Source organism: Hypanus sabinus, chromosome X2 (assembly GCF_030144855.1).
Source record: "Hypanus sabinus isolate sHypSab1 chromosome X2, sHypSab1.hap1, whole genome shotgun sequence".
Lineage (NCBI taxonomy): Eukaryota > Metazoa > Chordata > Chondrichthyes > Myliobatiformes > Dasyatidae > Hypanus > Hypanus sabinus.
This window is the reverse complement of record NC_082739.1, coordinates 34,244,290-34,488,082: the sequence shown is the minus strand read 5'-3', so window position 1 is coordinate 34,488,082 and position 243,793 is coordinate 34,244,290. Positions and strand designations below refer to the sequence as shown.

General features: G+C 42.1%; 2 protein-coding genes and 1 long non-coding RNA gene across 9 annotated transcripts in view; all 3 read left to right on the top strand.

Moving 5' to 3' along the window:
* The first annotated feature begins 13,301 nt into the window (after positions 1-13,301).
* LOC132385229 (CMP-N-acetylneuraminate-beta-galactosamide-alpha-2,3-sialyltransferase 4-like) lies at positions 13,302-146,454 on the top strand. 7 transcript variants are annotated; one of them, XM_059957204.1, is made up of 11 exons: positions 13,314-13,456; positions 85,050-85,132; positions 107,222-107,312; positions 115,904-115,972; positions 116,078-116,178; positions 120,047-120,107; positions 120,538-120,633; positions 121,715-121,904; positions 127,238-127,381; positions 137,237-137,386; positions 145,825-146,454. In XM_059957204.1, exons 2-11 carry the CDS (start codon positions 85,117-85,119, stop codon positions 145,912-145,914), a joined length of 1,008 nt encoding a protein of 335 aa, XP_059813187.1. In that variant the 5' UTR covers positions 13,314-13,456; positions 85,050-85,116; the 3' UTR covers positions 145,915-146,454. The 7 variants fall into 7 exon arrangements, with proteins under 7 accessions (XP_059813194.1, XP_059813187.1, XP_059813192.1 ...); XM_059957205.1 differs by lacking the exon at positions 13,314-13,456 and adding an exon at positions 13,668-13,870; XM_059957206.1 differs by lacking the exon at positions 13,314-13,456 and adding an exon at positions 46,028-46,047.
* Positions 146,455-173,364: 26,910 nt separating this feature from the next.
* LOC132385274 (uncharacterized) lies at positions 173,365-183,697 on the top strand. The gene is made up of 3 exons (XR_009509133.1): positions 173,365-173,423; positions 176,790-176,939; positions 183,559-183,697. It is a non-coding gene; the product is annotated as an uncharacterized LOC132385274 (long non-coding RNA).
* A 57,702-nt stretch (positions 183,698-241,399) lies between these two features.
* LOC132385057 (CMP-N-acetylneuraminate-beta-galactosamide-alpha-2,3-sialyltransferase 4-like) overlaps positions 241,400-243,793 on the top strand; it is a 23,490-nt gene continuing 21,096 nt past the window's right edge. Inside the window, exon 1 of the mRNA XM_059956758.1 lies at positions 241,400-241,446. Within this exon, the coding sequence (XP_059812741.1) occupies positions 241,400-241,446 (47 nt within the window). The remainder of the gene's footprint in view (positions 241,447-243,793) is intronic.

Here is a 243,793-nt window from a genome sequence, read left to right as displayed (position 1 = left end):
GCCCTGAATTTTGCTGGGCAGGTAGGAAAGAGGGTAAGGTCAGTACCACACACACAAAATGCAGGGGAATCTCAGCAGCCCAAGTAGCATCTATGGAAAAGAGTAAACAGTCGATGTTTTGGGCCGAGACCCTTCGGCAGAACTGGAGAAAAAAAATGAGTTGATTTAAAAACTGGTGGAGGTGATGGAGAAACCCAGGGTGGTAGGTGAAACTGGGGGGGGGGGGGCGGCGGTGTGGGAGGGATGAAGCAAAAAGTCGGGAAGTTGATTGGGGAAAGAGATACAGGGCTGGAGAAGGGGGAATATAATAGGAGAGGACAGAAGGCCATGGATGAAAGAAAAGGGAGAAGCAGCACTGGAGGGAGGGAGGCGGTGGGCAGGCAGAGAGACAAGTTGAGAGAGGGAATGATGATAGGTGAAGGGGGAGCCATTACTGGAAGCTCGAGAAATCAATGTTCGTGCCATCAGGTTGGAGGCTACCCAGACAGAATATAAGGTGTATATGATATCCACGGCCTCCTCTACTGTCACAATGAAGCCACACTCAGGTTGAACGAACAACACCTTATATTTCATCTGGGTAGCCTCCAACCTGATGGCATCAACATCAATTTCTCGAATTTCTGGTAATGCTCCCCACCCGCTTCTCTATTTCCCATCCCCTATTCCCCTTCTCACCTTATCTGCCCATCGCCTCCCTCTGGTGCTCCTACCCCTTTTTCTTTCTTCCATGGCCTTCTGTCTCTCCGATTAGATTTCCCCCTTCTCCAGCCCTGTATCTCTTCACCAATCAACTTACCAGCTCTTTACTTCACCCCTCCCAGTTTCACCTCTTTGTGTTTTTCCCTCCCCCACCTTTTAAGTCTACTCATCTTTTTTTCTCCATCCCTGTTTGAAGGGTCTTGGCCTGAAATGTAGACTGTTTACTCTTTTCTGTGGATGCTGCCTGGTCCACTGAGTTCCTCCAGCATTTTGTGTGTGTTGCTTGGATTTTCAGCATCTGCAGATTCTCCCTTGTTTCTAATGTCCCTTGTTTCTACGGGATGATTTGGTTGACGTGGTGACAAGCCCTGTGCAAACCGAAGTCTGTTGGTCAGATGGAGGAGAAGTTCAAGTCAATGGAGTCTGGCTTGGCTGAGATGGCCTACACAGTGGAACAACTGCTTTCAGAGCAGTAAGACCAGTCCAGACAAGAAGAACCAGTGTCAGTGTTTGCATTGATGGTTCAGTAGCTCTCCACAGAGCCAAAAATCAGGTGGCAACCATTACAGCTCTTGCTGCCATAATTCAGAAGCAGCTGCCTTCAGCCAGGACAGTACCACTCACAGCATCTCCTACATCTTTCTCTGTCAGTCTCAGCCACTAATGCCCCAATTCCCTTAGCAGTTTCCACATCAGAGTAGAGTATTCCTCCACCAGGCAGATAATCCGATGATCCTGATGGCTGCAGAAACGTTATTACCTAGTGTGAGCTGACTTCCAAAACCCAGGCAGGTCAGTTTGATGATGATGCATGCAAAATGGCTTACGTGGTGATTCTCTTAGGTAGACCTCCACTCAGACTGTTCGATGCTCTATGAGAACAAGGTTCCCATGCAGCCCAGTCCTGCCAACAATTCATAGTTGTCAGGATGCTGAAGTAGGGACTCAATGACAGACCAAGTACTGTGTGCACTGTGGTATTTCTTTAGTAGCAAATTGAGAGAGGCAACAAAGTCAGCATCAAAGTTCAGGCAGAGATCAAAAGTTCCAGAGAAGTCCAAAAACCAGAATTGGAAGGAAGACAGACAGAGTTCAGATAAGAAAGGCTCAGGAAAATTCACTGGCACAATCTGGCAACAAACAGGTGAAAACACTGGACTAAAATACACTGGGCAATAAACAGAAAGGCAGATGATAGGTGGAGCACAATGAGACACAGGTGGCAGCAATACAGGTAATAATGAGAAACAGGTGAGATGCAGAGTACTCAGTAATACAGGGGCCAGAGTAGAGCAGGAGCAGAGAGAGAGGCACATGGGGCATGAAAACAAACAGGAGCACATGGCAATGCAAAATCACAGACTGACAGCTAGGGGAAAACACACAAAAAGGCAGAGTTCAACTGGAGGTACTGACAGTTCAAGAGAGTATGGGGTCAGGATGCAGTCCACCAACTCCCAGACATGCACCAAAGGAAAGGGACAGTGAGGGATCACGCAGTAAAGTTCCACAAGCTTGCGGTTGAGGCGGGGTAAAATCCTCATCACTGCTTTCCAGCAAGGGGTGAGCACAACGGTTTGGCTTGAAATTAAAGTCTGGCATATGTTTTGTTGTTGTCAAGGTGCTCCGAAGCAGACTGGAGAGCCAGTAAGATTGGATCTGTTATAGACTGTTCTGGGGATAAGCAAATTCCAATGAAATTCTTTGCTCATGTGAAGCTCATAAACAGTATGCTTGGTAATACAGTTACAGATTCAGAAACAATAAATATATGAGTGAGGCAGGGGTTTTTATAACAAATAAAACATTTATTGAACACTGAAAAACAAACCCCCAAAAGGTAAACAAATCACTAACGTAACCAGAAATCAGCTGCTGTGTGGCAGCTTAAACAGTTCTTAAAGCGATGTTGCAAAAACAGTTCTTCAAAGCAGTATTGCAAAAGTTCAAAATGCTTACAGTCCATTTAAGGGAGAGACTTTTTAAAACGATTCAAGTTCTCTTTCACGTTGTGTCGTTGTGGTTCCCAGTCGAACTATACTTTTCCCACGGAGAATTTACAAAGATGAAATGTAATGGCTTAAAGGCACTGACCTTTCCTTGACAAAACTGTTCCCAATCCTTTCTGCTATTCACAGGGATTAACACGGGGACAGCCAATGAATTCCATCCGAATGAGGATCAAACAAGATCGAACCTGTTTCACCGTCGAAATGGACTTTCCTCGATCTTTTAACTCCCGAACTCCGATCTTCACTCTCCACTGATTTTTAACTAGCAGTATTATAAAGAAACTGCTGGCAATGACCTTTTAAACTTTAGGCATTAAATAAAACTCCATCTTTCAACCACACTGCGTCATAATATTAGATCACGCAGTGGCATGAAGTCAAAATGGCAAATCCAGCCATGAACTGCCCCTCCTCACAGGGAGGGGTCCTCCTTTTATACCCTGTAAAAAAAACCTGTCACATGACCTCTACCAGCAGGAAAATGATGTCACTCCACCATCACAAGACCATTACCTCAAGTCCAGTATAGCTTCGACACCTGTCACATGACAAGTACACCACTGTCACGTGCCACGGTACGTAACAATAGAAACATAATTAATAGAGTTGAGCACAGAACAACAGAATGGTGCAATGATAGTAGTGCAAGCTGAAGAAGTGCAGAAAGAAATGTTAAAGTGAGAAAATAGAAGAGGCAGAATTAAGGGTTCAAGAACATGGTTTCACCACCAGGACGTGGATGTAAAAGGGGTGATTGGTGCAGAAGCCTAATAGCAGTGAGAAAGTTTTCTTGAGAATGGCTATCTGGGCTTTTAAGATAAGGATTTAAACTGAAACAGGAATTGCTGGATACATTCAGTGGATTGTTGAATGCTGAGCGCTTTCAGCATTTTCAGATTTTATTCGTGAAGCAGGATCAGTTTGTTGGAGCTATGGAGGAGCAAGGGGCAGTAGATATTGCAAGAACTTGGCTACTAGCCCCCAAACTATGTAGGACACATAAAACAGGAAGTTGGAGACACAATAAAGACAATATTGGACCTTGGCTTTGTTGATCTTTATATTGGGCAAATAAAATTCTCAGTAATAGTGTATAATCAGGAAAAAATATAACGATGAATTCATGCAGTACATAAATATTATTTTCTAGATCCGCGCATCAAGAATTCAACAAGGGAGAGGCTACTTTGGGTCAAGTATTGTGTGGAATAGGTTAATTGATGACCAGGCAAGTAGGAGCTATTAGAAATGCACAATCCCAATATAACTGAATTTTAACATAAGGATTGCAATTCAACATCAAAGTAAATTTATTATCAAAGTACGTATATATATATATATATATATATATATATATATATACTACCCTGAGATTCATTTTCTTGTAGGCATTTACAGGAAAATAAAGAAATACAATAGAATTTACAAAAGACTATAAATAACAAAGATCAATGTTCAAAATAAAAAAATTGTAAATAATAATAACAAGTAAATAAATAATACTGAGATCATGAGTTGCAGAGTCCTTCAAAGTGAGTCCATAGGTTGTGGAGTTAGTTCAGCATTGAGGTGAGTGATGATATCCATGCTGGTTCAGGCCTGATGGTTGTAAGGTGGCTTTATTCAGATTTAAGACGTTGTCACTTTGACAAGCAAGGGTCATCCTAAGCCTGATGACTTACATCTGAGAGCTTTGAAGGAGGTGGTGATAGAGATGAAGGATACACTGGTGTTCTCTTCTGAAATTCCATTGGTTCGAGAATGGTTCTTGGAGATTGAAAGGTAGAGGCCTGCCTTCCAATGTCACCATAGCAATGGTAGAATTTCATTTCGGTTAAGTGCCGGGAACTTAAAAACAACTGATCAAAAACAAAGATTTTCGTAAGAATCCATCTGGGTCGTCAATGTCCTAAAAGACCAGAGAAATACTGCCTTTCCCATTCTGGTCAATGTCTGATTCCAGATCCATCAATGGGCTGAGTATTGACAGGTCTGTGTGGAAATGTCAGAATCAGAATCAGGTTTAATATCACTGGCATATAATGTGAAATGTGAGGTGGTGCTGATGGATTCAATGCCCATTCAGAAATCTGATGGCAGAGAGCAAGAAGCTGTTCCTGAATCACTGAGTGTGTCCCTTCAGGCTCCTGTACCTCCTCCCTGATGGTAGCAATGAGAAGAGGGCATATCCTGGGTGATGGGGACCTTACTGATGGATGCTGCCTTTTTGAGGCACTGCTCCTTGAAGATGTACTGGATACTATGGAGGCTAGTACCCATGATGGAACTGACAAAGCTTACAACTCTCTGCAGCTTATTTCAATCCTGTGCTGTAGCACCCCAGCACCCCCCCCAACCCAATACCAGACAGTAATGGAGTCAGTTGGAATGCTCTCCACAGTACATCTGTAGAAATTGTGGATGTCTTTGGTGACACACCAAATCTCCTCAAACTCCTAATGAAATATAGCCATTGTCGTTCCTTCTTTGTAGCTGCATTGTTATGTTGGGTCCAGGTTAAATCCTTAGAGACATTGACACCCAAGAATTTGAAATTGTTCACTCTTTCCACTTCTGATCCCTCGTCTTGCCGTTCCTGAAGTCCACAATTAGTTCTTCAGTCTTACTGACGTTGAGTGCCAGGTTGTTGCTGTGACACCACTCAACCAGCTGATATAAGTATCTCGCTCATGTGTGTCCTCTCGTCACCATCTGAGATTCTGCCAACAATAGTTGTGTTGTCAGCAGATTTATTGTGGCATTTGAACTGTGCTGGGCCACACAGTCAGGGGTGTAGAGAGAGAGTAGAGCAATGGGCTAAGCACATATCCTTGAGGTGCACCAGCATTGATTGTCAGCGAGGTGGAGATGCTATTTCCAATCTGCACAGGTTGTGGTCTTCCTGTTAGGGAGTTGATCCAGTTGCAGAGGGAGGTACAGAAGTCCAGGTTCTGGAGCTTTTCGATCAGAACCGTAGGAATGATTGTGTTAAACGCTGAGTTGTAGTCAATGGATAGCAGCCTGATGTAAGTATTGGTATTGTCCGGGTATTCCAAAGCCACATGAAGAGCCAATGAGGTCACATCCGTTGTAGACCTATTGTGGTGATAAGCAAATTGCAGTGGGTCCAGGTCCTTGCTGAGACAGGAGTTGATTCTAGCTGTAACCAACCTCTCAAAGCACTTCATAGCCATAAATGTGAGTGCTACTGGACAACAGTCATTAAGGCAGCTCACTCTGCTTTTCTTGGGCACTGGTATGATTGTTGCCCTTTTGAGGCAGGTGGGAACTTCTGACTGTAGCAATCAGAGATCAGAAGTATCTTTGAACAGCTCAGCCAGTTGGTTGGCACAGGTTTTCAGAGCACTACCAGGTACTCCATAGCCTTGCAAGGATTCACCCTCTTGAAAGACAGCCTGATGTCGGCCTCCATGACAGAGATCACAGAGTTACCGGGTGCTGCAGGGAGCCTTATATCTGTAGTTTTATTCTCCCTTTCAAAGTGAGCATAAAAGGCAATGAGCTCAGCTGGGAGTGAAGCATCACTGCCATTCATGATGTTGGGTTTCACTTTGTAGGAAGTACTGGCCTGCAAACCCTGCCAGAGTTGACATGCATCCGATTCCATCTCTAACCTCACTCAGAATTTTTCCTTTGCTCTTGAGTTAGCCCTCTGCAAGTTGTACCTGGTTTTCTGGTACAGACCTGAGTTGCCAGACTTGAATGCCACAGCTCTAGCCCTCAGCCGATGATGAACCTCTTGATTCATCCACGGCTCTTGATTTGGGTGTGTACAGTAAGTTCTCGCAGGCACACACTCATCCACACAGGTTTAATGAAGTCAGTGAGAGTTGTAGTGTACTCATTCACACTCGACAATTAATTGCTGAATACAGTCCAGTCCACTGATTCAAAGCGGTCCTCTAAGTGCTCCTGCGCCTCTCTTGTCCATACCCTCCCTGGTCCTCACCACTGGTGCTGCAGTCTTCAGTCTCTGCCTATACTCAAGGAGTAGAAGTACAGCCAGGTGATCAGACTACCCGAAGTGTGGGCATGGGATAGCACTCTTGATAGTGGTGTAACAGTGGTTCAGTGCATTGGTTCCTCTGGTACTATGAGTGATTTATTGGGAAAAAATATTTAGAGACTTTTTTTCAAGCTGGCCTGGTTAAAATCCCCTAAGATGATGGTGAAGGCCCCAGGATGCACTGTTTCATGCCTGTTGATCCCATTGCTCAAATTATCTACAGCCGGTTTGACACTGGCCTGAGGTGGAATGTACACCTTTCCCGCAGCAGGTAAGATGGTCAGCACTTGATCATAAGATGTTCCCGGTCAGGTGAGCAGGACCTGGGACAGCACTGCCACATTTGTACATTATGCAGAGTTAATCATAAAGCATACTCCACCTCCTCTGCCTTTGAAAGACTCAGCAGTCCTATCTTGGTAGTGAATTATGAAGCCATCAAGCTGCATTGCTGTGTCTGGAATGGCCAGGGGACACCTAAGACTTGTGAAACAAAAAACACAACTGGCTCTGATGTCTCTCTGGTACAGCAATCTAGCTCTGAGATCCTCAATTTTATTTACCAGAGACTGTACGTTTGCCAGCAAGATGGTCAGTGTTGGGAGTCGAAAGCTACACTTCTTTTGACACCCTTATAAACCAGAGCAGCATCCTCTCTTCCACCGTCGTAAAGGGGAACTGTGCCTGCAACCAGAGTCTGTTTGACTTTGTTGACTTTGAGTAATGATATTTTTAATCACTTTAAAACGATGTGCAATCCACAAATGTAGCTGTGGTTTTCAGCTGTAGCAGTCTGAAACGGGAATATTTCATTCTTTCCATTGGAATTGCTTGCATGTCTCATCATGTTTAGTTTTGCCTGATCCTCTTGAATTTTTCTCAGTATCCTCCTTAGAAATCCTTGTTCACAGGTTCTAATACTTTCATATATGTTCAGCTAACTGACTTTGGTTTCTTGTTTTCTCATTCCTTCCCTTATTGAACAAAGGAATGGTATTTGATATCTTTCAATCCAACCTAAGGAGTTTCAGAAAATTAAGACCAATGCATCAACTCTCTGATTAGCCGCTTATTTTCAAAGCCTAGGATGAAATGTATCAGGACCAAACAACTTGTTAGCCTGCACTTCCAACAATCTGCATGGTATCGTGGCCCCGGAATTGTAATTTTCCCTAAATTCCTTGCCCCATTCCAATTCATGAACTACGGAATGTTATATGTACCCCTTCATTTTCTATAGGACTAACATTTTGATAACTTTTTAAAACAACTGTATGAAGTCTTAGTGTCAATGTTTACATTTTTGACTAGCTTTATCTTGTAGTCATTTTCCCTTCTAATGAATCTTTCGGTCATTCTTTGCGGTTTTTCATATCTTCTGATGTGCTACCTTATTTTTATAAGACTTTATTTATTTAACCGCAGATTCCATTGGAACACCTCTTTCTCAATGTATGTCTGTTTGTGTATTTTGAAACATTCTCTTAAATGTCTGCCACTACATCATGATGGATTAATCCCTTTATCTAATTTGTTAGTTCACTTTGGTTTTCATACCCTCAGTACTGCCTTTATTTTAGTTTACAGTGTTTTGGACTTATTTTTCTTTTGCTCAAACTGACTTCAAGTGCAATCATATTGAAAGGCTGGCTCTTTTATAGGAGTCAAACTGGACACACTGGAGGCTCTGGTAGAACAAAGGACCCTATGGAAAATCCTGGCAATTCTGGATAATGATTCTCACCCTCTGCATGCCAGAGCAGAGAAGCACTTTTAGTCATAGATTAGGACTAAATCTAATCCTAATTAGATTGCTGCTTCAAAGAGTTCTATATGAGGTCATTCTTACCCTCAGCCATTAGGCTCTATAAGGAGTATCTATTAGGCTCTATAGCCAGGGAAGTGATGACCTCCTCCTGTTAGACTGTTTGAGGTAACTTAATTTTTATTCTTTTAAATTTCTTGTGTTATTCTTGTAAATTTTCTCTGTACTTTTTCAATGTTACTTGCATCCTTCCTGTAGGTAGGTGACCAAAACTGCACACAATACTCCAAATTAGACCTCACCAATGTCTTGTACAACTTCAACATAACATCCCATCTCCTGTACTCAATACGTTGTCCAATATGCCAAAAGCTTTCCTTACTACCCTATCTATATGTGAAGCTACTTTCAATGAATTATGTATTTCCAAAGTCCTTTGGAATTTTTGGGCATCACTCCCCAGTACCTTGCTGTTCAGTGTGCAAGACCTATCCTCATTGGTCCTACCAAAGTGCAAAACCTTGCACTTGTCAGCATTAAATTCAAACTGGTATTTTTCAGCCCATTTTTCCAGCTGGTCCAGAACCTGCTGCAAGGTTTGATAGTCTTCCTTGCTCTCCACTACAATCCCAATCTTGATACCATCTGCAAACCCACTGATCCATTTGATTACATTATCATCCAGATCGATGATATAGATGGAAACAACAATGGACCCAGCACTGATCCCTACGGCACTCCGCTAGTTATAGGCAGTCAAAGAGGCAATCATCTACTCCCATTATCTAGCTCCTCCCACAAAGCCAATGTCCAATCCAATTTACTATCTCATCTTGAATGCTGGCCAACTGAACACTCTTGACCAACCTCCCATGCAGGACCTTATCAAAGGCTTTGCTAAAGTCCATGTAGACAACACCTACTGCCTTGCCTTTATCAACTTTCTTGGATACTTCCACGATGAAATCTATAAGATTTATTAGACATTCACTACCACACACAAAGCCATGCTGACTATCCCTAATCAGTCCATGTCAATTCAAATACTCATACAGAATATCTTCCAATAACTTTCCCACTACTGATATCTTAGAAAGGCTGAGTATGTTCTAAACGATGAGAAAATTGGAAATGTTGATGTTCAGAGTGACTTCGGGTGCCCTGAATGTTGACGTATCGGTGCAACAGGCATCAGGAAGGCAGTGTGATTATCTCTATTGCAAGATGGTTTGAGTAGATGAGGAACACTGGAGCCCTGAGTGTAATCTTGGTCTTCGTTCCTATCTGCCAGTGAAAAATCAACCTGTACATTCTTGAGGGAGCGGTCATGATACATGCTATTTGGAGATCAAGCCTCTGGTCTTGCTAATAATTTTCATTAGAAAAATAAGAGGCGTGGTGAAGTCCACGGTTGGAGTGGATAGATAACGGGCAGCATGAGGAAATTAAATCTTGGAAGCAGAGACTTATAACCATATAACATACAACAATCACAGCATGGAAACAGGCCATCTCGGCCCTCCTAGTCCATGCTGAACTCTTAATCTCACCTAGTCCCACCTACCCGCACTCAGCCCATAACCCTCCACTCCTTTCCTATCCATATACCTATCCAATTTTACCTTAAATGACACAACTGAACTGGCCTCTACTACTTCTACAGGAAGCTCATTCCACACAGCTATCACTCTCTGAGTAAAGAAATACCCCCTCGTGTTTCCCTTAAACTTCTGCCCCCTAACTCTCAAATCATGTCCTCTCGTTTGAATCTCCCCTACTCTCAATGGAAACAGCCTATTCACATCAACTCTATCTATCCCTCTCAAAATTTTAAATACCTCGATCAAATCCCCCCTCAACCTTCTACGCTCCAATGAATAGAGACCTAACTTGTTCAACCTTTCTCTGTAACTGAAGTGCTGAAACCCAGGTAACATCCTAGTAAATCGTCTCTGCACTCTCTCTAATTTATTGATATCTTTCCTATAATTTGGTGACCAGAACTGCACACAATATTCCAAATTTGGCCTTACCAATGCCTTGTACAACTTTAGCATTACATCCCAACTTCTGTACTCAATGCTTTGATTTATAAAGGCCAGCGTTCCAAAAGCCCTCTTCACCACCCTATCTACATGAGACTCCACTTTCAGGGAACTATGCACAGTTATTCCTAGATCTCTCTGTTCCTTTGCATTCCTCAATGCCCTACCATTTACTCTGTATGTTCTATTTGGATTATTCCTGCCAAAATGTAGAACCTCACACTTCTCAGCATTAAACTCCATCTGCCAACGTTCAGCCCATTCCTCTAACCGGCATAAATCTCCCTGCAAGCTTTGAAAACCCACCTCATTATCCACAACACCTCCTACCTTAGTATCATCGGCATACTTACTAATCCAATTTACCACCCCATCATCCAGATCATTTATGTATATTTCAAACAACATTGGGCCCAAAACAGATCCCTAAGGCACCCCGCTAGTCACCGGCCTCCATCCCGATAAACAATTATCCACCACTACTCTCTGGCATCTCCCATCTAGCCACCGTTGAATCCATTTTATTACTCCAGCATTAATACCTAACGACTGAACCTTCTTAACTAACCTTCCATGTGGAACTTTGTCAAAGGCTTTGCTGAAGTCCATATAGACTACATACACTGCCTTACCCTCGTCAACATTCCTTGTAACTTCTTCAAAAAATTCAATAAGGTTTGTCAAACATGACCTTCCTCGCACAAATCCATGCTGGCTACTCCTAATCAGATCCTGTCTATCCAGATAATTATTAATACTATCTCTAAGAATACTTTCCATTAATTTACCCACCACTGATGTCAAACTGACAGGTCTATAATTGCTAGGCTTACTTCTAGAACCGTTTTTAAACAATGGAACCACATGAGCAATACGCCAATCCTCCGGCACAATCCCCATTTCTAATGACATCTTAAAGATCTCCGTCAGAGCTCCTGCTATTTCTACACAAACTTCCCTCAAGGTCCTGGGGAATATCCTGTCAGGACCCGGAGATTTATCCACTTTTAAATTTCTTAAAAGCGCCAGTACTTCCACCTCTTTAATTGTCATAGGTTCCATAACTTCCTTACTTGTTTCCCACACCTTACACAATTCACTATTCTTCTCCTTAGTGAATACCAAAGAGAAGAAATCGTTCAAAATCTCTCCCGTCTCCCTCGGCTCCACACATAGCTGACCACTCTGATTCTCTAAGGGGCCAATTTTATCCCTCACTATCCTCTTGCTTTTAATATAACTGTAGAAACCTTTCGGATTTACTTTCACCTTATTTGCCAAACCAACCTCGTATCTTCTTTTAGCTTTTCTAATCTCTTTCTTAAGATTCTATTTACATTCTTTATATTCCTCGAGCAATTCCTTTACTCCATGCTGCCTATATCTATTGTAGACATCCCTCTTTTTCCGAACCAAATTTCTAATATCCCTTGAAAACCATGGTGCTTTCAAACCTTTAACCTTTCCTTTCAACTTAACAGGAACATAAAGATTCTGTACCCTCATAATTTCACCCTTAAATGACCTCCATTTCTCTATTACATCCTTCCCATAAAACAACTTGACCCAATCCACTCTCTCTAAATCCCTTCGCATCTCCTCAAAGTTAGCCTGTCTCCAATCAAAAATCTCAACTCTATGTCCTGTCCTGTCCTTCTCCATAATTATATTGAAGCTAATGCTATTGTGATCACTGGACCCGAAGTGCTCCCCAACACATACATCTGTCAGCTGACCTATTGCATTCCCTAACAGGAGATCCAACACTGCCCCATCTCTAGTCGGTACTTCTATGTATTGTTGCAAAAACTATCCTGCACACATTTCACAAACTCTAAGCCATCCAGCCCTTTTACAGAATGAGCTTCCCAGTCTACGTGTGGAAAATTAAAATCTCCCACAATCACCACCTTGTGTTTACTACAAATATCTGCTATCTCCTTACACATTTGCTCTTTCAACTCACGCTCCCCATTAGGTGGCCTATAATACACTCCTATCAGTGTTACTACACCCTTCCCATTTCTCAATTCCACCCAGATAGCCTCCCTAGAGGAGCTCTCTAATCTATCCTTCCAAAGCACCGCCATAAGATTTTCTCGGACAAGCAATGCAACACCTCCTCCTCTGGCCCCTCCTACTCTATCACACCTGAAGCAACTAAAGCCAGGAATATTTAGTTGCCATTCACACCCTTCCTGCAACTTAAGTTCTGACTTTTTTTAATTGTGTACAGTACCTATTAGATTAATGCATCTCCATGCCCGAACACATCCCTGTTGATGGTAATCTATTTTGGCATTGCAAGTGATGACGTTACCTTGCATTTGTACAAGTTGTAGATAGCTAATATACAAAAACAGTTTGAAGTACGATAGATATTTCCTGAAGCACACACAAAATGCTGGAGGAACTCAGCAGGCCAGGCAACATCCATGGAAAAGAATACAGTCGACATTTCGGGCCGAGACCCTTCGACAGGAATCTGCTGAGTTCCTCCTGCATTTGGATATTGCATAAATTTGTATTTGCATATTGCTCAGATTTGCAGCATCTGCAGATTTTCTCTTGTTTTAGATATTTTGCAGCTGTTATTCGCTACATTTAGGAGTTGGTGTACATACATAATTTATGTATGTAATATAATTTGTATGTATATAATTTATTTCCCTGATATTTATACGCGACAGTTGATCTTCTGCCGGCGATGTGTTTACGTTTATGGAGGAGGTGACGGAGTGAGCGGCTACTACGCCGTGTTAATGAGATGATGAATGAAACGGCGTTGCCGTAGGGACTGGTTTCTTTATTCGGGGTTGGGCGACTGCTTTCGAGGAGAACCCACGGTGCACGGGCAGCGGCTGGAGCTGCACCCAGGAAGTGAAGGGAACAGGCGGTGCGGGAGGTGAGTGCAGAGGCTGGGGGAGGGGTTGATGGGGTCTCCTTTGTTATTGCTATTGTGGAATCGGTCCGGAACCTTCTGTGTTCGGCGGTGGGGAGGGAAGTTTGATTAAGGAATCGCACTTGTAGCCTGCACCGAGGTCCTTTTTATCCACCCCTATCCTCTTATCAAACTTACAGCCCACCCTTCCCCAACTATCCAACCCTCATACCCCGCCCCCCTCCGCCAAGAATCCGGGCAACTTTCTATGGAAATGAAAACAAGCGCAGATCCAGAATCCGCTGCGCTCCTCTAACGGTTTGGGACCAGAGGGTGAGCGGAACGAATGTGACCGAGACTTAATTGCTTGGCCGTTTTCACGTTATTGAACGCCGTGAGCTTCCAGCGAGGCTGAACTTGACCATATCTACAGCTCTGGTAAGTCCGGTGGGGCTGTTGTTGGGCGGGAACATTGAGTCCCGTTATAGGTGGCCTTGAGACGGTTCTCTGGATGCCAGGCTGGCGGTGGGGTGGTCACCACGGCGAGGAGCCGTCATCGATTCGGTCCGGTTGGCCAGGGGTAGCGAGCCCCGACTTCGGTAAACCAGGGCTTCCAACGAAAGCTGCTTGTATGTGAGAGAGAATCTGTGTTAGACCCTGTATTGGAAATGGGTGTGCGCGCGTGAAAGAGAGAGAGGAGATATAATGTGCGTGTGTGAGAGAGAGACATATATACCGGTGTGCGACGGAGAAAGCGGGATTCTGTATAGCCATGTGTGTAAGGGAGAGGGGCTGCGTACCTGTGAGGGAGAGAGAGCGCGGTGGAGTGTAGCCTGCAAAATCGCGCGCGTGTGTGACTGAGAGTGAGTTCTGGATACCCGTGTGTATGAGAAAGTGTGGGGTGTCTATATGCCCATGTGCGTGAAAGAGAGAATGAGGTCCTACATAACTGTGTGTGTGACCGAGAAGAGTGGGGTTCTCTTTGCCAGATGGCCAAGGGCAACAAGCTCCAGCTTTAGAAAACCGGGGCTTCCAATGAGCTTACTTCTATGTGAGAGGGGGTCTGTATACCAGAACTGTCTGTTCTGCCATTCAATCATGGCTGATCCTTTTTTCCCCTCTTCAGCTCCACTCTCTGACCTTCTTCCCGTAACCTTTGATGCTGTGTCCAAATAAGTACCTATCAATCTCTGCCTTAAGCACACCCAACGACCTGGCCTCCACAGCTGCATGTGGCAACAAATTCCACAACTTCACCACCCTCTGGCCGAAGAAATTTCTCTGCATTTCTGTTTTAAATGGACACCCCTCTATCCTGAGGCTGTGCCCTCTTGTCCTAGACTCCCCCACCATGGGAAACATCCTTTCCACATCTACTCTGTCCAGGCCATTCAACATTCAAAGGTTTCAATGAGAAAGTACCCCCCCCCAATCCTTCTAAATTCCAGTGAGTACAGACCCAGAGCCATCAAATATTCCTCCAATGATAACCCTTTCATTCCTGGAATCATCCTTGTGAACCTCCTCTGAACCCTCTCCAAGGCTAGTGCATCTCTTAAAATAAGGAGCCCAAAACTGTTCACAATACTCAAGGTGAGGCATCACCAGTGCCTTATAAAGCCTCAGCATCACATCCCTGCTCTTGTATTCCAGACCTCTTGAAATGAATGCTAACATGGCATTTGCCTTAATCACCACTGACTCAACCTGCAAGTTAACCTTCAGGATGCTCTGCACAAGGACTCCCAAATCCCTTTGCACCTTAGACTTCTGGATTTTCACCCCATTTAGAAAATAGTCTGCTCATTTATTTCTTCCACCAAAGTGCATGACAATACATTTTCCAATATTGTATTTCAGTTGCAGCTCTTTAGCCTAATCTTCTAATCTGAGTCGTTCTGCAGTCTACCTGTTTCCTCAACACTACATGCCCCTCCACCAATCTTTTCGTCATCTGCAAACTTGGCAACCGAGCCATCTAGTCCATAATCAAATCATTGATAAACAGCATAAAAAGATGTGGTCCTAACACTGACCCCTGTGGAATACCACTGGTAATGAAGAAAGGATCCTTGTATTCCCACTGGCTGCCTCCTACCAATCAGCCAATGCTCTAAACCATGTCAGTATTTTCTGAAAATACCATGGGCTCTTAACTTGGTAAGCAGTCTTATGTGTGGAACCTTGTCAAAGGCCTTCTGAAAGTCCAAATATACAATCTCCACTGCATCCCCTTTATCTATCCTACATGTAATCTCAAAGAATTCCAACAGGTTTGTCAGGCAAGATTTTCCCTGAAGGAAACCACACTGACTTTGTCCTTTCGTAAAGAGTGGAGTGATACTTGCAATTTTATAGTCCTCTGGCACCATGCCAGAGTCTAATGACCCGTATGTGTGAGAGAAGGGTGGGGGAGGAATGTTCCTGTAAACCCATGTGTTTGTGAGTGAGAAAGTGGGGTTTCTATGTACCCATGTGTGTGGGGGGGAGGGGTTCTTGTATATATTGGAGGGGATTTCTGTAAACGTGAGTGTGTGAGAGCGAGATTGGGGTTCTCTGTGCGCGTGCGTGAGCGAACGAGGGAGGGAGGAGGTCTGTATTAGTGTGTGCATGAGGGATGGAGGGAGGGGGTCTGTACCAGCATGTGCGTGAATGAGGGAGGGGGTCTGTACTAGTGTGTGCGTGGCAGAGGAGGTCTCTTTGCGTTTGAGCGTGAGGGAGGGAGGTGGTCTGTACTAAAGTGTGTGTGAGGGACGGAGGAGGTATGTATTAGCGAGTGCGTGGGTGAGGGAGAGGGAGGAGGTTTGTATTAGTCTGTGCATGAGTGAGGGAGAGGTGGTCTGTATTAGCATGTGTGTGTGTTGTGTGAGAGCGAGGGAGGAGGTCTGTATTTGCATGTGTGTGAGCAAGAAAGAGGGCGGAGATCTGTATTAGCCTGTGCGTGAGTGAGAAAGGGAGGAGGTCTGTATTAGCCTGTGCGTGAGTGAGAAAGGGAGGAGGTCTGTATTAGCCTGTGCGTGAGTGAGAAAGGGAGGAGGTCTGTATTAGCCTGTGCGTGAGTGAGATAGAGTGAGGAGGTCTGTATTAGCGCATGCGTGAGCGACGGAGAGAGGGAGGGAGGAGGTCTGTATTAGCATGTGCGTGAGTGAGAGAGAGAAGGGGTGCAATGTTCCCTCTGAGCAGCGCGAGTGCACACCTGCCCAGTAACTGAATTGCTCCTGCATATGTAGCCGTTCTTGTCGCACAGCTGCCATTTTCTTTATATATACCAATTTATTGAAGTGCTGTGCAGTTTGCAGGCTGTTTGAGCATTTCATGCTCAGAGTAATGGTTGGTCTGCGCAGCTGTTTTAAAAAAAAATAACATTGGAGGGAACAGGGAATTTTGAAGGGAACTGCCTGTATGGTCGTATGTGAGTGAGAGTGGGGCTCTGCACATGTGTGTGTACATATGAGTTGGGGAGATGGCATGGGGTGGTTTTTATGTTCAGAAATGAGTGTAAGTGAAAGGGACAGAAAGACAGAGTCTTAACTGAGTCAAAGTAGGAATGTGTGTTTGTGTGTGTACACACATAAAAGAGCTGTGTGCATGAGAAAGAACTTGTATTCCTGTTAACAAAATACTGGAGTAACTCAGGGGTTAGATAGCATCTATTGAGAGAAATAAACGGTCGATGTTCAGGCCGAGACCGTTCATCACAACTGGAAAGGAAGAAGAAAGAAGCGTGAATAGTACACACCTAGTCACTGGCAGTCAACCAGAAAAGGCCCCCTTTATTTCCACTCTTTGCCTCCTGCTGGTCAGCCAATCTTCTATAGGCTAGCTTACCTTCATATTTCATATTTTCTCTTATTGCTCTTTTAGTTGCCTTCTGTTGGTTTTTAAAAGCTTCCCAGTTCTCTAACTTCCTACTAATTTTAGCTATATTGCATGCACTTCCTTTTACATTTATGCTATCTTTGACTTCCCTGGTCAGCCACAGTTGCCTCATCCTCTCTTTAGAATACTTCTTCATCTTTGGAATGTATCTATTCTGTGCCTTCTGAATTTCTCCCAGAAACTCCAGCCATTGCTGTTCTGCCATCATCCCTGATATGTCCCCTTTTAATCAACTTTGGCCAGCTCCTCTCTCATGCCTCCTGTAATACTGACAGAACTGACTTTATCTTCTCATTTCAAACTGCAGGGTGAGTTTTATCAGATTATGATCACTGCCTCATAAAGGTTTCTTTACCTTAAGTTCCTTTATCAAATCTGGTTCATTACACAACCCCCAATCCAGAATTGCCTTTCCTCTAGCGAACTGACTCATAAGCTGCTCTAAAAAAGCCTTCTCGTAGACATTGTACAAATTCTCTTTCTTGGGATCCAGCACTAACCTGATTTTCTCAATCTACCTGCATGTCATAATATTTTTTTTTACATGCCTTTTCTATCTTCCGCTGTCATTTATAGCCAATACCCTGGCTACTGTTCAGATATATAACTCCCATCAAGGTCTTTTTACTCTTGCAGTTACCCACGATGTTTCTACATTGTCCGATCCTATATCACCTCTTTCAAAGGATTTGATTTCAATTTTTACCAACAGTTACCCACCCCTCTGCCTACATGCCCATTCTTTTGATTCAATGTGTATCCTTTGTGCTTAAACTCTCAACTGTCTCAGTGATGTCCACAGTATCATACCTGCCAATCTCTTAACTGTGCTACAAGGTCATCTACTTTATTCTGTATACAGTGTGCATTCAAATATAACACCTTCAGTCCTGTATTCATCTCTCTTTTCGATTTTGCACCATGTTACAATTCAACTAATCCCACTGACTGCAATTTTGCCCTATCAACTGCCTGTCCTTACTACCAGCCTCACTACACACTACCTCAGTTTGTATAACAATTGCCTCATCCTCAGCCCTATCACTCTGGTTTCTATCCCCCTGCCAAATTAGTTTAAACCCTTCTCAACAGCTCTAGCAAACTTGCCTGCAGGGAGATTGGTCCCCCTTATGTTCTGGTGTAACCTGTCTTTTTTCTACAGATCATACCTTCTACAGAATAGTTCTTAATGCTCTAGAAATCCAAAAACCTGTCTCCTGCACTAATTCCTCAGTTATACAGCTTTTTGCCAAATTATCCTATTCTTGCCCTCACAGGTGTGTGGCACAGGCCGCAGTCTACAGATTACTACCCTGCTGGTCCTGCTTTTCAGCTTTCTGCCTAAATCTCTATATTCTCTCTTTGGGACCTCATCCCTTTTCCTACCTATATCATTGGTAGCAATATGTACCATCACTTCTGGCTGTTCACTCTTTAGAATATTGTAGACATGTTTTGAGACATCCCTGACCCTGGAAGCAACATACTGTCAGGTGCCTCTTTCATGTCCACAGAATCTGCTGTCTGCTCTTCCAATTATGGAATCCTTTATCACTACCACACTCATCTTCTTCTCCTCCCCTTCTGAGCCACAGAGCCAAACTCAGTACCAGAGACCCAGTTGCTGCCGCTTCTCCCTAGCAGGTCTTTCCCCATTCGCTGCCCCCCCCCCCCACCACAATAGTATCCAAAGTGGTATACTTATTATTGAGTGGAATGGCACTGGTTGGCTCAGTCCAAAAGGTAAAGGAATGAAGAAGAGGCAATCTGATAGGAGAGGGGAAAGGGAAGGAAGAGAGGTACCAGAGGGAGGCGATAAGCAGGTGAGGAGAATAGAAGGGGTAAAAGGGAAGTCAGAGTGGAGAATGGAAAAGGGGGGTGAGGGGATAGAAATTACCATCAGGTTGCAGGCTACCCAGACAGAATATAAGATGTTGCTCTTCCAACCTGAGCGTGGCAGTAGATTGACATGTCAGAATGGGAATGGGGATTAGAATTAAAGTGGCTGACCACCAGGAAATCCTGTCTGTGTTGTCTCTAGAGTAGGCTACATGGTTGGCACAACATTGTGGGCCAAAGGGTCTGTAATGTGCTGTAAATTTCTATGTTCGATGTTCTATGTTGTTGTGGATGGAGTTCATACAAAATGCTGGAGGAGCTTGGTAGGCCTGGCAGCATCTATGGAGTGGAATAAATGGCCGACATTTCATGCCGAGACCCATCATCAGGACAGGGAAGAATTAATATCTGCTAAATTCGCTTCATTCCATAACTCCTGAATCCCCAACAGGATTCTCCCTAATCCCACTTAATGATATTTCATGAACCCTTTTAGCCTTCCCAGTTCCTTGTTGAAATTCTTTCCTGCTTTATTTATGTTTCTTAAAGTCCTCCTTGTCTGGTTTCAGCTTCATAAATCCTGCACAGGCTTTTTTCTTTTGCTTTTTTTAAAACTAAAATTACAATATTTCTTTGTATAGTCTAGATGTGGCTTCAGATTCCAGTGTTCCCATTCTTTCATCTTCAGGAACATTCTAATCCTGAGCTCTAATCAACTGGCCTTTAAAAGACTTCACACATCAAATACCAATAGACAAATGCCATCAATCTCTTCCTCTCATTCCCTCTGATATGTTTCTATTTTGCCTTCCCCTATTTAAATCGCAGCAAGAGGTGGAGAGGGAAGAGGTAAAAGAAGCTCAGAGAGAAGCTGTTTTTTTTTTTAACTGATCGGGGCAAAGAGCCTAGACTGCGCAGGCACGTGATGTAGCACGCCAAAGGTTGAAAAGAAAGATCGCCATATATAGCGGCCATCGTTGTAGTGGCCATTGTCGAAGTGGACTGAGGCAGAGTGGGACGGCTTTGGCTCAATCAGGCTTCAGCGAGAACAGGCAGAGGTGAGGTTGAACGGGGCATGACTGCGCAAGCGCGTGAAAGTCGGTCTCTGAGATCAGCAGGGGAATTTAAAAAGCGAGCAGAGGCTGAGTACGAGCTTCACTCCAGGTGAGGTAAGGCCGGGTAAGCTTTAATTAATCTAATTAGCTTAGGAGTAGGTAATGGAGGCAGCAGTTAGGGCAGTTGAGTGCTCCGAATGCAGTATGTGGGAAGTCAGGGCGAGCACAGCTGTCCCCGATGACTACACCTGCAAAAGGTGCATCCAGTTGCAGCTCCTGACAAACTGTGTTAGGGAACTGGAGCTGGAGCTGGATGAACTTCGGATCATTCAGGAGGCAGAGGCAGAAATAGGCAGGAGCTTCAGGGAGATAGTCACCCCTAGGAGTCAGGAGACAGGTAGTTGGGTGACTGTCAGGAGAGGGAAGGGGAATAGACAGGAAGAGCAGAGCACCCCTGTGGCCGTTCCCATCAATAATAAGTATACCGTTTTGGATACTGTTGATGAGGACGACCTACCAGGGACAAGTTGCAGTGGTTGCATCTCTGGCACCGAGACTGGACCCTCAGCACAGAAGGAAAGGAGGGAAAAGAGGAGATCAGTAGTGATAGGGGATTCAATAGTTAGGGGGACAGATAGGAGGTTCTGTGGAAGAGATTGAGAATCCCGGATGGTCTGTTGCCTCCCTGGTGCCAGGGTCCGTGATATCTCAGATCGAGTTCTCAGTATTCTTAAGAGGGAGGGTGAGCAGCTCAATATTGTGGTCCATGTGGGGACCAATGACGTGGGTAGGAAGAGTGTGGAGGTCCTGAAAGGTGAGTTTAGGGAGCTAGGTGCCAAGTTAAAGGACAGGACCCCCAGGATAGCAATCTCAGGGTTGCTAGCAGTGCCACATGCAGGTGGGTTTAGAAATAGTAAGATAGTGCAGATCAACATGTGGCTGAAGACATGGTGCAGGAGGGAGGGCTTCAGATTTATAGATAATTGGGCAGTTTTCCAGGGAAGGTGGGACCTGTTCAGGCAGGATGGTTTACATCTGAACTGGAGGGAGACATATTCTTGCAGGTAGGTTTGCTAGAGAGGCTCCAGTGAATTTAAACTGGATACGAGGGGGGAGGGGAACCAGAGTGTAGGATCAGATGTATGGGAGAAGGAAGAAAAAAAAAGACAGTAAAGTTTTTTGTACAGTTAGAGATAAACAGAGGAAGAGGTGGAGAATTTCTTTGTAAGAAAGGTGGATGAGCTTACAGCATGAATTGATACCTGGAAATATGATGTTGTAGATATTAGTGAAACTGGTTGCAGGAGGGGTGTGATTGGCGACTAAATATTTCTGGATTTCGTTGCTTCAGGTGTGATAGAATCGGAGGGACAAGAGGGAGAGGTGTTGCATTGCTCGTCAGAGAAAATATTACAGCAGCGCTCTGGCAGAATAGATTAGAGGGCTCATCTAGGGAGGCTATTTGGATGGAATTGAGGAATGGGAAAGGTGTAGTAATACTTATATGGGTGTATTATAGACCACCTAATGGAGAGTGAGAATTGGAGGAACGAATTTGCAAGGAGATAGCAGATATTTGTAGTAAGCACAGGGTTGAGATTGTAATTTTCCACACATAGACTGGGAAGCCCATACTGTAAAAGGGCTGGATGGTTTGGAGTTTGTAAAATGTGTGCAGGATAGTTTTTTGTAGCAATACATAGAGGTACCAAGTAGAGAAGGGGCAGTGTTGGATCTCCTATTAGGGAATGCGATAGATCAGGTGACGGACGTATGTGTTGGGGAGCATTTCAGGTCCAGTGATCACAATGCCATTAGTTTCAATATAATTATGGAGAAGGATAGGACTGGACCCAGTGTTGAGATTTTTGATTGGAGAAAGGCTAACTTTGAGGAGATGCAAAAGGATTTAGAAGGAGTGGATTGGGACAATTTATTTTATGGGAAGGATGTAATAGAGAAATGGAGGTCATTTAAAGGTGAAATTTTGAGGGTACAGAATCTTTATGTTCCTGTGAGGTTGAAAGGAAAGGTTAAAAGTTTGAGAGAGCCATGGTTTTCAAGGGATATTGGAAACTTGGCTAGGAAAAAGAGAGATATCTACAATAAATATAGGCAGCATGGAGTAAATGAGGTGCTCAAAGAATATAAAGAATGTAAGAAGAATCTTAAGAAAGGAATTAGAAAAGCTAAAAGAAGATACGAGGTTGCTTTGGCAAGTAAGGTGAAAATAAATCCGAAGGGTGTCTACAGTTATATTAATAGCAAAAGGACAGTGAGGGATAAAATTGGTCCCTTAGAGAGTCAGAGTGGACAGATATGTGTGGAGCCAAAAGAGATGGGGCAGATTTTGAACAATTTCTTTTCTTTGGTATTCACTAAGGAGAAAGATATTGAATTGTGTAAGGTAAGGGAAACAAGTGGGGAAGTTATGAGTCCTGGCAAAGGGTCTCAGCCCGAAACGTCGACAGCCCTTCTCCCTATAGATGCTGCCTGGCCTGATGCGTTCCACCAGCATTTTGTGTGTGTTGCGGGAAGTTATGGAAACTATGACGATTAAAGATGAGGAAGTACTGGCGCTTTTAAGGAATATAAAAGTGGATAAATCTCTGGGTCCTGACAGGATATTCCCTGGGATCTAGAGGGAAGTTGGTGTAGAAATAGCAGGGGCTCTGACAGAAATATTTCATATGTCATTAGGAATGGGGATGGTGCTGGAGGATTGGTGTATTGCTCATGTGGTTCCATTGTTTAAAAAGGGTTCTAGAAGTAAGCCTAGCAATTATAGACCTGTAAGTTAGACATCAGTGGTAGGTAAATTAATGGAAAGTATTCTTAGAGATGGTATATATAATTATCTGGATAGACAGGGTCTGATTAGGAACAGTCAGCATGGATTTGTGCGTGGAAGGTCATATTTGACAAATCTTATTGAATTTTTTGAAGAGGTTACGAGGAAAGTTGACGAGGGTAAAGTAGTGGATGTTGTCTATATGGACTTCAGTAAGGCCTTTGACAAGGTTCTGAACTGAAAGTTAGTTAGGAAGGTTCAATCATTAGGTATTCATATTGAAGTAGTAAAATGGATTCAACAGTGGCTGGATGGGAGATGCCAGAGAGTAGTGGTGGATAACTGTTTGTCAGGTTGGAGGCTGGTGACCAGTGGTGTGCCTCAGGGATCTGTACTGGGTCCAATATTGTTTGTCATATACATTAATGATCTGGATGATGGAGTGGTAAATTGTATTAGTAAGTATGCAGATGATACTAAGGTAGGAAGCGTTGTGGATAATGAAGTAGGTTTTCAAAGCTTGCAGAGAGATCTAGGCCAGTTAGAAGAGTGGGTTGAACAATGGCAGATGGAGTTTAATGCTGATAAGTCTGAGGTGCTACATTTTGGTAGGAATAATCCAAATAGGACATACATGGTAAATGGTAGGGCATTGAAGAATGCAGTAGAACAGAGTGATCTAGGAATAATGGTGCATAGTTCCCTGAAGGTGGAATCTCATGTGGATAGGGTGGTGAAGAAAGCTTTTGGTATGCTGACCTTTATAAATCAGAGCATTGAGCATCGGAGTTGGGATGTAATGTTTAAATTGTACAAGGCATTGGTAAGGCTGAATTTGGAGTATTGTGTATAGTTCTGGTCACCGAATAATAGGAAAGATGTCAACAAAATAGAGAGAGTACAGAGAAGATTTACTAGAATGTTACCTGGGTTTCAGCACCCAAGTTACAGAGAAAGGTTGAACAAGTTAGGTCTTTATTCTTTGGAGTGTAGAGGTTGAGGGGGGACTTGATAGAGATATTTAAAATTATGAGGGGGATAGATAGAGTTGACGTGGATAGGCTTTTTCCATTGAGAGTAGAGGAGATTCAAACAAGAGGACATGAGTTGAGAGTTAGGGGGCAAAAGTTTAAGGGTAACATGAGGGGGATCTTTACTCAGAGAGTGGTAGCTGTGTGGAATGAGCTTCCAGTGGAAGTGATAGAGGCAGGTTTGGTATTGTCATTTAAAGTAAAATTGGATAGGTATATGGACAGGAAAGGAATGGAGGGTTATGGACTGAGTGCAGGTCGGTGGGACTAGGTGAGAGTAAGCGTTCAGCACGGACTAGAAGGGCTGAGGTGGCCTGTTTCTGTTCTGTAATTGTTATATGTTTATATGGTTATATTTAGCATTTTTACCTGAGGACCAAAGATCAAAGCAAACTTATCAAAGTACAAATATGTCACCATACACAGCCCCAAGATTCATTTTCTTGCAGGCATTCACTGTTAATACAAAGGAACACAATAGAATCAATGAAAGACTGCACACAATGCAAACAATAGCAAACTGTGCAAATACAAAAGGAACATGAGATGAAGAGCCCTTGAAACTGAGTCCATAGTTTGTGGGAACAGTTCAGTAATGGGGCGAGTGAAGTTATCCCCTCTGGTTCAAGAACCTGATGATTGAGGGGTGATAACTCTTCCTGAACCTAGTTGTGTAGGTCCTGAGGCTCCTGTACCTCCTTCCTGATGGCAACAGTGAGGAGGGAACTGTCATGGTGAGTGCTGGCAACGACTGAACCCAGGTGCGGAGGAACGACAGACTCCCATGTCGAGATGGAAGCAAGAGTTTATACATAGAAATTCCAACAGTACATCGGTGCCTCGACCAAGTGACACCATGAGAATCTGTGCAACCCCAGTTGGGAGCTGTCCTTGTAGCAGTGTCAGTTGTGCTCATAGAGTGATAGAAAACTACAGCACAGAACCAGGCCCTTCAACCCATCTAGTCCATGTTGAGCCATTTAAACTGCTCTGTCCCATTGACCTGCACCTGGACCATAGCCCTCCATACCCCTCCCATCCGTGTACCTAACCAAACTTATCTTGAACATTGAAATTGCATCCACCACTCACACTGGAAGCTTATTCCACACTTCCTCCAACCTCTGAGTGAAGAAATTTCCTCACATGTTCCCCTTAAACATTTCACCTTTCATCTTTAACCCATGACCTCTAGTTGTGGTCTCACCCACCCCAGTGGGAAAAGCTTGCTTGCTTGCATTTACCCCTCATAATTTTGTATACTTCAATCAAATCTCCCTTTAGTTTTCTATGTTCTAGGGAATAATGTTCTAACCTATCAAATCTTTCCTTAAAACTCGGGTCCTCCAGACCCAGCAACATTGTAATAAATTTTCTATGCACTCTTTCAATCTTATAAGACCATGAGATATAGGAGCAGAATTAGGCCATTTGGTCCATTGAGTCTTCTCCGCCATTTCATCATGGCTGATCCAGTCTTCCTCTCAGCCCCCATCTCCTGCTTTTTTCCCCATATCTCTTCATGCCCTGACAATCAAGAATCTATCAATGTCTGCTTTAAATATACATAAAGACCTGGCCTCCACAGCTGCCTGTGGTAATAAATTCCACAGACTTAACACTCTGACTAAAGAAATTCCTCCTCATCTCCATTCTAACAGGAAACCCCTCTATTCTGAGGTTGTGTCTTCTGGTCTCAGATTCCCCTACCATAGGAAACATTCTCTCTACATCCACTCTATCAAGGCCTTTCGGCATTCGATAAGTTTCAATGAGGTCACTCCTCATTCTTTTGAATTCTAGTGAATATAGGTCTAGAGCCATCAAATTCTCTTCATATGACAAGCCATTCAATCTTGGAATCATTTTTGTGACCCTCCTTTGAACCCTCTCCAGTTTCAGTACATTCTTTCTAAGATAAGGGGCCCAAAACTGCTCACAGTACTCCCAAGTGAGGTCTCAACAGTGCTTTATAAAGTCTCAACATTACATCCTTGCTTTTATATTCTAGTCCTCTTGAATGAATGCTAACGCAACACTTGCCTTCCTCAGTACAGACTTACCCAGCAAATTAATCTTTAGGGACTACTGCATAAAGATCCCCAAATCCCTTTGCATCTCAATTTTTTGTATTCTCTCTCCATTTAAACAATAGTCAAACCTTTCTTTACCAAAGTGCATGACCATACACTTCCCAACACTGTATTCCATCTGCTATTTCTTTGCCCATTCTCCTAATCAATAGTCTCTCTACATCCTCAAAACTACCTGCCCCTACACCTTTCTTCATATCGTCTGCTAACTTTGCAACAAAACCATCAATTCCATCATCCAAAATCATTGATTATATAATGTAAAAAGAATTGGTCACAACACCGACCCCTGTAGGGCACCACTAGTCACTGGCAGCCAAACAGAACAGGCTCCCTTTATTCCTATGCTTTGCCTCCTGCCAATCAGCCACTGCTTTACCCATACTAGAATCTTTCCTGAAATACCATGGGCTCATACTGGCTATGTCTGCATCATGTGTGGCAGCTTGTCAAAGGCCTTCTGAAAATCCAAGTACACTACATCAACCAATTCCCCTTTGTCTATCCTGTGTGTTATTTCTTCAAAGAATTCCAACAGATTTGTCAGGCAAGATTTTCCCTTGAGGAAACCATGCTGACCACGGCCTATTTTTTCATGTGCCTCCAGGTATCCTGAGACTTCATCCTAACCAACCACTGAGATCAGACTAACTGGCTTCTAGTTTCCTTTCTTCTGTCTCTTTCCCTTCTTGAAGAGTGGAGTGACATTTGCAATTTTCCGGTCTTTCAGAACCATTCCAGAATCTAGTGATTCTTGAAAGATTACTAATGCCTCCACAATCTCTTCAGACACCACATTCGGCACCATGGGGTATACATCAACTGGTCCCAGTGACCAGACTTTCCAAGAACCTTCCTTCTATTTATGGTAACTTCACACACTTCATGACCCCTGACACCTGGAACTTCCACCATACTGCTAGTGTCTTCCACAGTAAAGACTGATGAAAAATTCTTATTCAGTTTGTCGCCCATAACTACCTCTCCAGCATCATTTTCCAGCTGTCCAATATCCCCCCTCGCATCTCTTTTACACTTCATGTATCTGAAGAAGCTTTTGGTATCCTCTTTAATATTATTGGCTAGTTTACTTTTGTATTCCGTCTTTACCTTAATGACTTTTTAGTTGCCTTCTGTTGCTTTTTAAAGGCTTCCAAATCCTCACCTTCCCACTATTTTTGCTCTATTATATGCCCTCTCTTTGGCTTTTATGTTGGCTTTGACTTCTCTTTTGTTAGCCACAGTTGTGTCATCTTGCTTTTAGAATGTTTCTTCCTCTATGGGATGTATATATCCTGTGCCTTCCCGAAATTTTGGCCATTGCTGTTCTGCCATCATCTCTGCCAGTGTTCTTTTCCAATTAGTTCTGGCCAACTCTTCTCTTATGCCTCTGAAATTCCCTTTACTTCACTGTAATACTGATACATTTGACTTTAGCTTCTCCTTCTCAAATTTTAGGGTGAATTCAACCATATTATGATCACTTGCCCCCAAGGGTTATGTTACCCTAAGTAAGCTCTCTAATCAATTCTGGTTCATTGCACAACCCCCAGTCCAGAGTAGCTGACCCCCTAGTGAGCTCAACCATGAGCTGTTCTAAAAAGCCATCTCGTAGGCACTCTAGAAATACCTCCTGCTGGAATCTAGCACCAACCTGATTTTCCGAATCTACCTGCATATTGAAGTCCCCCATGACCATTGTAACATTACCCTTTTGGCATGCACTTTCTATCTCCTGTTGTAATTTGTAGGCCACATCCTTGGAGGTCTTTTTACAACACCCATCAAGAGTCTTTTTACCCTCGCAGTTCCTTAGCTCTATCCACAACGATTGAACACCTTCTGACCCTATGTCACCTCTATCTAATGATTTGATTTAATTTTTTACCAACAGAGCAACTCCGCCCCTCTGCTTTCCTGCTTGTCCTTTTGATACAATGTGTATCCTTGGACATTAAGATCCCAGCTATAATCTTCTTTCAGCCATGATTCAGTGATACCCACAACATCATACTTGCCAATGTGTAACTGTGCTGCAAGTTCATCTACCTTATTCTGTATACTGCGTGCATTCAAATATATCACCTTCTGGCCTGTATTCACCCTTTGAGTTTATCTGGCTTTTACGTTGCAACTCATCCTGTTGACCGCGACTTTGCCCTATCCTCAACAGCCTCTCCTTTCTACACATTGCTCCTGTTTGTAAACCATCTTCAGCACTATAACCTGCATTTCCTATAATACTCCTTGCATTGAAATATACACTATGCAGCTCAGGACAGTAGTCTCATGATGCTGAATCTTTTGATTTCCAGCTTTGTCTGAGGTTTTACCAACATCTGCCTCCACAACTGTGTTGGCACTCTCGTTCCTATTTCCTGCAACTCTAGTTTAAACCCCACTATGCAGCATTAACAAATCTTCCTGCTAGCATAATTGTCCTGCTCCAGTTCAGGTGCAAACCGTCCCTTATGTAACAGTCGCCAGTCTGTCCTGACTGAGCACTGCTGTGACATTTTCCCTGACTAGTAATGCCACCCCTCCTCCTTGAATCTGTCCTGCTCTGTTACATATAAAACAGTGTAACCCTGGAACACCTGCTGCCAGTCCTGTCCCTCCTGCAAACAAGTCTCGCTAATGGCTACAACATCATAATTCCATATGTTGATCCATGCCCTGAGCTCATCTGCCTTTCCTACAATACTTCTTGCATTGATATACAGTGCCTATAAAAAGTATTCACCCCCCCCCCCCCGGAAGTTTTCATGTTTTATTGTTTTACAACATTGAATCACAGTGGATTTAATTTGGCTTTTTTGACACTGATCAACAGGAAAAGACTTGTGTCAAAAGTGAAAACCGATCTCTACAAATTGATTTAAATTAATTACAAATATAAAACACAAAATAATTGCATAAGTATTCACCCCCTTTAAGATGACACACCAAATCATCACTGGTACAGCTAATTGGTTTTAGAAGTCACATAAGTAGTTAAATGGAGATCACCATGTGCAGTCAAGTCTTTCAGTTGATTGCAGTAAAAATACACCTGTATCTGGAAGGTGCAACTGCTGGCCAGGTTGGCTTGTGGAGCAGTTGGACTTGGGGCTAGCTTGAGGAGTGGCGGTTGGTGACGCTGACTGTGAATGGTATGGGGATGTTGGGAAATAGTGTAGGTTCAGGTAGGGGAGTATCTGGAAAAGGAACCACAAATGGAGAGTTCAGGTGAGGGTGGGTTGGCTGGAGAGAATTGGAAGGAAGTTGAATCCAGTTCTGGAAAGCAGAAAAAGAAACAAAATATTGGAATGATTTCAAGTAATAAAGAGGAAGGGTTGGATGTTTTGTGAAAAAAAGACTTCAAGGTATTGTTTAAATTTGAACAGGAGCAGCTGCCCTCCATCAATCCCATTAAGTTAACTACAGAGCTAAAAAGGTTTTTCTAGCAGTAGGTCTGATTTACTGCTGGAAGTTCTTCAAACTTTATTTCTACATGGTCTACATGTCCTCTTATGGGTTCTTGTACTTAGCAAATCAGAAGCTAAGGGGTTGGTGGGGCTAAGAATTGGGGGATTATGGCAAGACCTGTGGGATAAAGGGCATGAGGGGAGTTACCTTTACAGAAGACATAAAACTGTTGGATTGCTGGGAGAAGGGGATAAGACAAGAAAGGAAGGAATTGATTCGACTTAGAATTGGGCATACTGTGCTTAATTATTCCTTGTATCTTGTTGGAAAATATCACTCTGGGATGTGTAGGTGTTGTCATCATTATGAAAGAGTTGAACATATTCTTTTACAATGTGAAGCATACAAGGTTCAAAGAAAGCAAATGCAAGCTGCACTACTAGCTTTGGGGTTATCAGTTTTCTAAGTTATGGAAGAGACTAATTCACAATATTGTCTTTCGTTATTTAAAACCTATAGGGTTTTTGGGGTAATTTACTTTTCAGTTGATAAAGATCTAGTAGGGGTTTTATTTCCCAACTCACTACACCATGCTCTAGTCCAGTTAGTGGTAGTAATGCATCTTTCTTTCTTTCTTTTTAAATCTTTTTATTAATTTTTAAGCAAACATAAATGAAACATGAATACAAAGTGTTTGAGAGTACATAGTTGATAGTTTAAGTAGACATTCAAATATATAATAATCAATATATATAGCCTCCCAAACTCAAAAAGAAACAAAAAGAAAAAAAAACCCAAAAAAAGAGAAAAAAAACACTAATCAACATGGGCCATTGCATAATGTTAGATACATACAGTAGTGCCAATAACTCCAAACCTCCATCCAAATAATTAAGGATAATAAAAGTGAGGTTTAGGAAAAGACAATTTAACTCATATGACAATGTTGAATAAATGGTCTCCAAGTTTCTTCAAATTTAACTGAAGGATCAAAAACAACACTTCTAATTTTTTCTAAGCTCAAACAAGAGATAGTTTGAGAAAACCACTGAAATATAGTTGGAGGATTAATTTTTTTCCAATTCAATAAAATAGATCTTCTAGCCATTAATGTAACAAATGCAATCATTTGTCGAGATAAAGAGGATAAACAACTATTAACCACCATTGGTAAACCAAAAATTGCAGTAAAAGGATGCAGTTGGAAGTTGATATTCAGAACTGTTGGAAATAATACTGAAAATATCTTTCCAGTAATTTTGTAATTTTGTAAACAAGGGCACGACCAAAACATATGGGTCAATGAAGCAACATCAGAATGACATCTGTCACAGGTTGGATTAACATGAGAATAAAATCGAGCAAGTTTATCTTTAGACATATGAGCTCTATGTACAACCTTAAATTGTATTAGGGCATGTTTAGCACAAATAGAGGACGAATTGACTAATAGTAAAATTTTCTCCCACTGCTCAGTGGATGTAAGACAGTGAAGTTCTTCTTCCCACTCCTTCTTAATTTTTTCTGATACTTCTGGCTGTATTTTCATGATCATATTATAAATGACAGCTACTAAACCCTTTTGACAAGGATTCAGAGCTAAAATTCTTTCCATAATGTCCAATGGACATAGTTTTGGAAAAGACTGTAACTCATTATCCAAAAAATTCCTAACTTGCAAATATCTAAAAAAATGGGTTTTAGGTAAATTATATTTATTAGATAGCTGTTCAAAGGACATAACACTATCATCCAAAAACAAATCATGAAAACATGTTAAACCTTTTGTTTTCCATAAAAGAAAAGCTTGATCCATAAAAGAGGGCCAAAAAAAATAGTTAGATATTATAGGGCATGATAAAATAAACTTATTCAAACCAAAAAAATTTATGAAATTGAAACCAAATTCGCGATGTATATTTGACTATAGGATTAGTTATTTGCTTATTTGGATAAAAACAGAGGAAGTGAAAATCCTAAAATTGAAAACAATGAAAAGTCTTGTACAGATTTACATTCCAAATTTACCCATTGTGGGCAAGCTGCTGTAGTCGATTCTTGTGTCCAGAATATTAAATATTGTATATTAACTGCCCAATAGTAAAATCTCAAGTCTGGCAAGCCAAACCGCCCTCCTTCTTAGGCTTCTGTAAATATTTTTTGCCTAGTCTAGGATTTTTATTCTGCCACAGGTAAGAAGATATTTTGGAGTCAATAATATCAAAAAAAGATTTAGGAATAAACCAAACCCCTTAATTGCTCTGTTCGGTTTTTGGGGCGAGACAGATTTATGTCTGGGTCCGACCAAATGCCGAATATTATCCTTTGCCTCTCTTCTGGCTAGACGCTTGATCCTCCTCAGATGGAGAGATGCTGCCCCGCCCACTCATGCTCAATGGCTTAACGACATCATGGCCTGTTTGGACCTCGAAAAAATTCATTATTCAGTTCTCAATTCGGATCTAAAGTTCCATAAGGTCTGGGGACCTTTTATCGAGTACTTTCATAACCTTCCACTTGACTAGGGTTTTTTTTTCTCTTCAGTGCCTTGCTTTCAGCTCCTTTTTTTTCTGGTAGAAGGCATTATTATCCTCTGTTGCTGAGTGTATTCACAATCTGGGAGCTTGGCTGTCCTGACTTATACTCTCTATATTGTGTTGTGGTTGGTCTGGAGTTGCTGTTGTTTTTTCTTGTGTTGTGGGGCTTGGGGAGGACACTAAGCTTACTTGTCTTTAATTTAGGTGCTTTTTTTTTGCTAAATTCTCTTCCTTTGTAACATATTGTTATTGTATGCTTAATTTTGCACTGTTTTAATGTTCCTTATTGGGATTTGGGGTTTTTAATTTGTAAAATGTTTTGAAAAACCAATAAAAAAAATTAAAAAAAAGATTGAGGGATAAAAATTGGTAATGCTTGAAATAAATATAAGAATTTGGGTAATACCATCATCTTAATAGCATTAATTCAACCAACCAATGACAAAGATAATGGAGACCACCTGGTAGCAAGTTGCTTAATTTGGTCAATTAAGGGTAAAAAAAATTAGCTTTAAATAAATCTTTGTTTTTTAGTAATTTTAATACCTAAATAAGTAAAATAATCTGTAACAACTTTAAATGGTAAATGTTTATAAATTGGAACTTGCATATTTAACGGAAATAATTCGCTCTTATTAAAATTCAATTTATAACCAGAAAAGTTACTAAACTGAGCAAGCAAGGATGAAATAGCAGGAATAGATCTCTCAGGGTCAGATATGCACAGTAACAAATCATCAGCATATAATGATAACTTATACGTCCCCTCCCCTCGAGTAATACCCAAAATATTAGGTGATTCATGAATGGCTATAGCCAAAGGTTCCAAAGCAATGTCAAATAGTAAAGGACTTAAAGGACAACCTTGCCTTGTACCACGGAATAACTGAAAAAAAATGAAATCTTTGATTATTGGTAAAAACCGAAGCCAAAGGTTTATAGTATATTAATTTACTCCATGATATAAATTTTGAATTAAAATTAAAATGCAGCAATGTATTAAATGAATATGGCCATTCAACTCTATCAAATGCTTTTTCAGCATCTAAAGAAATGACACATTCTGGTATTTTGGGTGAAGGAGTATAAATAATATTAATTTTCTAATGTTAAAAGATGAATAGCAATTTTTAATAAATCCAGTCTGATCTTCAGAAATGATTCGAGGTAATATATTTTCTAATCTAGTAGCCAAAATTTTACTAAAAATCTTAAAATCCGTACTCAGCAAGGATATAGGCCGATAGGATGCACATTCAATAGAGTCTTTATCTTTTTTAAGAATTAAAGAAATAGAAGCTTCATAAAAAGATTGTGGCAATTTGCCTATAATTAACGCATCTTTAAAAATTTTACAAAGCCAAGGAGAAAGTATAGAGGAAAAAGATTTTAAAAATTCTGCAGAATAACCATCTGGACCAGAAGCTTTACCGGAATTCATTGAAAAAATAGCCTTTTTTATTTCAGTTTCGGTGATAGGTGTATCTAAGAATACACTATCCTCTACTGTTAATTTTGGAATATTCAATTTCCTTAAAAATTAATCTATTATAGAAGAATCCTCAGCAAATTCTGACTGATATAAGGAATTATAAAAATTTTGAAAGGCTTTATTTATCTATTTATGGTCGATTGTCAGAGTGCCATCTTGTTTACGAATCCTAGTAATCTGTCGTTTAACCAAAGCAGTTTTCAATTGATTAGCCAATAATTTACCAGACTTATCTCCATATACATAAAACTGGGTTCTAGATTTAATTAACTGATTTTCAATTGAAGAGGATAATAACAAACTATGCTCCATTTGGAGTTCCACTCTTTCTTTATAAAGTTCTTTGCTGGGGGTCACTGAATAAATCTTATCAAATGCTTTGATTTTATCAACCAATGTTAATATTTTAGAATTAGTTCGTTTCCTAACTCCAGCAGAGTATGAAATAATCTGTCCACGAATAAATGCTTTAAAAGTGTCCCATAAAATTCCACCAGAGATCTCTGCTGTAGAATTTGTTGAGAAAAACAAATCAATTTGTTGTTTGATAAAATTAACAAAGTAAGTCCTGCAATAAAATAGAGTTGAACCTCCAAGATTTAGCATTAATAGATGAATCCATTATCTTAATAGATAACTTCAAAGGTGCATGATCAGAAATGGTAATAGTCATATTTACAATCGATAACATCTGTAAGTAAATGGTGATCAATGAAAAAGTAATCAATTCTTGAATAATTATGATAAACATGAGAAAAGTATGAAAACTCTTTGTCATTGGGGTATTAAAAAATGATAAATTTTGAAAATTGCTGAATCGGTCATAAAGGAATTAATAAGAGAGGCCAATTTATTCGGAAGAGCTTGGGTGTGCTTGGATCTATCCATCAAAGGGTTTAAACAACAGTTAAAATCCCCACCCATTATCAGCCTGTACTGATTCAAATTGGGAAAGGATGTAAATAGACACTTAAAAATTCAGGACAATCAGTGTTTGGAGCATAAACATTAACTAAAACAACTTTTTGATTAAAAAGTAGACCAGTAATAAGCAAAAATCTACCTTGTGGGTCTGAAATTGTTTCGTGGTGTATAAAAGAGGTTGAAGAATCTATAAAAATGGAAATGCCTCTTACTTTGGCTTGAGAATTCGAGTGATATTGTTTGTTTTTCCAAAACCTAAAAAAGCGTTGACTATCCACCTTCCTTACATGAGTCTCTTGTACAAAGATAACATTAGCATTCATTCTATGGAATACTTTGAATATTTTTTTCCGTTTGATCGGATGATTTAAACCATTAGTATTCCAAGAAACAAAATTAATAACCCTATCCATATTGACAATATTTATTACAATTAACACATAAGGTTAAAAAAAAAGATGAACTCATGAATCTGGAAGAGGGAAGTAAGTTCAAGGAGGAACCGGAAGTCACGGCACTGCAACCATTTTTGTAGTTTCATATGAGCCCATGAAATGAAACTAAGCAAAAAGCAAGCAAAAAGAAAAGAAAGAAGAAAAATCCCCCTCCCTCCACCCTCAAAACCCCAGGAAAAAAGCCAAAAAGAGGCAAGCAAGCAATCTAACACTAAAATTACCCCCATGTCTCAAGACGGCAACTCAAACAAAAAAAAGTTGAATAAAAGATACAAACCACCCATATTATAAGAAAGGGTTGGTATAACAAAAATTAAAATATAAAATTAGTGTTTTATATATATAAAAAGGATTTAGAAAAAAATTAAAATGATAAACCCATTAATGAATAATATTGAATTAGTGTTTTAAAAGAAAGTTTGAAACTTATTCAAACACATCAAAATGGATGTGACGTTCCAAGCATTAAGGTCTTTCGGGAAGAAGAAACAACATTTTATTTTTCAAAAAATCTTAATATTTAAACGTTAAAAATATTAAAAAGTGTATACGAACTTAAAAGAAAACCCTAATCAATTGCTTTCAAAACTAACAGATTAATAATATGAAAAAATAACGAACTCAGAATAAAAATGCACCTTTAAATTGGACTGCCAACAGCCATTAAAAGTCAGAGGAAGATGATGATGCAACTGGTGGTGAGTCAGTATCATGGCAAAAACTACACCATAAAGACAAAAGAACACTCCAAGTAAATCCATGAAAAGGTTATTGAAAAGCACAAGTCAGGCGATGAATACAAGAACATTTCCAAGTCACTGAATATCCCTTGGAGTACAATTAAGTCAATTGTCAAGAAATGGAAGAAATATAATGATAGCTGTAAATCTGACTAGAGCAGTCTGTCCTCAAAAACTGAGGACAGTTTTTGAGGACAGCTGCAAGAAGGGGACCATTGAGGGAGGCTACCAAGAGACCTATGACAACTCTGGAGGTGTTACAAGCTTCAGTGGCTGAGATGGGTGAGACTGCGCATACAACAACTGTTGCCTGGGTGATTCACCAGTCTCAGCTTTATGGGAGAGTGGCAAAGAGAAAGCCACTGTTGGGAGGGGGGGGGAACTCACATGAAATCTTGGCTAGAATTTGCCACAGGAGGCATGTGGGAGATTCTGAAGTCAGTTGGAAGAAGGTTCTGTGGTCTGATGAAACAAAAATTGGGCTCTTTGGCTGTCAGACTAAATGTGATGTTTGGCGTAAGCCAAACACCACACATCATCAAAAACACACCATCCCTGCCATGAATCATGGTGATGGCTGCATCATACTGTGGGGATGCTTCCCTGCAGCAGGCCCTGGAAGGCTTGTGAAGGTAGAGGGTAAAATGAATGCAGCAAAATACATGGAAATCCTGGAGGAAAACCTGATGCAGTTTACAGGAGAACTGTGACTTGGGAGATTTGTTTTCCAGCAAGACAATGACCCCAAGCATAAAGACAAAGCTACATAGGAATGGCTTAAAAACAACAAAGTTAAAAATGTCCTGGAGTGGCCAAGTCAGAGTCCAGACCTCAATCCAGTTGAGAATTTATGGTTGGACTTGAAAAGGTCTGTTCACTCACAATCCCCATGCAATCTGACAGAGTTTTGTAAAGAAAAATGGGGGAAAAATTGCAGTGTCCAGATGTGCAAAGCTGATAGAGACCTATCCACACACTCAATACTGTAATTGCTGCCAAAGGAGCATCTACAAAACACAGACTTGAAGGGGGTGAATGATTATGCAATCAATTATTTTGTGTTTAATAATTGTAATACATTTAGACCAATTTGTAGAAATTTGTTTTTGCTTTGACACGATGGTCTTTTCTGTTGACCAGTGTCAATAAAGCCAAATTAAATCCACTGTGATTCAATGTTGTAAAACAATAAAATATTAAATCTTCCAAGGAGGGTGAATACTTTTTATAGGCACTGTATATGCATCTCAGAACATTAATCCCACCACACTCAACCTTTTCCTTGCTGACTTTGAGGTCTTAACAACATGTCTCAACAACTAATCTACTATCTGGCAGTTTGGTTCCCATCCCCCTACAACTCTGATTTAAACCACCCCATGCAGCATTAACAAACCTTCCCACTAGGATATTAATCTCCCTCTAGTTTATGTGGAAGCCATCACTTCTACAGATGCCCCACCTTCCCTGGGAGAGAACCCAGTGATCCAAAAATCTGATGTCCTCCCTCCTGCACCAACTCCTTAGCCATGATCTTCCAATTTCTGGCCGCAATAGCATGTGACACAGGTAGTAAACCTGAGATCACAACCCTGGCTATCCTGTCCTTTAACTTAGCACCTAACTCCTTGAACTCAGTTTGCAGAGCCTCATTTCTCTTCCTACTCATGTCATGACATCTGGCTGCTCACACTTCCACTTAAAAATTCCTGATGACTAAATCCGAGATGTCCCAGACCCTGGGATCTGGCAGGCAAGTACCATCTGGGAATTTCATTCTTGTCCACAGAATCTCATTTCTGTTCCCCTAACTAGCACATCTACTATCACCACAGCTTGCCTCTTTTCTACCACCATCAACCCCCTCCCCCCCACCACTTCTGAGCCACAGAGGCTGCTGTCTCAGTGTCAGAGACTTGACTGCTGTGACTGTCCTCTGTTATGTCAACACCCCCAACAGTATCCAAAGTGGTATACTTGTTGTTGAGGGGGATGGCCACAGGAGTACTCTGCACTGGATTTAAACCCCTTCCCCCTTCACTCTCTTGACTGTCATCCAGTTTCCTGTATCCTGCACCATGGACATAATTACCTCTCTATATGCCCTATATACAACTCCTTAACATGGTCTGTTAGAAGCTGCAGCTGGATGCACTTCTTACAGATGATACTGTCAGGGACGCTGAAGGTCTCCCTGCCTTCCCACATTCCACAAGAGGAACATTCCACTATCCTGCCTGGTGCCCCTACTGTTCTAACTGTGCAATTATAAAGAAGGAAACAATAAATAAGTTGAAGATAAATCCACCCACAGCATTTCACCTTCTCTCAAGCTAGCATCTCCTTGCTCAAGCATCAAAGAACTAAAGCTTCAAGATCCCCACTCTCACACTGTCCATTCCAACAAAGGCCACTCTGCTTGTCCCTGCCTTATTTTTATTTGTCCTTACTAATGAATCGTGATCTCTGATTGGCTGCTGTTCAAATGCTGAAATTCCCGCCAAGTACTTCTTGTTAACTGGCACTCACCAACCCGTGTGAATCACTTCTTCTCTTGCCTCTGAGCTCTGATTGGCCGTTGTTCATAGTATCATACCTAGAGGCAACCTGTTGGACTCCACCATCACAACTCCTGTCCTGCTGCTAAACACAGTCATTGGAAGTGGCTGCACAGGTTTTGGTAGGTAGGGGGAAGTAGTGCAGGGAGTCCAGAAGATTGACTACAGACCTCAGAACATCATTACTGACACCAGCAGTTCATTCCCAGCCCTAATGACTACATCAGAAAAAAGACAAAAACAAATTCCTTCAAATCTCTTTCAGTAGTTATGCCATTCATATCTCCATGTTCCTGATTTCTTGACCCATCTGCTTCTTGAGACAGTTCCTCTCCATTTGTGGTCTTGGTGCAGAATCATAACATTGTTCAAATATGCTGCCTTCATCTCCAATCTAACCAATTAGTGTGTTCTTAATCATAAGCAAAGTACAGTCAGTTCTCCTTATCCGCGGGGGATTGGTTTTGAGACCCCCCCCCCCCCGTGGATACCAAAAAACACGGATGCTCAAGTCCCTTATTTAACCTGTTAGGACCTGGCGCAGATCTGAATCCGCAGTGTTTCTGTTCATGAAAATAATCGCGATTGAAAATAAGGTGGAAGTAATAAAGCGATTGGAAAGAGGTGAAACGCCATTGGTCATTGGAAAAGCGTTAGGCTACAGTCGGTCAATGATTGGAACAATATTAGTGGAGCATTTGAAAGGCCCTGCCCCGATGAAAGCTACAATTATTACTAAGCAACGCAGTGGTTTAATTATTGAAATACGTATGTTTCTTAAATGTTTTATATGCATAGAAAGGTAAAATATGTACTATATACTAAGAAAAATGTTTGACTAACTGACGCTAAATAATACCGGATCTACCTGTTCCGACTCAGGAATGGAACTCCTTCATAACCCGGGGACTGCCTGTACTTTTGTCATTTCTAGATTACTTATAATACCTAATACAATGTAAATGCTATGTAAGTAGTTGTTATATTGTATTGTTTAGGGAATAATGACAAGAAAAAATAGTCTCTACATGCTCAAATGATGAGTGCTGGAGAGAAAACTTCTGGGTTTTCTTGATCTGCGGTTGGTTGAATCCGCGCATGCAGAATCCGCGGATAAGGAGGGCTGACTGTAATGTAAAGTGTTGTTGACAGTTTTAATAAACAGCACCCACCAGTAACCTCTCATTAATGCTTAACTTAAGTTTTACCAACACCACTTGGTTTTAGAAGCAACATATTCTTGGTCTAAACATGGACCAAAGTGTTGAGTGACTTTCCATGACAAGGTAACGGCACTTGACTGAGTGTGGCAGCAAAGCACGTGGGTAAAGCTGCCCACTAACTTCAGTAAAAATAAAGCACTCCAATGGCAATAGCACCCTCCAGTGCAAGTAGGTTGCTCTGTGATGCTTGAGGTCACAGAGTCATACAGCATGGAGAAGAGGCTCTTCAGCCCAGTTGGTCCAAGCTGACCAAGATGCCCATATAAGCTACTTCCATTTGTCTGAGTTTGGCACATAGCCATTTAAACCTCATGTAAATTCTAATCTGTTTCTTCAAGCTATGAACTAACTTACAAAGACTCTGCAACTTAAGTTCTTGGTATTATTTATTTGTTTGCACATTGGTTGTTTGTTAGTCTGTGTAATTTTTCGTTGATGTTATTGTGTTTCTCCGTTCCACTGTGAATGCCTGCAAGAAAATGAAACTCAGGCTAGTATATGGTGACATATATGTATTTTGCTGATACATTTACTTTGAACTTTGAGCTGTCCAAGTAACTTGTAATGATCTTTCCTCATCCACATCCCCTATTAGCTCATTGCATATTGTTAGATATATGGGTTATAACTAAAGAAAAGAAAATGGCTGGAATCACTTAGCACTTAGTGCGTATATTAGGTCAAAAATCAGCAAAATAGCTGAAAGAAACGCCAATATTTACAAAAAGTTATCTATCAGCAAACACAGTAATAGCTGTGTACTTATTCTTGTCTAGTGTCAACTCCTGATGGCCCTTATCGCTCTCTCACTGAAGGTGAAGAGGTCTTTTTTTATTCAGTATGGACATACCATCTTTAATTACCAACAAAGTTAACTTAAGACTACACATGAATTAGTAGCTGATGCACCCCGCAGTGTGGTTATAATCACGTTACAAAGTAAACATAAGTATCTATGTACATTAAATACAGTATACAAACAACATATACATATTTGCACATCTCTGTTTCTAAAGAAATGGAATATTCTGCCGTGTATGGCAGGAAAGGTGCCATAAAGCCAACTTGAGTGCATCAGCTTAGTTTAAGACCGTTATAAAATATACCAGGGAAGACATTGAAGTTTGTACACTCAATGCAATGACAGCAGAATGACAGGCAATGTTTGTGTGTGTGAAAATACACTTGTGTTAGGAGTGCTTTTATCAAGTGCTCGTTATCACATTACCACCCTCCTCTTCTGCTGCGATGCTGTTCAGCAGCCGAGGCAGGTAGTCTGCAGTAACATTTCCTTCCCCTGCCTTATGGTGGCCACAGAATCTGAAGGGCTGGAGCTCCAGGTATCACCAAGTCACTCTTGAATTACGGTCCTTCATTATCTGAATCCATGTCAATGCTTTGTGGTGTGTGCAAAGGTCAAATTCCCTGCCAAGGAGGTAGTACTGGAGGGTGTAAAGCGCCCATTTAATTGCTAGACACTCCTTTTCAATGGTGGAATAACTCCTTGGGAGGAGTTTTTGGCTCAGGTAAAGGACAGGTCACTCTTCTCCAGATTCTCTTTGTGCCAGCACTGCTCCAATGCCTGAACCCGAGTATCGATTGTGGTTATTCCCAGCTTTTAATGAAGGATCCATTCTTTGATGTTTGATTATGTCCTGTGGTACATCCAATTTAACACCCCCCCCCCCTTAATATTATCCTCAATGAGCACATCACCTGTATAAATATCAACAGAGACAGGAGAACCAGCATATTTCTTAAGGCACCATTGTCAGTATGACTTTCTAGGTCTTTTGGCTCCTTCCTTGCCAGAGACTGTAACCTGGCGATTGCTTTGGTTTTGGCATGAGTCATGTTAATATAAGAAACAGCACCGTCTACTACTGGATTAACAGATGGGTGTGCCTGGCTATTTTCAGAAAATTTTGCAGAGTTACCCTGAGGTACAGAGGAGGTATCAGGGGTAAGTTTTTTACGCAGAGACTGGTGAGTGCATGGTATGGGCTGCCAGTGACGGTGGTGGAGGTGGAAGCAATAGGGTCTTTTAAGAGGCTTTTAGATAGGTACATGGAGCTTAGAAAAATAAAGGGCTATAGGTAAGCCAGTAATTTCTAAGGTAGGGACATGTTCGGCCAAAGGGCCTGTAGGTTTTCTATGTTTCTAACCTTTTAACTGACTCCATGATTAATCTAATGCTTTCCTCCTACATGGCTTGTAATCCTACATTTTCTTACATCCATGTGTCTTTCTCAGAGGTTTTTAGATGTCCCTATTGTATCAGCCTCTACCACCAACCCTGGCAGTGTGTTCCAGGTACCTGTCACTTTCTGTGTAAAAACAAAATAAGGAAAAAACTAACTTGGACATTGCCCCTAAATTTTCCTCCACTCACCTTAGACAGATGACCTCTGGTATTGGCCATTGCAGTCCTGGGAAAAAGGTGCTGGCTGTCCACTATATCCATACCTCTTGTAATCTTATATTCTTGTATCAATCAGAGTCAGGTTTAATATCACACGCATCTGTTGTCTTTGCAGCAGCCATATAATGCAATACATAACAATTGAAAAAATATTACAGTAAATATATATAAATAAAATAGTTGAATTAAATAAGTAGTGCAAACAATATAGAAATTAAAAAAGTAATGATGTGGTGTTCAGGGGTTCAATGACCATTCAGAAATTGGATGGCAGAGGGGAAGAAGCTGTTCCTGAATCACTGAGTGTATGTTGTCAGGCTTCTGAACCTCCTTTCTGATCTTAACAATAAGAGCAAGGCATTGGCTGGGTGGAGGGGGGTCCTTGATGATGGATTCCGCCTTTTTGAGGCATCACTCCTTGAAGATGTATTGGATACTATGGAGGCTATTGCTCATGATGGAGCTGACAGAGTTTACAACTCTCTGCAGCTAATTTTGATCCTTTGCTGTAGCCCCCCCCCCCCACCCTCCATACCAGGTGGGTGATGCAGCCAGTCAGAATGTTCTTCATAGTACATCTGTAGAAACTTGTGTTTTTGGTATCATATCAAACCTCCTCAAACTCCCACTGAAATATAACTATTATTGTGCCTTCTTTGTCATTTCATCGATATGTTGGGACCAGGTTAGGTCCTCAGAGATCTTGACACCCAGGAACTTGAAATTGCTCACTCTTTCCACTTCTGATCCCTCTGAGGACTGGCGTGTGTTCCCTTAATTTTGCCCTTTCTGAAGTCCACAATCAGTTATGTGGTCTTACTGGTGTTGAGTGCCAGGTTGTTGCTGTGATGTAACCCCCTTGTCACATCTGAAATTCTGCCAACGATAGTAAATTTACAGATGGCATTTGAGCTGTGCCTAACCACACAGTTATGGGTGTAGAGAGAGTAGAGCAATGGGCTGAGCACACATCCCTGAGGTGCACCAGTGTTGATTGTAAGTGAAGTGGAGATGTTATTTCCAATCTGTGCAGATTGTGGTCTTCTGTTTAGGAAGTTGAGGATCCAGTTACAGAGGGAGGTAAAGGTCCAGGTTCTGGAGGTTTTCAATCTGAACTGTAGGAATGATGTTAAATACTGAGCTGTATTCAATAAACAACAGCCTGACATAGGTATTAGTACTGTCTGGGTGATCCAAGGCCACACAAAGAGCCAATGAGATCACATCCACTGTAGATCTGTTGTGGCGATGGGCAAATTGCAGTGGGTCCAGGTCCAGTAATGACCTGCAAACCCTGCAGTTAACATTTGATCCAGAAAGTGCCAGTCAATGACCATATAAACATGGCATTCTGTGGAGTTACCATTGCCTGGTCTCACCATCATATCTTGGGGGTCATAGTTGGCTTGAAACAGAACTAGGCTAGTCACACACATGCTGGCTGGAAGAACAGGGCAGAGACTGGGTGTTCTGCAGTGGTTGACTCGCTCTGAAGCTCAAAAGCTTTTGCATTATTTGCAATAGGATTTTCCCCACTTGCTTGGATGCATGCATCTCCAACAATACTTGAAGTCAGCTCCATCCAGGATAAAGCAGCTGCCCATGCCACCACATCAAACATTTGTCCCCCTGCAGTGACTATACTAAGAGAAGTTTACCAATGGTGGGATTCCTTCCAAAATTCACACTGTCATGGTTTAGAAATGTATCAATGCTTCTTCATTGCCTGGGTCTAAATCCTGGAACAGCACTGTAGAAGCAGTGGATGCAATGCATTCCATCACAGTTAAAGCTCTCCATCCCATCGAGCACATCTACAAGGACTGGTGTCCCTGGAAACCAGCATCCATCATCAAGGCCCCCACCACCCAGGCCATGCTCTCTTCTCAGTGCTGCCACCAGTTCCCACACCAGCAGGTTCAGGAACAGTTATTACTCTTCAACCATCAGGCTCTTAAACCAGAGGGCATAACTTCACTTAACTTCACTCACCTTAACACTGAACTGATTCCACAACTGATGCACTCACTTTCTACACCTCATGTTCTCAATATTAATTGGTTATTTATTAGTATTTTGTTTTTTTTTCTCTTTTTGTGTTTGCAGTTTGTTGTCTTTTGCATATTGGTTGCTTGTCTTTGTATGCGGTTTTTCATTGGTTGTATCGTGCTTCTTTGCATTTACTGTGAATGCCTACAAGAGAATGAATCTCAGGGTTGTATATGATATATATCCACTCTGATAATAAATTTACTTTGAACTTTGAAGATTCACTAGAAGGTCAGCATTAGTCACTGAAGTGCTCAATACTCCCTTAACAATAAAGGGTGACCTGTGCCTGTGCCAGGGTGTGAGGCATTGTTAAGGGTCCCTACCACTCATGCCACAAACTCTTTGACCCACTACTGTCAGGAAGGAGGTACAGGAGCATCAGGACTAGAACTGCCAGTGGGTAACATCCTCTTCCCTTGGGCTCTGAACTAATGAATACCCTGTCATCACTGAGGTCTCATCACTTGGACAGCAAGCTGATAGCTTTGTACTGTTTACCTGTGCTGTGCAGTTCACATGCATTTTGAATTTTATTTTATTAACTTATTTGTGATAATGATTTGTTTTGAGTGCTGTGTGTGGCTTTGTAGGGACACCATGGTCTGTAGGAAAGTTGTTAATTTGGTTGTACACATGTAGTCAGATGACAATAAACTTGAACTTGAAACAGTAGGACCTTGAAAAATAAGTAACAAAAAGTTGATACATGTTAGAAGAAATAAAATGATGTCATCTAGATCATTGTTTTTGTTAAATGAATAAAACCTATTGAGAAAAAAACCCTTTGGTTTAGATCGGGGGTCGGCAACCCGCGGCTCCGGAGCCACATGTGGCTCTTTTAGGTCTGTGCTGCGGCTCCCTGTTGCTTTGGGAAATAATTGGTTGTGGCGACCCTTTTCCTGGCACATCCGAACTGACTCACAATAAGATAGCCTACGGGGGTTTGCGAGCACAGAGCTTTGGAGCCTCTGCGCCATGGGGGGGGGGGGGGGCAGGTTGAGGGAGGCTTAAAAGTGAGGCTGAAGATTTCGAATAAAGTTTTTTTCCTTCGACTGCAGTTACCGACTCCGTGTCGTAATTTTAGCGCTGCATGTAGCACACCGCTACATGGTCAGTATTTAATTAATATGTTTTTTATGTTAGTTTGTTAGTTTTTGAAATGTAAATCTAAATTTGAAGATTATGGTGATCTTGTACAATCTAAATAAGACGTTGTGGCGGGCGACCCATTTCCTGACACATCCGAACCGGCTCACAATTAGCCAGCGTTCAGGCTAAGGGAGATAGCCTACGGGGGTTTGTGAGTACGTGTCTTTTGCAGCATCCGCGCCCATGGGGGGCGGGTTGAGGGAGGCTTAAAAGCAAGGCTGTTTAGTTCGAATAAAGCTATCTTTGACTGCAGTTTACTGACTGCGTGTAGCAACCGCTACAACGTGTTTTTATCGCTGGCTGTCCAGAGGGGAGGTGCTGAAACGCTTTGTCGCGCGTCTGGAAGAAGTGAAAACTTTCCTGGGCAGCAAAGGGCTCAACTTTCCTGAGCTGGAACAGCCAGAGTGGCTGGAAAAGCTACACTTCATGGTAGACATGACAGCGCACCTGAACACGCTGAACACAGCTCTTCAACGGGGTAAGGACGTACAGCCCTGCACATGTTGGGGGATGTTTTGCATTCGAGCGCAAGTTGACGTTGCTTGCCAGAGATTTACAGAAAGGCACATTGTCTCACTTCCCCAATTTGAGAGAGTTCAAACAATGTCACGACATGATAAATTCGGAGTATTTACATTCTGCAATCATCGCAATGCAAACATCGTTTGGGAAACGCTTCTGTGAGTTCAGAGAGGAAAAAAACACATTATCCTTCCCGGTCACTCCCCTAAGCATCGATCCATCCCTACTGAATACGACTGCATTGTCAGGTGTGAGTCAACCTGAAGAAGTATGATAAATATTTTAATTGCGTATTATTTTACGTATATTCATATGTTTTCATTGTTCAGTGAAATAGTCCTTTTATTTTTCAGGTTGACAGCTGGCTGACGTTATTTTTGGTTTGCTGCTGGCGGCAAATTTAAGTTTGGCGTTTTTCATAAATACAAGAAGGACTCAAATAGACGTTGAGTATTTTACTTAAAAGTAACCTTCAACCCAACGTCTTTTTTTCGGAGTTCAAAATGTTTTTGTTGCATGCAGAAATGTAATTTCGTTTTCTCTGCAGGAGTTCATCAATTTCATAAATGCAACACATTATAGTTTATTTATACATAGCATAAAGGCAAAACAAAACGTTGTATGCAGTGTTATTTCATTTTAAATGTCAAACGGGTTTTGCGGCTCCCAGTGTTTTCTTTTCTGTGGGAAACGGGTCCAAGTGGCTCTTTCAGTGGTAAAGGTTGCTGACCCCTGGTTTAGATGAATTGTCTCTGTACATTTAAGAAAAAACACAAAATTTGGCACAGAAGAGAATGTAACATTTTTGTAAAAAATTATTGGAAAAATTAGCTGGACTCACAGATGAGTGAGTCTTGTTTATAAAATGATAAAGCAATTCTGGGAAACAGCAAGCAGTGCAGTCATAAATGGGAAGATAATGAAGTCCCTTCAAGTTAAAATTTATTGATGTCATAACCATATTTACACAGCATATAAATGGCATGGAAGCTAGCCATTTGTAGCAGCAGCACCAAAATTAATAAGATGAAGACAAATGTAGTAACTAAATTTAAATAGTAGAGAAACATTTGGAATCAGGAAATTACACAGCATTGAGGGTAGCCATTTTGTCCATCATACTAGTTCTGCCCATTGAGACTGTGAAATGGTTTGCATTTCCTAACTCTTGCCTTTTGGCGATGCAAGATATTTTCTTTTGAATGTTTAGAATACTCTTTTGAGATACAGATCGTTCCCTTGTAGATCACGAGTTCGAGACCATAACCAGTGTCTGCACTTGAAAACAAAATTTTCCCGATAATTTTACTTGCCTCTCCCCACTTCCAATTTCCGTATACCTGCTTCTTGAACCATCCAGTAATGGGAATGGGTTCCCACTCTGTCTAGAATTATCTTTATCAAATTTCTTTGCTTGGAGGAGAACATCACCAGTAGCTCGATTAGGATGTCTGTCTTAGTTTCAGTTAGTCAGACTTAGTGGCTAAGTGGCAGTAACGAGGACTGAGAATGATGTTTAATTGGAAGAAATTACTATGCAGGCAGTACTTGAAGTCTGACCAAAGGTAAGACATTTTGTTGAGGTGCAGGATATGGCTATTGATTGAAGAACTCAGAATCCAGTGGATTGTTTGTTGCTCTAGATAGTTATGGGGAGAAGACATAAGAATGGAGTAGAGGTTAATAATAATAATAATAATAATAAATCAGCTATGATTAGATGACAGAGCAGATTTGATGGGCTAGTATGTTGCTTTTATGCTGTATTACTCTCACTGTGACCAGTTCAAGGAATGGTACAGATGTACTTGAAAGTTGGGAGGGAAGAAGTATGAATCAAAAATCTGGAAGAGACTCGTGTGAAACATGGACCTGCTGCACAAAAAGGGCTGCTTCTCTCCTGTAAATACTTCGAAATACTCAAGACTTGTATTTCATAATAAATATAATTTATGGGTTATAGCTTGAGAATGATGGTTAGCTGCAGAATATAGTGAGCATGTGAGACTTATTACGTTCACTGAGTTCAAAACGACCACAAGGGATTTACTATTCACCCTGGCACTGTCTCCAAGCTGATCACTTCCTGTTAAGCCTTTCGGTGCTTGTCTTGTCCTGTCCTGTCCTGTCCATACTGCACCAACCGCCACTTTAAACGTGCAGGAGCAGTGTGTGGTTCAGTGCCTTGATCAAGGACACACACAGCTGAGGCTCAAACTAACAACCTTCAGATCCACTTGGCCATGTGCCAACTTCATAGATAGCACAGACTTAAAGTTTCTAAGGAAGGGACATTTAGACACACTACCAAAATTGCGATATTAGTGTAATATAGATTAACAACAATTAATGTTAGCCACTTTAAGGCTGAGACAGAATAAATTATTTTGAGGAACAAGGAAGTCACAGAGAAAAGTCAGAAGTAGCTCATGGACATAGAGGAGAACCAGAGGAGCTCAAAGAAATTGACATTAGTCAACATATCACACTTAAGGACTCTGCAACTCATGTTCTCAATATTTATTGGGTATTTATATATATATTTTTTTTACCCTCTTTGTATTTGCACAATTTGTTGTCTTTTGCACATTGGCTGTTTGCAATTTTTAATTTTCTATTGTGTATCTTTGAAATTACTGTGAATACTCACAAGAAATTGAATCTCAGGGTTTTATATGGTGGCATGTATGTAATAAATTTACTTTGCAATATGAATAGATTAGTAGGACTGATGGCCTGTATCACAAGGTTTTGAAACAACCGGTTTGAATAATGGTAGAGCAAAATGCTGGAAACATTCAGGAAGTGGTTATAGGGTACTCAAGAAGATAGGGAAGTATTAATGTTCATTTCTAAGATGTAAAGTATACCTGATGAAAATAACACCTTCTGTTAGTGAAACCAGGTAACTAATGTAGGTCTTTCGTAACAGCGAGGTGTCGTAAAGCGAATGATCAAAAAATGGGGGACACCTGTATATGCATTGCTGCATGTCAAAAGAATGTTTTATACATTTGTGAAAGTTATTACTGGGTACCATAGAGTCTTGGGTAAGAAATTTGACAGCTTCTAACGGGAGTGTTTGTTGCTAATGAACTCGAGCAAGAATTCAATCTACACCAAAACCTTGTTTATAATGCTGCTGCAATTTTATTTGACATCAGGATTCTTTGTACTTTGTAAACTGCTAGTGGGTAGCTGCTTTATTATCTTGGCATTGTTGGCAAGGCCAGTATTTATGGCCAATCTCTAATTGTCCTGCTGATGGTGAATTTTTATGAGCTACTGTAGTTCTTCCATTGAAGGTGTTAAAGTTGAATCTGAATAAAACTCAGGAGACCAGCTTCTTATAGTTACAACAGTTTATTGCGCACCGTCCTGCAGGAGTTTGAGACCCCAATTGTCAAAGGGAAGGTACGTAAGTACTGCCACCATCCAACAAATGGGCCTACTCTCTCCGGCTATAGCCATATATTTATACATAGTAAGTCCCATACATTACTGTTGCAAGATGTCATTTGAACTGGTTCACCCACCAAGTCTGGTGGTGCAAAACTTAGTTACAGGAGCATCAAAACTAAAACCACAAGGCTACTAAACAGCTTCCTCCCACAGGCAGTCAGACTGCTAAATAGCTGCTCTACTTGACTCTGCTTTGGACACTTATAACTTGTTTTTGACTGACATGTGGCTGTTGTGTTTTACTATTTATTGCTATGTTTATTATTTAGTGTTGCATTTGTTATGTTATGATTGCACTGCTTCTGGGAAACACTGTCTCATTCTGCCCTGCAGACCTGTTCAGTCCCAATTATTCTTTTAGCCAGAGGTTACATAGGTTCAAAATGCAAACACGAGGAAATCTGCAGATGCTGGAAATTCAAACAACAGATACAAAATGCTGGTGGAACACAGCAGGCCAGGCAGCATCTATAGGGAGAAGCACTGTCGATGTTCTCTCAGCCTGAGACGTCGACAGTGCTTCTCCTTATAGATGCTGCCTGGCCTGCTGTGTTCCACCAGCATTTTGTGTGTGTTGTATAGGTTCAAAATGATTTTTTTATATCTTCAATTCCTCATTCCCTCCTTTATCATTTCATGATAACTTTCCCATTTCCCCATTTCATGGGGAACCAGTGGATGTGGTGTATTTGGACTTCCAAAAGGCATTTCACAAGGTGCCACACCAAAGATTATTACTTAAAGTAAAAAATCATGGGATTGGGAATAATATTCTGGCATGGATGGAGGATTGGCTTTCTAACAGAAAACAGAGAGTTGGGATAAATGGTTTATTCTCAGACTGGCAGTTGGTGACTAGTGGTGTTCCGCAGGGGTCAGTGTTGGGACCCCAAATCTTTACAATCTATATTAATGATTTGGAGAAAGGGACTAAGTGAAACGTATCGAAGTTTGCTGATGACACAAAGATGGGAGGGAGTATAATAAGTGCGGAGGACATTGAAACCCTGCAGGGGGACATAGATAGGCTGAGTGATTGGGCAGACATTTGGCAGATGAAATATAATACTGACAAGTGTGAGGTCTTGCACTTTGGCAGGAAACATAATAGAGCAAGTTATTATCTAAATGGAGAGAAACTGGAAAGTGCTTCTGTGCAAAGGGATCTGGGGGTCCTGGTGCAGGAAACACAAAAAGTTAGTATGCAAGTGCAGCAGGTGGTCAAGAAGGCCAATGGAATGCTGGCTTTTATTGCTAGGGGGATGGAGTATAACAACAGGGAGGTCTTACTGCAGTTGTACCGGGTATTTGTGAGACCACACCTGGAGTACTGTGTGCAGTTCTGGTGTCCATATTTAAGAAAGGACATACTGGCTCTCGAGGCAGTGCAGAGAAGGTTCACTAGGTTAATTCCGGGGATGGGTGGGTTGATGTATGATGAGAGGTTGAGTAGATTGGGACTCTACTCATTGGAGTTCCGAAGAATGAGAGGCGATCTTATTGAAACATATAAGATTGTGAAGGGGCTTGATTGGGTGGATGCGGGGAGAATGTTCCCAATGATGGGTGAAACTAGGACTAGGGGGCATAATCTTAAAATAAGGGGATGCCGTTCCAGGACTGAGATGAGGAGAAATTTCTTCACTCAGAGGGTAGTGGGGCTGTGGAATTTACTGCCCCAGAGAGCTGTGGAAGCTACTACATTCAATAAATTCAAAACGGAGATAGACATTTTCCTGGATAAAAATGGCATTGGGGATACGGTGAGCGAGCAGGTAAGTGGACATGAGGCTAGGTTTAGATCAGCCATGTGATCTCCTGGGCCAGTTTTCGATAGCCTGGATGGGTCGGAGAAGAATTTTCCAGATTTTTTCTCCTCAATTGGCAAATCGGTTTTTTTTTTCTGGGTGATCACATGGGTTTGGGTGGGATGAATAATAAAATAAAATGGGCGGCATGGCGCCCTGTTGGTTGGCACTGTTGCCTTGTGGGATTCGGTGAAAACTAGAGTTAAGATTGGATCAGCCATGATCTTGTTGAATGGCGGAGCAGGCTTGAGGGGCCGATTGGCCTACTGCTCCTATCTCTTATGTTCTTATGTAACTCTCAGGACCCAAAGGTTACAATCGGATCCCACGGCTGAAGCAGCTAGCCACCAGTGGCCCCAAGCATCGCAATACAAGAACAACAGCAGTTACAATAAGTAGAATACTTCAGTAACACGTTTGCAGTCTGTTCGATGATCCACCGAGATTGCCTCTTCAGTTTCACAGCTATGGGGGTGGTCAGTAACACCTGATATGATCCTCTCCGCCGAGGTCCGAGTTTCCCTTGATCCTGGTTCTTGATCAGGACAAAATCCCCAAGTTCCAGGGTGGGATGGTCACTCTTCTCTGTGGGGTAGTTCTCTTCCTTGTAAGCCTGCCGTACCTGTGAACGTAATGCTTGGAGAATTTTGGTTAGTTGGCATATATATTTCCCCATCTCTTCCCCTAGGGTATGCATATTCAATTTTACTGGTAGACTTTCTGGGAGCAATGGTACACAAGATCTTGGTCCCTAGAATGTCCTCATGGGCTGTCCATAAATGATTTCAGCTGATAACAACACTGTTTCCCCTGTGGGGTAACCATCATGTGGAATAGGGCTAGCAGTAGGACCTTCAACCAAGTGAGTCCAGTCTCCAGCATTAGTTTGACCAATATACTCTTCAGAGTGCCATTGGCTTTTTCCACTATGCCAGTGGCCCGTGGGTGGTGTACACAGTGGAATTGTTACTTGATAGCTAGGCTGTTACATATCTCTTCGTTAACTTTCACCACAAAGTGTGGGCCATTGTCAGAGCTCAGCATCTCTGGCAGGCCTTACGTAGGAGTTATTTTCTGTAATAATACTTTCACAACAGTCATAGCAGTTATTATTGGTAGTTAGAATAGCTTCAATCATAGTTAATAGTTAACATAGTTAACTATTAACTATTGACATAGTTAATTCAGAAACAAAGGTTCTGAACTTAAAGAAGGGTAACTTTGAAGGTATGAGACGTGAATTAGCTAAGATAGACTGGCAAATGATACTTAAAGGGTTGACGGATATGCAATAGCAAGCATTTAAAGATTGCATGGATGAACTACAACAATTGTTCATCCCAGTTTGGCAAAAGAATAAACCAGGGAAGGTAGTGCACCCGTGGCTGACAAGGGAAATTAGGGATAGTATCAAGTCCAAAGAAGAAACATATAAATTAGCAAAAAAAAGCGGCACACCTGAGGACTGGGAGAAATTCAGAGACCAGCAGAGGAGGACAAAGGGCTTAATTAGGAAAGGGAAAAAAGATTATGAGAGAAAGCTGGCAGGGAACATAAAAACTGACTGTAAAAACTTTTATAGATGCGTGAAAAGAAAAAGATCGGTCAAGACAAATGTAGGTCCTTTACAGTCAGAAAAAGGTGAATTGATCACAGGGAACAAAGACATGGCAGACCAATTGAATAACTACTTTGGTTCTGTCTTCACTAAGGAGGACATAAATAATCTTTCGGAAATAGTAAGGGACCGAGGGTCTAGTGAGATGGAGGAACTGAGGGAAATACATGTTAGTAGGGAAGTGGTGTTAGGTAAATTGAAGGGATTAAAGGCCGATAAATCCCCAGGGCCAGATGGTCTGCATCCCAGAGTGCTTAAAGAAGTAGTTCAAGAAATAGTGGATGCATTAGTGATAATTTTTCAAAACTCCTTAGATTCTGGATTAGTTCCTGAAGATTGGAGGGTGGCTAATGTAACTCCACTTTTTAAAAAAGGAGGGAGAGAGAAACCAGGGAATTATAGACCGGTTAGTCTGACATCGGTGGTAGGGAAAATGCTAGAGTCGGTTATCAAAGATGTGATAACAGCACATTTGGAAAGAGGTGAAATCATCGGACAAAGTCAGCATGGATTTGTGAAAGGAAAATCATGTCTGATGAATCTTATAGAATTTTTTGAAGATGTAACTAGTAGAGTGGATAGGGGAGAGCCAGTGGATGTGGTATATTTAGATTTTCAAAAGGCTTTTGACAAGCTCCCACACAGGAGATTAGTGTGCAAACTTAAAGCACACAGTATTGGGGGTATGGTATTGATGTGGATAGAGAATTGGTTGGCAGACAGGAAGTAAAGAGAGGGAGTAAACAGGACCTTTTCAGAATGGCAGGCAGTGACTAGTGGGGTACCGCAAGGCTCAGTGCTGGGACCCCAGTTGTTTACAATATATATTAATGATTTAGATGATGGAATTAAATGCAGCATCTCCAAGTTTGCAGATGACACGAAGCTGGGCGGCGGTGTTAGCTGTGAGGAGGATGCAGGATGACTTGGATAGGTTAGGTGAGTGGGCAAATTCATGGCAGATGCAATTTAATGTGGATAAATGTGAGGTTATCCACTTTGGTTGCAAGAATGGGAAAACAGATTATTATCTGAACAGTGGCCAATTAGGAAAAGGGGAGATGCAACAAGACCTGGGTGTCATTGTACACCGGTCATTGAAGGTGGGCATGCAGGTACAGCAGGCGGTGAAAAAGGCAAATGGTACATTGGCATTCATAGCAAAAGGATTCGAGTATAGGAGCAGGGAGATTCTACTAAAGTTGTACAAGGCCTTGCTGAGACTGCACCTAGAATATTGTGTGCAGTTTTGGTCTCCTAATCTGAGGAAAGACATTCTTGCCATAGAGGGAGTACAAAGAAGGTTCACCAGATTGACTGCTGGGATGGCAGGACTTTCATATGAAGAAAGACTGGATCGACTAGGCTTATACTCACTGGAATTTAGAAGATTGAGGGGGGATCTTATTGAAACGTATAAAATTCTAAAGGGATTGGACAGGCTAGATGCAGGAAGATTGTTTCCGATGTTGGGGAAGTCCAGAACGAGGGGTCACAGTTTAAGGATAAAGGGGAAGCCTTTTAGGACCGAGATGAGGAAAAACTTCTTCACACAGAGAGTGGTGAATCTGTGGGATTCTCTGCCACAGGAAACAGTTGAGGCCAGTTCATTGGCTATATTCAAGAGGAAGTTAGATATGGCCCTTGTGGCTAAAGGGATCAGGGGGTACGGAGAGAAAGCAGGCACAGGGTTCGGAGTTGGATGATCAGCCATGATCATACTGAATGGCGGTGCAGGCTCGAAGGGCTGAATGGCCTACTCCTGCACCTATTTTCTATGTTTTTATTAATCCATCTACTAAACACATCTATAATAACTAAGCAGTATCTATAGAGATGTACTTCAGGCAATTCAGTAAAATCAACTTGTAGACACGAGAAGGTCCACCTGGCAAGGGAGTCGTACCTGGTGTGTAGGGTACAGGTTGCCAGCCAGTTCTCCTTTTCCAGGTGTGTACAATTATGTATATAATCGACCAGTATTGGTAAAAACTGTGTAGAGAAAAGAAACCTGTCCTGCTGGGGAGGTTCGAAGGCCTAGGTTGGGGTCTTTCTGGCACCCCATCTGGGACCACAGTTTGCGCTCCTCCTCAGAGGCGTCCCCCTGAAAAGTACATATCTCCTGCATGTCTGGCAAACCCGTTCTGCTTAAGTCATGGAGGGTTACTTGACGAGAACCCGAAGTGACTACAACTACTGAGGATTGTGCCGCACTTTTCGCTGTCTCATCCGCCAAAGCATTGCCTTTCATGACCCAGTCGGACATGGGGGTGTGGGCCACACATTTAATGATAGCCAAAACTCCAGGTAGCTGTAGAGCGGTGAGTAAGTTGTTTACAAAGGTGGCATTACTAATGGGGTGGCCAGAGGAAATCAGGAAACCCTGATGTTCCCAGAGTGCCCTGTAGTCATGTGCAATTCCAAATGCCTAATGGGAGTCTGTGTAAACGTTTGCACTTTTGTCCGCTGCAGGCACGAGTCAGAGCAAACAGCTCAGCTTTCTGGGCAGAGGCAGCTGCTTCAAAAGAGGCCTGCTCATTTACTTCACTGTCCGTCACTATCGCATTGTTTCCCTGCTGGATCCACAAAAGAGCTTCCATCCTCATGAAACGTTGCCTCAGGCTTGAGGGGGAATTGCGGAATGGATGGGAGAGTTGTCCTTCCTTCCCAGTGATCTGGACAGGGGGCAGTTGGTGCGGCTGACTTCATGGCCTGAAATTGCCCAGAGATGTGGTACAATGTCCTGGATTTGGTCAATATTAAAAGAGTCTTACCAGATATCCCATCTTCACCTCAGACTCCTTCCAGTATTGGAGTTGGCCTGCAGCCAAGTCTTGTCAGTCTCCCTCGGTGCTGGAGGCTTGTTTCGTCAGGGTGCAGGCAAGGAACTCTAGGCTCTTTGACTTGAATCCAGGGCAAACCCTAACGATGGTATAGAGAACCACCAGTCCTGTCTGTCGCCAAAGGAAATCCAGAACTTCGGCCAGTAATGCACTATCCTCTTTTCCTTTAACCTGTCCAATCACAGTGACTGGGAACTTCCGTCCCTTGAGGGATGCATAATATTGGCTTTCCTCAGTGGAGCACCCCGTAGGGTCATTGCACAGGGTCACATGGGGGTCGACTGCTGGCAGAGGGGGTTCAAACAAAGTGGAGTCCAGATTAAGTGCCCACCACTGGGGGTTCGGTGATTGAGGAATCTGTCGGTTGTTCACTACTCCCAGGGTGATACCCTTGTCTGTGCGTAGAATCTCGACTTCCAACGGACAGGGCAAGTCTCTCCCTGCTAGATTACACCCCCGACTGGTGGTGACTGTTAATGAAACCTCACACTGGTTCCCCTGGAATTCCACCTGCAGTGGCTGGGTACGTGAATACGTACGTTCCGTGCCTTCGAACCCTGACACAGTGATTGTAGCGTCTGATAGCTGGAATCCCTTTTCCGATATTATTTCCTAATCGAGAGTGGTTGTGGTTGCCCCCCCCCATATCAATCATAAACGGAATTGAAATTCCAGCAACTTGCAATATTACATTGGGCTCTTCCTTAGGGGTGGTACTCACGGTAGGGAGCATCCCTGCTTGTCAATTTCTAAACGGGTTGCAGGCAGAGAATGCGGTCGTTGCCCCCCACCTGTCCCTTGCTAGGTTTTTTGTGCCCAGTTCTGATCCCCGGACATAGCCTGCTCGCGTCTTTCTCCCAGTTGAACATATTCACCTTTAATATTAGATCCCTTCGGGGTTGATGGGGATTCGAAAACTGGGTCCCAATAATATGTCAAAGCTCGTTGCATTCGATTTTGGTCATTGTCAGGCCAATCCATATTTGTTTTAATCATGTTGGCAAATTTGGTTGGTAAGTATTGGAGCAGTAAGGCATTAAACTGGGGGGACAGATTCCCATTATTAAGGCCTGGTCTCCTGCGAAAGGGCTGTAGCAGGCCACAAATCACTCCCACTAGTCTGGTCCTGATTCCCCAGGCTTAGGTTTGCATTCAAGTGCTTTAATGTTGTTTACAGGTTGCTGGAGAGCCCCCACCGAGGCCATAATCTGGTTTGTCTGTTCATTCTCATTATGGATTCCCACCTGTAACTCCTGGTATCTTAATTCTGCCTTCCATTTCCTCCTCTCATCAGCTGAGAGAATCATGCAGCAAAGACTGAATAAGTCTTGCAGGGTCGCATTAATCATTTGTATAGTACTGCGGACATACTGAGCAAACTGTGCTGGTTTTTCCTTTCTACCTGGGGCCTGATTCATGATCATTATCATTTCTTGAGGCTTCCAGGGTGCATACACAGGAATCACTGAGGGCTGTCCCTCCTCCGCTGCTCATGGATTAGGCAGCATTCGGGTGGGCAATTGTCTTAATAGAGCCGTTAACTCTGGGGTTTTATCGGATTCTTCCCTCCCTGTCTCGGAATAATCCTCCGTATTCCCTTTCTGGATCTCAGGGTATAGGGACCTCCCTTTCCCTGCCGCCGCTGTTTTACACGAGCGGTCATCGTATCTGAGTACTGGGAGGATTGGAGTTCAGGGGCACTGGGTGCACTTGGCCCCTGGTAAGGTGGGGGTGGGGTACAATGGGTGCCCACTCCTCATTGTGGTCACTGTCCTCAAACAGGGTCGGTATGCCAGACATGGGTTCGGGATCCCTTGTTTCCCTATTAGTTCCAACTCTAGACTGGCGTCCCTGCCCTTCTCTCCTATCTAGGCCGGCCTTGGTTTGCTTACGTTGTTTTTCCTGCTCTCGTTTTCAGCACCCATTCACCCATTCACACTCCGCCTTCAGTGTCTCCCAACCTTTTGGCGTTCCTTCTGCAGTACATTACTCTATCCTATTGTCACATACATTATTCCTCCAACTTGCTAATAATATACTGTTTCACTTTACATCTGCCTTTTCCTTCCATTCCCTTTTCAACAATTTCCACTTCTTTCCACAGTTCTTTCTCCATATCAAATTTACTGCTTGTTCTCATGAGGTAATATCCCAGATTTCCCCCCCCCCCCCCCCCAGTGGCCACATCTTGTTCCCTGATTTCTTATTCAGCACCACACTCAACATTCGCAAATCTTTTGTCTTGTCTGGAAAACTCTCACACGAATTGTGGAGGATTGTTCCTGGCCCACTCGTATCAATCGACTGCAACTGACCCATGATCTCAAAGTAATTTACCTGGCACAAAGCCTCCTTCTCAATTAACAATCAGATAAATTTACCTGGCTGGGCACTTCCTGCCCACTTAATAAATTTACCCAGCTGGTGCCTCCTGCTCAATTGGTAAATTTACCCAGCACATCTGCCTCCTGCCCAATCAGTAAAATTTACCCAGTACCACCACCTGCTCAATTAATAAATTTACCTGGTACCGCCTCCTGCTCAATTAATAAAATTTGCCTACCTTATATGAGTCTCCCGACAGATTTTTTCCTGATCCCGTCAAAATCAGCAGCCTTGGGCAAGGGACCGTGCCTCCAAAGGAACTAACGGAGAGCGACAAAAGGTAAAATACCTATTGGGCACCCGGTCGGTCTCTGCAGTCCCCAGAGTGCTCCAGCCGCTTACTCAGTCTGTCTGCTTGGCACTCCCTATTTTGGGATCCTGTCTGTGACGCCAAATGTTAAAGTCGAATCTGAATAAAACTTGGGAGACCAGCTTCTTATAGTTACAACAGTTTATTGTGCACCCTCCTGCAGGAGTTTGAGACCCAGTTGTCGAAGGGAAGGCACGTAAGTACTGCCACCATCTGACAAGTGGGCTCCCTTAGTCAGGTTACAGCCGTATATTTATACATAGTAAGTCCCATACATTACTGTCGCAAGATGTCATTAGAACTTCATTACAGATGGATATTCATTCCTGTTCTTATCGATGAGTCCTCCTCCCTCCCTACTCAAACAAGAGTACAAAGTAGAATTTATCAAATTCTCAGTGTCTCGCTGCAAATTAAGAGAGAACTGGTATAAGCCGGGTTTTTTGCTAACTGCTGAAGACAGAGTTTACTTCAGTTCAAAAATTCCTGTTCAGTCCCAATTATTCTTTTAGCCAGAGGTTACAAAGGTTCAAAATGATTTTTTTTATATCCTCAATTCCTCGAAGGTGCCCCTGCAGTGCTATTGGGAGGGATCTGGGATCAGATGTCCATGTAAGGAGAATGTTCCAGGGCCAGCTGGAGTTTGAGCCTGGAGTTCAGGGTGCCATCATCAACTTGTCTGGGAGTTGATACCAAAGCTTGGAGCTCAGAAGTCTAGAAATTGAAGCCCAATGGCCAGAGCTTGGAGACGGGATGCCTTGAGACCTGTCCTGGATTTCGAGAACTGTCCGTGTGTGTAGGTGTGTGGGAAGGAGGAAAGGGGTCCTGTTGTGCTGTTGTTTTGTTGCTTCTCATGTTCTGCCGAGCACTGTGGACACGCTACATTAGCGCCAGAATATGTGGTGACACTTGTGCTCTGCCCACCGCACACCATAAGTGAAGGACTGGCAACATACTTTCATGTCAGGATGGTGTTGACTTGGAGCGGAGCCTGCAAGGCTGAGGTTGTGGTGCTTTCTTGTATCCCATGATCTTGTCCTCCTCAGTGGCAGATATTGCAGGTTTAGAAGGCACCATTGATGTAGCCAGGGCAAATACCGGGATTGTACTGTAAATGGGTTGAGTTCAAAGTTACTGTGCACCGGTGCTGGAGGCAGTTAATATTTATGATGGTAGTTTGGGTGTTTCTCAAGTGAGCTACTTATTTCTTGATGGTGTAGAGCTTCTCATGAGTCGCTGGTGCTACATTCATCCAGGCAAATGGAGAGGTATGCCTTGTGGCTGGTAGAATAGTCATGAAGTGTCAGGAGGTAGGTCACTCACTGCCAACTTCTTACAGTTTGATCCATAGTTTTTATGTTCTGGTCTAGTTGAATTCCTAGTCAGTAGTGACCCCAAGATATTAATAGTGGGATGCTTTCTATTTAGAGATGATCTGTGACTGGCACTTTTGTGGTGCAAATGTTACTTGACACTTGTCCCCAGTGCCCAAGTTGCTTTGTTTACTGACTATTTACAAATGTAATTGAAAATTCGTACAGTCGTCAATCAACATGCCCATTTTCTGACACATCAAAAGGAGGAAGATCTTGAAAGTAGTTGAAGATGGTTGGGCCTAGGAACTTCTGTGGTGGTGTCCTGGGGCTGGGATGATTAACAAATCAACAAGTTTCTGTAAGATGTGATTGCAGTCATCATAGTATTTTCTCTTCATTGATCTCAGTTGGGACTTCATGTCAAATACTGCCTTATTGTCAAGGGCAATAAATTCTCCCGGGTTCTGCATTCAGCTCTTCAGCCGTTTGGTCCATGTTTGGACCAAGGCTGTGGTGAGGCCTGGGTCTGAATGGTTTGGGGAAAACCCAGACTGGTCATTGATGAGTATGTTCTGCTTGATCGTCGATAACTGAGAGTAAACTAATTGGGTTGGACAAAACTTTTGAGAGTGGCATGGTAGCACAGCGGTTAACGTAATGCAGTTACAGTGCCAGTAATTGTTGACAGGGGTTCAATTCCCACCGCTATCTATGAAGAGTTTGTGCACCCCCTGTGACCGTGTGGGGTTCCTCTGGGCTGTTCATTTCCTCCTTTATTCCAAAGATGTAGGTTAGGGCTGGTGAGTTGTGGGCGTGCTATATAGGTGCTGAAAGTGTGGTGACAGTATGAACTGCCCAGCTTAGTCCTTGCTGATTTGATTTGATGAAATGGTGCATTTCACTGTATGTTTCAATGTTTTGAAACATGACAAATAAAGCTGATTTTTATCTTCTCTTTGGTAATTAGCTGGATTTGTCCTGCTTGATATGAATTGGACATACTTGGGCAGTTTTCCACATTGTTGGGTAGATGCCAGTGTTGTAATTGCATTGGAACAGTTTGGCTGCTATAGGCCTAGTTCTGGTTCTGGTTCTTGTCAATATTGTGGATAGAGCTGATTTGGCTAGAGACTGATTTCTGTTGTAGTGGGGATCTTGGGAGAGAGCTGAGGTAGATCATTTATTTGGCTATATATGTTGGAAATGTATCAGATTTTCTGTGGTGCTCGTGTGATGGATGAGGATATTCTTGGAGACTCCATTTCATTGCTCATATTCATTCGCTGCCAGATGTACGACTGGAGAGTTTTAATGTTCTGTTGGTTATAAGAATGGATAGCTCTCTCAGTTGCATGCTTATTCTGGTGTTTACCACAAGCCTAGTCCTGTCCATAGCCCCACTGGGCTGGCACCTCATTGTTTGTCCAGCATGGTTTCCTGTTCTTCTCATTGAACCAGGTTTGATTCTCAAGCTAGAGTGATCATGGGCATACGATTCCAGGACCACCATGTGGTTGACCTCCACCCTTGCCACTCCCAACATACTTTGCTCCTGCTAGATTTACAGACTTGCTCTCTGCTCCACGTTGATAAATACCATACAGTGCAAAAGTCTTGGGCACCCTAGCTATATATATCTGTGCTGAAGCCTTTTGCACAGTACTGTACATGAAGTCAACCACATAGTGGTCCTGGGGTCTCATGCCCAGGTAAGGATGGCATATTAACTTCCTTTAGTCAACAAAGGCTAATTATTGCTATGTGGCAACTTATTATTGCTGAAGCTAGTTACTTGTCCTTTCTTCCATATTCCAGGTCATTAAGTGAATTTAAATTCTATAGCTTCTGTGCTGAAATTTGAACAAGGAAATGTGTAGGATCATCTCAAAGTGGCATGAAAGTTCAGGAGAGTGCATTCCTGACATTGGCATTGGGAGACAAAGACCACACCATGAAGAGTCAGAGGGACACATGGTTATTTCTGTAACTGTCTTTTGTCTCCCTGTTGCTAAGATGAAGGCAGTCAGAGAGTGTAATATATTTTGCATGAAAAGACAAAGTCATGGTATATTTCAATTCCACTGACAGAGAGCAGGACCCTTAGGAGCACACCTTCCCTTTGGCAGTACTTTGGGATCAAGGATGACTTGCTTTCACTCCAATTCTGATATCCTGAAGTGATGATAAAGGCCAGAGATCAGGACGTACAGTCTCCAGCATAGTTGGGGCAGCATGCTGGGATTGCATGCTGCTGACAAAACTTCAAAGGTTCTTTTCCAATCTGATGAGTCACGGCGACTAGATTTGTTCAGTGTTTTTTGTGCTTGGAAGTCTGGTGTTGGGCATTGGAATGTTTTGTTCTGCCCAATAGAACTGGCAGAGTATAATTAGACCCTGATACTGGCCTGGATAAAAAGCCAATGTTATAGCGTCATGGATAAATACAGCCTGGAACAGGCCCTTTGTATCAAATCCATGTCAACCATCAACCACCATTTACAATAATCCAACTTTGAAACCCATTGTTATTCTCCCCTCATTCTCACTGACTTTCCCCAGATTCTACACTTACACATTAGGGCAGTTAACAGTGGTCAGTTAACCTATCTACCTGCATGTGTTTGGGAACTGGAGCACAGAGGAATCCCATGCAGTCATATCGAAAAGTTGCAAACTTCACATAGTACCCAATGTGTTGTTGGCTCACTTACCATAGTTTAGAGCTTGCTGAACAGATTTGATGTTTTCTTTCAAAGCATTGGAGTGCCTGCTATTTGTGATGAATGTCTCAGTAGCACATTGGATGGCAGGGACCTTGACTCTGCCTTGTGTAGCTGGATCCTGGACTTCATTTCAGATTGCTGGCAAGTGGTAAGAGTGGACTCCCTCACTTCCACCCCTCTGACTCTCAATACAGGAGCCCTTCAGGTCTGTGTACTAAGTCCCCTCCTTTACTCCCTGTATACTCATGACTGTGTCACCACCCACAGCTCAAATCTGCTAATTAAATTTGCCGATGACACTACATTGATTAGCCTAATCTCAAATAATAATGAGGTGTCCTACAGAGAAGAAGTCATCACCCTGACACAGTGGTGTCGAGAAAACAACCTCTCCCTCAATGTTGCAAAAAGAAAGTCAAGTCAAGCCAAATCAAGTTGATTTTTATTGTCGTTTTGACCATAACTGCTGGTACAGTACATAGTAAAAATAAGACAACATTTTTCAGGACCATGGTGCTACATGAGCAATACAAAAACTACACTGAACTACGTAAGCCAACACAAAAACTACACTAGACTACAGACTTACCCAGGACTGCATAGAGTACACAGAACAGTGCAAACATTACAGTAAATAATAAACAAGACAATAGGCACAGCAGAGGTCAGTAGGTTGGTAGTCCGATGGCTTGGGGGAAAATCTGTTACATAAATAATCAGCTGAATTGCGGCACCCGGGATTCCGTCCGTTTCTGTACTCCCGCCGAGTATTTCATTGCCACAGATGTAGTCCAATTTAATGTCCATTGGAGAGCAGAATGGACAGGAGAGCCAGCGGGCTAGGGCTTGCTTTTTTCCTGGCACGGACTCCTACCCACTCGCCTCACTTTCACTTCCATTCACACCGCCTATGATGTCCTCAACTCCGGCTACCGGCATCAAGCAACACCAAGGACTGAAGGCCCAATTCCCTCAGCAAGCTGAGGTTGTGCAATCTACCCAACAGATCTTCATGAAGGTTTGTTTTTGTGCGAATTCTGTATTGTAGCAGTAACTGGTGATGGCTCTGTTATTCATTGCCCTAAACCCTAATTGTGTCTTAAAATTAAATTTTAATTTAAGATTAAATTTAAAAAACTAAATGAAAGTAGCACCAGATCCAAAAGGCCGCTGCTGCCGAGTGCCGCGCTGCCTACTGGAGCTGGTTGTGCATTACAGGAGTGGAGACATTAACATTAATTGACATTAATGGATCTGGGGTTGAGAGGGTAAACAGCTTCAAGTTCCTTGGCATCTACATCACTGAGGACCTCATGTGGTCTGTACACACCAGCTGTGTGGTGAAAAAGGCACAACGGCACCTCTTTCACCTCAGACGGTTGAGGAAGTTTGGTATGGGCCCACAAATCCTAAGAACTTTCTACAGGGGCACAATTGAGAGCATCCTGACTGGCTGCATCACTGCCTGGTATGGGAACTGTACTTCCGTTAATCGCAGGACTCTGCAGAGAGTGGTGTGGACAGCCCAGTGCATCTGTAGTTGTGAACTTTCCATGATTCAGGACATTTACAAAGACGGGTGTATAAAAAGGGCCTGTGGGATCATTAGGGACCCGAGTCACCCCAACCACAATCTATTCCAGCTGCTACCATCTGGGAAACGGCACTGCAACATAAAAGCCAGGACCAACAGGCTCCGGGACAGCTTCTTCCACCAGGCCATCAGACTGATGAACTCACGCTGACTTGAGTGTACTCTATATTACATTGACTGTTCTATTTATTATAAGTTATTATAAATTACTATGATTGCACATTGCACATTTTGACGGAGACGTAACGTAAAGATTTTTACTCCTCATGTATGTGAAAGATGTAAGAAATAAAGTCAATTCAATTCAACTCAATTACTATTCAGTGGACTCTCAGCTTTGTGTTGGGTTTGATGTTTGAATGTTCAAGCACTTTTCTTTAGAAGGCTAGAGGCTGAACTGGTAGACACAATGTTTAAAAAGTAGGATGGTAAAGGTAGTAATGTGTTGGCAAAAGCCACAGTTTGGCAATCTCAGAAGGATCTGTTTATTTCCACTTTTAGCTGTCTTGTCTATTAGCAATTCGTAGTATATAACAATTATAAAAGCATCTTGTGTTAGTTCCTTTACTACAGCTGAAATCCACAGTCACAGCCATCAGTACTTCAGTAAGCAATATGCTTTAAGATGTTTAAAAAAATCTATCGATACTCAAAATTATCGAACCTTGGATGGCAGACTCGGGTTGCAAGTGCTGTTCCTCTTTAAGAAAATGGAAGTGGAGATGCCACTCTGGGCTACAGGTATGATTGAAATGCAGAGTCCTTAGACTTCCACTCTCGACTACGCTGCAGATGAATGTACTGTCTCTGGAAAATAAAGTTGAAGCCGTCAGAGCAAGATTGCTGTACCAGAGGGACATCAGGGGCTGCTGTGCACTTTGCTTCATGGAAAACATGGCTATCCCCCACCATTTCAGACACAGCACTGCAGCTCGATAGCTTCATCACTCTCCGCAAAGACAGGACAGCTCAGTCTTTTAAAGGCAGAGGAGGTGAAGTATGCTTTATGATTAAGCTTATCGTGGTGCATAGATGAGGCAGTTCTGTCTCAGTCCTACTCACTCGACGTGGAACATCTAGCAGTCAAATGTCATCCATTTTATCTACCGAGGGAATTTTCTGCCATCATCCTGGTAGCGATGTACATTCCACCTTGGGCCAACGTCAGGCCGGCTCTGGAGGAGTTGAACAATGTAATCAGCAGGCACAAAACAGAGCACCCTAATGCCTTCCCAATCATTGTGGATGATTTCAACCAGACCAGCTTGAAGAAGTCTCTGAGTAACTACCACCAATATATCACCTGTGGAACCAGAGGAGCCAACACACTGGACCACAGTTACATCACCATCAAGAACACTTACTGTGCTATCCCACACCTTGGAAAGTCTGATCACCTGCTGATTGATCCCCGTGAGAAGTGTCCACTAACCTCAAAGAGCTGCAAACAATACACTTCATCAATGGAAACCTGGAAAGATGTGCTATTTACTGAGGACGCGTGGGAAAAGGGCTGGGCTGTTGGTCAGATTGAAGTGGAGGGGCTTTAGGATCCCTCTGCCTACGATCCTACTAGCTAATGTGCAAGCCATAGAGAACAAGGTGGATGATCTTAAAGGGAGACTCACCTACTGCAGGGAGATGCAGAACTACTGCGTATTCCGTTTCACGGAGACCTGGCTCTCCCTGCCACCCCCGACTGCGCCATCTGACCAGAGGGATTTTCGATCCATCGGATGGACCGCACGGCGTCTTTGGGCAAGATGAAGGGAGGTGGAGTCTGCCTACTGATCAACACTGCATGGTGCTCGGACACAGTGGCACTGATAAGCTCCTGCAGTCCGGACCCGGAACACCTGCCGGTGAAGTGTCGTCCCTATTATCTGCCACGGGAATTCACCTCGGTCATACTGACAGCGGTCTACATTCCCCCACAGGCAGACGTGGAGTGTGCTGTAAATACACTGTATGCCAACATCAGTGAACTTGAGACCAGGTATCCGGAGGCTTTGCTCATTACAGCCGGGGACTTTAACCAGGCCAACCTCAGAAAAGCACTGTCAAAGTTATACCAACATGTCTCCTGCTTCACTAGAGGCCTGAGTATACTTGACCACTGCTACACAGCAGTCAAGGATGCCTACCGTTCCGTCCCACGACCTCACTTTGGAAAATCGGACCATCAGACCGTACTCCTCCTCCCGGCTTACAAACAGAAACTGAAGTGGCAGGTCACGGTGTCAAAAGTGGTGTCGTGTTGGACAGAGGAAACGGATGAGGTCCTCTGTGACTGCTTTGAATCGGTGGACTGGTTAGTATTCAAGGACTCGGCAGCTAACCTCTGAGTATGCCTCAGCTGTCATGGACTTTATCTGGAAATGCACAGAGGACGGTGTCTCTCATAAGACGATCTGGGTATTCCCTAACCAGAAACCTTGGATGAATTATGAGGTCCAGTCCCTTTTGAAGACTAGAGCTGCGGCTTTTAGGTCCAGGGATATCAGTCACTGCACGGAATCCAGGCATGAACTCTGGAATGCCATTAAGGGCACCAAGAGGCAATATCGAGCCAAGTTGGAAGCCCAGGCTAACCAGAGGGATGCCAGTAGACTATGGCAGGGTCTAAATGAGATTACTGGGCGCAAAGAAAAGGCTGGGAATATCAATAACTGTAGTGCTTCTCTTCCTGACGAACTTAATGTATTCTACACAAGATTCGAACAGAAGAGGAGCATCCCACCCCCTCTGGATGAACCGGACCTGGTGGCATCAAGATTCATCGTCACCGAGGAAGACGTTAGAAGAGCCTTCCTGATGATAAATCCAAGGAAGGCGACGGGCCCAGATGGCATCCCGGGACGGGTTCTCCGGGCCTGTGCAAGCGAGCTAGCTAGAGTGTTTGCTGACATCTTCAACTGCTCCCTGCTTCAGTCTAAGATCCCCTTGTGTTTTAAGAAGGCAACGATAATCCCAGTGCCGAAGAAAAGCAAGGTGGCATACCTGAATGACTATCGACCTGTGGCTCTGACATCAATTGCTATGAAGTGCTTCGAGCGATTGGTTATGGCACACATCAACCATAACCTACCGGTCAACCTCGACACTTTGCAATTCGCCTACCGGAGCAACAGGTCATCGGCAGATGCCATCTCTCTGGCACTACATTCCTCCTTAGAATACCTGGAGAATAAAGACGCATATGTAAGGCTCCTTTTCATCAACTACAGCTCTGCCTTTAATGCCATCATTCCAAGTAAACTGATTCCTAAGCTCCGGAACCTGGGTCTTAGCACTCAGATCTGCAGCTGGATCTTCAACTTCCTCACAGACAGGACCCAGGCTGTAAAAATACAATCTCTCCTGTACAATCACTCTGAGCACTGGTGCCCCACAAGGCTGTGTACTCAGCCCCCTGATGTACTCATGATTGTGTAACCAAGTTTCCATCGAACTCAATATATAAGTTTGCTTATGACACCACAATTGTAGGCTGTATCTTGGGTAATGATGAGTCGGAGTACAGAGAGGAAATTAAGAACCTGGTGGCATGGTGCGAAGACAATAACCTATCCCTCAACGTCAGCAAGACGAAGGATTTGGTTGTTGACTTCAGAAGGAGTAGCAGACCGCACGACCCCATCTACATTGGTGGTGTGCAGGTGGAACAGGTCAAAAGCTTTAAGTTCCTCGGGGTGAATATCACAAATGACCTGACTTGGTCTAACCAAGCAGAGTCCACTGCCAAGAAGGCTCACCCAGTGCCTTTACTTCCTGAGAAAGCTGAAGAAATTTGGCCTGTCCCCTAAAACCCTCACTAATTTTTATAGGTGCACCATAGAAAGCATTCTTCTCGGGTGCATCCCAACCTGGTCTGGAAGTTGTCCTGTCCAAGACCGGAAGAAGCTGCAGAAGATCGTGAACACAGCCCAGCACATCACACAAACCAATCTTCCATCCTTGGACTCACTTTACACTGCACGCTGTCGGAGCAGTGCTGCCAGGATAATCAAGGACACGACCCACCCAGCCAACACACTTTGTGTCCATCTTCCCTCTGGGAGAAGGTTCAGGAGCTTGAAGATTCTTTCAGATTTGGGACCAGCTTCTTTCCAACTGTGATAAGACTGCTGAACGGATCCTGACCCGGATCTGGGCCGTACCTTCAAAATATCTGGACCTGACTTGTACTACCTTACTTTCCCTTTTCTATTTTCTAATTATGATTTATAATTTAAATTTTTATTATATTTACTTTGATTTGTACTTCAGGGAGCGCGAAGCACAGAATCAAATATCGCTGTGATGATTGTATGCTCTAGTATCAATTGTTTGGTAACAATAAAGTAAAGTAAAGTCTGCTGAGGGCTAGATCTGTAGCATTCATGATTGGTGATCTGGAACTGTACAGTAAGTCCGGGAATGAACTATGGAAGGCAATTTTAAGGGTAGAAAAACAATTTGATTGAGGTTCGAGCTGGAATCATATGGATGTCAGCTCTGGCAAGGTTTGCAGGCTATCACTTCCTATAAAGCAAAAGCCAACATCATTAATGGCTGTGACGAGCCTTTTATGCATTCTTTGAAAGGGAGAATAAAACTACAGCTGTGCGAATCCCTGTGCATCTCTGACTTGGAGGCCGATGTCAGAACGTCTTTCAAGGGGGTGAACCCTCGCAAGGTGTCAGGCCCTGATTGTGTACCTGGTAGGGCTCTGAAAACCTGTGCCAACATAAGTAGAAGTGTTCAAGAACAGCTTCAATCTCTCACTGCTGCAGTTGGAAGTTCCTATTGGCTTCAAAAAGGGCAAACAATCATATCAGTGCACAAGACGGCCAGGGTGAGCTGCTTCGTCAAGTCACTTTTATTGTCATTTCGACCATAACTACTGGTACAGTACACAGTAAAAATGAGACAATGTTTTTCAGGACCATGGTGTTACATGACACAGTACAAAAACTAGACTGAAGTACGTAAAAAAACAACACAGAAAAAAAACTACACTAGATCACAGACCTACCCAGGACTGCATAAAGTGCACAAAACAGTGCAGGCATTACAATAAATAATAAACAAGACAACAGGGCAGTAAGCTGTCAGTCCAGGCTCTGGGTATTGAGGAGTCTGATAGCTTGGGGGAAGAAAATGTTACATAGTCTGGTCGTGAGAGCCCGAATGCTTTGGAGCCTTTTCCCAGACGGCAGGATGGAGAAGAGTTTGTATGAGGGGTGCGTGGGATCCTTCATAATGCTGTCTGCTTTGTGAATGCAGCGTGTAGTGTAAATGTCCGTAATGGCGGGAAGAGAGACCCCGATGATCTTCTCAGCTGACCTCACTATCCGCTGCAGGGTCTTGCCATCTGAGATGGTGCAATTTCCGAACCAGGTAGTGATGCAGCTGCTCAGGATACTCTCGATACAACCCCTGTAGAATGTAGTGAGGATGGAGGGTGGGAGATGGACTTTGCCTTAGCCTTCACAGAAAGTAGAGACACTACTTTAGTAGAGACTAGTAGAGACATAGCTTTCTTTGCTATGGAGCTGGTGTTGAGGGACCAGGTAAGATTCTCCGCCAGATGAACTCCAAGAAATTTGGTGCTCTTAATGATCTCTACTGAGGAGCCGTTGATGTTCAGCGGGGAGTGGTCACTCCATGCTCTCCTGAAGTCAACAACCATCTCTTTTGTTCACGTTAAGAGACAGGTTGTTGGCTCTACACCAGTCCATTAGCCGCTGCACCTCCTCTCTGTAAGCTGACTCGTCGTTCTTGCTGATGAGACCCACCACGGTCATGTCATTGGCGAACATGATGATGTGGTTCGAGTTGTGTGTTGTAGCACAGTCGTGGGTCAGCAGAGTGAACAGCAGTGGACTGAGCACACAGCCCTGGGGGGCCCCTGTGCTCAGTGTGATGGTGTTGGAGATGCTGCTCCCGATCCGGACTGACTGAGGTCTCCCAGTCAGGAAGTCTAGGATCCAGTTGCAGAGGGAGGTGTTCAGGCCCAGTAGGCTCAGCTTTCCAATCAGTTTCTGAGGGATGATTGTGTTGAATGCTGAACTTATGAACAGCATTCGAACGTATGTGTCTTTTTTGTCCAGGTGGGTTAGGGCCAGGTGGAGGGTGATGGCAATGGTGTCATCTGTTGAGCGGTTGGGACGGTACGCAAACTGCAGGGGGTCCAGTGAGGGGGGAAGCAGGGTCTTGATGTCCCTCATGTCGAGCCTCTTGAAACGCTTCATGATGATGGATGTGAGTGCAATAGGACGGTAGTCATTTAGGTGGGACACTGAAGACTTCTTCGGCACGGGGACGATGGTGGCAGCCTTGAAGCACGTTGGAACAGTGGTGCTGCTCAGGGAGATGTTGAAGATGTCAGTGAGAACATCTGCTAGCTGGTCTGTACATCCTCTGAGCACTCTACCAGGAATGTTGTCTGGTCCAGCAGCCTTCCGTGGGTTGACCCTGCACAGGGTTCCTCTCACATCGGCCACAGTGAGACACAGAACCTGGTCATTTGTAGGAGGGGTGGACTTCCTCGCTGCCACGTCATTTTCCACCTCAAAACGGGTGTAGAAGTTATTCAGCGCATCTGGGAGGGAGGCATCACCTGCACAGTCAGGTGATGTCCTGTAATTGGTAATGTCCTGGATGCCCTTCCACATGCGCTGCATGTTGCTGCTGTCCTGGAAGTGGCTGTGAATTCGCTGGGCGTGTGCACGCTTTGCCCCTCTGATGGCCCGGGACAGTTTGGCACTTGCTGTTGTTAGGGCAGCCTTGTCACCTGCCCTGAAGGCGGAGTCGCGGGACCTCAGCAGCGCACGCACCTCTGCAGTCATCCATGGCTTCTGGTTAGAGTGTGCAGTGATGGTCTTGGACAGAGTAACATCATCAATGCACTTGCTGATGTAGCTGGTCACTGATGCTGTGTACTCCTCTAAGTTGGTAGAGTCGCCATCGGTTGCAGCCTCCCTGAACATATGCCAGTCAGTGTGCTCAAAGCAGTCTTGAAGAGCAGAAATAGCTCCTGCTGACCAGGTTTTCACCTGCTTCTGAACTGGTCTGGAGCGCCTGACAAGCGGTCTGTATGTTGGAATTAGCATCACAGAGATGTGGTCTGAGTAACCGAGGTGGGGCAGGGCTCTGCCCGGTACGCGTCGGGGATGTTTGTGTGAACCAGGTCCAACACGTTCTTCCCCCCCCCTTGTTCAACAACTATCACGCAGTTGCACTCACATCTATTGTGATGAAGTGCTTTGAGAGTTTGGTGTGGCTAGAATTAACCCCTGCCTAAGCAAGGACCTGGACCCACTGCAATTTGCCTGTCACCACAATAGGTCTACAGCAGATGCAAGCTCATTGGCTGTCCACTCAGCCCTGGATGACGTGGACAATAGTAATACCTACATCAAGCTTTTATTTATTGATTATGTCTTAGCGTTCAACATAATCATACCCCTGATTTCTAATCAAAAAGCTCCAAAACTTGGGCCTCTAGACCTCCCTCCACAACTGGATCCTTGATGTCCTTATCAGGAGACCATCATCAGGGTGGATCGGAAATAACATCTCCTTGCTGACCATCAACATTGACATACAACGAGGGTGTGCACTTACTCCACTGTTCTACTCTCTTTACACCAATGATTGTGTGGCTGGGCACAGCTCAAATGCTATGTCAATTTGTCGATGACACAACTATTGTTGGCATAAATTTCAGATGATAATGAGGAGGCATACAGGAGTGAAGTAGATCAGCTGGTTAAGTGGTATTGCAGCAACAACCTTGCACTCAGCATCAATCAGACCAAGGAATTGATTGTGGACTTCAGGACATGGAAGTCGAGGGGGCAGACATTAGTCCTCATTGAGGGATTAGAGGTGGAAAGGCTGAGTAGTTTCCAGTTTCTGCGTGTCATTATTTCAGAGGATCTAACCTGGACCCAACATATTGATGCAGTTACAAAGAAGAAATAACAGTAGCTATATTTCATTAGTAGCTTGAGGAGGCTTGATATGTCACTGAAGACACTGGCAGATTTCTATAGATGTACCGTGGAGAGCATTCTAACTGGTTGTATCACTGTCTGGTATAGAGGGGTCATTGCACAGGATTGGAAAAAGCTGCAGGAAATTACAAACTCAGCCAGCTCTCTCATGAGCTCTAGCCTCCCTAGCATCGAGGGCAACTTCAAAAGGTGATGCCTCAAAAATGACGGCATCCATCATTAAGGACCCCCTTCACCTAGGACATGCCGTCTGCTCATTGTTACTTTCAAGGAGGTGGTACAGGAGTCTGAAGATACACACCCTACGTTTCAGGAACAGCTTCTTTCCCTCTGCCATCAGATTTCTGAATGGACATTGAACTCATGAACACTACCTCAGTGTTCTTCCCTCTCTTTTTACACTACTTATTTAATTTCACTTTCTTACCTTAAGAGAAACTTATTGTGATTTATGGCTTTTATTATAATATTTTGCAACATACTGCTGCAAAGAAACAAATTTCACCTGGTACTATATTCTGGGGTACTATATTCTGACGTAACTTTCAAGCTTACCAAGGTGTCTAGTGTGATATTTTGTAATAAATAATAATTTCCTGCATCTCACCTTCACTAGATCTTTAGTTCTGTCATATAAACAGTTAAGTGTTTCATTGTCTGAGAAAACAGATGTCAAATAATTATTTAGTTCCTTACTTCTAAATGTAAGTGACTCTGTGGGTGACCCTCATTTGACCTTGCTAATCTTTTCCTTTATATTTACTTGTTAAAAGCTTTTATAGTCCAGTTTTTATTTTTCTTAACAGTCTTCTATCACATTGTTTCTTGCCTTTATCAGTCTCTTAGCTGGCCTTTGGTTGGGTTCTGAAATGCACATAATCCCCCAGCCTATTGCTCCTACTAACAACTTTGTAAGCTTCCTTTCACTGAGTGCTTGGTGCAGTTACAGACATCCCACCTCTCCCGGAAGTTCCGGGAGTCTCCTGCATATTGATAGTGACTCCCTGACACCCGCAAATTATATACAATATCCCGGAAATCGATTTTTTGAGAGAGGGAGAGGGGGAGGGAGGGAGAGAGAGAGGGGGAGGGAGAGAAAAAAATCCAAATAGGTCTCTCTTTGTGCTAAGTAGACCTGTCAGTTTTCTCTGTGGGCAGGCTTTACATTTGACCTCTCTCTCTCTTTTTCATTGTCCATCGGTTCAGTTTAGTGTCCTGCAGGGCCATGGCAGAGTGTTCCAAAAAAAACGTACTTCACCCCAGACTACACTAAAGTGTACTCCTGCCTAATAGGGGTCAAAAATAATGACAGTGTTGCTCACTGCACTGTTTGCAACAGTGACTTATGTCTCAACTAATCTTGAAGGACTGGTGCCAAATTACAAAAGTTTGCCAGTTGATGAGTTCCATGCAATATCTCAATAAGTTAAATAAGCATGTTTCTTTCTTACTCCCACCAGTCTACACAGGTTCTCTCTCCCTCTGCTCACTTTTTCCATTTCCCTGTCGTTATTTAGATTAATTCCCTCCCTCCCCCACCTGGTTCCATTTGTACATCACCCTTGCATCTATCCACTTGGGTTTCTGCTGCCTTGGTCCACTCATCCACTCCCCCAACTGGTTCCATCTGTCCATCATCCCTCTCTGATGGTCCCATTTAATCCACTTTCTCTATGTTGTCTCTTTCTTCCCCCTACTTGGCTTGAACTCCCCAACTTTTTATCTCCTTGTATGTTTCCATCTAATACCCACTCACTTCAATCTGAACACTCCCATCCCCATTTGTTTCTATCTCTCAATCATCTACGACTTCACCCAGTTCCACCTCTCGTCACTTGAGGTTTAGTGTCACGCAACCCTGCCACTTTGATCTGGCCCACACCTTCATTAACCAGGTCCAACACTTGCCTTTACTGGATCTTGCCCCTCCTGACACAAGTCATCGGGTTTGTGGGGGTGTGGCCAGGGTTAATTGGGGTGTGCCTCAGGTTAGTGGGGGAGTATGTCCCCTTGGACCTTAGGATTAGGTTTGATGGTAGGAATGACTTACCAGCCCCTATCTTTGTATACTGGCTATCTTCTGTCTACACTGTTACTGCTGACATGGAGTCTTGACGTGAAACACTGCCCTTTGCTCTTTCTCCATAGGTAGCGGTTAACTTGCATTTCCTCCAACAGTTTGTGGTTGTTTTTGCACCTTTTTCTATTAACTGGCTGTTACTCCTATCCTACATCTCTTGAACAATATTCTGCACCCTCTCCAGCTTGTCAAAATCTTTGCTGTGCCAGGATGACACAGCTAATTAGTACTGCTGTAGTACTGGCCTTGGCATAAAACAGAAAGCCAAAGGTGCTTGTAACAAGGATAATATAGAAATTATGGAGACTTTAACCTACATTGAGATTGGAAATCAGATTTACTGTAATGATGAAGATGAATTGCTGAAATGCATACTAGATGCGTTGCTAGATCAGTACATTGATGGATTAACTAGGGGGAAGGCAGTTTGGATCTTATGTGCAAATAAAAAGGATTAATTGATACTGTTGTTAAGGGGCCTTTGGGGAAAGAGTGACCATAATATGACAGAATTTTACATTGTGTTTGCAAGTCAGAATTATACTGTATAGAAATGGGGCCTTCAAACCATCATGTCCATGCTGACAGTTTTGCCCATCTGCACTAATCCTATTCTCTGACAGTGGTGTCTGAAAAGAGGATGCTGTCCAAGTTGCATGCCATCTTGGACAATGTCTCCCATCCACTCCATAATGTACTGGTTAGGCACAGGAGTACATTCAGCCAGAGACTCATTCCACAGAGATGCAACACTGAGCGTCATAGGAAGTCATTCCTGCCTGTGGCCATCAAACTTTACAACTCCTCCCTCGGAGTGTCAGACACCCTGAGCCAATAGGCTGGTCCTGGACTTAATTCCACTTGGTATGATTAACTTATTATTATTTAATTATTTATGGTTTTATATTGCTATATTTCTTCACTATTCTTGGTTGGTGCGACTGTAATGAAACCCAATTTCCCTCGGGATCAATAAAGTATGTCTGTCTGTCTATTCACCCAATGTTCACCTCCATTTGTGCCAGTGATTAATTTACTTCATTGGGAATGCTATGAGAATTCATCTGCAGTGCCTTTAATTTTTTTTTTGTAATTTATTTTTTATTGAAGTTCATCATCAAACAAACATTTCCATAAGATGTGTTTCAGATATCGTACATATATATCATATTTGCCACAAATCTCCACATAATATTTATCTGAGGTATACACTTACAGAGAGGAAAGGAAGAACAAGCGAAAGGAAAAAACTATGTACAAGTAGGCAGTGATCTTATTAATTTGTGAGAATAAAATAAGGCCTATGAGGTGTTATGTAGTTAAACCATTTTTCCCAGTATGAATCAAATTGTTCCAACTTATGATTAACAGATGCTGTTATCTTCTCCATTTTGTAAATGTCCATTGTAATTTCCATCCGTGCATTTAGAGTTGGGCTTCCCTGTGTTATGAATGTACCACAGCTCTGAGGGGCCGAAGGGGCGGGGGAGCCCCCTCCTTTGTGAGAATCGCAAGAGCATTATTGGGTTGGCTCAGAGGACCCAGGAAATGAGAGAGACCTGGCCATTGTCTCCTGGAGACAACGTTTATGGATTGGGGACTAGGCTACGTGCAAGCCCTCGGGCAAAGTGGGCTGGTTGAGAGAGAGATTGCATCATCCCAACCTGATTGACATCTGAGACCCCATGAGGAAGTATAAAAGAGGGTCTGGGGGAACAACCCCTTTCAGACGCACCAGAAGAAACGCTAGCGATCCTGCAATAGCAGGAAGCCATTTGAAGGAAGCCACATGCGTTCGGTTCCCTTGCCTGGGGGCTGGTGGCTGGTACCATGGAAAACGACTTGGAACTAACAACGGGGAACCCACTCCCCCAACACAATGGATTGGCCTCATAAAAGTCCCGGACAAGTTTAAAACCATCTCACTTAAACCCAAATAGCTGCAGCTTGAAAGGACAGTGACTTTTATCTTTCCATCGGACAATACAATATCCCCTAGACAAACGATAGAGCTATTGCTTAATGGATTATTATTATACCTGCGTTTTTTTAGATTGAGTATTGACGATGTATTTTATCTGAATGTCTGTATTAATCTTATTTTTGTGCCCCTTTATAAATAAAGACTTTTTAAAAATAGTACCATCAGACTTCAATGGGCCTCTCTATCTTTGCTGGTAAGTGACCCAGTTACGGGGTTCGTAACACCTGTGATAACCATTTCCTAGTAAGAGTCTTTTTACCAGCTACCAACAGTATATTCATTAAATATTTAACTCTTTTCAACCATTCTTGAGGTATATATCCAAAATATATGGTCTTTCTTTCTAAGGGTATTTCACATTTAAAGATGTCCTGTAGGGCATTGTGTATCCCACTCCAATAGTCTTTGATAACGGGGCATTCCCAGAAAATATGATAATGGTTTGCATTTTGATTTCCACAATTTCTCCAGCAAACAGGGAATTTTTAACATTTTTCTGTACTATAACTGCCTTCCCTCTTTGATTTAGTTTTTGCTGCCTATTAACTTCACTCACTGCTTTTCAATCTTCCCTTCCTGTTTTAATTTGATCTTAGCTGAATTTTCTTAGAGGATTCCCTCCCCCCTACCAGCCACTTCTAGACACTGAGGCGTGATCCAGTTGTCAAAGACGGTTTGTTGAAGAGTAGGGAGTATGCTGGCCAAAATGTCTCCCTCAGTGAGCTCTGCCAAAAATCATTCAGATGGTTCTGCTAGTTACCATTTAAGGCACTTGCAGTGCCTGAATTGAAAACCTTCAACACTTAGATAGTAAACCATTAACTCCTGAGCACTGCATTTTGATAAGAAGATGGGAAAAAGGCTAAATACCATAGAACCATAGAACATTACAGCACAGAAACAGGCCTTTTGGCCCTTCTTGGCTGTGCCAAACCATTTTTCTGCCTAAGTGACTTCTATGTACATTTTATACTCTTTACTTGAGCTGGAAAATTAACAGCATGCATTAGGTTTCTGGCATTTCCCTAACATTTTTGATTGCTTTATAATGTCAAGGATTTTCTGTGAGCATATTTTGTTACTTAAGAAGTGAAACCCATCCCTTGTATTTATTGTCGGTTTGTTCAGTTTGTTTATTTTGGAGTAGTGTTCCTACAGTATTCTCCCACCACAATGTATGTCAGGAGATTCTGCAATTGAACCACCCTTTGTTCTGCTCTTTCAAGGTTGCTATAGATCTTCCCTAGAACTATATGTCTTGCCATATTTTCAAATATTTTAATATCAATTCTCTCCATTAGTTTCTGTCTCAACCTTTTCCAGTGGCGAAGTATTCCAAACCGTGTGGCAAGAAACAGCTCCTGAATTATGTTTTTTCATTGCCAGTGTTTGAAATTACTCAACTCTTTTATTAGAGTTAATGAGGTTAGGGTAACAAAAATAATTTTTACCTTTCAAATTTCTTCAGGTGTTTTGCTGTAAGAGAAAAGAGGAAAACATAAGTTAGTGCTATTGGCTATCAAACTTAATTTTAAAACAGAACTTAAATTTTACTTCTGTGTCTTTTGACTGTTATAGAAATTTCCCTTGTATCATGCAAAATATTTTATCTTAACTCGGAAATGGTGCCATTTTCTTCTGTACTTTTAATCTACTTTCTACAAAGGGGTTCCCAACTCGGAATTAACTTTGGTAGAATTAGAATGAATCCCCCTTCCCTCTTCTTTTACTCTTACTTTTCACCTGCTCCTGGTGCCCCTCCTTGCCTTTCTCTTCCTCTATCAAATTCCTCCTTCTTCAGCCCTTTACCTCTTCTACATATCACCTCCCAGTGTCTCACTTTATCCCACCTTCCCCCTCACCTGGTTTCATTTATCACCTTCTAGATTGTACATCTTCTTATTCTGTCTTATTTCCCCCTCTTTTTCAGTCCTGAAGAAGGGTCTCAGTCTGAAATGCTGACTGTTTATTCATTTCTTTAGAAGCTACCTGATCTGCTGTGATGCTCCAGCATTTTATTTGTGTCACTCTGGTAGAGTGGGAATTCTGTATAAGATTATTATATAATTATTTTCCTTTCCATCTGCCATCTTTATAAAGTCATACAGCATGGAAACTGGCCTTTGGCCCATCTTTTCCACAAATCAAGTATTTGTCTATACTCTTCTCACCACAGACCTAAGCCCTTTGGTCTTGGACATGTCTGCCACAGATACAGCATAGAAGCAGACCACTTGGCTCTCTGAGTTTGTGCCAGTCATCAGCTATTTAACTAATACCACATTAATCCCATATTTATTCTCCTCATATTCTTACCTATGAACCACTGATTCCATCACACACCTGAGAGGCAGTTTACCTGCACGTTGTTGGGATGAGGGAGGACACTGGACCACCCAGAGGAAACCTATGTCGAGAATGTACAAACTCCATACAGCTCCAGAGGTCAGGACTGGAAAGGATATAACAGAGGCTGTGATTGTCATAGTGATCCAAGCCTTAAAAAATGGACCAACCATGACCAACACTTTTCCAGTCTGAGGGCCATCCTGCTGCAAGTTTTTTTTCCAACAAACATCTTGAGATACAACATTGGACAACAGTATTACAAACAGGCAATGATTCTGCCCGTCAAGGTTGTTCTGGTGAAGTATAATCTTACTGAATGTTTTCAAAATTATACAACCCTGATTGACCACAAGCCTTTCTTAGCTCTAATGTGTCACAATTTGAAAACTGTTTTGTATTCTCTTCCTTTCTTGTGACCTGTTTTCTGCATCTACTGTTCAGAGTGTATGTTTTGTGTCATAGAAGGTGGCCATTTGCCCATCTGGTTTATGTCAGTTTATTAAGAAATCCCATTAACCTCTTACTTCCCTGTAAACTGGTTGTTTATTAGTTGACCCATCATCTGCCCTGATCCTCCTCCATCTATACATAACAGTATATGACATAGCAATGCCTCAATTTTTGAGAAAATCCCAAGGGGTAGTGTAAGTTACAATGCCCACTTAACGTACCAATCAGCACACACCTGGGACAAAGGTGGGAAATGCATGGTTAAGGGGAGAATGTGCAAGCTCCACGTGGACATGATCCAGCCTGGGTCAATTGAGCTTTGAGGTGGTAACATGACCTGTTACATCAGTGTGCCTTCTCATTTCAGTAACTTTGTATTATAATACAAAACCATGGCTTTAATGCTGTTCTCTTTGTTATCTTCCATATGCCCCTGGGTTCTCTTTTAAAGAGAAGGATTTCTTGCCCAAACTTTAGTCACATTTTAATTTAAGTGCAATAAATATTTGGACACATTACTGTTTTAAAATAGAAAATTTAAGTGTTTTCTTTGTCTTTTGATCGTGATGTGAGAACTTTTGTACTTTTGATAAAGTGTATCTGATTGATAATTAAACCTCTGATAACACAACATTGGTGCTAATTTGGGATATTTTTGCTTAAGAAAGTGCAGCTCAGTGACCAATATGAGGGACACAGAAAATAAGTTCTCTGGCTGCTGCTGTGATGCGAGGAGGTCGCGTGTTTGTCAGATTTCTCATTTTCTTGCATGACTTTCAACTTATGATAGTACTTGGTATAATGATACTTCAACTATTAAGAAAATCCTAAGGGATAGTGTTTATGTACATTTGGAAATGCTGGTCAAGGAAAGTCAGCATAGTTATGTGCAGGGGAAATCTGACATTAATTTTTCTGTTTGAGTACCATCAGACTTCAACGGACCTCTCTATTTTTGCTGGTAAGTGACCCAGTTACGGGGTTCGTAACACTACTTAAAAAGAACACTGAGACAGGCAGTTGATTAGGAAGGATGTGGCCTAGTGTGGACAAATGGGATTGGTGTAAATGAGGAAATGGTTGGCATGGATGTGAGGGGCCAAAAGGCCTGTGGTCAGTGCAGCGCTACTCAGCATTACACAGAGGCTTAACTGAGAAAAGATCAGGGTGTGGGGTGGCTACTGCAGATGTTGGAAATCTAAGGTTATAAAAGAGAAACTAGGAACACTCAGCAGATCGTCTCTAAAGAAAAAACAGTTAATGTTTCAGGTCCAAAATGTTTCATTGTGACGAAGACTTGAAAAATGAACTCTCTTTTTCCTCTACTGAACTGCTGTTTCCAGCATTTTCTGTTCACATGATGAAATTTGTTGTTTTCAATATATGTTGAAGATCTGCTGCAGCATACATGAATATTTTGTAGTTCTCTTTTTAAAAAAAACTCATTTTCATAACTTTAATTTCATGTGTAATTTCATTTTTTAAATTATTGCCTAATAACAATTTTGCTAAGCATTGAATGGAAGTGAATTAAAAGCAGGTACATGACAGGGTCAGTTCATTTGAATATTAGAGCGGTTACTTGCAGATATCAGAAAATGTCATTCCTTCAATTTATTGTAGTGTTTTTGTATGTCAGTGCTGGCTTGGCTTGAGTACTTATGAGAGTGCTAATTCTGTTCCTTTTCATTTTTAGTTAAGTTATTGCTATACTGTAGTAAAGTATTTAAATGGAAAACACCCAGATTTGCAGTTTATATTTCTAGCATGGATCATGCTCTTTTTGTAGTTTTGTATTTCTGCGTAATCTTCAGCTTTCAATTTGCCTAATTTTTCTTTTGAACATTGTATAGAGCTGTTTTTTGGCCCACATGAGGGATGTAATTTACTTGTCTCCTTGCAATAGGCCTCAGTGGGAGCATGCCTGGACTATTGTGTACAGGTTTGGTCTTTCCTGAGAAGAAGTTGAACTTATTGTGGAGCAATGTTCCTCTGGCTAAGGAGCCTAAAGCCAGGGCTCACAGTCTGAGAATGAGGAATCCTTTGTTTAAGATGGAACTGAGGAGAAGTTTCTTCACTCAGAGGATGGTAAACCTTTGGATTTCTTCACTGCAGGTTACAGAGGCTTAATCATGGAGTTGATTTGAAACACAGATTTCTGGATATGAAGGGCATCAAGGAATATGAGGTAGGGCAGGAGCATGCTTCTGGAGAAAATGTAATCTTACTCCAGCAATGTTGGGGCATCTTCACCAATGGTTCAACAAGTAAATGCTGGGTCACCAAAATGATTTAAGGATATAGTTAAAGTTGTACATTACTGGGTACGAGAAACTCAGTGACAGATGTCTGTATTTTGATTGCTTCTACTCATACCATCTGGCATCCAGACATCAACTCCAGCTACATGACTTTTCCTTCTAATATCACAAACTCATCAGTGAGCCCTCCTTTCTGGGTAGTTTTCAATCCTTCTTGTCACACTCCAGCTATGGTAAGATTTGCTGTGGCATCTTATATCAGATCTTGGTAGTTTTGGAACTATCACTGCATTGTAATGCTTAAAGCATCCATCTCAGTTTGCCATTGATTTAATCTGTGCAGTAGTTCTGTAAACAACTGTCTCCCTGGAACTTGTGCATACATCTTCTCCGTGGCAGACACTATTGGTATTAGCTCTCTGCTTAATCTCATGCTGAGCCTTTTGGATCCCCCCCTTATTTATGAACTCTTGCAATGACATGGCTGTTATTCTGTAATGCTATACAGCCCAAGTTTTGCGTCAGAAGGACTGATAACATATTACACCTGCGCTGGTTCCAGCACATAACTGACTGTAGCTTGGTTATTACAGCCTCCCTCGTGAGGACAGTCATTTATGCTCATGGTGCTCTCACCAGGGCTGGACCTTCTCTCACTGTCCTGTGTGGTTGGGCAGGATCCATTGATTTGTGTTGGCGCGCGGCCAAATGGTTAAGGCTTTGGGCTGGTGATCTGAAGGTTGTTAGTTTGAGCCTCAGCCGAGGCAGTGTGTGTGTCCTTGAGCAAGGCACTTATCCTGCACGTTTGTAACCAAGTGGCAGCGGTTGGTGTAGTATGGACAAGACAGATCTATAGTTTCCTATGGCTCACTCACTCACTCAGTCTGAAGAGTTAGTGTAATGGTGTAATTCTATATCCAGTGTCCACCAGCTGCAGAATCTTTGGTGCCTCCAAAGCCCGTCTAACCAGCTATCTCTTCAGACAAGGCCAACAGCTTCTGGTATGGTTCTTGTCTCCTCAGTAACCCATAAAAATGTGTGGTCCTTCATTCTGAGTGACACCATCCCGTCAATGCTCAGGACCAGTCTGCCGTGCCTCCTACTTGATGTGAGCTGAGCTCTGTCACCCAGCCTACTTTCAGCTTCAAAATTCAATCCACACCTTTCCACCAACGTCAAAGCAAACTGAGTAAAAATGTTGCCTGTAATGACAGTGAGGCATTGAAGGGTATACTCAGCCACTTGGTCAAAATCACAACTGGTCCTTGATAGGATAAGCATCAGGAGTTCTTACTACTGTTCTACTAATACCTCGAATGAATGTTTAACAAATCATAAATCTTCCTGAATAAATCCACTGGGGTCCCACACGGAAATAGATTGATAAAGGTCAGGTACAGCCCCCGATATTTGCTTCCTGCATTTTTCTTGTTGTTGCCCCACAGGGAAGATCATGTCCACTGTTCTTCTAGATGAATGACATCCATACAATTTGAACAGCTCTCTGCAAATGTAGAGGAAATAGTTCAGGGTCGTTCCAAACCAGAGGCAGCAGGGTCTCCAATGGTGCACTAGTTGATGTGGTGATGTCTTTGGATGTTAAGAGTGTCTTTCATAAAGTGCTTCATAAGGCACGGTTACAACAAAATCAGAGTGTGTGGTATTGAGATAGTATACTGGAGAGGATTGAGGATTAGTTAAGGAACAGAAAGTAGAATGCAAGAATAAAAATTGGGAGGAAGTGGCTGGATGAATCAGTACTGGTGCCCCAGCTGTTCACATTCTATATTGGGTGATTTGAATGAGGGGATGAAGGGTGAGAAGTACTTTGTTGGTGATGCTACGAATATGGGTAGAAGCATGGGTTGTGAGGAGGATATGGTGAAGCCTCAGGGGGATGTGGATGAATAAAGTGAAGGGGTGCAGATGTAGCAGGTGGGATGCACTGTGAGAAAATGTGAGGTAGAAATAACCGTGGTGGATTTATAAAATAATGTGTAATGCCTTGGTAAAGGTTTTACTACTAACGTTGTAAGGTGTCTCATGTCTTTCTGTAGAAGCAGTGTTTGGGTTATTGTTAGAGATAACAGGTGCTTAGGAATGTGGGCCATCCAATGAGGAGAGAAGGCTGGGGCAGCGGGTTTTGTGCCTGATACCGGTGCAAGCCTTTGTCTTTGCTGGGTGGGAGATGAAGAGAGAAGATGCTGGAGAGAACTGGCTGTAGGATTCGATCTGGTGGGGACCGTGATTCAATGGAGCAAGGTGTGGGAGTCTACTGAGCATCAGTGAATATAACTTTTGGAAGATTTGAGCTCCAACCTGTGAACCTTTGATTGATTAATTACAATGGACTCTTTTTGTTCTTTCTTTCTTTTTCTTACCAACTCATTAGTTAAGTTAATATTTATAAATATACTTCCTTTAATTGTATGCAGTCTGCGATGTTATTTCCTGTCAACAAGCTGTAACAGGGCAGCAAATCACACAACATTCACACAAACTGGGGCTTGGGTGGGAGAGCCATCCTGATCTCTCAGATTTGGTGGGACTGGAGTGTCCAGCCTAGATGTATGAGGCCGGAGAATGGTGGGTTTCTCGTACTGAGTTGGGAGACTGCCAGCGAGGGCTAATGAACTGATTCCTAAGTCACCCGGGAAGAAAGGGGGTTCAAATGAAAGGTTAATAAGTGCTTTTGTTCCAAGAGACCTGGAAAGTTAATGTGCAGGTAAAGTTAAGGAGGCACTTTAAAGTTCAGAGTAAATTTGTTATCAAAGTACGTATGTCACTAAATGCCATATTGAGATTCATTTTCTTGCAGGAATTTACAGGAAAATAAAGAAATAAAATAGAGTTTATGAAATTTTCCTCCGCTGTTCTATGTTCTCCAGCTCCTCTGTCCAGTCTCTCTACCCTTTCATCGGCTGCAATAATAAGAAGGTGCTATTGTGAAGAAATCACAAGATTTCAGGACAATTTTGACTGAAGTTGATGACATTAAAGAGTAATGTCAAAATTATAAAGGGGTTTGGGAAAGCCTAATAAGGGAGACTTAATAGTTCCAGTTAACTAATTAGTGATGGGGAAGTTTCATTTTTCATTATTTTAGAGAAGCATCAGATTTTGGAAAGAAAAGTAGTCTAATTTATCTGACAAAGCAATAGAGGTGAATGATGTAAGAATTCTACTGTGCCTGGGATGGACTTTCAAAAGGCATTTTGTAAGGTTCCATATAATAGACTTGTCATGGTGATTGAAAGGCAGGGTAAGGAAAAAAGAAACTTAGCTGTCATTAGAAGCTGTAGTTCAGTTTTTGAACTGGAGGAAAGTGTACAGTGAAGTTCCCCAGTGGCTGGCAATGGGGCCACTGTATTACACTTTTAATAAATATGTTGAACAGATTCACAAATTTGCAGATGACATAAAACATATGCTGCATTGAACAGTGAGGAGTTTGGTAGCTGCCTTCATAAATGCACAGCCAGGCTGATAGATGACAGATGAAATGCAAGGCTGAGAGACGTGAGGTGTCACATTTTGGGAGGCAGAATTTGAAGAGTCAATATAAAGTACAGGATTCAATTCTAAAATGGGAAAAGATCAGAACCATTTAGGGATCTGTGTGAATAGTTTGTTGAAAGGGTGCAATGTAGATTGAAAAGAGTTAAGCAGAAGTATGTACAAGAACTAGGAGGCTAATGATGGACATTTATTAAACATTGGCTTAGTCACAATTGGCATAATGTGACATTACTCTATTCTGGGCAGTACTCCATAGGAAAAATGCAAAGGCTTTTGAGAGGATGTGGAAGAAATTTATCAATGTGTTTCCAGGGCTCAGGGGCTTTAGTTTCATGAGCAGATTAGAAAAGCAGGGGTTGTGGTTCTCTGTGGAACAGAGAAAGTTGTGAGGAAATCTATTTAAAGTCATGAAGACTATCGACAGAGTAGATAGAGAGGACTTGCTCCCATTGGCTGTGGGGACAAGAATTGGGATCAGAGGAAGGAAGTGATTGGCAGGACCAAAACTGATGTGCAAAAAGAAAACATTTTCCCATATTGACTTGTTCTGATCTGGTTTGGACTGCAAGGAGTGGCATCATACACAAGGGAATACAAGGCTGTGGGGAAAGGGTTGAAGGGGCACTGACATGGTTGGACTGATCTTGCATGGAACTAGTACATATTCAACGTGCTGAATGGCTTCCCTTTGTGCTGAAAAATCTGCAGTTCTGTTTCTAAAATAAGCCTTTAATTTTCCTAGGCTGCCATGACACAGAAGTGAAGACATGACACCGTGATTACTGTAAGCAGTCTGCTGAGTGATAACCATGAATTGGAAATCAGGTAGGTAGAAGTGAACATTTGGCTTGTTGAGGCTACTGAATACCCAGTGCCCTTGGTACCAGGTGGGTTCTGAGTTCCCACCGTGGTGACCATTTCTCTCAACCTCTCTCCCATTTCTGTCTGTTTTCTCCATACCATACACTCTATTGTCCCCTTCTCTCTTTCTCTTTCACATTGCCATCCACTTCACTGTGTATCACCATATCTCATGACCCTTTCCCACTTTGTCTGTGATGTCTCCATCTCTCTGTCTCTGTTTTGTTGATTTCCCTGACCCAGCCCAATCTCTCTAACTTTCTTTTTCTTTCTATTTCTCTCTTCTCTGATATGCTTCTCTCCTTTAATTTAAAGATAGTCTGCGGCATATCAATTTAAAACAAGTTCAAGAAGATGACTTCCAGTAATGTAAGGATAAAGTCATGGAGAGGTACTGCATAGAAAGAAGTCCTTCAGCCCACTGAGTCTGCCTCAGCCATCAAGTATCCAATTTGACATTAATTCTACCCCAGCCTATTTGATTCTCCTCACACTCCCATCACGTCCCTTCCAAATCCTTCCACTCATCGACACACTAGAGGCCCCTTAACCTACCAGCCAGCACATTTTTAGGATGCAGTAGGGAATTGGAGCACCTGGAAGAAAGCCATGTCTTCACAGGAAAAATGAATAAACACACAGATGGTACTGGAGGTCAGGACTGAATGCAGTTAACTGGAATTGTGAGGTGGCTGCTGTAATAGCTGTGCCACTATTTTATCCTCTAACAACTTTGGACCACAGGAGAAATTAAATTAGGGTATTAAATCCAGTATGACGATTTGTAAAGTTACTGGAAAAAGCAGTTGGACCAAGGATTAAGAGCATTTTACAACTCAACAAATGGTAGCCAAGTGATTGATTAAAATACAAGAAAATGGACTTTGAGAATTAAACAAGTGATAATCAGTAGAAAAAAGACTGTAAAGGTTTCTATAGGTTTGTAAAAAGGAGAAAATAACCCAGCAAAGACAAATGAGAGACTCTTTATAAACAAAAGAAATGACAGAGTAAAATAAATCAATACGAGATTTTGCAGAAGTTGCAAATCCCAGAGGGATAAATACAAGATGCTGGAGGAACTCAGCAGGTCAGGCTGCATCTATAGAAATTAATAAACAGTCGATGTTTCATCGATGTAGTCGATGATTAATAAACAGTCTTCTTCAGGACTGGAAAGGAAGTAGGAAGCAAAGGTAAGTGCTTTGTGTCTTTCTTCACAGGAAAAACAAAAAAAAAAAAATCCCCCAACAATATATTAAAACAAGGAAATAAAATAATTATTACAAATGAAACCACTTTCTTCCCGGGCGTCTCATGAACCGACCCGTTAGCCCTTGCTGGCAGTCTCCTAACTCAGCATGAGAAATCCACTCCAATCAAAGGAAGTATATTTATGATAATAAATTAACTAAAGAGTTAGTAAGGAAAAGAAAGAAAAAAACCCAAAAAGGGCCCATTATAATTAAACAGTTAAAGGTGCACAGTCTGGAGCTCAGCTCTTCCAAAAGTCATATTCACTGATCCTCAGTAGACTCCTGCGCCTTGCTCCATTGAATCACGGTCCCCACCGGGTTGAATCCTATGCCCGGTTCTCTCCCGCATCTTCTCTCTTCATCTCCTGCTGAACAAAGACAAAGGCTCACACCAGAGTCAGGCACAAAAATAACCCACTCTCCTAGCCTTCTCTCCTGATTGGATGGCCCACATTCCTTAGCATGTGCTACCCCTAACAATAACCGAAACACTGCTTCTACAGAAATACCTTACAACGTTAGCAGTTTACTAGGATGTTGTACTCTCCCCCCCCCCACCAAAAATAGTCATGTCCTCATGACTTTGAGATAGTTTATCACCCCTTCAGAAATAACACAAAGTTTCAAAGGAATTTAGTGATGTCAGGACCTTCAATCCATGTGTAAATGGCAGTGACATATGTCACTAAGGGAATAGATGCAGCACTCTGTTCCTCCAGTGCAACATAGGCCAGCCTATCTGGGGAGTTTCTGACTCTTTGAGACCTCCTTCCCCATCATCTACTTCTTCAGTTTCAGACACTCCCTGGGATCTTTCCTGTCTAGGTAGAGAGGCCTCTCCCTGTCCATTACTTGTGCCTCCCGACAACTCACTTGGCTGAGCAATACTTTAGAGCCCAGTCTCCAGTCATTGTCTGCCGTAAACCTAGTCTTCCCCCCTCCCCCCCCCCTCCCCCCCCCCCCCCACCTTTCACCCACATCAGTGTGGGGAGGTTTGGGAATCTCTTTGTCAGTTAATGGGGAGTTTGGAAAGGTTAGCATATACCACACCCCCATTTCCTCATCCTCTGAGTCCGTACCACATTCAGTGGTTAGATCCCTTCCAGGATTTTTCATTGCTTGTACTTCTGTTCTCCCATATCACTGCAGAGTCCTCTTACTAGGTGTAGGGTCCATGTCAGGCTCTGGATCAACATCTACTTCTTGTCCCAGAGGGAGGAGGTGGTTCTGATGGAGAATCTTGACAGATCCATTCCCATGCTCTGGTTTCAACCAGAAAGAGGTATGTTTGGCATCTGACTCTCCACTACATAGGGCATAGCTGCCCAATGGTCAGACAACAGATAGTCCCAAGTCTGTTGAGATGTCAGGCTCTGGGTCAACATGTATATTTTCTTCCAGTGGTAGGCTCTCTTTCCCCCCTCCCCCCTCTTCTCCACCTCTACCCCTTCTCCCCCCACTCCCCCTCCTCCTACCCCCACCTCTCCTCCTCCTCATTGTGTGCTTTATGACACTGTTCCATTGTTAATCCCAAATTCAACCAGTCCATTTTTGACCTGCCATCCTGTGCCCATGTGTTCTTTATAAGCTTGAATGTTATGATTGTTCTTAATAAAAGCAAACTTGTGTGGGTACAAAAACTAACACATTGTTCATTTACAGAATGGCTTCAGCTCGACCATATTTTACTCGGGACACTACAGCCCACCAAGAGTGTGTGTGAACCATTCACCAACATCACTTCCAGTTCTGGGTGAACCACCCACGTTGCCCGCCAGGAACTAAAGTTCTTTATTATGTACACACATAATAACACATCTTCACCCTTTAAAGAAAATAAGCACAATAGTATTGCATTCCAGAAAAGATATTTATATTAACTTCTTTTGTAATGAGCAGATACAGTCTCTTATTTATTCATCCACTTTCAATCTGCCTCGATGGTGGTTCAATTATCCCTTTTGGTCTGCTATTTGTTTCCACAGATGTATAGCTTTCATTTGCTGTGTTCAGTCTCTGTTCTTGTTTTTGCTGTGTGGCCATTATTCACTCCATATGCCTCATAATGGAGCCCTGGACTACATCCATTAGTGAGTAGTGAGTAGATTAGTGAGTCTTTGCACAAGTTCCAACTGATTCTGCCTCAATTCACAGAGCTCCTTCTGCCGGTTGTGTATCATAGATAGCAACTCCTCCTCCTGTTGGTTTGTGTGAACTGTTGTTGTTGTTCTGATCTTTGAGTCTGTGTGGTCTGCCCATCTTCCTTGTTATTTTTCCCCTTCAACTTCCGAAAGGATCATGGAGATATTTCTGATTTCCATTCAATTAGAAGTTTTTGAACAGATTTTGAACTAAATCTGCATGATGTAGAAGTTCCTCATCATGATCACTCTGTTTAGCACTGGCATCCTGACTGTCATGCTGGTGTAGTTGGTACAGATGTCTATGGAAGGTGGAGTTCTTGTGCTTCTCTCACATAACCTCTCTGGAGCTCTCATGGATGCCATTATGAATTTCTCAAGTTACCTCAGGTAAGCATCCGAGCCCCTCAAAGACACCTGTATACTCTTCCACGAGTGCTGCATGGTAACCTTTGGTCTGTGAGTCCACTACGAAAACTCTTTCCACTAGGTTGAGCTTTTCACATGCACTCAAGACTACTCACTTTTCAACAATCAGTAGCTGTGCCTTTAGGTGTTGCCCCTTGTGCTTGAAGTAGGGCATGCCTTTGGCATGTGCCTACCTCCACATTTGCTGCATTTGATCTTTGAGCCGACCTCTTTGCTTTGCTGTTGCTTTGGGAAATGCCTTGTGCTCTGGCCCTTTGTTTTCATGGCATGCACTGTTGTTTTTTGCCCTGTGCATCTCCTTAGCTTGCTCTTGTGTGGTCTCCGTTGCTGTACACATATTCACAGCCTTTTCCAGCGTCAAATATTTTTCATCAAGTAAGCTTCCTCTGAGCCCATTATCTTGGATTCCACAAACTATTTTGTCTTTGACTAATGAGTCTCAAATCTCTGCACTCACAGGACTTACTCAGTGTGTGAAGCTCAGCTAAGTATTGGTCAAAGCTAACATCTTATTTCTGGTCACAGGAAAAGAACTTGTATCTCTCAAGCATGATGTTTTTACTTGGGACAACATACTCATCAGAGTGTCCAATGTAAAGGCTGTCTCATCAATTTGAAAGCTGTTGTAGATGTCCAAAGCATCTTTGCCAATTACATGCAGAAAGATAAACACTTAAAATTTTTCATCCAGCCCTACTCGCCACTAAATATATATTGAACTACTGTTCAAAATATTTCCAGTTATCCTTAAGATTGCTGGTAAGCTGCAGAGGTGTGGGAGGGCTTAGGCTATCTATAACAGAATCTTTTGGGCTTCTTTTCACCTGAATCTCTTGGTGAACTTCTGGACAGAACATGTGTTGCCTCCTTGGCCGACCTGACTTTACTCCCTTCGGAACTAGAGTCTTAGTCGTTCGCAGTGTTCATTTACACTCTGTGTTTAGACCTCACACCGACTTCTGTCACCATGTTATGTTTGTTCTGAATAAAGATAAACTTGCATGGGTGGAAAAAAAACAACACATTGTTTATTTACAGAATGGCTTCAGCTCGACCATGTTTTGCTCAGGACACTCCAGCCCACCAAGATCATGTGTGACCCATTCACCAATGTCACTTCCAGTTCCAGGTGAACTGTCCTCATTGCAGACTGGGAACTGAAGTTCTTTATTATGTATACAAATAATAACACACTGAACTCTTCTAAAATTCTCCTTCCTATACCTTCATTCCCACAATATTCGGTTTTCCCCTGACCTACAATGGGTCCCTATTCAGGAAGGCATCCAGTTTAATTCCTGTGTTCACATTTGTCTCTGGCTTCATTCTATATTTATACATCACTTCCAGCCCTGTGGGATCCCCACATTTTTACATTTCTGGTTTCTAGGGCATGCCTAATCTCATTGAGTTAGTTGACTGATAATCATGCAATTGTCTGTGCCTGAATTTGAGACCTTCCTCACTCAGCTCCTCACTCTGTTCCTCTTTAAGGATCTGCCATAAAACCTTACGTACAAACAAGCTGGATGAACTCAGCAGGTCAGGCAGCATCCGTTGAAAGGAGCAGTCAACATTTCGGGCCAAGACCCTTCGTTAGGACTGAAGAAGGAGGGGGCAGGGGTCCTATAAAGAAGGTGGGGGGAGGGTGGAAGGTGCCAGGTGAAAAACCAATGAAAGGAAAGATCAAGGGGTGGGGGAGGGGAAGCAGGGAGGGGATAGGCTGGAAAGGTAAAGAAGGAATAAGGAGGAATAAGAATAATAACTAAGAAGGAATAGCAGAGTAAGTCGCCGGTTTTCAGGAAAAAGTTCAGTTTTTTTTTCCAAACAACTTGGGATAAAAGAGGCACGACTGCACAGGTGCGTGACCTCAGAGTGTGCAAGATTTAAAAAGAACACTGCCGTATCCAGCGGGCAGCGGAGTGAGAGGGTACAGAGTGATTGGGGCTTTGGCTCAACGGGCTTAGGCGGAAACGGGAAGAGGCTGTCTGCGACCATTGAGTCTTACAGTAAAGTGGTAGGTTACAAGTTTATTTATTTAGAGCTAACAGTAGGATTAGAGGTATGCATTTTGGATTAGTGCTGTGCCTGGAGTGCCAGATGTGGGGACTTTGGGAGACTCCCAGCCTCCCCCAGGATTACATCTGTTCTAGATGCAATGAGATGAAGCTCCTTAGGAATCGTGTGAGGGATCTGGAGCAACAACTTGATGACTTTCAGCTAATTAGGGAAAGAGAAGAGGTGATTGCTAATACCTATAGGGAGATAAGTGAACAACATCTCTGTGACAGTCCCCCTCAGAAAACAATATATTGTTTTAGATACTGTTGGAGAGGTTGACCTGACAGAGGAAGACCACAGGGAACGGGACTCTGGCACTCTGCCCAGTGCCGTGATCACAACAGCAAGAAGAAATGCAGTAGTTATAGGGGATTCCATTGTGAGGGGGACAGACGAGGGATTCTGCCAGCCGGACAAGGATACCCGAATGGGGTGTTGCCTCCCCGGTGCCAGGGTATGGGATGTCTCAGATCGGGTCCAGAGTATACTGAGGAGAGAGGGTGAGCAGCCATAAGTCTTGGTACATATTGGTTCCAATGACATAGACAGAAAAAGAGAGGAGGTCCTGAAGGAAGATTACTGGGAGCTAGGAAGAAAATTGAAATGCTGGACCTCCAGAGTAATAACCTCAGGATTACTGCCTGAGTCGCGTGCCAGTGATGGTAAGAATAGCAGAATTAAGCAGATGAGTGTGGCGAAGTAACTGGTGCAGGGGGCAGGGCTTCAAATTCTTAGATCACTGGGATCTATTTTGGGGGAAGTATGACTTATACAGAAACGATGGGTTACACCTGAACTTAAAGGATAATAATGTCCTGGCGGGATTGTTTAATATAGCTGTTAGGGAGGGTTTAAACTAAGTTGGCAAGGGGAAGGAAACCAGGGTGTTAGGGTCGAGGAAGAGGAAAATAATAATAAGTCAAAGATACTGCGCAGCAAAGATGGCAAGAAGGACAGGCAGGTGAATAGACAGGGTAATTTGCTGTGTGATGGAAATAAAGCAAAATCAGTAACAGATACTGATCTAAATTAACTATACTTAAATGCCTGCAGCATTAGAAATAAAGTGGATGACCTTGATGTACAGCTACAGGTTAAAAGATATGACATAGTGGCCATCACTGAGTCATGGCTAATTGATGGATGTGATTGGGAGCTGAATGTCCAAGGATGCACAGTGTATAGGAAAGATAGGAAGGTAGGGTGGCATGGCCCTGATGGTAAGCAACGATATCAAATCACTAGAAAGAAGGGACATAGGATCAGAAGAAGTAGAATCCTTATGGGTCGAGTTAAGAAATGGCAAGGGTAAAAAGACGCTAATAGCAGTTATATACTGGCCTCCAAACGGCAGCCAGGATGTGGACTACAAGTTACAGCTGGAAATAGAAAAAGCATGTCAGAAGGAAAATGTCAAGATAATTCTGGAAGATTTTAATATGAAAGTGGATTGGGAAAGTCAGGAAGATATTGGATCTCAGGAGAGGGAGTTTGTAGAATGCCTACGGGATGGCTTTCTGGAGCAGCTTGTCCATAAGCCCACCAGGGGATTGGCTGTTTTGGATTGGGCGCTGTGTAATGAACCTGGGGCGATTAGGGAGCTAGAGGTAATGGAACCCCTTGGAAGTAGTGATCATAATACGATCGAGTTCAGTTTCAAATTTGAAAAGGAGAAGCTGGTATCATGTGTATCAATATTTCAGTGGAACAAGGGAAATTATAGTGGTATGAGAGAGGAACTGGCCCAAGTTGATTGGAAAAGCAAGCTTAATAGAGGGACAGTAGAGCAGAATTGGATGAAATTCCTACAAGAAATAAGGAGAGTGCAGGAAATATATATTCCAAGAAAAAAGAAAATCATAAAAGGAAAAATGACACAAATGTGGCTAACGAGAAAAGTTAAGGCAAAAATAAAAGCAAAAGAGGCAGTGTACAAGGAAGCAAAAATTAGTGGGAAAACTGAGGACTGGACGAATTTTTAAAATTTACAGAAGGAAACTAAGAAAGTCATTAGGAAAGAAAAGATGAATTATGAAAGGAAATTGGCAATAAACATAAAAAAGGACACAGTTTTTTTTAATATACGAAGAGCAAAAGAGTGAGACGGGTTGATATAGGACCTATTGAAAATGATGTTGGAGAAATTATAATGGGTAACAAAGAGGTAGCAGAGGAACTAAGTGAGTATTTTGCATCAGTCTTCACAGTGGAAGACATTAGCAACATACCTGATAGCCAGAGATCTCAGGGAATCGAATTACGTACAGTCAAGATTACTAGAGAGAAAATGCTTGAGAATCTAAATGGACTAAGGATATGTAAGTCTCCCAGACCAGATGAAGTGCATCCACGGGTTCTGAAGGAGGTGGCTTTGGAGATTGTGGAGGCATTGGAAATAATCTTCCAGGAATCAGTAGACTGGCATGGTTCTGGAGGACTGGAAGGTCGCAAATGTAGTTCCGTTGTTTAAGAAAGGGGGGGGGGAGGCAGCAAAAAGAAAATTACAGACCTATTAGTCTGACATTGGTAGTTGGAAAGTTATTGGAGTCAATCCACAAGGATGAGATTATGAATTACCTTGAGGTGCATGACAAGATAGGCCCAAGCCAACATGGTTTCATGAAGGGAAGATCCTGCCTCATCAACCTATTGGAATTTCTTGAGGTAATCTCAAATAAGATTGACAAGGGAGAGGCTGTGGATGTTGTGTATTTGGATTTCCAAAATGGCCTTTGATAAGGTGCCGCATAAGAGGCTGCTTAATAAGATGAGGGCCCATGGAATTACAGGAAGGATATTGAAATGGGTGGAGCATTGGCTGATAGGCAGAAAACAAAGAGTGGGAATACAGGGATCCTATTCTGGTTGGTTGCCGGTTGCTAGTGGTGTTCCACAGGGGTTGGTGTTGGGGCCTCTTCTTTTTATACTGTATATCGATGATTTAGATTATGGATTAAATGGTTTTGTGGCTAAGTTTGCAGATGACACCAAGATAGGTGGAGGAGCAGGAAGTGTTGAGGAAATGGAAAGGTTGCAGAGAGACTTGGTCAGTTTAGGAGAATGGGCAAAGAAATGGCAGATGAGATACAATGTTGAGAAATGTACAGTTGTACATTTTGGAAGAAGAAACAATCGGGCAGATTATTATTTAGATGGGGAGAAAATTCAAAAATCAGAAGTGCAAAGGGACTTGGGGGTCCTAGTACAGGATACCCTAAAGGTTAACCACCAGGTTGGATTGGCAGTAAGGAAAGTGAATGCTATGTTGGCATTCATTTCAAGAGGAATAGTGTATAAGAGTAAGGAGGTGTTGATGAAGCTCTATGGGGCACTGGTGAGACCTCATTTGGAATACTGTGTGCAGTTTTGGGTCCCCTATCTTAGAAGGGATGTAATGATGTTGGAGAGAGTTCAGAGAAGATTTACGAGGATGATTCCTGGAATGCAGGGGCTAACAAGGAGCGTTTTTCGGCTCTTGAATTGTATTCATTAGAGTATAGAAGAATGAGAGGGGATCTCATAGAAACATTCTGAATGTTGAAAGGGTTGGACAGAGTAGATGTGGAAAGGCTGTTTCCCTTGGTGGGTGAGTCCAGGACAAGAGGTCACAGTCTTAGAATTAGAGGGTACCCATTTAAAACAGAGATGAGGAGAATTTTTTTTTTAGTCAGAGGGTCGTGGATTTATGGAATTTGTTGCCACATACAGCTGTGGAGGCCCGATCATTGAGGATGTTTAAGGGGGAGATTGATAGGTATCTAATTAGTCAGGGTATCAAGGGATATGGGGGAAAAAGCCAGAAATTGGAACTAGATGGGAGAATAGTTTAGCTCATGGTGGAGTGGCAGATCAGACTCGATGGGCTGAATGGCCCACTTTTGCTCCTTTGTCTTGTGATCTTGTGAATGTAAGGGGAAAGCACTATGGGTAGTAGAAGAAGGCAGAATCATGAGAGGGGTGATAGGCAGCTGGAAGAGGAGGCAGAGTGAAAGTAGGATGGGGGAAGAGAGAGGGAGGGAATTACCGGAAGTTGGAGAATTTGATGTTCATACCAAGGGGCTGGAGGCTACCCAGATGGTAGATGAGGTGTTGCTCCTCCAACCTGAGTTTGGCCTCATCATGGCAGTAGAGGAAGCCATGTATGGACATATCCAAATGGGAATGGGAAGCAGAGTTGAAGTGGGTGGCCATAAAAACTTCTTGTCACTTGATTTCTGACTGTTCATCAGTTTGTGTGATTCACTCCCCAAGCAACTTTGTGTGCTTATTTGCATTGGAGATGCTATACAATGCAAGGTTCTGTATGTGTTGCTGCTTTATGAAGCTACTATTTTTTGATACGCCAAGGTTCTCCCAGGTTAAACTCCATCTTTTGAGATCCAAGGCATAGTTTTTTAAAAAAATTTGTATTCCTTTCCATGCCTTGAGGCACATTGGATGGCAACCTTGCCGTTTCTTTAGCATTTGTCTGTTTTTTACGAGGCTGAATTGCTAGCTCGATGCTCAACCCAGCACAGATGGAAAGCGTGCAAGAAGCCGGCTGGATTCGAACCCTAGTCCACTCACCTTGAAGTCCGGTGCGGATGCCACTACACCACCGGCCAGCTAAGGCATAGTTGGTGGATGTTTTTTCTGTAAGTCAAAGGTTGTTTGTAAATTGGCCCCTCTTTTCCCAGAGGATATGTTAGGATAAATATAGAGAAACTGTTTAACTGCCAAGGATATACAGAATAAGCTGAGATAATCTCAGAGCTAAGCATTCAATAAGTCACAAAGCTTCCTTTTTACAACAAGCTGGGTCTCTTTCTCAACAGAGACAGACTTGTTCCTCTCACTGTATGCAAAAGAAACGAGATATGACTTGCTACCCTAAGTCATGCATACATGGGAAACACAGTGCTGCTCTGACATACTTTCTGCCGTGGGCTATAGCTGGGAGTTTAAAAGCAATAAATTTTCTGGAAATTCTATGAAATTTTACCAAAATGTGTCCCTCTGAAGGTTCAAGAACTGAAAATGTAGCCTTTTGTAGTTTGTGTGGTGTGGTGAAATAGGGGTGTTTGAGAATTACATTCACTGCTTCATGAGCCAAAGTAATTAAATGGAAGACTGTCTGGAAAATGAAACTGGGGACTTTTTAGCGTGGGGATTTTACAACTGTTGCGAAATTAGAAGCTTGTGGAATTGTATAGATTAAGCTAAGTTTTGCAGATGCCAGATAGTACTTACTGTATCTAAGCATTTGGAATGTTGCCATTAAAACAATTTCTTTCCAGGTTAAGTCAAGTTTATTGTTGTATGCACATGTACAGTGAGATATGGGTACAATGAAAAATCTGCTAGCAGTGGCATCATAGGCATATAGGGACAGACAACACACACAAGTTATACAGAAACTATACAAGGCAGTGAAGAAAGAGAGGAAAGGCTGACTTCAAAAGTATGACCTTAGTACAAAAAAAAGACACTATCAGAGGCAAGTCCATGGCAGTTCAAAAAGAAGTTTGTAGTGTACTGTTTTGAGGTAGTGTTGTTAGTTATAAACAAGATGATCCAAGATGGTGCCAGACATCTTGTTACTGTTACTTTGCAGTTCCAATGGGAATCATCAAATATTCCCATTTAGGGCTTTTCCAGCTGGAATCTCTAGTCACAGCCATAGGTACTTGAGTAAGCAATGTTGTTTTATGAAGTTTAAAAAATCTTTCAATCCTCAAAACCAGTAGACTCCGGACTGCAGACCATCCAGGTCTTGAATGCAGTTTTGCATCAAGAAAATACAAATAATGCTGAAACGCAGTGCTCTGAGGCTCCCAATCCCCACCATCCTCCTGGCCAATGGACAGATTCTGGAAAATAAAATTGAAGACTTCAGAGCAAGATTACAGTATTAGAGGGACATCAGGGGCTGCTGTGTACTTTGCTTTACAGAGACATGGCTCACCCCCAGCACTCTGGACTCAGCACTCAGCACTACAACCCGAGGGCTTCCACCTTCCATTGCATGGATTGGACAACAGCGTTGGGTAAAAGCAGAGCCGGTGGCATTCTCCTCATGATTAACTAATCATGATGCTCAGACGTGGCAGTTCTTTTGTAGTTCTGCTCCCCCGAACTGGAACATCTGGGGGACTGGTGTTATCCACTTTATCTGCTAAGGAGTTTTCTGGCATCATCCTGATTGCGGTGTACATTCTACCCCGGCCAGTGTCAGGCTAGCAATGGAGGTGTTGAGCATTGTGATCATCAGCACAAAATAGTGCACCCTGATACCTTCATGATCATTGCAGGGGACTTCAACCAGGTTAGCTTGAAGTAGTCTCTAACCAACTTGTCACCTATGGAACCAGAGGAGGCAAAACACTTGACCATTGTTATACCACCATAAACTATGCTTACCATGCCATTCTATACCCACACTTTGGAAAGTCTAATCACTTGGCTGTACTTTTACTCCCAGTGTACAGGCAGAGACTAAAGACTGCAGTATCAGTGGTGAGAATCAAGAAGGTGTAGTCAAGGGAGGTGAAGAAGCACTTACAGGACTGCTTTGAATCAGTGGACTGGGCAATATTTTGGGATTTGTTTTCAAATCTAAATGAATATGTCACAGTTGTCACCAGCTCCATCAAGACCTGTGTGGATGAGTGTGTGCCTTTGAGAATGTAGCAGACATACCCAACCCAGAAGACATTGATGAACTAAGAAATTTGTATTCTGGGGGCTATCTGTGGTGTCCAAAACTGGTAATCTAGAACTCCACAAGAAGTTTAGGTACAACATACGGAGGGTTATTCTATGAGCTAAAAAGTAATTCTGAGTGAAGTTAGAGACAGAATCTGATGTACATCCGCCTGGTACGGTTTGCAAGTCATTGCTTCCTACAGGATGAAATTTAACATCATGAATGGCAGGGTTGTGTATGGTGGCATATATATATTTTGATAATAAAATTTATTTTGAACTTCGAACTTTGGCTGTGATGCTTCACTCCCAGACGAGCTCAGCACCTTTTCTGCATGCTTTGATTGCAACAATAAAATCACACCTGTATGAATCCTTGCATCTTCTGGAGACCTTGCTATATGTGTCTCTGAGGTGGATCGGAAATGACATCTGCCTCTTGCTGACAATCAACACGGGCATCTCAAAGGTCAGCGATAACCAACCTAATTCTGAAGATCTTCACTCGTGACTTGCCCTGCAAATTGTTTTTTTTTCTGTTTACCAGCTGATAACTGTCAGCAGGCACTGTATAGTTCTTCAACCTAGCCAGTAAAAAAAATAGAAGGGTTTCACTTGCTTAAGCAGAGAACAGTACAGAGTCCACTCCTGTGACTACTGCATCTGCTGAATATGGATTTTAATCATCGAGGGATTTTGGTACGAGGAGGGAATGAGGTGATGTCCTGGTCTGTGACTTACGCCATGGATGTCCATATAAGTTTAAGCAGCAGCTGTTGTCAAGTCACTATGGAGAATATTCTGAAGGAGTCATGTGTGAGGAGCAGGATTAGGGGAGAGCCAAAACGCAGCAAAAAGAGCAGATAAGGTTGTTCAGAAGACATTTGATAGCATCATACTTTGGAGCAAGTATCTGGTTTTGAGTACTGTACAGGCTATGGGAAAAGATTACATTGGAGGCATTGAAGGAAGAACAATGTTAGTAGTACCAGTGAAAGAACCGGTTGTGCTCGGATAGAGAAAGGGATGAGTTATGTTGGGTTTAAGGAATGCCACTTGTCGGTGATTACAGAAATAGGAAGATAGAGCTGATGAATGTGAGCTAAGAATGATGATGCAGGAGTGAAGACTTTAGTTGGTTAGACCAATGGGGGGAACTTCTTGGGAAGATGGGACTTGCTGCGCAAGTTTTATAGCTGGTGAGGGTTTTAGTTAGACTTTAGCAAGGTGAGAGGCTGAGCAAAGATTTTATAGATAAGGGAAAAATGGAACTGTAAATGAAGGCTGGAAGCTAATGGGGTGTAAAAGAGAGAAAACAAATATCGGAACAGAGATAAAAAGGAGTATGGATGACCTTAAAAAAACATAGAACAATTATAATAAATGTAATCATTAGATCAGCTGAAAGCAGCTTATAAAGAGTCACTGCACTCCAGTGCCTGTGGAGGTAGATATTGTTAAGTTTTATGAAATATGGTTAACAGAATGTCAACTTGATCTCCATTTAAGAGAGAGAGGATGAAAACAGATGGAGTGGTGAAGAAGGAGGGTTGATTTTATAAGGAAGGTATGCAGCGTTGGATGGAAAAATATATAATAAAAGAGGGTATTAAGGGATTTATTGTGGATACATCAGCTAGACTGTCCAAAGTATATCCCACACTGTTAAAAAAAAAAGCAAGGAAGGATATTATGAGAATGAGAGGCTTTGATCGTGTGGATAGACAGAGGCTTTTTCCCAGGGCTGAAATGGTTAACACAAGGAGGCACAGTTTTAAATTGCTTGGGAGTAGGTTCAGAGGAGACATTAGGGGTAAGTATTTTACACAGAGAGTGGTGAGTGCGTGGAATGGGCTGCCGGCAGCAGTGGTGGAGGTAGATACGATAGGGTCTTTTAAGAGACTCCTGGATAGGTACATGGAGCTTAGAAAAATAGAGAGCTATGGGTAACCCTAGGTAATTTCTAAAGTAAGTACTGTACATGTTCAGCATAGCATCATGAGCCGAAGGGCCTGTATTGTGCTGTAGATTTTCTATGTTTCTATGGCTACGTCCACACTAGACCGGATAATTTTGAAAACGCCAATTTCGCATAAAAACAACAGGCGTCCACACTATGCGTTTTTAAAAATATCTCCGTCCACATTGAAACGGAGATTTCGGCGAATTTTCTCCTCCTGCGCATGCGCAGGACACATCTACTGAAAAAAGATGACATGTTTAATGTCGAATCTCGCCATAAAAGTGCATGTTTGTGTAGTTACAGACTAGAAAAACTTAAAACGACGGACAGCTGTTGGCTTTCGTGCAGGAGAACTTAAAAGTAAAAAAAAACACATACTGGAGCGTACGGAGACAACTGACAGGGACACGGACAGATTGACCTGGCTGATGACGAACATTGAAAAACTGACTAACTGTGTTGAATTAATAAAGCACCTTGTTAAATATATAAAACATGTCTGCATCAGTGTTATTTTGTATTTCCATACAATGTTACATTAGGCTGTTACACATCTATTGTCAGAGAAGTACTTGCATAAACAGGTAAACCACCTTCATACAAGCAAGGACAGATAACAGAGCAAAGTGAGTATATTTATTTATTCAGTAAGTTATGGGTCAAAGTATTTGGTGAGTACATTTCTAACTCTTCTGGCTTCAGTCTCGTTGCCGTCTGTTCTGAAATTGTTAGGTTGCGTTCAAGAAAACAATGAAATAGCGCGCTGCCGTCTGAAAGCGTTTTCAGATCTCTCCGGTTACCCTGTCAACACTGATCCAGCCAATCCGGTGTTTTCAAAAATACCCACTTTGGAGAGCGTTTCTGAAAAGCTCTGGTATTGGGGGACGAAAACGCCGTTTTAGTGTGGACGAAAGGTAAAAACGGAGAGAAAAAATTTTGGTTACGGATTTATCCGGTGTAGTGTGGACGCAGCCTATGTTCTGTGTTCTCTGATAAACTAATTTTTTTTTCCTTTTGGCTGTGATGTGGTGCCAATGGGTTGCTAATGTTCTAAGTACTGTTTATAAAAGGAGAGTATAAAATGAGTTACCATGGGCCAGTTATTTAACATTGGGGATAGGTGGGTTTTGATTGAGTAAGTCCTGCTTTAATCAGGAACTGTCAACATAAATTGGTGAGAATCATGTCTCTTGAACATGATTAATTATTTTTGAGAAAGAAATGTAGAGATTGCTAAGGACACTGAGATTCATGCAGTCTACATGGATTTTAGCAAGACTTTGACATGGTTTCACGTTGCTAGCCAAAAATTTCAAAGGAGAGTTGTAAATTGGATCTAATTTATACCTATTACCTCCCAGCTTCTTACTTCATCGCCCCTCCCCCACCCACCTTCTAGCTTGTACTCCTTTCCCTCCACCCACCTTCCTATTCTGTCATCTTCCCCCTTTCATTTGTCCAGATGAAGGATCTCGGCCTGAAACATCGGCTGCTTATTCTTCTTCGTAGATGCTGCCTGACCTGCTGATTTTCTCTAGTACAGTGTTTCCCAACCTTTTCTCGCCCTAAAGCACTTACATACTTGCCAGTGCCCCCCCCCCCCAAAGCACCTTCATACTTCCCAACACCCCTCTTAGGCACAATATACTTTCCAGTGCCCCCATAGTGTAAAAACATGTTGACCATATACTACCATGAAAAAAATTATTCTGCCTTTAAGTTTTTATATGTCTTTAAACCTAGCTTACAGAGTACCTGTGTGCTGTGGAGCAGCTTCAATATCAATGTGATCCTTGAGCTTGATAGTTTTTTGCAAGAGTTCAAATATCTGGTTCAAGTTATGACAGCAAAAGCCTTAAGTCCCTATGTGTAACAAAGTCCAAACAGTTTCTGATTTGTTTGTGAGTATGTGGTTCACTGCACTGAAGCTTCTTTCAACAAGGTAGGAGGATGGAAATGCAATGAAGAGCAGTTTGGCTCTTCTATAAAGACCAGGAAACTTCATATGACAGTGTAGTCACATACCACAAAAGCCAACGTTTTTGAAAAGCATTTTTGCTTCTTCTTTTCGATAATTTCTTCTAGAAAGCTCTCTTCCTGTCTTTCCACCTTGCAAAGAAATGGGTTAATTACCCAATCCAGAATTTCCAGATCATTTCAATTCTTGAGTCAATTCTGAAAATCCTTCTTCAGTGACTGCAGGTGTAAGCAGTACTCTTGTAAATCATCATCTGTGAAAGAGAGTGTCATACTTTCAACATAGGGAAAATGTAAGAATATTCTTTTCCCAGTGTTTTGCTCATGTATTTCCAATTTTCTGAGAAAAGTGGGCACTACACTTTTTGTCTGGACTAAATTGAAATTCTCACTCTGCTGTCTCATATTTAGAATGTTCATTTTGTCATACAGAAAGGCTATGCTACATGTTCAATTTTGTTTCCCAAGCTCTTGTTGATTTTGAGGAAAAATTCAACCATAGTGTCAAAAAGATCAAAGAAACGTTTTAAGCAGCAGCCTTTTGACAGCAAATGCATTTCAGTGTGAAGAAGTAAGCATTCAAACTCTTTGTCATTATCTTGGCCTAACTGGTGAAATATTCTGCTATTTAATGGGTGAGCTTTAATTTTGTTGATAGCAGGTATTAGAAGAGTCATGCTTGAAAAAAGCCGGCGGCTGAGGTTTTTGGCTGCACGATGTTGACAATTAATTACACAATGGATTGCAAACAGACTTGGAATTTCTTTTTTCATGAATGCAACTAAACCAGCATGGCAACCTGTCATATATGGTGCTCCATCTGTTGCACAAGAAATTGTGATCCTAATTGGAATACTTTCATCCTCAATATACATTTTGAACTTGTTGCAGATTGATTCTCTGTTGATAATTGGTTTTAACTTTTTACAAAAGAGAATCTCGTTGAACACTTAAAGAGGAATACTTGGGGTTGGCAGGTTCACTGATTGACTATTTCATCATTCGGTTCCAGCGAGAGCTGTATCTTCGTTTGACCTGTTTTCCGTAGATCTGTAGAGAACGTTGAGAGGGTGTACTTCACTTATCAACTGTTAAATTACATGAACTTGTTCCATACCGCGAGTCAAGGGGAACTGTTGGGCACCCGAGTTGCTAATTTATGCATCCCCAATTTTGTCTGTTTCGTTGATAAGGTCGGATGCGATTGCCGAGTTTCAGACACATTGTGACAACGAGTGCTCACTGTCTGCAGAGCTGTGGCTCTTCCTGTGCTCCAGTGCCCCATCCTTTTTTCTTGGAAGTGCCTGTTCTACTAACGGTCGGTCAGGTCTCGTGCCTCAAGTTAGGGTGCTGTTTACTGCTCCCCCCCACCCCCAAGAATCTTGAGTGCCCCTGATGACTTCTATTTTCCTCTAATGCCCTCTTAGGACATGTAACTTTGCCCTTGGAGCGGTACTGCCCCTGGTGGGAATCACTGCTCCAGCATCTTGAATGTGTTGCTCTAATTTACACCTTATTGTCTGCCTGCACTTCACTTTCCCTAACTGTAACACTTTTTATTCTGCATTCTGTTATTGTTTTCACTTGTACTACTTTAAGAACCAGGGTGATAAAATGATTTGTAGGATGGCATGCAAAACAAAGTTTTTCACTGTATTTCAGTACACGTGACAGTAAAAGCAATTTACCAAAATGGGTTAGTGGTAGAAAGCAAGACTGATAGATGTTGTGGCCTGAAGTCTGTACCAGAGAGATTTGGTGCCCTCCTTGCAATGGCATAGTAATGATTGGAATTAAATGTGGGTATTTGATACAGAAATCTGTTGATGAGGCAAAAATTGGCAGTGTGGTTCATAGAAGGAAGAGTTTAGATTACAGATAACTAGTTAGTAGAGCTGGGTTGCAAAGTGGCAAGTGTAATTTTATTCAATGAAGTATGAGGATGTGCATTCTGGGAGATAAGGCAATATTAAGTAAATAAGAGGACATTGAATGGTGCAAAGAAACCAAAGGTTTATGGAGGACATATCAGCAGAATCTAAAGGTGGGAGAGCAGATGTTTAAAAAAGTTTTTCTTTGTTGTCCAAAGTATAGAATTTGGAAGTTATTTGGAAGCACAGGGAAGTTATGCTGGAAAACTATACAATGCGAGTTGGGTCACAATATAGGTATTGTCTGCAGTTTTGGGCACTACGTTTTGGGAAAAGTGTGATTACACTGGCTAAGGTGCAGAGGAGATTTAAAAGGATGTTGTCAGAACTGGAAATTGTAGATATGAAGAAAGATTGATTGGCTGGGATTACTTTTGGAACAGAGGCTGTGAGAAGATCTCAGTGTAAAATCATGAAGAGCTTGAGTCCACTGTTTCACTTGCCGGGGGTCTGGATTTAATATGATTTGGTAGTATGGGGGGGGCAAAATAATTGTCAACCAGAATGCATCAGGAATCTGGAACTCCTTATATAAAAGGTGGTTGAAGCAGAAAGAAATTGGATGTGTTCTTGAATTCCTGTGACCTGGAGGCTCGGGGAGTTAACGCTTGGAAGATGGCATCTATCGGACAGCTTTTATTATACAATGGTCTGAACGGCTTGTGTTGTAAATTTTCCATGAATCTTGCGTGAATCGAGAATTTCACAAAAAAAAAGACAACTTTATATCTAACAACAGTCTTTTGAAGTACAAGTATGTTCACTGTCAGGGTATAGAGTTACACTGCAAACTGACCTTCTGGTCCACTAATTCCATACTGACCATAAACTAGTCATTTCATTACACTAATTCCACATTCACCCCATTTTCTTCTCCTGGCATTCCCATCAACTCCCTCCAGTTCCTACCACTCACTTGCACATGCAGGACGGTATACAGTGATCAAATAATAGAAACACAGAAAACCTACAGCACGTTACAGGCCCTTCAGCCCACAATGCTGTACTGAACATGTACTTACTTTAGAAATTACCTAGGGTTATCCATAGCTCTCTATTTTTCTAAGCTCCATGTACCTATCCAGGAGTCTCTTAAAACACCCTATCGTATCTACCTCCACCACTGGCAGCCCATTCCACAAACTCACCACTCTCTGCATAAAAAACTTACCCCTAACGTCTCCTCTGTACCTACTTCCATGCAATTTAAAACTGTGCCTCCTCGTGTTAGCTACTTCAGCCCTGGGAAAAAGACTCCTGACTATCCACACAATCAATGCCTCTCATCATCTTAAACACCTCTATCAGGTCACCTCTCATCCTCCATCACTCCAAGGAGAAAAGGCCAAGTTCACTCAGCCTATTCTCATAGGCATGCTCCCCAAACCAGGCAATGTCCTTGTAAATCTCCTCTGCACCCTTTCTATGGTTTCCACATCCTTCCTGTAGTGAGGCAACCAGAACTGAGCACAGTTGTCCAAGTGGTGTCTGACCAGGGTCCTATATAGCTGCAACATTACATCTTGGCTCTTAAACTCAATCCCATGATTGACGAAGACCAATGCACCGTATGCTTTCTTAACCACAGAGTCAACCTGCGTAGCAGCTTTGAGTGTCCTATGGACTCGAACCCCAATATCCTTCTGATCCTCCACACTGCCGAGAGTCTTACCATTAATACTATATTCTGTCATCATATTTGACCTACCAAAATGAACCGCCTCACACTTATCTGGGTTGAACTCCATCTGCCACTTCTCAGCCCAGTTTTGCATCCTATTAATGCCCCGCTGTAGCCTCTGACAGCCCTCTGCACTATCCACAACACCGCCAACCTTTGTGTCATTAGCAAATTTACTAACCCATCCCTCCACTTCTCCATCCAGGTCATTTATAAAAATTACGAAGAGCAGGGGTCACAAAACAGATTCCTGAGGCACACCACTAGTCACCGACCTCCATGCAGAATATGAACCATCTATAACCACTCTTTGCCTTCTGTGGGCAAGCCAGTTCTGGATCCACAAAGCAATGTCCCCTTGGATCCCATGCCTCCTTACTTTCTCAATAAGCCTTCCATGGGGTACCTTATCAAATGCCTTTCTGAAATCCATATACACTACATCTACTGCTCTTCCTTCATCAATGTGTTTAGTCACATCCTCAAAAAATTCAATCAAGACTAGTAAGGCACGACCTGCCTTTGACAAAGCCATACTGAATATTCATAATCATATTTTGCCTCTCCAAATCTTCACAAATCCTGCCTTTCAGGATCTTCTCCATCAACTTACCAACCACTGAAGTAAGTCTCACTGGTCTATAATTTCCTGGGCTATCTCTACTCCCTTTCTTGAATAAGGGAACAACATCCACAACCCTCCAATCATCTAAAACCTCACCTGTCCCCATTGATAATGCAAAGATCATCACCAGAGACTCAGCAATCTCCTCCCAAAGTATTCATTAAGTACCTCTGCTATCTCATCCAGTTCCATACACACTTTTCCACTGTCACACTTGATTGGTCCTATTCTCTCACGTCTTATCCTCTTGCTCTTCACGTACTTGTAGAATGCCTAGGGGGTTTTCCTTAATCCTGTCCGCCAAGGCCTTCTCATGGCCCCTTCTGGCTCTCCTAATTTCTTTCTTAAGCTCCTTCCTGCTAGCTTTATAATCTTCTAGATCTCTATCATTACCTAGTTTTTTGAACCTTTTGTAAGCTTTTCTTCTTGACTAGATTTTCAACAGCCTTTGTACACCATGGTTCCTGTACCTTGCCATCCTTTCTCTGTCTCATTGGAATGTATCTAAGCAGAACTCCACGCAAATATCCCCTGAACATTTGCCACATTTCTCCGTACAATTCCCTGAGAACATCTGTTTCCAATTTATACTTTCAAGTTCCTGCCTGATAGACTCATAATTCCCCTTACTCCAATTAAACGTTTTCTCAATTTGTCTGTTCCTATCCCTCTCCAATGCTATTGTAAAGGAGATTGTGATCACTATCTCCAAAATGCTCTCCCACTGAGAGATCTGACACCTGCCCAGGTTCATTTCTCAATACCAGATCAAGTACAGTCTCTCCTCTTGTAGGCATATCTACATATTGTGTCAAGAAATCATCTTGAACACACCTAACAAACTCCACCCCATCTAAACCCCTTGCTCTTGGGAGATGCCAATCAATATCTGTGAAATTAAAATCTCCCACCATGACAACCCTGTTATTATTACACCTTTCCAGAATCTGTCTCCCTATCTGCTCCTCGATGTCCCTGTTACTATTGGGTGGTCTATAAAAAAAAATTAACCAAATTACCTATTATTGGGATGTGGGCAAAAGCAGGAAGACATGGGGAAACCTGCCTGGTATGGAGACCATGCAGGCTCCACACAAACAGCAATGAGGTTGGAATCGAACAAGTGGTTGTGAGGCAGTAGCCTCTACAAGCTGCAGTACTGAAATTTGCTGGAATTGAAGCTAAGTTCAACACTCTACACTTTGGATTGCCTGTGTGGTTTCACTGAATATCATGGGAACTTCATTGGAAATGGATGAATGGAACAGCAGAAATTAATTTTCCCTTATCTCTTTTGTCTTTTAGATAGTTCTAAGATCATGCAGTATCTGTTAATTTTTGCAAGTCTGATTACAATGGTGATCCTCTTCAACATGACACTGAAGTCAAATCTTCCGTAAGTCTCTCTCAGAGCTTCTTTGCATTACATTGCCCCCAGACAGGCTGAGAACTGAAGCATGACAGCCCTATTAACCAAAGTTGAGTGAATGGACTGAAGAAACTGTGATTGTTCTCAGAACAGAAGATGCTAAGGAGAGATTGAATCGAGCTTTTCATACTTGGGAAGGGTTTTGGTGGAGAGAGTTTTCAAAACTGAATTCAATGATAATGGAACCAGAGGAAAGATATGTTTGTTATTCAGAGATTTATGATTCATTGGTGGAAATATATTAGTAATAATTTACAGATATTAAGCGGGTAAATGCTTGGAAAGAAATAAACAGTATGTGTGGGTAGAGGCAAAGAATGCTCCAAGTAACTCAGTCTTTCAAAGAACTGCAACATGCAGAATGGTCTGAATGGGATAGATAATTCTATGAAGATATGGCATTGGAGTATGTCCATGACATGCTGTGCTCTGACCAGCATGAATGATGGAAACCTCTGTCAGATTTTAACAAAATACCTACAATTTGTCATTTTAGAGTTTGTAATGAGAAAGAAAGTAATTGCCACCCCATCAATGTTTTATGCTTTGCTTCTGATTTTGGAACAACCTCTTTTTAAAAAAAAAAGAACAGTGAGTGTAAGTTGGCCATCAGATCTCATGAGCTCGCTCTACCATCCAGTTAGATCATGGCTGATCTGATCTTGTCCTCAGTTCCATGTTCTTGCCCAATCTTCGTAATTCTTAACTTCTTGATTGATGAAAGAACTGCTTTTGCCCTTGGATATAAATGATGATACCTCCAAGCCTGCCTGGGATAGAGAATTCTAATGATTCACAGTCCTCACAGAGGAAAGCAATCCTATTTCACCCTCACTCCCACCCAATCAGCATCTACTCTGCCAAACTGGTTTGTATCAATGTGATCATCCAAACTTTAAAGTAGATTAGATCACTGTTCTAATAATGCAAGTCCTTGATTCCAAGAATTACCCTCATAAAACTTACTCCTACGAAAGTACAAATAAGATCAAAACCGCAGCAGGCTCATATTTACTACTCCACCCCATTGCAATAAAGGTTAATGTTACATTTGCCTCCCTAATTACTGGGTGGATCAGTTGACTAACCTCCTGTGTTCCATCTCCATGGATACTAATGCTCTTCCATACAGCAGCATTCTGCAGTCTTTCACCATTTAAATTGATAAAATAATTTTAGCAAATATTCTCCAGCCCACCCCAACTCAATCATCCTCAGTCTGTGCCATTAATATTTGCTCATTAACCTGTTTATATCAAAGTTCAAAGTAAACTTATCGTCAAAGATCATGTCACTAGATATTGACTTGAGATTCATTTCCTTGCAAGCCTTCACAGTAGAACAACAACATACAATAGAATCAATGAAAAACTACACAGAAAGGCTGACAAATAACAAATGTGAAAAAGAAGACAAACTATGCAAGTAGGAAAAAAACAAACAACAATAATAATAATAATAATAATAATAATAATAAATTAGACTGAGACCATGAGTTGTAGAGTCCTTGAAAGTGAGTCCATAGGTTGTGGAATCAGTTCAGTGTTGAGGTGAGTGAAGTTATCCACGCTGGTTCAGAAGCCTGATCTTTGAGGGGAATAACTTCCTGAACCTGGTGGTGTGGGACCTAAGGCTCCTGTACCTCCGCCCTGATGGCAGCAGTAAGACAAGAACATGGCTTGGATGGTGGGGGTCCTTGATGATGGATGCTGCTTCCTTGTAGATGTGCTCAATGGTGGGGAGGGCTTTTCCTCTGATGGGCTGGACTATATCCACTTTTTTGTAGGCTTTTCTGTTCCTGGGCTTGGTTTTTTCCATTCCAGGCTGTGATGCATCCAATTGGGATACAATCCACTGTGCATCTATAGAAGTTTATCAAAGTTTTAGTTGACATTGCCAACCTGCGCTGCTGTGCATTCTTTGTGATGGTACTGATGAGCTGGTCCCGGAACAGATCCTCTGAAATGATAATGCCAACAAATTTAAAGTTACTGACCCTCTCCACCTCCAATGCCCTAATGAGGACTGGCTCATGGACCTTTCACAGGCTCTTTTTTTTCCTTTGTGTTCACATCTTGCTTTCCTACCTATCATTGAATCATAAGACGTAGGAGTAGAATTAAGCCATTTGGCCCATTGAGTCTGTTCCATTGTTCCATCACGGCTGATTTACTTTCCTCCTCAATGCCATTCTCCTGCTTTCTCCCTATAACCTTTGACACCCTTACTAATCAAGAACCTATCAACCTCCATTTTAAAAAAACCCAATGACTCAGCCTGCACAGCCATCGATGGCAAAGAATTCTGCAGATTGAAGAACTTCCTCCTCATCCCTGTTCTGAAGGGACATCCTTCTATTCTGATGTTGACAACTATTGGAGACATACACTCCATATCCACTTGATCTAAGCCTTTCAATATTGTTAGTAAACCTGGTGATAATATAATTGATCCCATCATTCAATAATGTAGAGTGGCAGTGGCCCCAGCCTGATCCCTGTAGCAACACACAGTTACATTTGTCATCTGAAAGTAACCCATTTACCCAGAAACTTTTTCTTAAGTTAGGTCTGAGCCAACCTCAATTCAGCTACTTTTATTATGAACTTTTCATCCAGAACATTTTGTTCAGGGGACTTCTCATTTTGGCATCCCATTGATTTGTTGGCACCATTTGCCTCGCTCCACCCTCTCTTTGCCTCCAGTTTTTGACCAGTAGTTAGGTTCTTTTAGAATCAGACAACATGTTGGCTCAACATCTTTACTAATTTTGTATTTCCAAGTATTAATTCCTGGTCTTTATTTCTAATAACCACCATTTACATTAACTGTTCTCTTTCTTTTTATATACTTATAATATGCCTGCTTTATACATCTTGTAAGTTAACTGTCATTAGATGTTACATATCATGACAACAACCTTTCACTCAATGTTGTCAGCAAAACAAAAGAGCTGAACATTAACTTCAGGAAGGGGTAGTGTACATGCTCCTGTCTAGATCAGTAGTGATAGGGTAGAGAGAGTGAGAGCTTCAAGTTCCCAGGTGAGAACATAGAACAGTACAGTTCGGCCCACTACCTTGTGCTTTTAACCTACTTCAAGATCAATCTAATTCTTCCCTCCCCAAATAGCACTCCAGTTTTCTTTCATCCATGTGCCTATCTAAGAGTCTTTTAAGTGTCTCTAATATGTTGCTTCCACAGAAACTTCTGTGGTTATGATATGTTGCTTGAAACTGAACACAAATATAATTTCAGACTACTTGTGTCACGTAGGACCTTGGAGAAACAAGAAATTTACTTTTGTTGAAAATATTCTGTTTAATTGCATAACACTGCTAACGCTTTGCCATAGTTCAACTAAGCTAAAAGTGTTTTGTTGATGATTTTCTTTTGTACTCGGTGCCTGAGGCTTCTTGCTTAAGTATCCAACAATAATCAGCCAGCATTGATAGATATCAATTGCCCTGATACAGTTTCTCCATGACCACAATGTCCTGGTGAAACCTTTCACTGTGCTCGTCATTGACAGCGCCAAGATTTGCAGGGAAGAAGTCTAAATGGGAATGCAGAAAATTAATCTTCAGTGACATGTTGCACTTCATGGTTTTGTATGCTTGAAGTATGTTGCCAACCAGCTGCAAATAGTTTGGCACCCTGTAGTTGCCAAGAAAAGTTTCAAGAATATCCTTGAATGCCTTCCATGCGATTTTTCTCCAGTCATACTAGAAGTTCTTCGAATTGCTTATCATTGATGATCTGTTTGATTTGTTGATGAACAAAAATGCCTTTCTTAATCTTGGTATCAGTTATTCTAGAAAACATCTGTCTCAAGTATCAAAATCATTTGCGGAAATTTTTGTGCCTGGTGACAGCAGATTCCATCCTTGCAGTCTTGAACCCAATAATTCTGCTTTTGCCTTTGACAAACCCAAGTCTCTGACCAGGTCATTTAACTCAGATTAAGTTATCAGATGAGGCTCACTCAACATAAGGAGTTCAAAATCTGTATCAGTATCGGTGTTGTTTTCCATTCCTGGCTCGCATATCATGGCATCTTCGTCTGCCTCCTCTGGACTCCATGTCTCTGGTGGCTTTGGTACTGGAACACTATCGTCATGTGACACAGGTCTCATGGCTGAAGGGAGATTGTGGTATTCAATGGATTTCTTGTTTTTAGCAGAGAAACCAGCCACACTGACAGATAGAAATAGCAGTCTGTCTCATGATCCTTCTGCTCTCGCCATATCATCGGAACAGCAAATGACATTGACTTCTGAGAACCTCTGAGCCAAGGTCTGAGATCGACTGCGTATGTTGTGCAACAAATGTGCGGAACGCTGGCTTTGCCTTGGTCGCCAATTTTATACCGAAGTTAGAGCTTAAAGGCTTGCTTAATAAGCAGAGTCATGCTCTGTCTTTGAGATTTAAGCGGATACTCGCCACAAATATAACAATGTGTTGCAGCTGTTACAACATTGGCAAGACATCTTGCTATCACAAGTACTCCTGAAAATACAATTTCTTTGTTATAATGAGTACGCACAATAAGCTATTAGAGCATGCGCATCAACGTGATCGCAAACCGATATACATGTAAACGCAATGCATGGAACAGTGCACTTGACGCTTTTATACCTGCTCTTAAATCTGTCCTGCTATGTAGTATCTGCCCTGATTAAGCATGCCCAAGCAAACCTGGAGAAGATAGAAAACTTTTCAGCTTCATTGTGGGCACCAGTATTATTGACTTGACTTGAATTAGGAACTGAAATAACAAATATAGGCAATTTTTTAAAAATGTTGCATGATAGGGAGATTTCATGGAGATTTTCCTGATCAGCAGCTCAAAATCCAGAAGATACACCCAAAGGTATTCAGGAAGCAAAAACTTTTTTGTCCAGTGTAATGGATCAGATCGATCAGATTAGTTTGTTATTGTATACACCAGGATGTTAAGAAATTGGTGAAGCTCACAGAGTAAATGGTATACACGGCAATAACAAATACAACCATAAATTTGGTGCCAAGCACAAAACAACACAGTATTGCAAACTGAAGAAGTCCAAAAAGAAATCTAAAGTGACGATAACAGAAGAGGTAGAATTTAGGGCTTGAATACGTGGTTGCACCACTGCTAAGGTGTGTGAAACAGTTGATTGGCTCAGAAGCCTACAGCAGAGGGGAAGAAGCTGTTCTTGAATTTGGTCATCCAGGTCTTCAAGCTCCTCAAAGTTAGAAGAGAGAACGTTCAGGGTGGCAGGCATCACTGACAACACTCCTCACCTTCCTGATGCAATGCTCTGTGGAGATAGACCTGATGGAAGGAAATGACGTGCCTGTGGTGGACTGGGCAGTGTGTAATACTACCTGCAGGTTCTATCAGTCCAGAGCAAAGCACTTGCCACACCAGGCTGAGATGCAACTTTTCAGGATGACTTTCTATAACACACCTGTAGAAGCTTGAGAGAATCCTTGTGGGCAAGCTGAATCTTCTCAGATGCCTTAGAGAGTACATGCACTGATGTGCTTTCTTGATCACTACATCAGTATGGAGAGAGCAGGTGAGGCTGTTGATGATATGGACACCTAGAATCTTGAAGCTGTCAAACACTTCTGCAGATAATGAGGACAGGGTTGTGTCCACTACCAGTCCCTCACCCACCTGTCCATTTCCTTATGTCCACACCAAGTTCTAGCAGTTCCTAATTTTCTGCTCCACAAACTATTGCTGCAATGTATCTTCAAAATAGTGTACTCTGTCTTTCAATTTGAAACCAAATTTGATTTACTAGTTAGCTAGGAATACACAAGAATATGTCATGAATTTTATTGGAGATATTCTATTTCTCTTGCTGTTATCTGTAGTATTGCTGGTCTATGGCTCTGTGGGGTCTTTTATGTTAACCGACAGGCCAATTATTATGTGTTTTTTTTTCTCAAGAATATTTGTTAGTGAAATGCTACTGTGACAAGCTCATTTTACACTATGTTCTCATTATCCATTGACTTACCTACCCGGATCTCATATTCATAAGTTTGCCCCAAGCAGAACTTTACATTTTATGGGGTGGGGGGGAACACACATACTAAAAGATCAGGAACATCTGCATGTTCTTCTGAAGTCAGTTAACGGTGTGCGGTAGAAATTGGGGTCTGGATTTTATAGCAAGAGCAGGAGCCCAAAATATTGGCTCAGTGTCGGCTTGTTCTGACATTGAAAATTTACTTGCAAATTGATATATCCCTAGAGAGGTTCATTGTCAGCAGCTTTAGTGGTACCTGTGCTTTTTGCTATCTGTTGCTGCAGGCATGCGTCACTAACACTTAAGAAACATAAGAACTTGGAGCAGGAGTCAGCCATCTGTTCCATTGAGCCTGCTCCATAATTCATCAAAATCATTGCTGATCTAGCCATGGACTCAGCTCCACCTACCAACCCTTTTACCAAAACCCTTAAATCTCCTGCTGTGTAAAAATCTATCTAGCTGCATCTTAAATATATTTAATGAGGTAGCTTTCATTGCATCCCTGGGCAGAGAATTCCACAAATTCGCTACTTCCTGGGAAAATCCCCAGCAAGAATTAAAGAGCTCCCTATCCCTTGGGAGAATTAAAGGGACCTTATTGTAATCCCTTTATCATGAGAAACACCATCACTTACAGGTTCAATGTATTTTAGAGAACTCCAATATTTAATATGTAGACTTCAAGAAAAGCATTTTGCACATGTTGTTAAATGTCTCTTGCTTTATTTTGATCATTAGTATGAGTTTGGTAAATCCTTAATGTGCTTCTGTGATGCAGCTTACTGCTACCCAATTTTGAGATGGAAGTGCTTCATACTCAATACTGTTGATTTATCCATACTCAATATCCTGTTCCAAATTTCAGAATATACTTTTACATAAAAATTCTAAAGCATATAAACAGACAACATTTTCACAACAAGTAATGTTATTCATTAATTAACATTAACACATTAGCAGTTATCCATTTACAAATTTAAAGCATGTAGCTCAAGTGGTTTTAACACAAATTAGTTACACTTAGAACTTTATAAAGGTGCTTTATGGCACTGATGTCCTATCACATAACTCCAAGGCATGAACATCATGGGGCTGATATGCAGTTCAACTTTCTCTATACAGTCAGAGCAAACATTCCCAGAATTGGTGAAACAAGAATTAAATAGTCAGGTTCCCTCCACTCTTCTTCATCAAACTTGCATAGGTAAGATATGGCAGGGATTTTGGGTTTACCTCTAATTCATCAATGCAATCCTTTGGCGAAATAGTTTTCCATTTTCCATTTCTGGTGATTGCAAAGGATATATTTGCTATTTCAGATCTAAACTATTGGACCCTTAACGTATCCTGATTATCATTGGCATTTATTCTCCAACTCTGACCTTATAGAAGTTGCATTCTATAGTGACAGCCACCTGTGTGGTAAAGGTAATACAGTGGCCCTCAATTTAGTCTGAATGTCTATGAAGGAATGTCAGTATATTTCCAGCTTGGCATAGTGTGTGGTTTAGAAGAAAACTTTGCCACATACATTCCTGGGTAAGTGTTCCTCTTGCCATTCTGGGTGGTAAAGGTTGGTTTTGGGATGTACAACAGAAGCAGTCTTGGTGAGTCTCTGCATTTCATGCCTGATATCTGCAGCATGTTGGTGAGGAGGTGAAGGTGGAAGGTCAACTGAATTAGATTGAAAGTAGCCAGAAAATGTTGCAGGTACTCAACAGTTCTGGCAACATCTGTGGAATGACAAACAGAATTAACATTATAGATAAGGAAGGGGTGGGCAGGACTGAGGCCAGGTTTGCTGTGCGAGAGGAGGTACAAGAGATTGTGAAAGAGACTGCAAATGCTTAGATGATAAGAGAAAAAAATGGGGAACGTTACAAATAGAAGCAAAATTTATCCTGGTAGATAAAGTAGGGAATTCAATTTTGAATCCTGAGGATTGAAAGGATCTTGCTGGAAAATGAGATTCTGTTTCATAATCATCTGTTGGGCCTTATGTGAGAGGACAAAGCACAAGAAACCATTGGGAGCAGGATAAAGAATTAAAATGGCAGGCAAATGGAAGTGTACTGTAACCCCAGCAGACTGGACATGGGTGCTCCATAAAGGACTAATCCAATCCGTGTGTTTGGTTTCTTCAGTATAGGGTACACCATGTCGTGATCACCAAATATATGGCACTGGAAAAACTGCAAACGAAGCAATGCTTCCCCTGGAAAGGGTTTCTGGGTTCCTGAATGATGGGAGGGAAGTGGTAATAGGTCACGTACTGCATCTCCCGCGGTGGTATAGAGAAGTGCCGTGAGATGGGGAACATTGGGGAGAGATAGAAGATAGACTGAGGCCATTCAAAGCCACCTAATAAGGACCGTTTGGGCAGCAGCATCAGCAAGTACTTTCTACTGCCAGAAAGAGTGGGATTGACGATCAGAACTGAGAAACACAATTCCCTTATTCTCTGCCAAACAGGTTCTCTTGCTTATGAAAGGGCAGCAGGTTGGCCTATTAAAATTTGTCTTTGTTTAGTTACAGCATGGAAGAAAAGGACTGCAAAATTGGGTATTCTGCAATGTACAGTCAACATGTTATATTAAAGTAAGTTATCTCTTTATTTTTCCAAAACACTTCTTTCAGTCATTGCTCTGGAGTTTCTTGATCATATGTTGGAGTTTTAATTTTCTGCCTTAATTTTTGTTTCAGTTTCACAAGAAACACAGAGTTATTCTTAAGTTTAAATGATGTTTGGTGGAAGGAGAAAAGCAATCCCATCCATGAATTACCGTATGGAATTAAAGGCACTGGTGAGAAGTCTTTCAACACTCTGTTCCCTTTAATCATGGTAGAATAAATTGTCCAAGGGTGGGCTGACAGTGAGTGTTGGGGTGAGAGGAGGAGGGAGAAGTGGTGGACAAATGAACACCCTGAGTATTTTAGTCCTCCTGGTCTGTGTTCAGACATTACTCAATTCATTTCTCATGATAGCTTTCAGTTTGGGTTTGAAGCAGCAAGTTTCACTCTTTGATATCCAGAATACTGAGTTCACTATTTCTGCTTGAGATCCCCTTCCCTGCCCCATGTGAAAAAAATGCTTGGCAGAGAAGGGATTGTTATTTCAAAATATGGCTAATAGATATTTGCGGGTATATTTTGCAGGTCTAGTACTAGATGTGCTCAAATAAATCTTGTGTCTTGCAGCCCAGAGACCACATTGATACAGATTATTATGCACCAATTTGTACTAATTCAATTTTCCAACACTTTGTCCATGGCCTTCTCTTCCCTGGCAATTCAGGTGCTTTAATGCTGTGACAATGCTTGCCTTGACCACTCCCTCAGACAGTGTGTTTTAGGTTCCAACCACAATCTGAGGGGGTGGAATCATTCTCAAATTCCCTTTAAACATATATATATATATATATATATATATATCAGATCCTCCCCCACCGCCTCCCTCACTCTGAGGAAAAACGAACCAAGCCTATCCAATCTGTCCTTGTTATTAAAACATACTATTCCAGATAACATCTTGGAGAATGTCCTCTATGTCCTCGCCAATACAACGGCATACTATCTGTAGTGCAGCAGATACAGCTGTACTCAGTGCTGTTGTGTGCATCTGTGGTTGCTACACTACAGGAGGGGCACAGCTGTGGCTTAGCTAAGGTTTTAAATAGTCATATCATAACCTCCCTGCACGTATATTCTGTGCCCTGCTAATGAAAGCAGGTATCCCAGATATCTTGTTCTCCAGCTTAACTACTTGTCCTGCCATCTTCAGGCTTGTATACCAAAGCCCCTTTGTTTCTCAAAACTCCCCAAGGTCCTACTATTCAATGTATATGCCCTGCCCATATTTTCCCCTCCCAGGATTAAATTTCTTCTGCATTGCTCTTCCCATCTAACCATCTCATCAGAATTGAACTACCACCTCTAAGCTATGAGCAACTTTAGCAATCTTCACCTACACATGCCATCCCTGCTAGCACCTGCGTGAATTTGCATCGGACAGAGCCTGCAGACCTCTAGGCAGCACATGGATCTGCAAATGGGCTCACCAGGAGACTCTTTCGTACAGCCGAGGTGGGAGCTAGTCTGTGAAACCAACCTGTATGGAGCACCGACTGAAGCATACCTTCTCAATGAGGCTCGTATACCAACTTGGCTCGTTAGCTAACTCTGTAACAGTCATGTGACTCAGCAGTGAGAAGGCCACCTTTCTTAAACAATACACATCTAGGGTCGGTATGATTTGGGGTTCAACCAAACAGGAATGTTGGGAGTTCCGATTAAGGGAACCTTGATTTGAGCAAATGCTGTGTAAATACTGCCCATACACAGTTATCGGTAGCCCAGAATGACAGATCTTACACTAGCATAAAATTATAAAGAAAGTATATTTACCAATTCTCAAGTTTATCAAAGAGTTAACAGGGAATGAAAAGGAAATATAAAAGGACCCATTGCAATTAAGCTGGTCTAAATGTGCACATAAACATTGGAGCTTGTTTCTCACATAGCTGGGTGTATCGTTTTACTTACGGTGCTGAATTCTTGTCACCAACCAGAGGTAGAACTTCCCTTCTTGGAACCCTCCGCCTCGCAAAGCTCACCTAGCAAAAGGGTCTCCACATTTGAATGGGATCCTCCAGGTATCTTCTCTCTGCACCTCCTACCAAAAGACCCCAAACCAGACTATTGACCGTCAGGAATATCTTCCCGCCCAGCTCTCTAGAGCCTTTTCTCATACCCCACAATACTCATCGATTGACACAACATTCCCAAGTTGGGCAACGTGGCTTTAGCTGAAGCCAAAACACTCTTACCAGCAGGACACACTGCTTTTACAGAAAACTGCTAAAATAAAGTACCTCACAACATAGCAGTAGAAATCTTAACCAGGGCATTACATTTGTTTTGTGCATTAATTTTCCTGTCATTTCATAGCATAGTATTCACATTATCCTGTTTTGGAATACATTATTTATTTATTTTTACAATTATTAATACAGAATTATCTGCATTTTGGAATAGCACCACATCAGATACTAAGATAAGATGATATATCTTTTTGCATGGCTGTAAGGGATGGGGTGGTATTATATATTAATTGGGCTAGGATTGAAGGGCGCTCCATCATAATAGTCCCATCTGTATTGTGCAGGAGCAGAATATGTGTCTAAAATAAATCTGTCAACATTCACTATTTTGTTTTGTCTGACTAAGCCACAATTAGACAGGTATTAAATACAGTTGCAAAGACAGGGTGAAAGTCTTGTGCATTAGCAGTATGGTTTCCAGTAGATGCTCCTGCAGAATAAGGTGTTTCTGAGTTTGCTGCTACAAGTGAAATCCCAGCTGCGTAGTTGGTCTGGGATAAGATGTGACACTGCTGGACTAGATGAGCTGCTTGTTCTGAGTATAGAAAGGAAGCAGTCTGTTACAGTAGTGGAGGGAACTTCACTTTGAATTGACCTGTTGTATTAACTTGCGAGTTCAGAATCAGGTTTGAGATTACTGGCATATGTTGTGAAATTTGTTGTTTTGCTGAAACACATAATAAAAAAAAACACTATAAATTACTATAATGAGGGAAAAATGGTGAGGTACCTGGGTTCATTGTCTGTTCAGGAATCTGATCGCGGAGAGGGCACATCCTGGGTGATGAGGTCCTAAATGTTGGACCTCTGAGGCATCGTCGTTTGAAGAGTCCTCGATGCTGGGGAAGCTAGTGCCCATGATGGAGTTGGGTGTGTTTGCAACTTCCTACAGCTTTTTTCCAATCCTGTGCAGTGGCCGTTCCATACCAGACGGTGATGCAACCAGTTAGAATGCTCTCCATGGTACATCTGTAGAAATTTGCTAGAGGTCCTGAGGCAGACAAATGGTTATCTAAAATGGGAGAATGATTTGAACTCAATGTTTATTATACTTTGAATACAGCTGTGAGAAGCATCTGATAATGTAGAGTGGGCTGCAGACCACAAGCAAAACACTGCTTTATTTCTAATTAATTTAAGTTTCAAAGGTAGAAGTTGTTACTTATCCTTGGCTGCCATTGGGTTGATGGTGTTCAGCTGCTTTTTGTGTAACATCCTAACTCTTCCAGTGATGGAACCTTTGTGGTGCTGCTGGAGCAGAAGTTCCAGAATTTAGACTGAGTGACAGTGAAAGGACAACAATGTACTTGAAGAATGGCTTGGAAGGGAATCTGCAGCTAGTATTTCCTCTGTTTGCACGCTGGGTTTGAAAGGTACTGAGAAAGAGATTTTGGTGAGTAACGGCACTGTTTGCTGTAGGTAATACACACTGTAGCCAAGAGTGGCTGTGGTGGGAGCGAACGTTTACAGTGCTGTTAGGAGTGCTATTCAAGTACACTGCCTTGTCCTAGATGACGCTAAACTTCTTGAATGTCATTATAGAGCTCCACTTGTCTGGGGAAATGGTGAGTATGCTATCCTACTCCTGAGCTGTACTGTGCAGGCAGTGAAAAGACTCTGGGGTGGTCAGAAGGAAACCCAGCCTCTGCTCTGCTCTTTAGCCACTAATTATGTGTTAGGGTCCAGTTGAGTTGTTGGTCAGTGGCAATCCCCAGAATATTGATGGTGGGCTGTGTGGGTCAAGAGGTGAGTCAATCATTGAGTCATTATAAACCTTTCACTTTCCTTCCAGAACAATCAATTAACAGGATATTGGCCAAAATACATTATGACATGCCTGAAAATATAAAGAGGTAAGTTGTTTATCAGTGAGGAGTCACATGTGTAGTCAATAGCTGCTGCCCTTAAGTGCCTTGGTATCCACTTTTATTGGTGCCTTTACCTATGTCTAGCTGGATTGATTGATAAGAAACTGATATCAACATCTCAAGAAGCAGTCAAAAGATAATGGATGCCGGAAATGGCACTTAGATTTCAATGAAGCTATAATTTGATGTTTGTTCAACAAAAGTTTTAACAAGGCAGGTCAATAACATATAGCCATTGCATTAAGGGGAAGAATTTATAAATGGCTGTAGTAGTGGAAAATTCAAGGTGATGGGATACGATTGGCATTGCATTAGCAGAGGCATCACATACGTAGTCTCAGTAGGGGCTTCAGTTGTGTAGTTACTGTACTGAGGGGAACAAATTTTTATTGTAGGTCTTGTGTCTTTTGTTCAGGTTGGCTTGTAAAAGATGCGCTATCATTGGTAATGGATACACTCTGAGGAACAGCTCCCTCGGAGAAACAATCAACAAATACGATGTTGTCATTCGGTGAGGTGCAACTCTTGTGGTTCTTCTCAAGATAATATTTCCTTCTGGTTCTATGCATAAGTGAGCTGGCAGACTACCTGCTCACTTGGTTGCTAACTGGTACAAGTGTCCTTGGTCACAGTTCCAGTTTTTCGCTTGCCTTTGCTCTTACGGAAGCCTTCATATATTACCTTAGTTGCCCAAACTCCAGCAGCAGTTTCTGTTAACACAGCACCTTAATAAAAATGTCCTAAAGCACCTGATAGGACATAATTTGACACCAAGCCATAAGGAGAGATCAGGCGAGGAGATTGAAAGTTCAGCTGGAGCCATAAAGGTTTTAGGAGTATCTTAAAAGGGTTGAAAAATGTCGGTAGAGGGGCTATTCGAAGAGGGATTTTCACAGTTTACAGCTCTGATGACTGAAGGCACTAGTGCTAATAGTGATGAAATAATGAAAACCGGGTTTCAGTATCCAGTTTATTAGCACTGACTTATAAAACGTGAAATTTGTTCTTGTAGTAGCATTATGGTGCAAAGTCTTTAAAATAACTATAAATGGAGTGTGGATCTTCAGGCTCCTGTACATCCTCCCAAGAGATCAGAACTGGATGAATGTAGCACTCCAATAAGGACTGGGAAAATGTACCGAAATATGCTAAGGGTTCTGGACATGAGGCAAAAAAAGTTTGAGGTTATATAGAAAGCCAGTGAAGATAAGATGCAGGGGCGTTGTTAGATAGTACCTTGCCACCAAAGCATTAGTATGCCTGCCCTTTTTAGCTGCTAATCTATCTTAATCCACATTGAACCCAGTCAGTGCTTCATCTTCCAAAATAGGCAGTGGATTGTGAGGGTAGGGGTGTGAGTGGGGTGGGGGATTACAGAGGTGAGTGTGCTGGCTATTCTCACCAACTTCAACTTGGTTGTCACTGATCAGGGAGTGGTTGCTCCCTGGTCATGTGAACTCTGAAACGAGGGGCAGTAGAGAAACATGGTGAAGAAGCTTGTGGAGCACATACATGATAACAGGAGGTACTGTGTGCGCTTTCTGGGGGTGAGGACATGGGTGGATAAACTGCCCTCTTTTTCATTGTTGCAGAATAAATGATGCTCCCGTCCGAGGCTACGAGAAGGACGTTGGCAACAAAACCACGCTGCGTTTCTTTTACCCTGAATCAGCAGGTTTCACGTCCGAGATTGAAAACAATCCCAACACACTTCTTGTGTTTTTACCCTTCAAGCAAGTGGACACTCGTTGGCTCAGTGCAATCCTGTATAACGAGAAAAGAGTTGAGTGAGAACTATTGTGAAGAAGATCTGGTTGTTGACGGGCTTAGTCAATTGAAAGCATCAAGTTTCTTTCTCCTGTCAATTCACGAATATGCCCCATAAGCCAAGGGAAACTGTCAGATAGGAACCATAGGGTAGTGATCTTTATCCTCTGAGTTTTGTGCCTTTGGTACTGTTTGCCCTACAGCCTGTAATGATATCTTGAAGTCAGCACATCATAGAGCATAGAAACAGGCCCTTTGCCCCATAAAGAACCCATCTATTCTTTTCCCATTTACCCACACTTGGTCTGTAGCCATCTGTGCTTAGAAATTTAAATGCTTGTCCAGATACTTCTCAAATGTTGTAAGAGTACTTTCTGATGAAACTGTCCAACCATTATCTGAAATATGCCCATTTAATTTCCCTTGCTGATGGCATTGACAATAGCCTCCTTTCATGAAGTCCCCACGATGTGGCAGTTTTCCATTGCTTGTACTGAATTTGTAATGCAAAGTTTGGGAAAGGCAAAAGGCAAGGAATGAAGTGATCAAGTTAAATCATGTTTATTATCATGACACAACCAAGAGAAAATCTGCAGATGCTGGAAATCCGAGTAACACACACAAAATGCTGGAGGAACTCAGCAGGCCAGGCAGTATCTATGGAAAAGAATTCAGTCGACATTTTGGGCTGAAACCCTTCAGCAGGACTGGATAAAAAAAAAGCTGAGGAGTAGATTTGAAAGGTGGGGGGTAGGGGAGAGAGAAATGGCAGGCAATAGGTGAAACTTGGAGAGGGAAGAGATGAAGTAAAGAGCTGGGAAGTTCATTGGTGAAGAGACAGAAGGCCATTGAAGAAAGGAAAGGTGGGGATGGGGTGCACGAGGAGCACCAGAGGAGGTGATGGATGAGGAAGGAGATAACATGAGAGAGGGAAAAAGGCTGGGAAATGGTGAGGTGGGGGGGGGGGGGGAGGGGAAAAGAAGAGAACATTACCAGAAGTTTGAGAAATCAATGTTTATGCCATCAGGTTGGAGGCATCCTATCCAGGGGGCAGTCTTGTACTCTCAGTCACTTCATGCCATGGAAACCAGCATAAGCACCGGCCTGATGAGCCTATAAGGCTCGGGACAGACTTTAACTTAACTCTCTTGTAACAATAACTGCATCCACTTCTCTTCCTTAACACACTACAACATCAGGCATACTGCTAGTATTTCCCACAGTGAAGGCTGACGCAAAATATTCATTTACTTCATCAGCCATCTCCGTGTGTCCCGTTATTATTTCTACTGCCTCATTTTCTAGCGGTCCTATATCCACTCTCATTTCTCTTTTATTTTGAACATACCTGAAAAAACATTTACTATCAACTTTGATATTATTAGCTAGCTTGCTTTCATATTTCATCTTTTTCCTTCTAATGATTTTTAATTGCTCTCTGTAGGTTTTAAAAAACTTCCCAATCCTCTATCTTCCCACTAATTTTTGCTTTGTTGTATGCCCTTTCTTTTGCTTTTACAATAGCTTTGACTTCCCTTGTCAGCCACACGAGAATATTGGTCCCCCTTGGGTTCAGGTGCAACCCATCACTTTTGAACAGGTCATACCTCCCCCAGAAGAGATCCCAATGATCCAATAACCTAAATCCCTGCCCCCTGCACCAGCTTCTCACACTCACATTTATTTCCCAAGTCACCCTCTTTCTACCCTCACTGGCACGTGACATAGTTGGCAATCTAGATATTACTACCCGGGTGGTCCTGCTTCTCAGCTTTCTACCTAGCTCTCTAAACTCTCTTTTCAGGATCTCATTGCTTTTCCTTCCTATGTCATTGGTACCAATATGTACCAAGACATCTGGCTGCTCCCCCTCTCTCTCCAAAATGTTGTGGATGTGATCTGAGACATCCCTGACCCTGGCATCTGGGAGGCAACATACCATCTGGGTGTCCCGTTCACGTCCCCAGAATCTCCTGTCTGTCATGTATACATGAAATATACATTATTTACATAAGACAGTGAAGAGAAAAAAATACTTTGGTTTAAGGTTGCTAGTTGGAATTCAAAAGCATAGAATGGACGTTTCCAATAGTGGGAAAGTCTACGACCAGAGGCATTGCCTCAGAATACAAGTACATTCCTTTAGAACTGAGAATGAAAGGAATTTCTTTAGTCAGAAGTTGGTGAATCTGTGGAATTTATTGCCACATTCAGTTGGGGAGGCCAAGTCATTAGGTATATTTAAAGCAAAGATCAATTGGTTCTTGATTAGGAAATGTGTCAAAAGTTACGGGGAGAAGGCAGAAGAATGGAGTTGAGGGAAAATAAATTAGCTATGATTGAATGTAGAGAAAACATGATGGTCTAGTTCTGCTCTATGTCTTATGGTCTTATGCATTTAGCCAATGCCTTCACTCTGCTCGCAGTTTGGACAGAATCAGCTGGAGCTGCCAGTTTTTGTCAAGCAGATGTTGAGTGTGGTGTACTGAGCCACCTGTAAATATGGTTTTTGTACTTGGAGTTGTTCAGTTGCCATTGAGCTAATCTGGATTGACCTCGATACCAAACTGTACTCAAGAAGTCAGTGAAATCCACTTCTTACAAAGGGGTTGGCCCACTTTAGTTAAAGCATGAACACAACGCTGGAAGAACTCGGTAGGTCAGGTAGCATCCGTGAGAAAAGAGTAGCCAACGTTTCGGGCCAAGACCCTTCATCAGGAATGGAGGGGAAGAGAGGACCGAAGCCCAGTAATAGAGATAGGGGAGGGGGTAGGGCCTAGAGGCACCAGGTGGAAAACCAATCAGAGGAAAGATAAAGGGGGAGGGGGAGGGGATAAGCATGAAAGAACTTGTAGAGATAAAGAAGCAGAAAGTTGAAAGGGGAGAGAGGGACCTGGGGGAGGGGGAGGGAATTACCGGAAATTGAAGAATTCAATGTTCATACCACCAGCCTGCAGGCTACCCAGACGGTAGCCACCTAGCGCCTCTAGGCCCTACCCCCTCCCCATCTCTATTACTGGGCTTCAGCCCTCTTCCCCCCCCCCATTCCTGATGAAGGGTCTTGGCCCGAAACGATGGCTACTCTTTTCTCACGGATGCTGCCTGACCTGCTGAGTTCTTCCAGCGTTGTGTTCGTATTCTTTGATCCACAGCATCTGCAGTTGTATTTTTGTGTTTTGATTAGTTAAAGCACATTAGGCGGCCACTCAGCCTTTTGAGTTGGCCTTCGCTGTTTTGAAGAAAGATCCAGTTAGTTTGCCTTCAATCCTTCCACATTTAATTGCAATTTTCCTCCTTCAAATTGTTTTCTAATTTCCTCTAAAAATGGTGTTGAACTTCCATTTATTGCCCTGCTATTTGGTTTAAACTCCAATCTATTGGTGCATAAAATATGTTATCTGAACCAGCAGCATCAATTGATCTACCTTAAACCTGTGGCCTTTCTCCTACAATCATTGTGTTGTTTACCGAGTGTTTTGTAAAAACACTTTGATTGGCTAATATTGATGGCAGGGCACCCAGCCCCAGCCTATGGTCTCCTTGCATCTTTGCAGCGGTCCAGTGGGATATGGAGAATTGGCAGCTCCTCCAAGCAACAGGTGTGGAGAACCCAGAAATCTGGTTCCTCCTTCAAGCTCTTGGTTGAGCTCAGACTTGGCTCAGGATAATTTATGGGACCGTGGAAATCTGGGCTGAACTCCACACCATCTGACAGATGCAAATGTTTATTCTGTCCCATCATTAAGTAGATCACTTCCCCAAACTGAAAAAAAAAGGAAGGAATCAGAAGGCAGCCACTCTGTGCAGATGTCAAGAATGGTGGAAAGGCTAAGTAGGGGGCAGTTGCTGACTTAAATCAGACTTGGTCAGTTTTCGCAGACGTCCATCAGATGAGGACCCAACAGTGTGGTTGCTCTTTGAAATGGCCAGAAACCTTTCAGTTCAAGGGCAACCAGGGATTGGTATTAAATACTGATCTTGCCTGTATGTGTCTCACAGAAACCTGATGCTTGTCCTTACCTTCAGTGAATTACTCACCTTCTATTGACTGCTGGTCTCCCAGTTATTACTGATTCCCGAGGATGCAGGGACTTGTGAGCAGTAACTCTGACCCTCTCCATTACAGCTTTCTGACAAGACTTATCATCAGTCATTTATAAACATTTAAATAATTTCAAAACAAATATGAATGAAAAATTAACATTAATTCATTGAAAATCTATTTTCAATGTGGTATCTTAAATATGATTAATTGGAAGAATGAGGGTTGATCTTGCAGAAATGTACAAAATAATAAGCTGGTATGATGGCTAGATGTTTTTCCTAGTGGCTCAGTCTTAAAAGCAGTTTCAAGGCAAGTCATTTGAAATCAAAGTATGTAGAATTTTTTTCTCTCAGAAAGTGGTGGAAATCTCTACCCCAGAGGTTGTGGAGAACAAATCACTGGAGGTATTTAAAGTGGAATTACATAGATTTTTGCAAGATTGGATGATTGAGAGTTACGGGAGTCTGACACAGGAGGAGTTGAGGGCTGGGTTGGATTAGCCATGATTGCATTAAATGGTAGGGCAGGCTTGAGGGGCTGGGCAGTCTACTTCTGTGCCATTCTTCTTCTGAAATTGAAGTAAGTAAAATTAAACAGATCACTTGCCTTACCTTGAATCGTCAGTGAAGGTTGACATGCATGGGGCAGCACTAGATGTGCCAGTAATGGCTAGTGTAGAGCTGAAAGACCAGTGGTGGTGTACCTTTTTCTTGCTTTGGTACGTTATGGAACCACCACTGGTCTGGTGCTGGGTTCAGAAGAGGAATAAGCCGGATGTGATGCCAGGTGTGGCTGGTAGAGCCACAGGTCAGCTAATTTGCTGCTGTGTTGTGTAGTCTACCATCATTCAAACCTTCCCTGTTCCTCCTGTGTACTGTGCTGACTTGCCTGTTGCTGTGGTGCTGGTGGCTCTCACTGGCACCACTGGGTGAGCATAATCTAACCCATTATAAAGGACCTCTTCAATGGAAACCATACAGATGGAAATTTAATTCCCCTCGATCAATAAATATGACTTTCCACAATTTTGTTAACTTAGAATATTATGGGACATGTAAACACATTGGTAACTGGAAGACAGATGCAGGTCCACTATAATCTCATACATTGGGGTAGTCTCAGTGAGCGGAATAGTTTCATCCTATTCCTGTATTCCAGTCCAAGTTGGTATTTCTGTGCTTTCTCCTTGTACCTCCACAATTACAAGGAAGGCCTTCAAATACTGACTTAATCAATTAACTAGCTAATTATTGGCCATCTGTTCTTCAGCTCTTTAAATTTGCATAATTTCTTTCTGTTCCAGACAAGCAAAGGATTCTGGAAGCCTCCACCCTTAGTATGGGAAGCAAATCCTTCTAATATCCGAATCCTCAACCCATATTACATACACCAAGCTGCAACCAAATTATTGAAAATCCCATTGAAGGTACCTCCCAGGTCCAACCAGGTAAGGACATCATTTTACAATTTTTGAATGAAATTTCTCAAGAAGAATAAGCGTAGTTCATTATCCCTTAGTATTTTTTGGTGTGGAATTGCACCAAGATTTTATCATGAAACAGTTTTCATTCAATTTTCATTCAACTTTGGGAAATTTGGCTTTTTACCTCTTGGGTGGCACAGGTAGTGGAGCCACTGCCTCACAGCGCTAGGGACTTGGGTTCAATCCTGAGCTTGGGTGTTCTCTGTGCGGAGTTGAGCACATTCTTCGTGTGACTGCATGGGTGTCCTCCAGGCTTCCTACCATATCCCAAAGATAGACAGCTTGGTAGGTTAATTTCTTACTGTAAATGCCTCTCAGTGTGTAGGTGAATGTATAACTCAGGGGTGGGCAAAGGGGGAGGGGTCGATAAGAAAAAAAATAGGAATAATAAAGATGAGTGTAAATGGGTGGTTAACAATTGACATGGACTGAAGGACATTTTTAAAAAATCTCCCTCTATGTCATCAGTCTTTCAGTCACCTGCCCTTGTATCATCTTACGTTGCTTGGTAACAAATGTCTTAGAATTTGAAGTCCTAGGGGCAATTTATTATGTGAAAGATACAAAACAGTTGAAAGTTTTTGGTGGTGTTGATTGCAGCACTGAGACAACAGCACATACTTCACTAAGAGAAGGACAAGGGTAGTATTTGCATGGAACACCAGCATTAGACTAGAGGAAAAGAATTTTAACAAAGATGAAGGTCTTGCTCCAAGTAAGAACTGGAATTTGATTAACAAGGTGGGAGAGTGGAAACCTGGCTGGATGAGGACTAACGGATCAGGAGGGACAGACAACCGGGGTATAAACACCACCAAACTAGACATGCCCAGGCATCGTCCCTGATGAAGGTGGCAGAGTTGGTCATGAAACGTCAGCTATAATTGATATCTGTATCTGGCTGGAAGCCCAAGAAGAGTTTATTCAGCATGCTGAAACTTCATAAAGTTTTAAGAAAACAGAGGCACTGCAGCACTTTCACTAGAAGGATTGCAATGATCCAAGAAGGCTTAACACTACCACATCCTCAAGGCAACTAGGGATGGGTAATACATATAACACCAACATTCTGTAAACCACTGACATCTTCTATAAACCCACTGACTCCCATAACTACCTTGATTATACCTCTTCCCACCCTGCCAAATGCATAAAATTTTATTCCCTATTCCCAGTTCCTCCATCTCCGCCGCATCTGCTCCAAGGATAAGGCTTTCTGTTCCAGGACATCCCAAATATCCTCTTTCTTTAAGAATCGTGGTTTCCCTTCTGCCGTCATCAATGATGCCCTCACCCACATCTCCTCCGTTTCCCGCACTTCAGCCCTCACCCCATCCTCCCGTCACCACAACAGGGACCGTGTCCCCCTTGTCCTCACCTATCACCCCACCAGCCTCCAGATCCAGCATATTATCCTTTGCAACTTCTGCCACCTTCAACAGGACCCCACCACTAAGGACATCTTTCCCTCTCTACCCCCTCTCTGCTTTTTGCAGGGATCATTCCCTCCGCGACTGCCTGGTTCACACGTCCCTCCCCATAGATCTCCCACCTGGCACTTATCCCTGCAAACGTAAGTGCTACACCAGTCCCTACACCTCATCTCTTACCACCATTCAGGGCCCCAAACAGTCCTTCCAGGTGAGGCAACACTTCACTTGTGAGTCTGTTGGGGTAATCTGTTGCATCCGGTGCTCCTCTACATCGGCGAGACGCGACGCAGATTGGGGGACCGCTTCATCGAGCACCTACGCTCAGTCCGCCACAACAGACAGGATCTCCCGGTTGCCACTCACTTCAACTCTCCCTCTCGTTCCCATTCGGATATGTACGTACATGGCCTCCTCTACTGCCAAGATGAGGCCAAACTCAGGTTGGAGGAGCAACATCTCATATACCGTCTGGGTAGTCTCCAGCCCCTTGGTATGAACATCGAATTCTCCAACTTCCGGTAATTCCCTCCCTCTCCCTTCTCCATCCCACTTTCACTCTGCCGCCTCTTCCAGCTGCCTATCACCTCTCATGACTCTGCCTTCTTCTACTACCCATAGTGCTTTCCCCTTAGATTCTTTCTTCACCTCTCCTGCCTATCCCCTCCCTGTTTCCCCTCCCCCACCCCTTGATCTTTCCTCTGACTGGTTTTCCACCCTCTCCCCACCTACTTTATAAGGCCCCTGCCCCCTCCTTCTTCAGTCCTGATGAAGGGTCTCGACCCGAAACATTGACATAGGGAAGATGCAGTGAACTCTGTCTGTCTTGTGCTTTACTCTTTACTGTGCCTGGCTGAGCAGAAGAGTTTAGCTTTCCTATTTGATAAATTTTGAGAGAGAAAGTGAGTCACACAGCATAATAACAAGCCCTTCAGCCCATTGAGCCCATGCTGGCCATTAATCACCAATTTACACTAATCCCATTTAAAAAATTATCCCTGTATTCTCACAGATTCCCCATGATTCTATGAAGCCAGGAGACTTAGATGTGTTGTCCTGGAGTTGCTATCTGTGCACAGGTGGGATCACTCATCTTCCCAAGGCCCTATGAAGTTTGAGACATAGAATATGTGCTGTTCCTTGACCAACAAATCAGTGGACATTCAGTATTGCCACATCAAGCTCTATGACATAAACACAGTGCTGCACAGTGCAGATGCCAAAGTCCTGCTATTTTCTATTTCAATTAATGCAGGTAATGAAGACTACTCACTGAAGACTCTTGGCCGTTTTTGCTCATGACCACAGAGACAGATTGGGATGTTGAACTTGGTAGTTCATCATCAATTTAATTGTAGTTAGGGGAACTATGAGGCTATAAGGCAGGAGCTTGGAAGCATAAATTGGAAACAGATGTTCTCAGGGAAACATACCAAAGAAATGTGGCAAATATTCTGGGGATATTTGTGTGGGGTTCTGAGTTGGTACATTCCAATGAGACATGGAAAGGATGGTGGGGTAGAAGATCCCGTAGCGTACAAAAGCTGTTGTAAATCTAGTCAAGAAGAAAAGAAGAGCTTACAAAAGGTTCGAAAAGCTAGGTAATGATATGAATCTAGAAGATTATAAGGCGAGCAGGAAGGTACTTAAGAATGAAATTAGGAGATCCAGAAGGGGCCATGAGAAGGCCTTGGCGGACAGGATTAAGGAAAACCCCAAAGCATTCTACAAGTATTTGAAGAGCAAGAGGATAAGATGTGAGAAAATAGGACCAATCGAGTGACAATGGAAAAGTGTGTATGGAACCAGAGGAAATAGCGGAGGTACTTAACGAATGCCTTGCTTCGGTATTCACTATGGAAAAGGATCTTGGTGATTGTAGGGATGACTTGCAGTGGACTGAAAAGCTTGAGAATGTATATATTAAGAAAGAGGATGTGCTGGAGCTTTTGGAAAGCATCAAGTTGGATAAGTCACCAGGACTGGAAGGGATGTACCCAAGGCTACTGTGGGAAGCGAGGGAAGAGATTGCTGAGGCTCTGGTAATGATCTTTGCATCATCAATGAGGACAGGAGAAGTTCCGGAGGATTGGAGAGTTGCAGATGTTGTTCCCTTATTCAAGAAAGGGAGTAGAGATAGTGCAGAAAATTATAGGCCAGTGAGTCTTACTTAAGTGGTTGGTAGATTTATGAACATTTGGAGAGGCATAATGTGATTAGGAATAGTCAGCATGGCTTTGTCAAAGGCAGGTCGTGCCTTATGAGCCTGATTGAATTTTTTGAGGATGTGACTAAGCACATTGATGAAGGTAGAGTCGTAGATGTAGTGTATATGGATTTCAGTAAGGCATTTGATAAGGTACCCCATACAAGGCTTATTGAGAAAGTAAGGGGGCATAGGATCCAAGGGGACATTGCTTTGTGGATCTAGAACTGGCTTGCCCACGGATGGCAAAGAGTGGTTGTAGACGGGTCATATTCTGCATGGAGGCTGGTGACCAGTGGTATGCCTCAGGGATCTGTTCTGGGAGCCCTCCTCTTTGTGATTTTTATAAATGACCTGGATGAGGAAGTGAAGGGTTGGGTTAGTAAATTTGCTGATGACACAAAGGTTGGGGGTGTCGTGGATAGTGTGGAGGGCAGTCAGAGGTTACAGTGGGACATTGATGGGATGCAAACCTGGGCTGAGAAGTGGCAGTTGGAGTTCAACCCAGATAAGTATGAGGCAGTTCATTTTGGTTGGTTAAGTATGATGGCAGAATATAGCATAAATGGCAAGACTCTTGGCAGTGTAGAGGATCAGAAGGATTTTGGGGTCTGAGTCTGTAGGACACTCAAGGCTGCTACGCAGGTTAAGAAGGCGTACGGTGCATTGGCCTTCATCAATTGTGGGATTGAGTTTAAGAGCCGAGAGGTAATGTTGCAGCTGTATAGGACTCTGGTCAGACCCCATGTGCTCAGTTCTGGTCGCCTCATTATAGGAAGGACGTGGAAACCATAGAAAAGGTGCAGAGGAGATTTACAAGGATGTTTCCTGGATTGGGGAGCATGCCTTATCTCCTTGGAGCGACGGAGGATAAGAGGTGACTTGATAGAGGTGTACAAGATAATGAGAGGCATTGATCATGTGGATAGTCAGAGGCTTTTCCCCGGGTTGAAATGGCTAGCATGTGTGGGCATAGTTTTAAATTGCTTGGAAGTAGGTACAGAGGAGATGTCAGGGGTAACTTTTTTACGCAGAGAGTGGTGAGTGCAGGGAATGGGCTGCCAGTGGCGGTGGTGGAGGCAGAAATGATAGGGTCTTTTAAGAGACTTCTGGATGGCTTTATGGAGCTTAGAAAAATAGAGGGCTATGAGTAAAGCCTAAGTAGTTCTAAGGTAGGGACATGTTCGGCACAGCTTCGTGGGCTGAAGGGCCTGTATTGTGCTGTAGGTTTTCTGTGTTTCTATCAATTTCTGTTGGGACTCTGAAGTCAGGACCAACAAAGAAACTTGCAAGTTCCACTGAACATCACCTATTTCAGTATTTGATTTTACTTGCTTGCCTGTCCAATGGGAAAAGAGACTCTGCAAATACCTGGCCTTAAAGTCCTCCATATCTAATTGCTTTGAGTTCCTGTATTAGGCATGACTGATTACTTCACTTTCATTATACCTTCATACCTGGGGCTCTATTCTACTATTGTCTATCTCTTACTAACTGAATAGTGAAGATCCAAGTGGACATCCTGCATAAGGTTCTCCATTGAATGGAATGGCTCCTGTAAAAGCAAAGAGCAGAAATTCTTCTGGCTCATGTAAGTAATGATGACCACTCTTGCTGAAGTTTATCACTTTGCAAACATCTGCTAGAAAGTTCTGGTTTAAGATGGTGCTGGTGAAGCTCAGCAACTACTTGGCAGTTGCAAGCAAAACAAAGAAGACTATTAACTACTTTATTAATCACACATTTTCTGGTAAATTATCACTGGAATCAATAGCCTGTAACTCCCCTTTTGAAGTTGAACTTTTGAACTGCCTGTAAGACACCTTTGATAAAGTGCCACACATAAGACTGCTTAACAAGGTACGAGCCCACGGTATTGCAGGAAAGGTTCTAGCATGGATAAAGCAGTGGCTGATTGGCAGGAGGCAAAGAGTGGGAATAAAAGGAGCCTTTTCCATTTGGCTGCCAATGATTTGTGGTGTTCCACAGGAGTCTGTGTCGGAACCGATTCTTTTTTGCATTATATTGCAATGATTAGGATGACGGAATTGGTGGCTTTGTTGCAAAGTTTGCAGATGTTATGAAGATAGGTGGAAGGGCAGGTTGTTTTAAGGAAGTAGCAAAGCTATAGATAGACTTAGACTAGGAGAATGGGCAAAGAAATAACAGGTGGAATACAGTCAGGAAGTATATGGTTATGCACTTCAGTAGAAGAAATGAAAGGGTGGACTATTTTCTAAGTTGGGAGAAAATACAAAAACTGACGTGTAAAGGGACTTGGGAGTCCTTGTATAGGATTCCCTAAAGGTTAATTTGTGATGAGGTAGGCAAGTGCAATGTTAGCATTAATTTCAAGAGGAAGTGAATGCTAACCCTCTCCAGTCTCAGCACATCCTAGAGTATAATTGATGTGCTGAAACTGGAAAAGGTTTAAAGGTAGGTTACAAAAATGATTTCAGGATTGAAATCTTGTCATATGAAGTGCATTTGATGGCGCTGGGCCTGTATTCACTAGAATTCAGAAGAATGAGGGGTGACCCCCATTGAAACCTATTGAATGGTGAAAGGCCTTGATAAAATGGATGTGGAAAGGATGTTTCCTATGGTGGGAGAGTCTAAGGCCAGAGGACACAGTCTCAGAATAGAAGGGATGAGGAGGAATACCTTTAGCCAGAGGGTGGTGAATCTGTGGAATTCATTGTCATAGGTAACTGGAGGCCAAGTCTTTATGTATATTTAAGGCAGAGGTCGATAGGTTCTTGATTGGTCAGGGTGTGAAGGGATATAGGAAGAAGGCATTAGACTGGGGCTGAGAGGAAAATTGGATCAGATGTAATGAAATGGTGGAGCAGACTCGATGGGCCAAATGGCCTAATTTTGCTCCTATAACTTATGGCCTTATGATCTGGCATTATTGTTGTGTGAACTGAAGTCTCGAAGATGCAGGACAGTTGCGGCGTGGCATGTACAGGTCAACTCAAGGCGGCTTCCCCAGGGCACAAGGGTGGGGAATGAGCCAATGTTTGTCCATAGCTGGAATGGACTTGCAGGCAATTCAATGAGGCAGAGTTGAGGCGGAACCTGGGCCCGAGAGTAAGATAAGACTCAAGGTTTGATCGATTTAAACACTGGGCTGAATCAAAGTGATGGAGCCCAGGGCTGAGTGCTCATCGAACTGACACTGCCCAGGTGTGAGGGAAGGAATGACCCAGGATTGGATGATTTAAGCGGTGAGCCGGATTGAAAAGGTTGGGGCTAGAGGAATGGGTCAGGCTGATTCAGCTTGCTGCTCTGCCAGGTTTACTTGTCTCTGCATTGTCTGAGTCTGTGGCCTGCTTTTAATGGGCTGCTGAATTGGCTGGCTGCTGCCTTCGTATCTGTGACTCACTTTTCTGAATGCTATATGCTTACTTGTATTGTTTGTATGATTAATTTTATTTCTCTCTGCACATTGGGTCTTTGACAGTCTTTTTTCCAATGGGTACTATTGGGTTTCTTTGTTTTGCTGCTCCCTGTAAGGAGATGAATCTCAAGGTTATAGGTATTTGACATACCTTGATTATAAATGTACTTTAAACTTTGAAAGTTCAGCACACCTTACACTGTTGAAGAGAAATGCCAAGACTCTCCCTGAATTTGTATGTGCTGAACCAAATAGTGGTCTCCACAAGATGTCTTCTTTCAAACACAGTAATGAGCAATGGAGAAAAAGCATTTCACCATGGGCTATCTTTGTAAACCTTCCCTCATTGCCCCCTCTACACATGAAGTGGTTAAAATAGAACGACCTGAACAAGAGATTTTAATGAATGAACATCCCAGAGCATCAGTGTTAAAGCTAGGAACTATATAGCCTTGTGCTTCCCCTCAAAGTTCAAAGTAAAATTTATTATCAAAGTTATGTATGTGTCAGAAAATTTCCTTGCAGGCATTCAAAGTGGAACAAGGAAGTCCAATAGAATCAATGAAAAATTGCATGCAAAGACTGACAAATTGTGCAAATGCAAAAAGAAACAAGTGACAATAATAATAAATAAATAAAACTGAGAACATGAGTTGTAGAGTCCTTGAAAGTGAAGCCAATGAAGCCAACTGAAAGTGAATTAAGAAAGGTAAAACCTCTGTTGGAAAACATATTGGCCCAAGGAAGAGCTTTGCTGCTCAAATGGATCATGCAAATGACGAAAGCAGTGATCAATAGCACCATGTCAGTTACTTGTGACATGTGGCTTGCTTTTAATCTGGAAGAGAGTTCAAGGAGCTCCAGGAAAGTTGCAGGCATTTGGTTTTTGTGAGTATAAAGAACCAAAATCTACTCTACGTGCATTAAGGTTATTGAGTGAATTTCAAGTGGGAGACAAAAAGCTGCTTGTAAAAGTAGATGCAAAGACTGAATCCCAGCTGGAGGAATGAAAGGTCAAAAAGAAAGGAGTCAATGGAGATACGATAACAGAGAATTCATCAGATGATGTTGTGGATGAATTGAACGAGTTGACTTGACTTTATTTCTTACATCCTTCACGTACATGAGGAGTAAAAATCTTTACATCTCTGTCTAAATGTGCATATATGCAATCATAGTAAATTATAATAATTTATAATAAATAGAACAGTTAATCTAACATGGAAATACACTCAATCAGCATGAATTGATCAGTCTGATGGCCTGTTTGAAGAAGCTGTCCCGGAGCCTGTTGGTCCTGGCTTTTATGCTGCGGTACCATTTCCCAGATGGTAGCAGCTGGAATAGATTGTGATTGGGGTGACTACAACTTGAAGCTGTTTATCCTCTCAACCCCAGATCCATTGATGTCAATAGGGGTTAGCCCAACTCCATTCCTCCTGTAATCCACAACCAGCTCCTTTGTTTTTGTGACATTGAGGGAGTGGTTGTTTTCTTGACACCACTACATCAGAGAGAAGGCTTCTTCCCTGTAGGCCTCCTCGTTATTGTTTGAGATTAGGCCAACCAATGTAGTGCCATTGGCAAATTTAATTAGCAGATTAACCACGAGATCATTTTGTAAAGGGAGTAAAAAAATTAGTAAGAGAATACTCCAGTGAAATGCACTTTCCCAAGATCAAGATGCACAATCTAGAAGAAGAAAGGTGACTACCGCTGTCAGAACCACTTCCTGCAGTTCCAGAGTCAACTCGTACAGTCACCACAGATCATAGATCCTGAGATTGTTTCCACAGCCACAAGTGTCACCTGCCAAGCAGAAGAATCCCCCTTGTCAGGAAAGATGTTATCCCACAAAAGTAAATAAGTCTCTACAGTGCTGAAATCTTTAGACCTGAATGGGACAATTTAAAATTTACTATGCCGTGGATGTCTGTATATAGTAGTTGTAATATATAATTTTCTGTTTATATAGTTGAGATGCATTATCTATTGAGTTGGATTTTATAACTAAGGTGTTGTGAAATTAATATTTCAGTAATATTTGAGTAATTTTGTGAGTATATATTGGTTACTTACATATTCTTGTCTGTTTAAATAATTCATACTGGTTATATGTAAGAATCCATTAATTGCATATGTCATCATGCCACCACAGGAAACGCGCGTGGCTCACTTAAAGAGAAAGTAACACCCACATTCCTTTGACTCCTGTGTATTTCTTTGAATTAGTTGAATGTTTTGAAGTTAGAAAACTTAACAGTGGGCATGGTCTTGGATGATGGGTGTCCTTGCTGACGGACACTTCTTTCTTGTGGCAGTGCTCCTTGTAGATGTGCTCAGTGGTGGGGAGGGCATTGCCTGTGATGGACTGGTTGCGCGCCCATCACATTTTGCTGGCTTTTCTGTTCTTGGGCATTGGTGTTTCCATACCAGGCCCTAATGCAATCAGTCAGGGTGCTCCTTCCATCCTTCAATAACACTGCATTTTGCTTTGTTCACCCTGCTATTTCACATGTTCTACCCGCCCTCATGATAAGGGAGCTTCTTGTAAGTGTACAGAATTGTTGTTCACTTGACTAAGGAACCCAATGTTTCCAGTTTTGTTAGGAGTCTGTGTTTTTCTTTACTGCCTATGGTGGGTTGCTTACGTTGGGTGTGTATTTTGCAGAGTAGTAATTCAAGCTGACTGGGGTGGTAAAGAACTCATCCAAAGCAGTCCCAGCCTAGCTCTTGCTTGTCAATTGCAAAATCTCAACTTCTTATTTTAATGTCTGCAGAAACCAGTGCACCCCACCAGTGGCTTTCTAGCTATTACAGTGGCCTTGAACTATTGTGATGAAGTACATGTTGCTGGCTTTGGATATCCAATAGCTCAACAAGATACTCCCATACACTACTATGACAAAACTACAATGAAAGCGATGACTGTAAGTATCTGCGGATTTCAATTCTACCGGGATATTTACATTTTATATCTCTGATTTTAAAGTGAATGGTTGCTAAGTCCAAGTATTTTTATATATTTTTCAATCCTTTCAAAGGCATGGAATTAAGGTGGATTGCGGGTTTATTGCTCATCCATAATGCCCTTCCAGCTTGTTATTATTGGAGTCATTGAGACCCCGTCCTAAAATATTTTAGGGAATGAGATGCATTTTAATGACTGTTTGTTTCAAGTCCCCATTACAAGTGACTATTTTGGGTTTATTTAAATAATTAAATTTCAGTATCTTGGCTAGTATCTTTGGTTCAGTCCCTTCCCACTTACATCTATGGCACTTCTCATGCCCCCAATCTTCTCAGTAACTTTCAATTCCCTGGTGCTGACTGCCTCATTTTCACCATGGATGTTCAATCCCCATCAGGAAGGCCTCAAAGCTCTCTGCTTTTTTCTGAATGATAGAACCAACCAACCCCTCTCCACCGCCTCCGTCTGGCAGAACTGGTCCTCCTGACCCTTAACAATATTTCCTTTGGCTCCTCCCACTTTCTCCAATCCCAAGCTGTAGTCATGGCATTTGCATGGGTCCAAGCTATGCCTCTTTGTCAGCAATGTAGAACAGTCTATGCACGAAGCTTTCCACAGTCATACTCCCTAAACTCTTCTTCTGATACATTGATGACTGCATTGGTGCTGCTTCATGTACCCGAGCTGAGCTCGTCAATTTCATCAACTTTGCCTCCAACTTCCACCCTGGTATTAAATTTACTTAACTTCACTTGGTCCATCTCTGACACCTCCCTTCCCTTTCTTGATCTCTAAACTACCAAGCGACAGCTTTTATAAACCTACTGTTTCCTATAGTAATCTCGACTTTGCCTCTTCCCACTCTGTAAAGTTGCTATTCCCTTCTCTCAGTTTCTTTGCCTCTGCCGCATCTGTTCTCAGGATGTGACTTACCGTTCCAGGACATCAGAGATGTGTCTTCCTTTTTTTAAAGAATGGGGTTTCCCTTCCTCTACTATTGATGCTGCCCTCATCTGCATCTCATCCATTTCCCATACATCCACACTCACCCCATCTTCTCACTGTTTTTATAGTGATAGTTACTCTTGTCCTTACCTACCGCCCCATTAGCCTCCACATCCAACACATTAACCTCCGCAACTTCCGCCATCTCCAAACAGACCCTACTGTTAAACATATCTTTATCTCTCCCACCCCTCCTCCCCCACTCAGCTTTCCACAGGGATTGTCTTCTCTGTGATTCTGTTGTCCCTCTCCACTAATCTCCCTCCTGACATTTATCCCTGCAAGTGGCCTATGCTACACCTGCCTATTCACCTCCTCCCTCACCTCCATTCAGGGACCCAAACAGTCCTTCCAGGTGAGGCACCACCTGACCTGTGAAGCTGCTGGGGTCGTCTATTGTGTTCAGTGCTCCCGATGCAGCCTCCTCTACATTGGTGAGACTCCTGAATAAACTGGGGGACTGTTTTATTGGGGGACTGCTTTGTCGGGCACCTCCATGCCATCCACCAGAAGCAGGACTTCCTGGTGGCAAAACATTTTAATTCCGATTCCCATTCCCATTCTGACATGTCGGCCCATGGCCTCCTCATGTGCCAAGTGGAGGCCACGCTCAGGGTGGAGGAGTAACACCTCCCTCTGGGTAGTCTCCAATCTGATAGTATGAATATTGATTTCTCCTTCCAATGACTCAAATGGACCTCCCCCCTCTATTCCCCTCTCTGACCTTTTACTACTTCTCGCCTGCCTACTATTTCCCCTCCCTTTCCTCTTTCTCCTATTGGTCACTTTCCCTTCTATCAGATTATTTCCTCTCCAGCCCTTGATCTTTTCCGCTCACCTGGCTTCACCTATTACCTTCCAGTTACCCTCCTTCCCCTCTCCTCACCTTCTAATCAAGCATCTCATCCCATTCCCCCTCAGTCCTGAAGAAGGATCTTGGCCCGAAACATCAACTATTTACTCTTTTCCAGAGATGCTGCCTAACTGTTGAGTTCCTCCAGAATTTTATGTGTGTTGTCTTGACTGGTATTGTGGGAAATGAAATTATGTTTCTGGATTTGTCTCTACAAGTCTTGCTACTATAAACAAGAAAAAATCTGCAGATGCTGGAAATTCAAGTAACACACACTAAATGCTGGAGGAATTAAGCAGGCCAGGCAGCATCTATGGAAAAGAGTGAACAGTTGACGTTTTGGGCCGAAACCCTTCTTCAGGACCAGAAAAAAGGATGAGAATTCAGAGCAAGAAGGTGGGGGGAGGGGAGGAAGAAGTACAAGCTGGTAGGTGATATGTAAAACTCGGGGAGGGGTGAAGTAAAGTGCTGGGAAGTTGATAGGTAAAAGAAATAAAGGTTCAGAGAAGGGGGAGTCTGACAGGAGAGGACAGAAGGCCATAGAAGAAAGAAAAGTGGGAGGAGTACCAGAGAGAGGTGGTGGGCAGGTAAAGAGATAAGGTGAGAGAGGGAAACAGGAATGGGGAATGGTGATGAGAGGGTGGCATTAATTGAAGTTTGAGATCAATGTTCATGCCACCAGGTGGAATATAAGGTGTTGCTCCTCCAACCCGAGTGAGGCCTCATTGCGGCAGTAGAGGAGGCCATGGGCTGACATGTTGGAATGGGAAGTGGAATTAAAATGGGTGGCCACCGGGAGATCCTGCTTTTTCTTGGTGAAGTGGCCTCCCAATTTACAGGAGGCCACACTGGATACAGTAGATGAACCAACAGACTCACAGGTGAAGTATCGTCTCACCTGGTAGGACTGTTTGGGGCCCTGAATGGTAGTGAGGGGAGGAAGTGTAGGAGCAGGTGTAGCGCTTGTTCTGCTTGCAAGGATAAGTGTCAGGAGGGAGATCAGTGAGGAGGGACGAATGGAGGAGTCACATAGGGAGCAATCCTTGCAGAAAGCAGAAAGTGGGGTGGGAGGGGGTAGTGAAAGATGTGCTTGGTGGTGGGATCCTGTTGGAGACGGCGGAAGTTCTAGAGAATTATGTGCTGGACATGGAGGCAAGTGGGGTGGTAGGTGAGAACAAGAGGCACCTTATACATAGACTGTTCCACATAGATAACAAAAAGCGAGTATAGATAGGACCCATGTGAGGGCCCATGGCTACACCTTGGCTTTGAAGGAAGTGAGAGGAGCCGGAGGAGATATTATTGAGAGTGAGACCCAGTCCCACCAGACAGAGGGGAGTGCTGCTGGAGGGGAACAGGTTGGATCTGTTATCTAGAAAGAAGCAGAGAGCTTTAAGGCCCTCCTGATGGGAGATGTAGGTGTACAGGGATTGGATGTTCATGGTGAAAATGAGGTGATCAGGGCTGGGGAGCTTGACGTCACTGAAAAGATCCAGAGCGTGTGAAGAGTCATGGATGTAGGTTGGAAGGGTCTGAACCAGGTGGATAAAACAGAGCCGAGGTATGCAGATATAAGTTTGGTGGGGTAGGAACAAGCAGAAACAATGGGTCTACCTCGACAGGCAGGTTTGGTTAAGCTACTATAAGTTTGTTTCTGAAACTGTAAACAGGGAAATTAAGGGTTGGAAACTGTACTGGGAGACTGTTTTTTTTAGTTATCTTCAGGGAAGTCTGTACACCACTGTTTTCTTGGCTTTATTTCTATAGCTTTAATGATTACACATTTACAGAATGTTTTTTTTAATGCAATCCCAGCTTTTCATCCACCCATTTTAAGGGCTCAAAGGGCATTTATGCCCAATAAACCCTCAATGGACCCATTGCAATTTGCCTATTGCCACAACAGGTCAATGGCAGATGCAATCTCAATGGCTCTTCACACAGCTTTAGACCACCTGGACAACACAAACACCAACGTCAGGATGCTGTTCATCGACTATAGCTCAGCATTTAATACCATCATTCCCACAATCCTGATTGAGAAGTTGCAGAACCTGGGCCTCTGTACCTCCCTCTGCAATTAGATCCTCAACTTCCTAACTCGAAGACCATAATCTGTGTGGATTGGTGATAACAACTCCTCTTCGCTGACGATCAACACTGGTGCACCTCAGAGGTGTGTGCTTAGCCCACTGCTCTACTCGCTATATGCACGACTGTGTGGCTAGGCATAGCTCAAATGCCATCTATAAATTTGCTGACGATACAATCATTGTTGGTAGAATCTCAGATGGTGACAAGGGGGTGTACAGGAGTGAGATATACCAACTAATGGAGTGGTGTTGCAGCAACAACCTGGCACTCAACATCAGTGAGATGAAAGAGCTGATTGTGGACTTCAGGAAGGGTAAGACGAAGGAATACATACCAATCCTCGTAGAGGGATCAGAAGTTCCTGGGTGTCAAGATTTCTGAGGATGTAACTTGGTCCCAACATATCGATGCATTTATAAAGAAGGCAAGACAGTGGCTATACTTCATTAGGAATTTAAAGAGATTTGCTATGTCAACAAATACACTCAAAAACTTCTATAGTTGTACTGTGGAGAGCATTCTGACAGGCTGCATCACTGTCCGGAATGGGGGATGGGTGGGGGGGGGGGGGGTTACTGCACAGAACCAAAAAAAGCTGCAGAGGTGTCAGTACCTCCAGTTGAACTTTGTCTTTTTGTGTGTTTCCCCCTAGCCATGAGTCTGTGGTTTTGTATTGCCATGTGCTTTTGTTTGTTTTCATGCCCATGTGGTCCTGTCCCCGCTCCTGCTCTACTCCGGCCCCTGTATTACTGAGTACTCCGCCTCTCACCTGTTTCTCATTATTACCTGTTTTGCTGCCACTTCTGTCTCATTGTGCTCCACCTATCATCTGCCTCTCTGTTTATTGCCCAGTGTATTTCAGTCCTGTGTTTTCACCTGTTTTATTGCCAGACCGTGCCAGTGAATTTTCCTGAGCCTTTTCAGTATTCATGTCTGTACTCTGTCCATCTGAATATCGACTCTGCCTGTTTCCCGATTCTGGTTTTTGGATTTCTCTGGATGTTTTGATCTCCCCCTGAACTTTGATGCTGACTTTGCGGGATTTGCTACTCATTTAATATCACTGTGTGCACAGTACTGGGTCTGCGATTGGATCCCTGCTCCAGCGTTCTGACAACAGAGTTGTAAATTTAGTCGGCTCCATCTTGGGTAGTAGCCTACAAAGTACTCAGGACATCTTCAAGGGGTGGTATTTCAGAAAGGTAGCTTCCATTATTAAAGACCTCCAACACCCAGGGCATGCCCTTTTCTTACTGTTACCATCAGGTAGGAGGTACAGAAGCCTGAAAGCACACACGTGGCAATTCAGAAACAGCTTCTTCCCTCTGCAATCTGATTTTTAAATGGACATTGAACCCTTGGACACTACCTCACTTTTTAAATATATAATATTACTGTTTTTTGATCTATTCAATATATGTATACTGTAATTGATTTATTTCTTATCATTACTGTTTTATTTTTATTTTTTCTTGTATATTATGTATTGCATTGAACTGCTGCTGCTGCTAAGTTAACAAATTTCATGACACGTACTGGTGATAATAAATGATTCTGAACCACCATCAACTCTATGCCTGTGAAAGGATTATGTAAATAAAAACACATCTCAAATATTTAAATGCACACTTTGGCTCTTTACTTTCCTTGTGCATCTTTCTGCCTGTGTTAATCAGTAAAGCTGATAGAAAACACTGGACAGCAAATGATTTCAAAAATGTTGTTTCCTCAAAGTTTTTCTGCCACTTGAAGCAGAATACAGATATTATTTCAGACTACAAGTATCACACAGGATTTTTGAGTAACAAGAAATTAACTTTTATTGTATATACTGTGTTTAATTGTATAACGGTGCTGATGCTTTGCAATAATTCAACTGAGAAAAAATGATCTGTTGATTATTTTCATTTGTACTCAGTGTCTGAGACTTTTCGCTTAAGTGTCCAACAATAATTGGTCAGCGTTGATAGATTCCAGTTACCTTGATAATGTTTCTCCATGACTGCAATGTCCTGCTGAAACATTTCACCATGCTCGTCACTGACAGCACCAAGTTTGAGGGAAGAAGTCTAGATGGGAATACAGTAAATAGTTTTTAGTGACATGTTGCACTTTATGGTTTTGTATGCTTGAAGCATGTTTTCAACCGGCTGCACGTAGTTTGGTGCTATGTAATTGCCAAGAAATTTTTCAACATCCTTCAACATGCCTTCAACGTGATTTTCTCTGGTCCCACTAGAAATTCTTTGAATTGCCTGTCTTTGATGACCTGTTTGATTTGTGGACCAACAAAAATGCCTTCCTTAATCTTGGCATCATTTATTCTGGGGAAACATCTGTCTCCAATATCAAAATCCTTTGTGGAAATTGTGCCTGATGACAGCAGATTCAATCCTTGCAGTCTTGAACCCAGTAATTCTGCTTTTGCCTTTGACAAACCCAAGTCTCTGACCAGGTTATTCAATTCAAATTGAGTTATCAGATGAGGCTCAGTCAATAGAAAGAATTCAAAATTTGTATCCGTATCAATATTATTTTTCACTCCTGTCTTGTGTATCATGACATCTTCGCCTGCTTTCTCTAGTCTCCATGCCTCTGGTGGCTTCAGTACTGGAAGACTATCATCATGTGACACAGGTCTCATGGCTGAAGGGAATTTGGGGTATTTGATGGACTACTTGTTTTTAGCAGAGAAATCTCGTACTGGTCGGACAGAAGTAGCAGTCTGTTACATGATCCTTTTTCTCTCGCTGTATCATTAGGACAGTGAACAGCATTGACTTCTTAGTATCTCTGAACCAAGCTCAAAGATTGACAGTGCATGTTGCGCAACAAATCTGAGGAGCCAGGCTTTATCTTGGTCGCCAATTTTACACCCTAAGTAGAGCTCATAGGCTTTTTTAGTAAGAGGAGTTATGCACTATATTTGAGATTTAAGCGCATATTTGCCACAAATATAACAGTGTTTTATCTGTCGCAACATTGGCGAGACATTTTGCTATCACAAATACTCGAGAATACAATTACTTTATTATATTGAGTACACTCAATATGCTATGTGCATAGAGCATGCGCATCAATGTGATCGCAAACCTATATACATGTAAACGCAATGCAGAGAACGGCGTGTGCATAATACTTTAATAACCTTTCTAAAACCTGTCCTGCCATGCAGCATCTGCCCTGACTAAGCATGCCCAGGCAAGCCTGGACAAAGTCACAAACTTTTCAGCATGCATTGTGGGCAACATTTTAATTGACTTGAATTTTGATTAGAAATAACAAATATAGGTGATTTTTTAAAAAGAAAAAAGTGTATAATAGGGAAATTTCATTGTGATTTTTATGGTCAGCAGCCTAAAATCCATATGATACACTCCAAAGTATTCAGGAAGCAAAATCTTTGTCATCCGGTGTAATCAACATAGTTTCTACCGTCTGGTGAAGACTTTTTTTTAATAGTATTGTGGTCCTTTCTTTACACTGAAAGATACTTGATGGAATTTTAGTAATTTCACATCAGACTCTATTCTTGGGGGGTTGAGGTGAATGGATTCTATTTAAGGGAATGGTAGATGGAGTGAGACTAACTGGTTATTAGTTGGCAGAAGACACATATGTGGGTGGCATGGCCTTAGTGTGAGCATGTAATTTTGTGCCACCTCTTTTTGTACGATATTTATAACTTATGTATGACCATGAACTGGAACTGTTTTTGCTTGTCATTACTACAACAAATGCCTTTGCCACTTCCTTTAGAGTGGAACATCCTTCACTCTCTGACAGCAGCTGTAATTTTGGCACTGTCTCATTGAAACATGTCATAAGCCATTCAGTTTTCTGGGTCAGAAATGGGATAACTAAAATGAAAAATAAGATCTGTAGCTTCCTGCCAACAAGTAATTCTCTGGAAAGGTTCTGTTAACTTGACCCTATGAGGATATTTGTTTCCTACCTGTTACAACCATGGACTCTGCTGTGGGAACGAGATGCCTCCACAGGTATGTTGTGAAGCAGGATCAGCAATTGAGCTTATGAATACGTGTTTTCCAACTAATTGCTGTCTTTGTTATGGTGATATTTAACTTCCTTCTTTCACAGACCAATGCCCGCTGGAAGACCCAGATAAAGGTTAAGCAGGGAATGTAAACACATTGCTGTGCTTTTCGTCAAGCCTCAACAAGACTAGAATGAGAAAGGAGCAAGTTAAATGCCACCATAGTGATGCTGTAAATAGTTAGAAAGCGCATGCTCGAAAGAGCATTGGTGAACTCGTTGCACAACCCGCTTGCTGGGGCACGTAGACCCCACGGCAGAGTCTGTGGTTGTGACACCACCTCATGAACCAAGTTTGAATGTGACAAATGAAACTGCTGACAAAAAGATCTAAGGGAAATAAGTATGTGTTTTCTTCTGCTTCATAATTGTTTTCTTTACTTTTACAGAACTCTGAACATAATATCACCCATGAGCAGCTGTTTCTGAAGAAACTGGTGGATGTGGGAGCAATAAAATACCTCACTGTTTTGCTGTAGATTACTGTTTTGGACAGTGACGGGTTTGATTTTTATTCATTTTAAAATGATTGAGGTTTCTCCTCAGTTGCTAATGTGGTATGTTGCCAGAGTCTGCTTGATTTCCCTTCTGATGTATGCTGGACAGAATATGAGGTGAATGCTGCCCTCTGCACTGCTAAAATTACTGCAATAAAAGCAGGAGGTTCTACCTTGTCCAATATGACACTGAATATGAATGGGAGGAATGGGGCAGCATTTAAGTATTGATTTGAAAGAAGGATGTTCCATTATTTTCGTCATGCAAGAATGCATTTCACTACAGGATGATTGGCTTACATTGGTTGTAATTGGGAAAGTGGTGCACAATGTAACTGAAGTAATACAGGTGTCCACTGTGATTCCTTTTGCCATGTGCATTCAGCTGTGGCTATCTTAATAACCTTGTAGCCTCCCTTTCTTATAGAAACATTGAAAATCTACAGCACAATACAGACCCTTCGGCCCACAAAGTTGTGCTAAATGTGTTCGTACCTTAGAAATTACATTGATTCACCAGAGAAAGCTTGTTTGTGTTTGTTCCATTGGAGTAAGATTGCTCTGACCAGTTCTCCCATTTGTTCTGCTCACGTTGAGGGTTTTGTTTTTGCTGTGTGCACTGCACAAAGTTGCTGTTAATTTAATGTTTTGAGAGTGGAAATTTCTACTCTATTTCCATCTGTGAATGTATTTTGAAATTCTCCATTAAAAAAAAATAAAGACAGACTTTCATGGTACGGACATTTTCCAAAGTAGAACTCAGTTTTTAAAAAATGACTGATCTTCTTCAATCAGCTTTCTTTTGGGTACGCTGTAGAAAATTGTACAAATCCCTCAACTTTTCAGGATGAATTCTGCTGTTCTGGGAGAATACACATTGTGGATGTAAGATAGTGAATTTGGAGGCACAAAGTGACTTCCTGTGTTTTTTTTGCCCAGGGTTTGGTATTGTGCTACAAGAACTTTAATTTGGCATGGGGTTTGGAAGCGCCCGAATGTATTTTGAAGGAGTAATCTGAGATTTCAATGTTGTATTCTCTTCACCAATTTCATCCTATCAGTGATCCCTCAGTTCATGAATTTTCTTTGCAGTTTTTAAGACATTCGTAAGATGGTCCTCCTGCCTGTTAACAGTTCCCAGTTCTCCCACCTTTCCACCTCAGTATCCCCCTGATGATTCAAATCTCGCTGCTGGATTTAAGAGGCAAGATTTCCCCTGATTGCTCAAGACCAATATCTTGTAAGCTTTCATCTATTCTTTCCTCATTTCCATATCTCTGGTCAATTAGCCAGTGCACTCCAAGGAAACTTAGTTGATAAGTAGCGGATACAACTTTTGACTCTGAGTTGCCCAAGTTTCCAAGGCACACAACTGAGAGTCTCATAGGTGACACACTACTGAAAATTAATTTCCCTCCACCACAAGCATGTTCCTTTAGAGCAGAGAGGAAGAATTTCTTTAGCCAGAGGGTGGTGAATTTGTGGAATTCATTTAATGGATGGCTGTAGAGGCCAAGTATTGTGTATATTTAAAGTGGAGGTTGATGGGTTCTTGATTAGTAAAGGTATGAAAGATTATGGGAGAAGGCAGGAGAATAGGGTTGAGAGGGATAATAAATCAGTGGTGGAATGACCTAATTCTGCTCCTATGTCTTATGGTTTGTTTGTTGAAACTGGTGGTGCTGTGATCTAGAATATATGACCCAAAAGGCTGGGTAGTTGAAGTTGGTACTAGCCTTCAAAAATTTGTTGAACGGTGAAAGACTTTGATCTTATGGATCAGAGAAAAAACTCTGAAAATTTGAAAAGTGGAGAAGGAGTGAGCTGTTCTTCACCACTTCAATGAGTAAAGCCTGACCTGTGATCTAACACCATCTCTATTAATCGCTCTTGATATTATAATTTAACAGAAATATATTAATGTCAGATTAACTTTTATCCCTCTATGCTCATAGATATATTCAAAATCAGCTTTAATATCATTGGCATATGTCATGAAATTTGTTAATTTCAATGAAAAACATGATACATAAATATGGAGAAAAATACTAAGTTACATTAAGTATATATATATGTATGTGTATGTCTATTAAATAGTTAAGTTAAAATAAGTATTCCAAAAAACACAAATGAAAAAAGTAGGTCGTGTTCACAGGTTCAATGTTCATTTAGGAATCGGATGGCAGAGGGGAAGAAGCTTTTTCTTGAATCACTGAGTGTGTGCCTTCAGGCTTTTTTTTTAACCTTTCTGATGGTAAAATGAGAAGGGGGCATGTTCTGGGTGGTGGGGATCCTTAATGATGGATGCTGTCTTTCTGAGGCACCACTCCTTGAAGATGTCTTGGATACCACGGAGGCTAGTACCAATGATGATATATCTTCCTGTTTTATACTGAAAGTCAATGACCAAAAACCTTAACACTCCAATAAGGCGCTTCCTTCCATCTTTCCTATAATGCCTCCTTAATACCTGGAAAACTTAAATTATTGCTAAGCTTCTAAATTCCAAAAGCTACACCTGGAATAGTTCATATCCAAGGTGTGATTTCAGCCAGTGGGAAGACTTCTGTGCAGTTCCCATCAAGTCCAATTTTATTGCATAATTTAAAAATTTTCTCTCTACAAACTTTGCTTTGGGCTACTTCCCTTTGTGCAATCCAGCTACAATCTTTACTGCGCTTTCTATATCAAATCATCTCATTTCCTTGCTTCCCTAGTTCAAAGTATACATATATCACCATATACAACCATAGAGGTTCATTTTCTTATGGGCCTACTCGATCAACAAGTTTTGAATCATATTTATCTACCCCATCTCTCTATGTAAATTGGAGCAGTACTCAGGTGGATCATTCCTGGCAGTAAGCAGGCTGTGTTTCTCCTTTAGACCGAAAGATACAAGAGAAGAATTAGGCTATTTGGTCCATTTAATGTGCTCCGTAATTCAATCACGGCTGACTTTTTTTGGTCTCATTTTCCCGCCTTCTCTCCATATCCCTTTCAGCAGTATTCTGAAGAATGGTCTTCAGTCTCAGTAAGTCAAAGGTTAGCTCTGGCTGCCTGCTGTTGCCATTTGAAGGATTCAAGTTATTGGCGTGTTACAACAGCTTTGGTTTTGCAATTCAACTTCATTTTGGTCAATATTCTTTGCAGCCTCTGAGCCTGTGAAGTCCTATGATGTTCATCCCAGAAGAAAATATGGCCTTTGAATCAGGGTAGGAATGATGTCCATTATTATGTTACTGTCTGTACTATTAATAATCTTAATTATGGAATGAACAATGCATTAACAATGTCCCATTTAGTAGACACCAGCACCAAAATTGGTCCCCTTTACGCTGTAGTAGTTCTGTCGAAAGTGACCATTAATATCCCTTTTGAATTTCATTCATAACATCCTGCTCAAGTCAAAAGCTGTCCATCACATGAACTGAAGGATACAAGCATGGGATCATCGGAGAAGTGCTTTTGATTCTTTGTAAAAGAAAAACAATTTTTCAGCAGCTGGAGGAGTAAATTTGTACACATTAAGAATTGGTGAATTCTTAATGAGCAAGTAAGAACAAGCAAGTTCTGAGGATGGTCTGAAAATAATTTCATATTATCTGTATCATTGTTAGCTACTTACACAGAAATATTTTTGTGATGTAATGGTAGAAGCAATATTTAGATGTTAACCAAAGCCGCTCATTTATAAATAGGCCGGATCAGTGGGTTTGCTTTTACCCATCCTTGTCAATTCAATGTCAGTATTGGCAAGCCATAAAATCAGCCATGCACTCAATTACATGTGTGACCATTCGTAGTGAGCCACACATTTTACCTTATGGCTCAAAGGTTTTATTCAACAGCTGAGCTGCAGAGAGCTGAGGGGTCTCCCATGTTTAGATCCCATCTAAAGGGATGTGGAGTTCACTTTGCTATGATGATATATGGATAATAAATGTGTGAGCTTTAAAACACAAGCCAGCCAAACAGATACCTCTCAAGGTCTCGAAAGCTTGCAATGAAGAGTGAAATACCAGAATTGAAGCAGTGCCCAAAGGAGTATAATTACACCGTCCTGTGATCAAGGATTAGCAGAGTTCAATTAGTGCAGAAAGAATTGCCCTTTAGGTATTTAGAGCACTGACATAGCTTTAATGAACCTTAAAAATACAGTCATTGAATACAATTGAACTGAACTGAAAAGTTTATTTAACATCATTCAGAAAGTTTCTGTGTAGTCTATTTGGTGCTGGTGATTAAATGTTAAAGAGTGCTTCCAACTATTTGGATGGGTAGAAGTTGATTTTTGTCTTCAGTTGAACTGAACTACATGTTTTTCTTTTTATTATTAAATACTGATGATAGTTTGCACTTATAATTGAAAATATTAGAAATTTACCAATTGACTGTATTTAATAACTGCCAATCAGTAAAGTCTATGAATCATACTGATTCTCTGTGCTTCATTTATTTGGCTCCTCTGTTTCTAAAGGTGGGAACAGATAGACTTAAGGTTATGTCTCTGGTCAGTAAGGAAGTACAAGGGCATTAAATATTTTTTGGCAGACTTCACAGAAAGAGTAACATGGGAACAAAGTTCAATATTCAAAGCAAACTTATTATCAAAGTACATACATCACCATATGCAAATCTGATATTCATTTTCTTGTGGACAGAAAAATGCAATAGAATTAATGAAGAACTACATACAATGAGAAACAACCAATGTGCAAAACAAGAAAAATTGTGCAAAAATAAAGAAACAAATGAATGAATAAATTAATTAATTATACTGAGAACATGAGTTGTAGATGTTGTGTCTGTGCACAACTACATACCAATTAAATAAAAGCCCACACGGGAGATAGTTTTAACTAGTGTATTCACATTGCAGCGAGAGAGAGCAATCTACAGCCAACAGATCAATTGGGGGGGGGGGGGGTGTCATTGCTCTGAAAAAAATAGATCTATACATTGAGTCCTTGAAAGTGAGCGCACCGTCAACCAGGCATATTAAAGTGTCCTGTACTGATAATCTGGCAAACAACTGAGCTGTTGCAGCCTGAGTAGATGGGGCTGGATAATTGGATTGTGCCATTCTGCTACAGCCAGAGGGGTGTTCTCTGGAGCTGCTTTATGTTTTCTCTCCTCTACAATTTACTATGGACTGGTCAGCATCGAATATAAACTCACAGTCAGGAGATGAGTGGTGTCTCTTGGTTTGAGGAGCATTTACTATGTTTTTGGAACCAAGATCTTGGCTGTTAGTTGATTCAAGATTGGACTCTAGAACAGTTCTGGTGAGTTTGTAAACTTTTTGGGTAAATAAGACCCCTCTTTTTTTCACCTGCACCTTCTCTCCTAGTTTTATGCTTACCCTGGTCCTTCACAGAGTCCATAGCTTGTGGAATCAGCTCAGTGAGGTGAGTGAAGATGCTAATGCTGTTTCAGGAGCCTGATAGTTGAAGGATAACAACTGTTCCTGAACCTGGTAATTTGGATCCCAAGGCTCCTATATTTTCTTCAAGATGGCAGCAGTGAGAAGAGGGGATGTTCTGGGTGGTGGATGTCCTTGAGGCTGGATGCTTTCCTGTAGTAGCACTACTCGCACATGTCTTCAATGACAGAGAGGGCTTTTCCTGTGAAGGACTGGGCTATATTTACCACTTCTGTAGGCTTTTCTGTTCTTGGACATTGGTGTTTCTATATCAGGCTGTAATGCAACCAGTCAGGATGCTCTACACTGTGCATCTATAGAAGTTTGCAAAGTTTTAGATGACATGCCAAATCTGTGCAAAAATTTTAAGAAAGTAGGGGCACTTTTGTGCCTTCTTTGTAATGAGACTTGCATAGTGGTCCTAGGACCGATTTTGTCAAATGATAATGCAAAGGAATTTAAAGTTACTGACCCTCTCCACCTCCATTTACCGAAAGAGGACTGGCATTTGCATCTTTGTATTCTTCTCCATGTAGTCAATAATCAACTCTTTGAATTTGCTGCTGTTGAGTGAAGGGTTTTTGTTGTGATACCATTCAACCAGATGTTCAGTCTCCCTCCAAGATTCCAATTTGTCTCCACCTTTGATTTGGCCAACAACAGTGGTGTCACCAGCAAATTTAAATATGGTGTTGGAGCTGAGCAGAGCAGGGATCTAAGCACATAGCCTGTGCTGCACCTGTGCTGATGTTGATTGTGATGGAGATGTTGTTGCCAATCTGTACTGACTGGGGTCTGCAAGTGAGGAAATTGAGGGTCTAGTTGCACAAGGAGGTATCAAGGCCTAGGTATTGGAGTGTATTGATTTGTTTTGAGGAGATGATAGTGTTGAATGCTGAAGTATTGTCAATGAAGAACATCCTGGTGTATGCATCTTCACTGTTCAGATGTTCCAGAGCTGAGTAAAGGTCTAACGAAATGACATCTACTGTTGATGTGTTGTGACAGTAGGCACTTATCAAGTAGGAATTGATGTGCTTAATGATTTACTTTCTGTAATGCTGCTGGTGGTGTTCAGGGCTTCCTTCGTCATATCAGTAGCTTCCTCCTAGTTTTCTCTGACAGCCCTCCACACTATCCACAACACCCCCAACATTTGTGTCATCAGCAAATTTACGAGCCCACCCCTCCACTTCCTCATCCAGGTCATTTATAAAAATCACGAAGAGTAGGGGTCCCAGAACAGATCCCTGAGGCACACCACTGGTCACTGACCTCCATGCAGAATATGACCCGTCTACAACCACTCTTTGCCTTCTGTGGGCAAGCCAATTCTGGATCCACAAAGCAATGTCCCCTTGGATCCCATGCCTCCTTACTTTCTCGATAAGCCTTGCATGGGGTACCTTATCAAATGCCTTGCTGAAATCTATATACACTACATCTACTGCTCTTCCTTCATCAATACTATTGGAGAAATTCCTGAAACTGTAAAGGTAATAAAATGTCCAAATATTAGGTTGTCTGTTTTTGAAGGAAGTGTCGTTACAGATGATGGTCCATAGGTTTCTGTTTTATAAAGTACTAGAGATTGTAGAATAGTTCCTATAGATTGCAACCCTACTCCACTGATTGATAGAAATGTTTACAGGAATGATAAACATTACAAAATATTAGGAGAAATGCAGAGAACCATTTGCAGTGGTGCTACTGAAGATAGTGGTCTTTAGTCTCAGGAAGATATTGATAAGTTGGAGAGCATTAGCTAATGGAACTTTATGTTGAAAAATGAGGTGATCAATTTTGAGAGGATAATAAGATGATATTCTTAATGGATTGGACTCTCAGGAGTATGGCAGAACTCAAGGATCTTAGTGTACATGTCCAAAGATCTGTGAAGATGACAAAATAAGGCATGGAAAGCTGGTCTATATTAATTGCAGCATTGGGGAAAAAAAGAGCAAGGAGTTTATGATACAGCTGGGGGTACTATGTATGATTTTGGTTATTGTACTACAGAAAGGACCTGTTTGCACTGGAGAGGGTGTAGGGGACATTCACCAAGACGTTATGTGGAATGATGTGTTTAAGCAATGGGTGCAGAATGAAATATGTCAAGTTATGAAGGGCATGGATAAGGGAGATTGTGTGAAGCATTTTCCTTGGCAGAGTGTTGCCAATTGAATTTCAGCACCAGATTAACTGCAACAAACAATGGTTTTTCCAAATAACTAATTATCAGGATTAGGACAAACAATTCAAAGGTTTATTTCACAATTTCAGAGATTACTTATTAACTCATTGGTTACACTATTATGTAGTTGCACAACTCTTAAAAAGTTATAGAACTTCCAAAACTCATCTATTGTGTTTAGCTATAGCCTGCTCTAGATGAACCTAGCTGGACTTCGATCCAACTCATCTTTTTCTGACTCATTCATTTCTAGATCTGACTCTGCTATTTACCACAATTTTTATTCTCCAAAAATACTATAATCAACCTTTCATATACTTCAAATATCTCCTGCGTGTTGTTTTGAATTTACAGTTAATTTTATGACTGTAAGTTCATTAGTTTTATTATACATACACTTCTAATTTCTTCAAATTCCCAAGTTCTTTCAAAATCACCTAGATAGCCTAACCACCTGATCTGATTATCAGAGTGTCGGGTCGTTCATGTGCCTAAAAAGTCAATCTACACCAGCACCATTAGCAGTACATTCTAAGCACTTGCCACTCTCTGTAAGAAACCTACTCTTGTCACCCTGGGAGAAAGTCTCTGGTTGTCTACTGTATCAGCTTCTACACTACCAATTCTCTTCTCATCCTCCTTCACCCAAAAAAGAAAAACTAGCTCAATTAAACTTTCCTCATAAGACTTGTTTTATAATCCTGGTAAATCTCCTCTGTGCCCTCTCTAAAGCTTCCACATCCTTCCTCTAAAGAGTTAACCAGAACTGAACACAATACTCCAAGTGTGTTCTAGCCAGCATTTTATAAAACTGCAAATATTGCCTTGTGGCTCTTGAACTCAATCCCTTAACTAATGAAGGCCAATACATTATACACCACCTTAAGCACCCTATCACCGTGCAGCCAAGTTTCCCTGGACTCCATGCATATTGATTATCTGAATGTCTATCATAGGGAACCTTGGTGAATGCCCTACTAAAATTCATATACACCATATACTGGCTTTGGAGGCAGTGCAGAGGAGGTTCACCAGGTTGATTTCAGAGATGAAGGGGTTAACCTATTAGGAGAGATTGAGTTGCCTGGGACTATACTCTCTGGAATTAAGAAGAATGAGAGGGGCTCTTATCGAAACATCCAAGATTTTGAAAGGGACAGATAAGATAAAAGTAGGAAAGTTGTTTCCATTGGGAGGTGAGACTAGAACTAGGGGACATTACCTCAAGATTCAGGGGAGAAGATTTGAGACGGAGATGAGGAGAAACTGTTTTTCCCAGAGAGTGGTGAATCTGTGGAATTCTCTGCCCAGGGAAGCAGTCGAGGCTTCTTCACTAAATATATTTAAGATAGATTTTTACATAGTGGGGGAATTAAGGGTTATGGGGAAAAGGCAGGTAGATAGAGCTGAGTTTATGGACAGATCAGTCATGATCTTATTGAATGGCGGGGCAGGCTCGATGGGCCAGATGGTCTATTCTTGCTCCAGTTTCTTATGTATGTTCTTATATCCACTTCTCTGCCTTCAATTTGATTTGTCACTTCCTCAACAGTCAGTCAGGCTTGTAAGGCGTGAGCTGTCCCTTACAAAGCCACGTTGACGAGTTCAGATATCTCTCTACTAATGTGATAATTTCCATTGTGCCACTGGTGTGTTCAGATGGTCATGGTAATATTGCTTAATGCAGGTTAACATTAGTATGACTGAGTTTCTGTAATAGCCTCATCCTTAGTCAAACTGAATTCAACGTGCATTGGCCAATATTTTCCATGCAACTCCCCCACATCCCAGCCCCACCTTCATGTCTTATTGTGTAGGCATTAGCTAATTTTCTCATTTAATAGTGGGTTGTGCTCAGTTCTTAATTGTCCTCTAAGGTGGTAGTGACCTGCATTTTGAATCTTTTAAGTACATAAAGAAGATATTCCTGTAGCAATACAAAGACACGAGACCCTGCAGATGCAACACACACAAAATGAAGGATTTGCTCCTGCAGCAATGCATGCTGGAAGTGGTAGTGACTACATTAACAGCTCTGGATGGCTCTGTAGGCAGCTGAACAGTACAGGCAGACACCACTAAATAATAGTGGCCAACAAAGATTTTGCTTTCTAAATACTTTTGGGTGTATCTTATAGATTTTGGGCTGCTGATCATGATAATCATCGTGAAATTTTCCAATCATGTAGCATTTTTTAAAAATTGCTATTCTTGTTATTTCAATTCATAATTCAAGTCAGAATAACTGATACCAAAATTAAGGAAGGCATTTTCCGTTTATCAACAAATCAAACCGGCCATCAATGACAGGCAATTCGAAGAACATCTAGTAAGTCTGGGAAAAGTCACATGGATGCGTTCAAAAATGCTGTTGAAAAAAATTTTGACAACCACAAAGCACCAAACTACATGCAGCTGGTTGGCAACATGCCTCAAACATACAAAACATAGTGAAGTGCACTAAAGGTTCATTTTTTGCATTCCCATTTAGACTCCTTCCCTGCAAATCTTGGTCCTTTCAGTACCAAGCATGGTGAAAAGTTTCACCAGGACATTGCGGTCATGGAGAAACAGTATGAGGGCAACTGGAATCCATCAATGTTGGCTGATTATTGTTGGACACTTAAGCGAGAAGCCTCAGACACTGAGTACAAATGAAAATCATCAAGACTTTTTTTTTAGCTCAGTTGAACTATTGCAAAGCATCAGCACGATTATGCAATTAAATGCATTATATTCAATAAAAGTTAATTTTTTTCCTAATTCCTGCGTGATACAAGTAGTCTGAAATTATATTTGTGTTCAGTTTCAAGCTGTCATGACAAAAAAAATTCTGAGGAAGCAACATGTTTGAAAAAGCTTGTGCAGTGTAATCATTCTTTCACATCCCAAGAGAACCAAGGCGCTGTGAATGCACAAACTGTGTGGACAAAGTGACCGAGAGGAAGGTATATGCACCTGATCATGTGTAGTTTCTGACTGTACACAGGTCGAAATGAGTCATACAGCACAAAAACAGGCTCAACCACTTCATCCCAGCAAGAATTTGGCCCATATCCCTCTAAACCTTTCCTATTCATGTGCCTGTTCTGTGTCTTTTGGAAACTAGATTGAACAGTAAATGTGATTTGAGAGAGCTGGGAGAGAAACCACACTGGAAATGGAAGAGTCCATCTCTCCTTTACAACATGACTAGCAGTATCTGGTCTACACCACAGGATGACACTCATCAACTATGGAACATGTATAAGAATCTGGGCAGGACAGTCATTTTAATTGTAAATTGTATGTGTTGCCTCACCTGGAAGGACTGTTTGGGGACCTGAATGGTGGTAAGAGAGGAGGTGTAGGGACAGGTGTAGCACTTGCGCTTGCAGGGTTAAGTGCCCGGTGGGAGATCTATGGGGACAGACGTGTGGACCAGGCAGTCATGGAGGGAACGATCCCTGTGAAAAGCAGAGAGGGAAAGATGCCCTTAGTGGTGGGGTCCTGTTGAAGGTGGCAAAAGTTGTGGAGGATAATATGCTGTTGTGGTGACGGGAGGTTGGGATGAGGGCTTCATTGATGGTGGCAGAAGGGAAACCAGGATTCTTGAAGAAAGAGGACATTTGGGATGTCCTGGAATGGAAAACCTTATCCTTGGAGCAGATGCAGCGGAGACGGAAGAACTGGGAATAGGGAATAGAATTTTTGCATTTGGCAGGGTGGGAAGAGGTATAATCAAGAAGGACCTCTTTGCTCCTATACTCAACTCCCCTTGTTATGAAGGCCAACATGCCATTAGCTTTCTTCACTGCCTGCTGTACTTGCATGCTTACTTTCAGTGATTGAACAAGGACACCTAGATCTCGTTGTACTTCCCCTTTTCCTAACTTGACACCATTCAGACTTCCTGTTCTTACCACCAAAGTGGATAACCTCACATTTATCCACATTAAACTGCATCTGCCATGCATCTGCCCACTCACCCAACCTGTCCAAGTCACCCTGCATTCTCCTAACATCCTCCTCATATTTCACACTGCCACCCAGCTTTGTGTCATCAGCAAATTTGCTAATGTTACTTTTAATCCCTTCATCTAAATCATTAATGTATATTGTAAATAGCTGCAGTCCCAGCACAGAGCCTTGCGGTACCACACTAGCCACTGCCTGCCATTCTGAAAAGGACCCGTTAATCCCTACTCTTTGTTTCCTGTCTGCAACCAATTTTCTATCCATGTCAGTATCCTACCCCCAATACCATGTGCTCTAATTTTGCCCACTAATCTCCTAAGTGGGACCTTATCAAAGGCTTTCTGAAAGTCCAGGTACACTATATCCACTGGCTCTCCCTTGTCCATTTTCACAGTTACATCCTCAAAAAATTCCAGAAGATTAGTCAAGCATGATTTCCCCTTCGTAAATCCATGCTGACTCGGACTGATCCTGTTACTGCTATCCAAATGTGCCGTTATTTCATCTTTTATAATTGACTCCAGCATCTTCCCCACCATTGATGTCAGGCTAACTGGTCTATAATTCCCTGTTTTCTCTCTCCCTCCTTTCTTTAAAAAGTAGGATAATATTAGCTATCCTCCATTCCTCAGGAACTGATCCTGAATCTATAGAACATTGAAAAATGATTACCAATGCATCCACGATTTCTAGAGCCACCTCCTTAAGTACCCTGGGATGCAGACCATCAGGCCCTTGGAATTTTTCAGCCTTCAGTCCCATCAGTCTACCCAACACCATTTTCTGCCTAATGTGAATTTCCTTAAGTTCCTCCGTTACCCTAGGTCCCCTGGCCACTATTACATCTGGGAGATTGTCTGTGTCCTCCCTAGTGAAGACAGATCCAAAGTACCTGTTCAGCTTGTCTGCCATTTCCTTGTTCCCCATTATAAATTCACCCGTTTCTGCCTTCAAGGGCCCAACGTTGGTCTTAACTAATTTTTTCCTCTTCACATACCTAAAGAAGCTTTTACTATCCTCCTTTATATTCTTGGCTAGCTTACCTTTGTACCTCATCTATTCTCCCTGTATTGCCTTTTTAGTTATCTTCTGTTGCTCTTTAAAAGTTTCCCAATCCTCTGGCTTCCCGCTCATCTTTGCTATGTTATACTTCTCTTTTATTTTTATACTGTCCTTGACTTCCCTTGTCAGCCACGGTTGCCCCCTACTCCCCCTAAAATCTTTCTTCCTCTTTGGAATGAACTGATACTGCACCTTCTGAATTATTCCCAGAAATACCTGCCATTGTTGTTCCACTGTCATCCCTGCGAGAGTATCCTTCCAGTCAACTTTGGCTGGCTCCTCCCTCATGGCTCCATAGTCCCCTTTGTTCAACAGTAATACTGACACTACCGATTTTCCCTTCTCCCCCTCAAATTGTAGATTAAAACATCATATTATGGTCACTACCTCCTAATGGCTCCTTTACCTTGAGTTCCCTTATCAAATCCGGTTCATTACACAATACTAGATCCAGAATTGCCTTCTCCCTGGTAGGCCCCAGTACAAGCTGCTCTAAGAATCCATCTCGAAGGCACTCCACAAACTCCCTTTCTTGGGGTCCAGTACCAACCTGATTTTCCCAGTCTACTGCATGTTGAAATCCCCCATTACAATCGTAGTATTACCTTTGTGACATGCTAATTTTAGCTCTTGATTCAACTTGCACCCTATATCCAGGCTACTATTTGGGGGCCTGTAGATAACACCCATTAGGGTCTTTCTGCCCTTACAATTTCTCAGTTCTATCCATACTGACTCTACATCTCCTGATTCTATGTCACCCCTCGCAAGGGACTGAATTTCATTCCTCACCAGCAGAGCCACCCCACCCCCTCTGCCCACCTGTCTGTCTTTTTGATAGGATGTATACCCTTGAATATTCATTTCCCAGCCCTGCTCCTCTTGCAGCCATGTCTCTAATATTCCTACTTACCAATTTCCAACTGAGCTTCAAGCTCATCCACTTTATTTCTTATACTTCGTGCATTCATATATAATACTTTTAATCCATTACTCCCCTCGCTTCTCACATTGGTCCCTATTGCACTTGGCCATACTCTCCGATCCCTTCCTGAGCTTTCTGCCCCATCATTTCTGTTGTCTTAACTTTTCTTATTCTCTCTTTCCCTTCAACTCTGTCCTTAGATTTACAGTTCGTCTCCTCTTAGTGTTTCCTTACCAGGTGTAACTAGTTTGGATCCTCTGCACTGTGCATCTATAGAGGTTTGTCAAAGTTTTAAGTGGCCCGTCTGTCTGTCACCTAAACAGACCCTGTCAGTGGATTGTATGAATGTTAATGTTAATTGAGTGATTACTATGCACAATTAACTCTTTCATTAAGTTGGATCCAGGCAAGGTGGTCTGCTGGTAGCGTTTGGGTTACCGCTAAATGTAAGTGATGCTTAGGAAGGTGTGCGTCATCCAGTCAGGAGGGTGGAACTGGGTGAAGGGTCTAGAAGAACACTGGGGACACTGAGGTGGGTCAAGTTTGTTTTTGGCGGGAGATGGTGAGAGAAGGAGCTGGAGAGAACCAGCGTAGGATTCAATCATCTGGGAACGTGCGAGCCAATGGAGCCCAAGAGGAGAACTTTTACCGGGCAGTGGTTAATAGGAGTTGGTGCATAGGAAACAATGGCTTTGGGAAGATTTGAGCTCCACCTGTGGACATTTGACTGTTTAATTATAATGGGCCCTTTTTGTTTATTTTTCTTTAATAATGCTTTGGTTAAGTTAACATTCATATACGTACTCTGTTTGTAATTGTATGCAGTGTACGATTTGTGGACACACGATCACAATCATGTAATAGGAGTCCCGAGGCTCACCTCCCCCCCCTCCCCCCACCCTGCAACTTGATGCATAAAAGTCAACTAACCCACATAGAATATCATTAAAAATACAATGACCCAGAATATGTCTGTATATCTATAGTCAGGACACCAACCCAAGCCCGCCGATATAATCTGTTGTCCGGCCCCTGATATCCTCTAGGCAGCACCTGAGGCTTCATGGCCCACTCCTTGCCCCGACGCCTGACTCCCGCTAGATGAATCCATGGCTTTGAGGCCCAGTTCTCACATATACAAGCCCATGAAGAATATTAGTAAAAACACAACCAGACAAATATGTATGTACTTAGTCCAGACCTTTGTCCATTTTAAATCTACAGTCGCCACAACTGTGCTACGCCGCCCCTGGTAGAGCACAATGCTCTACCATAGTGACCCCATACCCTGAGGGCCAAGTCCATTGAGTGCCACTAAAAAAATCTGCATGCCGCCACAACTGAACTTGTCTTCTGTCGAGTGAAACTCTAGGAGAGCAGCTTCGACTCCGTTCTGTGCACCGTGCCACACCGTCCCCAGGAAAGTGCACCGACCTCGCCCCCTCACTTTGGATGACTGCAAACAGTCAACACTGTGGCTTCAGGCCTAATCCTCGGTACGACCAAGGACTCAGCTCCCTCCATCTGTCCCTGATTGCGCCCACTAAATCAGCAAATTGAATTTGCAGCACATCAGATTAACAATGTCCAAAGGGGTCTTGCGATAAGTCAAAAAGTGCATGAGAGAAAGAGCTGAAGAATGGACTTAGGAGAGCTACAAAGGAGGATGATAAAGCCTTGGCAAGTAGGATTAAGGAAAACCACAAGGTGTCCTGCACATATGTGATGAACAGGAGGATAATGAGAGTGGAAGTATACCATTTAGGGACAAAACAGGAAAGATCCATTCGGAGGAGGTACGGGAAGTAGTTAATGAATACTTTGCTTCAGTGTTCACCAATGAGAAGGATCTTGCCATTTCTGAGGACAGTGTAAAACAGGCTGATATGCTAGAAGATTTGATATTATGACAGAGGATGAGCTGGAACTTTCAAAAACCATTAGGATAACTACATTCCTGGGGCCAGACACAACATACCCCAGGTTACTGGTGTAAGTAAGGGAAGAGATTGTTGTGGTCTTTAGCGATGATCTTTGCATCCTCGCTGGTAGTAGGGGTAGTATTAGATGGTTGGAGGGTGGCAAATGTTCTTCCTTTGTTCAAGAAAGGGAGTAGGGATAACCCTGGGAATTATAGACCAGTGAGTCTTCAATGGTGGGCAAATTATTGGAGAAGATTCTTAGAGACAGGATTTACGAGCATTTCAAGAAATATAGTTTGATTAGGGATAATCAGGGCCTCGCAAATGAATTCTTTGAGGATGTATAAAAGCATGTTGATGAACGTCAATTAGTGGATGTGTTGCAGATGGATTTTAGTCAGGTGTTTGATAAGGTTTCCCTTGGATGTGGGGGTCCTTGATGATGGATGCTGCTTTGTGTTAGTGTGTCCAGTGGTGGGGAGGGCAGTTGCTATATCCAGCGGTCCATTCTTGGCCAGTGGTATCTGCAGACTGCACTCTCAGGTGTCTTTAATCTTGCAATAAAATCGGTAATAAATCTCCCCCTTTTTCTGGTGGCCCTAGTGACTTCTCCAAAGTCGCTATGTTGACTAGCTCCAGCAAGAATGACATCCTTTGCTCTTTTCTTGCCATCTGTTTCTTTCCTCAGTGAGTTTCTCTACATCCGTATCCCCATTCTTATCATTCCCCTTGCCACAGGGCCCAATTCAATCTTTTGGGCATCTCCTAAATCTACTCCTTACCTCCTGTCACAAGGTCTCATATGCCACCCTTAACAGTGCTTGAATGTCTCCCGGCAAAGGTTTAAAAATTTTACGGGTCTGGACCAACCAGTGGATTTTGTATTGGGTCAGGGCTTCATTTACCTCAGCTGGGGTCCAGTGTTTTAATATTCCCACATCTCCACTATAACACAGGGATGCTGACCCACCCCCTGCTCTGTGGAGTAGGTGGTCATTTCTTCCTCCTTTGTCTTGGATCGAGTTCTGGGGTGGAGGACCCGGCCATACCTGGTTTCTCCCTACCTGTCCCGGGCTCGTGTGGTCCTGACACTTGCTCCTGTTCTGCGCTCCCCACACCGCCCCCTTGTGGCAGCTGTTGCTGCTGACGGTCATGATACCGAGACTCTCCCACAGCCATCTCCGTGTCACTGGGGAGCTCCGGGGGTGGGGGGGGGGGGGGGGGGGAGCTATTCGAGGGTACAGTCCTGTGCCCGAGGCAGTCAGAGCCGAGGGGGATACCTCTGCCTTCGGAGGGACCTGGTTCTCTTCTTAGGTTTAACCTTTGGTGGCTGATATTGTCTTGCCATTTCCCCGTTTATTAAAACACCACATCGTATATTTTAAGTCCCAGTTTGGATCCCCATTTCCAACTTCTGTTTTGTATTTCCAGTACTGAATTCTCTTTAGATCAAAAGACCCACCATATAGCCGATCACTACCACTCCACCCATATAACTCACTAGTTACAGAGTACCTGTCCGCTGTTTCATTTCTAACTAAACCCTGTCAGCGGGTTAACCTGAGGGAACCAACGGGTTACCTGGAAGTTGTTTTATCTTCTTAAGAACTGCCACGTGTCAGTGAGGCAAGGAACAGAAAGATTATACAGATTAATACGTGGCTGAGAGGATGATGCAGGAGGGAGGGCTTCAGGTTTTTAGATAATTGGGCTTTGTTCCAGGGAAGGTGGGATCTGTTCCGAAGGGACGGTTTCACCTGAACTAGAGCGGTACTAACATTCTTGCAGGGAAGTTTGCTAGTGCTTCTTGGTGTGTGTGTGTGTGTGTGGGGGGGGGGGGGTAAACTAAATTTGCAGGGGGCGGGGATCCAGAATGTGAGAGGATAGCGAGATGAAGAATAAAGGACAGGTGGGGGCTACACGGTTCCGGAATATTAAGTGTGTAGTAGAGAAAGGTGAGGCGGAACAAGCGATAAGGAGGACACATGTACAGCGGGATGGTCTGACGGAACATGAAGTTAAATGTGTTGAAAGAATAAGTAAATTTAGGAAGGACAACAAAATTCTAGGGGCATATAGCCTTATGGGAGTTCGGGGAGCTGGGTTAAGCACAATAGGCAGTGATTCAAACAGAGAGAGGAGAAATGGGCTAAAAATTCTATATCTGAATGCACGAAGTGTCAGAAATAAGGCGGATGAGCTTGAAGCCCAGGTGTGAATGGGTAACTATGATATTGTTGGGATAACGGAGACATGGCTGCAGGGAGATCAGACCTGGGAAATGAATGTACAAGGGTATACGTGCTATGGTAGAGACAGAAATGTGGGCAGAGGGGGTGGGTTGGCCCTGTTGGTGAGGAATGAGATTCAGTCCTTTGCAAGGGGGGACATAGGGTCAGGAGAAGTAAAGTCTGTGTGGATAGAACTGAGGAACAGTAAGGGCAAAAGGACCCAAATGGGTGTTGTCTACAGGCCACCAAACAGTAGCATGGATATTGGGTGCAAGTTGAATAGGGAGTTAACATTGGCATGTGGCAAAGGTAATGTTGCAGTAGTTGTAGAGGATTTCAACATGCAGGTGAACTGGGAGAATCAGGTTGGTGCTGGACCACAGGATAGGGAGTTTGTAGAGTGCCTACGGGATGCATTCTTGGAACAGCTTGTACAAGAGCCGACCAGGGACAAGACTATTCTGGATTTAGTGTTATGTAATGAACAGGATTTGATAAGTGATCTTGCAGTAAAGGAGCCATTAGAAGGTAGTGATCATAATATGATAAGTTTTTATCTGCAATTTGAGAAGGATAAGGGCAGCTCGGAGGTGTCAGTGTTGCAGATGAACAGGGGAAACTATGGAGCCGTGAGGGAGGAGCTGGCCAAAGTTGACTGGACGGATAGCCTAGCAGAAAAGACAGTGGAACAGCAATGGCAGGTATTCTTGGGAATAATGCACAATGTGCAAAATCAGTTCATTCCCCAGAGAAGGAAGGATTCAAAGGGGGGAAAGGGGCCACAGTGGTTGACAAAGGAAGTCAGAGATTGCATAGCATTTAAAAAAAAAAGGAAGTATGACAGAGCTAAGGTGAGTGGGAGGATAGGTGATTGGGAAGTTTTTAAGGAACAACAGAACTTAACTAAAAAGACAATACGGGGAGAAAAAATGAGGTACGAACGCAAGCTAGCCAGAAATATAAAGGAAGATAGCAAAAGCTTTTTTAGGTATGTGAAGATAAAGAAGATAGTTAAGAACAATGTTGGGCCCTTGAAGAATGAATTGGGTGAAATTGTTATGGGAAACAGAGAAATGGCAGAAGAATTTAATGAGTACTTTAGATCTGTTTTCACTAAGGAAGACACAAGCAATCTCCTAGATGTATGGATGGGCCAAGGACGTAGGGTAACAGAGGAAATGAAACAGATTGACATTAGGAAGGAAACGGCGATGAGTAGACTGATGGGACTGAAGGCTGACAAATCCCCAGGTCCAGTTGGTCTGCATCCTAGGGTACTAAAGGAGGTGGCCCTGGAAATTGCGGATGCATTGGAAATCATTTTCCAATGTTCCTTAGATTCAGGATCAGTTCCTGAGGATTGGAGAATGGCTAATGTTATCACACTTTTTAAGAAAGGAGGGAGGGAGAAAACAGAGAACTATTGACCTGTCAGCCTGACATCGGTGGTGGGGAAGATGCTAGCGTCCATTATTAAGGATGAAATAGTGGCATATCTGGATAGCAGTGATAGGATTGGGCCGAGCCAGCATGGATTTACCAAGGGTAAATCATGCTTGACTAATCTGATGGAGTTTTTCGAGGATGTAACCAGGAAGTTAGACGGGGGAGATCCAGTGGATGTAGTGTACCTCAATTTTCAGAAGGCATTTGATAAGGTTCCACATAGGAGATTGGTGGGTAAAATCAAAGCTCAGGGCATCGGGGGGAAGACATTGACATGGATAGAAAACTGGTTGGCAGATAGAAAGCAGAGGGTAGCGGTGAATGGGTGTTTCTTGGAATGGCAGGTGGTGACTAGTGGGGTGCCACAGGGCTTGGTATTGGGACCACAGCTGTTTACAATTTATATCAACAATTTAGATGAAGGCATTGAGAATAACATCAGCAAATTTGCTGATGATACAAAGCTGGGTGGCAGTGTGACATGTGATGAGGATGTTAGGAGAATTCAGGGTGACTTGGATAGGCTGGGTGAGTGGGCAGATACTTGATAGATGACGTTTAATGTGAATAAGTGTGAGGTTATCCACTTTGGGAGTAAGAACAGGAAGGCAGATTATTATCTGAACGGTGTAGAATTAGGTAAGGGAGAAATACAAAGAGATCTAGGAGTCCTTGTTCATCAGTCACTGAAGGTGAATGGGCAAGTGCAGCAGGCAGTGAAGAAGGCTAATGGAATGTTGGCCTTTATTACAAAGGGAATTGAGTACAAGAGCAAGGAAATCCTCTTGCATTTGTACAGAGCCCTGGTGAGACCACACCTGGAGTATTGTGTACAGTTTTGGTCTCCAGGGTTAAGGAAGGACATCCTGGCTGTAGAGGAAGTGCAGCGTAGATTCACGAGGTTAATTCCTGGGATGTCTGGACTGTCTTATGCAGAGAGGTTAGAGAGACTGGTCTTGTACATGCTGGAATTAAGGAGCTTGAGAGGGGATCTGATTGAAACATATAAGATTATTAAGGGATTGGACAAGATAGAGGCAGGAAATATGTTCCAGATGCTGGGAGAGTCCAGTACCAGAGGGCATGGTTTGAGAATAAGGGGTAGGTCATTTAGGACAGAGTTAAGGAAAAACTTCTTCTCCCAGAGAGTTGTGGGGGTCTGGAATGCACTGCCTTGGAAGGTAGTGGAGGCCAGTTCTCTGGATGCTTTCAAGAAGGAGCTAGATAGGTATCTTATGGATAGGGGAATCGAGGGATATGGGGACAAGGCAGGAACTGGGTATTGATAGTAGATGATCAGCCATGATCTCAAAATGGCAGTGCAGGCTCGAAGGGCCGAATGGTCTACTTCTGCTCCTATTGTCTTATAATTGTTTGGATTTCCAGCTTCTGCAGATTTTTCTCATTTGTTTGTATACATCATATTTGTCCCTATTAACTGTGCATACTTTATCTTATCTAAAACTCCCCCTTGCTTGGCCAACCAAATATCAAATATCAAAGTCCCTAATTTAATCTATATCAAGTTTTGTCCTCTCTTCTGAGTGTCTTCTTGTTCCTTATATGAACTCAAGGCCTAGTCACCAGCTGGGATGACTCTCTCCCCCCATCCCAATCTTGATTCCTGTCTTTCAAGGAAGTCTCACGGGTCGGTTTCCCCTTCCAGAGGTTCTGATTTCTCAGTCAGGGTTCACTTGGATCCCGTATCTATCGGGAGCCCATTCTTGTTGCCAGATTTTCAGAGAAATTTGCTATCGCCAATTAGACTTGAACAAAGGCACAGACCCTGGTATTTGGTTTAATTACTTTATTACGTGACCACGGAGAGCTCATTAAGAGACTCTGCTAAAGTGAGCACAAGCACGGTCTTTTATGCCTTAAAGTACATGCAGTTCAGCAGTTCTCAGGGTTCAAGAGTTCCTGCTTAGACCTTATCGACAAGGTTCAGGATGCCCGTATCTTACACAAAATTAGACATGGGGTCCCCACAAACACTATCAGAAGAAACCAAGCTGTTGGTCATATTGTCTTGAAAGCTGAAGGAACATACCCATTACAATCAGTTCCCCATTAATGAGAAGAAAACAAGCTGTTAGTCATATAGTCTTAAGGGTTAAGGGTTCCTCCTTACACACAGCATCTGTAAATGATCAGTTCTTCATTTCTGACTGGGCTTATGCTAATTAGAATGAATAGACAGATCCCATCTGCTTCTCAGCCTGCTGTTCTCATGATTTTGTTAACCCTTAATTCTCAGGCTTAATTTTCTTCCACAACCATTATAATGGATCTATTGTACTAGATCTGACCAGTGTACAGGACTTTACTCTCAGTACTGACACAAAACATGGCACCATAGAGAGGTTACAATTTGCTGGCAGCAACGTAGTTTTATACTTGAAATCTCACTTTTTAAACCTGTAAACTACAGGGGAAGCTACTAACATGAGAAAATCTGCAGATGCTGGAAATCCGAGCAACACACACAAAATGCTGGAGGAACTAAGCAGGCCAGGCAGCATCTCTGGAAAAAAGTACAGTTGACATTTCGGGCTGAAACCCTTCGGCAGGACTGTCTGTAGTGAACAACATGATATTAAGCCAGTTAGATGAAACCCTAGACAGAACTAACAGAATTGGAATAGGCAATCCAAAAGGTAAATACTGCCGATGGAAGCACAGAGGAAGCCACCATTGTCTCAGAAAATGTGGTCACTGGGTGGTTTTCAAGTAAGATCAAGTACCACTGACCTCCCTAGCATCCTCCTGGCTAATGTGCATTCATTAGAAAACAGGTGAAGGACCTCAGAGCAAGACTGATTTATCAGAGTGACATGAGGAATTGCTGTGTATACTGTTTCGCAGATAAAGTCAAAGTAAATATTTCAGCACACACCATCCTGAGACTCATTTTCTTGGCAGCCTTTACAGTAAAACAAAGAAACACAATAGAATCAGTGAAAAACTATACACCAAGAATGCCACGTAAACAACCTGCAAAATAAGACAAACTATACAAATAAAAATAAATAAGTAAATAAATGATACGGAGAACATGAGTTGTAGAGGCCTTGAAAGTGAGTCTGTAGGTTATGAGATCAGTTCAGAGTTGAGGTGAGAGAAGCTATCCATGCTGGTTCAGGAGCCTGATGATTGAAGGATAATACCTGTCCTTGGACCTGGTGGTGTTCCTGAACCTCAAGGCTCCTGTACCTCCTCTCCAATAGCAGCAACATGAAGGGGTTCCTTGATGATGCATGCAGCTTTCTTTTGGCACACCATGGTTGCCTGTATTCAATGGGGCTGTGTGTCCACCAATTTTTGTAGGCTTTACCAATCTTGGGCTTTGTCGTTTCCATGCCAGGCTGTGATGCAGCCAGTTAGGATACCCTCCACTGTATCTGCATCTATAGCAGTTTGTCAAAGTTTTAGAGGACATGCTGAATCTGTGAAAACATTTAAGAAATTTGAAGTTACTGACCCGCTCCACTCCAATCCCCTAATAAGGACTGGATGAAGGACTGTTGGTTTCTTCCACATGTAGTCAATAATCAGCTCTTCGGTTTTGCTGATGTCGAGTCAGAGGTTGTGGTTGTGGCACCATTCAACCACATTTCAATCTCCCTCTTATATGCTGATCTGTTACCACCTTTGATTCGGCCTATAACAGTGGTGTCATCAGCAAACTTAAATATGGCACTGAAATTGGCCTCACTGACAAGAGTTCAGTGATGGCTCTAGTGCGGCGAGAGAGACACAGACATGGAATGAACACTTTAGAGTTCTAATAAAAACTGTACAGAGAAAAGGAAAATAATAATCAGTGGTGTTACGTATTGTAACTCTAAAGCATAAAACTAATTGGAAGGAAAACATGGACGGTCCAGAATACGAGTCTAAGTGAGCCATGCACACAGCATGTAGTGGCATGATAACATATGCTATTTACGTAATTTTACAGTTAATCTGCAATGCATTAAGTAATCAACAAAAATGCTTAATCAAACAATATATTTACTACATTACTGAAATGTTAAATACAGAACAGCTAGGCTAGCAAGGCCACTAATTAAAAACTCTCAAACCAACTAAACACCAACATCATCACTGTTGCTCAAAAGCAGTCACCTAGAGCTAAATTAATACTGCCTCCTTAACAGCATCTATTTAAATCACTAATCTTCTTTCTCAGAATGCGGACTAAAGTAAGCAGGATGTGAAATGTGCAGGGTAGACTGTTTCTTAATCATGGCACTCAATACATCGAGTACTTGCTTGACAGCTGCCTTTGGCAGTACATGAAGCGAGGTCAGAAACCTGGAGAAGAACCCTCTTGGTAAGTAGTATGGTCAGAACTGAAGTTCCAGGTTGGGAGAACAAGAGTGAGAAAAGACTGCTAAATCCAAGCACCTCAATGGGCTTATCATGAAGCAGAGCCCTTTCCTGATACAGCAGTTCAGTCCATCTGGTGGGTTGAGAAGCCCTTGGGCTGGAATGTCATGCCTGGAGTGTCAGAGGTGAGCCATGTCTCAGTGAAAGAGAACACAGCAATCCCTCACTTCCCTCCGATGCAGCAATCTTGCCTTTAAGCCTTCTACCTTGTTCTCTAATAACTGTACAAAATGCTAAGTAGTTGCCTACCTGGTTGCTCTAGTCTGGTTTGAAGACACAGAAACATATATCGTACACGTCTCTCCAGCACTCCAGTCTGAGGGCTTTTTGGTCCACTGCATGGACCAGATTTGGTAAGGGAAAAGGCAGCGGCACCTGCTTTATGATAAACTTGGCATGATGCATGGGTGTGGCAGTCTTGCCCTATTCCACTTACCCTGACCTGAAACATCTGGCAGTGAAGTGTAACATTACAGTGCCAGTTGTAACATTTCCTCACAGCTTTTGAACTCAATCCCTCAATTACTGAAGGCCAACACACACATGCCATTTTAAGAACCCTATCAATTTGCGCAACAACTTAGAAGGATCTATGGACATGGATCTCAAGATCTTTTTGTTCCTCCATATGACAACTTTCTACAGTATCCACAACTCCAGTTGGACTCAAGGAGACAGAGGGAATCACCAGGAACAAAGGGAATCAAACTAAAGCTAATCCGGAGGGGCATAATCTTAGGGAGATTGGCGGAAAGTAAAGGGGGGGGGGCTGAATATCAGAAGTAAGTTTTTTTTTACAGAGAATGGTAAATGTGTGGAATGCTGTGCCAAGGGTGGGGGAAAATTTGATACAGTACATTTGGGACATTTAAGAAACTCTTAGGTAGGAAAATGGAGGATAGAAAAATAGAGGGTTATAAGACTATAAGGGATAGGAGCAGAATTAGGTCATCTGACACATCGAGTAGCTCTGTCATTTAATCATGGCTGATCTTTTGTTTAAATCTCCTCCTCAAACACAGTTCCTGTCCTTCTCCGTATAACCTTTGATGGCATGTCCAATCAAGAATCTCTGCCTTAAATACACCCAACAACCTGGCCTCCACAGTTGCATGTGGCAACAAATTCCACAAATTCACCACCCATTGGCTAAAAACAATCTCTGCATCTCTGTTTTGAAAGGGCACTCCTCTATCCTGAGGCTGTGCCTTCTTGTCCTAGACTCCACCACCATGGGAAACATCCTGTCCACATCTACTCTGTCCAGGCCATTCAACATTCGAAAGGTTTCCATGAGATCCCCCTTATCCTTCTAAATTCCAGTGAGTACTGACCCAGAGCCATCAAATTTTCCTCGTATGATAACCTCGTATGTTTTGTAGGAAGGAAGAGTTAGATTGAACTGAGAGGTTAAAAGGCTAGCACAACACCATGGGCTGAAGGGCCTGTTCTGTGCTTTAATGTTCTATGCTCCATGTAGTCTAGCAATAGAAACATGTCAAACAGTACCAAACGTCCATATAGTTGATGAAGTGATCACTTTGATGAGCCAATCCTATTTAGAGTTAACACGAGGAAATCTACAGAAGCTGGAAATTCAAACAACACACACAAAATGCTGGTGGAACACAGCAGGCCAGGCAGCATCTATAGGGAGAAGCGCTGTCGACGTTTCAGGCCCAGACCCTTCGTCAGGACTAACCAAAAGGAAAGATAGTAAGAGATGTAGTTCTTTGGGTTCGCTATTGTCCACAGTTGTATTTATCTCCAAATATTTCCTCCATTATTTCATGCATTAAAATCCTGTTTACAGTGTACAGACTCCCTCCCCTCACAATAATGTCAACCGTATCTAAATTGAAAATCTTTTAGCTTTTTCTCATTCCCCACTTTCAAACACTGCTTTATTCCCTGGCATATTATGAATGGTGCCAGAGAAAAGGCTGTGAACCATTATTGACTCGCTACATTTTATAAGATCCAATCTGACCTGCCTTTCTTTAACTTGCCCGTTAGGGATCGGAGTTATAGTGAGAAGTTGGTCGGGCTTGGAGCATAGGAGACTGAGGTGTGATATTATAAGGGTGCAGAAAATCACAAGGCACATAGGTAGGGTACTGCACATAGTCTTTTTCCCGGGGACAGGAAATCAAAAACTAGACGGCATGGATTTAACGTAAGAGGGGAAATTCTAAGGAGAAATTTCTTCATGCAGAAGGTGGACAAAGTAGCCTGAGAAAATAGTTGAGGCATTTGCAATAACAACATTTTAAAAACATTTGAATAGGTACATAGACAGGAAATTTTTAGAGGGATATGGGACCAAATGCAAGCAGTTTTGGACTAATTTAATGGGCATCTTGGTTGGCATGGATGTAGTTGGCTGAAGGGCCCATTTCTGTATTACTCTATGATTCTATGACTTTTCCGCTTCAAGGTCTTGCTTTCATTTGGCTCTTGACTGTTCTTGGGATCCAAAAGGTGTGAGAAAGATACAACACTACAATCACGTAGTCTCACAAACAGTGACTACCCTTTCTCCATGCCCCTTTGGTATTTAATACCAACATCAGCATTTTCAGATGTGGACACACTAGGGACTCCAGTTGCAATGGAGGATCTCAGCCCAAAAGATTAACTGTTCACTTCCTTCCATAGATGCTGCCTGAGCTCCTGAGTTCCCCCAGTATTTTCTGTGTGTTGCTCAATATTTTTAGCATCTACAGAATCGCTTGTTAGCCTGGTGATTCTGAGAGATTCCTTTGGGACCTGCTGGACCACACTTCTCTCAGCATTATTCATTCTGAAAAAATGGCAATGCTCTCACGGAAAACTCCTTCTGCCAGTCCAATAGGCTATTAGTATTAATGGCTAGAGATACTTAAGGTTCAGGGTGACTACCCCTTATATTGTCCTAAAGGCTGCTGAAACTAAAGATTCATTTCTCACTATTGCCGTGACCAATCCAGGAAAAAACATTGAAACATGTTATTTTCTTTAAAATCATATGCTTCTTATTTTTATGACTTCATAAGCAGAGGAAAAACCTGTTACACTGTCAGTCATTTGGATTAAAAAGTCAATTGGACTTGCTGAGCTGAAAGGACTGTTTCCATACTGAATAACTCTGGTACTCAGTAATGTGGAAAGGAAGGGCAGAAGAAGGATTGATGGTTGATGGGAAAGGTAGGTGGATGGTCACGTGATGAAACCTCCAGGGTTCCAGAGATTTCATCACATGACCTAATGTCGTCCCAGTGCAATACACCTCTGACTGGTCCCTCGGGGAAAGGGGAGAGAAAGATCCCCTGTTTGGATGAAGGGTCATAGTGTCACAAAGTGATAAAGCCATAGGGCACTACAGCACATTTTCAGGCCTTTTGGCCCATCTAGATCATGCCAGTCCGGTCTTCTGCCTAGTCCCATCTATCTGCAACCAGAACACAGACCCTCATACCCTTCCCATCTAAGTATCTACCCAAGCTTCTCCTAAACATAACAATTGAACTCACACCTACTGTATCACATTCGCTGGCAGCTCAGTCCACACTTCCACCACTCTCTGTGTGAAGAAGTTTCCCCTCAGATTCCCTTTAAGTACTTCACCTTTCACCTATGACCTCTGGTTCTCATCTCACCTATCCTGAGGGGGAAAGGCCTGCAAGCACTTTCCCCTCAAGAGGTAGCATTGAGTAGCTGTAACATTTTCAGTTTTATTTTAAATTTGTTTCCAATTATTGTAAAATGAATGCTCAGTTTAAGCCAAGTTATTTTTTGTTTCCCATAGGCCATGCCTCCTCATTCATCCAGCAGCCTGAGGATAGAGTTGTGGTGGCTGGTCACCCAGTCACACTGTCCTGTGCAGTCGCAGGCTATCGCGGAATCATTCTGTGGTCAAAGGATGGACTTGGATTAGGAGTCGAGAATCAGCTGCCAGGTAAGGAGCTGACAACAAGGCCAATGGCAAACTCTGACCTTCATACATTCTACAGGCCAGCAGCGGAACAATTCAACAGCAAACAGCTCAGCACAAATAGAGTCACAGAACATCTCTCTGAAGTACAGGTGCAGATAGTTCTACCAAGTTGTTGAGCTATTGTGGAATTTTAGCAAATGTTAAAGTGGTAACTGGAAATACTGCACATTTAATTATAAGAGAAAGAAGCAGGTATAAGCCATTCAGTCCATTCAGCTTCTGATTTGGGCCGATCTTTCACCTCTTTCCATCTTTCACTTTCCCACACTTAGACTTAGATGAAGAAGTGGAAGGGTGGAATCATAAGTTTGCAGATGATGCATAGATTGGCGGTGTTGTGGAAAGTGTTTAAGGTTACAAAGGGACATTGATAGGATGCAAAACTGGGCTGAGAAGTGGCAGATGGAGTTCAACCCAGAAAAGTGTGAGGTGATTCACGTTGGAAGGTCGATCTTAAAAGTAGAGTATAAGAATGATTGAAAGATGCTTAACAGTGTGGAGGAGCAGAGACATCTTCAGGCCCATGCTTACAGATCCCTCAAACTTACTAGGCAAGTTGATAGGGTGTTTAGGAAGGCATATTGTGTGTTGCCCTTATTACTCAAGGAATTGAGTTCAAGAGCCACGGGCTAATGTCAGAGCTCTATAAAACTCTAGTTAGACCATACTTGTACACTATTGTGTTCATTCCTGGTTGCCTCATTACAGAAAGGATGTGGAAGATTTAGAAAGAGTGCAGATGACGTTTATCAGGATGCTTCACCTGGTTTAGAGAGCATGTCACATGAGGAAAGATTGAGGGAGTTAGGGCTTCTCTCTTTAGAGCAGAAGAGGTTGAGATGTGACTTGATAGAGGCATAGACAGAGTGAACAGCCAGTGGCTTTTTCCCCAGAGTGGCAATTACCTTTACGAGAGGGCATAATTTTAAGGTGATTGGAGGAAAGTATAGGGGTAATGTCAGAGTTGGTTTTCTATAGAGGGAGTGTAAGTGCATGGAGTGCACTTTCAGGGGTAATTGAAGAGCAGATGCATTAGGGATATTTAAGAGATCCTTCGATAGCCACAAGGATGGAAAACTATGTAGCAGGGAAAGGTTAGATTGATCTTGGAATAGGTTAACAGTCAACACAAAATCATGGGGCGAAGAAGCTGTACTAGGATGTACTGTTTTATGTTATATGTTCTATGTTAACACATCGATCACCTTAATATGTAAAAAAACAAGTGACCTCTCTGCAGAATAGTAGTATTGGCCAATCCTCCACAGCACTCTTTGATGGGCGATTCCAAATCTTTGCCGATCTCTGGGTGAACAAATCCACCCGCACCCCCCACCCCCATTTCTGTTCTGACTAGAACTCTTACTTTGAATGTGTGGCTCTTGGTTAAGAATTTTGTACACTTCAAGAGATTGCTTCTTACTCTATCAAACTCTGGAAAGTACAGGCTTAATGTTAGAGGTCTTATACAATTTGAAATTCCCACTGGCGTTAACTGAAGCTCAAGGAAACAATGTAGAAAAGGTGGAAATTTCAGTTCCAGTAGGATCAGTTCCTAGATCTTGCATCACCTGATCTCCCACCTCTGACAAACTCTTAGCTCATTGGTCACCTGGTAAGGGTATCGTCCCACCAACCAGAAAATTAATGTACTCATCACTGCCCCATCAGATGGTGTTTGATGAAGTCATTTAGCTCTTTCTCCATCTCCAAAACATTTATGAAAAACAAACAAAAAAGTGGAAAATAGATCTCCTTGCTGAATTGTAGATAGTGAAGTCTTTATTTCTCAGTGACTCTGGGGCAAACCTAGACAGCAGGTAATTCAGTAAAATTTTGAAGAGGGAATGCAAGGGGTGAGTGGGATTGAAGACAGGGCTGTTAGATGGTACATACAGTAGTTCTTCATGCAAGGGCGATAATAGCAGGAGTTCACAAGTTAAATTCTCAAAGTTGGAATGGGTCAACACTCCAGTTGGACTCAAGGAGACCAAGGGAATCACCAGGAACAAAGGGAATCAAACTAAAGCTAATCCGGAGGGGCATAATCTTAGGGAGATTGGCGGAAAGTAAAGGGGGGGGGGGGGGAATATCAGAAGTAAGTTTTTTTTTTACAGAGAATGATAAGTGTGTGGAATGCTGTGCCAAAGGTGGGGGGAAGGTAGATACAGTACATTAGGGACATTTAAGAAACTCTTAGGTAGGAAAATAGAGGATAGAAAAATAGAAGGTTGTAAGACCATAAGACATAGGAGCAGAATTAGGTCATCTGACCCATCAAGTCTGCTCTGCCATTCAATCATGGCTGATCTTTTGTTTAAATCTCCTTCTCAAACACAGTTCCTGTCCTTCTCCGTATAACCTTTGATGGCATGTCCAATCTCTGCCTTAAATACACCCAATGACCTGGCTGACCTGACCAGCTGCATGTGGCAACAAATTCCACAAATTCACCACCCTTTGGCTAAAAAAAATCTCCACATCTCTGTTTTGAAAGGGCACTCCTCTATCCTGTGGCTGTGCCCTCTTGTCCTAGACTCCACCACCATGGGAAACATCCTGTCCACATCTACTCTGTCCAGGCCATTCAACATTCGAAAGGTTTCCATGAGATCCCCCTTATCCTTCTAAATTCCAGTGAGTACTGACCCAGAGCCATCAAATTTTCCTCGTATGATAACCTCGTATGTTTTGTAGGAAGGAAGAGTTAGATTGAACTGAGAGGTTAAAAGGCTAGCACAACACCATGGGCTGAAGGGCCTGTTCTGTGCTTTAATGTTCTATGCTCCATGTAGTCTAGCAATATAAACATGTCAAACAGTACCAAACGTCCATATAGTTGATGAAGTGATCACTTTGATGAGCCAATCCTATTTAGATTTAACACGAGGAAATCTGCAGATGCTAGAAATTCAAACAACACACACAAAATGCTGGTGGAACACAGCAGGCCAGGCAGCATCTATAGGGAGAAGCGCTGTTGACGTTTCAGGCCGAGACCCTTCCTCGGAAGAGTCTCGGCCCGAAACGTCGACAGTGCTTCTTCCTCTAGATGCTGCCTGGCCTGCTGTGTTCCACCAGCATTTTGTGTGTCCTATTTAGAGTTTAGAGCTTGCTGCACATAATCTCTTATGTACTGAGTGAGGATCAATACTACCCACGGAACACTTCATGATGGGCAACGCCACACACTCCACACAGCAGTAAGTTCCACTGCACCAGATGGGTTTCTGCTGCTTTTGAATGAATGAAATTCAGATTGCTCCACTCCCAGGGCAGGGGGACCGTGTACAGAGTTTCACTGAGCTGGCTACTTTTCTCTTGCAGGCTTCCCACGTTATTCCATCGTGGGGGACCACGCAGCTGGGGAATTCAACCTCCGCATCGAGAAAGCCCAGCTCATCGATGACGCCGTGTACGAGTGTCAGGCTACACACGCCGCCCTGAGATCACAGCCAGCACGACTGACCGTGCTCAGTAAGTGAAGGCATTTTCAAACGCACTTTTACATCTGCTCACAGGATAGGGGTGAGTGTCCGTGCCACCATTCATTGGCCATCCCTAAATGCCCCTGACTGAGGAGTCGCTCACACCAGTATCTCTGGCCTTCCATTTTAGGTTCAGCGGATAAGGATGGCAGAAGTCCTTCCTTGAGGGATTGTGTACATGCGTAGGTTTTATGTACGGGGGCCACGTGAACTGGTGTCTATATGGGAGCCCACACCTCAGTCAAGATGATACGAGCAGTAGTTAACAGATTCCAGACAGTGCCGTAGACTGTCTGTGATTCTATGTAATTTATTGCTCTGTTCTGTTGAGACCAATTTGACAAGGCACTTTGTAAATATGCTGTGTTTGCTCTGATTATGACTTCCTAATTAAATAAAAATAAAACTAACAAGCATCGCACTTAATGCTCATCCCTTCGCCTGATCTGCTCCCAGGTACCTGACTGGAGGTGCTGCAATGAGCCAGGTGTAGACCTATCAGCCGCAGCCCAGGCACACCTGCAGCTCACTGGAGATTTTGTGCAGTCGTGCCGGGAAGATGCTTTAAGTGCCGGTTAATTAAATAGGGCTTTGCAGTGAATGCCCATGAGCGAAGGGGGTCTTGCGGAGCGATATTTCTCAGAAGTTCTTCGTTGCTGCTGGTTAATCAAAATGGCATCTCTGTGGGCACTGGTTAGGAAAGAGTGCATCACTGTCCGTTAAAAGAGTGGACAAAGGGACACTGTGTGCTAACCCTTTGGTGCTAGTGAACAAGGGGAGTATGTCAATCGGCAGCAGTTTGTTTGAGAAACACTGCAGTTGCTTGAGAGAGAACCACTGTGCATTAGCCAGTAAAGAAAGTATCACAGCTCATAAGCAAATATTGTGGTGAACACTACCTAGTAATCGAGCATCTCATGTAGAACTGGTTAGTAAACTGAGGCCACAATGAACACTAGGATGTAAATGGGAACTCTTCAAAACCCATTCGACAGTAAAGGTAATATCTCAATTAGTACTGGCTGGTCAAGGGAACATCTGATTGAGCATGGATTAGTAAAGTGATCATTGCTTTTGGTGCTGGTTAGTAAAGGGAAAATTAAAGCGGGCAATGTTTAAGAAAAGTAAACATTGGAGTTATTGCTAGTTAGGAAATGGAGTGTCTTACGGACGGCTGTTACATAAATGGAGCATCAATGCAAGCATTTTAGTTACTGCCGGTTAATAAGGATGCACCACAGTGATCATTGATTGGTAGTGGGAGCACTGTATTCAGTTCTGGTTAATAAGCAGACCACACTGAAAGTGGGGCTTATTGAAGGGTGCATCACAGTTAGTACAAGTTGGTCAAAGAACCATTGCAGTTAATTATAATTAGAGAAACCAACAGAGTTAATGCTGGATGGTGCAGATTTGTAAAGGGGTCACGGTGCTAATTAACAGAAGAAACATTGCAGATCACACTGGTTAGTGAGATGAACCACAGTGAGAGCTGATTTACAAAGGAGTTGGCACTGCAAGGTGGGACACGTTGGAGTACCATTTGAGTATAGGTGTATCAAGAGTAATGTTAAAAAGAGTGCTATTCACCATATGGAGAATCAGTATGTTCTGATTACTGGTTAGCATATAGTTATGTAGCGGAGGTGGGGGGGATGGTGGTGGTCGACAGCCATTCCTAGTGGCAGCACTGTTTACTGTTATTGTGATAAAATGCTTTTGTGGGATAATGGTGGGAAGTTCAAGTTCATTTATTGTTACATTTTAGTTTGGGTTACAGAGTTATTTGCTTGTGTGCTTATTGGTCACCCTGACTGTAAGCTGGTTGTGTGATAATCACCACCCCCTGTCTGTAGGTGACTGAGTGGGTTTTCTCCCCGGGTCATAGTGCCCAGTCTGTGGTACTTTTTTGTGCTTGTCGCAATAAGGACGTCAGTTGAGTTAAACGAGCTTTTCTCCTCTATCGTCATGGACCGAATGTTTGCCACAGCATCTACTTATTCAATGCAAGTATTATGTGGCAGAATCTGTTAGCTTGACTTTTCATTTGCTCAGAAAGGTAGAAGAATACTAAACAAACCTTTTATGTTGCCAGGACTGATATGTAAAAGTGTATCTCCAATTTCAAAGAGCTGTCACCTAGCAGGAGAGCAACTGTGCGGTAATGTGTCAGGGGACAGTGTGACCGTCTGCAGATGTGTGGCTTTGGTGAAGTGGAGCTGGAGTTGCTCACCTCCTTGTACACGGTGTCTCCGGGTTATGATTTTAAAATGTCTATACGCCAAGTATGGAAACATGCAAATTCTCCCGGACATTTTAAAATCATTTTTCAATCAACTAATAATAACAATAGAGTGTTTTGCAATATTCATTAGAGAATGTCTACAGTGTATATTCCATTAGATTATTTTTAAGTAGTGTGTTAGGGTGATTCAGTGTATGTGGAATGACACAGTATGGGTTACTATGGGTGATTCAGTGTATGTGGAATGATACAGTATGGGTTACTATAGAATATAGATGCATCTGACTTGTGCAGAAAATGTCCTCAGGAACAGAGCCCAGTTATAACCTAGGCTAGGAACTGTCTATGTTGTTAGTCCAGATGCCTGAGTTAGTTTCATCTCACAATAGAAACCTCAATCATACCAAGGTTTGGTCGTTAATTATCTAAAGGACTGTGCCAGGTTTGGCACTGGGCTGATTTGTGTTGTCTGACCTGGATGGCTGTTGAGATTCCCCACTTGACCTCAGTACCTGCTCGACAGGAATTCACTAACCTGCTCTTTGGGCAAGGATGTAGAAGATGGTGATCGATGGCTCCTGTGGCACCTGTTATTCCTTCCTCACTTCCCAGTCACTTTCAGATTTGTTTGGCAGGCAATGGCAGCCCTCAGATACCTAACCCATGTCAGCCTAAGTCATTAGACTGACTGCGAGAGTCCTCATAGCTGAATCTGAGTCTGTGTGGACACACTCCCAATAAGTCACTCTGCACAAGTTAGTTAGCAGGAAGATATGGGAAGTAGAACACAGGGCACTACAGCAGAGTACAGGCCATTCAGCCCACATTGTTGTGCCAACCTAGTAACCTACTCTAAGTTAAATCTGACCCTTCCCTCCTACATAGCCCTCCATTTTTCTATCATCCATGTGCCTGTCTAAGAGTCTCTTAAATGTCCCGAATGTATCTGTCTCTACTACCAGGGCGTTCCACACACCCACCACTCTGTGTAAAGAACTTACTTCTGACATCCCCCCAAAACTTCTTCCAATCACCTTAAAATTATGCCATCTTAAATTGGACATTCCACCTCTGGGGGGGGGGGGGGGGGGGAGAAAAGTCTCTTGTTCTATACCTCTTTATCATCTTGTACACCTCTGTTAAATCACCTCTCATTCTCCTTCACTCCAAAGCAAAAAGCCTTGGCTCACTCGACCTATCTTCACAAGACATTCTTGTTATGGTCCGGTCCGGAGCCTGCATTCCAGTTCTTGATCCAGTCCGTGGACTCCGGACTCCAGGTCCTTTGACTGTTCCTCGGTTCGCCTTGAGCTCAAATAGTCACACCTGAGGATCATCTTGGCTTGTTTGGGCTCAAGGAGGCGCACCTGATGCCCATCGGTTGGCTGTGTATATAAGGGGCTCTGGGACTGAGTATAGTTGGGGGGTTGTCCTGGTTTGGAGCACCCACTGTTTTGGATGAGTTCTGTGAGTGTCTGGAAGTCACCCTGAACTGAGTTCCCTTCCTATCTCTTGCCTCTGTTGGGTAAGCCAGGCTGGACTGCTGTTGCCTGGTGGAGGACTCTGCCCCTTCTGATCCCTTGCCTCCTATGGGTTGTGCCCTGTGACCTGCCCAGGCCCCTGTTTCCTGTCTGGGAGGTCTGGGCCCTGCCCAGAGGGCTATCCACCCAGCATTCCTAGTCCCAAAAACTCATCCTCTAGCCTAGCCTTGTGACCATCCCTGAACTCTGGGATCCTCTGTGAGCCCCAGGATCACTTTGAATGCCATGTCCCTCACGCATGCATTGGTCTCCATCTTGTCCTATCCTTTAGCTTGTCCTGTCCTGCCCCCAGTACTTCAGTGCCTGTGTCCTGCATTTGGGTCTGGTCTCATGTCCACCTATGACAATTCTCTCTAGTCCAGGCAACATCCTGGTAAATTCCCTCTGCACCTTCTGGAAAGCTTCCATGTCCTTCCAATAATAGGAAACTAGAACTGAACACAATATTCCAAGTGTGGTCTAACCAGAGTTTTATAGAGCTGCAAGATTACCTCATGACTCTTAAACTCAATCCCCCAACTATTGAAGACCAATACACCATACATCTTCTTAACAATCCTATCAACTTACACAGGAACTTTGAGAACTCTATTGTCACGGTCCCCAAGATTCTTCTGATTCTCCACACTGCCAAGAATCCTGCCATTGATCCTATGTTCTGCCTTCAAATTTGACCTTGCAGTATGAATCATTTCACACTTTTCTGGGTTGAATTCCATCTGCCATTTCTCAGCCCAGCTTTGCATCCTGCCAGTGATCCACTTCAATGTACAACCCTCCATACTATCCATAACTCTACCAAACTTTGTGTCATCTGCAGACTTACTAACCCACCCTTCCACTTCCTCATCCAAGTTACTTATAAATATCACAAAGAGGAGGGCTCCCAGAACAGATCCCTGCAGAACACCGACCAACAGGCGGAATAAGCACAACCTACTATCACACTTTGCCTTTGGTGGGCAAGCTAACTCTGTACCCACATAGTCAAATTTCCCTGGATCCCATCCCTCCTGACTTTCTGAGTGAGCTTACCATGAGAACCTTATCTAACACCCTACTAAAGTCCATATGCACCACATCTAGTGCTCTACTTTAATCAATGTGTTTTGTCACATCTTTGAAAAAGTTCAAACAGGATTGTGAGGCATGACCTACCCCTCACAAAGCCATGCTGACTATCCCTAATCAGACTATGCTTCTTAAAATGCTTGTAAATCCTGTCTCTAAGAATTTTCTCCAATAATTTGCACTCCACTTAAGTAAGACTCACTGGTCTATAATTCCCAGGATTATCCCTATTACCATTGAACAAAGGAGTAACATTTTCCAACCTCCAATCATCTGTTACTGCTCCTGTGGCCAGTGAGAATGCAAAGATCATCGCCCAAGTAACAGCAATCTCTTCCCTCGCTTCCCAGAGTATACTGGGGTATATTCCCTCTGGCCCCAGGAACTTATCTATCCTTATGCTTTTCAGAAGTTCCAGTACATCCTCTTTTTTTTTAATGATATGCTCTAGCATATCAGCATGTTTTACACTGCCCTCAGAAATGTCAAGGTCCCTCTCACTGGTGAATACTGAAAGTATTCATTAAGTACCTCTCCTATCTCCTCCAACACTAGGCATATGTTTTATCTTCTGTCCCCAGTTGGTCCTACCCTCACTCTAGTCATCCTCATGCTCTTCACATACTGTACGTGTAGAACACCTTGGGGTTTTCCTTAGTTCTACTTACCAAGGCCTTCTCATGTGCCCTTCTATCTCTCCTATCCATTCATCTCCTTCCTGGCTACCTTCTAACTCTCCAAAGTCCTTGTCTGATCCTTGCTTCCTAAATCTTAAGTGAACTTCTTTCTTCCTCTTGACTAGATGTTCCACATCTCTTACAACCATAGTACCTTCACCCTACCATCATTTCCCTGCCTCAATGGGATAAACCTGTCCAGAACCCCATACAAATGCTCTCTAAACAACCTCCACATCTCCATTGTGCATGTACATGGATTCCCAATTTATGTTCCCATATTCCTGCTTAATAGTATCATACTTCCAATTAAATACTTTCTCATACCATCTGTTCCTTTCCCTGTTCAAGGCCATGTTAAAAGTTAGTGAGTTGTGGTCACTGTCTCTGAAATGTTTTCCCACCAAGAGATCTGATACCTGACCTGTTCAGTGCCTAGCACTAGATCCAGTATGGCCTCTCCTCTATTTGGCCTGTCTACATATTGCCTCAGGAGCTTTCTACACATTCTGCCTACTCTCTTTCCCTCTCCCAGTCACACAGCTACTTGCCTCCTGCAACTTTGGAGTGATGACCTCCATGAAGCTCTTATCTATCACATCCTCATTTTCTCACTTGAGCCGCAGATCATCAAGCTGCAGCTCCAGTTCCTTAATGCGGTCTGTAAGGAGCTGCAGCTGGATGCTCTTCATGTCGATCTAGATATCCAGGAGACTGGAGGTCAACCTGAATTCCCACGTCTGACATGAAGTACATACCACTGATCCCAGATCTATTCCCATTAACCAGGCCTAATAGACAATGAAAGAAACAAAACTGACCAGAATCTTACCTTACCCCTCACCTCTTTTCGCCGAAGCCTCTTGAACCAAAGCCTGAGGCTCCCCACTCTAACGCTGTTTACTCCCATAACGGCTACTCTGCTCATACCTCACTTCTTTTGATAGGCCTATTCCAAGTGCCTAATAAATCATGATATCTCAAACCTGCTGAAATGTTCCACTCATGTTTTAATTCTTATGCTCACTCACCTCCAACCAAGTGACTAGTTGTGTTGTTTTTGCTTGTGTGCAGAGATTGAAGAGCATGACACTGGTGAAAAGGATTACAACAAGCTGGATAGCAGAGGTGGAGGAGCAAATTCAGGAGTTCTTCCATTTGGTGGACTGGATGGTGTTCAAGAAATCATCAGATGACTTCAGTCAAGTTTCTGGGCTTTAACAACTCAGAGGATCTGTAGGGTGTTTAAGAAGGCATATGACATGCTTGTTGAGGCATTAAGTTCAAAGTTAGGAAGTTATGTTGCAGCTTTATACAACTCTAGTTGGACCACGCCTGGAGTATTGCATACAGGTCTGTTCAACCCATTATAGGAAGGATATTGAGGCTTTGGAGAGTGTGCTGAAGAGGTTTACCAGGATGCTGCCTGGATTAGAGGGTATGAGGGTATGAGAGGTTGGAAAAACTTGGGTTGTCTTTTCTGGAGTGGAGGAGGCTGAGGGGTGATCTTATAAAGGTTTATAAGATTATGGGAGACACAGATAGAGTGGACAGACAGTATCTTCTTCCCAGCATTGAAATGTCTCATACCAGAGGGTATGCATTTAAGGTGAGAGGGTTTAAGTTCAAAGGAGATGTGCAGTGCAAAGTTTTTACACAGAGAGTGGTGGATGTCTGGAATGTGCCGCCTCGGGTAGCAGTAGAAGCAGATATATTCGAGACTTTGAAGAGTTGTATACATAGGCATATGAATGTGAAGGCAATGGAAGAATGTGAACATTGTATAGGCAGAAGGGATTATAACAGTTGGGCATTGGATTACTAATTTAATTGATTTGGCACAACAGTGTGAGCTGAAGGGCCTGTTCCTGCGATATACTGTTTTACGTTCTATGTGCATGGAATGGGCTGCCGGCGGCGGAGACAGGAACAATAGGGTCTTTTAAGAGACTCTTGGAATGCTACATGGAGCTTAGAAAATTAGAGGGCTATGAGTGAAACCTAGGTAGTTCTAAGGTAGGGACAGGTTCAGCAGAACTTTGCGGGCTGAAGGGCCTGTATTGTGCTGTAGGTTTTCTATATTCTATCTATCTTGGTCTAGAACATGGAAGCAACCATGAAGAAAGTGCATCAGCATCTTCAAATTCCTTCTAGTTTTATGGAGACTCAGCATGTCACTGAATTATCTGATAAACTTCTACAGATGCACAGTGGAAATCATTTTGGTTGGATTATAGCCTTGTGTGGGAATTTCAAGGCACAGGAATGCAAAAGGTTATACAGAGAGGTGGACTCAGCAAATTCTATCATGGGTTTATTTCTCCCCACCACTGAGGCCAATTCAACAGGCGATGTCTCAGGACAGTGACAGACATTGTTGAACACCCTCACCATCTGAGCCATGCTCTCTTCTTGATGCTACCATCAGTCAGGAGATACAGGAGCTTTAAGACCCACACTTTGAAGTTCAACAACAGCTCTCCCCCACTGCATCAGGTTCTTGAACTGATCTGAAACACTGTAATTCAACCTTGGACTATATTACCCTCAGCTTGCAACAGTGCCATTATGAAAGTTTTGTTTATTGAATTGTGTAACTTATGTATAATTCATATTAATTTAGGTTTATGTAATTTATGTTCATCTTGTGCAATGTACTGTGCTGCTGCTGCAAAAAGCTAATTTTGTGGTATTTACAGTATACTATGGATATGTATGCTCATGACAATGAACTTAAATACACTAGGTTTTAAATAAGTTTTTTGAGCCATTGGCTTACCTTCAGATTGTTGCTATTGATGTATGAGGAATAAACACAGAGTCATAGAGTAAAAAAGTTCACAGGCAAAAGGAGCAAGGACATGGCATATCCAAGTGAAAGTTACCAATTATGTTTTCTCTTTCACCCTTCGATATTCTCTGAAATATATTTGTGTGCACTCTTCCACATCTTCCAATCACTAGGTCTAAATATAAGAGGACAAAAGAGACTAGAGACACCAAATCTAGAACAAAAAACAGAACACTGGAGAACTCAGTGGGTCAAGTAACATCTGTGGAAACACAAGGAGTGAGTTGAAGTTTTGGATTGAGACCTTGAGAGTCCTGATACAGGATTTTGACTCAGAAATGCAGATCTTTTCAAATCAATGTTCCTGTCCAACCATGTTTTAAAAATTGTTATTTGGCCTGCTTCAGCCACTTGCCCTGCCAGCTCATTCCCCTTACATATATACCACTCATCGTGTTAAAAAAGTTGCTCCTCATTTTCCAATTAAATCTTTCCATTCTCACTTTAATACTTTGCCCTCTAGTTCTTGATTCCCTAACACTAGAAAAAACACTGAGTTTTTTTCACCCTATCTATTGCAACACTTAAAAGAAGTTTGGATAAATACATGTATGGGAAGGGCATGGAGGGCCATGGCCCAGCTGCAGATCAATGGGAATATGTAATAACAGTCCAGCATGGACTAGATGGGCCAAACAGCCTGTTTCTGTGCTGAGTGCTCTATCTGTGACTTAGTGTTTCACTATTGGGGGAAATAGATTTTACCTGTTTTCCCTTTTCTCCCTTTAAAATCTACAAATTTTGAACATCTTTAGATATGCTCTTAACAAGGTTGATTACAAAGTTTTAGTACGTCTGAGAAAGCCAAAGCTTCTCCTCCTTAGTGACATCTTAGGAGACAGCTTTCACACCCTCTCTGTGCTTGGGCCAACTTTCCTAAAGCAAGTTGCCTACCAGCAAATACAAACTCAACTGTAGCTAAGCCAATGCAAGTCAGTATGAGGATTGCTGTCATGTTTCGGCTAAGACTTCCACTAATACTCTTGGGAGCTTTGACATGTTAAAGTTACAGGCTAAATAGAACAAACACGAGGAAATCTGCAGATGCTGGAAATTCAAACAACAACACACACAAAATGCTGGTGGAACACAGCAGGCCAGGCAGTATCTATAGGGAGAAACACTGTCGACGTTTCAGGCCAAGACCCTTCGTCAGGACTAACCAAAAGGAAAGATAGTAAGAGATTTGAAAGTAGTGGGGGGAGGGGGAAATGCAAAATGATAGGAGAAGACCGGAGGGGGTGGGATGAAGCTAAGAGCTGGAAAGGTGATTGGCAAAAGTGATACAGAGCTGGAGAAGGGAAAGGATCATGAGACGGGAGGCCTCAGGAGAAAGAGGGTGGGGGGAGCACCAGAGGGAGATGGAGAACAGGCAAACAACTAAATATGTCAGGGATGGGGTAAGAAGGGGAGGAGGGGCATTAACGGAAGTTAGAGAAGTCAATGTTCATGCCATCAGGTTGGAGGCTACTCAGCCGGTATATAAGGTGCTGTTTCTCCAACCTGAGTTTGGATTCATTTTGACAATAGAGGAGGCCATGGAGAGACATATCAGAATGGGAATGGGATGTGGAATTAAAATGTGTGACCACTGGGAGATCCTGCTTTTTCCAGTGGACCAAGCATAGGAGTTCAGTGAAACGGTCTCCCAGTCTGCGTCGGGTCTCACCAATATATAAAAGGCCACACCGGGAGCACCGGACGCAGTATACCACACCAGCCGACTCACAGGTGAAGTGTCGCCTCACCCGGAAGGACTGTCTGGGGCCCTGAATGGTGGTGAGGGAGGAAGTGTAAGGGCAGGTGTAGCACTTGTTCCGTTTACAAGGATAAGTGCCAGGAGGGAGATCGGTGGGAAGGGATGGGGGGACGAGTGGACAAGGGAGTCGCGTAGGGAGTGATCCCTGCGAAAAGCAGAAAGTTGGGGGAGGGAAAAATGTGTTTGGTAGTGGGATCCTGTTGGGGGTGTTGGAAGTTACGGAGAATTATACTTTGGACCCGAAGGCTGGTGGGGTGGTAGGTAAGGACAAGGGAAACCCTATCCTGAGTGGGGTGGCGGGCGGATGGGGTGAGGGCAGATGTGCAGGAAATGGGAGAGATGCATTTGAGAGCAGAGTTGATGGTGGACGAAGAGAAGCCCCTTTGTTTAAAAAAGGAAGACATCTCCTTCGTCCTGGAATGAAAAGCCTCATCCTGAGAGCAGATGTGGCGGAGATGGAGGAATTGTGAGAAGAAATTTTTGCAAGAGACAGGGTGGGAAGAGGAATAGTCCAGGTAGCTGTGAGAGTCTGTAGGCTTATAGTAGATATCAATAGATCGGCCATCTCCAGAGATGGAAACAGAAAGATCAAGAAAGGGGAGGGAGGTGTCGGAAATGGACCAGGTCTAACTTCCATTAATGCCCTTCCTCCCCTTCTTACCCCATCCCTGACATATTTAGTTGTTTGCCTGTTCTCCATCTCCCTCTGGTGCTTCCCACCCCTTTCGTTCTCCTGAGGCCTCCTGTCCCATGATCCTTTCCCTTCTGCAGCTCTGTATCACTTTCACCAATCACCTTTCCAGCTCTTAGCTTCATCTCACCCCCTCCGGTCTTCTCCTATCATTTTGCATTTCCCCTCCCCCCACTACTTTCAAATCTCTTACTATCTTTCCTTTCGGTTAGTCCTGACGAAGGATCTTGGCCCGAAACGTTGACAGCGCTTCTTCCTATAGATGCTGCCTGGCCTGCTGTGTTCCACCAGCATTTTGTGTGTGTTGTTGTTAGGTTAAATAGAAGCTGTTTTTTTCTGTACTGTATATCCAAATTTAACTTTGGGTCTATGCCATTTTCTAATGTGGGAATGGTCCTGGTGATAGTTTTGGCTTTGGGCCAATGTCGTCCACAACTTTTCCAGGACTGAGTGTGCCATTCCATGCTCAATCTATTCCTCTTGCCGTACTCAACTATCCAGTTACCAGGTATCACTTAATTCACTCAAATCATTTAATAATTTAATAGTTGTCATTTAGGAATGAACTCTGTATTACTGCTGGTTTTCCTCTCTATTTAAATAATATTGTTCTTGCTTAACTATCTAAGAATTGCCAGCAACAGTCTTGGTACATAACAATTCTGTCTTCCATTCAAGAAACTGCTGTAGATTGCTTTCTGCTCCATCTTGGTAACATTAGAGGAAGCACGGTACAATTGTTTCAAAGGTAAATACAATATACATCCTGAAATGCTTTAACTTCGCAATTGTGTAAATAAAGTCTCCACTAGTTATACAATCAGAACTGAACAAATCCACCCTCTCCACCCTCATTTTGTCATGTTGGAGCATTCTCCAATTCACCACCACCCTCTGTTCCCACAGTTCATTCTTCTTGCTAACTTACTGTGATCTCAACTGGTTATTCTGCTATTGCTGATGTTTATTGAAGTTTACTCTCATGACTTCCATCTCCCTGGACTCAATACAGTGATTATCGCTTGTTGAGGTGAAATTTAACACTTTCCCTGCTCCAAACAAACATTGATTAGTACTAATGGTAAAATATTCAGTTGGTCTCCCTTTCTAGTTCCCAGGATACAATTAGCACTTAATCCACTTTTGTGACTGCAAAGTTAACACTTAACAAGACCCTATTGTTCACTAAAATATTAACTGTATTTGACTTTAAAGGAACCTCACTTCCCCGAGTTACTGAGACAATCATCCCTTCATGTATGGTATCTACCTTTTTCATTCTAGACCATTTCTGATTTCCCCTGGAATAAATGGCCATCTAGACCTTTACAGACACCATTTAATAATATTGCTGTGGTTATATTTATAATCGCACTGGGGTTCTTGACTTTTCCTGCATTTGTGAATGTATCTCCTCAGAATCTGATCATGTGCCATATTCCTTATTTATTGACTATGGTTGCTTAACGATGTGGGCTGTTTCATGGAAAAAAGCATTGAAAGATAGGTGTTACGAAAGGATATTACTCGCACAGATGACAAATAACTCTGCAGTTAGTTTCTTACAACATCATCAGAATATTAGGGCACAACATAGTGTAGGAGATGCCTGTTAGAAACGCGAGTCTGATCACCATTAAGGTGTGATCTCCTCAACTCAAGACTGAGTAATGATTTGGATCTGCTCCAATTGCCTACTGTCACGTCACAATAGTTCAATCGTAGATGTTATTTCTTTTTTAAAATTTTTTAAAAATTTAATTTTAATCTATTTTATACATTTATAAGTACACATTGAGATAATATAAAAAGTAATAAGGCACTTAAATAGATAATTATGTGCAGTTGTAATTCCACCCTATTAGACTAAGCAATGACAATAATTGTTAAGAAAAATTGTAATAATAGTGGATTAATAATAATTCCCATGTATCTCTTCTGAACCATTACTTCTGGTCCAAAATATTATATGTAATCCTATGTAACTACCATTGTAGGATTTTATATCCGAACTCGTTCATGTTTGCTCCACCCCCAAACATAATTATCCAATCCCTATGTACTTATTTACTGAATTTTTTCATATTTTCCCCTTTCCCAAATCTTTACCTTTACTTGTATTAATTCCCTATTTTCAAAAAAAAACAGTAAACAATCGAACCAAGGGTGCTTACATTAGCAATATTACTGTGTTGATGAGAAAAGCAGTATAAATCATTAGGAGAGTCATCCAAAGTCTGCTCGCTTTGGGGTTATAAATTTAATCCATTTATTCCAGATTTGATTAAATTTTTCTTTTTGAATTCTCAAAGAGTAGGTCATCTTTTCCATTTTAAATATTTCCAAAATAATTTCATGCCAATCTTCTAATGTATGTGTATTGGATTTAGCCACTTTCTTGTGGTTGATTTCTTACTTGCCGCTAAGAGGACCTGCAGCAACTTTATGTCTTTCTTCTGATCCAAAAACAGTACATGTCCCAAATAGAGCGTCTCAAAGTTCAGAGATATCTGGGTCTTAAATACCTGACCTAAAGTTCTATGAATACCTTTGCAATATAAACTTAATTTAGGGCAACTCCAGAAAACATGGGAAGTGTCTATATAGGGCTCATTTGAGGCCCAGGGTTGAGAGTACAGTTCTCGATAATATGTTTCAAAACTCTCTTGAATTTTCCTTATTGTGCTCCCCACCAGCTTTGTCTTTGGATTCTTTATTTTGTAAATTGTATTATCTGCTTGTTGTTTATGTAATTTATATGCTAATAATCTAGCTGATTTACCTCCTACTTCATAATTCTTTTGTCTCAAATAAAGAAAATTTCTTTGAGTTTCCAATGTATAAATATAATCAATTTCACTTTGCAAATTTCTTAATTTCCTGTTTTAAATTAGAATTAATTTTATTGCTATCTACAACTTGAAGTTGTTTTAATTTTCCTTGAAGGTCTGCTAATTTTTGTGCATTGAATTTTTTCATGAGAGAGGTTATGGAAATAATTTTTCCTCTCAGTACAGTTTTTAATGCATCCCATAAAATCACTGGTGATGTTTCCCCCGTGTCATTAAGGTCTAGGTATTCTTTAATTTCTCCCCTTAATCTCTCCATTACTTCCGGATTATTGAGTATATGAGAATTTAACCTCCATAGTGTTTTCCTCATTGTCCTTTCCAGGATTAGGGACATAGAGACTGGGCTATGATCCGACAAATCAATTGTTGCAATATTACAATCTTTTATCCTGAGTCTATCTATGTTAAATAGAAAAAAAAATTCTATCCTTGAATAAGCTGATTGAAGGAAAGTAATGTGTATAATCTTTATTAGTGGGGTGTAATTCCCTCCACGCATCTATAATTCCCAACTCCTCCATCAATGAATTCACTTTCCTAGTCAAGGGTTTATTTTGAGTGACTATTCTTGAAGAATCTAATGCAGGATTTAACCTAATATTAAAATCCTCTCCACAGATTACTACCCTTTGAGAATTGACCATTAGGTCAAAAATGTGCCTATAGAATGACCATTCACAACCTGATGGAGCATAAACATTCAGCAATGTTATTTCTGTATCTTCTATTCTTCCTGTAATTTTTATAAATTGTCCATCCTTGTCTTTAGTCTCTGAAATACGTTCATAATTAAGAGCACTTGATATTAAAGTTGCTACCCTTCTCTTGTGGCTCAATTTATATGATGAATAAAATACATGCTTAAAACCCATTCTTTTTAATTTTACATGTTCGGATTGGCTCATGTGTGTTTCCTGAAGGAAAACTATTTGTGCCCTCTCTTTTTTCAATTTAGACATAATCTTATTTCTCTTAATTGGATTCAAAACCCTATTAAGATTATAGGAAATTATTTTTACCAGTTCAATTTGCATTTTTCTCTAATAGAAAAAACTCTCCTTTTCTAACCAAACAGTAAGCAATCCCTTCTCAACAATAAAACAAAACATACATATTTTTGAACAAATAACATTTGTAAATTTTTCCCGACTTCCAACAATGAGGCCTGAGCACCAACCCGCCTTAGTTCAGAGGGAATACCTCTATCTTCACCCTGTGTCAGAGGGCCCTCCGCAGCGTGAATAATCATAGAGAATTCTCTCCTTTTTATGTCTTGACTATATTGCTATATTCCATCTAGTTTATTTTCAGATACCAACTTTCATTTTACCTTCAAGTCCGATTTACTCTTTTCAGTCATTTCTCTTAATTAATCTATATCCTCTGTACATTCGCGTCTGAATATTTGCAGCTTTTCCTTGTAATTTGACACTCTAGTTCTCGTGTAGCATCCTCCCCGTGCTGGCTGCCATGACTTTTGCCGAATCCTCTCCAGTAACGACTCTGGTTGTGTGATAACTTTTATAGGTAGTCCTCGGTCCTTAATGTCCAACGTTGCCTCTTCTACTGTAGCATAGTTTTTTATCCCTTCGTTGTAAAAGACTTTTAACCAAGCTGGATGCAGGGTCTAGAATCCTTCAGGATTCTCCGTGTTTCCGCATATTCCTTCCATCTGGCAAGGAACTCTGGTGCGTAATCGTGGTCTAAACTGATTTTACAGTTGCTCAACATGAAACCTTTCTTTTGCCATGCACGTTTAAGCACCTCTTCCTTCATTCTGTAGCTGAGGAATTCTGACTACAGTTGATCTGTGATGGGCGCCTGCCGGGGGCAGTGGAGCTAACGCACAGTGAGCCCTTTCTATCTGTAGGTCTTTTGCGTCCGGTATATCAAGATTCTCTCTAAGCAGCTTCTCCATGAAGGGAATCATAATCCGGGTTTACCTTCAACTCCTCCGGGAACTCCGTAGATCCTCACATTTTCCCTTCTTGAGCGGCTTTCTTGGTCCCTTAGCTTCCACTGGAGCTGCTCTTGCATTATTTCTATCACTTCCTCCACTTTTTGCAGCTTCTCTTCAGTCACTATAGTCCTCGCTTCGGCTTCATCTAACCTCAAATTAGTGTTTACTATTTCTCCTTTAATATCTTCCAACTGTTTGCTGTTATCTTGTCGGAACTCATGAATCTCTCTGAGAATCAAAGTCAAATTCACTGATTCTTCCTCACTATCTCTGTCTAGGCTAGCCGTGGGGGAAGCTAGGCCTGTCGTCTCGCTGCGTCTCTTTGTTTTTATCAACCTTCTGAGCAGACTTCTTACTCTTGTTCTTAGACAACATCCTTGCCCCTTTTTATTTGTCTAATTTCAGCTTTGGGGCAGTTTACCTTCTTTTTTGTTGAGAGACCTCTCCCTACGCCGCCATTCCCGTGATGACCCAGAAGTCCGTCGTAGATGCTATTTCATTGGCTAGTCACTCAGTTCAGGAACATCTAGACAATGAAGATACATATTTCAGGAAGCTTTTCATTGACTACAGCTCAGCATCCAATGCTATCGTCGTCCCCAAACTAATCACTAAGCTCCTAGACCTGCACTAGGTTTCAATACCTTCCTGTGCAACTGGATCCTCCATTTCCTCACCTGCAGACTGCAGTCAGTACAGACTGGCAACAGCATCTCCTCCATAAATGCCATTAGCAAAAGTGCACAACAAGGCTGTGTGCTTAGCTCTCTGTGCTACTCACTTTATACACATGATCGTGTGGCTAAGTACAACTCCCTTGGCATATTTAAATTTGCTGATGACACTATTATTGATGACTGAATCAAAGGGGGTGATGAATCAGCATATAGGAGGGAGATTGAAAATCTGATAGAATGGTGCTCTAACATCAACCTCTCACTCAACGTCAACAAAATTGAAGAGCTGGTTATTGAGTACAGCAGGAAGAAGACGGAGGTCCATGAGTCTGACCTCATCAGGAGAGAGGGTCAGTAAATTTCAATTCCTTGGTATTACCATATCAAGGGATCTGTCCTGGGAGCAGTATGTAACTGCCATCACAAGTAAAGCACACAGCCCCTCTACTTCCTTAGAAGTTTGCATAGATTAGTCATGTCATCTAAGCTTTTATAGATGCACGGTGGTTGCACATCCTGACTGGTTGCATCACGGCCTGGTATGGAAACACCAATGTCCAGGAATGGAGAAACTGAGAAGTGTACATAAAGTCATGTATACAGCCCACCCCATCAAAGAGCACATTTAAAATCTCTGCCATATGAAAGTAGCATCTATCATCCAGGCCATGATCTCTTCTCACGGCTGCCATTGGGCAGAAGGTACAAGAGTTCCCACATCATCAAGTTCAGGAAGAGTTATTACCCTTCAACTTTCAGGCCCCTAGACTATTGTGGATAACTTCATTCACCTCAATGAAGAACTGACTCCACAACCTATGGAATTACTTTCAAGGACTCTACAACTCATGGTCTCAGTTTTATTTATTATTGGCTCTATTTGTTCTCTTTTGGATGTTTGTCAGACTTTTATTTTTTTCATTTGTCCTTAATTTTTATTGAGAGATGTGGCTTTGCTCTGTATAGTTTTTCATAAACTCTGTAGAATCTCCTTATTTTCTTGTAAATGCCTGCAAGAGAATAAATCTCAAGGCAGTATATGGTGACAAGGCAACACATACACAGATGATTTCCAGCTTCGGCAGATTTTCTTGAGTTTGTGAATAAATGGTGATAATAAATTTACTTTGAACTTTGATCACATTTGTTATTGACTCAACTCAACTTCCACCATTAATTTCTTTAGTATCCAAAAATATGAGAGATTTCAAGCCTGCTTAAATATCACCTGGCCCCTGGTGTCTGAGTTGTGACAATTCCCAACTCCATGAAAAATATTTTCCTCATCTCCATAAGACCATAAGACAAAGGAGCAGAAGTTGGCCATTTGGCCCATTGAGTCTGCTCCACCATTTTATCATCAGCTGATCCATTCTCCCATTTAGTCCCACTCCCCCGCCTTCTCACTATAACCTTTGATGCCCTGGCTACTCAGATACCTATCAATCTCTGCCCTAAATACACCCAATGACTTGACTTCCACTTCTGCCTGTGGCAACAAATTTCACAGATTCACCACCCTCTGGCTAAAAAAATTTCTTCGCATCTCTGTTCTGAATGGGTGCCCTGCAATCCTTAAGTCATGCCCTCTCATACTAGACTCCCTCATCACATCCACTCTGTCCATGCCTTTCAACATTTGAAATGTTTCTATGAGGTCCCCCCTCATTCTTCTAAACTCCAAGGAGTACAGTCCAAGAGCGGTCAAACATTCCTCATCTGCTAACCCTCTCATTCCCTGAATCATTCTAGTGAATCTTCTCTGAACCCTCTCCAATGTCAGCACAACATTTCTTAAATAAGGGGCCCAAAACTGCACACTGAGTCCAAGTGAGGTCTTACCAGTGCCTTATAGAGCCTCAACATCACATCCCTGCTCCTATACTCTATTCCTCTAGAAATGTATGCCAACATTGCCTTCACCTTCTTCACCACCGACTCAACCTGGAGGTTAACCTTAAGGGTATCCTGCACGAGGACTCCCAAGTCCTGTTGCATCTCAGAACTTTGAATTCTCTCCCCATTTCAATAATAGTCTGTCCGTTTATTTCTTCTACCAAAGTGCATGACCAAACACTTTCCAACATTGTATTTCATTTGCCACTTCTTTGCCCATTCTCCCAATCTATCCAAGTCTCTCTGTAGACTCACTGTTTCCTCAGCACTACCGGCCCCTCCACCTATCTTTGTATCATCAGCAAACTTAGCCACAAAGCCATCTATTCCATAATCCAAATCGTTGATATACAAGGTAAAAAGAAGCAGCCCCAACATGGACGCCTGTCAAACACCACTGGTAACCGATGGTAACTGGTAATTACAGTCCTATTTTGAAGCTGAAACATTTAGTCATAGCATATCCAACCTTGGCAACACCATAGCAGTCTCTATCCTCTAAGATATTTCAGAATTTTCAGTAAATGTTGTTACGTATTCAGGCAACAATAAATATATGAGTTCGGCAAGGGTTTCTTATAACAAACAACACGTTTATTTAAACACAGAAAACAAACCCCCCAAAAGTAAACAAACACTACCGTAACCGGAAACAGCTGCTGAGCGGCTGTTCAAACAGTTCGTAAAGTGATATTCCAAAACAGTTCTTTAAAGTGATATTCCAAAACAGTTCTTAAATTGATATTGCCAAAACAGTTCTTAAAGTGAATTTGCCAAAAGTTCGATATGCTCACAGTCCATTTAAAAGGAGAGACTTTACAGGACGATTTAAGTTCTCTTTCACGTCGCTTGCTTCAATCCCTGACGTCGAAATTCCCACGAAGAATTTACGAAACAGAACGGCTTAAAGGCACTGACCTTTCCTTCCTCACTATCCTCAATCCTTTCTGGTAAACCCAGGGATTAACACGAAGATAGTCAACGAAATCCTTCCAAATAAGGATCAAACAAAGGTCGCCCCCGTTTCACCGTAGAAAGCGATTCTCCTCGATCTTTACTTCCAACCTTGAATCTTCACTCTCCTCTAATTGCGAAATAACAGAATCATAAAGAACCTGTTGGCATTAACCTTTTAAACTTTAGGCATTAAATAAAAACTTCATCCTTCAACTAAACTGCGTCATCACTTCAAACACGCAGTGGCATGAAGTCAACTTGGCAAATCCAGCCACGAACTGCCCCTCCTCACAGGGTGGGGTCTACCTTTTATAACCTGTAAAAAAAACCCATCACATGATCTCTACTGGCGGGAAAATGACGTCATTCCACCATCACAAGACCATCACCTCAAGTCCAGTACAGCTTCAACCCCAGTCACATGACAAGGGCACCACTGTCATGTGTCACGAGTATGTAACAATGTCTAATGTACCAAATTTGTTCCTATACTCTGTCTCCCCAGAATATTTTAAATCAGTAAAAAAAAATTACTGCTGGGCACCTTAGTGTGTCAGGCATCATCTGTGGAGGCGAAAGTATGTCCACATTTTGATTCAAGACCCTACATCAAGACCGAGAGTCAGTGAGCTCCACCAGCATTTTGCTCTTTGCCCCAGATTCCAGCATCTGAAGTTTCTTCTGTCTTCTGTGAACATTTAATATGCCCCACTTTAGGGCAAATATATCTATTCTTCAGTAAAATGACCAAGGAAATTAAACTGGATAGTTTCCAAAAGTGAGCCAGATAAACTGGATAATAGTTTGTCAACTGTGAGTTTGGGCCATTTTTGTTTGACAGCACGTTGCAACTAATGGTTGCATTCTTTCATGCAAAGATGAGAGCAGGTGCTGATCCCACAGACCCAGGTTCATGTTGCTTGACTCCTCTGAACCATCTTCCCATTACTTAACCAGACTTGACAGGAAAAGGAACAAAGTGATGGCCATTGAATATGGGATCACTTTTACTGTGATTAACCCATGAATCATAAGCCAGTTCATAAACGTTCTTATAAAAAATCCAGGTAGGAGAGAGTGATCATGGAATTACAGAGGGAAACAGCATTTAAGTAGGTCCTTTGGCCCACAGCACCCATTCTAACCATCAACCATCTGTTACTATCAGTCCTACATTCAACACATCTTTTATTCTCCTGCATTCTCATCGGCTCCACCATGCAACCCCTACCCCAAATTTTACTTCTCACCCATGCACTAGAGGTAACTTACAACAGGCAGTTGACCTACCAGCTTGTACATCTTTGGGATAAAGGAGGAATCCAGAGTACCCAAAAGAAACTCTCAGGTTTACAATAAGAATGTACAAACTCCACACAGTAGGCATCAGGATTAAACCTTGGTGTCTGGAGTTGTGTGGCAGTGGCTCTACCAGATCCACCCCTGAGTGCCGATGTCATCTATGCTCAGAGAGGATTTGGCCTGAATTACTCAGCTGCCTGGGAGCATTAATTTTCTTTACCCTCTACTTTCTTGTGGACTGCTTGATGGACCCAATACAATGCAGAGAAAAGAGGCAATCTTGAGAGCCTCCTGACTGCCCAGGAAACTTTTCAATTCCCACTCACTAATAAGGACCATGCTACTGATATCTATGATGATTACTTGGATCCAATGGGGGATTTATTCCCCAAACTCTAAACTTTGAAACAATTGCCATCATAATCTTCTCTCAAAGGCCTCCGTGACAGCATGTTAAATCAACCAGAATGAAATATTAGGAGTCAACAGTCACATCTGTTGGAAGTATCCCAAAATGGAGGGAACAAGCAACGTTAACAAATAATAGGATAAATCTAAAGACTAGGCTAATGTTTAGTTGTACAGGACACTGGTGAGGCTGCACTTGGAGTACTGTGTTCAGTTTCAGTCATCTTGCTTTAGAAAAGATGTTATTAAACTGGAAAGAGTACAGAAAAGATTTACAAGGATGCTGCCAGGACTTGAGGGACTGAGTTATAGGGAGAGGTTGGATAGGCCAGGATTTAATTCCTAGGAGCATAGGAGAGTGAGAGGTGATATTAAATAGGTAAACAAAATCAAGAGGGGCACATGTAGGATAAATACACTCAGGTCTCTACCTGAAACTTCAACGTACTCTCATCCCCAGATTCAATCATCAGGCTCTTGAACTAAAGAGGTTAACTTCACTCAACTTCACCTGCTCCATCATTGAAATGTTTCTGCAACCTATGAACTCTCTTTCAAGGACTCTTCCTCTCATGTTCTTGATATTTATTGCTTATTTATTTATTATCATTTATTTTTGTATTTGCTCAGTTTGTTGTTTTTTCACACAAGTTGGTGCAATCTTTCATTAACTTTCACTGTTATGGTTATTGATTTATTATGGATTTATTGAGTTTGCCCATAAGAAAATGAATCTCAGGGTTTGTATATGGTAACAAATATGTACTTCAATAATAAATTCACTTAGAGCTGTTGAATGTGTACTTTGTTTCCATAGATGCTGCTTAACTCATTGAGCTCTTCAGCATTCTGTGTTTTGTTCTAGATTCTGTTGCTTCTTATATTTGGACCCGATGAATGGAAGATCTGGGGGTACACACACAAATATATTTCAGAGAATATGAAAAGAATGGTGACAGACACAATGTAATTGGTAACTTTCGCTTGGATATGCCATGTCCTTATGTCTGTGAAATTAAAAAAAAAATTCTACAAGAACTGCGTAAGGTAACTGTCCATTCCTCAAACAGCAGCAACAAACACGAAGATAGGCCAAGGGTCCAAGACTCCCTCTGACCCTTAACTTAGATCATTAATGAAAAACTTCTGACGATACATTCTGAACATAAAAATGCAAGTTAAAATGGAGTAAATTGGATTCAAAATTGGCTTCATGGGATAATCCAGAGTGTGATAGTAGATGGTTGCCTCTACTCAATATATTTGTGGATGACACCAAAACTGATGATTTAGTGGATAGGGAGGAAGGCTATCAAAGCTTGCAGTGGGATCTGGACCAGCTGGAAAAAAAATGGCTGCAAAATGCCAGATGGAACTTAATACAGACAAGTGTGAGGTATTGTACTTTGCAAGGACAAGCCCGCACTCCTCCTGATCCCCTAATGAGGACTCTGGCTTCTTCCTCCTGCTGTCAATAAGCAGTTCTTTTGGTTTTGATGATGTTTAGTGAGAGGTTCTTGTTATGGCACTATTCAAACAGATTTTTAGTCTCCCTCCTATATGCTGATTTATCCCCACCTTTGATTCCGCCAGCAACAGTGATGTCATCAGCAAACATAAATATGGCATTGGAGCTGTATGATCATGGGTATAAAGCAAGTAGAACAGAGGGCCATGTACTCAGCCTTGTGGTGTATCTGTGGTGATGGAGATTGGAGAGGAGATGTTGTTGCCAATCTGAACTGATGGGAATCTGCAGGTCAGGAAATAGCAGAGCCAGTTGTACAGGGAGATATCGCGACCTAGGTCTTGGAGTTTAGTGATGCGGTTGGAGAAGATGATAGTGTTGAGTTTGAGCTGTAGTTAATGAAGAGCATCCTGATGTATGCACCTTTGTTGTCTAAATGCCCCAGAGCTGAGTAAAGAGCCAATGAAATGGCATCTGCTATAGGCACTCCTTAGGAGTTGAGGAGATCACACTAAATAGTGACTGAACTGAAAGTTTCTAACAGTCCACTCCGACACTATGTTGTGTTCTTACATTCTGGCCTGCTTATATTATTATTAGAAACTAATTATAGGGTAAATTGTGAAGATGCCAACTGTGTGAGTTATGTCTTATGGTAATTGCTACTATCAAAATATGTTTCTGAGAACCCCTTACAAAAGGCATACCTAGTTAATAACATAAGACATAGGAGTAGAATTAGGAATTGTTGGCCAGAAAGAATGACAATCTTCAAATCAGTGAATTCAAATGAATCAAGGACAGTGGAAACAGTTTTTGTTCTTGGGGGTTGGAGGCTGCCATTTTGTGAAGACACTCGATTCTCCATTTTGTGAGCTTGACATGCTGGACTTGATTAGTGCTTTAAAGAAGACACTAAGACCAGGTAATCTGCTGGACTGGAGGTCATTTCCAAATAAGGAGCTATTTGTGAGGAGTTCTTTGGTTGGCTATAACATGCAGGATTGTGAATGCCTGAGGTGATTCAAGCTCATTGCTGACTGAGAACAAAGAGGCATGAGTCAGCAACTGTCCCTTGATGGGAAGAGGTCAATAGATGGAGGCTGCTTGGACCAGAGCCAATGACCAGGTGTTAAAGGCCAGACACATGACCTGCAGCCAATGACACGGGAATGCGACATTTGAATTGATAAGCAATGGATATAAAAGTGGATGCTTTGTGGGTGCCGGAGGCGGTAAATTCGTAGAATAACCATCGCAGATACAAGCGAGAAGAACCCTGCGTGAAGCACATGGAGAGTGAGTCGGGACCACGAGGAACAAGGAGCGCCTGGCCAGCGTAAATTCCTCTGCCCGGGTAATACCTTTGCTATTCTTTGACTATCCAGGAGAGTCAGGGGTACTTAGCAGGTGTGCGCACAAGGTATTTAGTGTATAAATTCACGTATTAGTTAGTTTGAACAATAAAGGTAATTGTCAGTAAATACAGATCTCTCTGTGCCTCACTCAGAATCGTTGGAAGAGGTAGAAGCAGTATCTCTCTCTCTCTCTCTCTCTCTCTCTCTCTCTTTTTCCAACAGAATTGACCCATCGAGTCTGCTCCAATTTTTAATCGTGGCTGATCCTTTTTTTCCTTGCGCAGTCCCACTCCCCGGTCTTCTCCCCATAGCCTCTGATGCCATGTCCAGTCAAGAACCTATCATGCTCTGCTTTAAATCCAGCCAACGGCCTGGCCTCCACAGCTGCCTTTCCACAAATTCACCACCCTTTGGCTAAAGAAACTTCCCCACATCTCTGTTTTAAATGGACACCCCTCTATCCTGAGGCTGTATCCTATTGTCCTAGACTCCCCCACCATGGGAAACACCCTTTCCACATTTATTCTGTCCAGTCTTTTCAACATTCAAAAGGTTTCAACTAGATTCCCCCTCATCCCTCTAAATTCCTGTAAATATAGACCCAGAGCCCTTTTCATTCCTGGAATCATCCTTGTGAACCTCCTCTGAATGCTCTCCAAGGCTAGCACATCTCTTCTTAGATAAGGAGCCCAAAACTGTTCACAATACTCAAGGTGAGGCTTCACCAGTGCTTTATAAAGCCTCAGTATCACATCCCTGCTCTTATATTCTAGAACTCCTGAAATGAATGCTAACATTGCATTTGCCTTCCTCACCACTGACTCCACCTACACATTAACCTTTAGGCTGTTCTGCATAAAGTCTCCCAAGTCTCTTTACTCCTCAGATTTTTGTACTTTCTCCCCACTTAGAAAATAGTCTACACATTTATTTTTTTCTGCCAAAGTGCACGGCCATGCATTTTCCAACATTGTATTTCATTTGCCACTTTCAGAATCAGAATCAGAATCAGACTTTAATCGCCAAGTACCTGTGCACATACAAGGAATTTACTTCCGGCAGATGTTGTCTCTCTGCTCATAACAGATGATAAATATAAATGAAAATATAGATTATACGTACAAGTAGAGCAATCCAAGTAATAGTTAGCCGACAGTTAACCAGCTGTTAACTGTTCAGCAAAGTGACCGCAGTAGGGAAAAAACTTTTCCAGTGCCTATTAGTCTTAGTCTGGAGGGATCTGAAGCGCCTACCAGACGGAAGCAGTTCAAACAGTCCGTGCGCAGGATGGAAGGAGTCCTTTATGATGTTCCCCGCCCTCTTCTTCAACCTGGAAGAGTACAGGTCCACAATAGAGGGCAGGGAGGCTCCAATGATGCGCTCGGCAGTCCTCACTGTGCGCTGTAGTCTGGTTCTATCCTGCTTGGTGGCGGCTCCAAACCACACCCATTCTCCTAATCCTTCTAAGTCTTTCTGCAGCCCCCTTCTGTTTCCTCAACACTACATGCCCCTCCACCAATCTTTGTATCATCAACAAACTTGGCAACAAAGTAATCTATTCTGTCATTAAAATCTTTGATATACAGCATAAAAAGAAATGTTCCCAACACCGACCCCTGTGGAACACCACTAGTCACTGGCAGCCAACCAGAAAAGGATCCTTTTATTCCCACTCACTGCCTCCTACCAATCAGCCAATGCTCTAACCATGTTAGTAACTTTCCTGTAATACCATGGGCTCTTAACTTGGTAAGTAGTCTCATGTGTGGCACCTTGTCAAAAGCCTTCTGAAAGTCCAAATGTACACTATCCACTACATCCCCTTTATCTATCCTGCTTGTAATCTCCTCAAAGAATTCCAACAGGTTTGTCAGCAAGATTTTCCCTTAAGGAAACCATACTGACTTTGTCCTATCTTGTCTTATGTCACCAAGTACTCCAGAAACTCATCCTTAACAATTGACTTTTAACATCTTCCCAACCACTGAGGTCAGGCTAACTGGTCTGTAATTTCTTTTCTGCTGCCTTTATCCTTTCTTAAAGATACAAGTGCCATTTACAATTTTCTGCCCCTCTGACACCATGCCAGAGTCCACTGATTTTTGAAAGATCATTACTACTGCCTCCACAATCTCTTCAGTTAATGGCAAGGCTCATTGGCATAAAAAAAATGGTTAGGAGCCCTTGAAGGTATACAGTACACATGAAGAGCCTCAGTAACTCGGGGGAAGTGAGTTTCCTTTAAAGTCAAATGCAGTTAATATTTTAGTGAACAATAGGGTCTTGTTAAGTGTTAACTTTGCAGTCACAAAAGTGGATTAAGTGCTAATTGTATCCTGGGAACTAGAAAGGGAGATCAACTGAATATTTTACCATTAGTACTAATCAATGTTTGTTTGGAGCAGGGAAAGTGTTAAATTTCACCTCAACAAGTGATAATCACTGTATTGAGTCCAGGGAGACGGAAGTCATGAGAGCAAACTTCAATAAACATCAGCAATAGCAGAATAACCAGTTGAGAGCACGGTTAAGTTAGCAAGAAGAATGAACTGTGGGAACAGAGGGTGGTGGTGAATTGGAGAATGCTCCAACATGACAAAATGAGGGTGGAGAGGGTGGATTTGTTCAGTTCTGATTGTATAACTAGTGGAGACTTTATTTACACAATTGCGAAGTTAAAGCATTTCAGGATGTATATTGTATTTACCTTTGAAACAATTGTACCGTGCTTCCTCTAATGTTACCAAGATGGAGCAGAACGCAATCTACAGCAGTTTCTTGAATGGAAGACAGAATTGTTATGTACCAAGACTGTTGCTGGCAATTCTTAGATAGTTAAGCAAGAACAATATTATTTAAATAGAGAGGAAAACCAGCAGTAATACAGAGTTCATTTCTAGATGACAACTATTAAATTATTTATAGGAAATAATCATGGTAGTGTAGCAGTTAGCACTATTCTATTACAGCTCAGGGCATCAGGGTTCAGAGTTCAATTCTGGCACAATCTATAAGAAGTCTGTGTGTTCTCCCCATGACTGCGTGGGTTTCCTCTGGGTGTTCTGCTTTCCTCCCTCAGTCCAAAGAATCCTGAATAGTATGTTTATTTGTCATTGTAAGTTGTTCTGTGATTTGGCTAGCGTTGAATAGGTGGGTTGCTCTGCACGCTATCTATTAGATAAATAATCAGATGAGTTCCTCAACAAACAATCTGCTATGGGTCAAGCAGCATATGTCGAGAGATGGTCCATTAAGATGGTACTATGGATTCGAAGCTTTGGCTTTCGTAGAGGTGCTGAAACCGTGTTTTCAAGATTGTTAAGAGCAAATCTGAAGATGATGTTCAAAATTAGGAATAGGTTTTATGGAGAGAAAGCAAAACATATAGAATTAAAGTCTTCTAGGGCACTACAACACAGAATTCGGACTTTTGGCCCATCTATTCCGTGCTGAATTTTTATTCTGCTTAGTCTCATTGATTTGCATTTGGACCATTCCCTTCCTATCCATGTATTTATCCAAACTTTTCTTAAATGTTGTAATCAAACACGCATCCATATCTTACACTCTTACCACCCTCTAAGTGAAGAAGTTCCCCTTCAGGTGCTCTTAAATATTTAAATATTTCACCTTTCACCCTAGTTCTAGTCTGAGTGGAAAAGGCCTACTTGTTTTTACCATTTTTACCCCTTATTTTGCATACCTCCCTCAAATCTTCCCCCATTCGCCTATGCTTCAGAGTATAGTTATAACCTTTTCAATCTTACCCAATAACTCAGGTACTCATGTCCAGCCAACCATCCTTTAAACTTTTCTTCTTATTCTTTCAGTACTATTGATATATTTCCTGTAGGTGGTTGACCAGAACTGCACACAATACTGTAAAGTCAGCCTCACCAGTGCCATATACAATAACATCCCAACTCCTGTAATCAATATTCTGATTTATGAAGGCCAATGTGCCTAAAGCTCTCTTTACAACCATATCGATTTGCAACAACACTTTCAACGTATTCTCTTACTCTCAGTAATTTCTCCTTTGGCTCCTCCCACTTCCTCCAAACCAAGGGTGTAGCCATGGGCACCTGTATGGGTCCCAGTTATGCCTGCCTTTTTGTTGGCTTTGTGGAACAGTCCATGTTCCAAGTCTATACCGCTATCCATCCCCCTCTTTTCCTTCGCTACATCGACGACTGCATTGGTGCTGCCTCTTGCACGTGTGCTGAGCTCGTCGACTTCATTAACTTTGCCTCCAACTTTCACCCTGCCCTCAAATTTACCTGGTCCATTTCTGACACCTCCCTCCCCTTTGATCTTTCTATCTCCATCTCTGGAGATGGCCTATCTACTGATATCTACTATAAGCCTACAGACTCTCACAGCTACCTGGACTATTTCTCTTCCCACCCTGTCTCTTGCAAAAAGGCTATCCCCTTCTCACAATTCCTCCGTCTCCGCCGCATCTGCTCTCAGGATGAGGCTTTTCATTCCAGGATGAAGGAGATGTCTTCCTTTTTTAAACAAGGGGGCTTCCCTTCATCCACCATCAACTCTGCTCTCAAACGCATCTCTCCCATTTCCCGCACATCTGCCCTCACCCCATCCACCCGCCACCCCACTCAGGATAGGGTTCCCCTTGTCCTTACCTACCACCCCACCAGTCTCCGGGTCCAACGTCTAATTCTCCGTAACTTCCGCCACCTCTAACGGGATCCCACTACCAAACACATTTTTCCCTCCCCCCACTTTCTGCTTTTCACAGGGATCACTCCCTACGCGACTCCCTTGTCCACTTGTCCCCCCCATCCCTTCCCAACGATCTCCCTCCTGGCACTTATCCTTGTAAACGGAACAAGTGCTACACCTGCCCTTACACTTCCTCCCTCACCACCATTCACGGCCCCAGACAGTCCTTCCAGGTGAGGCAACACTTCACCTGTGAGTCGGCTGGTGTGGTATACTGTGTCCGGTGCTCCCGGTGTGGCCTTTTATATATTGGTGAGACCCGACGCAGACTGGGAGACCATTTCACTGAACTCCTATGCTTGGTCCACTGGAAAAAGCAGGATCTCCCAGTGGTCACACATTTTAATTCCACGTCCCATTCCCATTCTGATATGTCTATCCATGGCCTCCTCTATTGTCAAAATGAATCCAAACTCAGGTTGGAGAAACAGCACCTTATATACCGGCTGAGTAGCCTCCAACCTGATGGCATGAACATTGACTTCTCTAACTTCCGTTAATGCCCCTCCTCCCCTTCTTACCCCATCCCTGACATATTTAGTTGTTTGCCTGTTCTCCATCTCCCTCTGGTGCTCCCCCCACCCTCTTTCTCCTGAGGCCTCCCGTCCCATGATCCTTTCCCTTCTCCAGCTCTGTATCACTTTCGCCAATCACTTTTCCAGCTCTTAGCTTCATCTCACCCCCTCCGGTCTACTCCTATCATTTCGCATTTCCCCCTGCCCCCACTACTTTCAAATCTCTTACTATCTTTCCTTTCGGTTAGTCCTGACGAAGGGTCTCGGCCTGAAACGTTGACAGCGCTTCTCCCTATAGATGCTGCCTGACCTGCTGTGTTCCACCAGCATTTTGTGTGTGTGTTGTTGTTTGAATTTCCAACATCTGCAGATTTCCTCATGTTTGTTCTTTCAAGGTATTATCGATCTGCATTCTTAGATCCCTTTGCCCTGCTGCACTTTTCAGTGCCTTACCACTCACTACACAAGTCTTACCCAGGCTTGTCCCACTAAATTACAACACCTCACATCTGTCTGTATTAAGTTCAGTCTGCCATTTTTCAGTCCATTTTTCCAGCTGGTCCAAATCTTGCTGCAAGCTTTAATAGACTTCCTCACAATCCACAATGCGCCCAGTCTGAGTGTCATCTGCAAACTTGATGATACATTTTACATCATCCAGATCATTGATATAGATGACAAACAACAATGGATCCAGCATCTATCACTGCGGCACTCCACTAATCACAGGCTTCTAATCTGAGAGGTAACCATCTCCTACCACTCTCTGGCTTCTCCCACAAAGCCAATGTTGAATACAATTTAATCCCCCATCCTGAATGCCGAGTGATTGAACCTTCTTGACCAGCCTCCAATAAAGGACCTTGTCAAAGTCCATGTAGATGACATCCACTGACTTTCATTCATCAACTTTCCTTGTAACCTCTTTGAAAATCTCCATATGTTTGGTTAGACACAACCTACCATGCAGAGTCATGTTGACTATCCTTAATTGTGTGCTGTCATGTATACTTAAATATCCTGTCCCTTAGAATACTTTCCAATAAAATACCCACTACTGATGTTAGGTTCATTAGCCCATTATTTCCCAGTTTATTTTTAGAGCTTTCCTTTTTAAAAAAAAATATTTATTTATTAAATTTTAGAAATTAAAAAGAATAAATGTAATAGTAAAATAGTAAGAAAGATAATATTAACCCTCCTCTCCACCCCCCCAACCCTTATCTAAAGAAAAAAAAGAAAGAAAGAAGGATTGCCTGGATATCAGAGGATCCCCACATGCTCCATGGAGTTCAAAATAATTTTGATATTTATTTTTTTACTTTCCCCAATTACTATAATTTTATCTTCAAAGGACCTATGTATTTAATCCTATCTTTAGTAAGTATGGGAGCCAAATTTTCAAAAATATATCATCTTCATTTCTTAAATTATACGTAATTTTTTCAAGTGGAATACAACTATGTATTTCATTATTCCAACAATCCATAGTTAAATATAAATCAAATTTCCAACTAACTGCGATAACTAGAGCCTTCCTTGAACAACGGATCAATGTTAGGTATCCAAGTTCAACTGTAGTTAAGGACGTTTTAAATACCCCTGCGATTTCTGTAAAAGCCTCTCGCAGGGTCTGAGGGGACAGCTTGTCCGGTCCTGGGTATTTATGTCTAATAAGATGGCAAACAACTCCTTCTGCATAAACTGTATATGGTCCATGACATCACTGCTGTTTTGCCTCACTTCTCTCGACTCTTGTGTCCACCTCACAAGTATATACAGTTGAAAAAACTCCATTTAAGATCTCCCCCATCTCTTTTGGCTCCTGATGACTAGACTGATCTTCAAGTGAACCAGGTTTTTTTCCCCTTCCTACCTTTACCTTTAATGTATCTGTCGAAGCCCTTAGGAATTTCTATTCACCTTGTCTGCTAGAGGAACCTCGTGCCTTATTTTAGCCCTCCTGAATTCCCTTTGAGTGCTCGCTTGCACGTTTTATACTCAAGTCCCTGGTGTTCCTTGGTCTCTGTTTCGAGACACACCCAACCACTTGGGCGCCAAGTATTGATTATTTAAAGAGCACCTGGGTCCAAACCGTTTCCCTCACAGGTCTTCGTACCTTGTACGCGCCTCCTTTTCGTTAACCAGCGCTTCAATGCAACTAAGGAAAATAAGGTTACCCAAACCTGTTCGGTTTTTTTTATTATTATGATAAGGACATGATGACAACAGACAAAGCGAGCTCGTTTAACTTAACCGATGTTTTCATTGCGACAAGCGCAATGACAGGCCGAACGCCATTGCTCGGTGAGAACCACTCGGTGGGGGAGACGGAGGAGGCGATGATCAATCACCCCGGTTACGGCCAGGGTGATCCATAAACACACAAGCGAATAACTGTGCAATCCAAGCTAAAATGAACTTGAACATCCCACCATTATCCCACGAACGCATTTTAAAACATGAACAATAAATAGTGCTGGCCGCCAGAAATGCTGGGAGGGGCGGGCTGTCACCCCCCCCCCCCCAAGTGCTGCAATACAAACTCAGTTCTCCTAACTCATAAATCAAAAATTAACAACCATAAATGTGTGATGAGAGCACATAAGAAAGTGTGCTGGAACTATATTTACGTTATACTCGTCTTGTAGGGAGGTGTATAAGTACGTAAGTCGGTAGTAATCAGTTGGCGATCTGCCATAGCTATCTTGTTTCAAGCCGATCATTTCACTAACAGAGCAGGTTAATTTTGACTCCGTCAGATCATTATTACTCACCTGTCTTTCTTCCCGCCCCTTTGTTTCAGGAGATTATGCGTTGGAATTACACTTGCTAATCAGCTTTTGAAGTAGTTTACCATATTTTATTTCCGGACTATTGTCATTGGCGTTAAAAGCCGCTTAAACTTCATACCTTGTCCATTTGCTTATAAAAAAACATTTTGCGTTCAGAGACAGTTGACCAAGTAATTAAATGATAGAGATAATTTAAAATCGGATTCTCAATGTGGACCGGCACCGAGGGAGTTGGTAAAGTTGCATTATTTTAGTTTAATAATCTAAAATGCGCGGAAACTTCTATTTTAATTGTAAAGACAGCAAACTTTTTACTAATGCATCTCCGTAAACAATTATATTTGCGTAAAACGCAAAAGGTTTGTTTGTCAGCCTGACACAGAGGTACAAACGGTTTGTGTATGTAGGTTGCCTCTGAGTGAAGTCGATATGAACCGTGCATTACTGGCTAATTGCTTTAATTTCCGAACGAAAATAGATTATTATCAAAATACTTTTCTCAAAAGCAAATAAAGGGACTTTGTAGTACCTAATTTAATTGGGGATTGTTTGCTGGTGGAGACAGTGTTGTAGAGAGTTGGTAGTGTTTGCAGTGTTGCGGCACTGGATGACACTTAAAGTTTTGGAGAGTTTCTGGGGTTGGTGCTGTTGACTGGTATGGTAGGTGGTGTTTTAAATATTGAAAGGTATTGGTGGTCCTGGATGGTGCAGTGGGTTTAGATAGTTATATTGTTATAATGTTTGATGTGGTATGGTTATAGTGATGTTGAATGTTATTGGATGGTTTTATATGATATTAGATGATGTTGGAGTTGCTGTTTTGTGCTGGAGGTTTGGATGATGCTTTGATGTATTGAGGTGTAGATATCTTCCCTTGCTACTGTTTTGTTCCTGAGTTCAGTTTCAACCCTGGTGGGGGGAATATCAAAGAACAGTACAACCTTCTTTATTACCCTATTCATTTGTGTGACTACTTTCAGGGATTTTTGGATTTGGACCCTAACATCCCTCTATACATCAATACTTGCCACTAGCTGTGTACTTTCCCTTTATATTTGACTTTCCAAAGTGCACCACCTTGCACTTGCTTGGATTAAACTCCAGTTGCTATTTTTCTACTTGTATCTGTAACTGATCTATGTTCCACTACACAGTTTGTCAGCCCTCTAACACTGACCACAGCTCCAACAAGCTTTGTGTTATCTGCAAACTTACTAACCTACCCATCCACATGTTTATCCAAGTCATTTGTATATATCACGAATAACAGAGGGCCTAGCACCAATTCCTGTCAAACACCACTGATGATGGACCTCCAGCCACATATACCCTTCCACCACTACCATATGCCATCTTTGGCTGAGCCATTTCTGAATCCAAACTACCAAGTCACTTTGGATCCCATGTTCCTAATCAGTCTAACTTGAGAGACCTTGTCAAACTCCTTATTAAAATGCTTATAGACAGCATCCATAACTCTACACTTATCAATCACTTTTATCACCTCCTCAAAGCACTCAGTCTTTTTTTTATTAGTATTTTTATACATTTTACAAATTAAAAAAAAAATAAAATCAGAATGAGGAACATTAATACAGTGCAAAATTAAGCATACAATGACAATATGATACAAAGAAAGAGAATTTTTAAAAAAAGCACCTAAATTGAAGACGAGTAAACTTAGTATCCTCCCCCAACCCCACAACACAATAAAAAAAACTCCAGACCAACCACAACACAATATAGAGAATATAAATCAGGATAATCAAACTCCCAAACTGTGAATACACTTAGCAAGAGGATAACAATGCCTACTACCAGAAAAAAAGGAGCTGAAAGCAAGGGACCGAAAAAAAGAAAAAAAAAACCCTAGTCAAGAGGAAGGTTATGAAAGTACTCGATAAAAGGTCCCCAGACCTTATGGAACTTTAAATCTGAATTAAGAACAGAATAATGGATTTTTTCAAGGTCCAAGCAGGCCATGATGTCGTTAAGCCATTGAGCATGAGTGGGCGGGGCAACATCTCTCCATCTGAGGAGGATCAAGTGTCTAGCCAGGAGAGAGGCAAAGGATAATATTTGGCATTTGGTCGGACTCAGCCGTAAATCTGTCTTGCCCCAGAAACCAAACAAAGCAATTAAGGGGTTTGGTTCTAGGTGCTGATTCAGAATATACGATAACGTAGTGAAGACATCTTTCCAAAATTTCTCCAAGCTAGGACAGAGCCAGTACATATGAATGAGAGAGGCCTCGCCCCTCTTGCATTTATCACAGAGCGGACTAATGTTAGGGTAGAATCGAGATAGCTTAGATTTAGACATATGGGCTCTATGAACAATCTTAAACTGTAAAAGGCAATGGCGAGTACAAAGAGAGGTTGAGTTAACCGATTTGAGAATCGAGTCCCAACTCTCATCAGATAAGGAGATATTTAAATCCTGCTCCCATGCCATTTTAATTTTATCCACAGGGGCCCATCGTAAGGCTGCTAACTTATCTCGAATAATTGATATTAAACCTTTACCTAGTGGCTTAATGGAAAGAAATATGTCCATAGCATTTTTCGCAGGCATTTCAGGAAAGTTAGGAATTAAAGGAGCAATAAAGTGTCTAATTTGGAGATATCTAAAAAAATGAGCATTGGGCAGATTGAACTTAACAGAAAGCTGCTGAAAAGAAGTGAAGCGATTATCAATGAAAAGATCTTCAAAATGCCTAATGCCCTTCCTATACCAAACATGGAATGCTGAATCATACATAGTAGGTAAAAAAAAAGGTGATTATGTATGACAGGGCTGGAAACGGAAAAGCCATGGAAACCATAGCATTTCCTGATCTGAGCCCATATATGCAAAGTGTGTCCAACAAGAGGATTAGCTATTAATCTGGACAGACTACCAGGGAGTGCAGAGCCAAGAAGTGCAGAGATAGATAGTTCTTTGGTGGAGCTCAACTCCATTGCCACCCAATTAGGGCACTCGAGTTGGCCATGGAAAGAGGACCAAAAGGTAGCACAACGTATATAACTGCCCAATAATATAAACAAAAGTTAGGTAAAGCCATGCCACCCTCTTTTTTTAGGTTTTTGGAGATGGATTTTACTAATTCTAGAGCGCTTATTCTTCCACAGATATGACAAAATAATAGAGTCTAAGGAGTCAAAAAAAGATTTAGGAATAAAAATTGGGATAGATTGAAATAAGTATAAAAATTTGGGGAGAACATACATTTTAACAACATTAATACGACCTACCAAAGACATAGATAGAGGTGACCATTGTATCAGACTCTGTTTTATAGTATATGAAAGTTTGGCAAAGTTTTCACGAAAGAGATCTTTAAACTTCCTTGTGACTGTAATTCCAAGATAAGTAAATTGATTATGGACTACTTTAAAAGGGAGATCACGAAATGTTATTTCTTGTGCTTCTTTACTAATTGGGAAAAGTTCACTCTTATGTAAATTAAGTTTATAGCCAGAGATCTGGCTAAACTGGTCAAGAAGTGAAAACATTGGAGGTAAGGATGTAGACGGATTTGAGAGAAAGAGTAATAAGTCATCAGCATAAAGAGAAACTTTATGCTCAACACCCCCTCTCCAAATCCAGGTCAATTCAGGACAATTTCGAAATGCTATCACCAAAGGTTCTATAGCCAAATCAAAGAGAAAGGGACTTAAAGGGCATTCCTGAAGGGTGCCAAGTTTGAGATTAAATACCTGGGATTTCTGAAAATTAGTTAAAACAGAAGCAGTAGGACACAGGTACAGCAATTTGATCCAAGAGATGAAACTTTGACCGAGGTCAAATTTTTCTAAGACTGCAAAAAGGTAGTTCCACTCTATACGATCAAATGCTTTCTCCGCATCGAGGGAAATAACACATTCAGGAATCCCAGTTGGAGGTGAATATAAAATGTTAAATAAACGCCAAATGTTAAAAAAAGGAAGACGGTTTTTAATAAAACCAGTTTGGTCATCAGAAATAATAGAGTGAATTAACAGTTTCTGATCTATAAGCCAAAACTTTAGCCAAGATTTTAACATCAACATTAAGCAAAGAAATCGGCCTATACGAGGAACACTCTGTTGGGTCTTTACCCTTTTTTAATAAAAGAATAATAGATGCCTCATTAAAAGAGGGTGGCAATTTGCCGTAATTAAACGAGTCAGATAATACTGTAAGTAACTGAGGAGAAAGAAGTGAAGAGAATGATTTATAAAATTCTACAGGGAACTCATCAGGTCCAGGAGATTTCCCTGAAAGCACTCAGTCTTTCAATGACGGCATCTGCCTGTCTTGAAAGACAATGGAGTCTGTACTGGGGTGACCTTTCCAGGGCACAAGCCTGGGCAGAAAGTGTGGAGATCTAGAGATGCCCAGTCGTCGCGATCCTCCTCTCGGCCTCACCGGTGTAGTCCAAAGGAAAGCGAAGTGGCACCAGCTTGGCTGCAGTAGCTGCCAGGAGGATGTTCAGTGACTTCCAGCTGCCTTAGGGGATCCACTCTGGGTTTACTCCCATAGCCTTCGTCTCTCCTGAGGTTGCCTACGAGGCAGTGGGGCTTTTTATCCAGAGCTAGGGATTTGGTACATGAGCACCAGGGCATGTCCACTGCTGCGAGTGTGGGGACCAGACCTCTTCCCCATCCTCTGTAGTTCAGCCTGAGTCGGAAAGGAGATCAGTTTCCATGTGTTGCCAGCGAGGAGGCTTGCTGTTGGAGAGGCTGTGTACTGCAGGGAGAGACTTGCACATTCTGCTCTCCTTTTCACGAGACTGCTAGTCAATCTTTCAATAGCCTGAGATGTATCCTATTGGGGCCATAGGACTTGTCTATCCAGCTGCTCTTCAAAAGACTCAGTGTCACCATCTCCTTGATTTTAAAATGCCCAAGCATGTTTGCATGCACCACACTAACCTCACAATGTCATTTTCTATGGTAAATACAGATTTAATACCTCACCCACATAAATTGATTCTAAGAATACGCCCTCTTTTATGCTTACATTGATCTGCAAATGGTAAGGTATAATGTAAAGGGTTGTTACCTATTGTATTCCAATGTCTTCCGTGTACTCTATACATTCCTCCTTTACATTCTGTAGCCCATCCCACATTCCCCTACGTCATACTAGCATCACCAACTTCACGTTCATGAATTCATCTGTACTCTGGAATGTTGATTTACCAGTGCTGCCTTTAATCATGTATCCATGACTACCATAATATCCCATTCTCATCTGTTGAATAATATCCTCAGCTGTTTTATTTGTCAGGCTTCTTGCTTTAAAATTGATGCAATCCAGCCATCTATTCCTGCATGTAGCAGCTGCAATCAACTGTAATTGACCTCATGGGGTTATCACAGCATAAACTAATTTATTTGTTTCTCTTTGCTGTCAAGTTACCAGAAGTTGCTGAAAATCTAACTTGGAGGAGCCTGTGCATGCAGCAGGGGCTTTCAGGAGCAAACAGCCAAGGTAAAACTGAAACTGGGAATGTGGGAACAGTGCTCCTACTCAATCATGGGAGTGAACCTGATGTCTTGTGCAAAATACTCTCAGTGTTGCTGTATGTGGCTCAGGTGTGGTGTATATCCTGCTTCTGAGCTGTGACAGTCAAGCAAGCTAATTTCCGTTTCATCTGTAGGAACAAAATAGATTTTGTTTGTAGAGAAACATGATGTACACATCTCCAGAGAAAGGTATTGAATTTGCCTTATCTGTGTCAAGCAGGCTTCAATCATACCAGTGCCCAAGAAGATTGAGGTAACCTGTTTCAATGCCAATCATCTAGTCACACTTGCATCCACTGCGATTAAGTGCTTTGAGAGCATGGTCATGAAGCATAGCAACTCCTGTCTGAGGAGTGACTTCAATTTGCCTCCCTTCACAATAGGTCAACAGCTGATGCTATTTCAATGGCTTCTCACTCTGCTCTGGAGCATCCTGAGATTGAAGATGCATACATCAGGATGCTCTTCATAGACTACAGCTCAGCATTCAATAATACCAACTTCTTAAACCTAATCACAAACTCCAAGATTTAGGCCTTGATAGCTCCTTATGCAATTGGATCCTTGACTTTTATCAGTTGCAGACCCCAGTCAGTATGGATTGGCAACATCTACTCAGTCACCAGCAACATAGTTACACCACAAGGCTGTGTGCTTAGTCCCTTGCTCTACTCACTTTGCTGTGAGGCTAAGTACAGCTCCAATGCCATATTTAAATTTGCTGTTGACACTGCTGTTATTGACCGAATCAAAGGTGCTGAGGGATCAGTATACAGGAGGGGAATTGAAAATCTGGTTGAATGGTGCCGAAACAATAACCTTTCACTCAACACCAGCAAAGCCAAAGAGCTGATTATTGACTACAGAAGAAAGAAACCAAAGGTCATGAGCCAGTCTTCATCAGGGGATTGGAGATGGAGAGGGTCAGCAATGTTAAATTATTTGGTGTTATCATATTAGAGGATCTGTCCTGGGACCAGCACAAAGAAGGCATGGCAATGCCTCTACCTTCTTTGAAGCTTGTACAGACAGATATGTCATCTAAAACCCTGACAGACTTCTGTAGATGCACAGTGGAGAGCATCCTAACTGGTTGTATCGTGGCCTGGTATAGAAGTTCCAAGAATGGAAAAGCCTACAGAAAGTGATGGACACAGTCTAGCACATCACAGGCATAGCTGCCCTCAGTATTGAGCACATTTACAAGGAGCACCATCATAAGAAAGCAGCATCCATCTTCAAGGACCCCCACTAACCAGGCCATGCTCTCTTCTTTGCAGCCATTGGGAAGAAGGTACAGGAGCCTTAGGTTCCACACCAACAGGTTATTTATGTATAGATTTTCACAAATTCTATTGATTATCTTCATTTTTTTTCTGGTCAATGCCTGCAAGAAAATGAATTTCTAGGTCATCTGTGGTAACATATATGTGCTTTGATAATCAATTTACTTTGAACTTTTAACTTGGAAGTGCAGTCCTCCTCACAGTATGCAATTAGTTCTAGTTATCAGCATCCTCTCCATGTTTTAGCCATAATGCCACAGTATAACAGCTATGTGCTTTTATTTTTTTATTTTTTTGCTTTCCTCAAATTATGATCGCTGATGTTTAGGGGAGCTCTATTAAGTGTGGCAATTTATTAGTGACCCTGTTGAAGATATTAAATGCTTTTCTGTGTTTCCTGTTTCTAATTAAATTGTCCATGTTCAGAAATAGAGTTGTAAAAGTTCTTCATAAAAGAAGAAATGCTAATACTGAATCAGTAGTTATTGGAAGAGCAGTGGGACTGATTTGAGATAACTTGGACATCTGCTGATGAACTGTGAGGAGAAGGCTGAGCTGCTAAGTTAGTTGTTTCATTTGGCAGTTACCACAGGAGAGAACTTTGTCAATGGCACAGGTAGGTAGGTGTGTGTGTGTGTGTGTGTGTGTGTGTGTGTGTGTGTGTGTGTGTGTGTGTAAATAATATCTAGGCTGCTTAAGACTTTTGCACAGCATTGTATTTGTAAACATGGAGCAGAGCGAGAGCAAAGGATGTTGGGAATGGCGAGTGTGGAGCACCGTGGGAGGGATGTGAGACAGGTTGCAGGGAAGGAGTGTCAGGGGCTGGAGCAGGTGCAGACACACCCAGCTCTGACACACCAGACAAGGTCATTTGATTCCAAACAATTGGTTTATTGGTCATTACAGAATGTCTCTTTGGTGCTTCCCATTCCCTCCTCTCTCCCTTCCCCTTTTCCCTACCATGATTCCCCTCTTCCACTCAGTCCACAACAGAGCCCCATATCAGAATTGGGTTTATCATCACTCACATGTCATAAAATTTGTTTTTATTTTATTTGTGGCAGCAGTACAATGCAATACATAAAATTACTACAGTACTGTGTGAAAGTCTTGGGCACCCTAGCTATATATATGAACCTGAGACTTTTGCACAGTACTGTACTTATCCAAATTTATATTAAATGTTACAATTAAACCTGTATCTAACACTGCCACTGGCTGCTCTTTCCACACTCACACCACCCTCTGAATGAAGAAGTTTCCCCTCGGGTTCTCTCAAATATTTTATCTTTCACCCTAAATCTATGACCTCTAGTTTTAGTCTCACCCAGCCTGAATGGAAAATCGACTGCATGCATTAAGTGCATCCTTTTTAATTTTGCATACTTCTGTAAAATCTCCCATTCTCTTGGGCTCCAGGGAGTAAAGTTCTAACCTATTCAACATTTCCATATCATTCAGGTCCTCAAGTCCTAGCACCATCCTTGTAAATTTTCTTCACACTGTTTGAAACTTATTGATATCTCTCCTCTATGTAGGTGATCAGAAATGTATATAGTACCCCAAATTCTGTTGTAGGGAGTCCAGAACAGATAAAACTGGAGATGAACTACTCAGTAGGCTTGACGGTATCTTAAGTGGCTAAACCATCCAGTGGGGGTTGGTGAATTCTTGGTTCTTGTAGGAAGGGTTGTGGCCATAGCTACTGCATTATTATTTAAAAATCATCATCATTTTGTGCTGTGTCGTAGGATGTGCATGATCATGGTCTTAAGCATGACTGTTCTTGGCAATTTTTTCCATGGAAGTGGTGTGCCATTGCCTTCTTCTGGACAGTGGCTTTACAAGACAGGTGATCTCGGCCATTATCAATCCTCCTCAGAGATTGTCTGCCTGGCATCAGTGGTCGCATAACCAGGGCTTGTGATTTGCACTGGCTGCTCATACGACCATCCACTGCCTGCTCCCATGGCTCCTCTGGTCCTGATTTGGGTGGGGGGGTGGGGGTGGCGTTGATAAGCAGGTGCTATCCCTTGCCTGAGCGTGACCTGCAGGCTAGCAGAGGGAAGGAGCACCTTACACCTCCTTAGGTAGAGATGTATTTAAAAATAGAGGGATAAATTTGGTCTTGCCAGACTGCTTTAATTTTAGTTGTTGCCACAAATGTTGCCATCAAGGTATGTCAAAGTCAAGGTCAATTTATTATCAAAGTACATATATTTCACCACACACTACCTTAAGATTCACTTTCTTGCAGGCATGCACAATAGAACAAAGAAACACAATAGAATCAATGAAAAAGTACACACTGAAGACTGACAAGCAACCAATGAGCAAAAAGAAGGCAAACTGTGCAAATAAAAATTAATAATGAGAACATGAGTTAAAGAGTCCTTGAAAGTGAGTCTGTAGGTCATAGAATCAGTTCAGAGTTGAGGTGAACGAAGTTATCCATGCTGATTCAGGAGCCTGATGGTTGTAGGGTTATAACTGTTCCTGAACCTGGTGGTGTGGAACTTCAGACTTCTATACCTCCTGCCCGATAATAGTAATGAGAAACAAGTATAGCCTGGATCTTGGGGGTCTTTGACAATGAATGCTGTTTTCCTGTGGCAACGCTCCATGTAAACATACTCATTGGTGGGTAGGGCTTTGCCCGTGATGGATTGGGATGTACTGTATCCACCACTTACTGTATAATTCTCCATTCCTGAACATTGGTGTTTCCATACCAGGCTGTGATGCAACCAGTGAGGATACCCTCCACTGTGTACCTATAGAAGTTTTTGGTGACATGCCCAATCTGTGCAAACTTCTGAGAAAGTAGAGGCGCTAGCTTGGCTGGCATGAATTTACCTACCACTTCTATCACAAGTTTGAATTTATTCAGGTCTTGTGCCTGTGTCCATGAATAAGGTCTTTATTTTAATAGTTCCTAATGAAGCTACAATCAAAAGCAAACACCATTTTTGACATGATGGACAAATGTGTTGTATTTATTACTTTATTTTGGATTTATTGTGTATTTGCGCAAGAAAACAAATCTCAGGGTTGTATATGATGACATATATGTACTTTGATAATAAATTTGCATTGAACTTGAACTTTGAACTCCTTGATTTCATTGGTTGAAAACCCCAAATAGCACAGTTTGTGGATCTGGCAGCAAATCATTGACAACAACTATGGGACTTCTGTGTTAAACTGCACATGTGAAAAATTCTCAAATTGGCTGTCAGTCATGTAGGCATATGGACTTCAAGGTGAGCTGGCTAATTGGATCAAAAATTGACTTGGTGATAGGAGGCAGAAGGTACTTGTGCAGGGAAACTTTCCATATTGGAAGTCTGTGACCGGGGTGCTCCAGCTGGATTGGAGCAGGGGCCCTTGTTTATCATAAGTATTAATGACTTAACTGTGAAAATTGAATGAATGATTAGTAAATTTGCAGATGATACAAAAATTGGTGATATTGTGTATATTGAGGAAGGTTGTCTAAATCCATAGCGGAATATGGATTGGATGGAAAGTTGGGCAGATGGAATTTAACCTCAACAGTGCAACAGAGGTCAAATAAATGTAGGAAATATACAGTAAATAAACTGGCAGCAAAGACCATTGATGAATAAAATTGCCCTAGAGTCCTTCATTCCCTGAAAGTGGCAACACAGATAACATGGTGGTGAAGAAGACATAAAGTATGCTTGCCTTCAGAAGTCAAAGCACACAGTACTGTATTTGTCAATGTTGAGCAGAGAATGAGTTTGTAAATCTGGCAGGAGCAAAGCATGTTGGGAATAGCGAGGGTGGAATACCCTGGGAGCGATGTGGGACAGGTGGCAGAGAAAGAGTGCCAGGGGTGAGAGGTATCACAGGTGCAGACATAGCCAGCCCTGAGACACCAGGCAAGGTCATTTGATTCCAGACAATTGGTTTATTGATCATTACAGAATGTCTCTCTGGTGTTTCCCTCTCCTTTCCCCTTTTCCCAATCATGATTCCCCTCTCCCTACCCCCTTCCCATTCTTAGTCCACAATAGAGACCCATACCAGAATCAGGTTTATCATAACTCACATATATCATGATTTTTTTTTTTGTGGCAGCAGTACATAAAATTACTTTGGTACTGTGCAGAAGTCTTAGGCACCCTAGCTATATATGTGTGCCTATGTCTTTTGCACAGTCCTATATATTATAAGAGTTGCGATGTTATGTTGCAAATTTACAAAACATTGGTTAGACTGTACTTGGAGTATTGTTTGCTGTTCTGATCACCATGTATGGGAAGGATATGGTTGCTCAGGAGAGTCTGCTGAGGAAAGTCACCTAGAACTGTGAGGTGTTGCACTTTGGCAGGACACACCAGGGTAAGGATTGCACAGTGAATGCCCTTTTAAAATAAAACCACAACTGAACAAGGGCATACTGGTTTGGAAACAATGCCGTAGAATGGAAAATCCTGCAAAATGTAGTGGATACGGCCCAGTACATCATGGAGAAAGTCCTCCCCACCATTAAGCACATCTACAAGGAGCATTGTTGCAGGAAAGCAGCATCCGTCATTGGGGACCCCCACCACATAGCACATCACCAGGTTCAGGAACAGTTATTACCTCTCAACCATCAGGCTCTTGAACTAAAGGGGATGACTTCACTCAACTTCACTTGCCCCGTCACTGAACTCTTCCTACAATGTATTAACTCACTTTCAAGGACTCTTCATCTCATGTTCTCAATATTTCTTGCTTGTTTATTTATTTTCCTTTCTTTTTGTATTTGTGCAGTTTGTTATCTTTTGCACACTGGTTGTCTACCCTGTTGATGTGGTCTTTCATTCATTCTATTATGGTTATTGGATTTATTGAATATGCTCACAAAATGAATCTCAGGATTGCATATGATTGCATATATACATTGCATGTATATGCTTCAGTTGTAAATTTACTTTGAACTTTGAAATTTATTTAAAAGTCTCAATGTAGCTGACTCTACCACCACATCTGGCAGTGTTCCATGTAAAAATCCTACTTCTGACATCCCCACCCCCACCATAAAGGGTAGCAAATATGGTACTCAAAGTGTTGTATCTCAATGCGTGGAGTACAAGAAATAAGGTGGATGATCTTGTTGCATTATTACAGATTGCCAGGTATGATGTTGTGGCCATCACTGAATCATGGCTGAAGAATGGTTGTAGTTGGGAGCTGAATGTCCAAGGTTACATGTATCGGAGGGATAGGAAGGTAGGCAGAGGGGGAGGTGTGACTCTACTGGTAAAGAATGGTATCAAATCAGTAGAAAGAAGTGACATGGGATGTTGGATCCTTGTGGATTGAGTTAAGAAACTGCAAGGGTAAAAGGATCCTGAAGCAGTTATATACAGACATGCCAACAGTTCCTGGGATGTGGACAACAGATTACAATGGGAAATAGAAAGGGTGTGTCAAAAGGGCAATGTTATGATAGTCATGGGAGTTTTCAACATGCAGGTTGATTGGGAAAATTAGATTGGTAATGGATCTCGAGTGAGTTTGTTGAATCCCTATGAGATGGGTTTTTAGAGTACTGTAGCTTGTTGCTGAGCCTACTAGGGGATCAACTATACCGGATTGGGTGTTATGTAATGAACCAGAAGCAATTAGGGAGCTTAAGGTAAAAGAACCCTTAGGAACCAGTGATCCTAATATGACTGAATTCAACTTGAAATTTGATGGAGAGAAAGTAAAGTCTGATGTAGCAGTATTTCGGTGGAGTACAGGAAAATTACAGTGGTATGAGAGAGGAGTTGGCCAAAGTAAATTGGAAGGAGTTGCTGGCAGGGATGACAGCAGAGCAGCAATGGTGTGAGTTTCTGGGAAAATGAAGAAGGTACAGGACATGTGTATTCCAAAAATGAAGAAATACTCGCATAGCAACAAAGTACAACTGTGGCTGACAAGGGAGATCAAAGCTAATGTAAAAACAAAAGAGAGGGCATACAACAAAGTAAAAATTAGTAGGAAGATAGAAGATTGGGAAGTTTTTTTTAAAAAAAACCTACAGAGAGCAACTAAAAGAATCATTAGAAGGGAAAAGATGGAATATGAAAGCAAGCTAGGAAATAATCTCAAAGTGGATAGTAAAAGCTTTTTCATGTATGTTTAAAAAAAAGGCAGATTTAACCACTGCTTAATTAGAGTTTTACAATAAATATGGTACGTACTTAGAATTTAATCCCATGGTATGATTATCAAAAGCAAGATGCATAGGTTTAAAGGGAGAGGAAGAAGTTTTAAGGGGGAATTTAGAGGAAGGCATCTTGCAATGCAAGTGGTTTTTATCTGGAAATTGTTGTCAGAGGTGGTGGTGAAATCAGATACAATCACTATGTTTAAGGGGCATTTAGACCAGCACTTGAATAGACAAGACATAGTGGTTTAGAGCTAATTGCGAGCAGAAGGAATTAGTGTAGATGGGTGAAAACGTCAACAAGAATGTGATGGGATGAAGGGTCCACTTCTGTGCTGTTTAATACTGTGAATTTATGACTCTCTGGTTTCTGAGGAATGATCAATGTGCTTGCCAATAATTTTGTTGGCATTTCTGCTGTAAAATCTAGAACTGTAGTGTTTGTAGAACCATGTTGCAGAGTGTGTGAGAATATTGAAGCTGTGAATATACACTCAGTGGTTTCTTTATTAGGTAAACCTGCTCATTAATGCAAATATCTAATCAGCGAATCATGTGGCAGCAATTCAATGCATAAAAGCATGCAGACATGGCCAAGAGGTTCAGTAGTTGTGCGGACCAAACATCAGAATGGGGGAAGAAATGTGATTTAAATGACTTTGACCATGGAATAACTGTCGTTTCCAGATGGGATGGCTTGAGTATCTCAGAAACTGCTGACCTTGGATTCTCACACACAACAGTTCTCTTGAGTTTACAGAGAATGGTGTGAAAATGAAACAAAAAATCCAGTGAGTGGCAGTTCTGTGGACAAAAGCCTCTTGTTGATGAGAGAGGTCAGAGGAGAATGGCCAGACTGGTTCAAACTGACAGCAAAGCGACAGTAACTCAAATAACCATGCATTCCAACAGTGGTGAGCATCTCTGAATGCACAACACATCGAATGTTGAAGTGGACGTACACTCTAGTGGCCACTTTATTAGATATGGGAGTTACCTGATAAAATGGCCACTGAGTGTATATTAACAGAAAGAAAACTTTAAATTTTAAGTTTATTATGAAGTTATAAAATGGAACGGCAGCTGAAAAGGATGTCCTCCTTCTATTACAGGATAAATCTACCGGGAAGCACAGATTCCAAAATCTGAGAATTCTCTTCTCTTCCAACAAAGATGAAGTGCAAAACAAGTAGGCGTGTTTTCTTGTATTCCAATATCTCTGATCACTTCATTAGTTACTACTACATTGATAGAAAAACAGAAGTTCACAGAGAATAAAATGTTGGCTGTTAATGGAGTCTGTTATAAAAATTATGTATAAATTTAAGGGACATCAAGGCCAACAGAGGAGTTATATAAAGAACATATTTACATTTAAAGTTTTTCTTATCTTTACAATGAATGGAATCAAGCAGTCACAAATTTATTGTAGTTAATATTGAGCCATTAACTTGAATAAAGCAAGTACTTGGAAAACACTAATGTGGGAATAATTAGATTGTTTGTTCATTCTGGTCAATCTATAGTTGTGGATCAGAACACTGATAACTGCTAGCAATGTCTCATATTATCTTTTAGGTTACAAAAGGATTTAAGAAGTCAGTCACTGAAGAGGTTATAGCCTTTAAAAATAAAACTGCAACTGAATGAGGGCATGCTGACAGCATTCTGAAAGATTATTTCTTTTAAATGTTCACACAGAACTTGTGAGAAACCCAATGCCCACTGTACTATACTGGCTGTGATTTGACTCCACAGGTTTCAATAGGTGCATTTAATGTCAGAGAAATGTATAACATATACATTCTGAAATTCTTTTTATTCGCAAACATCCACAAAAACAGAGAAGTGCCCCAAAGAATGAACGACAGTTAAACGTTAGAACTCAAAGCCACACCCCACCCCAGCTCCCTCCTCCCACGCACAAGCAGCAGCGAGGCAACACCCCCCCCCACCCCCACCCACAAAAAAGCATTGATGTCCTCCACTGAGCACTCAAGCGTGCAGTAAAACATCAACAAAGACACAGTTTTGTTCACCTGGTAATTTGATATACCACAGGCTTTCTCTCTTCCTAATAAAGGAAAAAAGAGATTCCCCGGTTTCACAGCATGAGGGGAGACATAACAACAACTCACAAACAACTCGATGAATACCTGATCTTTCATTACATGACCGTCCTCTATTAAACAACACTGACCTGTCGTTGGTCTATCCTTCAATTGCAGTTCTGTTCTGTCCCCAAACTTCAAATTCAAATGAAAGCCTACAAAGAAATCAGGCAAAAGGGTGATATTGTTTAACACCCATATCCTTTTCCTTTGGAATAGATGAAAGCAGTGTCCTGGATAGTAATATGAAATTCCTGGATCCTCAATTGTTTTCCTGGAGGACTGACAATCCCACTAAGTTGTGTCAGCCAAAGTAGAATGAATGACCATATAACCATATAACAATTACAGCACAGAAACAGGCCATCTTGGCCCTTCTAGTCCATGCCGAACGTTTACTTTCACCTAGTCCCACTGGCCCGCACTCAGTCCATAACCCTCCATTCCTTTCCTGTCCATATACCTATCCAATTTTACTTTAAATGACAATACCGAACCTGCCTCTACCACTTCTACTGGAAGTGGCCATCATGAAATGACCATCATGAAAAATAGATATAGTGTAAGAATTCAAAGGCAATAATGGATTATCATCAGAGAGCAAAGAGATATAATAGAGAATGTGTCCTATTTATGAAGAACAGTGAAGTGTCATAGGGGGTTGGAAGAAACACTGAATGAAGACAAGTAAAAGAACTGTTCACTAAAGATAAATCATAAAGTACTTCTCAACAACATAAGAATCATTCATTTCAGTCCCTTATGAAACAATGGATTTTAATATTGGTGTATAGTTGACCTTCTAAACTTCCCGATCTTTGGTTCGTCTGCTTAATTTCTTAAAGCTTGTAAACATTATTCACCAAGCCTCCAAAGGGGATTTGAGAACTTTCTGCATGAGGCTATTTTCAAGTCAATGCTGTGAACCTTCAGGGAGCATTGGGTGGGATTAAAAATTTAGGATGCAGTGTGCAAAGAGGGATAGAAGAGTAAAGCTAGGGTAGGACATGCTCTAGTTTCTACATTACAGCAACCGGTTAGATTCAGGCACTTTGCTATTTGAACACATTTGCTAAGAGTATAAAGAAGGCATGATTAGAAAAATACAAAATGCTCCAAACTGACTAAATTAGTCACTACAGCACAGAAACAGGCACTTCAGCCCATCTAGTCTTTGCCAAATTATTAACCTGCAATCAACCTGCAGATTTCCATGCCTCTCCCATCAATATAACCAATCCAAATTTCTTGTAAATGTTGAAATCAAGCTTGCATCCTCCACTTCCACTGGCAATTCATTCCACACTCCCATCCCCCTCTGAGTGAAGAAGATTACCCTTGTATTCCCCTTAGGCATTTCACCTTTCACCCTTAACCCATGACCTCTAGTTCTAGTCTATCCAAACCTCCATGGAGAAAGCCTGCTTGCACTTACCCTATCTACTGCATACCCCTCATAATTTTGTATATACACCCGTCAAATTTCCACATTGTGGAAATATAATTAAAACTAAGTCCTGCAGATTTTAAATAACTGAAATAAAAATATCAAGTGTTCATTTCTTGTCAGCCCATTATAGAAAGAATGTGGAAGCTTTAGAGAGGGCAAAGAAGAGATTTAACAGGATGTTGTCTGGATCATAGAGCGTGTCTTGTGAGAAAAGGCTGAGTGAACTAGGGCTTTTCTCTTTGGAACGAAGGAGGGTGAGAGGAGACTTGAAAGAGATGTACAAGATGATACGAGGCATAGATAGAACGGTTAGCCAGAGATCTTAGAAGTAGAAATAGCCTATACGAGGGGGCATGATTTTAAGGTGATTGGAGAAAATTATAGGTGGGATGTCAGAAGTAGGATTTTTACAGGGAGTGGTAAATGCATGGAACACTGCCAGATGTGGTGGTAGAGTCAGCTACATTAGGAGGCTTTTAAATAAATGTCAAAGTTCAAAGTAAATTTACAATTGAGCTACACGTATGTCACCATATACAACTCTGAGATTTATTTTCTTTTGGGCATTTTCAATAAATCCAATAATCATAATAGAATCAATGAAAGACTGCACCAACAGGGCAAATATCCAATGCGCAAATGAAAGAAAAAAATAAGCAAGAAATATCGAGAACATGAGATGAAGTCTCCTTGAAAGTGAGTCCATATGTTGTGGGAACATTTCATTGATGAGGCAAGTGAAGGCTCGGGAGCCCAATGGTTGAAGGGTAGTAATTGTTCCTGAACCTGGTGGTGTGAGTCCTGAGGATCCTGTATCTTCTTCGTGATAGCAATAGTGGGAAGAGATCATGGCTTGTGTGTGGAGGTCTCTGATGATAAATGCTGATTACCTGCAGCAATGCTGTGTAGATGTGTACAATGGTGGGAAGGGCTTTAAATAGAGTCCTAGAGTACAACACAGAAACAGGCCTTTTGGCCCATCTAGTCCATGCCAAAACCATTTAAACTGCCTACTCCCATCGACCTGCACCTGGACCATAGCCATCATCCCTGCACCTATCTAAGCATTGCTTAATTGTTGAAATTGAGCTTCCATGGTCCACTTGTGTTGGCAACTCGTTCCTCACTCTCACAACCCTCTGAGTGAAGAAGTTCCTCTCGTGTGCCCCTTAAGCATTTCAGCTTACACCCTTAACCCATGACCTCTGGTTGAAGTCACCCAACCTGAATGGAAAAACCCAGCTTGCATTTATGCTATTTATACCCCTCATAATTTTGTATACCTCTATCAACTCTCCCCTCAGTCTTTTACGTTGTAAGGAATAAAGTCTTAAACTATTCAATCTTTCCTTATAATTCAGATCCTCCAGACCCAACAACATCCTTATCCATGATGGACTAGGCTGTATTTACTACTTTCTGCATGATTTTTCATTGAAGCGCTTGTGATGCAGCCAGCCAATAGAAGTTAGTCAAGGTTATATCATGCTGAATTGTCGCAAACTCTTTAGGATGTAGAGATGTCGTCATGCTTTCTTTTTAATAGCACTTGCTTGCTGGGTCCAGGATAGTTTCTCTGAAACAATAACATTGAGGAATTTAAAGTTGCTGACCCTCTCTGCCTCTGTTCCCCTGATGAGGACTGGCTCACGGACCTCCAGTTTCCTCCTGCAGAAGTCAATAATTACATCCTTGGTCTTGCTGATATTGTTGCTGTGGCATCACTCAGCCAGATTTTCATGCACATGGATTAAAGAAAAATGAAGGGTAAGTGGGTGCCTGGGAGGGAAGGGTTAGATCAAGGTTTCCCAACCTTTTTGATGCCATGGACCAATACCATTAAGCAGGGGTCTGTGGATCCCAGGTTGGGAATCCCTGGGTTAGATTGATCTTGGAGTAGATTAAATCATCAGCATGATATAACTGGCTGAAGGGCCTGTACTGTGCTGCACTGCTCTATTTTCTATGTTCTGATAAACTGGAAATACTCAGCCAGCCTGGCAGCGTCTGCAAGGAATGAAACAGAAATATTTTAAGTTGATGAGCTTCCTTCAAGGGCAGTATAGTAAAAGCTTATAACTGGGAATATTAACTCTGTTTCATCCTTCATAGACGTGATCTAACTTCTCAAGAATTTCCAGCATTTTTGTTTTTCTAAGTGTAATGCCCTAGTTCATATTTATTACTATTGCTCTGTAAGTATTCCATTTTCTGCTGTTCTGTGAGAGCTGCTTGTTTTCAGCTTCTGTTTGGGTTATTGCTGAAGATAAAGAGATGAGGAGAAATGTGCACCATCCAATTAGGATGGTCGAATTGGAGGGGAGGTTTCTCTGGTGAGGGACACTGACATTGGGCTTGGGGCTTTTGTTTGAGAGGAGATGAAGAGAGAAGACGTTGGAGAGAACTGGTTGTAGCGTACGATCCAGTGGGAGACCTGTTCATTAGAGATGGATTGCGAGTGACATTGGGAAGGTGGTGTGAGCTTTCACACTGACTGAGGACCCAGCAAGTGAGCGACAGAGAGGTTCAAGATGAGCTCCAACTTGTGCACATTTGACTGTTCATTTGGAATGGGCCCTTTTCTTTTTGTTATTCTTTACTAACCCTTTAGTTAAGATTCATAAATATAATTCCTTTAATCGTATGCAGTGTGTTGTCTGTTATTTCATGGCATTAATTTGTAACAGGGTAGCAAATGACACAGCATCCACAGAAACCGAGGTTTGGGGTGGGATTGAGTGTGCCTCAATCTCACGAGTTTGGTGGGGTTGGAGGGTCCCTAGACTTATGCAGCCAAGGAAACCAGGGGGTTTCATAAGTTTATATATTGGGAAGACTATGTAGTATGTGGTTTCCTTGTGTAGTGTTCAAAAGTATGAGAAGAATCAAAAGCATTGCTGTTATGACTGCCTAAATCCTCAGAAACAATAGATGATTGAAAACATTGGCAGGTCAGCAGCTAATGAGGGAAAACATGCAGAGTTGGGATGTTAAGTTGAAGCTGTAAAATACATTGCTGAGGCATAGTTGGGAGTATTGTGTGCGGTTCTGGTCACCTACATACAGATAGATATCAAGATTGAAAGAATGCAGAGAAAATTTACAAAGATAGTGCTGGGTCTCGATGACCTAAGTTGTAGGGAAAAGTAGGCTAGCACTTTATCCCCTGAAGTGCAGGCATATGAAGGGAGATTTGAGAGAGGTATACAAAATTTTGAGGGGTAGAAATAGGTTAACAGCATCAGGCTTTTTCCACTGAGGTTGGGTGAGACTAGAACCAACTTGATGGGCTGACAGCCTTGTTTAGTGCTGTAGTGATCTATGTCTCTATAATTTAAGATAATAATTTTGGCAGGACACAAATGAGAAATGTTTTGGCTGTAGAAGAAAATTGCTTCAAACAAATGCATTCAAGCAATGAAATACAAGGAAGTATAAGGAGACACTGGTCCAAAATATCCAAAATACTTGCATTTGACATTGAAAATCAAGCTTATTCTCATCTGCGCAAGTATATGTATGCAGGGGTTCAATGAAAAACTTATTTCCAGCAGCATCACAGGCATGTAGCATTAGACCCACAATATTCACAAGACAATAATAAATTAAGTATAAAGAATAAAAAATAGAACAAATAATACAAAATCTGTTATTGTGTAAAATGGTCCAAGTGGCCGTTCACTTGTGATACTGAGGTAGTGATTGTAGTTGTGCAGGTGATTTAAGAATCAAATGGCTGAAGGGAAATAGCTGTTCCTGAACCCAGTGGTGTGGGACTTCAGGAGTCTGTACCCGCTGCCTAATGGTGGCTGTGAAGTGATGGCACATCCTGGATGTGGGGGATGGGAGGTGGTGGAATGTCAATGACAGATGCTGCCTTCTTGAGGCAGAAACTCTTGTAGATAAGTTTGATGGTGAGGAGGGATCTGCTGTGATGTATTGGATATATCTGCAGTCAGGAAGGACTTGACACTGAGTGATCAGCCCATGGACCGAACATGCAGACAGATTAATAAAACTCACTGCATTGATAAATCTTTGAACTCATTCATTCCCAGGACCTTAAAACAGAGGAGCTCCTCTGCTGAGACACTCATCCTTGGCTCTTAGTGCTAAGCACATTGGGTACACTTCTGAAGTTGGATATAGCTCCTTCATTAAGGCAGAAACCTCAAGACATTTCCAATCCATAGATAAGTTTCATGTAATAGACATGAGATTCTGCAGATGCTGGATATCCCGAGTAACGTGCACAAAATACAGGAGGAACTCGGCTAGAGAGGCAGCATCTATGGAAAGTAATAAAGAGTCAACGTTTCTGAGACCCTTCATCAGGACTACTTCTACTTCACAATTTTGAATGACTTGCCGATGATGTGATTTCTATCTTTCATGGATTAGTGCTTCTCAGCAAATCTTTGACACCTGACGAAACTCCAAGCAGCATACATAGGAAATGGCCATCACCCAGCACGATCCACTGAGACTGCATTTAAAGATCAGTAATTTTATCTTAGAAATTTTGGCCTGTTGCGAATGGAAGATTTTGAATTTGATTGTTAGGCTGAGTAAGTCAGAGATGTAATATTTTATTTTACTGTACTACACGTTTGAAAAGTGATGTTATCAGGGAGGAAATGCAATTGTGATCATTTGCAGCTTGAATTACCTGCAAATTTAATTGGCACCTTTGATTGTAATTCACCTTTGTGTACTTGACGCATGCCTTCTCGCCCGACCTCAAATTCTGGCCCATTCTGCCTGCCCAACCAATCCCTTGGTCACCAGCATAAGGAAGTGTGCATTAGACAGTCACTACTGCCTGACACCAAATGACTAGTGCAAAGTTATTGGCAAATCATTCTACCCCCAAGCAGATGCACAACCCTTATTTACACAGATTAGAAAGAGGTCTTTGGCTTGCAATTCACTTTCCATTTCCTTTATATTTTTATCAAAGTGGCTTTGAGGTCCCCAAAGGGATGTACTTTCTTGCTTTCAGGTAAGGCAATAATTGAAGAACATTTTTGTTCATAGTCTGCCTCTGATTGTAAATTATCTGAGATGTTGTTGTGCAGCTATGCTAAGTAATTTATTTTTTTTCATTCATGTATTTAGGTTGCAGTAACCTTGGATGTAGTCATCTCTTCACTTTTACAGTGTTGCTCTCCTTCTTCTTTGCTATTCTTTGGAATGAGTTCCTTGGGTAAGTCCTTTCTGTTTGGTGTTGATTCCCAAACTGGTCCTTGGGTGCAATTATCATTTCCATGAATTAAATAGAAATTAGCTTTCTGTAAGTCATATTTTACTTAATAACAAATTGAATATTTTATTTGTCTCTCAGGCATTCAGTTTGGAAACAATTCAATATAATTAGATAATGATTGTAATCCAATTTTTATTATCTTTTTATTAAGCTAACAAATTCAACACTATTAAACATTTCAGCAGTTTTTTTTCTCCTGGAGAGACACTTGATTAATCATTTCCAGATCATTCAGGAGTCGGAAATTTCCTTGAGCACTTCATGGTGCCAATCACTCAGTGGTACTGTTGTGATCCCGTATTGGATGCAAGGGATGAGGTCAATGCTCACACCATTCCTTTTGGATCATTGTCTGAGATCATGGACTTTTGGGGACACCTGTTCTTGAGCATTCTAAGAACAATATAGTCTTGGCAAGTAGGTGCTAGGCCAGAGCACAAGTAAATAATTTAATTTTGTCCTCAAGTGCCCCTTCATAAAGAGCTGAGACCTCACTACTTCAACTGATTTTCAACTTCTCACCCAACCAACTAGATCTGCAAATTTCACCATATGATTCCCATTCATCTTGGAGTACACCATGCCCAGTTTCACTCCTTAACCTGGAATACTGCTGGTCATAATCAGGGATCTGATCACACTAATGCCAAATGGTGGTCTCTCCCCTATCTCTCCAACTAAGTATTTATCACTCTCCAGTCTCCTCTCCCCTGATCCCTTCTAACCAAGCATAGGTCTCCTCAAACCCTCCCCAAAAAATCCTGTTCTCTCATTTGAATAACTTGTTGGTCTCTTCCCAATCTCACCAAACCAAGTGTTGGTCTTCCCCGATTCTCCCCAGCACCAAACACCAGGAATTGTTTTTTGTCCAACACCCAACCCTCTTTTACATGCAGGAGTCTGATGCCCTGAACTCCTCCAATGCTCCAAGCATTCGTGATCAGGTCAACATAACAAAGAAATACTGAAATAGGCCATATAGTGATCTTGGTCACTTCTTTCCTTATCATAACTTTCCTGCACTAACCCCTGATGTGCATAATGTTTGGGAAAAAGTCTGTCTGTCCTTTGCTTACAATGAATTGCACAGCACTGTTGGATAGAGAATTCCAAAGATTCATTTCTTTCTGGATGAGGAAGTCTTTTCTCAGGGCCCGCTGATCACCCACGCACAAGTAAAGCGCAAGTTGGTCCATCCTAACTCTGAACACATACAATAGCTATATGTCCCCCTGAGGTTTGGGCTTTGTGTGTAACAAATTTCTGCTTCTGATGGAGGTTTCTGTACTTAATACTTTTTTATATGAATAGTTTTCTCTATGCCCTGTCACTGAACTATATTTTCCATTGTCTTAGTTACGTTTAAGACTCTCTCTCCAGCATTCCTTCCAGACCCCAGTAGTTCCTGCTTAGTGTATATAAGTTTACTTAGTCTATCAATTTTCTTCACTGCAAGCTATACTTAAAGTCTCTGAATTATCTTCTTCATTTTAAAAAAAATATGGTGCAGGTCAATGAGACTAGGCCAAAGAGTTTCTCATGACAAGGTGGGCTGAAGGGCCTGTTTCTGTACTGTATGACTCTATGACTCTTTAAGCAGTAACCAAAATATTAAATTAATAAATTGTGCCTTTCATTGTAGGACTGGAATTTCCTTTGCCCTCTACAATGGGCTGACAAATGAATACCCCTGATTTGCAAGGCCCTCACCAGAGAGTTTTTTGTAAAGGGCACCAAATTAGAATTTCAGGGTTTAATCTACCAACATCAGTCACATTCATGACTTCGGCTCCTGTCTCAGTGATCCAGCTATTGAAATCTTCCTATGAATGATAAGAACAAGAATCAGATTCAGATTTATTGTCACAGACATCAGTTGTAAAATTTGTTGTTTAGGGGCAGCAATACAGTGCAGACATAACAACTTACCATAAGTCTATTGTGTCTGGCGCTCCTGGTGCAACCTCCTCTCTATTGGTGAGACCCGTCAGAAATTGGGGGACCACTTCGTTGAGCACCTTCGCTCCATCTGCCAAAAGCAGAGCTTCTCTTTGGCCAAACACATAAATTCTGATTCTCATTCCCATTCACGTTTCCAACATGTGGGTCCACGGCCTCCTCTTGTGCCCAAGTGAGACCATCCGCAGATGGAGGAGCAACACCTTATATTCCGTCTGGGTAGCCTCCAGCCTGATAGCAAGAATATCGATTTCTACTTCTTGTAATTTTTTTCTCCTCCCCTTCCCCTCTTCTTCTGTTCCCCACTCTGGCCTTTTGCCTCTTCTTACCTGCCTATCACTTCCCCTGGGCCCCTTCCTCTTTCCCTTTCTCTTATCACTGAGAGTCCTCTCTTATCAGATTCCTTCCTCTCCAGCCCTTGACCTTTCCACCCATCTGGCTTCACCTATCACCTTCCAGCTATCTTCCTTCACCCTCTGCCCACTTTTTTATTCTGGTGTCTTCCCCCTTCATTTTCAGTCCTGAGGAAAGGTCTTGGCTTAAAGTGTTGACTGTTTATTCATTTCCATAGATGCTGCCTGACTTGGTGAGTTCCTCCAGCATTTTGAAGGTGTAACTCGCTATAATTTACAATGAAAATAATAAATAGCGCAAAAGAGCAGCGAGGTAGAATGCATAGGTTTATGGAGCATTCAGAAGTCTAATAACAGAGGGAAAGAAGCTATTCCTAAAACATTGAGTGTGGTCTAAGATTGTGCCAACAACAGTGAGTCATCAGTGAACTTAAAGCTGACATTAGAGCTCTGTCTAGCCACACAGTTATGACTGTAGAGAGAGTAGAGACAGTGGGCTAAGCATGCATCCTTGAGGTGCGCCTGTGTTGATTGTCATCAAGGAGGAGATGTCCATACTGTCTGTGGTTTCCTGTTGAGGAAGTCAAGAATTTAATTGAGAGGGATTACAGAAGTTTGAAGCTTGGCCACTCTTCTTGAGTATAGCTTTTGTTTTGCTTGTAGTCTGGATTTTAACTGCAGTAATTATTTCCTGACTGTAGCTCCATCTTCTGACAAAAACAGTTATATTCTTCTGATAGTAACATTGTCCTGATTGGACATAATAAATAAGAGTAGGAGAAGGCCATCTGGCCCACAGAGCCTGCTCTGCCATTCAATAAGATCATGGCTGATCTGGCCATGGACTCTTTTCCACCTACCTGCCTTTTCCTCATAACCTTTGATTCCTCTACTATGCAAAAAGCTATCCAGCCTTGTCTTAAATATACTTACTGAGGTAGCCTCCACTGCTTCATTGGGCAGAGAATTCCACAGATTCACCACTGTCTGGGAAAAGCAGTTCCTCCTCATCTATGTCCTAAATCTACTCCCCCAAATCTTGATGCTATGTCCCTTAGTTCTAGTCTCACCTATTAGTGGAAACAATTTTCCTGCCTCAACCTTATCTATCCCTTTCATAATTTTATATTTTTCTATAAGATCTCCTCTCATTCTTCAGAATTCCAGTGAGTACAGTCCCAAGGCGACTCAATTTCTCCTCATAGTCTAACCCCCTCATCTCAGGAATCAACTTGGAGAACCTCCTCTGCACTGCCTCCAAAGCCAGTCTATCCTTCCTCAAGTAAGGAGACCAGAACTGCACACAGTACTCCAGCTGTGGCCTCACCAGTACCCTGTGTAGTTGCAGCATAACCTCCCTGCTCTTAAATTCAATCCCTCTAGCAATGGAGGCCAACATCTCATTTGCTTTCTTGACAGCCTTTGCAAACCAGCCTTTTGTGATTCATGCACAAGTACTTCCAAGTCCCTCTGCACAGCAGCATGCTGTAATTTTTTTTTACTGTTTAAATAATAATCTGCTCTTCCATTTTACCTTCCAAAGTGGATGACCAATCATTTACCAACATTGTAATCCATCTGCCAGACCCTTGCCCACTCACTTAACCTATCTATATCTCCCTGCAGACTCTCCTTATCCTCTGCACAATTTGCTTTTCCACTCAATTTAGTGTCATCAGCAAACTTAGATGCATTACACTCGGTCTCCTCTTCCAGATCATTAATGCATATCGTGAACAGCTGCAGGCCCAGCACCGACCCCTGATTGCCAACCAGAGTAACACCCATGATTCCCAACCCTCTGCTTTCTATTGGTTAACTAATTCTTTGCCCATGCTAATACATCACCCCCAACTCTATGCAGCCTTATCTTATGGATAAGTCTTTTATGCAGCACCTTATTGAGCTCCTTCTGGAAATCCAAGTAAATAACGTCCATCTGTTCCCCTCTATCCACTGCACTTGTTATATCCTCAAAGAACTCCAGTAAGCTTGTCAACCAGGACCTGCCTTTGCTGAATCCATGTTGTGTCTGCCTGATGGATCCACTTCTTTTCTGATGCCTCACTATTTCTTCTTTAATGATAGCTTCAAGCATGTTCCCAAGTACAGATGTTAAACTAACTGGCCGATAGTTAGCTGCCTTTTGCCTACTACATCCTTTTTTATACAGTGGTGTGACATTCGCCATCTTCCAATCTGCCGGGACCTGCCCAGAGTCCAGAGAGTTTTGGCAAATCATCATCAAAGCCACTGTAACTTCTGTCGTTTCTTTCAGTACCCTGGAATGCATTCCGTCAGGACCAGGGGACTTGTCTACCTTCAGGCCCACAGGTTTGCTCAGCACTACCTCTTTAGTGATAGCTATTGTATCGAGGTCCTCACTTCCCATCGTATCCATAACATCTCTCTTTGGCATGTTAGACGTATCCTCCACTGTGAGACTGATACAAGATAGTCATTCAAAGCCTCTGCTATTTCCTCATTACCCAATAACAATTCTCCCCTTCTCATCATCCAAGAGACCTACATTCACTTTAGCCATCCTATTCCAGTTTATATAATTATAAAAACTTTTACTATCTGTTTTGATATCTTGTGCTAGTTTATTTTCATATTCTATATTTCCTTTCTTTATTGCTCACTTTGTGATTCTTTGTTGCTTTTTAAAGACTTCCTGATCTTCCAGTTTCCCACTACTCTTGGCAAATTTGTATGCACGAGCTTTTAGTTTGATGCCTACTTTTATTTCCTGAGTTATCCAAAGCTGGCTCTCCTCGCTGTTACTGTCCTTGCTTTTAACTGGAATATACTTCTGTTGAGCACCGTGAAAAATCTCTTTGAAAGTATTCCACTGTTCCTCAACTGTCCCATCATATAGTCTGTGTTCCCAGTCAACACTAGCCAAATCCTCCCTCATCCCATTGTAGTCTCCATTGTTTAGGCATAAAACCATTTTTACAACCAGTTTTAGATCGAACTATTTGTATGAGAAGCTCAATCATACTGTGATCACTCTTTCCAAGAGGATCCCCAACTACAAGATTGCTAATTTTACCTGTCTCACTGCACAGGACCAGATCTAAGATGGCACATTCCCTTGTAGGTTCAGTAACATGTTGTTCAAGAAAACTGTTGTGGATGCATTCTATGAAATCCTCCTTAAGACTGCCTCAACCAACTTGATTCATTCAATCCATGTGCAAGTTAAAGTCCCCCACAATAACTGCTGTTCCATTATTACATAGAAACATAGATATTTCTCTGTGTACTATTCCTACTTTCGACCCAGATGGATTCAATATTCTGCTCCTTAGATTTTATATTGTCTCTCACTATCACCCTGATTTCATCTTTGATTAAGAGCATTACCCCCATCTCCCTTAACTTCCTGCCTATCCTTCTGTATTAACATGATATCCTTGGATATTTAATTCCCAATCCTCTCCATCCTGCAGCCAAGTTTCTGTAATGGTCACTAAATTATGCCCCTCTGCATTCAGATAAAGTGCCCTTACACTGATAGTGCTTTTAAAATCTTGTAATCTTTTTCTCTTTTGCACTTGACTTTTCTCCACCCGTACTTTTCCATTTTTTATCTTTTGCTTTTTTTTTAATCTCTTTTCTCCACACTTTTCTCTTTCACTTTATCAATACCTCTCCAATCTGTTGAACCTCTCCTCCCCCCAACCTGTTAGTTTAAAGCCCTATCCGCAACCCCAGTTATGCAATTCGCCAGGGTCCAGGTCCCATCACGGTCCAGGTGACACCCGTCCCATTAGTACAGCTCCCTCCTTCCCCAATACTGGTTCCAATTTCCCATGAATTCAAACCCACTTCTTCCACACCAATCCTCAAGCATCACATTTAACTCTAATCTTCTTGACCCTATGCCAATTTGCACGTGGCTCAGGGAGCAATCCAGAGATTACCACCTTTTTGGTTCTGCTTTTTATTTTAGTCCCTAGTTGCTCAAATTCCCTCAGCAGAACCTCTTTCCTCATTCTACCTACGTCATTGGTACCCACATGGACCACGACAACTGGTTCTTTCCCCTCCCACTGCAAATTCCTCTGCAGGTCAGATAAGATGTCCCAAAGGTAACACAACCTTCGGGACACTCTATCCTCATGACAGAGAACTCTGTCTATTCCCCTAATTATATTATCCCCAATTACCACTACATTTCTCTTCTTTCACTCCTCTTGAATGGCTCTCTAAATTACAGTGCCAGTTAGGTTACTCACCCTGCTTACAGTCCCCACTCTCATCCACACAGGGAGCAAGGATCTCAGACCTGTTGGACAAACTCAAGGGCTGAGGCTCCTCCAGCACTGTCTCTTGGATCCCACTACCCACCTCACTCACAGTCACACCCTCTTGACCCTGACCAGACTGAATTTGAGGCAGCTAATCTAATGGGTGTGACTACGTCCGGAAACAGAGAATCCAGGTAACTCTCCCCCTCCCTGATGTAGGTTCTGTCATTCATGTAGTTCCTGTATTAACTCTGTTCTGACTGTTGCTTCTGTCTGGATTGTAATATCTCTATGTCTGAGGTGTCCCACTTCTCACATAAAATCCCATAGCCATAACCAAAGGAAACACAGAAACTCTTCAATCCAACACTATTTTCTCACTCCTGCTTTTCTGAACGCATAATTCTAGTCACTCTCCTTCCCTGTCTCAAGCTTGTGACAGTTGCATTTCATGACTTTAGTACAGTATTTACATTGGAACACATTTTAAGGGGAGAAGCAAATGGTTTGAAGTTTTCAGCATTTTATGCTGTGAGCCAAGTCCTACAAACACATAACAAATGACTACTGTGCGTCAGTCTTCCCAAGTAGCATCTATAAAGCTTCTCAGGACAACATTCATTCTCTACGTTGCAGAGTATGGTGAAGGAAGCTCTCTGGGTAAATGGGCTGTGACTGAGCCATTTGGTTTCTCATAGACTGTACTCAGTGCCTTCGAAATGTTTGGTACTTTCAAAGTACAATAGAAAGGGGAGCTATCATTTTCTGGAGAACCCCTGGAATACAGTAAACTCTGTTATTTTGGCACTCTCAGGACTCTGGACGCATTGATCTGTCAGATATTCTGGCTTATTGGATTTTATTAAAACTAATTTTATTAACATTTGATTTTTAATAAATGCAACTAACTTTAATTCAACCTTTTTTAATATATATTGATTACTCTGGATAAATGTTCCAGTGAACTTGGGCAATTTAAAAGTTCTCTGTTGAGTGGGAAGGGAGTTTGGCAAACAACACCCTGGTGTACCAGAACCATCAGGATTTCAAAATAGAGTGGATTGTTGAAGTTTAACTGTAGTAAAAATGGTGCAGTACTAACCCCAGTAATGCAAGTACAGTCAGCCACTCTTCTCACAGAATACTTAACTAATTCAAAAGGAGTGTAAAATGACATGTCCATAGTAAATGAGGAACTTGTATTAGGGAAAAAAAGCATCATATACTTAAATACGATTGACAACCACAAATCTCAGAATCCTGTGAGCTTTGTTGCAGAGTTTTGAAGGCGGTGATGACGGAGCAAGCAATTACTCTGGTTGCCATATTCACAAAAGCTTCCCAGAGAATATAATACAGCATTGAAATTCACTTTGGATTAATGAATTAGACAGATAGAGCATTATTTGAAATGGGAGATTGAAGTGTATTGGTGTTTCAATGGACCTGTGCATCCCTTTACATAAATTATAGAAAGTTCTCATGCAGTCATGACATCAATTAGGAGGACAAACAAAATGTGGTCTTTATTGCAAGACAATATGACTACAACGGCAAATCAACCTTACTGAAAGTGAATTGTGTCCTGATGCAACATGCACAAAATGCTGGAGCAACTCAGCTGATCAGGCAGCATCAGGTCAATCTGCTGAAGGATCTCTGCTGGAAATGTCGGTTGTTTACTCTTTTTCATAGATGCTGCTGGGCAGGCCGAGTTCCTCCAGCATTTTGTGTGCGTTTCCAGCATCTGCAGAATCTCTTGAGTTTGTTCTGATGAGTGTGGTTGGACTGTTATTTTCGACACTGGTCTGTTTGTCGGAGGAGGGATATACCAGCCCCAGAGGAAATGCAATGAATATACTGTGCACGAGATTTATTTCTGGGTTGGAGGTTTATTGAATGAGAAGAGATTAAGCAGATTGGTTGTATGCTCCCTGGAGTTTAGACGAATGGGAGGTGATCTCATGAAAACATACAATGTTCTTGACAACAGAATAGATGGAGGGAATGTTTCTGCTGACTGAACTGTTTTGAAACAGGAATCACAAGCTCTACAGAAGGGGTTGACTGTTCAGGATAGAGATGACAAGGAAGTTAGTCACCCAGAGTCAAGTACATATGTATAGGTATATGGAATTCGTTATCCAAAAGGGCCAAGCAGGCTCAGTTACTGAGTATTAATAAAGTTACATTTTCAGATATTTGAGGAATTAAGGGATATAGGGTACAGGAAAGTGCTGCTGATGCTAAAAGTATGTTATGATCTTGACAAGTAACAGTGTAGACATGAAGGGCTGAATGGTATTCGTACTTGGAACCATAGAACACTACAGCACAGTACAGGCCCTTCAGCCCTCCATGTTGTGCCGACCCATATAATCCGTTTAAAAAAAAAGTACTAAACCCATACTACCCCATAACCCTCTATTTTTCTTTTATTTATGTGCCTGTCCAAGAGGCTCTTAAATACCCCTAATGTTTTAGCCTCCACCACCATCCCTGGCAAGTCATTCCAGGCACTCACAACCCTCTGTGTTTTTTAAAAAAAAACAACAACTTACCCCTGATGTCTTCCCTAAATTTCCCTCCCTTAATTTTGTACATATGTTCTGTTACTTGTCTTCCTACACTCTGCCATTAGTGATCTCAGTTAATTACATCTTCTTGTAGGCACCCAACACATTTCACCTCTTACAGGAAAAAAAACTGCTTGAGAATTTCAGTGAGCTGAGCAGCATCTATGGAGTGGAGGGATTGCTGACATTTTAGGTTAAGACACTGCATCAGGACTGAGAGTGTAGAGGGAAGATATCCAGCATACAAAAGTGAAAGGGAGTGGTAAGAAAGAGGCTGCTATGTGATAGGTGAAACCATATGGGTGTAGGGCAATGGAAGGCTCATGGTCAAATGAAGGCTGGTGAGGGAGGAGGAGGTGGGAGTGTTGAAGCAGAAGCCAAATTCCTGCATCAGCAATTTCTCGTGTCTATGTTTTGTCTTTCATTCAGTTCTGTGACTATTGTTTTAGTATAAATATTTAACTATAAACACAGTTTACAAAAACGGGGGCATGAAAGGCCTTGGGCCTATGCTTGATGGAGTTCAGAAAGATGAACAGGGATCTTATTGAATCCGATTGGACATAAGAAGGTCTGGATAGAGTGGTCATGGAGAGGATATTTCCATCTGTAGGAGAGTTGAGGATCCAAGGGAGCAGTCTCAGAATAAAGGGATATCCCTTTCAATCTGAGAGGAGTAGGAATTTCTTCAGCCAGAGGATGGAGACTTTGTGGAATCTGTCTCCACATAAGGTAGTGGAGATGAATTCATTTGGTATATGTAAGGCAGAGATTTATGGGTTCTTGATTGGTAAAGGTGTTATGGAGAGAGAGCAGGAAATCAACTATCATTATATGATGGAGCAGACTTGATAGGCTGAATGGCTTAATTCTGCTCTTGTATTTTGTTGTCTTCATGTAAGTATGACCCAAACTGTCAATGGTACCAAATCATAAAAACAAGATGTTCTGCAGATGCTAAAATTCCAATGCAACACACACAAAATGCTGGAGGAACTCAGCAAGCCAGTCAGCATCTGTGGTTTGAGACCCTTCTTCAGGACTGAAAAAGGAAGCGGGAAGATGCCCGAATTAAACAGTGGGGGGAGGGGGCAGGGAAGGAGGATAGCTAGAATGTGATGGGTGAAGCTAGGTGGGTAAGAAAGGTAAAGGGCTGGAGAGGAAGGAATCTGATAGGAGAGGAGGCTGGACCCTAGGAGAAAGGGAAGGACGAGGGGACACAGGGGAGGTGATAGGCAGGTGAGAAGAGGTAAGAGGCCAGAGTGGGGAATAGAAGAAGAAAGAAGGGAAGGGATTTTTTTTTTAAACTGGAAGAAGAAAATCAATATTCAATATATCAGGTTAGAGGATACTCAGATGGGATATAATGTGTCGCTCCTCTACCCTGAGGGTGGCCTTATCTTGGCACAAGAGGAGGCAATGGACTCGCATGTCGGAACGGGAATGGGAATTGGAATTAAAACGTTTGGCCACCAGGAAGTCCTGTTTTTGGCAGATGGAACAGAGGTGCTCAACAAAGCGATCCCCCAAGTTACGACAGGTCTCACCAATGTAGAAGCATTAGGAGCACCAGACGTGAGAGACGACCCTAGCTGTTTTGCAAGTGAAGTGTTGCCTCTCCTGGAAAAACTGTTTGGGACATTGAATGGAAGTGAGGGAGGAGGTGAATGGAGCACGTGTAGCATTTAGGCTGCTTGCAGGGATAAGTACCGGGAAGGAGATTAGTGGGGACGGACAAATGGACAAGGGAATCACAGAGCGAGTGATCCTGCAGAAAGTGGAGAGGTGAAGGAGGTAGGGATCTGTTTGGTGATAGGGTCCCTTTGGAGATGTCGGAAGTTGAAGAGGATGCTGTGATGGATGCAGAGGCCTATGGGGTGATAGGTAAGGACAAGAGGAACCCTATCATTGCGAAGGCAGTGTGAAGATGGGGAGAGTGTGGACGTTCAGAAAAAATGGAGGAGATTTGGGTAAGGGCTGCATCAATACGAAAACGAAGGAACTGAGAAAAGGGAATATCAGTTTTACAGATGACAGGGTGAAAAGAGATAGGTTTATAAAATGTCAATCACCAACAAATGCAAATTTTCCTGTTTTGCTAAATACCATGAATTTTGCAATAAAGGCCTGCTTTGTAAATCTTATTTTACTTTTGTCTTTATTGACATCAAGAACTGGGACACTTATGTTCTGTTATGACTGTTTAAAAGTTGCTATGATTCTGAGAACCAGCACTAAATGTAGAATATGGTGGTGGCATCCGTCAGTCTTGAGAGACCATGGATCTGTGCCTGGAGTTTCCAGGGTGCAGGCCTGGGCAGGGTTGTATGGGAGACCGGCAGTTGCCCAAGCTGCAGGCTTTCTCCTCTCCACGCCACCGATGTTGTCCAAGGGAAGGGCACTAGGACCCATGCAGCTTGGCACCGGTGTCGTCGCAGAGCAATGTGTTGTTAAGTGTCTTGCTCAAGGACACAAACACGCTGTCTCAGCTGAGGCTCGAACCAGTGACCTTCAGGTTACTAGTCTGATGCCTTGCCCACTTGGGCACGCACCAACACCAAATGTATTCTATATCAGCATTCTTTTGACAGCTTGAGAGTGATATAGACATGTGCAGCATGCATTTATCTCATATTCTTTGTGTTTCAGGCATTCCTTTCGAAGGAGGATATTCTTTCCATTGTAAGTAAAGGAATTTTTTTTGTTATCTTTTGTTGGTGATTTTCATCTTACTTAACTGCTGAAAGACTTCAAATAGCTAGCACAATTATTTGTATTCCAAATGCTATCAGCATCATGGAATTGTGGAATCCTAGAGATTTATGCACAGGGAGGATGCCCTTTTTATCCAGATGTGAATCCACACGTAGGTTATTCCTGTCTCCATGGTTGGTGAATACCCAAGTGTACATTAAAATCACCTGAGAGGGGGCAGACTCTGGTTGTTTACTCTGGCACACGGATGTTTAGAATTAGAAAATGTGGGAGGAAACTGGAGCAGTCCGGGCAAACCTGAATGGTCACAGGAGAGGTGTGCAAACTCCACACGAACAGTATTAGAGGTTTGTATTGAACTCAGTCACAGGAACTGTGAGGCAATTGCCCTGATAGCTGCATTGTACTCTGAGTATATTATCAACGTATCAGGGCAAATTGCAAACGCCCATATTCCTGTGCATATTCCCTTAGATGGCAACTTGTTGTCTTCCAGATTTGAATTTGAATCCTGCTCTTAAAACCTGAATGCATGCCACTTGTTTGACCTGGTATAGATCACACACAAAATCTGTGCTCCTACTTCATTGTAATTCTGGTACTTGGCCATGCCCTCTACAGTTTGTTACATTAGCATGTGTCCAGAGGATGTAATGCAAAGGGCTTGACTTGAGTTGACCAATACCATGTTCAGTCATCTTTTCAAGATATGCCTGCAAGGTGGGTATATTTATTTTACCAGATTGGTTACATCTAAGGAGGGAGCTGGGCATGAGAAACAGAGAAGTGACTGATCTTCTGCTATTGATCAATAATTAGATAGGTTGCTTCTGGACTGAATGCATATATATGTCTTGTAATGCTGATTTTCAGGCACTGAAATAATTAGCCATAGAGAACAGATAGAGAAACACTAAGGGACAATCAAAGGAGATTATGTAAACAGTGACCTAGTGAAGGGAGGAATAGAGCAGAAACTGAACCAAGAGTATATAGTCAGTCTTGTGGGCCATCATTGTTGTTCAGTACATCACAAGTTAGCTATTCCCAAAGATTTGCCTCTCATATGTTAATTTTTTATTATTAGTTTCAGATTCCCAAATACGAGCTCTATTGATCCTGCTGATCTGTAAGTATGACTATTTGATACCTGCATCTGTCCCTGACCTGTTCTAATCTCACCTGTACATTTTATTAGAAGTGTGTAAAGTCTCTGGAATGGAGAAAGGGGACTCATCAATGTTCCACTCACTCCCATACTGCTTGCCACCTCAAAGTATTGGAGGAGGAAGAACAGTACCTCCATGTTCCTTGTAACTCTCACATGTATGGCATGATCTGTCTGAATGGCACACAAAACAAAAGCATTTCAAGGTATCTCGATGCATGTAATAATGATAAGCTAATACCAACATCA

Excerpts from the sequence above, each read along its gene's own strand:
- LOC132385229 (XM_059957204.1), top strand. Across the intron at positions 120,634-121,714 it reads AAATACGATGTTGTCATTCG|AATAAATGATGCTCCCGTCC; the intron begins GTGAGGTGCAAC and ends TCATTGTTGCAG. Across the intron at positions 137,387-145,824 it reads CTACAATGAAAGCGATGACT|AACTCTGAACATAATATCAC; the intron begins GTAAGTATCTGC and ends TTACTTTTACAG.